The following is a 288358-nucleotide window of genomic DNA, read 5'->3' as shown; positions in this document are numbered from 1 at the left end:
TGGAGACAGCACAAACGGTGCTCACATACTTCAATTCCGTGATGGTAAGCAATAATAATAATTTGTGTTAGCCTCAAAAGGATTCTTATGTAACACAAATAGTAAATTTCTATATTTTCAAATGCCAGCATTAATAGGTTCACATTTTACTCATGATCATTATGTTTGGCGAAATACAATGGCAGCACTTTAAACACTTTTCCTTAACACTCTTTTTTTTCCTGATTCAATCAGCCACTCTTGCTCAGAATACTGAAGACCTTAGACATTAATAGGAATATTTTCTTTGTTTTCCTCGAATATTTCTACATGCTTTCGATTGCTAGGAAAAGAAATTTTCACAAAGCTATGCATCTAATTATGGACAATAATTAGAAATGTATTGTCATTTTCTGGTTACAATCCAGCTATAATTCACCATTTGGATCAGCATTTAACATTCTTTGATTGAACGTTTATCATGGCACGGTTTTTTGCATAACTTCTGATAATTTTCTGTGCAGTCTCACATAAAAGCCTTTTTCATATTTGTGTTAATGTAAAGTTGCAATTTTTCTTTTTATCACTCAACCAGGATCGTGTATTAGAAACTGAATAGTTTCTTTAAAAGCTGGTCTGTAACATTTGTTGAATGCCATTCATTGATATTGTCAGACAGCAACAGACTCATTCTTGCTGATAATACATATTTCCCTAAAACCGCCTGGCTTGGGAAATTTACAGACAAGTGGCCAATACTCTGTTGGCGAAAAAGAGAAGACAACACCAAGACAGTGTCTGGGCTCCCTAAAACCATCATGATTAGTTATTATTCCAGTGCATAGTTGACTTTTAAAAGCAGAATCGACTGCTTTGGTGTCCTGCCTGAAAATACAGAGAAATAAATTTTGTTGTCAAAGAGAATCACCAAGACAATTATACTGCGCCTGAGATTCATGCAGGCATCATTACAGGAACTTGTTGAAACCATGCATCCGGAGAATTTACATATCACTTGAGCTGCATTTCCCAGTGATGCTAAGTTTCATCTCATAACAAGGAAAGCAGTTTGCCATAAGAACATTTGGATTCAAGTGAGAAACTTAACGTAACAACATTCCACAATATAATAGCATCCGCCAGCAAACTTAGAGGCTCTGCCATGTCAGATGTGGAGTATTGGCAAGTATTGGCAACATCTCTAAATTAGGGAATATGCAAAACTTTAAATCGGTGCAGATGTACGATTACTATAGATGTTTTCGAACGATTCCAGAGTGTGTAACTGGAAACATACTCCCTGGATCCTGCATTCTACTAGACCATGCCAGAGCTTTTGTGGGAGATCATGCTGAAAAACACATGTCAACAGTGAACTCTTGACTGATGTTGAAATGTTGATGGATTTTCAACAAGGCACACCCAGGCAAATAAACGGCAAATGCATGAATAGTTCCATGCAACTGATGATTTAATTTGTATCATGTATTTAGATGTAAACAACTTATCCACTGCAACAATCTCTACCTATAGGAGGGATTCGATGGCGGTCTAATAAGGAAACTGCCATATTGAGTGACTTCTCAGATGAGCTGACAAATTCTGATAAAGAATATGTTTTAGAGGTAGATTCAACACATCATAATAGTTTGCATGACACTCATAGTGATTTCCCACTTTGTCCAGAGCACCAAGTTACACAAAACAATTCCCATCCTGAAACTTTTACAATGCTCAAGGGAAAAACAAGGTACATAATAGATTATTTTAATCTCCAGCAATATCTCAAGTTGAGGCTGAAACTGCAGAGAATCAACCACACAGTTTTCTTCAAGCAACATCCCTAGTTGAAGGAATACGTTGATGTAAATACCGAAAACAGGGGTTCTGCAACATGCACATTTGAGAAATTTTTTACAAATTTGTGAATAATGCAACTTTTGGCAAAACTATGGATACTGTTAGACGCCATCACCAAATTCACTTTGTAGCCAGCTGTATGGAGTGTTATGAGCAGGAAATTATATTGCCAGACCAAACATTAGACAGGCCACAATCTTCAATAAAGAATTTGACACTCTGGAGATGGATTACGTTTCAGAAGAGTTCACGAAACTTTTTTATGTGGGTATGTGCATATAATCCTAATTAAACTCAAATACACCAGTCCCATTATGAGTTTGTGAAAATTCATTTTGCAGACCCAAAATCAAGTTACTGGATTCAAACAACTTCATCTATCAATTTGTATGAAGTAATAAGATGCCATCATGATGAGCATTTGACACATCTGGAAATGGAGCCCATAATCATTATGGCATAAAGCTGGCTAGTAATAAGGTTATTGCCTGGATGTAACATGGGCAAACAGGTTGCCAATTGTGGAGTTTGTATAGACACAATGCTACCCTTAGACAGTCTTCATTACATGTCTCCTCAGCTGAAGAATACTTGAAGTGCTTGTGTAGTGGTGCAGATGGTGCATCATCTCCCTCTCTACATATGGTGCCCCAAGTGAGTATCAGTCATGAAGACGTGAGATGCATTCTGTATTGCAACTGATAACTGGTCTGTTGTGGCATGATAAGAAGCAGGTCAGGATTGGAACCCTACTGCACACATATTATACAGTTGAGTATTGGAGAGTATGTATGTATATATGTGTTGTATTTATGATGAAAATACACGTGTGTACATGGAACAGAATGGACCGCTTATCATAGTGTATACATAAGTCTATGTCTGTATATATCTGTGAGTGTATGTGAGCATATGTGTCCATGTAATTGCATGTTCTTTGCGTGAGTTAGTTTGTGTTGCATACTATGTGAGTGGGTTATATTGTTTTTGCTCACGATATGTGTGAGCACATACCATGTATGCTGCTTACAGTGCACAGTATGTGAATTATTTATGTTGTCTGCACACTAGATGAAGTTTCACTGCTCCTGGTCGTTACAGAACAAGATCACATTTAAATAAAGGTTGTGTCTTACAAGAGAACTGTAAGCATTCCACATAAACTGTGGTTAAAGCAAATCATTCTGTTAACTGAATTTTTTAAAAAAAGTAAAAGTCCATCAACTGTTTGGCACTTTGTAGATTGTGTTATGTCTATTCAAAGCTGTTGGAAAAAATGTATAGGTCTATCAACTGTAAAAAAAATTCATCTGAGAGACTTATTTTGTATACGTTTCTTTCTTTCTGAGGATAGTTAAATGATTTTTGTAGATACCGTATACACGAAAAGTATATTAAATGCTCATGCTAGGGTCACCCTTGGTGCAGTGTTTGTGTAGTTAAAGTTTCAACTCTTTCCATTCTGTTCCTAGTGCAAAGCCCAAATGAGCTAGCAACTAAGGTGGAGGGTGATAGTTTAAGCATAGCACAAATGGGGCAGCGGTAAACTGTTAAGTTGTGGAGTTAGAGGGATAGGAAAAACAAGGAATTTTTAAATTTCCCCTAAGGATAGGATTCTAAACTACAAATATACAAAATCTGGCAACCACTCAGACAGTTCTCGCTTCCGTGGGTTCACCATCATGGATTTAAGTGATCTGACAAGCAGATACACTATCTTCAAATTGCTGTCTTGCGTCACCATACAGGATTGTGACATCATAGACACTGTTCCCATAGCTCCAAATCATCATCTTGGATCGCCATATTGGACTGTGACATCACAGAGACTGTACTTACATCTTCATATCAGCCATCTTGTATTATAACCTCATAGGGATCCATATATTCAGTTCAATATTTTGGATCTACTTTTTCTATTTTTTAATTTAACACCAGCAGTGCACTGCTCCAAACTGAATTTGTAAAATTTTGCGCCATTTTACAGTTGGGAAAGCTCCCCTAATTTCACAGTGACATGATAGGAGTGGGGGAAAACAGGGGTTACTTTGAAGTTCCTACCATTTTTTAGTTTCCTTCCATTTTATACCTTGGGCTATTGTCCTACATCAGAGGGCTGGGGAGGGGGAGAATCTACCAACAGTTCATGACATCAGTGAAAAGAGGAGGAAATCTGAATGCATACTATCCTCAAACTGTCCTACCTATACCGCTAACCTCGAGGGGATACAGCTAATGCGTTTATTCCATTTTTTTGGTGCATTACGTGGAAAGATAGGATGAATTCTCTGGAAGCACCAAGTGAAGACAATCTTCCACCCACCAGTTAAAACACATGCACTGCTTGGTAATGTCAAATACGTCCTTAGACTATGGGGTTCTACTGGATACCCTGTAAATGTGGCAAGACAAATATGGATTACGATATTGCATTCTCTCTGTTGTTAAGAACATTGCAACACTCCTTTGAACATGCATGCATCTCTAGAACAACAGGCACTGTGGTGTCTACAGCCATTACAAAATATATCAACTGTATAAGGGAATGACAACACGTGGAAGTTTGGCTCTGCCTGTGAGACAGGCAAAAAGATAGGTAAAGCAGTTAAGGTGAATGCTCAAATAAAGCAGGAAATCCGAGTTCCATTCCTGATCCGACACCAATTTTCATTGTCGTCATCCCCTTATACAAGTGATGGCTGTTCATATTTGTCACTGCGACTACATTTCATATATTTCACAATGGTTGTATTCACTACAGTATTTGTTCCTTCGGTTTTTCAATATGGAGCATTGAACTGTTGGTGAGAAATTTAAAAATATAAAAAGGTGATCCAAAATTCCAACCTGGATATATCGAAGCATAAGTTCTATAAGATCACAATAAAAGATGGCTGATCAAGAGTTGCACTTATAGCCTCTATTACATCACAGTCCAAAATGGCGTTCCAAGATGGCGACCTGGAAACATAAAGATAATCTACATGGTTGCCAGGTCACTTAAATCCATGATGATGAAGCTAGGGAAACGAGGACTGTCTGCATGGTTGTCAGATTTTATAAGTTTGTAGTTTAGAAACCTATCATTATGGGAAATTAAAAATAACTTGTTTCCCCACTGCTCTAACTCCACAACTTAACAATCTATACCATCTTTGCTATGCTCAAACAATAGCCCTTCACCCCAACTGCCATCTCAGTTGTGCTTTGTACTAGAAGTAAGATTGAAACAATTGCACCTTTAATTAAACAGACACTGCACCAGGGGTGCATTCATAGCCAAAGAAGATAAGCTGACTGCTTGTGTAAAGCAGATAATCTAGGGTCAAGTCCCAGTCTGGTACAAATTTTCATTGTCTTCATTCCCTTAAATGCCAATGGTTGTTCATATTCGTCACTGCAAATACATTTCATGTAAATGTGGGTTAGATGGTGTATACTGTCGAAGATAGTTTCCAAGAATACTGAATAGCTCACCAAATTACAGCAGCATAACTAAACAACAATCACGGGACATTCCTCATCGGAATCACACAGAATTGATTACAACAATGCTAAGATTCTTATATGGATGTCCAGCTTCTGGGACTATGTCATTAAAGAATTTGTCGAGAGTTGTGAAAGGGAACCGCCAATCAGTCAAGATAATGAGTACATTCTTATTAATGCCTAAGAACATGTCATTAGTCTTATAGTGAAGAAGAAGGAGATATCCCATAACGAACTGACTATAGAGTCAGATGGAGCAATAGCAGAGATGTCATCAGCACACACCCCAAGACACAAATGGGGGAGGAGCAACGTGACAGTGGGAGGAGGGGGGAGGAGATGCTTGACACACACACACTCTTGGGTGTGGACTGCAGACAGAAGAGAAGATCGGAGGAAATGGCAGAAGAGGTAAAGTGCCTCACCAGCTCATAAACAGTCAGATCATCAGTACACATGATGATGCAAATGTGGTAGTTTGCTGGAATATTGTACCTATTGGACACTGACATCCAGTCATTCACCTGCAAACAGTTTTGCCCTGGTAGCTTTAACCGCTTGCTATACTTCACGAATTTTATTAATCTTTTTCTCCTTTGGGGTGACTCTTTTGACTGATTTGAGTTGTGAACAGTCAGTTAAATGTGCAGCCCAGTTTCTCTTTATAAGGAAAACAGCACAAATGTTAGTTACATAGTACAGTTTGTAACATAGCAAGTTATTAAAAAATAACATTCCATGCAGTAAGAAATGCAGTCGTGTGGCACAGTGGCTTCAGGATGGCTACATTTTTTCTCGGCTCTGACTCACATCGCAGCTGCTGCCACCAGTTGTGAGAACTGTCTCAAGTAACATTCAGTCGGTACGCAAATTCATACCCCCTACGAATCTAAAGAAACCATAGTAATTATCATTCGATTTTGTATAAACTTAGTACGCAATCTTTTGTTATTAAGGAAGGAATCCTGTAGAAATTTCAAATTTTTATCTGTTATAGATATTGAGAAAATTACTTCAATGTCCTAAAACCGACACTTACGTTTCAAAACTCAATTAGGAACAATAACCAAATGTCTTTTATAATCATCTGAAGTCATAAAAAAGCTCACAGTATATACAATCACTTAATTGGCATTTTCTTTTCAAAACTTTAATTTCTCTACATTGTTGTTGTTGTGGTCTTCAGTCCTGAGACTGGTTTGATGCAGCTCTCCATGCTACTCTATCCTGTGCATGCTTCTTCATCTCCCAGTACCTACTGCAGCCAACATCCTTCTGAATCTGCTTAGTGTATTCATCTCTTGGTCTCCCTCTACGATTTTTACCCTCCACGCTGCCCTCCAATACTAAACTGGTGATCCCTCGATGTCTCAGAACATGTCCTACCAACCAATCCCTTTTTCTAGTCAAGTTGTGCCACAAATTTCTCTTCTCCCAAGTTCTGTTCAATACTTCCTCATTAGTTATGTGATCTACCCATCTAATCTTCAGCATTCTTCTGTAGCACCACATTTCAAAAGCTTCTATTCTCTTCTTGTCCAAACTATTTGTCGTCCATGTTTCACTTCCATACATGGTTACACTACATACAAATACTTTCAGAAACGACTTTCTGACACGTAAATCTATACTCGATGTTAACAAATCTCTCTTCTTCAGAAACGATTTCCTTGCCATTTCCAGTCTACATTTTATATCCTCTCTACTTCTCCCATCATCAGGTATTCTGCTCCCCAAATAGCAAAACTCATTTACTACTTTAAGTGTCACATTTCCTAATCTAATTCTCTCAGCATCACCCAATTTAATTCGACTACATACCCTTATCCTCGTTTTGCTTTTGTTGATGCTCATTTTATATCCTCCTTCCAAGACACTGTCCACTCCATTCAACTGCTCTTCCAGATTAGAGATTAGATTAGATTAGTTTTTCGTTCCATAGATCCGTGCTGAGGAGATCCTCGTGGATGTGGAACATGTCAATTTTTTTTAAGCTGAAATAACAATACTAATAGTATGAATATATACAATACATCATTTGTTTCTATTAAAACATTCATCAATGGAGTATAAGGAGTTGGCCACTAGTAAGTCTTTCAGGCTGCTTTTAAACTGATCTTTATTTGTAACTAAGGTCCCTTGCTGTCTCTGACATAATTACAATATCATTGGCGAACCTCAAAGTTTTTATTTCTTCTCCATGAATATTAATTCCTACTCCGATTTGTCTTTTGTTTCCTTTACTGCTAGCTCAAATACAGATTGAATAACATCGGGGATAGGCTACAATCCTGTTGCACTCCCTTCCCAATCACTGCTTCCCTTTGATGCCCCTTGACTCTTATAACTGGCTACTCTACATTACATAGTATAAAAATCGTTCAGAATTATTATTTGCTTATTATTTTGTTGTTTGAATATATGAAAGAGAGAATGTATGTGAGACATATGTAAAAACTTAATGCCATTTTATGTAAATTCTTATAAAACTGAACCATAGGAAAATTGTGTTGTAACCACGATGCTGACGACGTATGTCAGTGTGCGCTTGCTTTTGTAAGAGAGCAGCCAGAATATAAGTCTGAAGCGTAGTAAGTTTCTCTATTAATTTAAAGATTCTTTTGCATTTCATTTTATTTTATTAAATAGTATATTAAAAGTTAGAATTGTAATGACATAAATGACTATCTGATTAGTGGTTGGCTACGGCAAGTTTTGACATGAGAATGATCTGGAAGGATCATTCTGATTGGTCATTCACATCAGTAGCCAATCAGAATTAAGCGGTTCCCACGTGCAGGTAGTTACGTAGGCAGAGAGGAGAGGAGCATCGGGAGAGTCGCTCAGTAACCTGCTTCCTAGTAACACCATGCTAGATGTCTCCGCGAAAATAGTATGTAAAAAACGAAGAGCTAGTGCGATAATTTCAGATAGAACGTGTCGTGACTAAAACGGCTTTAAGTTACGAACATTTTGATGAAAGTGTGATATTTTTGAATTAATTTGTTGAAGTTTTATAAGTGTATGAAATTTTCGGCCATAGTGACAATTCCACGTGGCATATTCCGTGTTCTTTATGCAATACTTTGGCGAGCACTTCTGACATGGAAGACCAGTGAAACGACCGAATGCTCAACTCGTGAATAGTGGTGGGTACTGACTGTTAGATCGCAAAATTAACTGGGTCTGACTTGCAGGAGTTCTGGTTGGTTTTATGTGTGAAATATGTTGGATAAACAGTGAACTTGGAATGACAGAGCATTTGCATTATTAAATGTGGACTTGATAGCCATTTCATGTGCTTCCTTATGAATAAAGAGCCGTTAACAGAATTTTCAAATGCTTACTGCAGATAAACTGCATTCTCCTACCACCCGAAATCTGTGTCAATGAACTTGCAGGAACTGATTTGCTACTTGAGTTACGCGGCCTCTGTGTGGTAGATATTAGGTAGTGGTTCCATCAATGCTGCTTTACACTGCCAAGCGTGTATCTGCTATCGCAGAGTGTAGGAATGTCGGAAGGAAGAAATATAGAGGTAGGTGAACTGTTCAATGAAAGTGACTGAGAGAGTAAGGAGACGAAAGAATGACAGAACGACCCCAGCCCGCCACATGATGAATGATGGTAAGCACTAAAGGTACTACATAGTAGCCTCAAAATATTTCTCGGTAAGAGAAATGGTAAACTTCCATGTTATCAACCAGCTGCTTTAACAGAGCCTTATGTTCCTCATGATTATTTTGTTTCAAGAGCTACAGTGAAACATTTTAAATGCCTTTTTTCGAACATTTTTCTCCTTCCTATAACCATTCATTCATGGTTGGAATAATGAATATCGCATACATTAATACTCTCATTTTCATTCTTTTTCTTGAATATTTCTACATGCTTCCAACTGTTAGAAGAAAAATGTTCTCCAAGTTATGCTTCTGAACATGGATGGTAATTAGAAATGAAGCTCATATTGTCATTTGCTGGTTAGAATACAGCTATAATTCACCATTTGGAACAATAGTTATCGTTCTTTGAATAAACATTTATCAGGGCATGTTTTTTTCCAATAACTCTGGTAATTTTCTATGAATTCTAGCATAAGAGCCTTCTTTATTCACATTATTCCAAAATTTAAAACTTTCTTTTAATGCTGATCCAGATCATAAACTTGGAAACTCTGCAGTTTCTTTAAAAGCCAGTTTACAACACTGGTTGAACATCGTCCACAGATGTTATCATATAGCAATAGAGGCGCATTCTTGCTGTTCATATATGTTTCCTTAATATCACATGATTTGAAGCAGAAATTGACAGAGAAGCGAAGCATTTACCTTAAGTGGCTAATTGAACACATATTGTGTTGGTGAAAACTGGAAGACAAATGTCAAGAACGTGTTTGGGGTCCTTAAACCCATCATGATTAGCTAATACTCCAATGTACACTCCTGGAAATGGAAAAAAGAACACATTGACACCGGTGTGTCAGACCCACCATACTTGCTCCGGACACTGCGAGAGGGCTGTACAAGCAATGATCACACGCACGGCACAGCGGACACACCAGGAACCGCGGTGTTGGCCGTCGAATGGCGCTAGCTGCGCAGCATTTGTGCACCGCCGCCGTCAGTGTCAGCCAGTTTGCCGTGGCATACGGAGCTCCATCGCAGTCTTTAACACTGGTAGCATGCCGCGACAGCGTGGACGTGAACCGTATGTGCAGTTGACGGACTTTGAGCGAGAGCGTATAGTGGGCATGCGGGAGGCCGGGTGGACGTACCGCCGAATTGCTCAACACGTGGGGCGTGAGGTCTCCACAGTACATCGATGTTGTCACCAGTGATCGGCGGAAGGTGCACGTGCCCGTCGACCTGGGACCGGACCGCAGCGACGCACGGATGCACGCCAAGACTGTAGGATCCTACGCAGTGCCATAGGGGACCGCACCGCCACTTCCCAGCAAATTAGGGACACTGTTGCTCTGGGGTATCGGCGAGGACCATTCGCAACCGTCTCCATGAAGCTGGGCTACGGTCCCGCACACCGTTAGGCCGTCTTCCGCTCACGCCCCAACATCGTGCAGCCCGCCTCCAGTGGTGTCGCGACAGGCGTGAATGGAGGGACGAATGGAGACGTGTCGTCTTCAGCGATGAGAGTCGCTTCTGCCTTGGTGCCAATGATGGTCGTATGTGTGTTTGGCGCCGTGCAGGTGAGCGCCACAATCAGGACTGCATACGACCGAGGCACACAGGGCCAACACCCGGCATCATGGTGTGGGGAGCGATCTCCTACACTGGCCGTACACCACTGGTGATCGTCGAGGGGACACTGAATAGTGCACGGTACATCCAAACCGTCATCGAACCCATCGTTCTACCATTCCTAGACCGGCAAGGGAACTTGCTGTTCCAACAGGACAATGCACGTCCGCATGTATCCCGTGCCACCCAACGTGCTCTAGAAGGTGTAAGTCAACTACCCTGGCCAGCAAGATCTCCGGATCTGTCCCCCATTGAGCATGTTTGGGACTGGATGAAGCGTCGTCTCACGCGGTCTGCACGTCCAGCACGAACGCTGGTCCAACTGAGGCGCCAGGTGGAAATGGCATGGCAAGCCGTTCCACAGGACTACATCCAGCATCTCTACGATCGTCTCCATGGGAGAATAGCAGCCTGCATTGTTGCGAAAGGTGGATATACACTGTACTAGTGCCGACATTGTGCATGCTCTGTTGCCTGTGTCTATGTGCCTGTGGTTCTGTCAGTGTGATCATGTGATGTATCTGACCCCAGGAATGTGTCAATAAAGTTTCCCCTTCCTGGGACAATGAATTCACGGTGTTCTTGTTTCAATTTCCAGGAGTGTATATTCGATTTTTAAAATTAGAATGGATTCAATTCCACTGACGAGTATCATCACTGTTTTTAATCCGTTTTGCAGATGGTTCACCTATTACACATGATTATATACTACTTTAGTGACTATGTTTTGTGGTAGCAAAATGCAAGAAGAAGATCAATATAAATTGTATGAACTCTCTAGTAAAAACAAAGTATAAGAATAGAGTCTGTTGGTTGTAAAACCCTTGCACCTACATTTGAAGCTCATAAGACTCATGTATGGGTGTACGCAAATGTTCTTGATGACACAAGCACACAGAAAAGGTAACTGTACCAACAATGGCATCAGTGATATAAGCCACATTCACACATGCAACAAAAGTGTCACCACAACTAGTGGCATACTGCAGCTGTTTGTGTGAACTCCCAGTTTTTAGCGGTGCAACTTACGAGACCTAACTCTTGTCACGCCACAAAAAGTTCAGCTTGGTTGTACTTCGTTGCGCTACTTTCCAACCACCTCTGCTCCCTAGCGGCAGTATTGCAAAACACGAGCTTTCTGTCACAAATATCTTGGAGAAATTGCTATGGTACTCCATTTGATTTCAGTGTGTTTTTATTTTATTTCTGAAAAGAGTGCAAACGATGGTCGGCATGTACACTTTCATAGCTTCTAGAACTATAAGGACAGCAACCTATGTTTGATTTTCTTGCAGCTGTTTGTGTGTGTGTGTGGGGGGGGGGGGATCTGCAAACAGTGACATATCCCACGAAGGAAGAAGGTAAATAAACTTAATACGTATAACCAGAAAAGAGAATCGCATAAATTTGGCAATTTGTTAGACCAAGCACTGTATAAATTGTAGATTATATGCAGGAAATATCTCCAGAGTGTGATGTGGCAGCTGTTAAATGAAAAATTAGTTGTTCGAAATGGCTATATCAACAGTCGCAATAAGATTCTAAAATCTTGGAAGAGTGACGTGTCTGCAGACGATATTTATGTGCCAGCTGTTGGTTAGTTTGCCATCGCAGGCAGAATTTTCATGGCTGTGTGTTATTTCTTTTACAAATGTGTTTGTTTCACTTGATTTATCTCTGTGCAAAATCTATTTTCAGATCCAGCATTTGGGTTTCTTCCTCATTGTATTTAACTCTTGTGGCAACTACGAGGTCATAACTTGCACTAAAACATACATACCCATCCATATGATTTCAACTGGCGCCATATTGAAAGTTATACAACCAGTGTTGCCAACTCTAAAAAACCCGAGTCCCTAGATTCAATATCAAAAGTCGCTAGAAAGTCGCTAAAACTGATTTTACTAGGGGTGTACTGAAAATTTCGTCCTGTGAATGGTGCAATAAGCCATTGTGGGAGGGTGGGCGGGGAGGGGGGTAATAAAATACTAATAAAAATTGTCTCATATACGTAATTGCTATATTGTCTTCATTAAATGACGTATCGCTTGCAACAACATACATATAAAATACGCTAACGTTTAATTAAACATGTTATCATAATTGATGCAACACATAAATTGTTGCTTCAATCACAGTAGTCAAATATACTAGAAATATACAACTATATTTGTAACACAAGAAAGCAAGAACTCAAATTAGGTTACAAAATATATACATACCGGTATGTGAGCCATTCATCATCGTCACTCAGAAGATCGAATAACTCTTCTGTTTCATGCTCTGACAGAACTGTAGTTGATGTAGAGGGTTGAAAGTCGCTCAAAAGATGATGTTGCAGTTCGACTAGTTTTGTCGCAAAAGAGTAATTTTTGTTCGTTCCAATAAGCTCCAATACGTCTGACGGTATGTCAAAAAATGCACAATCTTTATTTTGTTTCTTCAGCTGGTCTCTCAATATGACGAAAGCATTAATTGTGTTTAACGATAATCTGTTACGTTGTTTAGTTTTTATAATGTTCATAGAACTGAACGTTCTTTCCATTTCTACAATTGAATGCGGTAGGCATAGAACAGTCATTGCTAGCTGTGAAATCGAAGAAAAAGGATTCTCTCCTGCGACAGTTTTATACTGCAAAACCTCACTCCAAAATCGAACAGTGTTAGTAGTGTTATTCCACCTAATGAAGTTGATATTATGCCATTCTTGCAGCATACTGTCTATGAAATCGCCACTAAATGGCTCTGCGCACTATGGGACTTAACATCTATGGTCATCAGTCCCCTAGAACTTAGAACTACTTAAACCAAACTAACCTAAGGACATCACACAACACCCAGTCATCACGAGGCAGAGAAAATCCCTGACCCAGCCGGGAATCGAACCCGGGAACCCGGGCGTGGGGAGCGAGATCGCTACCACACGACCACGAGCTGCGGACAAAATCGCCACTAAAACCCAATTCTTTGGCTGCATCCGCTACAGCAATATTTTTCTTCACTTTAAGTGTTTCTTCAACATTCAGCACTGACATTTTTTTCAGGATCGTAACGTTACTCGGCATTCTTTGTTGAATTTGTTTTATGAGTTTCAGACTAAACTGAATGCATCTCTTCTTCAAATAAACTTTATGTTCTTCAGACAAACTTGACTCAGGCAATTTTTGTTGAAACATAATGCCAAGGTTCGGATTTGCGTACATACTTTCACTTGGAACTGGTGTTGTCAACAAATTAACAGCTGGAAAAACTATGTTTTGTCCGAGTGACTGCATGAGAAATACAAGTGTATTTAGTAGTTTAGTGGGGTCATTGTCTTCTTCTTCAAAAGATTTTATTACTATTTGTGTGTCATTTAAAGCATGTTTAAGGTAAAACATGTAAAGATGATTTGAGTCGTCACAATACATCTTGTACAAAAGATCGGCAGTGTAACAATTGTCTTGAACCATGGCAAGTGAAAAATGTAGCTTTAGTTCTTCCCACTGCTCCAGAATTCTTCGTATTGCTGGTTCAATTGAAAGCCAACGTGTTGCACAGACCTTCAAAATTTTTAGTGGCTGTTTTCCACAATTTATTTTCTCATAAACCTTTTTATATTCCTCTTGTCTTTTGGGTGAAATGGAGAACCAATTCTAGGTTTCCCGTACAAGGAACTCTATGTTTCTAGGTATGGTATTCACTGAGGCGTGCGAAACTGCAAGCCGAAGAGAGTGACAAATGCAATGGATCAAATCCAAATGCTTCAAACCATATTCTCTCTTGAGTTGTTCGAAAAGCCCATTGTTTATTCCAACCATTGCAGAAGCATTATCTGTGCCAATTCCTACCATATTAGCGACTGGAAGTTTGAGATCTTTCAAAGAATTCACAAGAACAGCAGCCAGATTTCTTGCATCTGCAGTTCCTACTACAGTGAGTTTGAGAAATTCTGATCAAATGGTTTGGTTGTATACACTATAGTACCGTATAACGATACCTAGCATTTTAGATATTGATACATCCGTGGATTCATCTATTAGTACACTGTATTTTTGGTTACCTATATTTTCAGCCAATGATTGTGTAAAATACGGAGCCAAAACTTCAGTTATAATGTTAGTGCACTTTGTACGATGTAATTGCATGTTTTTAGCGCCCTCATCACCGGAAAACACCTTCTTGCACAGTATTCCTAAATGATCTACAGCTAAAACAGAACAATGTTCAGCAATAAATAAAGAAAGGGCGCCTTCCGCTCTGCTTGCTATTCTAACTGTAGTTTTCGGAACATTTTTCACAGGTAAGGTGCTTTGTGTTTTTTTTTAAATAAATTTTTTGTTTATACTTAATAGTTTTCGAATGCTTTCTAATATCACACAATTTAGCATAAAACTCTGTTGCACATACTTGACATCTTGCCTTCGATAAGTCTCCAACGACTGGTTTCAGCCACCCATTGAATTCAGGTTCTGCTTCCCACGCATCCTGATATTTTTGAGCGTACTGCTTCTTCTTCTGCGGTAAATCGATTATGTAAGCCACCACAACATAAGTTTCACCAATTTATAATCACTGAAAATACATTAAAACTCAGGCAAACTAGAGGTCATGAAAGAATCTACTCACTCGGTAACTCGATATCAGTCCTATTGTTCATTGTTTAAAACGTAATGTCTGAGATACCCCCACCGAATTGTTCTTGTGTTACCACTGTGCATGTGGTAATCATTTGACTGCGAGTTAACATTTCGAAAAATTAGAGGTTGCTGGACAGAAATGTATTTTATTATACTTAAATTACATGTTTTTTGTCAATTCGAAAAATAAAGGAACTTCAAAAGTTGAAGAATTATAGAGCGTTACGCTATCGACGATAACAGGCTAGTGGGTAATGAATAATGAATTGTTCTATAGTCAAGGTTTTCTTACTCTGTAGGCAATTCCCACATTCAGAAAATGCTGAACAATGCTACATGATCTGCTAAGAACTTAATTTAACTTAGTAAATCTAGAACAAAGTCAGTGTAGTACCCATTCTATAGTTAAAATCTTAGTTTTGTTAATGAAATTGCTGGCCCAAAATAATTTTGATTTGTACTCCAAAAGTCGCCAGATAAGTCGCCAAATAATTTTTGTCGCTAAAAAGTTTTTTTTGTCGCTAAGACGAAGGCAAATGTCGCCATTTCTAGCGACAAAGTCGCTAAATTGGCAACACTTAATACAACTTATTTGCAAACAAAGTTAACATTTGGCATGGTGGCTGCTGCGACCATAAAGGCATTTGCCACATACAGTCGCTCACTTTCAGAGACCGTGCCGCCTGTCTACTTTGTTTGTGCAATAGCCACCCATTGAATTCAGGTTCTGCTTCCCACGCATCCTGATATTTTTGAGCGTACTGCTTCTTCTTCTGCGGTAAATCGATTATGTAAGCCACCACAACATAAGTTTCACCAATTTATAATCACTGAAAATACCTTAAAACTCAGGCAAACCTTTTTCATTTTTATATCCCCTAAGTCTGGCACAATTCGGATTGCAAACAGAGATGCCATTACAGCAGGCCACAAGCTGTGGCGCCACATTAGATGAGTGTGTGAGCCCGCCTTTACTACTAGCGGTTGATTAGATTAGATTAACTTTCATTTCAATTGATCCGTAGTGAGGAGGTCTTCCAGGATGTAGAACATGTCAGAAAAACAATAATACATGACAAATATTTACAACTGAAACAAATAAGCTAACGTACCTTCCACCGGTCCCAAGTGGAATGATCGTCTTTTTTTAATGAACACTATATGAAAAAATCATTTTACAAACGCTCATTTACTAAGATCACATTAATGCACTGAATTTAAAACTAAAAAAAATGTTTTTTTTAATTTATAAGGTAATAAACATATAATAGAACTACTACAATACTTACTTACAAAGAACACATTACTGCACTGAAATGGTGCAGAAGTTTTATTGTACTTATACACATACACACACACACACACACACACACACAAATCAGTTGGTTCTACTGAAAAATTCATCAATGGAGTAGAAGGAGTTGGCCACCAATAAATCCTTTAGGCTTCTCTTAAACTGAATTTCACTGGTTGTTAAGCTTTTTATGGCTGCTGGCAAATTATTGAATTGTGTGTTCCTGAATAATGCACACCTTGTTGTACAAGACTAAGTGACTTTAAATCCTTGTGAAGATTATTCGTATTTCTAGTATTGATTCCATGAATTGAGCTGTTGGTTTGAAAATGTGATATATTTTTAATGAAAAATTTCATTAAGTATTAATTATATTGGCTAGCAGTAGTTACGTTAGTATCCCTATTTCCCTAAACAGGCTCCTTCAGGATGATCTTGAGTTCACACCACATATAACTCGTATTGCACGTTTTTGTGCCCAGAAAACTTTAGCTTGGCTTGATGAATTACCCCAAAAAATAATCTCATGTGACATAATGGAATGACAGTAAGCATAGTATGACACCTTTTTCATTTTTATATCCCCTAAGTCTGGCACAATTCGGATTGCAAACAGAGATTTGTTAAGACGTTTCAGCAGTTCTGTGGTGTGATCTTCCCAGTTGAATTTTTTATCAAGCTGTAATCCTAAGAATTTAACACTGCCAACTTCTATCTGCTTGTGATCGTATTTTACCCATATACTCGTGGGACACCCCTTACAAGTTCTGAACTGCATGTAGTGTGTTTTTTCAAAGTTTAGTGACAAAGAACTGGCTAGGAATCAGAGATTAATGTCCGCAAATATTTTATTAGACGATCGCTCTGGGACTACATTTGATCTGTTATTTATTGCAATGTTTGTACCATCGGCAAACAACACAAACTTGGCATCTGATAATGTTACTGATGAAAGGTCATTGATATACCCAAGAAAAAGGAACGGTCCTAAGATGGAATCTTGTGGGACCCCACATGTAATTAGTTCACAGGTGGATGATGTCTCTTTCCTAATAACACCTTTTGTTTCCTGCCAGAGATATAAGATTTGAACCATTTTGCAGCATTTCCTGTTACACCACAATACTCTAATTTACTTAAAAGATATTGTGATTTACTCAGTCAAATGCCTTTGAAAGATCACATAATATACCAGCTAAACCGCAAGTTTTTGTCTAACGATTTAATTACATTTTCAATGTAAATGCAGACAGCCTTCTCAATAGCAAAACACTTGTGAAATCCGAACTGCGACTTTGTCAGTATGTTATTTGTGATAAGATGGTTATAACGTCGATTGTAGATTACCTTTTCTAACATTTTTGAGAATGCTGGCAAATGTGAAAAACAGTGGCTTAACTTCAGCATATTTTAACCATTCATGAAATATTCCACTGATAAATGACTGGTTACACAGATAGCTTTATATGTTACTTAACTCAGAATCATATTTTTTAATTAACTTTGTTGATGTTTCATCATACCCACTAGATGATTTTGATTTTATGATGGAAATTACTTCTGCTGGGGTAGTGAGAGTCAAATTCATATTATGGAAGTTACTTGAAATGTCTTGTCTGAGGTACTCCATAGCAGCAACTATGGAACAGTCAACCCCATCTTTTCAGTAACAGTTATAAAATGTTTGTTAAAACGTTCTGCAACACTATACACATTTGTCACCAATGTATCATTTACTCTTAATGCTATTTGTCCCTCTTCATGTCTGGTTCTACCTGTCTCGTCCTTCACTATATCCCATATTGTCCTTATTTTGTTATCTGATATGACTATCATTTCCTTGTAATATATTTGCTTTGATGTCCGTATTACAGTCTTTAATATTTTGCAGTATTTCTTGTAATGTGCTATAGCATCAACATCAGAACTGTTTCGGATTGACAGATACAGTTTTCTTTATGTTTTACGAGATACCTCTATTCCTTGAGTAATCCATGGCTTCTTTGTAGACTTTGCTCTAACCTTGGTTAGTTTTGGGGAAAAATAGTGTTCAAATAAGGTAAGCACTTTATTAGCAAAAGTGTTATATTTTTCATTCATGCCATGAGCACTGTAAACATCTCTCCAGTGAATGTCTCTGAGGAGTGTCCCAAAATAATCAACTTTCGGCTTATTGATTAACCTCTTTAGTTCAAATTTAACAGATTTTATATCCAGTATTAACATTTCACAGAAGGAACTACATGTCATGGCCTGAGAGGCCATTGACTATTGGTTTTGTAATATAATTTTTTTCATTGGACTTTTCTATAAAGATATCACCAATGGCTGTTTGTGAGCAACTGGCTACCCTAGTGGGGACCTTTACACTGGGAATTACGTTTAATGATAGTGTTACTAACTCAAATAAGTTCTCATTGGGAGAGTCTTTAAGGAAATCTACATTGAAGTCACCAGCAGCCACTATTTCTTTGTTTTTGGTTGTTAAATGGGCCAGTACAGCTCAAGGTGGTTTATGAACAGATTAAAGTTACCTGCAGGTGCTGGATATACCCTTAATATTATGAAGTATTTTTTGTGAAATTCTACTTCTGTTGCCCATGCTTCCATATGCTGTTGTAGGCAAAATTTATGAATGTCTATTTCTTAAATTTATGGCAGTTCCTGATGAATGTGGCAACTCCTCCTTTCTCCATTTCTGCTCTACAAAAGTGAGATGCTAACCTAAATCCTGTAACACTTAAAAGTTCTATACCAGTGGTCACATGATGTTCAGAGAGGCAGATTATGCCAGCTGGGTTTGAGGACTCTAATTCATCTATGCAGGTAATTAATTTTATTTCTCAGTCCTCGAACATGTTGATGCAATAAAGATAGCTGACATTTCACATTGGCGTAGTGAAAATTGGGTAGAGTTAAAATGTCTGCTGACTGTTGAAAATTCTTAACCAATAGCTGTTTATGCTGATGTAATAAGCTAGAATTATGTTTTTTGGTTTCTTTCTCAAACTGAAGGTTTGTCTCAATCCTAACCTCTCTTAAAACTTGGTTTCTTTCTGTCCACCCTACCCTAAAAAAGGGTCTTTTCTGAACACTATAACCACTAGTATTTTATCACTCATGGCAGTGCCTCCCCCCTTTAACTTTTCTGCTATTTTCCCAGCCAGTTTACCCTTCCCTTCCCTGTTGAGGTGAAGGCCATGGCTATTATAATCCCACCTAGTGAGAGAACCAACAGGAACCACAGCAATGTGAGACCCTGCACCAAACATAAGCAGCCGTTCCAGCTCCAAATTAACTCTCTTGACAGAAGAGTTCAAATGAGGTCGGTCGAGGCGCCCAAGAACAGATACAAACTCAACACTAGTATGCTTCAATGCTGGTGTAATCTTTGCCATGTCACACTCAATACTGTACCCAGGATCTCTGTCAATACTATTACCTGGCCCACCCACCATACCCATGGTGTCTTCCTTAATGAAATCTTTGCAAAGTGATCCTAAATCCTCTGTCACCTTCTCCAGACCAGCACTAGGTTTAAAAAAAAATTGTGACCTGGTATTCTGATCCTAGTTCATCCTGCAACTGCTTGAGGCTCACCAGCTTCTATCTGAAGCAACGGGTCAAATCTATTTTCCACATTCACCATGAAGCTGTCAGACAAAGCTCTAGGCCTGTTCATCTCGTTGCCTGTCGCCACTTCCCACCTCTCTTTACCCTTCTCCCTCCTTAACCTGTCAAGATTTCCCCTGGCCTTGCCTAACTCAGCCTGAAGGGTGGCAATTTTCCTCTCCTGTTCTAGTAGACCGAGCGAGGTGGCGCAGTGGTTAGACACTGGACTCGCATTCGGGAGGACGACGGTTCAATCCCGCGTCCGGCCATCCTGATTTAGGTTTTCCGTGATTTTCCTAAATCGCTCCAGGCAAATGCCGGGATGGTTCCTTTCAAAAAGGGCACGGCCGACTTCCTTCCCCGTCCTTCCCTAACCCGATGAGACCGATGACCTCGCTGTCTGGTCTCCTTCCTCAAAACCAACCAACCAACCTGTTCTAGTATCTTCCTATCTCTACTACATACCCTTCGAAACCACTGATGAGTCTCATTTACTTCCCCTATTCCCACATGACTTCTGTCACCCACAAGGAAAAAACTACAGCACCTGCTACACCAAAGCCCTGACCTAACAATTCTATGGCACTTTTCACTCATGATAAACGTAATAGTTTATTAAGAATAAGTCAGATCAATTACAGATAAACAGGAAAATACGAGTCCACAAATTTGGCCTATACGCAACTATAGGTAAACATAAACAACAGTGCAAAGTTTCTGAAACAACAACATAAACTTGACGCTACTTTCCGGAATTGTGAGTTACGTAATGAAGAGGTACGCTACAATTAAATTGCTGGAGAGAGCAAAGAACAGTTAAACGAAATTCTATAGATTTGCTGTGGCAAAACGTAAATAGAAAATATGACTGTAACCCGATTGTACGATCTTTTCGCGTTTTCTGCTATATTACGTAAAAAAAAATGAAACCTTTAATGGTACGCTTAAAAAGCACACTAATACACCTATTTACCACGCCGTCAGTACTAAACTAAATGTTATTATAATCTAAAATGACTTATCTTTACGAGAACACCAAAACTCGCGCTAGTCGCCTGGCCGAAGGTTGCTTATAACATCTATCTCCCTTATTTCTTAGCAATGTCCCAGGCAAGTCTAGACTTGTTGATGTTTGCACATGTACATTTCAGGAACTGTTGATGGAATCTCCAAGTATGTCATAAATCGCAGACTCGATCTTAAACACATGTGTGAGCAAAGTTTGCCTCATCACCTGTAAGCTGTGCAGCTTCATGCAACAAATTTGTGTCAGACATTCGTAACGATATTCTGGTTCTTCCAGGACTTTCCTTTCCTTTCTGATACTTTCAGTACTTCACATTTTTTCGATATTTCAATAACATTTCGATACTTTTTGATACAGTCCTAAATGGTTTATAGGATAAGAAATGGCCTTATAGAAACATCAGCTGGTTTTATAGCAACAACCACTGGCATTATAGAAATATCAATGAGAGTTAAGCCAGCTGGAATTTCGTCCAAAACGTATGTGTTGCTTGAAGTTAAAGCCGGGTTCACACGCGCAACTAATGCGGCACCACTTCTCGTGCCTTTCTATAGTAACATCATTAGCTAATATTCACGCAGCACGCCACAAATTCTAAGTGGTTGCACAGCTTTCAGTAACCCATCAAATGAAAACATTTGAGTGTCTATGAATGTTATAGTGCAGGTTACGGCATTAGAGACGTGAAAAAGAGTTAAATACAAGGTTCAAAAATGGCTCTGAGCACTATGGGACTAAACATCTATGGTCATCAATCCCCTAGAACTTAGAACTACTTAAACCTAACTAACCGAAGGACATCACACAACACCCAGCCATCACGAGGCAGAGAAAATCCCTGTCCCCGCCGGGAATCGAACCCGAGCGTGGGAAGCGAGAACGCTACCGCACGACCACGAGATGCGGGCTTAAATACAAGGAAGTGGAAACTCAAATATAGGATCTGAAAATAGATTTCATACAGGGATAAATCAGGGGCCACAAACACATTTATAGACGAAATAACACTCGGAGACGAAAATGCTGTTTGCAATGGCAGATCAACCAACATCTGGCATGCCAGTATCATATGCTGACATGCCACTCTTCCAAGATTCTGTAATCTTATTGTATTCTTTATTTGTTCATGGATCATTTCTTACAACAATATTGGGCTTATCATGTTTACATAAAGCTTACATATATATATAGAGAAATACAGTGTCATATAGCAGTTAATGTATTACTGCATTTATAATCTGACTGGCGCATATATCAGCTTGTTACAAAAAGATACAAAATATATATATTACATGTTTCAGAATTTTCACAAAAAGTTTCATATTCTCAGCACTGCCAGGAAAATGGGGAAAAAATAGAGGACAGCAGAATCGACAGTTTGACACAAAATATTATTTCGTACATCTTAGATATTTGAACTGATTCTATATACAGTTTTAAATTTATAACAGTTTCCTTTTAAATGGTATACTGACATGCTAGTTAATTTTTTACTTCAAAATAATCTTTAACATTGTAAGGGTAAACATTGATCTCGTGGCTTTTTCACTTTCTTTTAAAATGACACATACTTTCTATTATTTTTATACACTGCAGTTAACTGTTGTACACTACATGTCCAGAATTTACAAGTTCTTTGTCAGTTAATTGTAGCCTACTTCCTTCTCTACATTACCCATTTTTTTCTTCTTGTATTGAGATCATGATATTCTCCGTTTAGCAATGCAGTGTAGTTAGTTTTTAAGTGGATAATTGTTTCATATTCTGTAGGTGATACTTTTGTGTTGTATCATATGGCTCTCTTTTGTAGCCTTAATACCCTTTGTCTGTGCACATCTGCAGAATTTCCCCAAATCAGTATGCCATATGAGAGGTGCAACTGGACTACCTCATAGTGCGTTGTTTGTGGAGTGTTTCTATTTACTGACTTTGACGTATTTCTCGTCAGGAATAAGCTTGAACTTATTTTGCTGCAAATGTTATTTATGTGATTCTCCCGTGTCATATATATCTAGCCACTGTTAGTCCTAGAAATTTATAGTTTTCTGTCTCCTTTAGTTCAAGATCTTCAAGCCTGACAGTTATGTTGTTATAAGCTGCTATATCACACTAGGTATCTATTTCCTAAACGGAATTCACACTTTATACAATCTTACAAATCATCAAGTTTATACAATTCGCTTTTCTGGTTACATCTATTAATTTTATTTATTTATTCATCTATAAATCGTTTAAGATTGTGCTATACATCATTGGTTTGCAAATATAGCCGCCCCCCCTCCCTAAAAAACAACACACACACATTCTGCAGAACATCAAGTATAGGTTGCTGTTCTTGTGGTTCCAGAAGCTGCGAAACTGTGCATGAGAACCGTTGTTTTCGATTTTTTTCAGTAATAAAATGAAAACACACTGTTATGGAATGGATTACAGGAGCAACTGCTCCACGATAACTGCAACAGAATGCATGTGTTCCGAAATACTGCCACTAGGGGGCAGTGGTGGAAGGAAAGTGTCACAACAAAGTACAACCAAGTTGAACTTTCTATGGCATGACAAATATTGCATATTTTATTTTGTGTCACTAAAAACTGGGAGTTCACACATGAAATTGCATTGCAACTGCAGCATGCTGCTAGCTGTGCTGACACGTGTTTTGCATTTGTAAACCTGGTTTAAGGCCAATTCATGCCAGCCACCAGGTCGTGTCATAGCATCATCATATTAAGGTGTACTCACACTGTCCATCACATGTCCAGTACTGAACTGTTAAACGAAAATTATCTGTGAAACAAGAAGTCAGAGTATAGTATTGGATGGCTAGAGCCAACTCCATAACGTATGTTCTTGAACAATTTTGTGTGGTTATGGAATGAGAAATGATAGAACATTTCAAAACATCGCAACTTATTTGCTTGCAAAAATACAAACACATCAAACAGTATTTATAAGGGTATTAATGGAGCCTATTTACTTCAGTCATTGTTTTTTTCTGATGTGCCTAATAAAGTCATAAATAACTATTTTTCTCTTCATTGGAGCTGAATTTTTCATTTAAAATTGGAACGGTAGGCAGCTCTGTTGATGGGTGGTAAATGAATTGACACAGTTTCAATTAGTTTATTTAACGATAAGATCAAACATCAGAAACAACAAGAAGTTTAGGTCCCTTAATGTTCCAGGTGGACACTTTAGAAAAACAGATTACACCCTATTAATTTTTCCACACTGGTAAACACCTAGAATAATAAAGGCACAAGCAATAAAATATGGAAAACAATTGCAACTATTCACTGCCTTGAAAGGCAATAGAATAGAGTAACACAGTAATTAACTAAGATAAGAGCATCCTTGGTGACCAAAGTGTTTCAATATAATTTTAAAACCCTTAATTTAGTAGTTTGCCTTTGTTGGCAACCAATATAAGGAACCTTAAAAAAAAGGAAAAAAACATTTGACAGCTAGCCATGATAACAAGCAGATTAAATTATCCAAACAAACAACATCAGATTTTAACTATATGCAGAAGGTGGCCAACGACATTTCAAATGAGTTAACAAAACCTCCAAATCAGCACTTAAACAGAAGGCTTTAGGAAACAAGGCCTTCAACTGGGTTATCTTTTAAGATTTTAAATTCCTTACAGTGTCAAGGTGCATAAACAGTAAGGGCAATTCACACTGGCTGTCACATCACTTCACATCCTGTCCAATCAAAACAATTTGCAATGCATTACAAATGGTGTCATCCGCAATGGCCATGCCATCCCATCCTGTCCCATCACGTCACCTCATATCACTGTCAAAGTTTCTCAGTAAAGGTCAACCATACCAGCCATCATGCTACCATCACATCATGACACCAGCACATCGCAGCACTGTCACATCAAGGTCTATTCACACTACCCATCATGTCACGGCACGTCAAGTCATGTGATCTCAACTCTCATGGCTATTCTCACCTTTTTTTCGCGGGAATGGCGCTCTTCGCAAGATAGTTTTCAAGTCTTTTTACACAGGATATGCACAAACACAATGTGGTAGCTCATATATACGGATGCTGGGGTCCATATTTGTCGAAAATGACAGTTATTGAACTCAAATGGTTTAGAGTTTACAGCTTTCAGGGATATCATGTATATTTGAGAATGAAGACAGAAGCGCAAAAACCATAAAAAAGAGTGTGGGTCCGAAAAGTGTCATTAAGTGGCACAGAATGGAAATTTCATCACTACGCAAGGAGCTCAAGGAAGGGAGATGTTCATTTTATATTCGAGGAAGAACATGCATCAGTTCTTTCATTTGTTATGTCAAATTGCTCTCAGAATTAATAAAAGGAGCAGAGAGTTACAAGTTACCAACACATTCCACGAAAAATTGTTTAACATTAAGTTTAGTTGCTGGGTTTAGTGCAGATTTATGTGCAATAGCCATACCTCCCTCAATACATTCCCCTTCAAGATTCATGGGTTTTCTTTACATCTCGTTCTTGGCTTCTAATAGCGCAAGCCCCTTATTTGTACTGGGGTTAGCCAGTGAAACCAAATAAAAATTGACAACTGACACTCGCTAGACTGTTTCACACATAATCCAGAGAGCAATTTAACAATAAATAAGCCTACCACAAACATACATTTAAGCAAACAACATTGTCTAAATATTTCAGTCCATTTCTTTATGATCAGTACAAATGCTTGATATACAAATAAATTTCACCTAGTACCAATCTAATTCTACTCACAATACTTTTTTAACTTAAGTTTGGAGACATATTGCAATGCATTTCATTGCAAGGTATTAAATACCCATACTGGTATTCACTTTATAAATGCTGTAGATGGCATGTAATTTAGCATGCTCATGTTGTACAATTCCAACTGCTGCCTCACTGCTTCAATTAATTCTTGTCATTTATTATAAAATTTAACAAATGAAATAATGAAGGAAACAATTAATAACTTATAACTAACTTGTTTTATAGCAAATAACAAACAAAAAGCAATATATTAACCACAAAAACCACAACAAAACTAAATATGGAGATCTGTGCATGGCCATGTATCGAGAGGCAGTGAGCTTGGGGATCATGTGATCAATGGAGGGGTGACAACAACTGGCAAAACTTTCTTCCTGGGAAACCTTGACGGTGTCGTGATGTGATGGAATGGCCAGTGTGGGTGCATTTGAAACGCATCGCAGAATGTTTTGATGGAACAGGACGTGACGTGACATGGCAGTCTGTGTGAACTGGCCTGAAGAAAGTTTTGGCAGCTGACGTCATCCATCAGTTGTTGGTCATGTGATCCCCAAGCTCTATACACAGCCATGCACAACACAGATCCTCATATTTCGTCTCGTAGTGGTTTTTGTGGTTAATACTGGTTGTTTCTTGTTCGTTATTTGCTACACAATGCTGTATGGATTGTGTGTGAAACAGTTTCGCGAGTGAAGGTGGTCAATATTTATGTTGTTTCACCAGCTAACCCCAGTACAAAAAAGGCACTTGAACTATTAAAAGACGAATACAAGACATAAAGGAAACATATAAATCTTTAAGGGAAAGATATTGAGGGAGATAGGACTATTGCTCAAAAATTCACACTGGGTCAGCGACTAAAGTTAACCTTAAACAAACTAATTTTTCGTTATTCTGGGCGCAATTTGTCTAAAAAATGAAAAAACCGATGCTTCGACTTCCTGAAATATAAAATGAAGATTTCTCTTCCTTGAGCTGTCTTTGTATAGTGTATCAAACTCCCATTCTGTGTCCCTTTATGACGTTTTTGAGAACTACGCCCTTCTTGGGTTGGTTTGTGCTTCTGTCTTCCTTCTATAATATATATGCTATCCATGAAGGATGTAAGCCTTTTGAGTCTAATAAACTTCATTTTCGTACTAATGTGGACTCCAGCATCCATGTACATGAGCTACATTGTGTACGGGCACTTTGCACATAAAACAGTTGAAAACCATATTGTAAAGATCGCAATTCCCCCGAAAAGAGTAGTTGAGAATAGCCATGTGCGTTGAGATCACATGAATTGATGTGATGGACAGAGGGAACACACCTTGATGTGATAGTGCCATGACTTAATGACCCATATGAACTGGCCTTAATATGATGCAACACTCAAAAATTGAAGATTTCCAGACAACTTTAATATGTTAAAGTAAGGTCGATTTTTCTATCAAGCAGTGTGGCTTTATGGTAGAATGCTCACCTGTGATGTAGGTGTCACACATTCGATTCCCAGCCAATGTAAAATTTTAAACAGAGGCGCATGTTCTACTAGCATTTCCGTGAAACATAAAATACATAAACACGAAAAAAAATCAGTAGCACTCAAGACTGGTAATCTACTTTGAGTCTTGTTTCTGCCATCTTTTTTGCTGTTCCCATTCAGATCTACCTATGTCATTGAAACATAAAATTCTCCAAATATAGCATATATTGGCATACATATAAATGTAATTGTTATGAAAAATGAACGTCTTCTTATTTATAATTATATATTCTACACAGAATTCTACATATAAATTCATAATTACTTATCTTTTATAAAACATTGTTTAGATTTAAAAAAAATTACAAATTAATTTTTTTCATCCTTGTCCATTTTATGCATTACCAAAACGTTCACAGAACATTGAAACTTAGTTTAAAATTATGCCACAGATGGGAATAAAACCCAGACCACCCACTTGTGGTATGTGAGCACTCCACCAAAGAGCCAGCCATGTGGCCCTTCTGTAAGAGGACATGATTATAAGGTGTTAAGGAAACTTGAAAAACTTCAAAGCCGATTTTCTCTGGAATTTTTGAGAGTTGCTTGGATCTGCTTTGGATGATTGATATTTGAATCCTGAACTTTACGCACCATAAATATACACTGAAGCGCCAAAGAAACTGATATTGGCATGCATATTTGAATACAGAGATATGCTAACAGCAGAATACGGCACTGAGGTCGGCAATGCCTATATAAGACAACAAGTGCCTGGCGCAATTGTCAGGTCGGTTACTACATCTACATTCATACTCCGCAAGCCACCCAACGGTGTGTGGCGGAGGGCACTTTACGTGCCACTGTCATTACCTCCCTTTCCCGTTCCAGTCGCGTATGGTTTGCGGGAAGAACGACTGTCTGAAAGCCTCCGTGCGCGCTCTAATCTCTCTAATTTTACATTCGTGATCTCCTCGGGAGGTATAAGTAGGGGGAAGCAATATACTCGATACCTCATCCAGAAACGCACCCTCTCGAAACCTGGCGAGCAAGCTACACCGCGATGCAGAGCGCCTCTCTTCCAGAGTCTGCCACTTGAGTTTGCTAAACATCTCCGTAACGCTATCACGGTTACCAAATAACCCTGTGACGAAACGCGCCGCTCTTCTTTGGATCTTCTCTATCTCCTCCGTCAACCCGATCTGGTACGGATCCCACACTGATGAGCAATACTCAAGTATAGGTCGAACGAGTGTTTTGTAAGCCACCTCCTTTGTTGATGGACTACATTTTCTAAGCACTCTCCCAATGAATCTCAACCTGGCACCCGCCTTACCAACAATTAATTTTATATGATCATTCCACTTCAAATCGTTCCGCACGCATACTCCCAGATATTTTACAGAAGTAACTGCTACCAGTGTTTGTTCCGCTATCATATAATCATACAATAAAGGATCCTTCTTTCTATGTATTCGCAATACATTACATTTGTCTATGTTAAGGGACAGTTGCCACTCCCTGCACCAAGTGCCTATCCGCTGCAGATCTTCCTGCATTTCGCTACAATTTTCTAATGCTGCAACTTCTCTGTATACTACAGCATCATCCGCGAAAAGCCGCATGGAACTTCCGACACTATCTACTAGGTCATTTATATATATTGTGAAAAGCAATGGTCCCATAACACTCCCCTGTGGCACGCCAGAGGTTATTTTAACGTCTGTAGATGTCTCTCCATTGATAACAACATGCTGTGTTCTGTTTGCTAAAAACTCTTCAATCCAGCCACACAGCTGGTCTGATATTCCGTAGGCTCTTACTTTGCTTATCAGGCGACAGTGCGGAACTGTATCGAACGCCTTCCGGAAGTCAAGAAAAATAGCATCTACCTGGGAGCCTGTATCTAATATTTTCTGGGTCTCATGAACAAATAACGTGAGTTGGGTCTCACACGATCGCTGTTTCCGGAATCCATGTTGATTCCTACATAGTAGATTCTGGGTTTCCAAAAACGACATGATACTCGAGCAAAAAACATGTTCTAAAATTCTACAACAGATCGACGTCAGAGATATAGGTCTATAGTTTTGCGCATCTGCTCGACGACCCTTCTTGAAGACTGGGACTACCTGTGCTCTTTTCCAATCATTTGGAACCCTCCGTTCCTCTAGAGACTTGCGGTACACGGCTGTTACAAGGGGGGCAAGTTCTTTCGCGTACTCTGTGTAGAATCGAATTGGTATCCCGTCAGGTCCAGTGGACTTTCCTCTGTTGAGTGATTTCAGTTGCTTTTCTATTCCTTGGACACTTATTTCGATGTCAGCCATTTTTTCGTTTGTGCGAGGATTTAGAGAAGGAACTGCAGTGCGGTCTTCCTCTGTGAAACAGCTTTGGAAAAAGTTGTTTAGTATTTCAGCTTTACGCGTGTCGTCCTCTGTTTCAATGCCATCATCATCCCAGAGTGTCTGGATATGCTGTTTCGAGCCACTTACTGATTTAACGTAAGACCAGAACTTCCTAGGATTTTCTGTCAAGTCGGTACATAGAATTTTACTTTCGAATTCACTGAACGCTTCACGCATAGCCCTCCTTACGCTAACTTTGACATTGTTTAGCTTCTGTTTGTCTGAGAGGTTTTGGCTGCGTTTAAACTCGGAGTGAAGCTCTCTTTGCTTTCGCAGTAGTTTCCTAACTTTGTTGTTGTACCACGGTGGGTTTTTCCCGTCTCTCACAGTTTTACTCGGCACGTACCTGTCTAAAACGCATTTTGCGATTGCCTTGAACTTTTTCCATAAACACTCAACATTGTCAGTGTCGGAACAGAAATTTTCGTTTTGATCTGTTAGGTAGTCTGAAATCTGCCTTCTATTACTCTTGCTAAACAGATAAACCTTCCTCCCTTTTTTTATATTCCTATTAACTTCCATATTCAGGGATGCTACAACGGCCTTATGATCACTGATTCCCTGTTCTGCACTTACGGAGTCGAAAAGTTCGGGTCTATTTGTTATCAGTAGGTCCAAGATGTTACCTCCACGAGTCGGTTCTCTGTTTAATTGCTCGAGGTAATTTTCGGATAGTGCACTCAGTATATTGTCACTCGATGCTCTGTCCCTACCACCCGTCCTAAACATCTGAGTGTCCCAGTCTACATCTGATAAATTGAAATCTCCACCTAAGACTATAACATGCTGAGGAAATTTATGTGAAATGTATTCCAAGTTTTCTCTCAGTTGTTCTGCCACTAACGCTGCTGAGTCGGGAGGTCGGTAAAAGGAGCCAATTATTAACCAAGCTCGGTTGTTGAGTGTAACCTCCACCCATAATAATTCACAGGAACTATCCACTTCTACTTCACTACAGGATAAACTACTACTAACAGTGACGAACACTCCACCACCGGTTGCATGCAATCTATCCTTCCTAAACACCGTCTGTACCTTTGTAAAAATTTCGGCAGAATTTATCTCTGGCTTAAGCCAGCTCTCTGTACCTATAACGATTTCAGCTTCGGTGCTTTCTATCAGCGCTTGAAGTTCCGGTACTTTACCAACGCAGCTTCGACAGTTTACAATTACAATACCGATTGCTGCTTGGTCCCCGCATGTCCTGACTTTGCTCCGCACCCTTTGAGGCTGTTGCCCTTTCTGTACTTGCCCGAGGCCATCTAACCTAAAAAACCGCACAGTCCACGCCACACAACCCCTGCTACCCGTGTAGCCGCTTGCTGCGTGTAGTGGACTCCTGACCTATCCAGCGGAACCCGAAACCCCACCACCCTATGGCGCAAGTCGAGGAATCTGCAGCCCACATGGTCGCAGAACCGTCTCAGCCTCTGATTCAGACCCTCCACTCGGCTCTGTACCAAAGGTCCGCAGTCAGTCCTGTCGACGATGCTGCAGATGGTGAGCTCTGCTTTCATCCCGCTAGCGAGACTGGCAGTCTTCACCAAATCAGATAGCCGGCGGAAGCCAGAGAGGATTTCCTCCGATCCATAGCGACACACATCATTGGTGCCGACATGAGCGACCACCTGCAGATGGGTGCACCCTGTACCCTTCATGGCATCCGGGAGGACCCTTTCCACATCTGGAATGACTCCCCCCGGTATGCACACGGAGTGCACATTGGTTTTCTTCCCCTCTCTTGCTGCCATTTCCCTAAGGGGCCCCATTACGCGCCTGACGTTGGAGCTCCCAACTACCAGTAAGCCCACCCTCTGCGACCGCCCAGATCATGCAGACTGAGGGGCAACCTCTGGAACAGGACAAGCAGCCATGTCAGGCCGAAGATCAGTATCAGCCTGAGACAGAGCCTGAAACCGGTTCGTCAGACAAACTGGAGAGGCCTTCCGTTCAGCCCTCTGGAATGTCTTTCGCCCCCTGCCACACCTTGAGACGACCTCCCACTCTACCACAGGTGAGGGATCAGCCTCAATGCGGGCAGTATCCCGGGCAACCACAGTCTTAGTCCGATCGGGGGATGCGAGGGACGAGCTGGCCGTCCCCGACAAACCCCCATCCGGACCCCCACAGTGTTGCCCATTGGCAACAGCCTCAAGCTGTGTGACCGAAGCCAACACTGCCTGAAGCTGGGAGCGAAGGGATGCCAACTCAGCCTGCATCCGAACACAGCAGTTGCAGTCCCTATCCATGCTAAAAACTGTTTTGCAAAGAACGTCTGAACTAATCTACAGAGAGCGCAAACAAATCGACAAAATTTAAACGGTTATTAAAATACAAGATTGACTAGTAAATGCAGTAATGCTGCTACTTGCGCACTGCTGACACACTGCTCGGCAGCGGAAGGGGACTACGCGATTTTACACTATTCAGGTACTAAAACTCTCAAATACTATAATACGCCCGAAATTTATGTATCAAACAATGCAAGTACCAAAAACACGCAAAGAAATTAAGAATTAAACTATGTAAGAAATGAGTGAGCTAGGAGTATACGACTTGCTGCTGCAGCTGCTTATCCAACGGCGGCAGGGAGCACACTGATGCTACAATGGCTGGTTACCAATATTTAAGTGAGTTTAAATGTTGTGTTATAGTCGGCGCATGAGCTATGGGGCACAGCGTCTCCAAGGTAGCAGTGAAGTGGGAATTTTCCCATATGACCATTTCATGAGTGTACAGTGAATATCAGGAATCTGGTAAAACATCAAATCTCCAACATTGCTGCGGCTGGAAAAATATCCTGCAAGAACAGGACCAATGAAGACTGCAGAGAATTGTTCAACGTAACAGAAGTGCAACCCTTCAACAAATTGCTGCAGATTTCAATGCCGGGCCATCAAAAAATGTCAGTGTGTGAACCAGTCAATGAAACATCATCAATATGGGCTTTTGGAGCTGAAAGTCCACTCGGGTACCCTTGATGACTGCACGACACTTAGCTTTACACTTCACCTGGGCCGTTCAACACCGCCATTAGACTGTTGATGCCTGGTCGGATGAGTCTCATTTCAAATTCTATTGAGTGGATGGATGTGTACGGGTATGGAGACAACCTCATGAGTCCATAGACCCTGCAAGTCAACAAGGACTTGTTCAAGCTGGTGGAGACTCTGTAATGGTGTGGGCAGTGTGCAGTTGGAGTGATATGGTACCCCTAATACATCTTGATACAACTCTGACAGATGACACGTCTGTCTGAACACCTGTATTCATTCATGTACATTGCGAATTCCGACGGACCTGGGTAATTCCAGCAGGACAATGCGACACCCTACACGTCCAGAATTGCTACAGAGTGGCTACAGGAACACTCCCCTGAGTTTAAACATTTCCGCTAGCCACCAGACTCCCCAGACAGAATTTTCTGTACTGCACCTTTTTCTTGTGACAAAATTGCTTGCACTTTACTTTTTACCAAAGTTTTGAGACATTTTGCAGTAATACAAGCAGCCTTACCAAAAGAGACTGGTTGGTTCATGCTGCCTTCAGAAGCAAGATGATTTTATTGCAGAAGAGGTATGAGGGAAGTGAAGATTTAACATTAAATTATAATAACACTACAGATAATTGTATTAATTACAGACTGTGAAGTACATGTGTCCGTCAGTTAGCACATCAGAACCGAGAACACACAGAAGACAATGAAACAAAAAACGTGCTTTTCTTTTATACGACGAGACAAAGATTACAATTAACACTATTCTAAGAGCGCATATAGCGCTTCTTTATTGTTAATATCGAAAAGTTAATTTTGGACTCCTTTTCCTGGAGGCTATGCTATAAAAGCCCCTGGAATGCCATTTGCATAGTCACATACAGTCTTGTAAATGGAATTCCACGATAGCATATTTCGTTTTATTATGTCTACATCCAAACAGGTGACAGTAGACGTATTGATTTAATCGTGGGATTAATGTATTTTAAGTTTCTCTGCATCTAAACAGGTAACGACAAATTTATGTGATTTATTTTTATTATTATTGATTGATTGAATTTATCTGCGTCCAAACAGGTGACAACAGTTTTATATGATTTATAGTTTGATAATGCAGAAGTTGAGTATTTTCTTACAGTTGCAGTTCATGTACATAAATGAATTTTCTCTTAAGTTGAGTGCAGTCTCTTTACTATCTTTCTTCAGAATTGTGTGTTTTATGCTCCCCCATTCGGGATTCAGGTAAAAGCCACTGGGAAACCGAGGGAAAACCAGGGCAGAGCTATAAGACTGTACTCTTATTCAACATTTAAAGACATAAATACAGATATGTGTGTGAAATCTTATGGGACTTAACTGCTACGGTCATCAGTCCCTAAGCTTACACACTACTTAACCTAAATTATCCTAAGGACAAACACACACACCCAAGCCCGAGGAAGGACTCGAACCTCCGTCGGGACCAGCCGCACAGTCCATGACTGCAGCGCCTGAGACCGCTCGGCTAATCCCGCGCGGCATAAATACAGATACACAGGGTTTCAAATTCGATCCGCCGTTAATGTTTTACAAGATTTAGAATGTTCATTGTTAATCTTCTTCCGCTAAGCTGGTGAAGAGATGAGGGAGTGGGCGCCGGATTGTACCCCCGACAGCGAGTACTGCACGTTGTGACGCCACCGAGGTGAGTGGTCAGCTGATGCGCGACAGCGACAAGGCACACCCAACCGTGTACCAGACATGCGTTGCCTTCTACCATCCTTGCAGGTGTTCTCCACCACCGCCCCACAGCAAAATTTCAGGAAATTCAAGAACAGCAGCAGCATCAGTTCATTATAAATCAATAGAAGTTTATTGCTGTGGATGGGGAAAACACATGATTACTCATCTTGTTTCATTGCTCCATCCAGCACCAGTTTATGTCAGTTTGCATATGAATTAATCGCTCATTTGTTAATACATACGAAGTCGACTGTGTGACACTGTCTAAGTACAGTTCGTCACACCTTTGTTGAAGTTTACATTGCAGTTTCGTATTGCTGTATGACATTCTTTAAATCCACAGTTTGTCACACGCTAAATTTAGCTTAACACAGTTGTGCCCCCGAGTAGGCGGTTTACACAGTCTCACTACTTGGGTCACACACCACACTGTTTATAATGCCACAAACAGGTATTTCCGGACACGCTTGCACAGATCATCTGTTCTGTTCGCTTTCGCGAGCCGATTCGCATTGTTGGGTTCCTCCAATGCATTCACTGATTCCCTGATGACCGTTTAAATCAGCTGTACTTCGACAGCGTTAAATAACGTCCTTGTCTGAAACACACTTCTATAGTTCGCCACGGTCTGTGAGTTACTACATTTAACCTTTATACACTATAATAAAACCAACGTCTCTGGCGTTGTACCGTTTATATTGTTTCATGAACACTGTTCATTTCACTGTAGTTCCCGTGAATGACGTTATTTTTCGTCATACTGAATACATTTTCTTGACACAACATTCATTTGGGTCTATGCACACACAGTCTTTGTCCTTTACAGTCTTTTGTGGTAGATTAAACAGTTCATGAAAACTTTACCATTTTGTTTACATGACGAAATACACACACAATGTATTCGTATGCACATTTAACTCATTACAGTGTACATTAGGTTGTTGTTGTGATCTTCAGTCCTGAGACTGGTTTGATGCAGCTCTCCATGCTACTCTATCCTGTGCAAGCTTCTTCATCTCCCAGTACCTACTGCAACCTACATCCTTCTGAATCTGCTTAGTGTATTCATCTCTTGGTCTCCCTCTACGATTTTTTCCCCCCCACGCTGCCCTCCAGTACTAAATTGGTGTCCCTTGATGCCTCAGAACATGTCCTACCAACCGATCCCTTCTTCTAGTCAAGTTGTGCCACAAATTTCTCTTCTCCCCAGTTCTGTTCAATACCTCCTCATTAGTTATGAGATTTACCCATCCAATCTTCAGCATTCTTCTGTAGCACCTCATTTCGAAAGTTTCTATACTCTCCTTTTAAAAACTATTTATCGTCCATGTTTCACTTCCATACATGGCTGCACTCCATACAAATACTTTCAGAAACGCCTTCCTGACACTTAAATCTATACTCAATGTTAAGAAATTTCTCTTCTTCAGAAACGCCTTCCTTGCCATAACCAGTCTACATTTTATATCCTCTCTGCTTCGACCATCAGCAGTTATTTTGCTCTCCAAATAGCAAAACTCATCTACTACTTTAAGTGTCCCATTTCCTAATCTAATTTCCTCAGCATCACCCAATTTAATTCGACTACATTCCATTATCCTTGTTTTGCTTTTGTTGATGCTCATCTTATATCCTCCTTTTAAGACACTGTCCATTCCATTCAACTGGTCTTCCAGGTCCTTTGCTGTCTCTGATAGAATTATAATGTCATCGGTGAACCTCAATGTTTTTATTCCTTCTCTATGGATTTTAATTCCTGCTCTGAATTCTTCTTTTGTTTCTTTTACTGCTTGCTCAATATACAGATTGAATAACATCGGGGAGAGGCTACAACCCTGTCTCACTCCCTTCCCAACTACTGCTTCCCTTTCATGCCCCTCGACTCTTATAACTGCCATCTGGTTTCTGTACAAGTTGTAAATAGCCTTTCGCTCCCTGTATTTTACCCCTGCCACCTTCAGAATTTGAAAGAGAGTGTTCCAGCAACATTGTCAAAAGTTTTCTCTAAGTCTACAAATGCTAAAAACGTAGGTTTGCCTTTCCTTACTCTATTTTCTACGGTAAGTTGTAGGGTCAGTATTGCCTCACGTGTTCCAACATTTCTACGGAATCCGAACTGATCTTTCCTGAGGTCAGTTTTTCCATTTGTCTGTAAAGAATTTGCCTTAGTGTTTTGCAGCAGGAAATTATTAAACCGATAGTTCAGTAATTTTCACATCTGTCAACACCTGCTTTCTTTGGGATTGGAATTATAATATTCTTCTTGAAGTCTGAGGGTATTTCGCCTGTCTCATACATCTTGCTCACCAGATGGTAGAGTTTTGTCAGTGCTGGCTCTCCCAAGGCTGTCGGTAGTTCTAATGGAATATTGTCTACTCCCAGGGCCTTGTTTCGACTCAGGTCTTTCAGTGCTCTGTCAAACTCTTCATGCAGTATCATATCTCCCATGTCATCTTCATCTACATCCTCTTCCATTTCCATAATGTTCTCCTCAAGTACGTCGCCCTTGTACAGACCCTCTCTATTCTCCTCCAACCTTTGTGCTTTCCCTTCTCTTTTCTTCAAAGGTCTCTTTAATTTTCCTGTAGGCAGTATCTATCTTACCCCTAGTGATGTATTCCTCTACATCGTTAAATTTGTCTTCTTAGCCATCCCCGCTTAGCCATTTTGCACTTCCTGTCGATCTCATTTTTGAGACATTTGTATGCCTTTTTGCCTGCTTCATTTACTGCATTTTTATATTTTCTCCTTTCATCAATTAAATTCAATATATATTCTGTTACCCAAGGATTTCTGCTAGCCCTCATCTTTTTATCTACTTGATCCTCTGCTGCCTTCACTATTTCATCCCTCAAAGCTACCCATTCTTCTTCTACTGTATTTCTTTCTCCCATTCCTGTCAATTGTTCCCTAAAACTCTCCCTGAAACTCTCTACAACCTCTGGTTCTGTCAGTTTATCTAGGTCTCTTAAATTCCCACGTTTTTGCAGTTTCTTCAGTTTTAATCTACAGTTCATAACCAATAGATTGTGTTCAGAGTACACACCTGCCTCTGGAAGTGTCTTACAATTTAAAACCTGGTTCCTAAATCTCTGTCTTATCATTATATGATCTATCTGAAACCTTCCAGTATATCCAGGCCTCTTCCATGTATACATCCTTCTTTCATGATTCTTGAACCAAGTGTTAGCTATGATTAAGTTATGCTCTGTGCAAAATTCTACCAGGCGGCTTCCTCTTTCATTTCTTACCCCCATTCCATATTCACTTACTATGTTTCCATCTCTTCCTTTTCCTACTATCGAATTCCAGTCACCCATAACTATTAAGTTTTCGTCTCCCTTCACTATCTGAATAATTCCTTTTATATCGTCATACATTCCATCAATCTCTTCATCATCTGTGGAGCTAGTTGGCACATAAACTTGTACTACTGTGGTAGGCGTGGGCTTCGTGTCTATCTTGGCCACAATACTGCGTTCACTATGCTGTTTGTAGTACCTTAACTGCACTCCTATTTTTTTTATTCAGTATTAAACCTACTCCTGCATTACCTCTAATTGATTTAGTATTTATAACCCTGTATTCACCTGATCAGAAGTCTTGTTCCTCCTGCCACCAAACTTCACTAAATCCCACTAAATCTATCCATTTCCCTTTTTAAATTTTCTAACCTAACTGTCTGATTAAGGAATCTGACATTCCATGCTCCGATCCGTAGTACGCCAGTTGTCTTTCTACTGATAATGACGTCGTCCTGAGTAGTACCCGCCCGGAGATCTGAATGGGGGAACTATTTTACCTCCGGAATATTTTACCCAATTAGATACTGGTAGCATTAGAACCTTCCTGTTACATTTGCTTGGCCAATTAGACATTTCTTGGACTTTTCGACACTACTCTGGTTTTTACAATAACTCAGATTGTTACATATTAGGATACATACAAATAGATACATATATTAACTGAATGCAGGACTCCTGAATATGTCTCTGCTTTTGTGATATTTTTCAGAATCACTGTACATGACAGTCTGGTTCACTCAAAATGTGAACGGATCGTAGTGACATCTTATCTTTATAAATTTGGTAGATAAAACTACCTAGTTCCTATCTATGGATCTTTTCAATTCTTTTTATTTTTCATTTAGTTGGTTCATGGCTTGTACCGTTAGGTGCACTGTGCTCATGACACATTAATAAATTCTTTAAAAAGGCTAGCTACATCATTGCATTTCTCATTACATATTTTAACAATTTCTAAAAAAAAAAAAACTTTCATTTTGGCTACAAATAAAGTGAGTATTCATTAATGAAATGAAAAATTATTAAACCTAAACTTACATCTATTTCATACATACACATTATTTATAAAATTTTTCAAGTCCTTATATCGGTATAAACCCATTGGTTTCTTGTTCTCAGGATTAATGAGAAAATAACTACATCTGTACAGTATCTTTTCAATGACATATGGTCCACTATATAACAATTGCCATTTCTTATTTCTTTTATTTATCTGAGGGGCGAGAGGCCCTTGAGTGGTCCTTTAGTAGTACTATCTCACCTACTTCAAACTCTTGTACTTCCCTTAACTGTTTGTCATACCTCCATTTCCTCATTTGTGCATATTTTTTAATAGAGGTCAAAGCTTGGTTGATCTTCTCTTCTCTTGTCGGCTGCTGACAGCTTAACTTCGGCAATGAAGTTACCCACTCCTCACTTTCATCCTCAGGCATCAATTCTGCATGAGTGTATTGGGTGGCAGAATGTGGTAAATGGTTAAATTTGTTTTCAAAGAGGTTTACATATTCAATCCACTTTGTATGCTTATTCGGCACATATGTCCGCATGAATCTGTTAAACTCTTTGAATAGGTGTTCTACCGGACTGGCTTCCAAATGGAATCTAGCTATCAGTATCTGTTTTACACTATGGTTTCTCAGAAAATTTTTCCACTTGTACATCATAAAATATGAAGCATTATCTGAAATGATAGCTTCTAGTTCACCTATAAAAAAAAAGTCATGTGATGAGGGTCTCCCATTGGGTAGACCACTCACCTGGTGCAAGTCTTTCGATTTGACGCCACTTCGGCGACTTGCGCGTCGATGGGGATGAAATGATGATGATTAGGACAACACAACACCCAGTCCCTGAGTGTAGAAAATCTCCGACCCAGCCAGGAATCGAACCCGGGTCCTTAGGATTGACAGTCTGTCGTGCTGACCACTCAGCTACCAGGGGCGGACAGTTCACCTATTATAAATGGCTCTGAGCACTATGGGACTTAACATCTGTGGTCATCAGTCCCCTAGAACTTAGAACTACTTAAACCTAACTAGCCTAAGGACATCACACACCTCCATGCCCGAGGCAGGATTCGAACCTGCGACCGTAGCAGTCGCGCGGTTCCGGACTGAGCGCCTAGAACCGCGAGACCACCGCGGCCGGCCCACCTATTATAGGTATATAATCTTTTGTCTATCCTGTTAACAATGGATGTAGTTGTGGAACATTTGAGCAGATACATCTTTAGATACTTAGAAAACACATCATAAACTGCCAATATATACTTGCAAACTCCTCGAGCTGTGGGGAGTGGTCCAGTTAAATACAAAGAAACTAGCTGCAATGGGTGTGTCGGTACAGTTGTATGTAATTCGTTTTTTGCTGAATGGTTGCTCGGTTTTGTTTTCTGACATATGAGACATGTTCTGAAATTCGAGGGATGTACCTGCCCAAATTCGGGTAATAACAAAACTGTTCGATTTTAGCAATAGTCTAGTTTATGCCAAAATACCCTCAAGTTTTATGAGTATACCAGATTGGTACAAAATGCCATCTTTTATTTTGATGTGCTTGGCTAATTCCAAATTCGGATTTTCAGTTATTATTTGCACAATGTTTTTCCACTTAGAGTCAGTAGTTTGCAATTCAGACAAACGTGTACACTTGTCAAGAAAATTATGTTTGTATGTTTGATCTTTAACTAACAGTACTTTGTACTCTGATGCCTGTTCGATAAGATCTGCATTTTGGACATGCCCTGTGGCAACCTGGACATGGCATCAGCAATGATGTAATCCTTCTCATCAATGTATATGGATTTGGAAGCGATACTCTTGCAACGCTATAGCCCATCTTGCTAAGCATGCATGTAACAGTTTACATGTTAATAAGAAACTTAATGATTAGTAGTCACAGTACACTTTTATCTTTTTACCATAAACGTAACAATGAAAGTTCCTGAAAGCCCAAACTACAGCCAATGCTTCAAGTTCTGTTCCTGAGTGTGATCGTTCACATTCTGTTAGGACACGACTCGCAAAACTAATTACTTTAATCTGTTGTTTGCAGTCTGTTTCATCCATTTGCAACAGACAAGCTACTGGTCTTGTATTTAAAGATGCATCAGCAGCAATGCAAAAGTCTTTCTCCATGTTGGGGTGATACAGAATACCTGCGTTGATGAACGATTGCTTGATTCAATTGAACTCTCTCTCGCAGGCGGAATTCCACTGCCAAACTATATTCTTCTTGAGCAGATTTAATAGTGATCGGCAATAACGCGCTGAAAGAAAGGGACTAAGCCCAAGAACGCATTCAACTGCCTCTTCGTTCTAGGCGATGGAAAGCTTCTTGTGGCGTGTATTTTCTTGTCATCTGAGACATTGCCTAAAGGTGAAATTACATGTTCCAGGAATTTAATCTTTTCTCTCCCGAGTTGCTTAGGTTGGCAGTGACTCCAGCCTGTTCGAAGTTGCTCAATGTTTTATTTATTATTTCCATGTGCTCCTCCCACATGGGAATTGCAATTATTTATTTATTTATATCCCATAAATCCAATACTGCGAGGCATTCACATGGATGTAGAACGTGTCAGAATTATTACAAATAATACAAAAGGAATACATAAAAGTACCTCTTGCAAGAGGATATCTGGTATAAGACAAAATACACATTAATAGGTATAGAAAAAATTACATTAAAAAATATGTTGGATCTTAATAGGAAAATGAGAGACACAGTAATGTTAACAGTGATTATGAGTATTGTAACGCACAATAGCACATCAAATTAGTAAATGAAAAAATCAATTACAGTTAATATCCTTCTATCCAATAGAAGGAATTATCTAATAAATACTGTTTGAGCTGTTGTTTATATTTGGGAAGCTCATGGATAAGTAATTTCAGTGATGGTAGGAGAGCATTGAACACCTTGCAGGTCATGTAATGGACTCCTTTTTGTACAGTAGTAAGGTTTTTTGATTCATAATGGAGGTTCATCTTCCTCCTGGTATTGTGGGTATGGTATGAATCATTGGTTTTGTACGATTGTCCATTTTTACCAATGAAAATAACAGGGAGTAGATATATTGGCATGCAGTTGTCAGTATCCCTAATTTTCTGAGAAGGTTCCTACAAGAATGTATAGGCTGGACTCTGCTCATTATCCTAATAACTCTCTTTTGGGCAATGAATATTTTTTTGGATAGTGGCCGATTACCCCAGAAAACTATGCCATACAGCAATAATGCATGGAAATAACTAAAATAAGCAGTTTCTGTGGTGTCTCGGTCACATACAGTGGAAATAATACGAACAGCGAATGTTGCTGAGCTCAGTTTTTTGTGGAGGTACAAAATGTGTTCAGACCATTTTAGACTGTTGTCAATGTGTACACCCAGAAACTTGGTTGACTCAACTTGTAGTAACTCACTACCGTTCAATGTTATACTTAATTGATCCTCAACTTTTTCCCTTACTTGAAAATGCACAAACTGGGTCTTATTAACATCTAGTGATAACCCATTATTTACAAACCATTTACACACTTCACTAAAGACAATATTGGGCAATTTCTCAAGATTGAGGTTGGGAATTTTGTAGATGAGGATAGAGGTGTCATCAGCAAAAAGAGTAACGTGAGTTTTAAAGCTATCATGCAAGGCAAGGTAATTGATAAAGATGAAGAAGAGAAGGGGGTCAAGTACAGAACCCTGAGGAACACCACAGCCAATAGAGCCCCAGCTAGATGACACAGAGTACCCTTCAGAGTCTTTCAACATGACCTACTGCTTCCTTCTAGCTAGATAGGATTTAATCAATGAGCCAACTGAGCGACTTATACCATAATATTCAGTCTTCGCTAAGAGGATTTCATGATTAACACTATCAAAGGCCTTAGAAAGGTCACAGAAGATACCAACAGGAGATAATTTATTATTAAAAGACTCTTCGATTTGATGGGTGAAGGAAAAAATAGCTTGTTCTGTTGATACACCTTGTTGAAATCCGAACTGGCTACTGTTTAATACCGTATAATGCATGAGGTGTTCAATTAAGTCTTTTCTGACCCAATTTCTCAAGAATTTTAGAAAAAGTTGTTAAAAGGGAGATAGGCCTATAGTTTATAACATCGGCTTTACCGCCTTTTTTAAAGAGAGGTTTGACAATAGCATACTTTAGTCTTTCAGGAACAATCCTGTGCTGGTTGGATTCATTGAATATGTGGCAAAGTATTTTGCTTATCAGCTTATAGCACTCCTTCAAGTAATCTTGAAGAGATACCATCTATGCCAACAGAATTCTTGCTCTTCATCTCTCTAATTATATTCTCACTTTCATATACTGTGAAAGGAGACACTTTAATCTGCTTGTTTTTTTTTATTAATAGCTTTTTGAAGGGATAACATGGCTTCATTAACAGAACATGTTTTTCCAGTTTGTACTGCTGATGCCAGAAAGTGGTTGTTAAAAATGTCAGTGGTTATTTCAACAGTGTCATGAATGGTATCATTTGTTTTAATTTCTATTGCGTTTTCTGCAGCAGGGATTTTACCTGTTTCCCTTTTTATTATGCCCCATATGGTTTCAATTTTTGTTAAGAGGCATCAATTTCTGATTTTATAGAAATACTCTTTGCCCTTCTTAGAACTTCTTTAAGGATAGAGCAGTATAGTTTGTAATGTTTTTCCTTTTCTACACTATAACTGGATTTGAGTGAGGCATAGAGGTTCCTTTTCCTTCTGCAAGACGTTTTAATGTCCAAAGTTAGCCAGTTTTTATTAGAGTAGGTCTCGCGTTTGGATTTGACAGCCCTTTTAGGAAAGGCCGCTTTGAACAGGCAGATAAATTCATTTAGCAAGGCATTGTACTTGTCATTAACATTGTCAAAGAGCTCAGTCTGGTCCCAGTCTACTTCTTGTAGGGAATTACAGAAGCTACTGATAGACTATGTGTTAATTACTCTGAAAGTTTTACTGCAGGAATTGTTCTTACAAAGAGGGCTAACATTATCAACTGAAGTAGTTGACCATCATGGTCTGAGAGCGCATTCAATATACGTTTTACAGTTATTTTAGAATTCTACTGCTGTCTAAGAAGATGTTGTCAATTCGACTTGTAGAATTAGCTGTGACTCTAGTGGGAAAATCCACCAGTGCTGTTAAGTTAAAAGAGTTCATTAAATGTGAGAAATAATTTCTTCCCATGTTATCTGTAAGAAAGTCAACATTAAAATCACCTACAATTGTAATATCTTTTGTTCTTGCAAAGATATGAGTTAATAGAGATTCTAACTGTTTTAGAAATTAAGATGTCTTCTACAAATACGGTGACTATCAAGTAACTCTGGGCCTAACACCGAATCAAGAGCTGCTATGAATACTCCAGCACTCATATTTAAACCGAATGGGAGTACTTTAAACTGGTAACTCTGATCAGCAAAAATAGAAGCTATATATTTTCTCGACTGTTCTGTCAAAGGGATTTGCCAATATGAAAATCACAAATCAATGGAGGAAAGATACTTTACTCTAAAGAACTTTTGCAACTGTTCCTCCAAATTCTCTGGTCTAGTCCTTACTGCGAAAATAATTTTATTAATGTCACAAGCATCTAGCACCAGACATATTTTTCCACTATCTTTTGTAGTTGCTTGCAACGGGCTGCTGTCAGGTGACATTGACAGCTCAATTATTCCACATTCTAGCATCTTACGTATTTCTAGTTTTACTGCCTCCTTTTTTGACCACGGTATGGAGTAAGTAGCATTACAAAATTTTTTGTGTGGTATCACATCAATATTGGTATAACCTCTGATGACTCCTGGTCTCTCAGAGAATACCTCTGTATGTTCCATTAACAGCTGGGATAACTGTAATTGTTGCTCTGGTGTCAGATATGTGGATTCCTTTACTTTATCACTTACTGATTGACAGGGCTCTGTGGTACTAACATTCTCTCAACTGTGATGGTTATAATTTCGCCCCCCAAAACACTGCTGCATGTGCAGTATGTTTGGCAGGTTACACTTCAACTTTGTGTCAATATTTTCCATGTATAGCTTTAGTGCGCAGCAATTCCAGTTTCACTCTAACTTCCCCATTCTCTAAACTGCAAATAGCTTGAGAGAGGTGTGTATAGGCATTCCTTTCCCTCAAAAGCTCGCAATCCAGAATACAGGCGACTCTCAATTTCTTTACAACTAGGAACATGCAATTAAATGCCCCATTTCCCATAAATACGTCCACCTGTACCTAGCTCCTAACTACCTGTGCTTGGGCACCAATAGCACCCGAAACTTTGCAATACTGAACAGGCAACACTGGCACTTTGTGCAACTGGCACAATTTCCTATAGAAATCATAACTCATTACCTTGACTGTAGCTCCTGTATCAATTACGATATTGACAGGTATGCTGAGAACTTTAACCTGAACCACAGCCTATATCAACTCACTATCTGCTTGGTTACATCTCTTATTCTCAGTTAAAAGTTCCTCCTTCACTCCAAAACCATCGTTATATCTTGACATATTGACCATATCCTGTTTCTCCTTACTCTTCTGTGAGCTCTCCCTCCATCCCAAGGCCAACAACTGAGAGCTAATTGCGGCTGTCGAATCGGTTGATGTAGGATGATTCTCATTTGTCACATCAACTATTCTCACACTTTGATTCTGGTTCTGTCAAGCCGGGTTGTTTGAAGTACCTGCTTAACCATGTTCGTTACTGCTGTGAGTATCTCTCTGTTTTATTCTGATTATCCTGTCTTGGATATCATGGCATTGCAACCTTATTCTTCACTTGTGGTCCTGCATCTCGCTTCTGCTGTTGATTGCCACCTCCTGGGCAAAATCTTTCCTCATATCTTCGTTTTTGTCTGTATTGAGGTGGACTATTTCCCCAAGCCTGCCAATTGTTATTACCTTTGTCATCGTTCGGATGACTGTTTTTTTTATTTTATTTTTATTTAAATGTCAAGTTCCGTAGGACCAAATTGAGGAGCAAATCTCCAAGATCATGGAACGTGTCAGTACATGAACTTACAACATAAGAAGTAATAACAGATAAAAATAAATGTTCATGAACCTAAAAGAAAATCAGTCCATAAGTTTAAGCAAACGCTATCAGCAATACAATGAGAATCATCTTAATTTTTCAAGGAACTCCGACAGAATAGAAAGAGTGACCCATGAGGAAACTCTTCAGTTTCGATTTGAAAGCGTGTAGATTACTGCTAAGATTTTTGAATTCGAGTGGCAGCTTATTGAAAATGGATGCAGCAGTATACTGCACACCTTTTTGCACAAGAGTTAAGGAAGTCCGATCCAAATGGAGGTTTGATTTCCGCCGAGTATTAACCGAGTGAAAGCTGCTTATTGTTGGAAATAAACTAATATTGGTAACAAGAAACGACAATAAGGAATATACATATTGAGAGGCCAATGTCAAAATACCCAGACTCGTGAAAAGAGGTCGACAAGAGGTTCGTGAACTCACACCACTTACTGCCCAAACCACCCGTTTCTGAGCCAAAAATATCCTTCTAGAATGGGGAGAGTTACCCTAAAACATAATACCATACGACATAAGTGAATGAAAATAAGCAAAGTAGACTAATTTACGTGTCGAAATATCACTCACTTTCGATACCGTTCGAATAATGAAAATGGCAGTATTAAGTCTTTGAACAAGATCCTGAACGTGGGCTTTCCATGACAGCTTGCTATCTATCTGAACACCTAGGAATTTGAACTGTTCAGTTTCACTAATCATATGCCCGTTCTGTGAGATTAAAACGTCAGGTTTTGTTGAATTGTGTGTTAGGAACTGTAAAAACTGAGTCTTACTATGATTTAATGTTAGTTTATTTTCTACAAGCCATGAACTGAGGTCATGTACTGCTCTAGTTGAAACTGAGTCAATGTTGCACACAACATCCTTTACTACCAAGCAAACAGAAATATTTTAGAGTTACCCATAATACTAGAGGGCAAATCATTTATATAAATAAGGAACAGGAGCAGCCCCAACACTGATCCCTGGGGCACCCCCCCACTTGACAGTACCCCACTCAGATCCCACATCACAGCCGTTATCAAAATTGTGAATAATGACCTTTTGCTGCCTGTTGCTAAAGTAAGAGGTGAAACAATTGTTAGCTACTCCCCTTATTCCGTAATGGTCCAACTTCTGGAGCAATATTGTGTGATCAACACAGTCAAATGCCTTTGTTAAATCAAAAAATACGCCAAGCGTTTGAAACTTTTTGTTTAGCCCATCCAGTACATCACAGAGAATATAGCATTTTCAGTTGTCAAACGACTTCTAAAGCCGAACTGTACATTTGATAGCAAATCGTGTGATATAAAATGATAAATTAACCTTACATACACAGCCTTTTCGATAACTTTTGCAAACACTGTTGGCATAGAAATAGGTCTAAAATTATCTACATTATCCCTTTCTCCCTTTCTATAAAGCGGCTTTACTACTGAGTACTTAAATCGCTCAGGAAACTGACCATTCATAAAGGAAAAATTACAAATATGGCTAAAATACAGGGCTAACATGTGCAGCACAGTACTTTAATATTCTACTAGACACTCCATAATAACCATGAGAGTCCTTAGTCTTCAGTGATTTGATTATTGTCTCAATCTCCCTCTTGTCTGTATCACAGAGGAGTATTTCAGACGTCAATCTCGGAAAGGCATTTGCTAAGAAATTTATATGATTTCCTGTAGATACTAAATTTTTATTTAATTCACCAGCAATGCTCAGAAAATGGTTGTTAAATACTGTACATATATCTGATTTATCAGTAACAGAAATATTATTACGGCAAACTGACTTTATATCGTCAACCTTGTGCTGCTGACCAGACACTTCCTTCACAACTGACCATATGGCTTTAATTTTATCCTGTGAATTAGCTATTCTATTTGCTTACCACATACTTTTTGCCTTGCTAACAACATTTTTAAGCACCTTACAATACTGTTTGTAATGGGCTACTGTAGCTTGATTGCGACTATTTCTAACATTTTGATATAATTCCCGCTTTGTTCTACATGATATCCTTATTCTACTAGTCAGCCAACCGGGCTGTCCATTACTGCTAGTACCCCGTTTAGAATGTTCTAATGGAAAGCAACTCTCAAAGACCATGAGAAATGTGTTATGGAAAGCATTGTATTTATCATCTATATTATCGGCACTATAAACATCTTGCCACCTTGTTCCTTGACAAGTTTTAAAAAACTCTCTATTGCTGTTGGATTAACTTTCCTACGTAGTTTTAATTAAATACGACATTGGTTAGAGTACAAAAACCTTTTAGTGTTAAAATTTGTGCATCATGGTCTGAAAGGCCATTCACCCTTTTACTAACAAAATGCCCATCTAGTAATGAAGAATGATTAAAAATATTGTCTATGACTGTGCTACTGTTTCCCTGCACCCTAGTTGGAAAAAACACAGTTTGCCTCAGATCATATGAATTTAGGAGATCTACCAACATCCTTTTTCTTGCATAATCATGTACAAAATTAATATTGAAGTCACCACATAGAACTACTTTCTGGTACTTCCTACAAAGTGAATCAAGAACCCTCTCTAGCTTAACCAAAAATGCTCTGAAGTCGGAGTTAGGGGACCTATGAACAACAGCAATTAGAAGTTTTAGTTTCACTAAATTCAACTAATGCTGCACAACTTTCAAATATCTGTTCAGTGCAGTGTCGTGATATGTCTATGGACTGAAATGAAATACTGTTTTTTACGTACAGAGCCACACCCCCACCCCGCAAGGAACCCCTTGAGAAACAGCCAGCTAATCTGTAGCCTGGTAAATGAAGCCTCTGAATTATCAAATTATTTAAGTGGTGCTCTGATATACCAATAATTTCAGAGTTAACATCTATTAGCAGTTCACTAACTTTCTCTCTTATATTTTGATGAAATATGCTAATTCCTTCTCTACTTGGAAACATTACATCCTCTGGAGGTGAGCCCTTAGAGGCACTTCCTTTAAGCAGGTATACCTATCAGCTGACTTCAGTCTAAAAAGGTGCAGCTCTAACACCAACTACTATAGGAATGACTGATTTCCATTCATAGGTTTACCATTGTGGTTTCGCCCATTAAAACAATTCCCACAGTTACTCCAACTATTTTGCCTATTATTGTTCTTTTCTTTCTACCCAGGACCATTTACATTGCTACTTTGCAACTTTAGGTCTTCCTGGATTAGATCTAATGAATCCAAGACAGACAAGAAGTTTCAGCTGCATCTGTTGCCCATAGAGCAACATCTCCTACTATGTGCGAAACAATAAACTGTATCTTTGATTTCTCGGTCCATGCTGTGGGCAGTACGTTTTGAAAACTTTTTATGAATACAACTGGGTCAATATTTTTCTTATCGGTCGAGAAGGTTTGAAACTGGCAGTGTTTGATTGAACTCTCCTCCATCATTATTGAAGATTCAGTAGGCACAGCCCCCACACCATTCAATATTTCACTGTGCAGACCACACGTTCCTGTCTGTACCCCACAAATTGTATTATAGGTGGCAGCGAACAGAGGATTTTCGTGTGAAACATGAGAAGCAGGTATATAATTGTTCTCCATTCTCATGTTATTTACTCTTTCCTGTTCTGTATAATTAATCAGATCAGTCTAGTGAACTGCGCGAATTGCGAGTCACTTCTGTCTGTATTTTTTCGTCTATATGTTTCTCCTTGTCATCTATCCATTTTCCTACTTTATCTATGACCTTTTTAGTATGTTCCGTGAGGAAATTCTGTAATTTTTCCTCATTTCCTATCTCTGTTTTCTACCCTCTCAGTTATGTTTTGAATATCTTCCTTTATGCTAATTTGCTCTATCCGCAGATTTTGTACATCTGTGATTAAAATAGCTAGCAAATTTTGCAATTCTTGGTACGCTTGTTTTAAGCTGGGTATGTCTGCTTTAATGACTTTGAAACTTTTATGTTGTTCATATATTCTGTTTTCCTTCTCTTTTTCCCTTTCTTCTATCTCTCTTTCTCTCTCCTCCTGCTGTCTCTCCCTTTTTTGGACGGCTATATGTGTCTTTCATAAAGTGTACAGTCAAGTGTGGTGACATGAACATGCATGTGCAACGAAATAACTTATGAATATTGTGGCTCACAACGCTTGACGCATGGACAAGTGAACTATAGTTGTTCGAGCAGGTACTCACCTCATTGATGGATGCTGTTGGTCAGGGTTCTCTCCGCTGAAAATGCGAGTACGACAGGTAGTAATGATGCCCAGGCTGTAAAAATGGAGAACTTCTGCCACACCATCGGATTATGGAACAATAAGCACACACTCACTGCACCCAGAATGAAGACAAACGCCACACCAATTCTTCGATAAGTGGCACTCAGGTGAAAGTGTGACATTCAATGTGACATCAACACCAATAAAATGAGTGCACGCATGTGCAGCGGTAGCATATAGCATGTTGACCATTGGCAACTAGTTCTCGCTGCCAAATCAGCCAGTGCACCAGCGCGAAACCCGGCAGCAAGAATGGAGCAAACTGGACATTATTGCTAGCGCACTAAATTCAAATATGTAATGGACTCACATATTATGTACATAATATTTTAATAGGATAAGCTGACATATCCATTCCATTAAATAAAAAAAAAAAAAGGAGCTGACAATAAAGGGCATGTTGACCCCTATCGGCAAATGTAAATACAAAAAAACACAGTACGTCTCCATACTATGTCAACATACAGTGTGGGGGCAATTGTGTAGACACATGATGAAGGACCCCTAGGATATCGTAAAGATAATGTTTATTTTTTTAAAAAAAATTGAAGCACAGATCGATAATAAGCATTGGCAAAGACGTTAATTGTGAATGTGCAGTGGGGCACAGACAAATGAAGGGACTTCAATTCAATTATTTGTATATGATTTTTTTTTGACAGTCTCAGTCAGGCTCTCTCATATGTAAAAGTTTTGTTATGCTGTACTGCTTTGAGTATGATGGGCTATGAATCTTTTGTATCATATGTATTTTCCGAATAAGAGAAGACTCAATGACAGGGTAAAGCATTTTTATTAAAGTGAAATAGAACCAAGTCAAGAAAAATTACTTCATATTTTGCATTATATTGGGAGTCACTGGTATTCCCTGGAGTCATCTGCCTGCGACTACAATTTAAATGGAGGAAAAGAAGTCTACTGTCATATTTTTGTAAAATTAACAGTAGGAGAAGCTTTCATTAAAAGATGCTGTGACTTACCAAACGAGGAAGTGCTGGTAGATAGACACAATAAAAAAAACACAAACACACACACAAATTTCAAGCTTTCGTAACCCACAGTTGCTTCATCAGGAAAAAGGGAAGGAGAGGGAAAGACAAAAGGATGTGGGTTTTAAGGGAGAGGGTAAGGAGTCATTCCAATCCCGGGAGCGGAAAGACTTACCTTAGGGGGAAAAGGGACAGGTACACACACACACACACACACACACACACACACACACACACACACACACACAAACCCATCCGCACATATACAGACACAGGCAGACATATGTAAAGGCAAAAAGTTTGGGCAGAGATGTCAGTCGAAGCGGAAGTACAGAGGCAAAGATGTTGTTGAGTGACAGGGGATGTACGAGGGGCGGCAATTTGAAATTAGCGGAGGTTGAGGCCTAGTGGGTAACGGGAAGAGAGGATATATTGAACGGCAAGTTCCCATATCCGGAGTTCTGATAGATTGGTGTCAGTGGGAAGTATCCAGATAACCGGACAGTGTAACACTGTGCCAAGATGTGCTGGCTGTGCACCAAGGCATGTTTAGCCACAGGGTGATCCTTATTACCAACAAACACTGTCTGCCTGTGTCCGTTCATGCGAATGGACAGTTTGTTGCTGGTCATTCCCACATAGAAGGCTTCACAGTGTAGGCAGGTCAGTTGGTAAATCACGTGGGTGCTTTCACACATGGCTCTGCCTTTGATCGTGTACACCTTCCGGGTTACAGGACTGGAGTAGGTGGTGGTGGTGGTGGTGGTGGTGGCGGTGGGAGTGTGCATGAGACAGGTTTTACACCGGGGGCAGTTACAAGGGTAGGAGCCAGAGGGTAGGGAAGGTGGTTCGGGGATTTCATAGGGATGTACCAAGAGGTTACGAAGGTTAGGTGGACGGCGGAAAGACACTCTTGGTGGAGTGGGGAGGATTTCATTAAGGATGGATCTAATTTGAGGGCAGGATTTGAGGAAGTCGTATACCTGCTGGAGAGCCACATTCAGAGTCTGATCCAGTCCCGGAAAGTATCCTGTCACAAGTGGTGCACTTTTGGTAAAGTCAATGAACAATTTTGTACATGCATAACATTTCCTAATAATCTATTTGTACTAATATTCTCTCTTCATTGCAAGTGAAAGGACAATTACCAACAAATTTCTTTCATTTCTTCCTTTAAATTTTTTTTATTATATTGCAGAGGATGGGCAGGGGAGGGGAGGGGGGGGGGCAGGAACGGCCATTTCAAACGTGGTGCCACTAGGAGCTACCAAACTTGCCTACGGTACATGCGCCACTCTGGCCCTGCAAAGTCCCATACACTGGCATCACATGTACACAAGCAGAACAGATGGATGATTTTGTAAGAGTGAATGTGTGTGTGTGTGTGTGTGTGGAGGGGGGGGGGGGGGGAATCATAAAGGGAGACCAACAGATGAATACAGTAAGCAGATACAGAAGGATGTAGGTTGCAATAGCTATTCAGAGATGTAGAGACTGTGGCAGCCCCTGCAGTCAGTGATTTCAACTCCTGATGACAATGGCGGAGACAGCTGTCAAAAGCTCAAGTGTTTTATTGAAACAACATTGCTTGTAAACCGAGAAGATTTTACGGAAGCCTGAAAGTGGATTTCTCTTCTTTTACTATAAACTTAATTGTTAGTGTATGTTCATGAGGACTGTATCCACAATTTCTCTTGTTTTGTCACGTGTTAACACTTCCCCCACAGCACACCTGAACTGCTGGGAGTCTTTGTGATAGAACTAGCGGTCTCCTAACTGAAACAAAGGCTACAGAAGTTCACTCAGATTGACCTCCTATGAGCCTGAATAAGTCTATTACAAAGCAATAGACTGTCCACTAATCACAGTTTTGTCTCAAAAGCTATCCGTTCCATTGGCATCTGGCTCCTGATGATTAAGTGTGTGTTTTTACCACCTTTGCAATCTAGACAGTTTGACCAAGACCCCTAAGATTACTGTTAAATAAGACAAGCCGACTGGTCCCACCTCAGGAACCACAGGTTCAACAAACTTTTACTTGACCAAAACAGTAAGGGCCTGTTGTTGTTTTATCATATGGCAAGACCAAAGAAAAATTTGTGGCTGTTAAATGAAGAGGATACTTGCCCCCCCCCCCCCTTCCCCAAACACACACACACACACACACACACACACACACACACACACACACACACATTCATTTTCAGTCTTCCTTTTTTGAAACAACATTTAATGTTAATAGCCAGTGACTGAAAGCCAACCATAATGTCTGTGGAATTCACGGTTACCATTCATTCATTACTTTGTGAAGAAGCGGTAACTTTCATGTACACTTAACATGACCAGATGTATACAAACAAAATGAATGGATTGAGTAAAAAACAATTACAACGTACGGACACTCATTAACAAATATAAATTAACTATGATAGAGAAGTATGATTCTTTTTTTTGAAAACTTAGCACTACATTTTGCAGTTGTAAAACATTTTCATACAACCTGACGAGTCTCAAATTTTGATAAAAATTATACCACCTCTATAATTATTGGCAACAAGTAAAAAAATTCTGGATTTCCATGTAAGATTTGTGTGAAACTTATTTGGTAATACACACTCATACACTAAGAAATCTTCTGACTATAATGAAGGGAAGTGGCTATGACATTTTTATTTTATCAGGACTACACAGTATTTTAATGAAGAGCATCCTGAACACCACAAATATTTAGTTTTGTATGTACCAAACACAATATATTGATTAACTATATTACACTGGCATTGGACAATAAATTTATTTCTTTTTTGTGGATAAAAGTTAAATATGGCTGTTAGTTTCATTCATTTCACATTCTTACTGAAAGTGATAATATTTATGCGCCATAATTCATTCACTAATGTTATCTATTGTCACTTACAGGAAAGTAACAGGAATCTGCATTTGTAACAGTGTGAGCAGAGTTAAGAATGTCAGACTGAATGTATTTATACTGATCTGTTACTTAGTATTTCTTTTTTCCATGTCTATGCTGCAACATGTTAAAACAAATCCATGAGAAATACATTCTGTATTTAAACTGAAAACCATTTACAAACAAATCATTGAATTAATAACAATATTATACATTTTTGATATTATTCACAGATATCCCTTTTCAGTTCGCTTCTTATTCTCTACCTAAAGTCTCAACATTCTTTAATCTCTTTGCACACACTTCTCGCAACATTTCATTAATATATGTTTATTTTCTGCTAAAACTATAATGGAAAGAGAAGCAGGAAGAAATTAAATGCATCTAATTTAATTTAAAATTGGAAGCACAGCTAAATCAAAGAAACTGCAGACTTCCAGTATTACTGATGAAAAAATAAGTAAATATATCTCTCCAAATTTTGAACTGCTTTGTAAGCAAACATATTTGACACGTTACAGTTATTGTTACTTAGTGTCATTTGCATGTCAATCAAAAGCTGGAGTACAGTTGAAGAGTGAGAAGAGTAAGTAAGAGTGTGTGTGGGGGGGGGGGGGAGGAGGGAAGAGAGGGAGGGGGAAGAGAGGGAGGGGGAAGAGAGGGAGGGGGAAGAGAGGGAGGGGGAAGAGAGGGAGGGGGAAGAGAGGGAGGGGGAAGAGAGGGAGGGGGAAGAGAGGGAGGGGGAAGAGAGGGAGGGGGAAGAGAGGGAGGGGGAAGAGAGGGAGGGGGAAGAGAGGGAGGGGGAAGAGAGGGAGGGGGAAGAGAGGGAGGGGGAAGAGAGGGAGGGGGAAGAGAGGGAGGGGGAAGAGAGGGAGGGGGAAGAGAGGGAGGGGGAAGAGAGGGAGGGGGAAGAGAGGGAGGGGAGAGAGAGGGGGAAGGGGGGAGAAAGAGAGAGAGAGAGAGAGAGAGAGAGAGAGGGGGGGGGATGAAAGTGAACAATGGATACTGAATTTCTGATGTCAGTACTAGAGGTCCTCCTTTGTCTTTTGTCAACTCAATTTTCTAGAGAAATCGTATAAAGCAAAAATATCTTATTTTTTGGTCTTGGGGTTTCTCACTCTTCAGTCTTCTCTCTGTTGTACCTGATGTTACTTCTGAGTACTGCTTATTTTGTCATTCCTTCCCTTGAAACATTTTGGAGATTTAGGATGAATTTCTGCAGGTATTGTGACTCAAAACTCTTCTGCCCAACAAATGTATTGTAAAAGTAACCAATTTACTGGTAATAATCCATACTGAGCAAACTCTGGTTCCTAAAACTAGTAATCACATCACCTTCTATTTGCATCTGCTTCTGCCACTGCCTGGCAAACATCAGTTTTTGGTTGTGAGAAGGAAAGTTGCTACTAACCATATAGCAGAGATGCTGAGTTGCAGATAGGCACAACAAAAAGAGTTTTTTGTTGTGCCTATGTGCAACTCACCATCTCCGCTATATGGTGAGTAGCAACTTTCCTTCTCATAATATTGTTACATTCCATACTGGATTTTTCGTTGTTTCTGTTTTTGGTTGCATATTCTTCTCATAAAAAGCAGTTTCCCACCATCTTGGAAAACTGTAGCAGGAACTTTAGATGTCAAAGTAAGTACAATGTAAAATCTGGTAAAAACAGTAACCCGACAGACACCCCGTTTCCTACAGCATAATTGCCCTATTTAATATTACATAAAACAAACCTCACATGCACCCACAAAACCACATTCCTTTTGAGTGATAAAATCGATAAGCCTGCAGCAGTACGTAATGTGAGTGTGTGATTCCTAGATTAGTACAACAGAGAAAGTTCAGTTAAAAAAAATGTTAATATTATAACAGGAGGGAGGATGGACATATCACTTAGATTCTAGGACACAAGTGACAATCTGTGAAGTATTTCTACTGGCAGTGTTGTGCTTTCTGAAGGTAGGTACTGGTCAGCCTTGGTATGTCTCTGTGAATCCTTGAACACAATGCTGAGAAAATGAAGAGAGTTACTTTTCCATTACAACTAATCGTATTGTAGTGCACTGTAATATTGTGTTTGTTTTTACGTATATTAGCATTTCCTTAATAAGTTGTATGTAATCTAAAAATCACAAAAATCCATTTACTTAAACACACAACTGGATCATTACTGATACCAAAATAAGGTACAAAGGTATGAGAGTTATACATCCTTTGTAATGTCACATGTGGTATTTTCAAAATGGTCCATTGTCTCAAGTTTTAAGATCCTGATTCAATTTTTTGTTTTGGAAGGAGTTAGTATTTCATAACAAAATAAATTCATTACACTTTCCTTGATTTTCAGTACTTCAGTTCAAAAATTAAAGGAGGATATAAGGCAATCATTTTAGCATGAAAAAATGTTACAAATCTTTAGAGTTGTAACACAGAAATATCTGCCCTCTTTCAGCCTGTTCCAAGAATGACATTTACATATACATAAATTTGTCAAGGCAAATACTCTGATGTATCCAACAAAGCTATTTTGCCTATGTTCAGCGAGTCAATAGTACATTTAGGGGAAAAAAACCACACCTTTGATCTACAAAGTAAATAAAAATTGCAGAAACATTAACTGTTATACCATATATACATCACATGTGACCTTTTTATTAAATTTTCCCTGCTCCTTACACCAGCAACGTTCTGTTAGAATGAAAGTAAGATACCGAAAATTATCAGGTTAATGGACTGGAATGTTTACAACTTGTGAAAGTCTGCAGCTGTATTCACTCAATTAAAACAAGAAAAACTAAACAACTTTAGCCGGCACTCATTACTGAATACATTATAGCACTGAAATTAAATACTTTCCACAAAAATTTAATGCAAGTTCATTTGGTACATAGTGCTCACAAAGGAGCTATTAATACTTGCTGATGGAACTTGATCCCATTCTAATATTTACTATTATCTCAGGTACACTCTTGTAATTAATATCTGGTGGAGACATACAGAGTTAAAAGTGAACTGCACTGAGTTACAGAAAAATCTTACACAATTATTTACATCTATACAAAAAATATAATATGAAAAGCCGAACACTGCACTTGTTCCAACAATAAGAATCGTATAAATTAAAAAATAAATTATACTTACAAGTATTAAAATGAATTTAAATTTAAATACTACAGCTTTTTACAGTTTTTATCTGTGCCAGGTGCTTTGGATGCCGTGACTGCAGCAGCAGGCACTTCACATGATTGTTTATTCACATTATCTGGACAAGGTTCACCTGCCTGCGTTGCTGTGCGACGTGTGGCACCTTTCTCTAACACTTTCCCCATCTGCTCCTCCAATTCAATTAATTCTTCCTTCTTTATTAATTCTACAATTTCATCAATCTGCTTTTTGTTGAGCTTGACATTTTCTGCAGCAACTAACTCAATCACCTGAAAAAGAATGTCAATCTTTAATTTATTTTGCATCAGGAACCAACACAAAAGGACAAATTTTAAAGAAACTTATACAAACCTTAAGCACATCATCTACACGAAGTGAACCATCACGATCAGCATCAATTTTTGCTAACACTTCTGATATTTGTTCAATAAATGAATCGTCAGGAACTTTCTGGATCTGCCTGATTGCACTAATTAATTCTTCTATGCTTACCAGCTGCTCCCTGGAGAAAAGGAACAGTTTATTATATCACAACAGTTTAAAAAAAATGCAAGCTTTTATGAATATAAAACTGTGACAACATTTCACAGAAAAACACTGTGCCTCGTTAAGAGAAATTCTTTTGTGATTATGCCATTCATGGACTACTTAAGCCCCCCCCCCCCCCATTTTCTTGCTTAGTTTCTATTATTTTCAAACAGTGCACTTTTAGATTAAGAACTGGAAACCACTGTGGTCCCAAGAGCAGTTAGAGAATTACAAACTGATTCACACAAAGTAATGTATGCCTGTGCAATACAAAGGTTCACTCTATAAACAATCATAGATAAAGCGAGCGTAAACCAGCTGCCGCCTCCCCCCCCCTCCCCCACCCGAACACACACACACACACACACACACACACACACACACACACACACACACACACACACACACACACAGAGAGAGAGAGAGGTTTGTTTACCCAATTATAAGATGAGGTTTTCCCCCAAATTTGTCACTGGAAAATTACAAGGTTGTCTTATTCTCGCCGAATTGCTGCTAAGGTTGACATTTTTTGTTGTTGTTTGAGAGACTGATATAGTGGTCATCTCCCATTCACAGGTGAAGCTTTGGCTATTGAGATAATGCGGAGAAGGGTAGGTTGGGCAAACGATACTCATGCTCCAACAGGCTCCCGATTTCTTAATACGCCAAGGCACTCGATACAGTATCGATCTTTCTTGTACAGTCGTGACATCTGTCTCGCACAGCACTAATGCACGGGATACATGAGAAACTATAGAGTAGTCACCACAACAATCTACTGCTCTCCTTAAATTTTGAGAAACATAGGAGGACTTGGCATTAAATTCTATTATCTTACAAACACTTGTTTTATCTTAAAAGTTTTGCAATAAAAGTTCTCATATGTGTATGTATACCATATACAAACATTTATGGTGCTTTTTAAGTGAAGGTAATATTGGAAAGAAAGAAATTTCGTTTTTCAAAAAACATTACTTGATTCTGGACACAAGCCAATATTCGGTTTGGTTATTAGAGATTGTATTTATTTACCAAGTGTGTTGCAAACGAGAAATTCAGTCGCTGTTCACATATTAGAATATTGCATAAAAATGTTAACACCTTTTAATCAGCTTTAAGCAATATGGTGACATTCAGACAAAATAAGAAAACTAATCCAGGATTAAATGTCTAAAAAATGAACCATATTAAACTGACTAATTGTTATCACAAGAATAAAAAGTGGCAAGACCAGTCTTGGAGATAATATGGACAGATGTCGCTAAATTGTGGGATGAATGAAAGTTTGAGAACTGGATTGAATTGTGATTGCAATTTTTTTATTTATGTATTAGTTGGTTTTGTTACATATGACCTGCACCCCACAAGGACACTGCAGTCCGTGTTTAGCAGTTCTTGAGGCACAGTACTATGGAAGGGCTTTTACTACCTTGGCCGAGAACTCTGAAGAGTTAGGGCAGGAGAGTGTTGAGTTGTCAACCAAAGGAATCAATACTGCATACTTTTGCTTTTTATGAACATCTACCATGTTTAAACTGCGTTTGCCTGACTCCACTTGAAATGACCTTAAAACTGGACAAATATGCAACAACAGTATACATTTACGTAAGAGATGGTAAAAATCTAGATAAGGACTAGTGACATAAGGCAGGGATTGACTTAAAATGTTTCCTGCAGCAATATTGTTCAACACTCACTGTGATGTATGATGGTAATGAATGGGGGTGTGTCAGCTGCTGGTTCTAGATAGCCAAGGAGAGAGTGGTGGGCAGATGGTATGTTTTGGAAGCAACAAACATTGTAACATCCTCATGTCCATCTATAAGCGAAATCCAATATGCATTCAGCAAAACAGAGCCATGTTCTCATGTGCTACCACAATCACAACCTCAGAAATCACAACGTATTTGAAAGAAAGAGCCAAATATTTGTGAAAATGAAGATTTAAATTTCATAGCTGTGCTATTAGGATGATGGTGACAATTTCTCCTTGTATTATGAAAATCAAGACAATCAATAAATAGTGTAAGTTTTGAACAGGTATAATGTTAACATTTTAGGAAGATACTTTATTTCAAGACAACAGTTATAAATTACAGAGTGCAGCAATCAGTCGTCCTTTTTAGATTTTATTATGCAAATCCGGATTTCAGCTAGTAACTAGCCATTCTTAATGCGCTATTTTTTATCCTCAGTGCATGTAAGTTCCTGTTGTTTGGGCGTCAGTCACAGTTCTTTGAATACTACCATTCAAAGTATTCAAAGAACTGACTGACGCCCAAACAACAGGACCTTACATGCACTGAGAATAAAAAATAGCGCATTAAGAATGGCTAGTTACTAGCCGAAATCCGGATTTGCATAATAAAATCTAAAAAGGACAACTGATTGCTGCACTCTATAATTTAGAAGTCACATACAGTCACTGAGCGCATCCACTTTCCGAATGGAAGGTAACCTGATGAATACAACAGTTTGTAATTTAGATTAGTCAGAATACATTAATTCCAGGACTTTCCTTTGCTACCTTCCATACTTCTCTTTTTAGCTGTTCTAGTACTGCTGGGTCTTAAATTTTATTAATTAAGTTTTAATTTCAATTTTCAGGTGTACTTTTTCTATTTACTATTTACATGGTTTAAGCATAAATAAGTTAGTTTCGGTACAAAATCAAATACAGAAAATACATTTGAACAATTTAAGAGTGCCAGTTTTGAGAATAAAGATGGAATAAGTAGATTTACAAGAATAAGAAACTGGTAACACAAACAGGGAACAATTTGAGACCACAGCAACAATGTTTTAAACATTCTAAAAGAAAAGGGATAGGAAGGTAGGATTTATTTCTACGAATCACCACCACACAGTTGCCACACAAACAAGTTCAAAGATTACAATTATGAATAAAGCAAAAAACTATCAACTTGAAACAGTTATAACCCACATTTGTGTACAATTTTCCCAACTGAAAGCAGGAAACTTGAAAAAACATGCTGAATCTGGACAGTGGCAATCTTTAGTTCACACACAGGTTTCTAAGAGAAGAGTGTTGTTATGATCCTACAGGATAAATGAACAATACTGTCATTCAGATTAGGATTGTTAAAACAACATAGTTGATAGTTTTACAGCTATTTCAATGTCACGGAAATTTTAGACTATTCTGACAGTGTCTGTTTTATAAAGGGTTAGGCAAAATATGAAAAATATTAAGATTTACATTTATTATCTGATTTATGGTGACTACGACAAAAAAAAAAAAAAAGTTCTGAACCTGCAACTCACGTTTTTTGTTTTGATTCCTTTTCCTCCAACTCATCTTTAGCTTCGAGATCTTTTTTGAGTTGTTGTTCTTCACGTTCAAGTTCCTGCAGGACGCAGTCCATTTTGTTGATCATGTTATTTACTTTATTGAAAAGGCGTTTTGCAGCTTTAGTTTCTTTAAGCTCCGCTTTTGACACATGGGCTGACTTCACTACTTGTCGCAGCTCATCAACATCCTGGAAATTTAAAAAGCCCAAAATAATAATAACGATAACATCAACAACAACAACAACAACAAAAGTTACATAATGTATATCACTGCACCTTGAGAGGTAAAGTAACCAAAACAATGTCATTGCTACACAACAGAATGCACAAATGGTTAAAGACTGCAAGAAACAACTGTTCGTAGATACCTAAAACACAGAAAAGCATTCAAACTGCCTGAAGACTGTTAAATCCTGATGCTCCTGAAACAATATACTGAATGATGCACTGGAGTACACAAATAACACAGAGCAAATGCATAGACCAGTCAAGCTAGAGGTAACAATTAAGCCATCTTTCAAGAAGTGAACAGTCTGTTTATTTATCATTTTTTGTAGTGCTATTTATTTTGTTGTAAGAGTCTGAGGCTTTCATGATCATTTGTGTGAAGTGAGGTAAATTTGTAGAGCAATTTTCTGCTGCAGTAGTCACTAGTGTCACTTTAATTACTCTTATCTACTTACATTTGTTTCTCTGCCAGTGAGCAGTGAACTAGTGCCAGTGTCATGTTCCTTGTATTCTAGCAACTTGTGTTCATGTTTTAACAAGTCTGGTAGTGCAAATCATTCTCTAAAAGGCAGGAAGGCTTGTTTTTATCTACATTTTTACCTCCTGTTTCAATTTGACGCTTTGTGGTAGGATTGACAGGGAGTGTGCAGAAACATGAGTAGCTGGCTGTATTCGTGAACAGCTGAGGATGTTGTTGACCAAACGCAGTTGTCCGAAAGCTGTGTCTTGGGGTGTAGCGTTGGCAGACACACTCGTGCGTTGCACAAGCTTGCTTATGTTGGCACCAATGACACCAGTCACCTGTATTCTGAAGCCATTCTCAGTTCATATGGAAGGCTGGTAGGTGTGGTGAAGACTGTTGGTCTCTCTTACGGGTGAAAGCAGAGCTTACAATTTGCAGTATTGTGCCCAGAATTTATTGTAGCCCTTTGGTTTGAAGCCTAGTGGAGAGTCTCAACCAGGGACTCCATCAATTCTGCGATGGTCTTGGCTGCAGATTTCTGGACCTGCATTATGGGGTGGAGAATTGTAGGGTTTCCATTGATAGATCAGGGGTGCACCACAGGGAGGCTCAGCTGCTTGAGAAACAAGAGTACTTGTGGAGTGCTCATGTTTTTGAGGCTAGGTAACAGTCTCAGGCCCCTGAGGAATGCTTGACAGTCAATATGTAGAGAGGGAAATCAAATCACTTACCGAGTAAGGACACTTCAAATATCAAAATGTTAACAGTAAATTGCCGAAACATTTGGCCCCTAAATTTATCATTTTCCAGGAAAACCGCCGAGTTCAAATTTTACTCAGAAAGGAGAAGTGGATGGAGTAGAAAGCTCCAAAATATTTAATAAGGAATGGAATGTACACTGACTAGGTTAGACTCCATAGGACGGGGAGTGTTCAGACCAATCGACAAAAATACTGTGTCTATCATTATCTAAATTGAGAGTGACAGCAAAGTATCTGGAAATCAGGAACCAGCCTAGGTCAACTGATGTTAATCGGCTGAGGTGAACTCAGGTAAATAATCAGACTTTTTTTTTTACCTTTTTCTTTTCTTTTTTTCTTTACCAGCCACCCGATTCTGTTCAAACAGTTATAGAATTGTACAAAGACAGTCTACTCTCTGTGCCTTAGAAGTAACCTGATCATGCAACATTAGCGGAATGTGGATTCAACTGACTGACTGTGGTGCCTAAGGCATCATCGCAGGTAGTAAGGACAGACAGTCTTGTTAAGTAAATTTGAACACATTTCTCGAAAACATTCATTCAACAAACCACAAGTGATGGGAATATTTTAGATCTTGTAGCTAAAAACAGGCCTGACATTACTGACAATGTGAATATAGAGACAGGGATTAGTGATATCACAGTGATGATGGTTACTAAAGTTAATAAATCCATCAGGAAGCCTAGGATAGTTTTTATGCTGGAAAGTGCAGAAACATGAATGTTAGAATCCTAGACAATGAATGGATTAGGTTCCAGTATTATGGACATAGAGCAATTATAGGCAAAATTTAATTAAACTGATTTTAAATCACACTGTGGAGAAGAACGTACTGAGCAATTGGATTAAGTCTGGCAAAGATCTACCTTGGTTTAATGACTAAATGAGGAAAATGAGAACACAGAGATTGTTGCAATCTCAGTTAAAAAACAGCACAGACATGTCAAAGACAAAAATTCATGCATCTATAAAAAGTTTGAATCAAAAAGCAAACAAAAGCTTATACTAAAAAACCTTAGCGTACGATTTGACTGATGACCTGAGAAAATTCTGGTTCTTGGTAAATCGCTACGCATGTCAAAGGCCTGTATTCAGTAACTGGTCAACCAGTCTGATATGGCAATAGAAGACAGCGAACAAAAAAGTCATAGTTTTAAATTTTAAATTTAAGAAATCATCTATTTAAGAGGATCATACAGACATACTGTCATCTGATTGTCGCACAGACTCTTGTATGAAGGACATAGGAATACGCATCCCTGGCACTGAGAAACAACTGAAAGAGTTGAAAATAAATAAGTCGTCAGGACCGGATGGAATCTCAACTCAACTTTACAGATATTACTCTTTGGCAATAACCACTCAGTTAGTTCAGATTTATTATGAATCTCTCACCCAGCACAAAGCCCTAAGTTACCGGAAAAAAGTGCAGGTAACTCCTGTGTATAAGAATGATAAATGAATGGACCTACAAAATTACAAGCCAATATCCTTAGTGACGGTTTGCTGCAGACTTCTCGAGAATATTCAGAGTTCAAATATAATAAATTTCTTCAATGTAGAAAAGTTTCTACCCATAAATCAGCACAGATTTAGAAAGCACTCCTCATGTGAACCTCTTCTTACTCTTTTCTCACATGATATCCTGAGCCCTATGGATCAAGAGAGCTGATAGATGCCATACTCCTAGATTTACAGAGACTGTTTGACACGATGACCCACTGCAGACTGTTAACGAAGGTCTGAGTGTACAGAATATATTACCAGATATGTGAGTGGTTCAAAGAATTTTTAAGTGATACAAACCAGTATGTTGTTCTTGATGGTGAATGTTCATCAGAGACAAGGGTATTGTTGGGAGTGTGCCAGGGAAGCACGATTGGAATGCTATGTCTCTCTACGCACATAAATGATCTGACAGACACAGTGAATGGCTGTCTGCAATTCTTTGCTGATGAGACTTTAGTGTACGGGAAAGGGTATTTGTTGGGTGACTACTGGAGGATATAGGATGACTTAGACAAAATTTCTAACTCGTGTGACGAATGACACTTACACTTGCACCAGCAAAACATTGCACAACAGTTTATGTTATCAAGTTAGGTTCATTAGACTGCAATAGTGATGTTGCAGACAATATGGGTTTCCATTCCACCCCGTAAATGTAAGCTCTGAGCAATAACAATTCATTTTTGAGTTGCTACCATAATGACAGCAAATAAACACTGTATAATACTGTAGCTTTAAGTACAACAAAGCAAACACTTTTGATAACAAATACGGGACAAAAGCATTTGATGATGACTGATATCTTGAAAACAATATGGTACATAGTTTACAAAATAAGAACAGCTCGGTGACTTCCTAAGACACTTGAACAGCCTCCATGCCAACATAACATTTACCATGGAAGTAGAAAAGGGCAAGAAACTGCCATTTCTAGATGTGCTGGTCACAAGGGACGGCGAAAACCTGGGACACAGCGTATATCGAAAACCGACACACACGGACCGATACCTGCACAAACTGTCAAACCACCACCCGAGCCAGAAAAGAGGTATGATTAGTACGCTCGTAACGAGAGCAGGACGAATATGTGAGCCGCAACACCTCAAACGAGAAATGCAACACCTGGAAACTGTCCTGAGGAGCAATGGGTACTCCACAAATTATATTAGAAGTGTAACAGAGCCAAACACTCGGCGAAGTAAGGAACCAGAAAGAGAAATGTCTGGTACGGTCTTTCTGCCATACATTCCCAGAGTGACGGACAGAATCGACCGCATATTGCGCAAACATGGCGTGGAGACGATTTTCAAACCGACAAGGAAGATCAAAAGAGTGTCTTAGATCGGTGAAGGAGAAAAGAGACCCACTTGCAATGTCGGGAATATACCGTATACCATGCACATGTGGAAAAGTTTATGTCGGAATGACTGGACGATCCATCAACACCAGGATCAAAGAGCATAAGCGACATTGCAGGTTGGAGCAGGTGGAGAAATCGGCCGTGGCAGAGCACGCACTGAATGAGACCGAGCATGTAATAAAATTCGCCAACACGGAACTTCTGGCTGTAGAGAAGCATTATCACACACGCTTGTTCAGAGAAGCTGTAGAAATACAAAAACACGCAAACAGTTTGAACAAGAAAGAGGAAAGCCTTAAGGTAAATGGATCCTGGCTTCCCGTACTGCAGCGAATGACCGTCGCAGGTAGCAAGAGGAGAACCGCACCGGAAATGACCGCGGAGAAGCCCTCGGACGTTGGCGCACTAGTTACATATAGTCTGTGCCCGCGAGCTCGGCTCCAGTTCACCACCGGCAATGGAGGGTGAAGCTTTGACAATGCTAGCCACTCGTGCTGGCAAAACGTCAGAAAAATCATTACATGAACGTCGGCCGAAGAACCCGAGACAGAAGCCAATAGGCAGTTTGTCAACAAGTGGCCACGAAAGCCTTAATAATTTTGTAAAATAAGTAATAACGAGATAATAACTTCTCGCTGTATGTTTTATTATGTCGAAGATGCAATAAATAACAGATGTTCATAGCTTTTCACTCAACAATTTACAGCGACAATGGCACAATTCCATCCAGCTCCCATTGTCACTTGTCAGAATAAGCACCAAAACCATCTTCGTCATTCTCATCAACATGACAAATCATTAGCTGTTCATGGTCACTAATGATATCTTCCATTGACTGTGCTGCTCAAATATGTTTTTCAATGTGATTACCTTTTTTCCTCTATGAGGCAGCATCCACAGTTGCAAGAGCTTCACACAACTGCCTTCCCATCTCTGTTATTTGTTATTGTAAAATACTTATTATTGTTTCTCATGAATGCCTTCACATCACTCTGGCTGAAATGGCAGTGATATAGTGGCAGCCTTATTACAATATGAAGCTGCTACATGCCTTATTTTCTTTAACAAGCGAATATAGCAGAAGCTTCATCATGCTCATATCCGCAGCAATCTTTCATGCCCGTAACCAATACACCATAACTTCTTTGTAGTCCTTTGTGTTTGGGGCTTCATTCAGTATCACTGAATGATATGGAGTGTTGTTCATTACAACTGTTGTAGGGACAGAAAAGGTTCCTGAACCACTCAACAAATCATGTATGATCTACGTTTTCCTTCATGATAATCATCTGTCTTTTTGGACCAAAAAACTAAAGTGCATCAGGAACAAAACCACTGGAGGAACCTGCACAGACCACAATCTTCCTGTCAGCTGACGAGCACTACTTCTTGGATTGTCATCCAGCCATCATTGACTGACAGCTTCCTGGCATTAACACATGCTTTGTCTAGCTGTATTATGGAATGAACGTCCTCGTCCACAATTCTGTGCAAGAATATGCATTGAGCTGTTACAGTATGTGCCTTTTCTAACAAGACTTTGCGTCCATCTAGCACTTTGTAATGCAAACCCAAACTTTTCAGCAAAATGTTTTGACACTTCTCCTGCTCCTGAAAAGTTAACTTTCTTTTAGCGACATTAGTAACTTTGCTAAGGCAGCATACTCTTCCTTGCTATAGTAAGCATAAATACGCCTGCAAATAACATTGGCCCGCAAGGAATACCAAGTATGTGAGTGTGTGGCTGCTTTTTCTTCTTTCCAGGAGTCGCTAAAAATACATTATATGATCCAGATGCCTCGGAATCATTATGGCTCATGTCTAAATCTCTCAACTTTTACAGTAACACTCTGTTACTCAATACTGTTCTTGCACTAATTCCATGAGTTTTTGATGTGCGTCCCACTACTTTATTTGCGGGAACTGATAGATGTCAAGATACTTTCACCTGCTCGTAAAACTCATGAGTTCTCCACATTAACAGTGCCTTGCTGTTTAGCGATACACATCGATGGAAAAGACTGTCACTGGGTGAATAAACACTTCTGTAGAATTTTTCTCATATCATAATTTTCTAAAGCATGGAACAACATAAGCACACAGTAGAAACCAACAACACGTTTTTTATGTACACTCAAAGCAAAGTTGGCAACCGAAAGCGGTTACTGAGCTGGGAATGGTTTGTGCCACAAGCCTAGTGCCTCACGCTTTCCATTCTTTACTTGTTAAATTATTATGCTGCCAACCTGAAATGCACATATCAAGTTCAAAATTTCAGCGGTCTTGGTAGAGCTCTTAACATAGAAAAATGTAAGTTAATGCACTAGAACACAAACTTGACCCATTCCTGAGCACTACCTGAGTGTTTGGGATCTCTTGGATTGAAGGAACTGTATTGCTGTATTTGTTACCAGTACATGCATTCAACACGAAAGCATTATACAGATGCTTTGTGAACTCAAGACAACATTCTTTTTGCGAACACTATTGAGAAACTGTAGAGAACTGGCATTTGCAGCTGACTGCAGAATGATCCTACCATCACTAACATACATCTCACATAAGGACCATGAAAACAAAGTAAGAGAAGTTAGGGCTTGTACGGAGGCATATAGATGGCTGTTTTTCCCTCACTCCATTTGTAAGTCAAAGAGGAAAGGAAACGACTGGTAGTGGTACAAGGTGACCTCTGCCACATATCGTATGGTAGCTTATGGAGTATGTATGTAGACATACATAATTTTCTTTCTATTTCATAATTGTCTATTTTATACTCGAGGAATGAAGAGACTTATGTTAGAAGTTAATGCTCAGTTAACACTGAGGTAATTAGAAGTGATTAACTAACTTAACTGGATAAGAATGAGCAAGGAAATTGGTGACGCTTACTTATATGAACTAGCAGAGCATTAATAAAGTGATTCACGAAAACACACAAAAAAATTACACATTGTTAGGCAGATGGAGATTTGAGCCTTACTCTTCTCACAACTGAGTCTAGTGGGTGTATCATACTCAATACATCCACTTTCAATTACTTATCCATATTATAGAAAAGAATGAACAGTAGATATTTGAAGGTTAGATTTACATATGTTTCAGGTGTCACTTGTCACAAGAAAATGATATGCAAAACATGCATAAATAGTACATCAAAGCCTGTAATTCTTTGTACAAACCAGTAAGAGCTCTCATTCTTGTTGTGACATAAAAGTGTCAACAAAGGAAAGGAATCTTTGTGATGAGATTACAATTAAATAACAATAGAAAAATTTTCTAAATGAGCAAATTTAACTCACTATGAAAAAACAGTGAGCAGGACGCTATGAGCAAGTGTACTTGCCAAACTGTTTGACAGCACAAAGGTTACATAGGCTTGATAAATGAAGAAACGGAGAGATAAGTTCACTTTGTAGCTTTCCAGACCTTCAATCACTGTCTTCATACAAAGAACAGCACCAGAATATGATAAAAAGTAACAAAACCAGAAGAAATGAAAATCACTCAGAAACTCCAGTCTGTGAAGAGACAATTTTAGTTAAGATTTTTTTCTGAACTCTGTTCATAATTCCTCTTCTCTCTGTCACTTGTGCCTCTCCCGATCCAGGAACTGTAACATCTGATGATCCCTTCCATCACCTACACATCCTCCACTTATATTTATGATATCCAATATGTCACTTTCTACTTACAGAAAAATCTGACATGCTACCAATTTTAATAATCTGTTTCCAGTTGTGCGCACACTGGCTCTTCTACAACTGTTCATTTCAAGAAAGTGATTGCAGGTGCTCTTGTCCTGCCCCACAGTGTTACATATCATCTCAAGAACTGTTAAACAATGAGGAAACTGGGATGGAATTACAGTATGGTTAATGTCGATGAAAGTTGTTGCAATGAGTCAATGCAATAAAATCTTAATGGGTTACTTGCTGCAGAAGATTGCAGAATGAGTGTGGTATTTAGGAAGGAGTACTCTCCTTCTGCAGAAGATGGAATGAGATAGTTGCCTTTATGAAAAAGTCACACGCACACTGCGATCTTAAGCAAGAAACCAGTGAAGCTGTTATTGCAATATGAATTAGAACAGGTTGCTACTCACCAATTAGAGGTGGTGTTGAGCACGGACAGGCACGTTTGAAAGTAGACTGCTGGATGTTTCTTAGCTATCGGACAATGTCCTTCAACAGATGAAGGAAAACACACACACACACACACACACACACACACACACACACACACGCTAATTCATACCTGTACAACTGTGTCCCAAGTTTTTTAAATTAATAATCATTACCAAAATTTAATTCAAGTTGATAGCTGATTTACTGAATGATGATTTGCTCAGGAATTATGTAAATATGACAAAAATGAACACACGTAATAAAACAATGTGGAGCTTTATTGTTCTAGCAGTGTTTCCACAAAAGTAAAATAAACTAAACTAAAAAAATTATTTGTATCAGAGCCTGCAAAGCTTCCTATTTCAAAAAACCTTTCAATCTCTTTGGAGTAATTTCGCAGTAATAAGTGAGCAGAGAGTCTCTTAGTGTCAGGTGCCTAAAATTTAATTTATGGCAGAGAAGACATAACGAAAATATAAAACAAATATTCACCCTTTTATGCTATTTTATTATCGAGAAGTGCATCAAGTTGCTGATCATCCAGGTGTCTATTATCCTGTCTGTAAGTTACCCATGCATATTTTGGTGATTTTTGATGCTATAAGTCTTCTGTTATAATTATAATGAATATTTGCATTTAGAACATACTATTATACAGGTGACATTTTACCACATAAATGACACAATGAAATACACTAATATATTAGAGTATGCAGGACAAAATTTGTTTGACTTTCCTAATGTTTTTACTCTCCAGAAAGTGGGAAACATCACCATGGAAAAGAGAGAGAGAGAGAGAGAGAGAGAGAGAGAGAGAGAGAGAGAGAGAGAGAGATTAATTCCTGGAAGTGAATTGTAAGCAAATGATGCTAAATACATTGTGTTTTAGGTGTTATTTTGTAAATAAATTGTTGTTTCTGGTGAGTAATGGCAAAGTAATGCAGTGAACGTTCAAATGTACCATATAGTATGTTTTGTAAATACAATAAATAGCAGTTTCTGGTAAAACATGTATTTAGGATTATACAAGTTTTCTGATTCTCTGTGCAGTCTCAGATCCGCAACAACCCAGATAATCGGAAGATTTCTGTAATTTATTAGCACTTTTCAGAGTTACAAATTTAATTTAGTTGCAAGCTATAGTACTATACCACCAAAATAAGCTACAAAGTAACATTAAGCTACAAAATGGTTAATTTACCTCTTGATACTCAGCCAGTTCTTCCTTGAGGTCATCAAGTTCCTCCTTTTCTACGAGCAACTTCTTCTTTTCTTTTCCAATGCTGTCTAAAGCATCTTCTAGCTTCTCAAAATCAATGGAACTCAGTTCCTAAGTAATAAGACAAATATTTTAAATTAAGTACAGGATTTAAATCTGACTGCAGAGGGAAACCAACAGCTGAAGTCCCTCTCTCTGGCAAATATAACAGAACAAAAAGACAACAACCAGAGTAAAGGAAAGTAAACATATGGATATATACCACTAAGACCTGAAATTATAACTTCTTCAACTGGAAAAATGAAGTTAACATTAATTGTGTCTAAAGTTTGTGAACAGCCTGTGCAAATAAGAAGGTGAATGGTACTAAATCCATCCCGGATTTACCAGTATTTGATTTAGTATATATATACCGAGTTCAGTACAGCCTTGTAACACCTAGTATGATGTATAGAGCCATGCATCAGATTGTTTCAAGTCTGTCTACAACCTTTTAAATTCCATGAACAGAGAGATAGTCACAATAGTGACTAGCAGTATTCAAGCCAGTATCTAGAGAGAAGTTGCTCAGACTCTAGAATAATTCATTACATGCGAACACAAAATGTTTTTCACATGTCAAAAACAAATTAACAGCAGTACTGGTGGTTTGCACTTAGCAATAATTTTCCAAACAAATCTGAACAGCAGAAACACATTTCCAGTCACATGGAATACTCTGTTGCACCAACAAGTTTTGACAAACTAATGTTGGACGAGTAAGTAGAGTAAAAATCAAACAGTTGTATTTCAATCAGTCCTTATTTATTTTTCTTTAAGCTACCTGTTTCTGCACTTCACTGGTGCCATCCTCAGGCCCCTATGCACGGTGAACAGATGTTCTACGGGGTTTGGTGCAAAACAACAGGAGTCACCAAATAAATCTGGATTCCATGAATATTTTTCTGAAGTGAGTATCCCCAACAATTCGACAACAAATGTTAGAAGAGGTTCCAGTTTAGCAAGGATCCCATTACTGCCATCAAGCAATTTTTTTCGCTTTTGAACTCTTATCACATATAAAGTTTGTAATTTTATATATAATCTACAATCAAGAACACGGACCTTAAAATACAATTCTGAAAAATAAAATCCACTTTTTCTTTTCTTCATGTGTCTTTTTTGGTATTAATATATTTAACAGCAGTCTACAGAGATTATTTCAGACTGTTAACACATTGAACATATTATTATTGCATTTGAAAATAAACTATGAGCCAAAACATTAAGGCCATATGCTTAATAGTGTGTTAGTCCATCTTTGGAAAGTAATACAGCAATGATTCTGTGTGGCACGGATTCAACAAGTCAATGGTGCATTTCTGGAGGTATGTGGCACCAGATATTTATGCAGAGGTCATGCAATTCCTGTTAATTACAGGTCAATTATTTGTGGCCGTGGAGCTGGTGCCCAGTAGCAACTGACATGTTACATCAGGTTCAGATCAAGCAAATTTTGTGGCCACAACTTCAGCAAGGGTTCACTATTACATTCCTTGAAACACAGCAACACAGTGCCTAATAATTTTTTTGCATAACAATGTACGGAAAGTTCTGATTGAGAATTATGTATTACTTAGGAATAAAGGAGACAACTCACCCAAAGGCAGAAGCGCTGTGTCATCAATAGGTACATAATCAACAGGTACAGAGCTTTGGTAGGTTTTGGAATGACTGCGCGCAACATAGGGAGTGAGTGAGCAAGCTTATGTGTGTTTGTGCGCATATTTTACCTACCAGCTTGAAAAGGGAAGTTTATTCTAAAAGCTAGCAAAGCTCTGTACCTTTTGGGTGTGTACCTATCGACGACATAGCACTTTTGCCTTTTTTACTATTTTTTGTGTAGTTGATTCTGTAATCATAATGTAATTGTAAAGCAATTTCTGTCACAATTACCTTTTACTAGTTATTACTGTTGTCATATAATTAAATGTCGAAGAATTAAAACACAGAGTCATCAGAAGTAGTTGGCAGAGAGGGTTGCTAGTGACAAGTGGTCAAGTGCAGATGCAGAAGGAATAAACTGCAAGATCTTTAATATGTGGCCAGGTAAATTACGTGGCTTTGCCATACATTGTTGATTAATAATTTCTTACCTCGCACCAGCAGAAACTCATCGAAGTAAGATCCAACCATTTCATCTTTAGATTTACAAGGCTAGCTAGTATAGTAGGTCTTCTTAACTGAATAACAGAGTCTTTAGTGCAGCAACTGTTATAGTGTAAATGAACTTTACCTCAATCATTTATCTAATAGGGTCCTATACTATCACCATTAATCACTCCTAGAAAACCACAAGTGAAAGAACAGTGAAGTATTGTTAGTGAAGAACTTATTTACTTTCAATACCTAAGATGAAAACGTGCAACTTGTAAAACTGAGAACTGTTTAAAGCTGTCATTTAACTGCAGTGAATTTTGCTACTTGGTAGAACAACACATTAAAGAATAATGGCTAAGAGTGAAAGGATAATTTAAAAGAATGTTGATACGATATTACTTCAGAACAATACATTTCAAGTTTTTGTGTGCACTGCGAACTCTTTCCACATTTGCAAATTACGTAACAGTGTTATGCAAAATAACTCATTCTTTGCTAAATGAAAGACTATGAATTACCCAGAAGTAACTTACTACAATAGAGAACAACTATTTATGAATATTTGCATTTCTAAAATTAGTAACAGTTAGCGCTACAGTGAGTAACGCAACACTAATCATTACAGGAACTGTTTTGCAAACAATTAACTTTTATGTACAAGTGTTTAGTACAAATTATTTTGCTGACTTTTCTGATTAAGTCGTGGTATTAACATGTTTTTAAATCTGAGCTTCAGCCAGTGCTTTTGGTCCCATTCTTGTCCAATTACAATTCAGTGATTAGTTTAAAAATACAATTAATAATCATATAGTTATTTTTGCTCACATAGTGAGCTGGCAACCATTCTTATGTAATTTGCTATCCAAAATTATAACCCTTCAGTTTGTTTATTTCAAAATTCATTAAATATTTCTTATTCTTATCTTCTTTTGTCACAATTTCTTTCAATCACTATCATGTGAAATTAGTCACATGATAACAATCCAGCTAGAACTGTATCTGCACTTATCTGGACATTTGTTTTTCTTCGGAATAGATGCCTTTCCCAAACAACAGAGAATTTTAGTTGCGCATGTAATTTAGAAATTCTCACTAACTGGAAGTGTAGGTCTGTTATATTCTCAAGTCACTGTAGATTGATTCTGGCCTTGGGACACAGACAGTTATCCTGCTTGAATATGCCATTGCTGTTGGGGCAGACATCAAGCATGAAGGGATGCAGGTAGTCTGCAATAATGTTCATATGTGCTTCATTACCACAGAGCTCATGGAAGTACAGGTGAATATTTTCTATAGTATAACCTGCTCACTATCGTCTATGGGTAATACCTGTGAGTAATAATCAAAACTGTCCTGGGTTCCAACTTTGATCCCAACCACTACTTAAATTTTTCATAATATCATTAGCAATGGCTGCTGAATTTTTCCAGCATAAGGAGTGACCCTTGTTCTGACAAGTACTATCAAAGAGGAAAGAAGAGTGGAAGAGGCTCATGGCACCCCCTTATCCTTGGGGTCCGAAACTCATCCTGTAAGATGGACAAAACAGCAATGATCAATGACATGAGGATGCAGAAGGCAATGGAAACCACAGCATTACAGACAATGTGAACCATAGGAAATGTGGCTAGTGCTCAAAAAAAGTGTCATGATCTCTCCATTAGCAACAGAGTCCAGAGTAGTCCCCTATTCAGATTTCTAGGAGGAGACTGTCAATGGGGGGATGTCCACATGAAAAAGTCTGAGAAAAAAAAATCAGCAAAATAGTAACATTCTATGAGTCAGATTGTGAAATGTCAGACTTCTGAATGTGGTAGGAAAATTAGAAAATCTGGAAAGGGAAACGCGAAGACTCACTCTACATACAGTAGGGAATGGTGAAGTGGAATGGAAAGAAGATACGAATTACTGATCAGATGATTACAGGATAATATCTACAGCAGTAGAAAATGGTATAATTGGAGTAGCATTTGTTATGAATAGGAAGGTAGGGCTGAGAGTGAGCTACCTTGAAAAATTTCACGACAGAAATGGCCCATTAGCATTGACAGTAATTCCAACAACATTAGTTCAGGTTTACTTGCTGATGTTAAAAGCTGAAGATGAAAGGATAGAGAATGTTATGCGGCTGTTGACCACGTAATTCGGTGTGTAGAAGGTAGACAAAAATCTCAATCATGGGTAATTGGAGCACAATAGTAGAAGGAACAGATGACAGGGTTCCAGGAGAATATAGGCTTGGGAGTACGAATGAGAGAGGAGAAAGACTAATACAGTTCTGCAGTAAACTTCAACTGGTAACAGCAAGTAGATTGTTCAAATATCACACGCAGGGGTGACATACATGGAAATGTCTGGAGACAAAGGAAGGTACCACCCGGAGTACATCACATTCAAATCAAGATCCCTAAATCATATACTGGATTGCAAAGTGTACCTAGGAGCAGATACAGACTTAGACCAAAATTTAATAATGATGAAGAGAAGGCTGAAGTTTAAGAGAATCGTCAGGAAGAATCACCGTGGAAAAAATTGGGATACTGAAGTAGTACTGGGAACTGATGGGATATGTTTGAAGTTCTCTAAGGTTGTAGATAGTATGATAATGCATACCATAGTAGGGAGTTACATGAAGAACACAGACATCTCCGAAAAGGGCAATCATAGAAGTTGAACAGTCAATTTAGTGCAAGAAAGATAATTATGACGACACCTTGGATAACAGAAGTAAAACTGCAACTCATCATCGAAAGAAATAAATACAAAAAAAGTTCACAAAAACAGGGATATGGTAATAAATGTCATTTTGGAATGAAATAAGTAGATAAAAAGTGCAGGGAAGCTAAGCCTGCAGAAAAAAATGTGAAGAAATAGAAATAACAATGAATAATGGAGTGGGAGAGAGTGAGTGGGGGGAGGGGAGAGAGAGTTTGGGAGGGAGAGGGAGGGAGAGGGAGAGGGAGAGAGGGAGAGAGAGAGAGTTTGGGAGGGAGAGGGGGGGAGACAGAGAGAGAGAGAGAGAGAGAGAGAGAGAGAGAGAGAGAGTGAGTTTGGGAGGGAGGGAGGGAGGGAGGGAGGGAGGGAGGGAGGGAGGGAGGGAGAGAGAGAGAGAGAGAGTTTTGGGGGGGGGAGAGAGAGAGCGAGAGTTTTGGGGGGGGGAGAGAGAGAGCGAGAGTTTTGGGGGGGGGGAGAGCGAGAGTTTTGGGGGGGGAGAGCGAGCGAGGGTTTTGGGGGGGGGAGAGCGAGCGAGGGTTTTGGGGGGGGGAGAGCGAGCGAGGGTTTTGGGGGGGGGAGAGCGAGCGAGGGTTTTGGGGGGGGGAGAGCGAGCGAGGGTTTTGGGGGGGGGAGAGCGAGCGAGGGTTTTGGGGGGGGGAGAGCGAGCGAGGGTTTTGGGGGGGGGAGAGCGAGCGAGGGTTTTGGGGGGGGGAGAGCGAGCGAGGGTTTTGGGGGGGGGAGAGCGAGCGAGGGTTTTGGGGGGGGGAGAGCGAGCGAGGGTTTTGGGGGGGGGGAGAGCGAGCGAGGGTTTTGGGGGGGGGAGAGCGAGCGAGGGTTTTGGGGGGGGGAGAGCGAGCGAGGGTTTTGGGGGGGGGAGAGCGAGCGAGGGTTTTGGGGGGGGGAGAGCGAGCGAGGGTTTTGGGGGGGGGAGAGCGAGCGAGGGTTTTGGGGGGGGGAGAGCGAGCGAGGGTTTTGGGGGGGGGAGAGCGAGCGAGGGTTTTGGGGGGGGGGAGAGCGAGCGAGGGTTTTGGGGAGGGGGAGAGCGAGCGAGGGTTTTGGGGAGGGGGAGAGCGAGCGAGGGTTTTGGGGGGGGAGAGCGAGCGAGGGTTTTGGGGGGGGAGAGCGAGCGAGGGTTTTGGGGGGGGAGAGCGAGCGAGGGTTTTGGGGGGGGAGAGCGAGCGAGGGTTTTGGGGGGGGAGAGCGAGCGAGGGTTTTGGGGGGGGAGAGCGAGCGAGGGTTTTGGGGGGGGAGAGCGAGCGAGGGTTTTGGGGGGGGAGAGCGAGCGAGGGTTTGGGGGGGGGGAGAGCGAGCGAGGGTTTGGGGGGGGGGAGAGCGAGCGAGGGTTTGGGGGGGGGGAGAGCGAGCGAGGGTTTGGGGGGGGGGAGAGCGAGCGAGGGTTTGGGGGGGGGGAGAGCGAGCGAGGGTTTGGGGGGGGGGGAGAGCGAGCGAGGGTTTGGGGGGGGGGAGCGAGCGAGGGTTTGGGGGGGGGGGAGCGAGCGAAGGTTTTGGGGGGGGGGCAGAGCGAGCGAGGGTTTTTGGGGGGGGGGAGCGAGCGAGGGTTTTGGGGGGGGGAGAGCGAGCGAGGGTTTTGGGGGGGGGGGAGAGCGAGCGAGGGTTTTGGGGGGGGGAGAGCGAGCGAGAGTTTTTTTTGGGGGGGGAGAGCGAGCGAGTTTTTTTGGGGGGGGAGAGCGAGCGAGTTTTTTTGGGGGGGGGAGAGCGAGCGAGAGTTTTTTTTTGGGGGGGGGAGAGCGAGCGAGAGTTTTGGCGGGGGGAGAGAGTTTTGGCGGGGGGAGAGCGAGCGAGAGTTTTGGCGGGGGGAGAGCGAGCGAGAGTTTTGGCGGGGGGGGGGAGAGCGAGCGAGAGTTTTGGCGGGGGGGGGGAGAGCGAGCGAGAGTTTTGGCGGGGGGGGGGGAGAGCGAGCGAGAGTTTTGGCGGGGGGGGGGAGAGCGAGCGAGAGTTTTGGCGGGGGGGGGAGAGCGAGCGAGAGTTTTGGCGGGGGGGAGAGCGAGCGAGAGTTTTGGCGGGGGGAGAGCGAGCGAGAGTTTTGGCGGGGGGAGAGCGAGCGAGAGTTTTGGCGGGGGGGGGGAGAGCGAGCGAGAGTTTTGGCGGGGGGGGGGAGAGCGAGCGAGAGTTTTGGCGGGGGGGGGGAGAGCGAGCGAGAGTTTTGGCGGGGGGGGGAGAGCGAGCGAGAGTTTTGGCGGGGGGGGGAGAGCGAGCGAGAGTTTTGGCGGGGGGAGAGCGAGCGAGAGTTTTGGCGGGGGGAGAGCGAGCGAGAGTTTTGGCGGGGGGAGAGCGAGCGAGAGTTTTGGCGGGGGGGGGGAGAGCGAGCGAGAGTTTTGGCGGGGGGGGGGAGAGCGAGCGAGAGTTTTGGCGGGGGGGGGGAGAGCGAGCGAGAGTTTTGGCGGGGGGGGGGAGAGCGAGCGAGAGTTTTGGCGGGGGGGGGAGAGCGAGCGAGAGTTTTGGCGGGGGGGGGAGAGCGAGCGAGAGTTTTGGCGGGGGGAGAGCGAGCGAGAGTTTTGGCGGGGGGAGAGCGAGCGAGAGTTTTGGCGGGGGGAGAGCGAGCGAGAGTTTTGGCGGGGGGAGAGCGAGCGAGAGTTTTGGCGGGGGGAGAGCGAGCGAGAGTTTTGGCGGGGGGAGAGCGAGCGAGAGTTTTGGCGGGGGGAGAGCGAGCGAGAGTTTTGGCGGGGGGAGAGCGAGCGAGAGTTTTGGCGGGGGGAGAGCGAGCGAGAGTTTTGGCGGGGGGAGAGCGAGCGAGAGTTTTGGCGGGGGGAGAGCGAGCGAGAGTTTTGGCGGGGGGAGAGCGAGCGAGAGTTTTGGCGGGGGGAGAGCGAGCGAGAGTTTTGGCGGGGGGAGAGCGAGCGAGAGTTTTGGCGGGGGGAGAGCGAGCGAGAGTTTTGGCGGGGGGAGAGCGAGCGAGAGTTTTGGCGGGGGGAGAGCGAGCGAGAGTTTTGGCGGGGGGAGAGCGAGCGAGAGTTTTGGCGGGGGGAGAGCGAGCGAGAGTTTTGGCGGGGGGAGAGCGAGCGAGAGTTTTGGCGGGGGGAGAGCGAGCGAGAGTTTTGGCGGGGGGAGAGCGAGCGAGAGTTTTGGCGGGGGGAGAGCGAGCGAGAGTTTTGGCGGGGGGGAGAGCGAGCGAGAGTTTTGGCGGGGGGGAGAGCGAGCGAGAGTTTTGGCGGGGGGGGAGAGCGAGCGAGAGTTTTGGCGGGGGGGGAGAGCGAGCGAGAGTTTTGGCGGGGGGGAGAGCGAGCGAGAGTTTTGGGGGGGGAGAGCGAGCGAGAGTTTTGGGGGGGGGGAAGAGCTAGCGAGAGTCTGGCGTGGGGGGGAGAGTTTGGGAGGGGGAGAGGGAGAGGGGGAGGGGGAGGGGGGAGAGAGAGAGAGAGAGAGAGAGAGAGAGAGAGAGAGAGAGAGAGAGAGAGAGAGTTGGGGGGGGGGGGGGTGGAGAGAGAGAGTTGGGGGGGGTGGAGAGAGAGAGTTTGGGGGGAGAGGGAGAGAGTTTGGGGGGAGAGGGAGAGAGTTTGGGGGTGGTGAGGGAGAGAGTTTGGGGGTGGTGAGGGAGAGAGTTTGGGGGTGGTGAGGGAGAGAGTTTGGGGGTGGTGAGGGAGAGAGTTTGGGGGTGGTGAGGGAGAGAGTTTGGGGGTGGTGAGGGAGAGAGTTTGGGGGTGGTGAGGGAGAGAGTTTGGGGGAGGGAGAGAGTTTGGGGGAGGGAGAGAGTTTGGGGGAGGGAGAGAGTTTGGGGGAGGGAGAGAGTTTGGGGGAGGGAGAGAGTTTGGGGGAGGGAGAGAGTTTGGGGGAGGGAGAGAGTTTGGGGGAGGGAGAGAGTTTGGGGGAGGGAGAGAGTTTGGGGGAGGGAGAGAGTTTGGGGGAGGGAGAGAGTTTGGGGGAGGGAGAGAGTTTGGGGGAGGGAGAGAGTTTGGGGGAGGGAGAGAGTTTGGGGGAGGGAGAGAGTTTGGGGGAGGGAGAGAGTTTGGGGGAGGGAGAGAGTTTGGGGGAGGGAGAGAGTTTGGGGGAGGGAGAGAGTTTGGGGGGAGAGTGGGGGTGATAGTGGGGGGAGAGTGGAGGAAATGGGGGAGAGAGTGGAGGAAGTGGGGGGAGAGAATGGGGAGACGGGAGAGAGGGGTGAGAGGGGGCTATCGCAGGGAAAGGGTGGCTGGTGGAGGGAGTGGGACTGGGGGTGAGTGGTTGAACAGCTCTGAGCAAGGGGGCCAGTCTGCCAACTAGGAATGCAGGAGGGAGGGGTGGCAGGTGTATGAGCTTGGCACATAATGCATGAATGTAGGTGCCAGTGGGGAGTGACGCACGCTGAAGGGAATTGTGGATGCGAACTGGGAGGGGGTGACAGGACGTAGGAAGGAGAAACTGTTAGGTGGAGGGTGCAGGTTATCTCAGTTTGAGGGCAGGACAACTACAGGACCAGAGGATGTGTTTTAAGAATATCACCGACATCTGCATAGTGGAGAGAAACTGATGGTAGAGGAAAGGATCCTGGTGGTACAGGTTCTGAAGCAACCACTTAAATTGATGTGCTCAGCTACACGTTCTGCCACTGGGTTGTCAACTTAGTTCTTGGCGGCAGTTTGATAGTGGCCATTCATCCCGATTGACAGCTGGTAGTTACACTGACATAAAAAGCTGTGAAGTGTTTGCAGCAGCATAGTTTGTACATGACATGGCTGCTTTTTACATGTGGCCTGGACTCTGATGGGGTAGCCAGTGAGAGGACTGGAGTAGGAGGTGCTGCGAGAGTAGATTGGGGCAAGTCTTGCACCTTGATCAGGCACAGGGATATGATGCTTGTGGCAATGAATTGGGAGTGCGAGCAGCATACGGAAGGACTTGGATGTTGTGTATGTTTGATGCGCAAAGAAACCCATTTTAGGAGGAGTGGGAAGTATCTTGGGTAGGACATCCCTCATTTCAGGGCAAAGTGAGAGATACTCAAAATCCTGAAGAAGGATGTAATTCAGTTGTCCCAGTCCAGGATGATAAAACATGCTGAGGGAGGAGGCGCTCCTTTGCAACCGATTCTTGGAGGTGGTGGAAGGATTGGGTGAGTGTGACAATACGGCATGGGAAATCTGCTTGTGGACTAAGTTTGGGGGTATTGGCTGTCCATGAAGGCCTTCAGAATACTGGACAATGAAGTTCCCATCACTGCAGATACGTTGTCTGTGGGCAGCTAGTCTGTATGGGAGGGAATTTTTGGTGTGGAGAAAAATGACAGCTGTTGAAATGCAGATACTGTTGTTGGTTAGGGGGTTTATTGTGGACTCCTTTCGTGTGTGTGTGTGTGCGTGTGTGTGTGTGTGTGTGTGTGTGTGTGTGTGTGTGTGTGTGTGTGTGTGTCCGTCCACTAGCTCATCAAAGGATTACTCTGAAAGCTAGTAAGTTTTCTTTTTGTGTGTGCCTATTAATAATTCAATGCTTCTGCTTTAAATGGAGTGGTCTCCTGTGATCCAGATGTACCATGTGATCAAAAAGTTAGTATAAATTTGAAAACTTAATAAACCACGGAATAATGTAGATAGAGAGGTACAATTTGACACACATGCTCGGAATGACATGGGGTTTTACTAGAACAAACAAAAAGTATTGCTAGACGCGTAAAAGATCTCTTGCGCCTGTTGTTTGGTGATGATTGTGTGCTCAGCCACCACTTTCGTCATGCTTGGCCTCGCAGGTCCCCAGATCTCAGTCCGTGCGATTATTGGCTTTGGGGTTAACTGAAGTCGCAAGTGTATTGTGATCGACCGACATCTCTAGGGATGCTGAAAGACAATATCCGACGCCAATGCCTCACCATAACTCCGGACATGCTTTACAGTGCTGTTCACAACATTATTCCTTGACTACAGCTATTGTTGAGGAATGATGGTGGATATATTGAGCATTTCCTGTAAAGAACATCATCTTTGCTTTGTCTTACTTTGTTATGCTAATTATTGCTATTCTGATCAGATGAAGCGCCATCTGTCGGACATTTTTTGAACTTTTGTATTTTTATTTATTTTTGGTTCTAGTAAAACCCCATGTAATTCCAATCATGTGTGTCAATTTGTACCTCTCTATCTACATTATTCCGTGATTTAGTGTTTTCAAATTTATACTGACTCTTTGATTACCCGGTATTTACATTCTATAAGAACTTTCCTACAACATTCATACCATCCAGAAGTTATAGTAAATTTTCCTTGTCATGTAAAGAATAGGTGTGCATTTATTAAATAAAATCAAATAAATGTTTATCTACTTACAGCACCCTTCTAAGCTTCTATTTGCTAATGTTATATTTACATTAATAAATGGAACTACGAAATTTTACACTCACTTCTTTCTTCAATCCTTCTTTTGTGCAGACATCAACAGCAGGTATCTCAATGACACCCGTGTCACATGTCATAACAGGAGCTTTGTCACAAATTTCTTCAGTTTCTTTCTGCAAGGAAAAAAAAACTTTCTATTTATTTACTATGCCAAACAAGGAATAATGTAGAAAGTACATTTAAAAAAAGTGGGACTGCTAAAGCTGGACTTATTTACAAGCAAAGCACACATAGGACCAACCAATTCAATATCAAAGTAAAACTAAGTCTCATTTTTTTTCTTTTAGAATTAGAAAAAGTTGTAGCTGACGCAATTTTCTACGTTGGTCCTGAAATTTCTTCACATAATTGATTAGGTTCTAAGATACAAACAGAACTGGAAACATAGTTGTTATACTGGGAAAATAGACCATAATATAGAAATTCCACTAGCTTCCATTTGTATCAAGCCACGTATTTCCTGTGAGCAGTACCAATCTGGCTCCCAACCCAACATCCTCCGCCTTTCCCTCTTCTTAAAATTTATACAGACCATGGTTAAAATACTTAATCCAGGATGGAATAACAACAATATGAATTAAGTTAGATTAGTACTTCCAACAAAGGAGAAGAGATGAGCAGCAGATAGGCATTTTTACAAGTAGACTAAACTATTGGTGTTTCTGAAGAGGACAGATGCTATCGGTGCAAGTTGTGTGTGTATGAATGTGTGTGTTTTTCTAAATCTGAAGTAGGATTTTGTCTAATAGCTTAGTTTACTTTTGAATGTGACCTTTTGAATGTGACTGACTGCCACTCAATGTCTCCTCTATGTGGCAGGAGGCAGCCTATCCCAGTTCATATTGTTATTAAGAAGCTTTACCTTTTAGCATAAGTTTTAACTTCCAGTTCAGACAGGAATAGTTATTATTTTTTACCACTTGGTACAGAGTCATTTTAATCCTGTACAATCAGCATTTCCTTCACTTTTTTCTTCCTCCTATGAAGAAATAAAACTGTTAACTCTGCTGGTGATACTGTAATTCTTACAAAGGTGGCAAAGGACTGGAAGATTAGAATGGAATGGATGGTACCTAGAAAAGAGGGTATAAAAATGAACACTGAAAGTAAAACACAGGTAATAGAGTTTAATCAAATAAAATCGAGTGATGCTGGAGGAATTATATCACGAATTAAGACACCAAAAGTAGTAATCACGTTCTATTAACCAGCAAACAACAGAAGTAAAGAGGCTATGAAAGGCAGACTTGGAACAGCAAGAAAAGGTTTTCTGCAAGAGAGTAATTTATTAACATCAGATATAAATTTTAATAACTCAATTTATTTTCTGAATCCATTTATTTACAATGCAGCCTTATATGACAGTATATCACGAGTAGTGTGTTCAGAGGTTCTACCAATATGAGTGAATTCCTGGGCTATTGGTACTTTGTGTGTTTCATTTCCAATAATCGGCCACATGGATGGCTCTGTCATTTACTATGATACGGTATGCCACTTAACATTTTACCTCTTCTTGGGTATATCATTAGATCCTGATGACCTTTTACTGCACCACACCCACAGGAGTGGGTCTCTTTATACCCCCATTTTTTCAGGTTGGTACTGCACTGTGCAAAGCCAATTCTTAAGCAATTAAGTGCCCTCCAAGTTAGAAACGGTAGATGATTCCCAGTAGCCAGCTGTTCTTTAGGCTTTATTAGCATCTGAGTAATACAGCTTTGCCATTAATTTTCTCACTGTATTTCAGGAGGCTCATACACAGGGTTTGTCATTTGCATAAAACTTCCATATAAATGCTGCCTATGATCATCAGGTTGTTTCCTTCTTTCAGACTCAGCTGAAACTTGCCTTCTGATTGTGGGTGGAACTATGCTGATAATGGGGCACATTTGTTCTCAACTGGTCTGTGTGTGCTGTCTCATTAATTGCTACATTGACATATTTGGCATGCGCAATTGTACCATACAGGTGCTGTGTAATCTGCTGGAGAGAAAGATAGTGTGAGAACAAATTTCAGGTTCAGCTCTGCATACCGTGCTGGTGAGTTTTCAGATGATATTTCCTTGCACATACTTTTCCAGTAACGTTTTGACACTGCTTCCGAAATGTCAGAGTTCTATCAAGTCAGGTACTCTAATAATTTGGTGATTTATCAGGATTCAGCTCCTGACCCACCACATCACTTTCAAGTGCCTGTGTGCATCTGTTTCTAAGGTGGAAGGCACACACTTTACTTTTACAGGGATTTGGCTTGAGGAAGATTTTTTCTAAAGTAGACAGCTAAGTCTTCAAGAGTCCATGCTAATTTACCTCCCCCTTTCTCAATGATTTTCTTGGTATTACAGACATATATAATGTCTTGTCTAGGCATTTATAGGCTGATCATTTGTATAGACGTTATGAGAAATTAGTGACAGGACAGTGCCTTACGTAGGCCATTATTTGACTTTTCCTACAGCTATTTCTCCCCTGTAGTGGTTTATTAAGGAGAATTTCCATTAATTTTGTAATTCAGAAGTCCTTAGTAATGTTATGAAATTTAACGAGCAGCTGTTGGTGGTTGACAGTATGATAGGTAGCCAGGAGACACATAAAAGCAACTCCAATTATCTGCTTCCATTCAAAGCTGTCCTCTACGTGTTGGGTGAGATTGATTATTTGGCCAAACATGGTTTACCAAGCACAAATCCCACTTGTTCTGGTCTGAGTTTGGTCTCTACAGTGCCACAAATTCAGTTAAGAACCATTATTTCAAGTGCCTTGTAGAGATGACACAGAAGTAACACAGGCCTAAAGCTTTGTGGAACTGTAGGTTCTTTCCCTGGTTTTAGCAGGTCTGTCACCTTGACGTTCCTCTGGAGTTTCAGAATATGCATGGTAGTCACGCGACTATTCATAAACTTTATAACCCATTTTAGAATTGCATGTCCTAAATCCTTTTTTTTCCCAGTGTGGATATCATCCAAGCCAGCAGCTTTTTGCTTCTTTATTTGGTGGATCGTTCTTCTTAACTCTCTAATACAGAGTGACGTGGCAAGGGTGTCTACTCCATTACTACTATCACACTGGATTTTCCCTCTTTCATCACTTTAGATGGTATTTCCCCATTTAACAGAAGGCAGTAAGCTATCCTGAGTTACTCCAGTCAGATCAGGTGCTGGAGTTAAGGATCACTGCAGAGAGCTTTTTACGATGCGTGCACACTTGCCAGCTGTTTTATTTCATGTCAAGATTCATTACTTTCAGTCCAATTCTTCAGTAAAATCCTTTCTTTTGCTTTTTCAAAATTAAAGCATATCTTAAAAGGAACAACTTCAGATCCAACAGCCACATTGACTATGCAAGTTGTTGGTCCTTATTTCATCTATGGTAGCAAATTTCCCACAATTTTTTTTTGTCTAGCCACTCATTCTGTCACTAACAAAGATATTGTCTGGGTAGTATCCTCTATGCCTTCTTCTGCTGTTGAAGGATGTAGACTATTTTGCATCACATATTACTTTTAAATCTACTCTTTCAGCCCACTGTTCTAGTCTCTCACCATTTGTATGTTTCAGAGTACCCCCAGGACGTGCTATGCCAGTTAAAATCACCTATAACAAATGACAAGAAACTCCAAGTAGGAATATCAACAACATAGGATAAGAGAGATTGCCACTTACTGTAAAGAAGACACTCCAAGTTGCAGATAAGCACAACTAAAAGACATTTACATCAAGCTTTTGGCCACAGCCTTCATCAGTAAAAGACACACACACACACACACACACACACACACACACACACACACACACACACTATTCAACCACTCAAGGGAGCATGCATGCACACACAAACACACAAGACTGCCAACTCCAGCATGTCAGACTGGAATGCAACTATCACATGGGGTGCAAGCAGCAACCTGGGGGGGGGGGGGAGGGGGGGGGCAGAGGGGCACGGATACTAGTCTACAGTGGGGAGAGAGACAAATCCTGTCTGGTGGAGTGTGCAGGGACTAGACTGCCAACAGGCGCAGTATCAGGAGGCCCTGGGGTGGGGATGTGGGGGAAAAACAAGCAAAAAAGAAAAGTAGTGGGGAAAGACAGGTGGATGCGTTAGCAGAGGGCTGCAAATAAACAAGGTGGTAGATGAGAATGGGGAAGACGTGACAGGACAAACGGAAACTGTTGGATGGAGGGTGCAGGGATGGTATCTTAACATGGGTTGAGGTCGGGATAAATACGGGAGCAGAGAATGTGTTGTAAGGACAACTCCCATCTGTGAAACTCAGAAAAGCTGGCAGTGGAGGGAATGATCCAGATGGCTCGGGTGGTGGAGCAACCACTGAAATCAAGTGTGTTATGTTCAGCTGCATGTTGTGCCAGAGGGTGGACTACTTGGATCTTGGTCACAGTTTGGAAGTGGCTATTCATCATGGTGGACAGCTGGTTGGCAGTCATACCAGTAGAAAAAGCTGGGCAATGACTGCAGCAGAGCTAGTACATGACATGGTTGCTTTCAAAGGTAGCCCGGCTGCTGATGGGAGTAGGATAAACCTGTGACAGGAGTGGAATAGGAACTGCTGGGTGGGTGGATTGGGCAGGTTTTGTGCCTGGGTGTTCCACAATCGTATGATCCTTGTGGCAAGGGGTTGAGATAGGGAGTAGGCTAGTATGTTGTGGTGGTTGAGTGTGTTACGCAATACCACTTTAGGAGGAGTAGGAAGTATCTCGGGTAGGATGTCCCTCATTCTGGGTGTGGTTCAGTTGTTCCAGTATGGGTTAGTACTGGATGATGAAGAGGACACTGCTTCGTGACTGGTTCTTGGGGGTAGTGGGAGGGTTGGAGGTGTGAGGGGAAATTGGACGGGAAATCTGTTTGTGGACCAGGTCTGGGGAATGGTGTCTGTCTGTAAAAGCCTTGCTAAGAACAACAACATACTGAGGAAGGGACTTCTTGCCACTGCAGATAACGCCATCCCCGGGTGGACGGGCTGTGTGGGTGGGATTTTTTGTTGTGAAAGGAATGACAGCTGTCAAAATGCAGCTACTGTTGGTGGCTGACAGTTTTAATGTTGAGAGGGGTGCAGATGGAGCCAGCAGAGAGAAGCAGCTCAACATCTGGGAAGATTGCACGCTGGGTTGAGGAGGACCATGTGAAGCAGATAGGTGTTGAGGTTGTGAAGGAACGAAGATAGGGTGTCTTGGCCCTGAGTCCAGTTTATGAAGATATCATCAGAGAACCTGAATAGGGATTTGGTGTTTTGGGAGTCTAGGAACGCCATATGGCCTTCCTATACCTTTCCTTCAAGTGAGAAATAGTTGTGGGTTAGGATACAGTTAGTAAGATGTATGAGAAAAGAGGTATTGGGTTTGGAGTCTGAAGGATGTTGGGAAATGTAGTGTTCAATAGGGGTGAGACCATGGGCATGAGGGATGTTGGTGCATGGGGAGGTGGCACCAACAGTGACAAGTAGGGATCCAGGAAGTAAGGGGTTGGGGTTGGTGCAGAATCAATTAAGGAAGAACCCAGCCTTAACCTACAGCAACCTACTGTCCCTGCACCCTTCATCCAACAGTTTCCATCCCCTCTGTGCTATCATTTCCTCCCCATTCTAATCTCCACCCTGTTACAGCCCTGCCAGTACATCAACCCATCTTTCCCCATTCCTCTCCTTTTTCACCCACCTCGCTGCCCCGCAACCTCCTGATGCTGCACCTGTTCGCTGTCTAGCCCTGCATGCCCCACCAGACAGCATTCAACTCTCTCCCCACCCGTACACCACAACGCTTTCTCCTTCCCAAACCCCTCCAGACTGCTGCTTGTATTCAAAGAGACAGTTGCATTCCGGCCCGAGATGCTGGAGTTGGCGGTCGGCGGTCGTGTGTGTGTGTGTGTGTGTGTGTGTGTGTGTGTGTGTGTGAGTGAGAGAGAGAGAGAGAGATAGATAGAGAGAGAGAGAGAGAGAGAGAGAGAGAGAGAGAGAGAGAGAGAGCGTGAACGGTGTGTGCCTCTCTTTTCACTGATGAAGGCGGTGGCTGAAAGCTTTAAGTAAGTGTCTTAATTTTGCCTGTCTTCCTTATGGTAAGTAGCAATCTGTCTTTCCCTACATTGCTGAAATTTCTACCTGGAGTTTCCATTGTTTGATTTTTGTCAAATGGCTTTCTTCCCTCGTACAGCCCTGTGATGTTTTCCTTTGTTACTCTTCTCTATAGCATTATTCTTCTCAGTGTCCATTCTCTCTCTCTCTCTCTCTCTCTCTCTCTCTCTCTCTCTCCCCCCTTTCCTGTGTTTAACCATCGTCTACCAAAGCGCATCTACTTCCGAGCTACACTGTATCAATGATCGTCCATGCACAACTCAATCTCCGTGACTGTGCAGACTGTTGATGCACCATCTAATGCCCCAGATTCTTTCCTCCTATAGTTATAATTATATTTATTCCATTGTTCCGACTTCACCCCTCATCCTGACGTACTTTAGCATTTTGTTTTCCACACCTGCCCTTGCCACACAAACTTTTGATCCTCAACTTAACCCATCCCCTATCCCTCCTCTTTGCTTATTGCCCTGCACGAGTGTGCACGCACCAATGCGCGCGAGCGCACAACCCATGTTTCTGTATTTTTAATGTATTTGTGCATATTTTTACGGGGGTTTCACGTATTTTTGTGTATATTTTTACACATCTTTATTCATCTTTTCACTTATCCAGCTCCTCTCACAATCATCAACTCCTATTTAGCCCATTTCTGCATCATTCCCATTCCCTTTACACCATTCTTGCCACAATAGACCCTTTCTGCATCTTTCTGCCTCAGTTCAGAAAAGTATCCCTGGCTAAAACCCAGTCACATATCCTGTTTCTCAAATGCTGCCTAATTCATGGAATTCCTCCAAACAGCCAAACTGCAAAGATTCCTTGAAAAAACACATCTCCGTGGTACTGGCATCCCAGAACCACCTCTGCTTCTTCCACAAGGTACTACTGCACTACAATCCCTACTCCATTCACAACATCTTTCAAACTGAATCCCCTGCTCTCCAGCACACGGAGGAGTATCTCAGACACTACCTCCATAAGTTATCCAGCCTGCTGACATCCTACTGCCGCCTTGGGGCACCACTATCCAACCATTATTGTACTTAAAGTGTTTTCCTCGTACACCCTCACAGCAACTAAACATTGCCTAGCTGACCTTTTCAACTTACCACATCCCCCAAAACATTCTACCAACACTCCATCAAATCCAGTGCCAAAACATACCCCTAACACAGTTATTAACCTTTCCACCAAAATCCTCAGCTCCAGAGAAGTTTCAGTCTTATTCAAAGGCCTCACCTTTAACCTCACACCTAAATTTAACCATGCTGGACTTATTTTAGACACACTCTCCTTCTCCAAATCCCAGAAATGGAAACACTTCGTCGCCAACCCCTGCAACCACAGCCAACCTAATTCCAACACTGAACCCTGCCTCACCCTGTTCATACCACCATGCAACCATGATTCCACCCCCCCCCCCCCTCCCACCTGCTGGTCACCATCCAGGAATTCCTTACCTCCAGCTTAGTCTCACTATACTTCCCTATGTCCCTACCTCAGAACACCAACTTTTCAGCAAAAGAAGGAATAGCCATACACAACCTCAAAATTAATCCTGACCTACTCATCCTATCTGCACACAAACTTTCCACCACTGTTGTTATGAATTTCAGTGACTATCTGGCAGAAGGCCTACGCCAATTATCTGATTCCTACACCTATAAACTCTGCCAGAGTGAGCCCATCCCAGCAGTCCAACACAAACTCCAATCCCTGATTAAAGCTTTAGGCCCTTCCCAGAACATCTCCCCTGAATCTGTTTCCCTTCTCCCCCCTATGACAACCTGCACACCCACCTTCTACATGTTCTCCGAAATACATAAACACAAGAACTCTGGACACCCCCATTGTGGTTGGCTATTCTGCCCCAACTGAAAGAACTTCAGCCCTCATTGACCAACACCTCCAACCAACTGCCCGTAATCTAGCCTCCCACAACAAAGACACCAACTACTTCCTTCACCGACTCTCCACCATCCCCAACCCATTACCTCCTGGATCCCTACTTGTCACTGTTGACGCCACCTCCATAACACCAAAATCTCTCACGCCTGTGGTCTTACTGCTATTGAACACTACCTTTCCCAATGTCCTTCAGACTCGAAGCCCACTACCGCAGTCCTCATTTGAAGGGAAGGTGTATAAAGAAATCTGCAACACAGTCGTGGGATCCTGCTCCCGCATGGCACCCTCCTATGCCAACTCTTTTTATGGGCCATCTAGAGGCCTTTCTAGCCTCCCAAATACCAAACCTTGTCTAGTTCAGTTTCATTAATGATATCTTCATGATCTGGACTCAGCACCAAGATACCCTACCTTCGTTTCCTAACAATCTCAACACCTTCTCCCCCCACCCGCTTCACATGGTCCTCCTAAACCCAGCATGCCACTTCCTAGATGTTGACCTCCTCCTCTCTGATGGCTCCATCCACATCTCTGCACACATTAAACACACCATTTTGACAGCTGTTATCCCTTTCGCACCAAAAAATCCCTTCCATACAGCCCGGCCACCTGGGGACAGTGTTATCTTCAGTGACAAGAAGTCCCTTGCTCAGTATGCTGATGGTCTCACCAAGGCCTTTACAGGTAGGCACTATTCCCCAGACCTAGTCTGCAAGCAGATCTCCCGTGCCATTTCCCCTCACACCCCCGATCCTCCAACCAACCCCAACAACCAGACAAAACACAATGTCCCCTTATCACCCAGTACCACCCCAGACTGAACCATATCCTTCACCATGGCTTTGATTACATATCATCATGCCCTGAAATGAGGGTCATCCTACCCGAGATACTTTGTGATGCTGCGCCTATTGGCAGTCTAGCCCCTGTACACTCCACCGGACACCATCTGTCTCTTTCCCCTAAATTGGTATTAAGTCACCCACCCAACCTCCACAATATCCTAGTCCACCCCTGTGCCACTCCCAATCCCAACCCCTTGCCACAAGGATTATACTGCTGTGGAACACCCAGGTGCAAAACCTGCCCAACCCACCCACTCAGTATTTCCTATTTCAGTCATCACAGGTTTATCCTACCACATCAGCAACAGGGCTACCTGTGAAAGCAGCCATGTCATGTACCAGCTCTGCTGCAATCACAGCATAGCTTTTTATATTGGTATGACTACCAGCCAGTTGTCTGCCATGATGTACAGCCTCTGCCAAACTGTGGCCACGATCAAAGTAGACCACCTGTGGCACAACATGCAGCTAAATGTAACACTTTATTTCATGGCTGCTTCACTACCCAACTCATCTGGATCCTTCCCCCAGCCACCAGCTTTTCCTAACTGTGCAGATGGAAATTATCCTTAAAACATGTTCTCCACTCCATAATTATCCCGACCTCAATCTATGGAACATACTGTCCCCACACCCAACAGTTTCCACTCCACCTGTTCTATCATCTCCTCCCCATTCTCATCTCCCACCCTGTTTATTTGCAGCCCTCTGCTAATGCATCCACCCACCATTCCCCCACTCCTCGCCTTTTTTGCTCCTTTTCCCCCCAACTCCCTGCTCCACAACGTTGTGATGCTGTGCCTATTGACAGTCTAGCCCCTGTACACTCCACCGGACAGCATCTGTCTCTTTCCCCACCCGTCCACTACCATCCCTTCCCCTTCACCGTCCTCTCCAAACTGCTCCTTGCATCCCACGTGATAGTTGCGTTCCGGTCCTAGATGCTGGAGTTGATGGTCATGTGCGGATGAGGTGTACTTGCTTGTGTAACTGGATGGTGTGTCTCTCTTATTGATGAAGGTTGTGTGCCAAAAACTTTTTGTAAGCAGCTGAAGATGCCAGAGACTGCAGTCGTGTGTGTGTGTGTGTGTGTGTGTGTGAGTGTAGGGGGGGGGGGGGCGCATGTATTTTTGACAAACGCCTTGTTGGCCAAAACTTATTTTGCAACAGTCTTTTCATTATGCGTATCTGTGACTCGGCATCTCCGCTACATGGAGATGATATGATAAATAATATTGATACGATATATAAAGAATCATATAAGTTAAAGGCATGTAAACTGCTAGGAAGAATACTCAGTACCAAGTTACAGAGCCCTGAAACCTTCGATTTTTCAAGACACTTCTCCTCTGAATCGAACAAGAAATACATCACAGCACCTATCTCCCATCATGAAAATTCCTCTGCTACATGTGACACTGTGGATCTGCAGATGGCTTTAGATCTGGTTTTAAAGGGTTGTGCTTATATGGGTCTCCTCTTAATGGGATCACAAGTTAGCAGAGCACAAGTTGCAGTGACCAGTGTTCACATGTTTTTAAGAATAAGGGGGAGAGTATTTTGCTTTTGACTTAATCTTGGGTAGTTTTACATTTCCTCACATGAAAAATAGAATTTACAACTGAGTTTTGCATGAATACGAACATTTATGTAAAAGTTACTTAATGTTACCTTGACAGAATCTGTTTTCTTCAATTCTTCTCTCATCTCTTGCCTTTCCTCCTTTATTTTGCGCTCTTCTTCTCTAATTACTTCTATCTTCATTTTGTTGTCTATCTTGCCTTCACGTTCACCAATTGCTGCTTCAGTTTGTGTTACCTGCACAGAAATTATTCACAAAAATAGAAAGATTCTTATTAATTTGCAAGAAATTCTGTTGGAAGAGATAGCTCACCAAAGTATCTGGCAAAGATGATATTGTCGCCTTTAGCTGATCACTTGTGGGTATTGTATCAGGCAACAGAAGAGCACGGGACAGCAACAATAGCGATGGAGGTACTTTCTTATTCAGGCTCAAATCCAACCACTGAGCTAACTGTAATTTCATGCGCTCTTCTGACATACCATATGCTCTCATTCCACGGGCCCGGCAAGCTTGTTGTAGTTCTGCAAGACTCAAGGAGTCTATTCCCTCTTTTTGAATAACCTGCAAATCCGTATAGATGATAGCACACAATTTACATTCTGTTACACTTATTAACTCAAAACAGAGTCACTTCTACCTTGTCATCAGCTGCCAAACTTCGGAGTCTCATTCTGAGCTGAAACCTAAGAAAATTGTTGGTTCCTATTGGCTGTATCTCAAGTACTCTACACAGAGCAGTCAGCTGAGCCCGTGACAACGAGTCTAATGTTATTTCATCCTCAAAGAGCTTTGAAAATTTCATTATTTCCTCATTTGTGGCCTGTTCACCAGATGTCCGGACCTAATAATACATAAGAAAAAAGGATATACACAACACTGTGAGAGAACATTAATTGTAAAATACAAGAAAATATGTAAATAACAACACAGGATTTATCACGCATCTTGGAAGTGGAATTTATAAACACTGGATGGTATAATTGAACTGGCAGTGTTCCGAGTGCTTCAGTGTGAGCTGCATACATCGCAGGATGCTGAAACAACATAGTTATGTTCATTAATTGGTGCGCTCGCAGAGTACCCTGGAGAAAAAAAAGTTCTGCTTTCTAAAACAAGGTGAAAAATGGCGCAGCAGGAAGTCAGAATGTGGTGTGAGTGCAGGAGAAGGGGAGGGACAATCAAACACACAACAACCGTGGTTCTGGCATGTGTATTAGAACATAGTCACAAGTTACAATATGTGTGAATTAGGGTGTCCCTACCCAGCAACATGCTGCATCTGTAACACAGCATGATCAACGGTTGCTAGCACCATATCCCATGTAATCATAGTCATATGGTGCAGCAATATGTTGTCATACAGTACGCTTTACATCACGGTACGCTTTACATCAGAAATCCCTGACAGACATGATCTTTCAGATATTTGCATAACCAGAAGTCACGTGGCTTTAGGTCGGGGAGGATCTGGAAGTCCAAACATCTTGAAACTGCCTAGAGATGATGCGGTTGTTACAAAGGGTTTCTCTAAGAAAATCTTTCACCTGGCAAGCAGCATGTGGTGTTGCACCATCTTGCATGAAAATAGTGGTGTGGAAAGAGATGTGTTCTTGCAAGATGGAACCATATGTTACACAAAGAGGTCCCTGTACCATGCAGATGTGACTGTACATATACAGGTCTGCTAGGAGTCATCTCCTCAGAGAAAAACAGACTGAGAATGAATGAAGGAGCACATATGCTGCATGCTGTGGATGTTTCTGCACAACATGGGGTGGAGTAGAACCCCATATGTGACCATCCCGTGCTTTCACGGCATTGTGCAGAGTAAAATATGCCTCATCTGTCCAAGGAATATTCCCTGGAAACATGTCATCTGTTTTCATGCAAGCAAAAAAATTAAAGGTAAAGTCACAGGATTGTATAGCCTATCTTGGGGCTTCATCTGGTGCACATTCTGAATCTTGTAGGGATTAATCTTTTGAACTGTTTACCAGGGTGAGACAATTCCCTTGACACAGTTTGAGCACTGCAGAATTTGAGGCATGTGCTTCACAGTTGGCTCTAGCAACAGCAACTTCATGGGAATGAGCCACCTACATCTCCTTGCTGCACCAACTAGTTCACCTGTTTCTTCAAATTTCTTGATCATATCTTCAACCCATTTATTGACTTGGGGCCTTTTCACAGCTGTTTCTGTCAGCGATATTCCCGCAATGCAGTGCTGCCACTGCTGCTGTTCTGATAAAATAACTTTACCAGCAGTGGATGGTCTTTCTTCTCAATAGCCACCGTGTTTTGCACAGAAAACTTCAACCTTCTTAACTATTTACACCAACAGCCACTTCACAAAAGAAGTCATCTTGAATCTCCAAGCGACAAACAGCATACTGACATCAAAACAGGATTCATTTCACATTCTGACTGCTTACAGCACCATATTTTCACCTGGTGGTAAAAAGTGGAACTATTATTTTTTCGAGCCTACCCCATAACAATACCGATTAATGAACGTATCAACTATGTTTCACCATCCTGCAATGTTTCAGCACCCTGAGATGTATACTGCCTGCACTGCACCACTCAGAACACTCTTAGTTTACTTATAACCACCTGGCATATTGATCAGTTAACCACTATGCAAAAGATGTTGAGAACTGCAGCCAAAATACAATTTGAATAAGATCTGACTCAGCTTCTAGGATAAAAATAGACAAACTATATCTTACATAAAACTGTGTGTGTGTGTGTGTGTGTGTGTGTGTGTGTGTGTGTGTGTGTGTGTGTGTGTTTTCTCTAACCAACAGGGTGGCAACTCTCTTTCATTAAAATATTTCTCCTTACATTTTCAGGTCAAAATTCCAAATTTTCCTGAATCTTTTTTTAGTATGTGAGAGACATTACACTTCATTAGTTTCCATGGCCGTAACAAATATTTTCAATTGCCACATCATTTATTAGTGATTATTCCACCTTCAGTTAGGACTGAAAATAAGATGTATACAAAACTGATGATTTTGTCGTTCAACGAAGACTGTTCACTCATAATACTTTGCAACTCACTTACTGCAGATAAATTTAAAAGTTTTATAAATAAACTTTTTGCATTGATGAAACTCCTACTAGATATACAGTCAGCATTATTTTATCATTCAGGGTTATTAAACATAGTTTAAAGCCACAACAGAAGAATACAAATGATTACTCAGAAATAGGGACTTTGATACACTAATAATACTTTGTATACTGCTATATGTCTACAAATTACGAGCACTTGCCACCCACAGAAATTCAGTCATTAGTGTCGTCCATCATCGTTCCATGCCACTTTTTGATATTCTGTAATGTAGGAGAAATTTTTGCAGGAACAGGCTTCGAACTGCTGTTGCTGGAATGCAATACCAATAGACTTTGATAAAAATGGCTTATGTTTTAAACCAGACAGTCTTCACATCATGGGTACCATTAATGTGAAGACAACGCTAAAGTTGGTCAAGTCCTACTTTGGAATGAAATTAGTAAAAAAAGGCCAAAGCACAACTATGCAACGTGGATCTACAAAACATGTGTTCAAATATGGATTCATGTTATGTTGAATTCATAACTGTGAGACAAATTGTAAGGTTTGTAAGGTGCATGTTACACTCTGTCACACTCACAGTTATGCAGTGGTAAACTGACTTGGAGATCAAGAACCTATAACCAATAATGAAGATTTCCAAGATTGGCAAATGTGCCAGACACAGCCATTATCAAGCAACAAATATTACAACATTTTAATGCATTTCTTCAATTTTCATTGGGTGAAATCACAATCAATTATTTCTGAAACAAACTCTCAAGAGTTATTTATAACAAATTTCTCAGAATGCACAGAGTATTTAAAGATTTCATGAGATTTCCCTTACTTTCTCTCCAAATAAAATGTCTTTGAGAACTCCCAATTTCTCAGGCTTGCGAGACAAGGGGCCTCCCTGATGTAGTGCAACATATCATTCCATAAAAGTGATACATTACTACCTGTATCTGTTAACAACAAATGCTGATCATCTGTCCACAAAAATTTTGTCATGCGGGTAATAAATGTGAATACACAGTGTGCGAGAATTTCTTTATATGTGCATGAGATCAAGAGCCTGGATGCCGCTTTTCTATAAGAAGGAATGACTGACAGCTGGTAACCACCAGATGACATTTGCTGGGTCAGAGGTTGCTCCATGGTGACAGGTCCCTTCTTGGAGACATGCAGCACTCCATGGAACCCTGAAACTTGTGACAGTAAAAGAATGGTGTCCTGAGGACAACAAAAGATTATTTCTGTATCTATTACATTACGTGGAAAGGCAGTTCAATTAATGTACCAATATTAAAATTAATTGACAGAAATGTATTAAAGGCTCTGTTTCTGCTGTAATATTCAGTTAACATGTTATTTCTCATGAAGTAGCTATATCTCTTGCTTTGCAGATTCCAGAGATAGTTTGGACTTACGTTTTCAGCCTCAAGATTTCAGTCCACACAGATGAAGTCAACGACAGGAATAAGCACAATACATAAGAACGGCAAAGCAAGAGGGGATATCAGGTGAACATATTATGCTTCCTGTATCCTTTCACCTCTGACTCTTAACTACAAAGTTAACAGGTAGTTACACAGGTGATGCTTCAGCTGATTTCTATGAAGAGCTTGTTACCTCACACTAACCAATAGAACAGTAAAGGCAAAATGTATCTACAGAATTTTAAGAGTATGTAAAATCATTGCTAAATGAGCAAATATCTAAGTGTCTTTACTATTATGTTATTTATCTGCACATTCTGTTGATCAGAATTGTGACCTCTCACTATGACGCAGAAAGACTCAATTTTAAAATTACAGTACGCTATCTCAGAGAAAAATACTACAAAACACGGACTGCTTACATGATTTCTTAAGTTATGTTGCAAATCCACTATGCATTTGGAGAAAACAGCGGTGTTCTCATATCCCACCAGAAACACAATGTCCGAAATTGCAATACATTCGGAAGAAATAGCGAAATATTTATGACAACCAAGATTATAAATTTCACTGCTGCTTGTATACATAAATACACTTTCTCTTTTCTCGCTTCCCATTGTTTAGGTGGAGCTGTTGTTCCAGATAACGATACCAGTGTAGATGATTAAAAATAGTGGTACCAGTGATGGTGATTAAAAATGATGAGACCACGGAAGACTTTAGTAGTAAGTAGTAAGAAAGTGAAAATAAAAATTTAATGCAAGCCTTTTTTTGTTTATTTTATTTCTCCTTGTACTGCCAAAATGAAGACAATCAACAAATGTTGTATACTTAGAATAGGTACAATTTTCACTTTTTTAAGCAGATATTTTATATCAATGAAACAGTTTGATTAATTTAGAAAATGTTAGAATAAAATTTTCTTAAAGAGCCCCTTTAGAAAGGATGGGCCATCTTATGCTCGGGTAAATTTGGTAATATACAAATTTCTCTATGAGAATACTGTGAAATACACAATCAAATGCTTTTGACAGGTCACAGAAAATATAGGTTGGAATGTTTTGTTATGTAAATTTTGTATAATCTGATTAGTGAACTGAAAAATAACACAATCTACTAACACACCCTTTTGGAATCCAAACTAAGACTGACCAAGTGTCCCTTTGAGAGAGGTGTGTTATGTTTCATGCATACTTAATCTTTTCCAGTATCAAGGAGGAGGTAAGCAGTGAGACTTGGTCAGTAATTATTAACCCTTCTTGTAAAATGTGTTGACAATTGCATATTTCAGTCTGTCTATAAGTATCCCATGTGATAGTTGTGCACTGCATATGTTACTGAAATCATTGTATATGTGTGGAGAACATGACTGTAGCATTTTACCTGAGATATTATAAACTCCATAAAAGTCTTTGGTATTGAGGGAACAAGTTACCTTCTTAACCGCTTTTTCAGAGCAGCAGACTGTATTTGTGATTAACCTGCATGTATGTGGCAAGGCAGAAACCCCTGTTATTACTGGAGTCATAGGGGTACTTGTTTTTAGTCAGTCAACTTAGACTGACATCTTAAAAGAAATTTGAACAGCAAAGAACAATAATACATGCAATAGTTTCCAGAAAAGTAACAGTAGTTTGTCTCATCAGAACATTAGGGGGCTGAAAACCAAGATAGATGAGCTTTTGGCATGTCTTAGAGGACATGCTAAATCCTGAAAAGATAATGTTCTGTGCCTCTCTGAACGTCACATAACCATATAAATATTGAAGTTAAATATCAGGGATTATAAGTTAGCATCATTTTTGTGTACAAATTGGATACAAAATAAAAAATTCTGAAACAAGCAATTTTTGTTTAGATCAGAACCTACAACCATGTGCTTTTGAACTTTAACTGTAGAATACTTCTCTTTTAATTTGAACAGTCTACAGATCCGTAACAGGAAACTATCAAATACTTATAAGAAATATAGAGTCATTATTGAGATATCTGATGGATGAGAAGAAACATTTAGTAGTTTTGGGGGATTTCAAAGGAGATTTCTTAAAAAAACTCTAATAGAAAGAATGAACTGGAAACATTATTAGACTGACAGAATCTCATTTCAGTATTGAAATTCCCAAACTTCAGACAAATAGCAGGAACCAGACCGATAAGTTTTTGTAGACAATGCTCAGGCTGAAACAATTAATGTACCCAACTGTTAATGGTCAATTTACCATGGTGCAGAATTAATGAAATAAACAATGTGGCACCTTACAGCTCTGATGCTTATTAATGATTACATGATATAATTCTTTAAGAATCAGAAGAGATTGAATGAGATAAGGTGTTTGCTTTAAATGCCAAATTTGTGTGTGTGCCACTTCGTAGTTCGCATGTGCAGTTTCTGCTTGATTCAGCGATTAGAGACCACACAGCCTGCTAGTATGACAGCAGTTGTCTGTGCAGCCTGCCAGCTACATCCCATGTTATAACTAATGACTATATAGGCAGGAGCGCACGCTCTGCTGACCACTTGTGTGTTGTCTGTTGTATGTACTTTGTCTCTCATGTGTTTAAACTTTTTCGCGTAATTAAGTTACAGTGTTCTTGGGTTAGAACACTTTGGCGATGAGTACTGTATTCGACTAAGTGTGTTGCACTTCAGTCATTGGTTCTTTGAGTTTAATTTCCACAGGGGCAGAGCTTCAATCTTTTCTTGAGCAACAACAGGCACTGACAACTGCTATTTCCAATTTAACTACTAAATTGGCACAATGTACGGCCCCACCAATGTCATATCCACTGCTGTTCCTTGCACATGACGATGCAACAGAAGACTGGGATGCTCACAAAAAATGCCTGCGACATTGCCAGGCATTTGGGGTAACAGCTATAAACTTGTGCAACACTCTTTTTTAGTCATGAATCACCCCTCATGTGTATCAGTTGTTGTGTCAACTCACCCCTGTACAAGAACCTTCAAAGTCTTTCCTTTTTAAACATACTCATGTTATTGCTTGTCATGTAGGGTTTTACCATTGCCAAGAGCTGCCAAAACAGTCATACAGGGCATGGGCAGCAGGATTGTATGGACTTAGGTCATTGTCATAATTTTGTGACAAATGTTCATAAGGAATCTTATGCAGATCAGATGGTTTGTGATGCAATCACTTCCTGACAGGGAAGTGAGAGAGAAAGCACCACAGTGTGAAAATCCAACACTTATGGAAGTATTGAACATAGCTCTTAGTCATTTAAAGTTTCATGAGCTGTAGGTAGTCAGACGACTGGTCCGAAGTTTGAGAAATTAGTTCCTCTCACCCCTCCCATCCCTCAATCAGCACGTAAGGGAACAGAGAAGTTATTTCAGCAGCCCATCACACATTTCAGTGTCATGTAGGTCATTGTTGTTCACATCACAACAGCAAGAGCATCGTGCTCCACTGCCCTCATGCCCATACTGTTTCACTCAGCACAAACAGACCGCAAGCCACAAGCATTGGCCAATATGTAACAGGTGCCAATGAAAAGGGACACATCGATGTGTGTAACTCTCTTCCGAACCTGAGTCAGGATGAAATGAACATGGATGTGTACAGTATGTCAGCAATGATGGTGTCTCCAAGCAAGTTACACAATTAAGTGCTTATGCTTAACAAACCACAGAGAATGCAGGTGGACACAGGTGTAACATCAATATTGGTGAATTCTCAAACTTACGTAGATTTGGGATGTCTCCCCCAGGCTCCGGTGTCACAGACACTGGCAAGTTTTAACAGACAACAGATTCCCATTCTTGGATAGTTTTCTGCACCTGTGACTTACAATGCTATGGTTCATTCATTAACATTCCTAGTTGTGGACAATGCTTACAATGAAAATCTGTTTGTTTGCTTTTAAACTTTTTGGATTCTCCATTAATGACAAAGTGCATTTTGTTCCTGATCAAGTTCCATATCAACAGTTAGATGCTCTCTGTGCTGAATTTTCCTATTTATTTTCCCCAGGATTGGGTTCTGCAACAGAATTTCAGGCTCAATTACGACAAAACAGTCTGCCAATTCCCATTTTTCTGGACCCACCCAGTACCAGTAACTTTACAGCATTAAGTAAAGGCAGACTTTTCGTCTTCAATCCCTTGATGTTATTTGACATATTCCTTCCCATGAAGAGTCAACATCACTGGTGATAGTACAAAAACATACAGGTAAATTATGCCTCTTCGGTGATTTTAAAAATCAATTAACACACAGTCAATCATTTATACCTATTCATTACTACACCATGATGAGCTGTGAGCCAAATTAGTTGGAGGGGGGCATTATTTTTCAAAAATAGAGTTAGCAGATGCATGTTTACAGCTGCTGCTAGGTGAGGAATCTCAATGCCTTCTAGTTATTAATACACCACTTGGGGTTATCAACACCAGCATTTGCCTTTTGGTGTTGCAAGTGCAGCAGCTATTTTTCAACGCTTTTTAGTGCAACTTATTGCATCAGTTCCACACTGCATCAACTGCTTAGATGGCATGGTAGTGTCTGGGACCTCTACTGAGGAACATATGCAGAACTTTTGTACTTTACTGTCTGTTTTACAGTCTGCAGAGTAAAAGTGCAGTTTGGACAAGACACAGTTTTTTCAACCATCTACTATTTTTTTGGCTTTTGAAGTGTCACAAGCTTGCATTGAACCATTTCCATACCCCATGTTCTTCAAGGAACTGCATGCATTTTTAGACAAAATCACGTACTACCACATATTCATACCAGATGCTGTTACTGTGGCACAACCACTCCATGCATTTTTACATTAAAATGTTCCTTTGCAATGGTCCCCATCTGGTTACCAGGCATTCAAGTTGTTGAAATCTAAGCTAGAGTCGGCCTCTTGTTTGGACACTTTGCAGCCAGGCCAGCACCTTGTGTTAGCCACGGACACATCTCAGTTCAGCCTTGGTTCTGTCCTTGCTCATATATATGCAGATGGATCAGAATGCCCTACTGCATATGCCTCTAAAACCTCAAAATCAACACAACAGTGTTATTCTCAAATAGAGAAAGGAGCTTTAGAGATCCTATATGCTCTAATAAAACTTTCAAAGTTTTATCTGATCAAAGGCCACAAACCAGTAGTGTCTCTTTTTAATCTTTCAGTATCATTGTTGGACAAAGCTGCACATCTTTTACATAGTGGCCTCTTTCCTGTTACAATACAATTGCACCACACATTTTCGACCTATGACACAAAATGCAAACACTGAGAAATGACGTCTGCCAACTGGTCCCGACCCAGAGTTAGATAAAGAGGAACTGCATTTTTTTCATTTAGACGTGTAAGCTCAAAAAGTTGTTGATAGTTTTCCTATTACTAGCACTAAAATTGCAGCTGCAGTAGCCACGGATCCCGTTTTATTTAAAGTTGTTTCTTCTGTACAACACGGCTGGCTGGATGCACATCTTGTAGGTAGTAAGTGCATTGCAAAACCATCTTTCTGTTTGGGATGGAGTTCTGCTGCTAGCTACAGGGCACACCACTCCCTGGGTTGTAGTCACGTTCACACTTTGGCATGAGGTAACGAATTTATCACGTGTGAACCACTGGGGTGTGTCATGTACAAAAGCATTGGCATACAGACATGTTTTTTGGCCAGGCACTGATGGGGAAACAGCACGAATTGTTGCGCACCGCCTACAGTGTACCACCCATCTGGCGGCCTCCCCAGCTCCAAAGTGGCCTTGGGAACGAATTAATGTAGATTTTGTGGGACCTTTGCTGAATTTCCATACTGGCTTTTTGTAACTGATGCATATTGTAAGTTTCCGTATGTGGCGCAATATCTGTCTACTTCCGTAGCCACAACAGTTTAAGCTCTCTCAAAAATTTTTTCGATGGCAGGTCTGTATATGTTAGCTGCAGACACTGGCCCCCCAGTTCATATCTCAGGAATTTGAAGATTTTTCGAAATAAAGCACTATTCACCATGTCATGGTGTGTGTTATTCTTGTTGGTTTAGGGTTTTATGCAGCTACTGGCTCACTCCTTGTAGTTGAAGCTGAGTCTGAACACTTCAAGAGATCTGTCACCTGAAGTAATATCTGATGTATTTATTTTACTTTTTGTTTTAATCCGGTTGCTGTAGTTGATTCTCTTGAATTAGAGGTCCTGCTAATCAGTGCCTCTGAAAAGGCTTGGCAATTTCATGTTCTTCAGCTGTTATTGGAGCAAAAGAAGATAACTTCTGCTAATATCATGAAAAAGCATGTTCACAACTTTTTTTTTCCTAGCACGTATTTCCTTGAGAGGGTGTACACATCATTAGAGTGACACATGAATTAAGGCCTGGCCAGACAGAATGCGGCCTGGCCGTCTGGCCAGTGGCCTTGAACCGCAGCCGGCATGCCGCACTGTTGAATCGCTCCTTATTGTATGGCGGCGGCCACATAGAGTGTGGCTCCGATGCACTGGCATGCGGCCTGCCGCACCGGCCGCCGCCGGGTTGTCACAGATTACAGATTTGCCGCAAGCCGGAGCGGCTGCTTGCCTCTGTTGGCGCACTGAACTGCTCTGCTGTCACACTGGAAGCAGCGGCGTGAGGCGATTTTTGTCTTGCAGCTCGTAGTGCATGCACACAGAAAGACTTGTAGAGGAGGTGAGAGAATTCAACTTTTTGTATGATACATGCGATCCTGATTTGGAGGTAGAATACATTTGTCCTTGATATACTCTTGACAGAAAGCTGAATAGTGTTGTCACTGTGACGTCCATAACTTCCAATATCAAACTACTGTAAACTCGGTAGTATGGATCAACGATCGCCAGGAGAACTAGCGAAAAGAACTGTTTGTAGCAGAACTGGGATCCACTTTCCTTCGGGAATTTTAACCTGATAGCCTTTCCGTCTATGCTTCCAAGGCAGTTCGGAAACCCCCAGTTCTATAAATCCTTCTTCAGATTTCTTCCACATCTCTGTTGTAGGAGTAGGAAAATACTTGGGCTGTAGAACAGTCCTTATTGCCTGGCACGCTTGTTTCACAATATCTGAGACTGTCGAACGTCCTAACTAAAAAGAAAAAGCAAATATCCTGTCACCTGTAGTCAAGTAACTGGAAAAGATTAAAATCAATTATGCCGATAGAATGAATAGATACGTTAACGACCAAAGATAAGTTTGTTTAAATTCAATGACAATGTTATGAATACAATGAAACAAAACAATCTTATTAAGTAGAAAGTTCTCTCTAGCGGGACATACGGAACTAGATGTTACTATCTTTTGCTGTATTTGTAAACACTGCAGATAAATTTATCACTCCACTCGTAACTACATTGTGGGAAAGCACTTTCTTTCGCTGAATCCTTCATATGATACAGCAAACTGAAATGGAAAACTGAAATGGAATAAATTATATGACTTCTGTTTGAAGCACAAAGAGCCCACAAATAAATGGCTAGTCTGTGCCTTGTATCAATTGGCTTTCTCCAGTTCATTGTTCACTTCTCGGAGCTACCTTTTTATCAGGCGATGCAGTTCCTCGAAACATTCTCGCGACATACGAAAATGTTTGAAGAACCTATCTTCGTCAGACACTAGATCAATACACTGACGATGGTACTCTCCTAAGCTTTCTCTCTTGCTATTAATGTCGTGCACCCAACATCTCCTCTTCTTGGTGCCATTTAGTATCGCTAGTGCGAGCTACTTATTTTTGCACTTACTCGCACAAAGATAACGTGTCCCGCGTCAAGCTTCCAAACCGTCGAATGCCAGACAATCGCATTACGCATGCAAGCTTAATAATGGGCTTCGGCCCTTTCCACAGTGTAACAACTGACGCATCAAGAGTCGCTGCGGCAGGCCATTGCCTGTGTGGCGTCCCTGGCCGCTGACGGGTCCGGCCTCCCGCTGCACCGTCCGTCTCAGCGGCAGACCGGATTCTGTCTGGCCAGGCCTTTAGTGGGGAACACAACTCTTCACATGGCATGTGCCTCGAAAGCTCAACATGACATTCAAGAGAACAATATATTTTATTTGTCACAAAACCATCTTGTCTTTTGTTTTCATTCTTGGAGAGTGTAGTTGCTCCTTGACGGTCAAGCCACCACAAAGTCGTGACGCCAAAACGTGAAAGGTCCCATCTACAGCAGGTGAAGCTGTTTACTAGTCGTCAGACCTTGCTGAAATAAGAGTATTTCACACCTCCCATTTAACGTCTGCACATACGAAAACAAACCTCCACACACAGTCCATGTTCTGTGACTTACTCCCTACTAGATGTTATTCTGTCATGGTCATCTTTCCTTGTACTACAAAAGGAGTGTAAAATGTCATTTGCCTGGACAGGGTGTAACACTTCAACAGCTCCTCCTTTCCACCCTCAATCAAATAGGGAAACAGAATTACCAGTAAAAAATTTAAGAATCACAAAAAAAGTACGTTTCGGATGAGTCACTGAAGTGGCTCTTGATTGGATCTTCAGTTCTTATAGGTTTACCCCTGTTGGAGATGCGAGTCCGGCAGAGTTGTTGCACAACTGAGAGCCCTGGACTGTGTTACATCTGCTTCAAATCACACCAAGACATCTAACAACAATGGTGCCACAATGCTTCCAGCCTGGCACGGCTGTTTGGGCATGAGGCTTTGCCTGCACACCAGAATGGGTGCTGGGTAGCAATTGAGAATGACCATGGTTGATGTCTCTGCTTCATCCACACTGCTGAGGGAAGGGCTCGTGACACTTCGACTAGCTACGACCTGGCGTGGGCAACTGTGCACTGGGAGCACCTCCACTGCCCTCTTGTCCTCTGTCTGGTACATTGCCGCCAGTGCCCTCACCTTTCCACCACTGACACCTTCACAACTGTCTCCTCTGCTATGGGTGCCCCCTAAAGTTATTGAGTGCCAAGGTGGGACCTCAGTTCTGGCACGGTAGCTGCCAATGACTCTTCTGCTGCCATCACCACTGCAGTTGGCACTACCTGTTCAGCCGCCTTCTCCACAGCCTCCTTCACTAGGGTTGGACTTGTACGTAGAAATGGAAGCCACACTAGCACTGCCTGTTCTGCCATACAGTCTCTCATGGGAGGGGGCTGGAGGGGGTAGGTCCTGCACCAGAGGTAGTGCATCGCATGACTCAACAATCAACGTCGATGCAATAACATAAGAAATAGAGCACAGTGCTCACTTCTTTGCAAAGGAAGAGGAATGCTGTTAACTATAAAATTTGTGTGTGTGTGTGTGTGTGTGTGTGTGTGTGTGTGTGTGTGCGCGCGCGAGCGCGCGCGCACTTCATATTTCGCACGTGAAGTTTGTGCTTCATTCAGTTACTAGATTCCACCCTGGCTGCTAGTATGACAGCAGTTGGGTGGGTATCCTACTGGCTGTGCCCCCTGTTAGAATTAATGACTTTACAGCCCAGAGTGTAATGCTCCACTGGCAACTTGTGTGTCATCTGTTGTATGGACTTTGTCTCTCATGTGTTTATGCTTTTTCATATAGTAAAAGTTACAGCATTTTTGGGTTAGAACAGTATACCTGGAAACAAATGCTAATGTGAAATTTAATATACTCGATAGTAAATTAACACCACTATTTGAAAGTAGCTTTCCTGGAAAGTTATCCATAAGTCCACAATAAAAAGTAAGCCATGGATAACTAAAGGGATTAAAATATTATCTAAAAGAAAAAGTTATATAAAGGTCAAAACAAAGGAAGGTCTCGTGTTACTGGCATTAAAACCGAACTGTAATATTTTAATGCAAGTCATTAAAATTTCCAGAAACAAGCACATCATTACAGATATTGATCGTGCAGGTAAGTTAAAAACTATATGGGATACTGTCAAATGAGAGAAAGGACAATCAATTAGTGCAAAAGATACCATCACAATTAAACTGAATCACAAGGTGACTGATAACTCACACGTTGCAAATACTTTTTACAGTCACTTTCTAAATGTAGCAGAAAAAATAATACTAAATGAGTCAGTTGAAGACACAAAAGAATACATTTAAAATGCCATTCCACAATACACACACAGCGTGTCTCTCCAAGAGGCATCAGGAGCATTTTTTCTGGTGTTTTGGCAGATATTTGCAACTGTTTCGCACTGTGTAGCTGTGTTCAGCCCAAAGAAATATAAGTCATCATGTCTTTTATGCGACACCCACAATCAAAGGAATGCATAGATTCTTTCCCATTACAAACAAAGTCATTTTTTAAAGCTGTATTGTATGTGCCCATTTGATAATGATCCAAAATTAGGCGCCTAATGTAATATTCATTTCATTAACCCTCGCGTTACCAAGTGGGGTATTCTGACTACCCCAGGTTGATTTTTTTCCCTATAATAATGTTATCTGAAGGGCCATATGCCCGTGGTTTCATGACTTTGTACTAAAATGATTGACACTGAATTCACACTCACGACTGTCTAATTTTTTTGGCTTTATCATTGTTATTCAAGTCATTTATTGGTGGGATTGTGAGACTACCCCGCTCGGTATGAAATGGCTTATTTTCTTATCTGTAGAAAAAGAAGATTTTGGGAAATATATCTGTCATTCATCTTCTTTGTTGAGTTTTGCCATAGAACCTATGTTCGTTATTGTTGCTGGTTACTATTGTTGAGTTGAATTTGGCATTCACTGTTGAGCTGACATTACACGGGTCAGTATTTCAACTACAAGTACGGATGTCCAAAGGACTTTCTAGCAAAGAGATCATGGAAATTCTATACAATTCTGATGAAGCTGATGATGAAATATTAGAAGACACTACACTTTCACGTGAACAAGAACACAACGAAGAACAAGAGGGCGACAAAGAACAAGAGGGCGACAAAGAACAAGAGGGCGACAAAGAACAAGAAGGCGACAAAGAACAAGAAGGCGACGACGACGACGGAGAAGAAGACGACGGCGACGAAGAAGAAGAAGACGACGGCGACGAAGAAGAAGAAGACGACGGCGACGAAGAAGAAGAAGAAGACGACGGCGACGAAGAAGAAGAAGACGACGGCGACGAAGAAGAAGAAGAAGAAGAAGAAGAAGAAGAAGAAGACGGCGACGAAGAAGAAGAAGACGACGGCGAAGAAGAAGAAGAAGAAGAAGAAGAAGAAGACGGCGACGAAGAAGAAGAAGACGGCGGCAACGAAGAAGAAGAAGACGACGGCAACGAAGAAGAAGAAGACGGCAAAGAAGCGACAAAGAATAAGAAGGCGACGACAATGAAGGAGAAGAAGACGACGACGAGGACGAAGGAGAAGAAGACGACGACGAGGACGGAGAAGACGACGGTGACGAAGAAGAAGAAGAAGAAGAAGAAGACGACAAAGAAGAAGAAGAAGAAGACAAAGAAGAAGAAGAAGAAGACAAAGAAGAAGAAGAAGAAGACGACAAAGAAGAAGAAGAAGAAGAAGAAGAAGAAGAAGAAGAAGAAGAAGAAGAAGAAGAAGAAGAAGACAAAGAAGAAGAAGAAGAAGAAGACGACAAAGAAGAAGACGACAAAGAAGAAGAAGAAGAAGAAGAAGAAGAAGAAGAAGAAGAAGAAGACAAAGAAGAAGAAGAAGAAGAAGAAGAAGAAGAAGAAGAAGAAGAAGAAGACGACAAAGAAGAAGAAGAAGACGACAAAGAAGAAGAAGAAGAAGAAGAAGAAGAAGAAGAAGAAGAAGAAGAAGACAAAGAAGAAGAAGAAGAAGAAGAAGACGACAAAGAAGAAGAAGAAGAAGACAAAGAAGAAGAAGAAGACGACAAAGAAGAGGAAGAAGTCGAAGAAGAAGAAGAAGAAGAAGAAGAAGAAGTCGACAAAGAAGAAGAAGAAGAAGAAGAAGAAGAAGAAGAAGAAGAAGAAGAAGAAGAAGAAGTCGACAATGAAGAAGAAGAAGAAGTCGACAATGAAGAAGAAGAAGAAGTCGACAATGAAGAAGAAGAAGAAGTCGACAATGAAGAAGAAGAAGAAGTCGACAATGAAGAAGAAGAAGAAGTCGACAATGAAGAAGAAGAAGAAGTCGACAATGAAGAAGAAGAAGAAGTCGACAATGAAGAAGAAGAAGAAGTCGACAATGAAGAAGAAGAAGAAGTCGACAATGAAGAAGAAGAAGAAGTCGACAATGAAGAAGAAGAAGAAGTCGACAATGAAGAAGAAGAAGAAGTCGACAATGAAGAAGAAGAAGAAGTCGACAATGAAGAAGAAGAAGAAGTCGACAATGAAGAAGAAGAAGAAGTCGACAATGAAGAAGAAGAAGAAGAAGACAATGAAGAAGAAGAAGAAGAAGACAATGAAGAAGAAGAAGAAGAAGACAATGAAGAAGAAGAAGAAGAAGACAATGAAGAAGAAGAAGAAGAAGACAATGATGAAGAAGAAGAAGAAGACAATGATGAAGAAGAAGAAGACAATGATGAAGAAGAAGAAGACAATGATGAAGAAGAAGAAGACAATGATGAAGAAGAAGACGACAATGAAGAAGACGACGACAATGAAGAAGACGACGACAATGAAGAAGACGACGACAATGAAGAAGACGACGACAATGAAGAAGACGACGACAATGAAGAAGACGACGACAATGAAGAAGACGACGACAATGAAGAAGACGACGACAATGAAGAAGACGACGACAATGAAGAAGACGACGACAATGAAGAAGACGACGACAATGAAGAAGAAGAAGAAGACGACAATGAAGAAGAAGAAGAAGACGACAATGAAGAAGAAGAAGAAGACGACAATGAAGAAGAAGAAGAAGAAGACGACAATGAAGAAGAAGAAGAAGAAGACGACAATGAAGAAGAAGAAGACGACAATGAAGAAGAAGAAGAAGACGACAATGAAGAAGAAGAAGACGACAATGAAGAAGAAGAAGACGACAATGAAGAAGAAGAAGACGACAATGAAGAAGAAGAAGACGACAATGAAGAAGAAGAAGACGACAATGAAGAAGAAGAAGACGACAATGAAGAAGAAGAAGACGACAATGAAGAAGAAGAAGACGACAATGAAGAAGAAGAAGACGACAATGAAGAAGAAGAAGACGACAATGAAGAAGAAGAAGACGACAATGAAGAAGAAGAAGACGACAATGAAGAAGAAGAAGACGACAATGAAGAAGAAGAAGACGACAATGAAGAAGAAGAAGACGACAATGAAGAAGAAGAAGACGACAATGAAGAAGAAGAAGACGACAATGAAGAAGAAGACGACAATGAAGAAGAAGACGACAATGAAGAAGAAGACACTGGAGATTTGTTTGTTTCTAGAAGTGGACTACAATTTTCTAATGAACCACCAAAAGGTGGGCGGCGTCGACGTCGCAACATTTTGAACGTAACACCTCGGCCAGTGAGTGATGGAAAAACGATCAAAAGAATAGCAGTCATTTTTCTTATTTATCTCACCGGAAATTGTGAGCATCATTGTAGAAGAAATGAACAGGGAAGCCAAACAAGTAATTTCTTTGTGGAATGCAGCTCATTCTTCGAACAAAACGACATGGAGAGATATTAATGCAACTGAAGCGTATGCTGTATTAGCAATTTTAATAGGAGCTGGTCGAACTCGTTGGACATCACACAAGTGCTTTCAATCTGTGGGGAGGTAATGTTGCCTTTCGGCAACCATTCTTTTCTGTTGCCATGTCACGAAACCGATTTTTGTCTATACTGAAATTCTTGCGATTTGACAACAGAGACACAAGAGGACAGAGAATTGAAGAAACCAAGGACAAGCTACAAGCCATCAGGGTAGTGTTTGACAAATTTCAATCTAACTTTTGCAAGAACTTCTATCCTTTGAATACGTGACTATTGAGGAACGATTAGCAACATACCGAGGAAACTGCCCTTTTAGGGTTTATATGAAGAGCAAGCTTGGCAAGTATGGTATTAAAATTTGGGTTTGTGCTGATGTGAAGACATCTTACTTATTACGGATCCAAATTTACACAGGAATGGTGGACAATACTCGGGAGGTGAATCAAGGACAGAGTTGTTTTGGATCTGATGGAACCATTTCTGAATAACGGTCATGGTGTAACAACTGAATTTTTTCACCAGTTTTCCACTGGCTGCTGAACTACGAAAACGAAACACGACAGTGGTTGGTACCTTGCGTTCAAATAAGAAAGAGATTACGAAGGAATTCTTGCCAAACAGAAAGAGAGAAGTTCACTCTTCAATGTTTGGTTTCACAAATGACTTGACCCTAGTTTCCTATTTTCCAAAGAAGGGAAAGGCAGTAATACTACTCTCTACTCAGCATAGTGAGAGACATGTGAGTGGTGAAGAAAGTGAACACAATCCCGAAATCATACTGTACTTCAACAAAACTAAAGACGCTGTAGATAATGGGGACAAAATGACAAGAGAATACAGTTGTGTTACTCAAAGATTTCCTGAATGCCAGAAGAATAACTGAAGCCGACATAAACTCTTCACAACTGAACTGGCATTTGGACTCAGCAAAGGCAACATGGAAGAAAGAGCCAAATATATCAATGGTCTTCATAAAGAAGTACAAGATCCACTGAAAGCTTGTGGTATTGCAATTCCTACAGCAGTGATCCAGACCCAGTGTTCCAAGTTACCAACGCCACAATGCTGTCAAGATTGCAAGAGAAACAAAGATCAGAAAACAAGATTCTGTTGTGTAACATGCAAGAAACCTGTTTGTAATATACACAGAGAAAAAACTGTTACTCTGAAGTGCATGCAGTGCAAAAATGTACTGGACTGAAAAGTTGAAAAAAGTCTTGTGTTATTTTACTGCAGTGACTGTTGAGGAACATAGATTATTAATTTTCTGTTCGTTGAGTACTGAATTTAGTGAAAGATATAAATTATTTTTTGTACTTTGTATCTGTGATCTGATTAAATATTTCCAATAACCTGAAAAGCTGTTTTTCAATACTAAATAAACCCATTCAATGGAAATAACTATATCTGAGAACAAATATTACAATAAAACACAAAACTCTTTTGGGGTAGTCCAAATACCCTGCTTGTTAAATAGAGGTGTGAAAAAGCTTGGAAACTGAAGGGTCAATATACTGTACTGACAGGGGCAGTACAACACGAAGAATAACAATTACTGCAGCAGTGCCTCAGCAGCACTACTGCGTTGTGGTAGCTGTCAGTGCAGGCTAGGGTGGTACTGTTGCTGCTGGAATACTATTGTTTTACTGTTTCTGTTAATACATATTGATAAAATGAATATCACACTACACTAATTCAGGTCCAATCTTATCACATGGGCATGTAAAAGCCTACTTCGAAAATTATTTTGATTGTAACTGGAAACAAATTGACACTTCAATAGACAGAGGGCACCAACATAAAAGACACAATGAGCAGTATTTGTTTGGGCTGACTCCAACTTCACACTGTCAAAAAGAAATCGCAAATATACACCGAAACACCAGAGGCAATGCTTCTGATGTCTCTTAAGCTATCCTCACATGGGATGTGTTTCTCATTGCGAGTGTGGTTTCAGTTGCTCGAGACTGCCGTCGTGTGTGTGTGTGTGTGTGTGTGTGTGTGTGTGTGTGTGTGTGTGTGTGTGTTTGTGCGCGCGTGCGTGTGCTGTGTGCGCGCGCGTGCGTGTGCTGTGTGCGCGCGCGTGCGTGTGCGTCTGTCATCTATTTTTGATGATTGCCTTCCTGGCCGAAAGCTTTATTCGTGACAGTCTTTTTGTTGTGCCTATATGTGACCCAGCATCTCCGCTATATGGTGAATGGCAACTTTCCTTTTCATAATATTGTTTCACTGTGAAGCATTCCAGACATAGTGTATGTCGTGGTTGCCATGTGCTCTGAAACAATCTACTACAGCTTACAGAACATGCTCCTCTTCAAGATTTGTGACCCCAGTGATCTCCAGTGACATTCTGTGGCATCTGGCATGTAAATCACAGTTTCACTGTGAAAATATACATGCGTAAAATAGCTGTGTTAACACTGTTAGTGACTATTGAAGAAAAGTGGAGGAAATAGCAAAGACGATTCTGGGCTCGCCGATAGCTTGAACAGTGAATAATGCTGTACAACAATACAATACACATACCGGAAGAAGTTTTTCATTAACTCAATTGAATCTTCATCCCATTTTTGGTTTTAAATTGAATATAGAAATAGTGTCTAATGTCAGTCTACATCCGCATAGTATCCATAGCGTTGATGTTGCATTGACTACCATCAATCTGAAGCAACATACTTCATCATTTCAAGATGGAGATTTATTTCGTAATTTAATTTGAATGGAAGAGGAGATTTTGTCAGAGCTGCTCATCACTGCCCATTGACGAAGGTATTTATTGACAAGATAAAAATGTGAGCAGCCCATATAACCAGTAGCTATCTATACATATTTTCCCAATGTTTCATCACAGAAAAAACTGTGTGTGTAACCTGAGTTTACTTACTGGTCAAACTGGCAGTTACATTAAAATTCCTGACCATTACATAAGCATTCCGATTGTCAATCTTTGCACCAAGAATTGCAATAAATTTATTATTTATAATATAAAACACCGACTATTAAATTAATGATAAAGACCCAGAATCTTTTAGAAAACAAAATGTAAAAAATATTTTTTTGAAAGGAGGTTGACATAAACCTGCTATCTTTCACTTTACAGCTAACAGCAGTTCAGCTTAGCTATGACTTTTATAGCATCTAGGTCTCCATATACGGTACACACTGTCTAAAAATTATCTCCACATGTCATTATTTGATATTTCACTATGATAAATTGTTTTAAAATGAGCATTTTTAATAGCTCATCATGACACTGTAGCATTGAAATGATATACTTTCATAGCACACACGTTATAATAATGAAAACACCAAGCGCAGAAAGTCTTGGTCTACCAATAGTAGTTTCCTGTCATTTTATTACAGCAAATTGTGGGTAAAATGATGTATTTTCGAGAGATCCTGGATTTTCTGATGGTTTGAAACAGCTTATATTAATATCAAGTACTGTATGACAAAGAAAGCCCACCAAATATGTAGTGTGACTCAATATAATAGGTAGCTCATAAATTCTGCTTGTGGCATAAAACGATGTCGCATCTCATCGGCCGCATTCCTCTCCACGAGTCAGAAGTTCAACATCTCAGATTTTTCATTTTAGACCCCACAGTGTAGTGGAACATGGAATTCATTGCTGCAACATCACCGGCTCCTAGTCCACATGAATTTTCATGTCTTGGGAGAAGATGGCTTTTGGAGACACACTGTATATGACCTTTCACTTATTTATCAAGCAGAACTTGTACTTTCTGAGATGATGTTAATACTATAATAAACCCTGTGTGTGTGTGTGTGTGTGTGTGTGTGTGTGTAAGAAATTGTTAATAATGTTTTTCAAAGAATTTTTGAGTAGTTCTGTGAAAATGGATTACCACTTAATTCTAAGAAAATACATTCACTTCTGTACAACAAATAGTCATACGAAGAAAGGTAGCAAATGAACAGGTATCAATAAACATGGTAGGAAGTTCCAAATTGATGGAAACTTGAAATGGGAGAACCATATTAGTGAGCTGCTTAGGCAAATAATTTTAGCAACTTACGCTCCTTGTACAATTGCTAGTCTTGGTAACAAATGAAACAACATCCAAACACATTTTGCATCTTTTCACTCAATAATTTTCTGGGCAACTCATAACTTAGAGAAAGTACTGATTTGCACAGAAGCGATAAGTAAGAATCAACTTTGATTCCCTATTTCTCTTGCATATCTAAATTTTGGTTATGAATAGCCATCTTGAGTGCTGAAATACAAGGAAATTACAGAACCAGAATTAATTTATTTTAAACAGAACAATAAGAAAAACACCACATCATCCACTGGCAGCTGCACATTCTGGTCAACATATCATTTGAGTTACACTCCAATAAACTCATGGCAGTACCACAACGTGATCTTACTGAAGTACAGGGAGAAACAAACTGATGTTGATCAGAGACAAGACTTTTTTTTAATTTTTAAAATTTTTATTCCTAAAGTGACGCAACAATTTTGTATAACACAGTTACCTGAACCTATTAATGATTCTTTGCATATATTTTGGTGGATCACTTCACCACTAAAATACAACCAAGAATGTTATAAGTTGGCATTTCTTGAATATTTCGAAACAATATGCAAATATACTTGTTGATTTTGGATATTTAAAAAAAAAATTTAAAGCTACTTTATTGAAATGAAACTCTGTTAGTTAATTTGGAACATAGAGGGTGTTGCTTGCACTACATGACAAACTAAGGCTGCTACAATTGCTGTAAACAATTACCTCAGTTTCGTTCTCCCTACACATCAATAAGATTGTATGGTGACATGTACTGCCGTGAGTTTGTTGGATTGGAACTCAAATGGTATGTTGATCAGAATGTACAGCTGCTATTGGACAACATGGTATTTTTCTTATCATTATGTAAATTACATTAGTTCTGATTCTGTATTTTCCTTGTATTTTAACACTCAAGATGGTTATTTACAGCCAAAATTGAGACAAGCAAGAATAATAAAAATTAAAGGGATTGCAACTGACTGCTAAGTGCCTCTCCTTCCTAGCAGTAGGAATATTATGTGGTGTTTATCTGCAGTCATCTTGTAGTTATCTCTTCAAGGGGTTGGGCGTTTTAACTGCACCTTTACAGTACTGTATACAAACTCACTAACAAATAATCCTTTACAATTTAGAAGCATACTGATGCCAACACTGATTCAGAAAGAGGCAGGTTGCAGTAGGTAATGGGAGATGATGAAGCTTGCACAGGATAGAGTAGCATGGAGAGCTGCATCAAACCAGTCTCTGGACTGAAGATCACAACAACACAACAGTGATTCCATACAGACTTAATTTTATTATCCAAACTATTAACCTCAAACAGTATACAAAGATTTTTTTTTCTTTTTTTACTTTTTGATCACCTTTTCTTGTATGGGTGCTCTGAATTTTGACATGTAAATTGGCCATGTGTAATGTAACTACACATGGCACGAGAAACAGCGTTCTGTGATTGAGTTCCGAATTTGAAGAGTTTGTCCACCCATGAAGCGCACACTCTTTCAGCAAGACAATGCCACACCACAGACAAGTGCTGCAACATCTGCAACGATCTGACCATCAAGGACTTCACTTTGATTGTGATGATGTGGTGCAAATAGAGGTGAGATTGTGGCTCCATCAACAAAGCCAAACATTCTACAGAGATGGTATCAACAAATCGGTCTCTTGTTAGGAGAAGTGTGTTCATTGCTAGGTGACTATGATGAGAAATAAATATGTAGATATGAAGAAGAAAGCTGTAGAATGTTAGTAGCATTTGTTTTATTTAAAAAGCTTTAAGAGTTTTCACATAAAAAATTCAAAGTCATTACTTTTCAGCATGCTGTCGTAATATGTAATGGCCCTACTTCTCTGTTTATCAAACCAATTCAAACAATTTCCTTTTCATTTTACATATTTTGATTCTTTTGTTATCCAGGGCTTTTCTGATGTCACATTAGCACCATACTTTTTTCCCTTGGGAAAACACTTGTCAACAATTAAAAGACCATCTACAAATACATTAAATCTGGAACTGACATCAGTCACATTATACACATTATTCCCATAAGCTTCCTGTCTTGCAGCCTGATAACCTTCTGTTGTTTGTTTGTTAATTATTCTGTTTACCATGATACAATTTCACTGTAATCATGTAAATTACTTAGTCTGGTTAGCTGTGCAACATGTTCAGAGATTAGTCATCACTGGAAAAACATTTACGTCAGTGTGTGCTCACGTAAAAAATTTTGGCAATTTGCGTCCTGCTCGTGTAATTCTGATGGAAAATTGAACTACAGTACTAACTTTACAAGTGACATCTTGGGTTGTCGGGTGTTCTGCCAGATATCAGCGTCGTACTTGCACGATATTTCGGACACATAGCTCGTAACCTTCATCAGGTGCGACCTGAGACTGCTCCTCGAGTGGACCTGGTCCAGTATTTATGCCTATGGCCTTCCCCCTCCACCAACGGCTGCAGGCGCTTCCTCTGTGGTCCGCGCCCATTCCCTGCGACCTGCTGGAGCGTTGCTGCTCCGTTTTCCGTCCGCTGCGGTTCTAGGTGTTCCCTCTGTGGTCCGCGCCCACCAACCCCGCTCCTGGGGGTTTCATCTACGGTCTGGGGTACCAAGCGTTCCCCCTGCGGTCCGCGCCCGCTCACCACGACCTGTTGGAGCGTTGCCGCTCCGTTTTTCGTCCACTGCGGCTCTGGATGTTCCCTCTGTGGTCCGCGCCCACCAGTCCCACTTCTGGGTGTTCCATCTTCGGTCTGGTGCTCCTGGCAGTCCGTCAGGGGCTCGTTTTCCATCTCCATGTCTCTGGTTCTTCTGTTTGTGCAGTGTTGCAGCTGGCCCCGTTGCTCCTTTAACAATTCCAGAGCCGGATCCCAGGCTCTGCTTAGCTGGTACCCTGTGTCACGGTTCATAAGATCGTCAGCCATTTTAATTTCTATCGATTCTCTTATAACACTGTCCCAAAATCTGGGTGTTTGTGCTAGAATCCTGGTATCCTCATACTTCATGGCATGATCTAGTTCTAGACAGTGTTCTAGTTCTAGACAATGGCTGACTTAGTCACCTGTCTTAATCTAGTGTGCATCTGATGTTCTTTGCACCTGATCTCCACAGTTCTTGTCGTCTGGCCAATGTAGGACCTGCCACATTGACAAGGTATATTGTAAATCCCTGGTTTTCGTAACCCCAGGTCGTCTTTGACACTCCCCAGCAGTCCCCCAATCTTGTTGGATGGACAGAAAACACACTTGATATTGTGTTTACGGAGGATCCTACTGATTCTGGCAGAAATAGAGCCAGCATAGGGCAGATATGCCACCTTCTTTATTTCATCTTGGTCTTCTTCAGGAACCTGTGGTATGGTGGCTGGTTGGAGTGCCCTCTCAATTTGTCTGTCCGTGTATCCATTCTTGGAGAAAACTGTTTTGAGACGTTCTATCTCTATAGGTAGATTCTCTTGGTCTGACAGGGCATGTGCTCTGTGGACCAAAGTCTTCAGAACCCCATTCTTCTGTGCAGGGTGGTGACAGCTGCTGGCCTGCAGATATAAATCAGTGTGTGTTGGTTTTCGGTACACACTGTGGCCAATTGATCCATCTGCTTTCCTCTGGACTAGTACATCCAGAAATGGCAGCTGGCCATTCTTCTCCAGTTCCATGGTGAACTTGATATTAGGGTGGCATGAGTTAAGATGTTCAAGAAACTCATTGAGCCTGTCCATCCCATGTGGCCAGATCACGAACGTGTCATCCACATACCTAAAGAAGCATGTGGGTTTAAATGTGGCTGTCTCCAATGCCCTCTCCTCAAAACTCTCCATAAACATGTTGGCAACCACAGGGGACAGTGGGCTGCCCATAGCTACACCTTCAGTTTGCTCGTAATATTGGTTTCTGTACAGGAAATACGTGGATGTCAGTGTATGACTGAACAGGTCCAACAGAGCACCGTCAAATTTCTCTGCAATCAGTTCTAGTGAGTCCTTCAGTGGGACCCTGGTGAACAGCGATACCACATCAAAACTGACCATGATGTCCGAATCTGTGATGTGCAGTTGCTTGAGGCGTTGCAGGAAATAATCTGAGTTGCGGATGTGGTGAATACATTTGCCCACATATGGAGACAGGAGACCTTTCAAGTACTTGGCTGTTGTGTACGTAGGTGCCCCAATATTACTGACAATTGGACGTAGGGGCACGCCCTCCTTGTGTATTTTAGGCAGACCATACAGTCTAGGTGGCACTGGCACTTTTTCCCGTAGTTGTCTGATGATCTTATCAGGCATCCCTGTTTCCTTCAAGAGAGCACTAGTCTTCTTGGCCACCTTGTCCGTGGGGTCACACTCCAGAATTCTATATGCTGGGTCCTCCAGAAGTTGGCGTACTTTCTCATCATAATCCACCCGCTGCAAGATGACAGTGGAGTTCCCTTTGTCTGCTGGCAGTACCACAATGCTGTTGTCTTTGCGGAGTTTCTTGAGTGCAAGCCTCTCCAGGTCGCAGGGAATGGGCGCGGACCACAGAGGAAGCGCCTGCAGCCGTTGGTGGAGGGGGAAGGCCATAGGCATAAATACTGGACCAGGTCCACTCGAGGAGCAGTCTCAGGTCGCACCTGATGAAGGTTACGAGCTACGTGACCGAAATATCGTGCAAGTACGACGCTGATATCCGGCAGAACACCCGACAACCCAAGATGTCATTAGATCGCCGGGAAAGCCTGAAGAGTTACATCAAAAGTCTCTACGGGGAGGAGATGTATCAGAATATCAAGAAGCTGGACAAGCTTCGGCAGAAGAAAGGGAAGATGCTGAGTTCTCTCAGTTTTTTGCTGAGGTGTCGAGATGGAGAAGTGGTACCAGTATTTGCCAGAATTAAACATCACATCAACTCCAGAGCGGCGAACAAGATAAAACACAGAGCCAGCATGGCACTGGTGAGAGAGAGGATTCGAGATATGCGCCACAGGTTAGATGTTGTGGCCAGGGAGCTGTTACACATTCATCTGTACATGGCAGCCTCCTTAACAAGAGAAGATTGGGATTGGGTAGACCGTGCCTCCTGGTCTTTAGCTGAGTGTGCTAGAAGGAATGCCTCATCTTGCCAATCTGCAAAGTTTGACCGCATGAGTAAGAAAGCACAGCAGATGGAAGAGACACGCACTGTGGCGAATCTGAGTGGCATACAGTTTGATGATACAACCTTAAAGGTACTCAGCAAGGGTCTCAACTTTGCTACAACCCCCAGAAATGTACCCATTTCAGGTTTCGTCAGTGCAGTAGAGCAAGTTCCAGCCACACTTCCACCTAATGTGGCAGAAGAAGTCCGCCGAGAGACCTGCAGGGCCCTCACCAAGGCCAGGCCGCCGAAATCGAACATCACAACCGAGGAGAGGCTTGCACTCAAGAAACTCCGCAAAGACAACAGCATTGTGGTACTGCCAGCAGACAAAGGGAACTCCACTGTCATCTTGCAGCGGGTGGATTATGATGAGAAAGTACGCCAACTTCTGGAGGACCCAGCATATAGAATTCTGGAGTGTGACCCCACGGACAAGGTGGCCAAGAAGACTAGTGCTCTCTTGAAGGAAACAGGGATGCCTGATAAGATCATCAGACAACTACGGGAAAAAGCGCCAGTGCCACCTAGACTGTATGGTCTGCCTAAAATACACAAGGAGGGCGTGCCCCTACGTCCAATTGTCAGTAATATTGGGGCACCTACGTACACAACAGCCAAGTACTTGAAAGGTCTCCTGTCTCCATATGTGGGCAAATGTATTCACCACATCCGCAACTCAGAAGATTTCCTGCAACGCCTCAAGCAACTGCACATCACAGATTCGGACATCATGGTCAGTTTTGATGTGGTATCGCTGTTCACCAAGGTCCCACTGAAGGACTCACTAGAACTGATTGCAGAGAAATTTGACGGTGCTCTGTTGGACCTGTTCAGTCATACACTGACATCCACGTATTTCCTGTACAGAAACCAATATTACGAGCAAACTGAAGGTGTAGCTATGGGCAGCCCACTGTCCCCTGTGGTTGCCAACATGTTTATGGAGAGTTTTGAGGAGAGGGCATTGGAGACAGCCACATTTAAACCCACATGCTTCTTTAGGTATGTGGATGACACGTTCGTGATCTGGCCACATGGGATGGACAGGCTCAATGAGTTTCTTGAACATCTTAACTCATGCCACCCTAATATCAAGTTCACCATGGAACTGGAGAAGAATGGCCAGCTGCCATTTCTGGATGTACTAGTCCAGAGGAAAGCAGATGGATCAATTGGCCACAGTGTGTACCGAAAACCAACACACACTGATTTATATCTGCAGGCCAGCAGCTGTCACCACCCTGCACAGAAGAATGGGGTTCTGAAGACTTTGGTCCACAGAGCACATGCCCTGTCAGACCAAGAGAATCTACCTATAGAGATAGAACGTCTCAAAACAGTTTTCTCCAAGAATGGATACACGGACAGACAAATTGAGAGGGCACTCCAACCAGCCACCATACCACAGGTTCCTGAAGAAGACCAAGATGAAACAAAGAAGGTGGCATATCTGCCCTATGCTGGCTCTATTTCTGCCAGAATCAGTAGGATCCTCCGTAAACACAATATCAAGTGTGTTTTCTGTCCATCCAACAAGATTGGGGGACTGCTGGGGAGTGTCAAAGACAACCTGGGGTTACGAAAACCAGGGATTTACAACATACCTTGTCAATGTGGCAGGTCCTACATTGGCCAGACGACAAGAACTGTGGAGATCAGGTGCAAAGAACATCAGAGGCACACTAGATTAAGACAGGTGACTAAGTCAGCCATTGCTGAACACTGTCTAGAACTAGATCATGCCATGAAGTATGAGGATACCAGGATTCTAGCACAAACACCCAGATTTTGGGTCAGTGTTATAAGAGAATCGATAGAAATTAAAATGGCTGACGATCTTATGAACCGTGACACAGGGTACCAGCTAAGCAGAGCCTGGGATCCGGCTCTGGAATTGTTAAAGGAGCAACGGGGCCAGCTGCAACACTGCACAAACAGAAGAACCAGAGACATGGAGATGGAAAACGAGCCCCTGACGGACTGCCAGGAGCACCAGACCGAAGATGGAACACCCAGAAGTGGGACTGGTGGGCGCGGACCACAGAGGGAACATCCAGAGCAGCAGTGGACGAAAAACGGAGCGGCAACGCTCCAACAGGTCGTGGTGAGCGGGCGCGGACCGCAGGGGGAACGCTTGGTACCCCAGACCGTAGATGAAACCCCCAGGAGCGGGGTTGGTGGGCGCGGACCGCAGAGGGAACACCTAGAACCGCAGCGGACGGAAAACGGAGCAGCAACGCTCCAGCAGGTCGCAGGGAATGGGCGCGGACCACAGAGGAAGCGCCTGCAGCCGTTGGTGGAGGGGGAAGGCCATAGGCATAAATACTGGACCAGGTCCACTCGAGGAGCAGTCTCAGGTCGCACCTGATGAAGGTTACGAGCTACGTGATCGAAATATCGTGCAAGTACGACGCTGATATCCGGCAGAACACCCGACAACCCAAGATGTCATTAGATCGCCGGGAAAGCCTGAAGAGCTACAACTTTATAAGTGTTGAGTAACACTTACAAATTTTCTCTGTCATCCAAATCCTACAGAAAATTAAAATTAGAATTTCCACAGAGTAATATCTGCTCTGTGACATAATAATGACACAAATTTTGTAAGAATATTTGAAAGCTTCCTGGTGGGGATCCATGTATTGCAAGAAATATAAATTACTTTTATGATAGCAGAAATTCACAAGCACAGGGTTCCAATTGTTGATATAAGCAGAAACTACTGGTTTCAACAGATTTGGAGGAGACGGAGATTGGTTTTTAACATCCCATTGGCAATGTCGTCATTAGAGATGGAGTACATGCTTGGATTAGAGAAAGATGGGGAAGGAAATAGGCCATGCCCTTTCATCACAGCATTTACCTGAAGCAGTTGAGGGAAATCATGGAAAACCTGAATCAGGATGGGTAGATGCAGGTTTGAACAGTCAACCTCCCAAATGTGAAGCCAGTGTGCTAACCACTGCACCACCTCGCTTGGCCAACAGATTCGTTTATACGACAACTCATCTTATTTCCATATTTTCTTTACACAAGTTATATGACAACTCATCTTATTTCCATATTTTCTTTACACAAATTGACTGCTAATTTAATTTCCTACATGTTTAACATACAGATTCCTATATTTACACAATGTTCAGTGAGGCATAATACACCAACTTTCTTTGACATTCTAGATCATATAAAAAAAAATACAATGTTCATTAACTTTATTTTCTAGTCATCTAACATTCTGATGCATAATGGTAAGCTTATCCATACAAGATCTTTCCATGTGTCACTCAACGTATCTGGACCCCTTTTACAGCTGTCTGTCTGAATGGGGCATTTAACTTAAAAAAGGCTTATCTCTCACACCTATACCCACAGGAATTCTAACTGTGCCACCCCCCCCCCCCCTACATTTATTTTCAGCTGTTGGTTCTGTTTATCCACCTTCCTCCTCTTGTTAAGGTGTAGGCTGTGTCGTGTGCATCTCTTCTCCCAGTGGCAAAAACTGGTGTGGCACCAGTGTGAGCCCCACCTGAACTCAGTAGCAAACCAGTCACAGTTCACATGATTAACTCATCCGATGGCTTTGTTAATCCAGAATTGTGACACTGCAGAACCTCAATGAAGTCCGTATTTATGGGTAAGGTTGCTGCCTCTAGCTTCCCCAGATCACTGCTGATATTGTATTATTATGGGCCAGGCTGTTGCCTGCTCCCCAACTATCAATATCTAGTCTTTTCACTCAAATCTACAGTCAGTACCTTAATAACCTCTATTACCTGGCCAAGCTTCGACTAGGTTTTGCAATAATTGTGATCTGGTACCCTGATCCTAGTTTGCTTTTTTTCTATAGCTGAATGAAGCTCTTCTCCTTTGACAGGTAACACACTATATCTGTTCCTTGGTTCAATTTAAACTAAACCATCCAAATCATTCCCTTTCGCTTCTTTCGATTATCTTTTTCTCACATCCCTTTTCTGCACCCTCTGGTGTAGATCTGTGTTTAAATACATGCATGCAGTCCCGTAGAACAACTTTCCTGTTATATCTTGAAACTTTTAGACTGTGCCATTTGACACTGTGAGTGACTTGTGCTTTTTGTATCTTATCTCTCTCTTGGTATTCACTTGTGAATAATTTCGAATGCTTACAATAACCTTGCTGTGTTTAGGACTCTTGTTTCTAGCCCGCTGTTTCCTATATGAACTTAGTCATTAATGACCACTTAAAACTGTCATTTGTTCCACTGGTCACAATGTCCCTCCACACTGACTGATACTGAACTTTTGCTACCTATTCTGTGTAGGACAGTAAAGTGGACAAGACTATTACTTATACTAACACTGTTAAATTGAATTAGGTATACAATTAATTTAGTTATCGGTCTCTCTATAATGTTAATGATTTCTTCCAGTATTTGTTTATTGAATATTCTTTCAGTTCAGGATCTTTTTGTAGCTGTTCTTCACACCCACATCTCTGCTGGTACTAATTTCATTATTTTCCTCTTTCCCCAGTGGTCACTCCGCACATCAGTGACTTAAAATGCTCCAAATAAATGTCTTGATAATTTTTTTATTGTTTCTGTATTGAGATAAGTTGTTTGTCAATAAATTATTCTTATTTCTGAAGGCTTATTTGGTTACTGCAACTCTTCTTTTAATATTTATTATTCTTCTGTTGTCATTGGTTACCGTGCTTCCAAATTGTTTGTTTGTGTTTATTTTCCATTTATGGTTGTCCATAGCATCAGACAATAGTTTTAATATATAGTTTGTGCCCCCTGCAGAATCTGCTATGACTGTTACGTCATCACCCATACTAGTAATAATAATGAACTTGCAGATTTAGGGGAATCTGAAAGGGTTGTAAAAGAACAGAAATAATACACTGAGGGAAAGGGAATAAAGGTAAGCTAAGGTAAGACTGTGGAAAAAAAGTGGGGAACTTATTAGAATTTCTTTCATCAGCAGTCATTAGAGGTAGAGCACTAGCTCAGCTCAAGGAAGGATATGGTAAGGAATAGCCAATGATCATAGTAAACGAATTGTCTTGGTGTTCCTACAGACTGACTTGATCAATCTTGCTTAGTATCACTGAATGGTGCCTGTATGCATGCTTCCAAAATGTGGTTCCAGAGTCAAATACTATTCCATCACACTTTGTGAACAGAAATTCTGCAATAAAATTGAACTGCATATAATTTATGGAGTAAAGTTTCCCACAGGCAGATATGAAAAATAAGATATTAAAGGCTTTTCTTTTATATGTATAATAAAAAAAGGTGACTTCTGGGTCATGTGTACTGCAAAATGAAACTTACTGGTTGACTGATGAAACAAGAGCTCATTGTAAAAATACACTACATTAAGAGGCATTAACAAAAGGAAGACTAAAAGATCAGGCTGGGGAAGGAAATCAGACCTTTCCAAAGACAGTATACCAACATTTGCCTTAAGCAGTTTATGGAAACCAAGGAAAACTCAAATCTCGATGGTCAAACAGGAATCTGAATAACTGTCTACAACATGATATGCACATTCACATAATCAACATGACCAATATGTCATGTTTAGTGCCACAATTACAATGAGTTGGCATGAAGTGCTGAAATTTTCAAGCAATACATTATTAAGAGAGTACCCAGCAGTTCACAATTTTGTCAATATTTCCAGGAAACTTTTTCTGGATCTCCTTCTTGGAGGGTACCATAGCTGAATATTTATTTAATGAAGGCAGCATTTTTCTTCACTTCTACTGTTATTTATCTGTCACTATCAGTGCAACTTGTGAAGCCGTCTTTAAATATGCTGAATATCTAAATTGGCAGCATTTCCACAATCTGTCTCAATTCATATTAGTTTACAATATGTTCTAGGTGTTTTGATTTTTAATTTGTGCATATTTCCCATCTTATATGCACAAAATAAATATCAAAAAACCTCAAACAATGTGTAAACCAATATGAATTGAGGCACAGATTGCAAAGGCACTGCCAATTTAGACTTTTGGCAAATTTATTCAGAAGACAATGGCTTAATAGGCCACAAACCAATCATGAAAATAAATAAATGACAGCGTAAGAGAAGAAAAAAATACCACATACACTATTTTGAGAGCCAATAAATCTGTGTCTGGTGACACTGCCATTTTTTTAATACTCTTTATGTGTACAGTTATTCCAAATAACATGGATCCAACACATTTAGCAGTGTTTCAGTACATGTTTTTATATTGAATTTCTTTTGTACTGGAACCAAAATTTTTCAGTGTCTTGGCAAAAAATCAAGCCTGTCACTTGTTCTACTTGTAACTGATTCTTGGCTCAGCATATAGCGAGAAGATACGAAACTATTAAACTTAATGAAGTGCACAAAATTTGTGTTAACAACATTATTACTAATTATACTATGCTTAAGTAGTCCATACCTCCTAGAAGATCCAGACAATTTCATGCCTGTGAATCCTCAAGCAACATCCATTCATATTCAACCAGAAGGATATGCCTATGCAATTCTCATGATGAATTACAAGTAAAAAGGGATGTGTTACTGCTTTATTTTGATTGCAATCCCTCTACACCGAGATTCATGCTTTCTTTAGCTTTTATGTAGTTTGTCCCAATGCGGTGAAGAAATGCTTGGACTTTAATTTTTGTGTTACTAACAGACTTGGTATGTCCAAGAATTCTTGAGCTTACGAGAGGGGTCCTATTACAAGGATCTGCTACAGCATTCATTGAAAGCATCGTGCATTCGTTATCTGCTAACTGAACATTTTTCAGTTGAAAATTGCATATGCTCATTTAGTACACTCTGCTTTATGCCTACTGTGGTACAGTTTCCTTTAAAGAAGCTCTCCAGTTTACTTTGTTTACAATGGAGGGTCTCCGCCACATCTGTCAACTTATAATGTAATTTTCATGTAATGAATCAACATATATCTGCAATTCTGGCACAGTTCCTTCATTAAGTTCTTTGATATAACAGGTGGATTCCTGAACTACTTGCTCCATTTGGTTTAAAGAGAAGACTTTCAAAATGGCTTTACAGAAAATTCAATACGATATAGCACTATTGAGAAAGGAGAATCACATATATAGCTGAATGGGTAACATTTCCTAGGTTTTCAATTACTTTGGTGGACAAGTCTAGTATTCAGCCGAACAAGCCTCTCACAACTTCTAACTACTATTCAGACCATTTCTATATAAATATATCTAGGGCTATTCTGTGGTTCAACAGGTATACCATGTCCTAATGTAATTAAGCTGTCGTTTCAATACATATCACCGTTTTAATCAAAGACAAGGAAATGAAATTTAAGAACCTCTACATGTTAAATGCACTTTCATTTAGGACATACTTCTTGTAACTCTTGTGTAGCAGAGAGTGCAATTCCAGAAGCTCATGGAGAATCTGACTAACTTAAGAGTTTCAACATACTTTACTGAAATAAACAGTTACTCACAAATTCTTTTGACTTTTCGTTTTCCAAAAATCACAACTTAAAATGATATTAACTAATACAGTTTTCTTCTGACCAAGTAATTTGCACTCACCTTACCTTCTTGTAATAGCCATATGTTTAAGAATTTGGATTGGAGCAATTGGATCTCTTACTGGAAGAAAAAAAATGTGAAAGTAATTATACACCTAACACTACCTTTACAAAGAAGTCATGGAATTCTTTAGCTCTTTCAGAGCTGTGTCCCTTTCCTTGAACAGCCATGTCATCCAGCGTTTTCTGAAGAAATTTTGCCATTTCAAGCTTCACTTTCAATGCTTGTTTCATTTTATCCTCCTGAAAGGTAAACAAAATGAAACATTACATTGAAAGGTCCATGCTATGACAACCAAATGAAAATTTAAAATTATGATTAACTTCACAAGAAATTTTTAGAGACACTAACACTTCCACTTCATAGAGAAATCACTGTAAAAGAGGGTAGATTGTCATTAGATTTCATACATGTCACATTAAATAGCACTGAAATAAACTCACAGAACTGTCTATAAGGGAGTCAAATAAGTACAAACAATTTTCTTTTCCTGTTCTACATCACTGTAATTCTTATTCTTACATTTGTGGTTGGAATCTTCCTTATGTCGGGATGCTGAATTATTGCTTATATTCAGCACATTGCTGTCTTCCATTCACAGTATGCCTAGAAGCTGCTTGGCTGAAAATCATGCTCTTTCTTATTTCCTTTCAGTTACAGAGGATGACATGAGAATTACCTGAAGTATCACTAACTTTCTATCTTTACTGCACTATTGTCATACTCACTTCACTTCATTAATCAATACTATTTTAATATGCATTTACAAAGTATGGGATTTTGTTTCTAGCTATCCATTATTGAAAATTGTTTTATGATTTATTATGTACATTTCAAGGATATTTCTGGGGAAATACTAAATATATATGTAGCCTAATCTTTTATAACTGAAATTCAGTTTTGAAGGCAAACATACTCAACTGCAAACATACTTAACTTACCTTCTCTCTTGCAGTTTGAAATGTTGATGGTAGCATTCCAGGAAATAATTTTATTGCCACTGGTAATAACAGCTCCATAAAGGGTACAATGATGAATACTGAAAATGGGACCAGTCGAAATAAATCTGACACGGTTCTCACCAACTGTAATGAGAAATTTTTTAAAACTGAATTATCTCTTGCTGAAGCACAATTTAACATCATAATTATTTTATAGCATACAGAAAAATCTGACACACACACTTCATCAACAGTTTAAAAATGCGATACCCAGTTACATGTGACTGCAAAATGTGGTAATTTGAGAGAGGTTAGGGATAATGACTGAAGTCGAGGACAATGTTCAACCCAGACATTCATATCTCGCAGGTGTCAGTACCTCTAGGGCAATTTAACAGGATGGATTGCCACACAGGAGACAAATGAGATGGGCTGCTCACCAAACCGGAGATGTTGCTCTCAGGCCCTGAGATTTAGAAGTACTCATTTCTAGTTGAAAAATGATGTCAGTTTAGATCTTCCAGCTCACATATCAGGAAATTCTTTGGATACGGACAGGATTGTATACCATGAGTAGGGCTGTACGATTTCCTGGGACATCAATATTCTGACCCAGGTGAAAGAAGAAGAAGAAGAAGAAGAAGAAGAAGGCATTGTCATGTGACCAAACATTGCCAAAGCAGAAAAACGTAGTAAGTGACAGCTAAAATTCCCAAGACAGACTCGGTATTGAACTTTATACATTTGGATCTATAGTCTGGCACTGAGTCACACCAAGAAATAAAAAAATAAAAAAAAATAAATAAATAAATAAAATGAAAATACAAGCAGATACATATGGAAAGCTGTCATTGGACTACAAGACAATGAGAAAATCTTTCAGTGGCAATAAGACATGCATTCTGTGAGCTTAGACTGAAGTCCAGACAATTCACAAAATCTTAAGAGCTTTGCTACACTTGCTCATAATTAACTAAAACAAAGGAAATATTACCACAAACACAACAGACTGGAAGGTCTTCCCATCAAAGTATGAAGCATTAATGGGCCATTTCCAATTCAGAGACAGAGTTACTTTCAATTACATCTTAGCAAGAAAACATCACCGTTAAAGTTCAAGGATGTGTTGACATTCTCATAGGCACTAACATAGTTGGATTCTTGTTGAGAAGTAGATGTTTCTACAAACAATGTCCCACTTCTCAAACACGTAACTGATATTAACAAGTAATAAGTGCTAGCTTGTCACGTGACTATGTAAATAGCACCCACATTCCTAAAGTGTTCATCTGTAAATAATAACCTGTGAGACTGATAATCCCTATATGTTCCAACTCAATCCTGAACACCAAGTAATAAAAGATAAAATGAGTCAGGATCTTCAGTTCATGTTTATAAAATTCACAACTTTTCAATTCAGTTGTCACATAAATGGAAAGAGTTTTCTTGTATTGATTTATTTTATACTTTATTTACTCATTTGATCATTTCAAGTACTGCATAAATATGAGCCTATTTTCTTAAGACAAGTCATAATGCAGGTCAGTTCAGAGTGAAGTGTAACCATAACTTGGAAACTTCTAGAAGGTTCTTGTGGAGGAATACTTTTTCTGTGGTGAAGATACTGCATAGAAAATGTGAGAGAACATCCCTTTTGCAAAAATGGACTTGACCAAAAGAGGTAGTCATGGGGTAAAAAGGAAAATAGTACGGACCTTTAAAATGTATTTTAAAGCATTTTTCTAAAGAAACATGGTTATATTTATTGTGTTGTTTTGGCTATTTGCAGATACTGTTAAACAATTGAGAGGCAGCCATTTAGCAATGTAGTAAATTAAAGTCATATCTGTGCAAGTTCCATGTGGCAAGACCAATAGCACAAAATCAGGTAACTGAGTTTCATGGTGCCACTCACACACTAATGTGTTCTCTGGCTACAATTACATCATTTAGGGAATGGTGACAGGCATAGTGTACAAGAATACACTGTCGATGTTTTTTCCCCTTTTTTATCATCAGTCTTTATTGAAACACAATAAACTGGTATCCAAGATCGCAGGAATTCTTTTCAATCCATGATTACCGGTGCATGCTTGTATGTGATGGAGACAATTAACATTTATAATGTCATCTCTCTTTGACACCTATGTGCTACTCATGACAATTTTGTAAGGCCTGCATGTTATAGGCAACTATTAATAGCATCATTGTTTGCTCTGATGTTGTAACCTGCATGTGTCCTAAGATCCAAAGATGGCGGCTTTAGTTTCACTGAAACCGGTAATCATGGAATAAAAAGAATTCCTGCGATCTTGGCTACCAGTTTATTGTGTTACAGCACCTAGATCGCTCCCACACGAGCACAATGCGCTCCCTACAAAAAGTCTTGAGTCACGTGATGCAGTCCAAGGTAAATTCCTCTCATATTAACATCTTCTCAGAGTAACACTTGCATCCTTCACAATTATTTATTGAATGTATTCTAATCTCTGTCTTCCCCTACAGTTTTTACCTCTTACACAGCTGCTGTAGCACCATGGAAGTTATCCCCCTATGTCCCAAATGTTTCATTATCCTGTCTCTTTTGCTTGTCAGTGTTTTCCGTATGTTCCTTTCTTGATTGTTTATTCTCCAGGTACACCTAATTTTCAACATCCTTATACAGCACCATAGCTCAAGCACTTCTTTTCTCTTCTTATTCAGTTTTCTCACTGACCATGATTCATTACCATACAATACTAGGATCAAAATGTACATTCTCAGAAATTTCTTCCTCAAATTAAGGCTAATATTTGGTACTAGTAGACTTTGTTTGGCCAGAAAAACTATCTGTGACTGTGCTAGTCTACTTTTTTTGTCCTCTTTGCTTTGTCTGTTGTGTGTTACTTTGCTTCCTTGGTAGCAGAATCCCTTAACTTTGATGGTCACTAATTCTGAAGATAAGTTTATCAATAATCTCATTCCTGCTACATCTCATTACTTTCATCTTTCTTCGGTTTACTTCCGCATTCATTAGACTGTTCATTCCATTTAACAGTTCCTGTAATTGTTCCCCATTTAAACCGAGGATAGCAATGGCATCAGCAAATCTTCTCAGTGGCATCTTTTCACCCTGAATTCCACTCCTGAATCTTATTTTTTTTTTTTTTTTAATTTTTAAAATTTTTTTAAATAGCCAGTGTCTAGACCAAACAGTAGGTACAAAAGACTGCATACCTGTCCTACACCCTTTTTAATCCAAGCACTTTGTTCTTGGTCTTCCATTCCCACTGTTCCGTCTTGGTTCTTGCATACATTGTGCGTTACTCATCTTTCCCTACAACTGTGGAGTCAACCTGGTCCCTAATGCCCGCCCGCTACTGGGAGTTCCAGCTATCATGGTGAGTGGTAGAGATTTTAAAAACATTTTCCATAGGTTTTCATAAAATTTTGAAAAAGTTTTTCTTAAGTAATTATTATTATATGGTTTAACTTGCTGTAATGTAAATTATATGAAGCTACTTCCCCACGTCACATTACATTGGAACTGGTGGGTGGTTAGAACAATTTAATACTAACAGAAAAACAAAAGTTGGTGGGGGGGTAAAAAAAGGTTGACTATCACTACCCTTTAGCTTACTTCTACGTTTCTCAGAATTTTGAAAACTGTGCACCATTTTACATTATTGAATGTTTTTTATAGGTCCATGAATCCTATTTATGTGCCTTTACTTTTCTTAAGTCTTGTTTACATTATCAAAAGCAATGTCAAAACTAGCTTTGGTGCCTTTAATGTTACTGAAAGCCCAACTCACAGTCATCTAACATATCTTCAATTTTGTTTCTCATTCTTCTGCGTATTACTCTAGTTAACATCTTTGGTGCACCTGCTCATTAGCTGATTGGATGATAGTTCTTGCATTTGTTTGTCATTGCTATCTTTATGATTGTGTGGATGGCAGTTTTCCTAAGGTCTGATTTTACATGTCTAGTCTCAGATTCTATACAGCAACTTGAATATTTGTTTGGCTGAACTTCCCCAACGCATTTAAGAATTCCCAAGATATGCTACCTATCCCTTCTGTCTTATTTGATAGGATTTTCCCAAAGCTCTGTTAAACTCCAACAAATACTGGATCCCTCTGTCTTCCATATCTATCCCCATTTCTTCTTTTATCATTTAATCAGACATTTCCTCCCCTTTGTACAGGACTTCAATCTACTCTTTCCACCTATTTGCTCTCTCCTCTGTATTTAGTAGTGGAAGTCACACTGTACCCTTAATGTCGATGCTCTTGCTTTTAATTTCAGTGAAGCTTGTTTGGACTTTTCTATAAGCTGAGCCAGTGCTTCCAATAATCATTTCTCTTTCTGTTGCTTCACATTTTTGCTGCAGCTAGTTCACTTTGTGTTCCCTGCACTTCCTATTTATTTCATTCCTGTATTTAACTGAACACATTTGTACTTCCTGCTTTCATTGATCAACTGAAATATGTCATCTATTACCGAATGTTTCTTTGCAGTTACCTTCCTTGTATCTAAGTTTTTCTGTCGAATTTCTGTATTTACTTTAGGACTAAAGGAGACTACTCACCAAACAGCAGAAGCATGTTGTCATTGACAGGCACACACAAAAGAGTACGAAAACTTGCTAGCTTTTGGATTAAATCCTTTGTTATGCTAATGTACAAATACACATGCACATATACGCACCTATGGCCCTACACTGTGTCGGCTGGACACACGATGCTTGGAATTGCGTTTCAGCAGGTGGACTAGGGTGAGATCGGGGTTGTGTCGGATGGGGTGGGTAGGAGAGAGAGGGACAGAAGGCAGGAAGCATGGTTGGGGCGGGCAGCTAGTGGCTTGGGAGGGAGGTGGCAGGTTTGCTGGCTAAGAATATGAGAGGGAAGGGTGGCACAGTTACTGAGGCTAGGAGGGTTACAAGAGCAAAGGATTTGTTACCTGAATAACTGGTGATGGAGGCAAGGATCCAGAAGGTCCAGATTCCACTGGGTGATCAACTTTGTTCTTGGCAACAGTTAGGCAGTGGCCATTCATTCTGATGAACAGTTGGTAGACTGGTTGTTATTTTTCCAATTTTTTGTTGTGGAAGGGATGTATCTATAGCCTTTGAGAACTTCAAATGCATCTCATCATTCCTCAGTACTTCAGTATCCCTTCCATTGCACATCGATTCTTCTGCAAAATTCTCCTAATCTTTAGTCTACTCTTCATCATTACTTAATTGTGAGCTAATCTACATCTGCACCTGGAAATGCATTACAATCCAGTATCTGATATCAGAGTCTTTGTTTGAGCATGATGTAATTACACCTCATCCACATATGATTTTTGAACAGTGTCTTGATATGTGTTGCAGAACTCAATTAGTCTTTGTCCTCTCTCATTCCACTACCAAGCCCATATCCTCCCATAATTGTATCTTCTAGTCCTTTCCCTATTACCAAAATCCAATCCACCATGATTATATCTCCCTTTAGACAATGAAAATTGTTGTGATGACCTCAGCCCTACCTTACTATTCGCAACTAATCCTCCCCCGTTACATCGTTTTCTGCTGCCACCGAAGTTACCCTATTTTTGTCTCACCAGAAATTCTTGCCTTCTTTCCATTTCACTGCACTAATAACCACTACATCTAGACTGCCTTTGCAGTTTGCTTTTCAGGTTTTATAACACCCCCACAGAGTTCAAGCTTCTAACAACTCATACCCTGATCCTTGGAACGTTACTCTTTTGTTAGTTATTAATATTTTTCTCATGATTACCTCCCACTAGGCAGCCCCTCCCAGATATCCAAAAGAGGGGCTAAACCTAAATCTTTTGACAGTAGAAATATCATCATTGCACTTTTTCAATTGGAGGCAACATGTCTTGTGGATACACATTATGTGTCTTTAACACAATGGTTTCAATTGCATTCTCATGCAAGTTTCTTACTTGCCACCTTCATGAAAAGTGTTGGGTTCATGTCTCGTATGGATCTTTATAGCCGCTGGACCACAGGCTTCTCTCCGCTCTCAGTGCTGCTTGGGCCAATGAGGTGTGAGCAGAATCGGCGCGGTGGTGGTGGTGGTGGTGGTGGTGGTGGTGGTGGGGAAGCAGTAGAGGTACGAGACATATGATAACCTGGTCAACTGGGATAGTGACTTCCAACTCAGCACTGCATTGGGGGAAAACATTAGCAAGAATATGAAGTAAGCGCACTGATGGGAGGCAGGATGGTGGCGGCAAATGGAATAAACAGGGCGCACTGAAAGAAGACGCTGGGATATGGTACCCGTAGCTCCCCCCCCCCCCCCACCCCACCCCACCCCACCCCACCATGCACCACCACGCCAATTTCACTCCACTCGTGCCTGATTGGCCTGACTGGCACCAAGGATGCAGAGAAGCCCGTGATTCAGTGGCTACAAAGATCCAAACGAGATGTGAACCTGACACTTTGCCTCAAGATGGCACGTAAAAAACTTGCTGAAACATTGTCAGTATGACACGTTGACTCGGCTGTCAACCCAAGAAGATTATATCAGCTCATATGCTCATTACTGAAAACTGTAATGCACTGATAAATCTAAAGGAGACTTCTATCCAGTAGCGTATATCAAAAGGACAACAATGACTATTATTATATGAGGATAAGTCAAAAATTATCTGCAATGTTGACATAACTCTTCTCATGTTGTTCACACTGATTTCTCTGCTCACATATTTTAGAGATATGCCGTTCTGCTCCTGCTATGAAAATTTGATCCTAATTTCTCCATTTGTCTTCCTCCTGTTGCAGATAGACTGTGGCTGCTCCATAAGTAATTAGCAATAAAGAGGAATAACAAGTAGTAATGCAATTTTTATGGTCAGAAGGTGTATCGGGAGTCACAATCCATCTGCAACAGTGTTTTGCCACAATGAAGTGTCTAGGAAAGCACTGCAAAATTCAAAAATGATCACACTAGTGATACATATGAGAAAGAAGCCAGATGACCATCCACAGCCACGGATGAAGACAACATTGACCTTAAATGACATTGTTCTAGTAGACAGATGAGTGACTATTGATAAAGTGGCACACTGTCTGCAAATTAGTCATGTGTCTGCCTATGAAATCATTCACAACAGACCTGGGTTTCATAAAGTTTGTGGAAGGTGAATCCCGAAACAACTCAATGTTGCATACACAAATGTGTTTCGATATCTGCCAAAAATATTTACAGTTAGACTGCCATGCTAACGAATGTGATGGGTTCGCAATCAGAATCATCACTGACGACGAAACATGGATCCACCACTATGAGCTGGACAGTAAATGGAGTAGTATGGAATGGAAACATCCACAATCGCCCAACAGGAAAAAGCTCAACGCCGAACCACCTACAGGAAAACTTATGCTTACCATTTTTTGGGATGCATAAGGCCCAGAACTGGAACATTACCAGGACAGTGGAACAACAGTAAAACAGTGTGTATTACGGCAAGATGCTTACTGACAAGCTAAAGTCTACAATTTGAAGCAAGTGCCGAGAACTACTGTTGAAAGGCGTTGTGTTGTTACACGACAATGTCTGTCCACATACCACCACTGCCCACAATGCTGAAATGCTCTGGAAACTCAAGTTTGTAGTAGTGGCTTCTCCTCTGTATAGTCCTGATCTTGCCCCTTTCAACTGTCACTTGTTTGGTCCACTGAAAGAGGCATTAAGGGACCATCAGTTCGCCTTTGATTAAGTTGTAAAGGATGGGGTTTGTTTTAATTTATTTTGGGGAACAAGGGCAACTAGGGTGAGACGCACCTGCGTCAGAACCACATAAAACAGGGGGAAAAAAGAAAGGGAGTTAAAAATGACAACACATTAAGCCCAGTCAACGGAAGAAAAGGTCCATAAAATAGACCATAGAGAAATGGACCTTCAATTAAGTTTTAAAGGATGTGGTTTGTTTTGGGGCGCAAAAACAACTAGGGTCATGTGCACACATGTCAGAACCATGGACACGAGGGGGGCACGGGGGAAGAAAGATAGTTACAAAAGGACTGCACATTAAGCCCAGTCAATGGAAGGAAAGGTCCATAAAATACACCATAGAGAAACGGAGATCCTGAACTAAAGATTAAATGTCCTTTATCATCTTGCTACAACAGATAAAAAGTAAAACGCGGTTGACAGCTTGCGCATCGTTCTCTAAAATGGCCAATAACTCAGACAGAAAACACAAATGAGAACATAAGTGGTTAACAAAAGGGATTCTGTCAGGAAATGGTGAATCATCAGAGGTTGAGGGCAATGAGCATAGGGCAGTGGAGCAGCACCACTAGCAAATGGCAATGGCTAAAAAGACAGTGCTCAGTATGCAACCTAGCTAAAATGACCTCCTTGTGGCGAGAGGGCCGAGTGGAGGTCATCTGAGCTGCTGCTGAGAGGCTTAATTCCCCAGAGCTTGTTCGCATGAAGGGGTGACCAGTGGTGATGCCAAAGTGACATCACCTGCTGACAGACGGCAACACAGAGATCATAGGAGGTAGTGGAAGGTCTAGCAAGCTGAGGTATGAGTACTGCAGCCTTGGTAGCAGTGTCAGCGGCCTTGTTTCTCATCAGACTGAGGTGACCAAGAACCCACTTAAACATCACTATGGTTCCATGAAGAATGAGCAAATGACAGCTTTCCTGGACCGGTTGCACAAAGAGATGGACAATGTACAGCACATAGAGACTCTGAAGGGTACTGAGAGATTTGGAGCAGATGAATGCAATTGAAAAGCCTGTGTCACTAGATGTACTGATGGCCTGATACAGGGTGAAGAGCTCTGCTGTAAATACTAAGAGTATTCCGGAAGCCGACACAAAAATTGTTGGTGCCAATGGTGAAGGCACACCTGACACCATAGTCAGCTCAAGAGCTATCAGTATACGCAAGGGTACTATCGCAAAGTTCCGTGCAAAGGTCAAGAAACCTATGGCGACAGAGTGAGTCTCGAGTAGTTAGTTGGTTTGCGGTATAAAGGGACCAAACTACAGGGTCATAAGTCACTTTTTCCTGATGCAAACAAGGCTCAAGGTAAAACAAGTACATTTGGGACAGTAAAAGGGGAAAAGGAACGGGAAACCACACCTAAAAAGGAAATGAATGGAACGAACAAAATATGAGGAAAACGTATACCACAAAGAAAAGTAGAAGAAGGTATTAAAACTATAGAGCAGATGGTCTGGCCTGGCTGATCACAAGAATAAAAGAGGCCACTCTGCAAGACACTAAAATGTCCGCCCCAAAAAGACAAGGCGAGATGAACACATGTAGGAAAAAGACGAACAACAAGACAAATAAATGCAAAGAAAGGGCGACAGAGAGTTGAAATTGAAGGAGTGTGGAGGCCTTGGAGAGATGGCCAAATGCCCACCCTTAGATGGTATGATAAAAACATAAAACTAAATCAGGTGTTGAGGCATTGTCGCCCAGCACTGAAGGTAGGGTGCTGGTAAGCTTAAAAGTCCATTGGGGAGTGGTTAAAATTGGGCTGTCCAGCACGATGTGAATGACGGTCATATGGGAGTCACACCAAGGTGGGCCCTCGTGACGGAGGAGTTAACCATATGTTAGTCACGTGTGGCCAATATGGAGCCAGCTAAGGTGAGACCATTGATGGCAATTAAAAAGAGTGGGACACTTAGGACAGAGCTCTGTGGGACCCCAATTTATTGTGTATGGGGTGCACTGTGGGAAGCACCAACTTGAACTCTTAGAAGTGCAGTGCGACAAAAATTTCTCTGTATAAAAATCGAGAGCGGGCCCCAGAGACACCATTCATGCAGAGTAGTGAGGATGTGGTGTTGCCAAGTGGTATCATAGGCCTTCTAGAGGTCGAAAAAGACAGCAATAAGGTGTTGTAGCCAGGAAAATGTTGATTGAACGGCAGACTCCAGGTACACCAAGTTGTCGACGGTGGAGCATCCTTGGCGAAAACTGTCCTGGGACGAAGTCAGAAGGTCCCGAGACTCAAGGAGCCAACACAACTGCCAGCTCACCATATGTTCCAGCAGCTTGCACAGAATGTTGATGAGGCTGATGGGAGGATAACTGTCAACTTCTAGTGGGTTTTTCCCAGGCTTTAGCACTGGAATGATGATACCATCCTGCCATTGTGATGGGAATTTGCCATTGCTCCAAATGCAGTTGAAGACAGCAAGGAGGTGGCACTGGGAATCCACTGACAAATGATTCAACTTTTGAGAATGGATGCAGTCTGGGCCAGTGGATGTGTCAGGACGGTCAGCGCAAGGGCACTGAGAAATTCTCACTCACCGAAGGGAGCATTATATAAGGCTCAGAGTGGCGTGGAGTGAAAGAGAGCTGCTGTTGTGGGGTGGTAGTTCTCAGATGCAGAGATGCAAGCATAATGCTCAGCAAGACGCTTTGCAATTACTTCTGGATCAGCAGATACAGCTCCATTTGTGGAAACTCCTGTTACACCTGTTAGGTTCTGATAGTCGTAAAGTCGGTGGAGCTTGGTCCAAACCTGGGAGGGGGAGGTTCGTGTCCCAATGGTGGAGACATAGCTTTCCCAACACTCCTGCTTCCTTCGTTTGATGAGAAGGCAAACCTGGGTATGGAGCCGTTTGAAGACAATAAGGTTCTCCAGGGAGGGGTGGCACTTATGACATTAGAGGGCCCGCCGTTGTGTCTAATGGCCACAGTGTTTTCCGGCGACCATCAAGACATTGACTTCCGCTGGGGGCAAATGGAGGAACATGGGATTGCTGATTCAGTTGCACCAACAACGACATTAGTGACGACATGGATTACTTAATCGATAGTGGCATACAACGGATACTCAATGTAAGTGCCCCAGTCAGCTTTGGGAAGAACCCACCTGAGCAAGTGTCGAGATGAGGGACATTGGGGTAGGAGCAGGAAGAGTGGAAAGTGGTCACTACCACCCAAGTCGTTATGTGCTCTCCAGTGGAAAGATAGGAAAGGCCAGAACTGCAGACCAAGAGATCAATGGCTGAATATGTGCCATGTGCCACACTGAAATGTGTGGAGGCACCTATATTTAGGAGGCAAAGATCGAGGTGAGTTAGTAGGTCCTCAAACATCTTTGCCACGGCCATTAACCTTGGCTCCACCCCACAACGGGTTTTGGTGTTAAAATCACACAGAAGGAGAAAAGGTGGGGGTGGGGGATGCAAAATGAGTGCAGCCAAAACATGGGGTGGTGCTTCACAATCTGGAGGGAGGTAGATGTTACAGATGGTAATTTCTTGCATTGTCCTCAGCCTGACACCCACAGCTTCTAAAGGTGTTCGAAGGGGTACAGGTTTACTACAGACAGAGGTAGGGATGAAACTACATACTCCACCTGACAGTCTGTCACAGGCAGGATGGTTTTTATAGCAGTTCCAATAGCCACAAAGGGCGGAGGGGGGGGGCAACGGAGGGGGGGGGGGGGGGAGCCGGGATGGTCCGCTTTGCAGGAAACCAGAGCTCTTGAAGGACAATGCAAAAAGCAGATGTACTGCTTAAAAGTTGACATAACTCAGCCAGGTGGGAAAAAAAAAAACGCCTCAGTTCCACGGGAGATGACGCTTTCTGTTGTCTGGAGTGGCATTGAGTGACCAAGGAGGCAAATTAGGCCTCAGCATCACCTGTCGCCACTGGTTGAGTGTTGGCCTCCGGTACCATTGCGCTCTGAGGCGCCGGCAAGATCAAGGCCCTCAGGGGACACCAGAATCTCCACCTCATTCTCGGACGCAGAGCCATGGGGGAGTGCTGGTTTAGGGGGCACTGGAGGCTCCCATTTCTCAGAGGACTTCTTCTTTGAAGTTTTGCCCTCCCACCACTCCTTAGAGGCTTGCTGGGAGGGCTTCACTGAAGTAGCTTCAGCGACAAAGGAAGACCTTGAAACCCTTCAACCAGCAACCAATGGCTCTTTCAACCACTGGCTGATGTCTACTGGACTACTGGGAGGGGAGCATGGAAAGTAGAGTCCCAAAGTAGAAGCTTTGAGAGCAACAGAAAATGTGCCCCCAGCCAACTGGAGGGGGAGGAAGATGGGCAGCCCTGAGGGCCCACTGGGGTAACCTTAGATGTGGGTGTAATGGCGTCATCAATGGCGATGCCATCGTGTGGCAACGTAAGAAGATAGCATAGGAATAGGTTTTACTCTTTCACATTTAAGTTTAGCCTCACGGTTAAGACAGCCTGTCCAGGATCTTGTATGCCATAATTTTGCACTCCTTCTGGAATACTGTGCATTTGGGCAAGCAGGGGGAGTGATGCTGTCCACAGTTCACACAGGTGGGAGGATGCGCACATGGAGTATTCAGATGCAGCGAACGTCTGCAGTTTCTACATGTGGCGCTCTAAGATCAACGGGAGGACATGTGCCTGAATTTCCAGCACTTGAAGCACCGCATAGGGGGAGGGACATAGGGTTTGAAGTCACATCGGAACACCATCACCTTGACCTTTCCAGGTAATGAATCACCCTCAAAGGCCAAGATGAAGGCACTGGTGGGAACCCTATTACCTTTGGGTCCCCTGTAAATGCGCCGTACGAAATGAACACCCTGCCATTCCAAACTGGCATGTAGCTCGTCATCAGACTGTAACCAAAGGTCACCATGAAAAATAATTCCCTGGACCATATTAAGGCTTTTGTGGGGAGTGACCGAAACAAATACCACCCAGCCTGTCACAGGTGAGTAGCATCCAGGACTGGGTTGGGGATGCCGACTGAATCAAAACCGACCCATTGCGCATTTTGGACAGCGTTGTCACTTCCCCAAACTTATCCTCCAGGTGCTCAACAAAAAAACAGATGCTTCATTTCCAGAAAGGAGTAACCATCAGTTCTGACGCACACTAAGTAACGAGGTGAATATGAATCCTATTACTCTGAAGCCCTATGTTCCTCCAAAGGTGTTGCTAGGGAGGGGAACGATTTAGGGTCACACCTGTCAGCATGAAAACCAACCTTTCTTTTCTTCGAGACTGCTGGTGCCATTCAGTCTTTAGAAAAAGATAACTTTGTCAACTTCATCACGGGTCTTCTGCCCTGATGCCACCCACTCTGATGAGGGGCTCTCCCCATGGGTGCCACCCAGCCACAGCAAAGGGCACCTGGCATGATGGCAGTTGCTGGACAGACATCTACTCCTTGGCACACATGCAGAGTTTACAGCTCAGGCATCACCAGAGTGATCGCTGTGTTGTCAGGGGGCTACCACCAAATGGGTACATGACGGCCCCACCACAACGGACTGGCTACCGTGCTGGATACTGGGCACAGAGAAATCCAATAGTATCATGGGGGCGAAAGAGGACAGGAGACAACGTAAGGAGATGACATACCCCAGAAAGTGTCCTCACCCAAATAGTGGAATTACAGGTAGAGATGCAAAGCCACGACGAGAAGAGGTTAAGGAGATCAAATCTAATGGCACTATGGATAACTGGTGAAGCAATTAAGGCGTTCTTTCCCATATGGCCCGCACTTCTGTAGAATCTGGAACGTGGCAGGTCAAACCATAAAATTGGACTTCAACTTACAGGGCCGAAAAGAGGGAAGACTCCTTTTAGTCACCTCTTACGACAGGCAGGAATACCTTGGGCCTATTCATCCCAGGACCCACAGGCGGGTCTCGAGTAGTGTCTTTAGGAAGCGAATGAAGGCCAAGGTGAACATGGACTGCCACACGAAGCCAAGGTGGTGAAGGGTTTACATGTATCGGAAAAGTGGCATGTAACGTTAAGTTAAGCTGCCGGAGCAAGGGCCGAAGGTGATTTCCAGGATGTAACAGAGAAGAGGGACACACCCAATACTGATGATGAAAGGAGCCATTTAAGAAGGAGAAGTAGGATGGGTGGCCCGGCATGGTAGACAAACGGTAGGCATATTTAAAAGGCGTCAGTGGCCAAACGGACGCCACAATGGTGGACGGTACTGAGGAGGCATAAGAGGGACAGATCTGCAGATGCATAAATGAAACACCCATAATCTAGTTTCGAATGGACAAGGGATGGATACAAACCGAGGAGAGTGGTCTGATCTGCTTCCCAGGAAATACCACTGAGGACACACAGGACATTGAGAGAGCACATACAGTGGGCACAGGTAAGACACATGGGAGCACCATGAGCCCCAGGAATTTCGTAATTGCAATGAATGGAAGTGCAACAGGCCCAAGATGTAAAGATGGAAGAGACCAATTGAGCTGCCAGAAATTCAAAGAAACGGTTTGTTCATGGAAATGCGAAAGCCACTGTTGGTGCTCCATGAGTAAAGAAGATCGAGACATCGCTGATGACGCCGCTCGAGACAAGTCCATGGAGAAATACAATAAATCGCAAATTCATTAATGAAGAGGGAGCCAGAGTTGCCTGGGGGGAGACAGACCATTACATGGTTGATGGCGATAGCAAAGAGGATGAAGCTCAGTACAGAACCCTGAGGCACATCGTTTTCCTGGATAAAGGTATCTGACACAGCAGAACCCACAAGTACCTTGAAAAATATGTCTTTTAAAAATTCCTGCACGAAATGGGACATGCAGTCACAGAATCCCCACATGTAGAGAGTACGGTAGGACAGCAGTTCTCCAGCAGGAGTCACAGACTTTCTCCAAATTGAAAAACGCGACCACAGTCTAGTATTTCCGCAGAAAACCATTCATGACATTGGTTGACAAAGAGACGAGATTGTCAACTGCAGAATAGCACACTCAAAATCCACAGTGTGTAGTGGTTAGTAAATTGTGAGACTCAAGCATGAATCATATGTTCCTTCACCTCACTGACACAGCTGGTGAGAGAAATATGGCGATAACTAGAGTGAAGGTATTTGTCCTTGCCAGTCTTAGGTATGGGTATCACAGTGGCCTCACTGTCAGCATCTGGGAAACATGCTCTCTGCCCAGATATAATTGTACTTATGAAGGAAAAAGTGCTTGCTTGCAAGAGAAAGGTTAGGCAACATCTGATTGTTAACATCGTGCAGCCCTGGGGCGGAGGTTGGGATGAAATGAGAGCGTGATCCAGCTACCTCATAGTAAAGGCTGCATTGTAGCACTCATAATTCTGAGACGAGAAAGGTATTGCCAGGGCCTCCTCCAGTCGATTGTGATGGAGGATGGCAGGGTGATAATGGGTGGAGCTCAAAATCTCCACTAAATAGTGGTCCAAGCTGTTGAAGATAGCAATAGGGTCCACTATGACATCATCTGCTACTGTCAGGCTGGAAATTGAAGAATGGACCTTGGTCCCAGAGAGCAATTGGAGGTTGGCCCATGCGATGGAAGAGAGAGTGGTATTCTTAAAAGAACTAGTAAAGGAAATCCAGCTAGCTATTCTGCTATCCTGAAGAATGTGATGATACTGCACACAACTGTGTGTCACGAATGCAGTTTGCCACTATAGGATGACTGTTAAAAATGCAGAGAGCACACATCCGTATACGTGTCGCGGCACACTTCAGTCCACCAAGGGGCCAGGGCACGGCATAGTAAAGAGCAAGGGCGAGGAATGGAACATTCTGCGGCAGTAAGGATAATGTTTGTAAGATATTCTACCTCGTCATTGAAACTGGGGAAGTATTGTTCATCAAAGGTAGCCAGGAAGAAGTAAAGCCTCCAGTTGGCCTTAGAAAGCTGCCATTTGGTGTGGACGTAGGTAGGGTAGGAGACAGTAATTGGATAGCACGTGGGAGGTGGTTGCTCAAGTACATGTCAGACAGAATGGTCCACTAACTCAAGATGATGGGCAAGCTGGGCAGTACAGAAAGTCAGGTCCAAATGGGAACAGGTGTGAGTGGAGTCTAAACTGAATGAGGGTGCTCCTTTGTTAAGGCAGATTAAGTTAAGCTGATTGAGAAAGTCTGCCAAGAGGGTACCTCTTTGACAGGTTCTGGGAGAACCCCAAAGGGGGATGGTGCGCATTAAAGTCTCCGAGCAGCAGAAAACGTTGAGGGAGTTGCCCAATAAGCTGGAGGAAGTCTGCCCTGGTGACATAGAATGACTGTCCCTTGTTCCTAATAACACAATGCCACAAGTATGAGAATAAAATGGACAAAACATATAACACCAAATGGAAAGAAAGGAAAAACCACAAGAATGAAGAAAAGGCAATGAACACTAAAAGGAACAAAAGAGGACAAGATAACAACAGAGAGACGCTAGGAACAGAAGAGAGTAAAACAAGAAAGCCCATTACAGTGGCTGGCTGACCACGAGAATAAAAAAGAAAAGTTAGCCACTCTGCAACACATTAAAACTTCCACCCTTAAAGCAATAGGGTGGAGGACACAGAGGGACAAAGGACATGCGCTAAAACCTACATAGAAGCATAAAACCCACTCTCACAGATAAAATGTAAAAAAGCTGCTGCTGAGGCATCGTCGCCCAACACCGACGGTAGGGGGCTGGGAAAGTTAAAAGTCTGCCGAAGAGCGGCTAAAAGCGGGCAGTCCAGCAAGAGGTGGACAACTGTCATTTGGGAGCCACAGCCACAACAGAGTAGGTAACCATGCGTTAGCCATGTATGGCTAATGCGAAGCCGGCAGAGAACAACTGATTCCCTGCAAGAGACCGCATAAAAGACTTCCACACATTCGTTATCTCCTTAATGACGCGCAGCTTGTTGTGCATACTTTATGCCATTCCGTTTCCAAAAGCCTGAAAACCCTGTGGCGTAAGACAAAACGCAGGTCAGCTTCAGAGATGCCCATCTCCAGAAGCGGTTTCCGCATCGCCTGTTTGGGCAGCCTGTTGACAAGTTCGTTGCCTAGGATTCAGATATGTCCTGGGGTCCACACAAACACTGCTGAATGACGGGACCATTCCAGGGCATAGATGGACTCCTGGATGGATTCCATCAGAGGATGGTGAGGGTAGCACTGGTAGATAGCCTGTAGGCTGCTCAATGAGTCGGTACACAGGAGAAATGACGCGCCAGGGCACGAGCGGATGTGCTCAAGAGCACGAGATATGGCTGCCAGCTCTGCAGTGGAAACACTGCATACATCTGGCAAGGAGTGCTGTTCAATTTCAAAGCTTACATGACCATCAGCCACCAAGCCATCGGTGTAAACCATGTCAGAGCCCCGGAACACGTCAAGAATCGAGAGGAAGTGACAGCGGAGAGTGGCGAGGTTAACAGAGTCCTTAGGGCCACGCTAAAGGTCCAGACGAAGCTGCGGCCAAGGCATACACCATGGAGGCATACATGAATGGACCGCAGGTAGAGGTGGTAAAGGGAAGGACTCCAGTTTGGAGAGAAGGAGACAGTAATTCAGATGATCAGGAGAACTACGAATATGTGCAGCATAACTGGCGAGCAGTTGTGCGCATCTGATCTGCAATGGAGGGACCCCAGCCTACACCAGTACGCTTGTCACCGGACTCCTCCTAAAAGCTCCTATCGTTAGTCGAACCCCGCAGTGGTGCACAGGGTCGAGTTAATGCAACACTGAGGGTGCTGCCGAACCATAAACCACACTCCCATAGTCAATTCGGGACTGGACAGGGGCTCTGTAGAGCTGCAGCAGCGTTGGGCGATCTGCACCCCAACTGGTGTTGCTAAGGCAATGGAGGGCATTGAGGTGCTACCAGCACTTCCACTTAAGCTGACGAAGATGAGGAATCCACATCAATCGAGCATCGAAAACCAGTCCTAAGAATCGATATGTCAACTACAGTGAGTGGATAATCATGAAGGTAAAGTTGTAGATCCGGATGAATGGTACGACACCGACAGAAATGCAAGACACAAGACTTTGTGGCTGAAAACTGGAAGTCATGCGCTAGAGCCCGTGACTGTGCCTTGTGGATGGCTCCCTGTAGGCACTGCTCAGCAGCACCAGTACTGGAGCAGCAGTACAAAATGTAGAAGTCGTCTGCATACAGAGAAGGTGAGACGGAGCGCCCGACAGCTGCTGCTAGACCATTAATGGCCACTAAAAATAGAGAGAGACTCAAACAGAGCCCCACGGGACTCCATTCTTCTGGATATGGCGCGAACTATGGGAGGCACCAACTTGGACACTAAGTACAGAGTGACAGGAAGTTTTGGATAAAAATCGGGAGCAGGCCACGAAGACCAGACTCATACAATGTGGCAAGGATATGATGTCGCCAGGTCATATCGTATGCTTTACGTAAGTAAAAAAAGACGGCAACCAGGTGTTGGCATCTGGAAAAGGCTGTTTGGATGGCAGACTCAAGGGACACAAGTTTATCAGTGGTAGAGCGACCCTGGCGGAAGCTGCCCTTACATGACTCCAGGACCCAACCCAACCGCTGATACCGTACGTTCCAGCAGCTTACAAAGAATGTTGGTGAGCCTAATGTGCCAATAGCTACCCACATCAAGTGGGTTTTTACCGGGTTTGAGCACCAAAATGATGGACTCTCCCACCATTGGGATGGAAAGACACCATCACACCCTATCCGGTTGAAGATGACGAGGATATGTCCCTTGTCAGATGAGAGATGTTTAATCATCTGGCTGTGGATCCGATCAGGCCCAGGAGCTGTGTCGGGGCAACGTGCAAGGCACTGAGGAGCTCCCACTCAGTAAATGGGGAGTTATAGGATTCACTGTGGCATGTAGTGAATGAGAGGACTTTCCCTTCCAGCTGCCATTTGAGAGTGTGAAAGGCTGGGTGATAATTCTCCAACACAGAGGCTCGAGCAAAGTGCTCGGAAATTGTGTTTGCATCGGTAGATAACGCCATTTATGGTATTGGGAACACCTGTTGGGGTCTGGTGCCCGAAAAGGAGTTTGATCTTTGCCCACACTTGGGAACGTGACATATGGCACCCAATGGTCAAGACATTATCTCTCTCAACACTCCTGCTTCCGTCGTTTGATAAGTTGGCGAACGCGGGCATGGAGCCGTTTAAAGGCTACGAGGTGCTCCAGAGAAGGGTGCCTCTTATGCTACTGTAGAGCTCACCGACGCTCTTAATTGCTTCAGCGACTTCTGGTGACCACCAAGGGACTGCCTTATACTGGTGGCACCCTAGAGAGCGAGGAATCACATTTTCTGCTGCAGAAACAATTTTGGTAGTCACCTGCTCAACCACAACATTGATGTTACCGTGTGGGGGAGATTCAACGGAGACAGTAGAGGTGAAAGTTTCCCAGTCCGCCTTGTTTAAAGCCCACCTGGGCGGGCATCTGTGACAGGAAGATAGGGAAATGGTCACTACCACACAAGTTGTCATGTGCTGTCCATTGGATAGATGGGAGAAGTCCTGGGCTGCAAACTGATAAATCAATGGCCGAGTAACTACCATGAGCACACTGCAATGTGTGGCGGCACCAGTATAAGAGGCAGAAGTCAAAGAGACAGTAAAGCTTCGACATCTCTGCCTTGGCCAGTAAGCACAGTGCCACCCCACAAGGGGGTTATGGGCATTAAAATCTCCAAGAAGTAGGAAAGGTTTAGGGAGTTGATCAATCAGTGCAGCTAATACATTCAGCGGTACTACACCATCTGAAGGAAGATACACATTACAGACAGTTATTTCCTGTGTCGTCCTTATTCTGACAGCCACAGCTTCAAGAGGGGTTTGAAGGGGCACAGTGTCACTACAGACTGAGTTTAGGACATAAACGCATACTCCACCTGACACTCAATGAAAGTTGCTACAGTTCCTGTAATATCCCTTATGACCGCAGAGCACAGGGGTCCACATTGCCGGGAACCAGGTTTCCTGGAGGGCAACGCAAATTGCAGGTGTAAAGCTTAACAGTTGCTGTAGCTTAGCCAGGCATTTGAAAACACTGGCACAATTCTACTGGAGAATGACGTCATTGTGAGACTGGGAAGGCACGGAACATTCAATGAGGCAGTTTACGCCTCAGAGTCACCTGCTGCCACGATTTTTTGCCTGAGCAGTCTATATCCATTGTGTCTGAGGGTCTGACGAGATCTCCACCTCATCCTCAGATGCAGACGCAGAGTTTGCAGGTAGTGGTGGTGTGAGTTCCACCGTTATTTCCTTGGTCTTAGGAGTCTTCTTTTTGGATTTATCTCGCTGCTCCTTGGGTTTCCCTGGCTGGGAGGACTTCACTGGCTCAGTCTCCAGGACTGAGGATGAGTGTGAAGCCCTACGGCCAGATGCTTTTGAGCTCTTCAGACACTGGTGGGTGTCATCTTTCTGACAAGCAGAAACCTGGGAAGGGAGTGACTCCAGGGACCCCTTCTTAGTGAGAGAAGCCGAAGACGACTTACACTTCTCCGGCTTAGAAGTGGGGACGGACGTCCCTAATGGTTGGGGGAGAGGGGGGGGAGGGTGTTGCTCCTGAAGTAGGTGGTGTGGGAACAAATGGGGGAGGGGGGGGGGGGGGAATGCCCTCCGCCATCAAGGTGGCAGGTGTAGTCTTCCGGCCCTGAAAGGTGATTGGGGTTGGCGGAGCTGATGGTGCGAGGACTGTTGCAGCAGCGGTGTAAGACGATGTCATACGTACAGGATGCAGGCATCCAAATTTTCTCTTAGCCTCAGTGTAGGTCAATCAGTCCAGGGTATTGCACTCCATTATTTTTCTTCTTCCTGGAGAATCCTGCAGTCTGGCGAGCAAGGAGAATGGTGCTCTCTGCAGTTGACACAGATGGGAGGCAGGGCACATGGAGTTTTGGGATGCGGCGGGCGTCCATAATTACAAAATTTGATGTTGGAAGTACAGCGGGAAGACATATGGCCAACTTCCAGCACTTAAAGCACCGCATTGAGGAAGGGATATAGGGCTTTACATTACAGCGATAGACCATCACCTTGACCATCTCGGGCAATGTATCACCCTCGAAGGCCAAGATGAAGGCACTGGTGGTAACCCGATTATCCCTCAGACACCAGTGGACACATCAGACAAAATGTACACCTCTCCACTCTAAATTGGCGCACAGCTCATCGTCAGACTGAAAAAGAAGGTCCCTGTGAAATAGGATACCCTGGACCATATTTAAGCTCTTACGGGGCGTGATGCTTACAGAAACATCCCTCAGCTTGTCACAAGCGAGTAACATCCGAGACTGGGCAGAGGATACTCTTGATCAAAACTGACCCAGACCTCATTTTGAACAATCCCTCCACCTCCCCAAACTTGTCCTCTATTGTCATGACAGATTCCCCATAGCTCTTGAACATACAAGGTACCGGGGCGAATAAGATCTGTTGCCATCCTTAGCCTGACGTTCCTCCCATGGTGTGGCCAGGGAGGGGAACGATTTGGGGTTGTACTTCTGTGCATTGAATTGAGCTCGTGAATACTTAGAGACTGCTGGTGTTTCACCACCAGCAAGATATGGTGGACTATGCTTCATCGTGTGTCATCCGCCCTGATGCCACCCATTCCGACCAGGGGCCCTCCCCATGGGCACCAGCCAGCCGCGGCGAAGGCCACCTGGCAGGATGGCCATTGCCGGGAGTCCCGATGCCCCTGGGGGATGGGCATCTACCCCTTGGCATATGTGGGGAGTTAACGGCGCAGGCATCAGCAGAGCGATCCCTGTGTGGTCAAGGGGCTACAACCAACAGGGTAAAAGGAGGCCCCACCACAACGGACTGGCTACTGTGCTGGATATCAGGTCAAAGAAGTCCATCGCCATCGTCGACACAGAAAGCGACACTGCAGAGTGCATGGTGGAAAACGCATTCAGGAAGGTGTCTTCACCCAAGAGATGGAGAATGAGCGGGACTGAAATGTGACAACAAGAAAGTGGGCTAAAGATCTCAATGTGCGATGGACACAATGCACCACGTAAGGTGCCCTTCACCAACTGGTTCGCTCTTCGGGAAAATTTTGAAGAATGAAGGTCAAACTGTACAGGGGACCATCACATAAAGGCTGAAATGTGTGAAACTCCTTTAAGTCGCCTGTTATGACTGGCAGGAATACTTCTGGCCTATTCTTACCCTGGTCCCACTGGGGGGCATTCTCGGGGGGGAGGTGAAGCAAAAAAATGAACAGGCTTCGAAGACTCATTGCTACAGGGCACAGAGGCTGGAGGATCCTGCTCCATGAGATCCACTGAGGCGTTGGCATTCTCCTTCAGCTGGGCAGAAAAAAGGTTGGCAGTGGGCAGCGGTGATACGGAGTTGGCCGAATGATGGTATAACGTGGCAACACCATCGTAGATGACCTCTGAGCCGGCGAAGGGGAAGACTGTTTGCCTTTGTTTGACTTCTTGCAGTCTTTCTGGTTGGCAGTCTAAGACTCAGATGTTTGTTGGCTGAACGTACATAAGAAGTCTTCATGTGAGTACTTTTGGCCTGCTGTGACTTCGCCCTATGAGGGGAAATTTTGGTAGCTTGTTGCACAGCTAGAGGAGAAGATGGGGATGCTACCATAACACTGGGTAAATTTACAATAGCAGTGCTGAACTTGAGGTCACATATCTGCATGGCCATTTGTGTCTTGGAGCAAGACGTAGCAAGAACAGTACTGTAAGTGTCAGATGGTAGAACACAGGGTTTCCAACTAGCCAACAACTTGAGAGCAACCAGGTAAGGCACTTTTTTCCTTCAACCTTATCTCTTAAGACAGCCCACTCTTTGAGATACACAGGATAATCTCGGGAGGAGCCAGCATGTCACAATTGCAGTTGATACAGCGTGGAGAAGGAGGTGGACAATCACCCTCATGGGCATCCCTACTGCAAGCTACACATTTGGCCGGATGTAGACAAGACACTCGAGTGTGGTTGTGTCGAAGACACTGGCAGCAATGCATCAAGTTCAGAATGTATGGTTGGACTGTGATATCTTCATATCCTGCTGTGATCTTTGACGGAAGCACCACTCTATCAAAAGTGACAGAAAGAGTGTGTGTGGGCACTAAGGATGGATCTATCTTCTTCATCACTCAACTAGCTGCAATGACACCCTGATCAGAGAAGTATGTTTGGATTTCTGCCTCAGTCAGACCATCGGGCAGCCTAGTATAAATAACACTACGGGAAGAATTCAGCGTTCGATGGGCCTCGCCATGGAGGAGCGAAGCTGCAAGCAGTTGTGCTTGAAAATCAGAAGTAGCTTACAAAAGCAACGTGCCATTGCATAAACAATAGCAGGATTTCACAGGGCCAGCTATCGCATCAACACCTTTCTGGATAATAAACGGATTTACCGTACCAAAGGACTGACCTCCTTCAGGATGTGAAACAATGAGGAACCGTGGTGAATCATTAGCCTCATTTCGTTCACGTTAAGTAGATGTTGATGGTGAAGAAGACGACTGGCTCATTGCGAGAAAAGCCCTCATGACTGCCAGCTCCTTCCAACTGGGGCTCCCCTCAGAAAGGAGTGCACCCGCCTTAGGTGACTGTTCACACTTCAGGTCACGCTTCCCAAACATATCACAGAGAGACCAATCACCCCTCCCTGGTCCTGGTTTGTACCAGGGGGTACATGCAAACTCTCAACCGGGGATAGAAATTATGTGTTACCCAGTAACCTGTTGTGTGTCAGACGCATGGGCTGCCATTCAGGAGCGCACAGGAACGAAGAAGAAGAAAATGAGGAACCTCAGATGCCCATATGGATGAAGGACAGGAAAAGGCAAATGAAGAAAGAACAAAGGAACGAAAAACAGTGGAAAGCCTATTCTGATATCGGCTACTGAAAATGCAGAACACCTCTCCAGAAACATCCCACACATGTTCCCTGACAGGGGGAAAAAGAACAGTAAGAGGACAGACATGCATCAGGGAAGAGAAAGGATGCTGCAAAGGCTGGGGCCCAGTAGTAGCCAAGTATGAACTCGCCAAACAGTGGTGAGCCCCCTGAAGGCATCAGGAAGCTTGTGCAATGATGGACCAAGTGTGCTGAAAAATGTTAATGTACATGTCCTACATGCGTTGTAATAAAAGGTATAGGTACATTATGGATAATTTTTTACTTACCCTCATATCAGATGACAACTGTGTCTCCGAGAGTAGTGTAAAAAAAAGAGGGAATAGGTATCCAATAAACCCATTCTTCTTTAATGAGTTTAATACTTCATATATGAAGAGGTCATTTGTAACAGAGAATTGTATGTGGGGGGAGGGGGGCTAGAGGTGGGGGGGGGGGGGGAGGAGGAGCAAGCGGCAGCATGTGCTTGCATCTCACATTTAAGGGCACTCAACTGTGAGATTATCTTTGCCCTATAGTTAAAAAGCAAAAAACGAAGTGCAACTAAAATTTGTTGAAATTTTACTCACTGTCTTATGTCCAACCATACATTCAATTCATAATTCAAACTCTAAAAAAATTAAGTTTGTCCATTGCCCTAAAATCTTACTAAAAAGCATTTCACAAATCTGAAAATTTGTACCAACGCTATCTCGTTGTCAACTAAAAGGGCTGATCCATAGGTAGACGAACCTCTGCTCACTTGTCAGAATATAAAACACAGTCAGTTAAAAAATGGAGTTGATTGGCCCTGGGGGAGGTGGTATGCCGTTGCCTTTCTCTGACCTCTGAACTAACGTACCCAGCCCGTTGTAGATGGACCTACAGTTTAATGTGGTCTCCGAACCAAGGTGCAAGTCAGCATTTTTACATCAACAGATATTGCAAGAGGCGAAAGAAGAGAGAGGACTGACAGGGGATCAAATCAGGGACTTTGGGATTCATAGTCTGGCACTTTATCACTGAGCCACTGATCAATACTTTAGTGTGCCCTCAATCATCTGATAATCACAATGTGCCTCCTTGGTTGTCACATCTGCTGATTCAGTTCCCTGGATATCAATGTATTTTGTTAACAAGCAGAGTAACACTTTGTTCCACAATCTTAGTAGCTATTGGGTGCAAATACTGCGGATATTAAATGGCACCCACGGAGCCCATGAAGATGAGGATTTTTGCAACCGGAATAAATCTTGGCTGCTACAGCTTGAGAGAACGTGTGTCATTCTACATCCTACAAAGTAAACTCCTTACGTAGATGGATTTTGATAACATACAGATGGAAAACCACGTAGCAGCCATGTGAGTGTCCCTGCTTAGACTCTTCTATGAATACAAAGTTCTGGAGCTCATTTAAAATTTCACAAGTCACTGAAATCTCCCCTGCACTCCAAAAAATGTAAAATTATTGTGAGCCTTTTATAGCAATCAGAATGGCATTGCATTCCAGTCGCTAGTATGAGTGCCAATGGGTCATACACTACACAGATCTGAAATGGTCACATTGCTTGTGATAATTTATGAACAAAGGTTCCATATCAGGGTGAACAATGATTTCCTATAGAGATGATTCTGGAATGATAAACTTTTGTACCTGACGCACCATGAGGAGCTGCCACTGGATGATATGTGGTGGCCACCTAGCTTCAGTGCAGACACTAGGTAAGGGTTGGTTGTGGATTAGGGCACAAAACAGCAAGGTAATCAGCCTCTCGGTCAAGAGGTAACACATCTTCAGTTTGTAACATCAACCAGAAATTTAATCACATTATTAACATAAATATGAGTGGTAAAATCGAGGCACTTGAAACCATACTGATCCCAGAGCTGGGAAATAATTTACGGAGAAGTACAAAGGTTTCATTGGCTGAGAGGTCTCCCTGGACTCATCTGCGATGATAGAAACCCCACCTGCATCTGACCCATCATCAACCAACTAAGGGTGAAGACAATTACAGAGTAAAGGGTACATCCTGTCCGGGAGATTTTTAATAGTATGACTGAGAAGGCTAAAAATGTAACTGGCATCAGTTAGATTTATGACAATAAAATAAAGTGAGAGAAATAATCAGGTCAGCAGGAGGGTGGACCAGGCAAGTGTCCCCTGGGACTCTGAATGTGACGAGGGCATTCGCCATCGGTCCCACAGATGCCCCCATGCCCAATCTAATTTGTATCAAAGTATTAAAGAGGGGAACAGCACCTGCTATTCATCAAAGTGCTAACCCTACAATGGAAAACAGGCTGCGACATAAAAAGGGGATAATCAAATCGGAAACAAATTAAAAGAGAGTAAAACTGTGACAATGTTATTCTCAAATGTGTCCAAACAGGACCAAGGTGCTGTTATTCTTTTCTTGGCTGCCGAAGGACAAACAGCAACAGACGCCCACCAGAGAATGAAGGATGTCTACGAGGCACTATGCCTGTCAAAAGCTACCACTGTGGAATGGTACTCCAACTTCATGACAACACACATCCCCATATAGCAAGCGTCGTTTTACCAACTCAAGTGAGAGACATTTGAGCACCCACCCTTTAGTCCTGATCTCTTCCTACATGATTATCATGCCCCCAGTCCCTTAAAAAAGGATGTGAAGAGTCAACGATCCCTGTTGGATGAGATTCTCTAGCAGGCAGTTACGACTTCTTCACACAGCAGGACATGGAGTTTTATCAAACAGGTATCTTCAACATGGAGCATTGGTGGTTGGTTGATTATTTGGGTTGAGGGGGGATTGCTTGACATCATGGTCATCAGCACCCTGATGAGAAGTCAGCATGTACATCTCATGGGGGAGGGGGGGGGGGAGGACTCTCCCCACATACAGAGCAGTTTATAATGTATTAAAGTCTGCCGCCCTTCCCCAACAATTAAGGGATGAGGCCTGACAAATCACAAAATTTCACCACCCGTGTAACATTGGTATTGGTATCTGCGAGGATGGTGTCAGATCTCCGGTGAAACTGAGAGCTGCCCTAATATCAGTATATAGGACACAAATAGCCACAATGTGCTGAACTGAAAGCGGCATATCACAAACTCCACAGAGAGGTGGATCCTCCCACCGGAGGAGGAAGCCACATGTGAAAGGGCTATGTCCAATGGGCAGTCTGGTAAGCAGAGCCCCCTTCCAGCGGCGAGGCTGACATGTAGTCCACCAAGCCTTTGTGGTTGATTTGAGTGGCCACAGTCTGTTGTCTGTCACCTACAATCATTCAGTCTCCCACTGATGGATGATGTGTCTGTCAGAAAATGAGATGATGGTGTGCAACGGGATGAGACATTGGCGGACAGCACTATCCCAACATGCTTCCTTGGCAGCTTTGTCGGCCATGTCACTGCCCTGTATCCCAATGTGGCTAGGTACCCAGCAAAAGATCACCTCCCTGCCATGGTGTTGGAGGCACTGTAAGGAGTCACGAATGAGTTGAATCAGCGAGTCTACTGGATACATTTGGTGAAGTGCTTGCAGTGCACTAAAAGAGCTGTAACAGACAAGAAACCTTGTACGGTGATGTCTGTGAACCCTCTCCAGTGCCACCAGAATGCCATATAACTCCGCATCATAATTTATAAATTGTTCTGGAAAACGCACTTTAAAAACTCTATCAGGAAAAACAGCAGAACAACCGCGAGCATTCTCCTGCTGGGATCCATCTGTATAAATAACGATAAAACTGTGGTACATACTTAAAATAGACAAAAACAAAGTTGTAAAAACAAAAGCCGGAGAACAAGTTTCCTTGTATTGTGTCAAGTTTAAAATCACTTGTGGCATCGGAAGATGTCAAGGCGGCAGTGCATTCCAACCCTAGGTGTGTATTTTGTTGCCTGAGAGATCCAGATCCTTGAGACAGTCTGTAGCACGCGTACCAAATAGCTTTGTAGCTTGGGGGGCGATTCCTGAACAGTCATTTAAATGTGGGTTGGACCACTGAACTAAATGCCAATGACTGAGGTGACGCTGAGATTTTCGCTGCCTGTTGAGCCAAAAGGATATGTTGCCGAATCCAGAGTGGTGGTTCATCAGCCTCTGCACACATACTCGGAACTGGGCTGCTTCGATAGGCTCCAGTCAATATCCGAACGCCCTCATGGTGGACAGCATCTAACATCCTGAGGCAGGAAGGATGGGCCAATCCATAGACCACACTGCTATAATCTAAGCATGATCGAACAAATGCCCTATAAAACTGCAGGAGGCGGGACCTGGCAGCTCTCCCACCAAGACATTTCAAAATATTCAGTGACTAGACGCCCTTTGTTCGTAGGTCTTTAGATGTGGGAGCCAAGTTAATTTCAAGTCAAATAATAACCCCAAAAAAGCAAACAATGAAAATGTAAAATATTGTCCCCCATTATGAGCACTGGTTGGTTAAAACTCCGAGGAGTGTCGTTAAAATTGATGCATGTGGTCTTTTCTGGTGAGAACCAAAAACCAGTTATCCGGGCCCACATTTCCAGCCTCTTAATGGTCAGCTGTAGCTGCCTCACCATCGCTGTAAGATCAGGCAATGAGTAGAAGATTGCTAACTCATCCACAAACAAAGAGCATTTGACAGGTCTCCTGACTGCAGAGGAAATGCCATTGATAGTTATGGAGAACAATGTGACACTGCCCTCGGGCACCCCATTCTCCAGAACATAGCAATCAGAAATGATATTGCCAATGCGATAATGAAAATACCAGTCCTCAAGAAAGGATTGGATCAGAAGTGGCAGGCATCCACATAGTCCCCATCAATGAAGTTGGCGAAGGATGTTGCACATCCAAGTAGTGTCATATGCTTTTTTGAGGTAAAAAAACACCCAAACCAAATGGTTTCGGCGAAAGAAGGACTCCTGTATTGTCGTCTCCAGTACAATTAAGCTGTCACATGTAGGACGATAGTGCCTGAAACTGCACTGGGAGCGGTTCCAGGTGATCCTGGGATTCGAGCACCCAGATGAGGCAGCAGTCTACCAAGCGTTGAGGAGTCTTATCCATACAACTGGTAAGGGCAACACGCTGGTAGCTATCAGGGGTGCTACGTCCTTGCCTGGTTTCCAGAATGGTATTAATATTGCTTCCTTCCAAGTTATGGGGTACTGTCCATCAAACCAGATCTGAATGAAACAAGAGAGGAGCTGTCCTTTTGCTTCAGGGCACAGATGACAAAGCGTGGCATAATCGATCTCATCAGGACCTGCAGCAGTGTCTCTGGCTGCAGACAAAGCGGATTCCAGTTCCTACACGGAGAACGGAAGGTTGTAGACTTCCTCATTATGTGAGAAGAAATTGAGCTTCCTCATCTCTGCAGTCCTATGGAGCACCTGAAAAGTGGGAGTTTGTCTGGATGACTTAGTAACAGTAAAGAAGTGTTCAGCTAAAACCTGAGCCATGTCTTCTGGCATGTCCACCGAGACCCCATTATTTGACAAGGCCATAAGGGGACGTGAACTACCATTGCCTGAAATCCGTCTTATTGATTCCCAAACTTGCGCCATGGAAGTGGACTGTTTAATGGAAGTAGTGAATTCCCTTCAGGAAGTCCTCTTCCGTTCTTTGATCACGCACCCTGCATGTGCTCTCGCAGACCTGAAGGCATGAAGATTGTAGTTGGGCAGTGTTTGAAGTTCCGAAGAGCTGTTTGTCTAACCCTGATTGCCAATCAACAGTCGTCATTCCACCAAGGTACAGACCATCGTCTCAGGTGGTTACTAGACCTGGGGATGGACTCTGCAGCAGCCCGTTGGATCTCACAAGTGATATGGGCCACTGCCAACTGTGCACAATTCTTTTGTTCAAAAATAGCCTGTCGACTGTACTGTAACCAATTTGCTCTTTGTGTCATCCATCTGCGTGGTCTCCTGTTGGCCACCATCCTAGTTGGCAGACAGATTCACACTGGAAAGTGGTCAGTAGAATGTAAATCTGAAGCCACTTCCCACTGAACTGAGTCTGTAATTGCTGGGGAACAAACAAAAAGTACAATGGCTGAAAAAGACCTGTAGCTGTGGAAAAGTGAGTCATCTGACCCAAGTTCAGATGGCAGATATTCTCAGAATGGACGAGTTGTTCGATCATCTGACCCCTGGAGCAAGTTGTAGCCGAGCCCCACAGCACATTGTGTGCACTGAAGTCCCCCCACAAGGAGGAATTTGTGTGGGAGTGCCTGGAAGAGTTCTGCCGGAGCGTCTGCATCCAAAGCATCATTAGGGGGCAGGTACAAAGAACACACTGTGATATTAAAGGGTGCGAGAACTTTCACAGAAATTGCTTGCATGGTCGTGGTAAGAGGACAGGCATCTGCCATCAAGGAATATGGTCACTCCACCTTTAGCCCTGTCTCCAGTAGTATTGTCCTTCCTGTACACGTGGTAGCCCATAATGCTGGTGTGCCTGTGACTAAGATGCATTTCTTGTAAGCAAATACAGAAAGGTTTCCCCCGGACCAGTAGCTGAAATTTTTCCGGATGTGGTTGATATCCGTTCAAACTCCACTGCAACACAGAGGTCCCGGTCACAGCCATTGATTAGCGATAGTTGTCCTTTTCCTTCTCACTTGGAGGCAGTGATTTACCGGGAAGGTCAAGGGGAAAATTAGCCAGTTCCTTGCCCTGTGGTTCCTCCGATTGGAACTCCATATCCTCAAGAGCAAGGTCCCTGTCAAAAAGCGAGAGAGAGCTCGCTGATCCAGAGGTTTAACTACTGCTTAGAACTACTTTTCAAAGGATTCTTCCTTTACTGACAGGAGGAGCTGGTTGCCTGGGTTGTGGGGATGACTTAGTTGGCTTCTGATGTTAGGTAGTGGTATGTGGCTTGGGTGGTAAGCCTACTGCTGACAGCTTCTGAACGACATCAGTTTCAAGTAGAGTGTTTCCCCCACAGGTACACCGACAAGTGCATGTGCTCGTATTTGAATCTGTGGTCAGAGTTTGTGTGGAGGCAACACACTTAGTAACTGGTGTCTTAAGGGCTGACACAAAAGAAGTAGCAAAAACCAGTGGTTGCACAGCTTTGAAAGCTTTTTCAGTTTCACCATATGATGTGCGTCTCTTTACATTCAACTCCTGAATTTTCCTTTCCTTGGTGTAAACCCCACACTGGGTGATCCCCAGAGCAGTTTACACATTTCAGAGGAAGTGTGTAACAATTGCCTGACTCGTGAGCTGAGCCTCCACAATTGCCACATGTAGCCTTCCCATTACATCCCATAGTGGTATGGCCGAATCTTTGACATTTGTAGCATCACATTGGGTTAGGAACAAATGTGCGAACCTTAAGACGGATATAGCCTGCAAGGATATGTTCAGGTAATTCTGGAGTACTAAATTGTAGAATAAATGTTGCCGATTTTTCCAGTTTGCCATTGACTTTCTGCACTTCTGAGATGACCATATTTTTTCATTCTTCACATAACTCCGTGGGGTCCACATCCATTATATCTGAGAAGATAACCACGCACTTACTAAAGATAATGGTGTTATGCAATTCAGCCTCGACTGGTTAGTCACCTAAGGCCTTAGGATCCCAGAAGCTTAGATATTTGGTTGGAATTAGCAGTTTCAACTAAATGTGTTCCATTACGAAGTCATTTAAGACTTTTCAGAGACCCAGCAATACCTTCCAATGCCTTGTGAATATAGAAATGGGAGATGCTCTCAAAGATTCCCCCTGTTCGCTTGATTACAATGAAAGTGCCCTGCTACGATGATTCTGAGACTTCTTTTCTGGAGGATTGACCAATCGAGCTCTCTTTGAGGGGTGGGTGTAGGTACTGCCTGACGGTACACCTGTCCCATCAGGAGTAGTACTTTGATGAAACCTTTCTATAAGGATCCCAAAAGACACTAGGGAAACAATCGTCGACCCAGGCACAGCCCTGCATGCCTGAGCAAGCCTTATACAAGTGGGGAGAAGCAGGTGCCCCAGTGGTTGCCAGACAGAGACTGTTTTACCTTAATATCCATTCACATCAACAAGTAGCACACCTTGAGGCTGAGGGGTTTTTATAGAGGTATGTACCTTCCTTGCAGTGCAGGAGGTGAAGCCAAGACCCCTGTTCTCCGGAACACACAACATTCCACTGACGTGTAGCACGGTGGTTGCTGAATTATGCCCAGAGCATATGGTGACAGAGGGCTGGCGGTGCTTACCGGTCCCCAGCTCAGGAAGAATGGGGTCACCAAGGCCGTACTCAGCAAACGAATTCTGAGCCCCTGAAGGGGGTGGGGGGGGGGGGGGTGCATTGGTGGGATGACTGTCTCAATGCTCATGGTGATTTTGCCTGATTGGCATACTGATTCTGTACTGTATGGCATTCAAACAGAGATTTTTTGGTTGCCTCTTATAGTTTAAAAGTACAATAAAAACCACTTTCAGGGAGAACCAGTTCAACTATCCTTGGATTGTCTGCCAATATTAGAGTGAAAGAATCTGGAAGACCATGTTTGCCATGGAGAGCCAAGAAGTGGGGCATTCTGCGACAATGCGAGATACAGTCTGTAAGGCTCTGCAACCAAGTGGGAGTGACCCATTACACAAACTGAAACTATGGGTTAAACTGGTAAAACCAATGTGGGAGAGACAAGGAATAACCCAAAGCTTATGTACACTGGTTTTCAATACACATGAAAATTGGCTGTTACAGTTATAAAGGTTACCTGTGTAACCCAATGTGGACACAAGGGGTAAGGAGGGGTATAACACTCAGCTTGGAACCCTGCATAATGCCAGCCTCTTGGGCCCACGGGAAGCTAAGTCATGTACCAGCTCTAACCCGAAACATACAGTGGGATAAAAACCGATGACAAACACAAATCGGCAGGGAGCCTAAAAGTCCCAGTTATGCAGGAATGTAAAATTCGATGGCACCAAACAGTGTAATAAGCCTTATGTAGGGGTCAATCCATATGAAGTGGTCCAGTGATGGTTGCTTGACCATTTTTAAATATTTTAATTTTCTTATATGTGATTGCCCTATATTTGAGAATTTCAAAACAGTTTTTTCAAATAATTTATCTTGGACCTTTACTGGATGGTGGCCATTTTTGTTTGTAGGCGCACAAAGATTTTTCAGTCTGGAGACATTAGCGAAAATTTGAATATCTCTGCATTGGGTTATGTTACAAAATTGCAATTTACATGATTGTTTTTAGAAAAGTGTCCTCTACGATATAACTCAAAATACCCTAAATTAAAAACTAACCAGTCAAAATTACCTCCAAAGTTTGGTATCCAAACAAGGAGTGATTTGAGACTATTTTTTTCCTACAGTTAGATATCATACACTACTAGCCTCATATAGAGCAAAAACACTTACAAATGTTTCCTTAATTTTTTATGAATTTTTGAAATTTGAAAATTTTAATGTTTTGTAAAGTTTGGAGTTAGTTATCTCAGGTGGGACTGAATATAAAAATATGATTTTTGCACAGTTTGTACACCTATATGATAGCAATGTATTGTAAAAATTTCATCATTGATATCTGACTGTGAACAAAGAGATGATTTTTTGAAAATGAGGAAATAATTCACATCTATTTAAATGGTTTATTGTTTCATTGTAATAAAATTTACTTGCGACATATATTAAGTTAACACTATCACCCAATATTAATTTAGTTTATTTATTTTTAATAATGCAATATTAAACAATAGGAGCTTTCGCTTCTGTTCTACGGTAATAAAAATGCCCATTTACGTTTAGTGTCAATAAAGAAGTACATTATTGCTGGGTGAGGCATTGTTGTAGTCAGTCTGTTCTGAAACCTCTGTTAAAGTGGATGTACATTCTTCAAGGGTGTAGAATGTGTTATGTTCTCTGCTTTGTGTGTAATCTGTAATTAACTTGGAGAGATTAACTGGAATGCAATATCATGGATGAACAGTGCTCTGTAGAACAGATAGCAAGTAAAGTGGGTCACAAAACTGTTTACAGTTCAATTTCAGAAAACTTGATAAATGTCAATGACTTTGATGAAGTTAGACAAACTTTGTTTAAATTTCGAGTAAGTTCTTCTGTAACATCAGTGTGTGAGCATCATGAGAAGAAATATATTCTGAAGTACAACCACATTTTTGGAAGAAAATGCTGTGATCCACTTAAAGTTCATAAAAAGCCTATTACTAAAGGTTCAAGGGAAATAAAACTTGAGCATTTGTCCTTGTAATGTGAGAGTGAAACAGATTCCCAAGTGAAACATAATGTGATTCCTGGAAATTCACTGTGACCAACTTGTTACTCAAAAATATTTGTTGTGAATCCAGAACAAGAATCATGTAACCTTGTTAATGACATTTATATTCCTAATGAGGAAGCTGTTAGCACATTGGATTTTGCTTGTTTTAAGTTAGACCTATCTCCTGCTTTGAAAATAATAAAATAAAGTAGCAGAAAAAGAAAACCAGCTACTGAAAATAAAGTAGGCCTACAACCAATTTCAGGCAAAATTAGAAGAGACTTGGAATCATGCTTTAATAATACAGATACTAACATTATTTCTAAAGAAGAACAAAATCTACCACCAGCATCATCTGACACTGAATATTTGAGCTTAATAGAGAAATTAAAAATTAAATGTTCAGTGACATCTAAAGAGGAAAAAGTTAAAATTTTAAGTTAGCTCCCTGACTCATGGTCAAGAGAAAAAATGGTTCATGAACTCACCATTTCTTGTCGTTTGGTTTAACCAACCTGAAAATTAGTGAAAGAGCAAGGCATTCTTCCAGTTTTAGGAAAGAAGAAAGGAGTAGGTATACGTGAAGAAACAATTAAAAAGATCCAGCAGTTTTTTTGAAGATGATGAAAACAGTAGAATGTGCCCAGGTTGAAAAGATAGCAAAACAGTTGTTATAAATGGAGTTGAAGTAACAAAGCAGAAATGACTAGTGCTGTTAAATTTAAATGAGCTGTATGTAGCTTTCAAAAATTCTCACCCTGAATGTGAAACTGGAAGGTCAAAATTTTGTGACATCCACCCTAAGTGGTGTATTTTGGCTGGTTCCTCAGGGACACACACTGTATTTGTTTGTTTATATCATCAAAATGTCAAACTGATGATTGTGGGTGCAAAACTCAGTGATCTTAATTACAAAGAGTTTTTAGATTTAATGGTCTGTGACACTAACAGTTATGACTGCGTGATGAATTTGCGTAATAAATGCCCTGGTAAGGAAACCGTTATTGAATTGTTTCACGAATATGAGGAGGGAATGCCAGACAGTATTACCTTCAAACAGTGGGTCACAACTGACAGGGCAGAAATGATAACAGTGGTTAAATCTCAGCAAGAGTACTTGGAATCTTTAATTAATAACTTACAAAAACTCAAGTCACCACTATATTTCTAAAATCAAATGTAAGTTTTGAAGAACAAAATAAAGCACAACTTCATGAAACTGAATGCATAGTGCTAGCTGATTTTGCAGAAATTTTTACATTTGTGATTCAGAATGCAATACAAGGAGAAAGATGAAGTTTGCAGTTCTTCAATTTGCATTCTAAGCGACTACTTGGAGCACAACACTTTGGCCGAACATGTGTTTCCAAAGTATGTAATAAACTACATAAAACAAAATTTTCCCAATGTTGAGAAGCTGATATACTTTTCAGATGGAAGTGGTAGTCAGTATAAGAACAAAATGTATTTTCAAATCTGTGCAACCACAAAGTAGACTTTGGGTTGGAGGCTGAATGGCACTTTTTTGCATCCTGCCATGGTAAAAATGCATGTGATGGAGTAGGAGGTTCAACAAAACGTGAAGTAAGTAAAGCCAGCCTACAAAGACCAACCACAGACCAAATTCTCACAGTACGGGACGTGTATGTCTTTAGCAAGGATAATATTTAAGGCATTACCTATTTTCTGATCAAGAAAGAAGAGGTGGTTCTGAATATGAAAACAACACTTCAAACCAGATTTGAAAACTGTATAGCAATAAAAGGAAAACGGCATTTCCACAAATTCCTCAGTATTGCAGAAAACTTAGTTCGATGCTACGTAACATCAGAAACTGAAATTTATGAGGATCATTGTGTCAGTAAAATTACATCTCTGTCTTTAATGTTGAATGACATAGTGGCATGTGTGTATGATGGGCAGTGGTGGCTTGCAGAGGTTGAAAGACTAAGTTTGGAAAACAATGATGCTTAAGTGCATTTTTAACACCCTTCTGGCCCAAGAATATCATTCAAGAAATCTACTAGTGACAAAGTTTGGATACCAATGAAAATTTGGTTAAGGAAATTTTCAGTGCTTGAACTTACCACAGCAACTGGGAGGCCTTATTCTATATCAAAGAAGCTGCCTGAAGAAATAAGTGATCTTAACATTCACCACCAGGTTTAGGAATAGTCACATCTCGAAGGATGTTAATTGAAAATATTTATTTTAAGTACTTATGTCAAAATAATATAAATGTTAATTTCAGTGATGTTTCCACTTTTTGTATATAATTCAGTACCTTACTTCAATAATAATTGGTTATATTCCGCCAATATCACACATGAATAGGCAAAGCCATAAGATCAGTTGTAGAGTAATGTGAATCATCTCCTCATTTTCAAAAATTAATATCTTTGTTCACAGTCAGATATCAATGTTGAAATTTTGACAGTACATTGCTATCATATAGGTGTACAAGCTGTGCAAAAACCATATTCTTGTATTCAGTCCCACCTGAGATAACTAACCCCAAACTTTACAAAAAATGAAAATTTTCAAATTTCAAAAATTCATAAAAAATTAAGGAAACATTTGCTCTATATGAGCCTAGTAGTGTATGATATCTAACTATAGTAAAAAATTGACTCTCAAATCACTTCTTGTTTTTTATTTTTGGGCCTAAAAAGTGGATTTTTGAAAATTTGGATACCAAACTTTGGAAGTCATTTTGGCTTGTTATTTTTGAATTTAGAGTATTTTGTGTAGTAGACAATGTTGTACAGGACAATTTTCTAAAGCAATCATGTCAACTGCAATGTTGTAACTTAACCCAGTGCAGATATATTTGTATTTTTGCTAACATCTATAAACTGAAACATCGTCGCGTGCTTACAAACGAAAATGGCCGCCATTCACTAAAGGCCAAAGGTAAAAATTTTTAAAAACTGTTTTGAACTTCTCACTTTTAGGGTAATCACATACGAAAAAATTAAAGTATTTCAAAATGGTCAAGCAATCAACTTATTTTTATTGGACCACTTCATTTGGATTGAAAACCTGTCGGATTGCTGTTTCTGACCTAAGCAGATGATCATGTGGTGGACACACACACACACACACACACACACACACACACACACACACACACCACTGTGTTGTAATGGAAGGAATAGCGGTCAGTGTAATTGTCCAGAAATAAAGCAGCACTGGACTGGACTCCTTATCATGGACATTATGCTATTTATGGCATGGTGAAGAGGGTTCCATTTAAAATGCTTCCTTGATGTACACTGCTTTACTATACAAGTCTGTCAGATGAAACTTCACCAATTAGGTACTTAAAAAAGCTGTTGGGATAGACAAGAACCATATGAGTATGGATACCAAGCCATGAAATCTCTACTTATGGCGTTTTTGAGTACACTGTGCCTTCTAGTATTATCACATGCCCTTTGTACATCATGAATCATGCTAAATAAACAGAGTCTCAATATGAAAGTCTGTTGTATGTCTGATTTCAAAGGGTTGGGCTGTTGGTGGTAGATCGGCAAATCTTCAGCTCACTTTGACAGTGGCTGCAAGATCATCTGGTCTACAGTATCCAGACCAGACAATGGCTGACCATTCACTCCGAGTTCTTTCCTACACAGTGCAGCACTGCAATGCTTCTGTGACCTGTTCTGTCCTTCCCTGGTGTGAGAAGGGAGGGGGGACCAAAACTGCCTCCTTCCATGATTCAAGAAATGGAACAGCGGCCATATTTTATCAAAAGTTGTAGAAGACTGTCCTTTCGTTTACTTCCAAGATGTTGGAGTATACTGTACTTTATTCATTTTGAACAGAACTACATACCTGCTTCTGATTCCTATGTAGCATTTCTTCACTCCAAGGCTGAAAAGATGCATCTCTGGCATGGTAGTCACATACTTAATTTGGTCAATCCATTCCTGGATACTGTCACTGTGTTCAAATACAAGGTCTGTTCAAATAAATTCCAGAACTTTGCCCATAAAATTTTTCTACGCTTATATTTTACATATTGTGCATGGTCTCTTTTGAAATACTCTCCTCCACAATTAATACATGGTTCCCAAAGACATTTCCAAACACGGAAGCTGTCTTAGTGCATCTCTTGCTAGATCACGCAAAGTGCTGTCTCTGAAAATTTTCTTCTATCTCATCTTTCATTGCAAATCTTCATCCTTTCAATGGGATTTTCAATTCTGGAAATAAAAGAAAGTCCGCAGGACACAGGTCTGGAGAGTATAGAGGATGAGGCAGTACAGAGATTTTGTTTTATGTGCAACTGTCATGCACCAATAGGGATGAATGTGCAGGCGCCATGCAAGAGCCATGAATTGTCTCGCCACATTTCAGGCCACTTCATTCTCACATTCTTGCAGGCATCGCAACATGTCCTGATAGTACCATTGATTAACAGTTTGTCCCTGTGGCATGAATTCATAATGAACTAATCCTTCAAAGTCAAAGAAAACTACCTGCATGGTTTTGACATTTGACCTGACGAGCTTTTTTTGGTCTTGGAGAACCTTCCTGAACCACTGTGAAGACTGAACCATGGTCTCAACATCATAACCGTAGACCCGTGTCTTATCACCAGTTATGATCCTTTTGAGGAACATCTCGTTCTCATTTGCACAATCCGAAAACTCTTCAAAGATATCTTGTTTTGTGTGTGTGTGTGTTTAAATTTTTATAGGGAATTAGTAACTTTTTAGCTCAACAGATTAAAAAATAATCAAAAGGCTTAATTTAAAGTCATTTGTTCATTGCCTTAACAATACACTGCACCAGCCAAAATGAAACTCCACTGTGAATGCTGTTCTCGAACATGGGATGAGTTGGTTGATGTTGGTAAGCAGCTGGAAATTGCTCTGACTACTGTCAAACAATTGCAGCTGCTGTGAATTGGTGCGTTGGAAGAACTCCTGCGATACCTGTACCAGAGGTACATTAAGTGCTATCCTCTCCCGTAGATCCTGTATCCTCTGCAGAAAGTACAGGATCTGTAATTGTCTACTTGACTGCGTGTCAATGGTAGATCTCCGTGTTCTGTGGATGCGGACCAGGGAGGACTCAGGGTGTTGCACCGATCCCCCAACCAACAAATATCTGAGGTGCGGTATTTCACTAAAACTGAGCCAGTGGGATACACTTCACCTGTTTTGGGGAAACCTGTTTTGACCAGTATCAGGAGGAAGCAAATGCAAAAAGGTAGGGGGTCTATTTTGGTGTGTATATCTGGGGGCCTCATTCAACATGTTGAAGATGCTATTCCCACAGCCATGGAGGGGACTGGGTGCAATTAGCTGAAGATTGTGGCGCATTGGAACAAATAATGCCTATCGTCTGGACTCCCAAGATCATTCTTAGGTCATTCCAGTGACTGGCAGAGTTTCAATGAAGCTCGCAATTGGCAGCATTGCCCCCAGAACTGATCGTGGCCCTTTGGTTCTGAGTCGAGTGGAAGGACTGAACTTTGAAAGTCCTGTGCCAAGGTAGGCTGCACTTCCCGGACTTGCGCCATACGGTTCAGAACTGTAGGGTTCCCCTTCATCTACATTTATATTATGCAAGCCACCCAACGGTGTGTGGAAGAGAGCACTTTACATGCCACTGTCATTACCTCCCTTTCCTGTTCCAGTCGCATACGGTTCGCGGGAAGAACAACTGCCAGAAAGCCTCTGTGTACGCTCGAATCTCTCCAATTTTACATTCGTGGTCTCCTCAGGAGGTATAAGTAGGGGGAAGCAATATACTCAATACCTCATCCAGAAACACACCCTCTCGAAACCTGGACAGCAAGCTACACCACGATGCAGAGCGCCTCTCTTGCAGAGTCTGCCACTTGAGTTTGCTAAACATCTCTGTAACGCTATCATGCTTACCAAATAACCCTGTGACGAAATGCGTTGCTCTTCTTTGGAACTTATCTATCTCCTCTGTCAAACCGACCTGGTACAGGTCCCACACTGATGATCAATAGTCAAGTATAGGTTGAACGAGTGTTTTGGAAGCCACCTCCTTTGTTGATGAACTACATTTTCTAAGGACTCTCCCAATGAATCTCAACCTGGCACCCGCCTTACCAACAATTAATTTTATATGATCATTCCACTTCAAATCATTCTGTACGCATACTCCCAGATATTTTACAGAAGTAACTGCTACCAGTGTTTGTTCCGCCATCATATAATCATACAATAAAGGAGCCTTCTTTCTATGTATTCGCAATACATTACATCTGTCTATGTTAAGGGTCAGTTGCCACTCCCTGCACTTCCCTGATACTTTCAGCACAGGGAAGGAGCATGTAGAGGAACTCTGGTTGAAGTTTAAAAGAATATTTGACCATGCACTGGATAGATATATATGCAGTAGATCAGTTCATAATGGGAGGGAACCTCTGTGGTATACAGTAACTGTAAAGAAACTTCTAAAGAAACAGAAACTACTGCATAATAGGTGTAAAACAAAGTGTAGGGCTATTTGAAAGATAGATACTGAATGAAACACATTTTGCTGTCAAGAGAGCAGTGAGTGATGCCTTCAATGACTACAGTACCCCAATACTATCAAGTGATCTTTCATAGAACCCAAATAAAATCTGTTCACATGTAAAAGCTGTTAGTGGCACCAAAGTTAAGTGTCCAGTCCGCAGGAACTGAAATTGAGGGCAACAAAGCAAAAGCTGAAATGCTGAAGTCCATTATCAAATGTTCCTTCAGAAAGGAAAAGCCAGTAGAATCGCCCCAATTTAATCCTCGTACCACTGAAAAGATGAACAAGATAACTATTAGTGTCAGTGGTGTTGAAAAACAGCTGAAATCATTAAACTGAACAAAGCTCCAGGGCCCAATGCAATCCCAGTCAGATTCAATATTGAATTTGTGGACGAGTCACCTCTCTTCCAACTATATTCTATCATAGGTTCCTCTAACAAAGCACCATGCCCAGTTCTAAAAAAAATGGGGGCACAGGTCATATCCATCTAAATGAATGGTAGTAGAAGTGATCCACAAAACTAGCATCCAATATCCTTGACACTGTTGACACTGATTTGTTGTACAATTTTAGAACATATTCTGAGCTCAAACACAATGAGGTTTCTTGAACAGAATGACCTCCTCAATGCCAACCAGCACAATTTCAGAAACACGATCAAGTGAAACCCAACTCACTTTTCTCACGTGACATACTGAAAGCTTTGGATCAAGGCATTCAGGTAGATGCAGTATTTCTCGAATTCCAAAAGCATTCGACTCAGTACAGCACTTAAGCTTATTTTCAAAAGAACACACATATGGGGTGTCAAGAGAAGTTTTTGACTGGATTGAGGACTATTTGGTAGGAAGGACGCAACATGTTATCTTGGATGGAGAGTCATTGTTAGAGTAGAAGTAACTTTGGGTGTGCCACAGAGAAGTGTGTTGGGACCCTTGCTGTTTATATTGTATATTAATGACCTTGCAAACAATATTAATAGTAAAATCAGGCTTTTTGCAGATGATGCAGTGATCTACAATGAAGTACTATTTGAAAGAAGCTGCATAAATATTCATTCAGATCTTGGTAAGATTTCAAAGTGGTGCAGAGATTGGCAACTTGCTTTAAATGTTCAGAAATGTAAAATTTTGCACTTCACAAAATAAAGAAACGTAGTGTCTTATGACTATAATATCAATGAGCCACTGCTGGAATCAGACAACTCATCCAAATACCAGGGTGTAACACACTGTAGGGAAGTGAAATTAAATGTCCAAAAACGTTCAGTCATGGATACAGCAAGTGGTAGAATTTGATTTATGGATAGAATACTGGGTAAGTGCAATCAATCTACAAGGGAGATTGCTTACAAATTACTCTTGTGACTGGTTCTAGAATATCGCTCAAGTGTGTGGAAACTGTACCAGATACGACTAACAGGGAATACACAGAAGGGCAGCACGAATGGTCACAGATTTGTTTAATCCATGGGAGAGGGTCACAGAGATAATGAAGGAACTGAACTGGAAAACTCTTGAGGACAGATGTAAACTACCCCAAGAAAATCTATTAACAAAGTTTTAAGAACTGGCTTTAAATGATTACTCTAGGAATCCACTACAACCCCTATGTATCGCTCATGTACAGATTGTGAAGATAAGATTAGGATAATTACTGCACGCACTGCAGTCAAATAGTTACTATTCCAACGCTCCATACGCGAATGTTACAGGAAGAAACACTAATCTCTGGTACAATGGGACATACCCTCTATCACGCACATCACGAGGGTTTGCAGAGTATAGATGCAGATTGTGAGGTGAAGTTCTTTCTAATCTTGAATCATGAGCCATGGGACGAACTTGGTGGCAACACAATGCATTCCAAGATGTTGAATCAGGATTTCATGACGATTCAACTGAAATGTTGCGTTCTTCTGCAACCTCTCGGACAGTCTGTCTTCGATTGGCACGCACAATTTTACTAACATTCCTGACATGAGCATCGCTGATAGACACAGAAGGCCATCCTGAATGAGGGTCATCTTCAACAACTTCCATCCGGCGATTGCGAGAATCACTCTTAACACTGAGTAAGGCTTTCTTGAGTTTTATGCAAAATTTAATGAAGACGTGTCACTCCTCGCACTCCGTCATCTTGAAATTTGCAAACTGTGCGACACAATTTTCTACTAAATACACCACTGAACAATAAATAACTGACATAAGACAATGTCACTTCCACCAGTAACACAATAAAAACAAAGGCGTGTGTTAGGAAGTCAACCACCTTTCACTCCAACACACCATTGGAATGAAATTACGAATGTTCTGGAATTTTCTGAACAGACCTTGTACATCCAGCTGATTGTACTGCATTTAGTTAGCCTTGCAACACAACCACTTTTTTGATACTGGACGTATCCAGATCAGAGAATGGTCACTGGTGTGAAAGTTACTGACCATCCTCACTAAGCTGTGCCTCACAGGGATAGAGAGCAACCTTGTGATACCTGTAGCAAGGAATGACCAGGTAGCAATCCTGAAATGAAGCATGCTGTGCCCAGTATGCAAATGACGGTGCTTTTGAAAACAAAAGGAAATCAATAACTACACCCCTGGAGCAGACAGTAGCATTGTCCAATTACATACTGCATGCATTACAGTCAACATGGAGAAATGGTCAGGGAACCTTGCACTGATTTCAGTTAGAGCCTTAACTCCAAAAACGTCATTATGGGAGTAGAGTACATAACATACAAAGTTTCATATCAGCGCACACTCCGCTGCAGAGTGAAAATCTCATTCTGGAAACATAATATACAGTTACTTAATATGGCATATACAATATTACACCAACTATTTGCAAGTTTAGAGTGAGCGAGAGGGGTGGGGTGTGACATGTTTTATTAACTATGACTGATAGACCAGCTTAAATTCTCCCCTCAGCAAGGAAATCTGTTTTGTTGGGGACTACATCTATGAAGTCTTCTTATCAGTAAGTCAGAAATGTATATCAAACATATGAACTAATACCATCCCTGTTCTAACACTTTCAATTCTTCCATGTGTGTCCTGAACTGAATTCATCAGTGATGGTTTTCTACATTTGCTTATACTCTCATTGCCGTAACTGCAAACATGCAATAGCTGATGGTTCAGTGGAAGGACTTCTTATTACCTCCAACAGACTTTATAGGCTACACTGCTACTTCTGTAGATTTTCTTTCAACCCATCACCCAAATTAAGTGAGAGGTAGTCTCCTGGTTTTTGAATCGCACTTTTATGTTTCTTTTTGTCTTTTATCTTTTATTGGTGGAGACAAACAAGTTTGCTTACTGTGTTACGTATCAATCTTTGTTGTTATGAACCTTGCTCTCTGCCTGGTATCAGAGTGAAAATATGGACTGTTCTGCAACTACTGTCTGAGTAGACATGTTGATTTTTGCAACAGGCATCTTGGTCACTGAAGCAAAAGATGATGAGCAAGATGGTAATGGTAATGATTTTTACTATTTTTTTTCCCTCGGCTTAAGGAATGTGCTTGATGACCTATTTCTGGTTACTCTTTTCCTCCCAAAATATTCTGAAGCTTTGTTTTCATGAAAAAACTGATAAAATCTGTAAGTGAGCATGAGAGTCCTCCTTTCTGAGCCGTATCACTATATTTGCCACACATTACCTGACCATTACATGGAAGCATTGTGTAGTTGTATTACTAATACTTAAAACACATTGAAGCCTACTACTCACCCACTTAATGTTTCTGAAATATGTTACCATTCCTTCTACTATTCCTTCAGACCATTCCTTGGTATTAGTTGTTAAATGTTATGGTACGAGACCATATATTTCTTTGAGTAAAGGAAATTATATTTTCCCTCATCGTAAAACAGTGCCCTCAAACCTCTTTTGCATTTAAAGAGCAGGTTACCATGTTTAAAAATGATCATTTCAAAAAATAGTGTACTGTTCCTAAGCTGTTTTCCTGATTTTAAGCATGTCATTATACAGTGTAATGCATTTTGGATATAGGAAGGAGACCCTATTGAACATTATTTTAATCATAATAAATACACCTTAATACATATGTCCCCTTTCAGGTCCACTACTTACATTTCCCTGTTACGTGGCTGTAGAGTTTTCTTAGTTTGTAGGGTATTAGTACCAGGGAAACAAATGTTTAGCCAAAGACAGCCCAATGTGCAAAAGTAAGACAAATACAACTTATGTGCAGTGCACGCCCCAGAGGCTGTCTGTTAACTACACTTGGCCAGCCTCCTTGCAGTGAACAGGAAGCAGTCATTTGATTGGAATACAGCTAGTCAGAACATCCAGTTAACTGGTTTCAAAACAGGAGCTTCCGATTAGGGTGCTTCTTCTGGTTACCTGCAGTACTCTCAGACAAGGCAATGAGCAAACAAATGAGGCAGCTATTTAGTAAAGGAAAGTGGACTGAAACTGACAATGCACGTTTTAATAAACCTTAAATGTCATTCTGGGAAGCAGCTATGTTTAAGTTTACATACATCAGAAAATGCTGCTGGCAAAAATGCTATTGCCGAGCGCATTACAATGTTTATAAAAAGAAAATCAATATAGTTTAGGTATCCAGAATGAATTTCAGTGAGTGTGTGTGTGTGTGAACTGGATGTCTGACACATTTTTGAAAGAATGGAGGACCAAAAACAAGCCATATGCAGGTTGTAAGGATAGTCCTACTCCAAAGGTGAAGGAAAATGTAATCTCCATTTAACACAATGCCATACAGAAAGGAAAGCATGTTCATGAAAACTTTTGAAGATGATTGTCTGCATGCAAAGGTACCAAGAACTTCTAGCAGGAACTGAATGTACATTGTATACAGTATTAAACTTCCTGGCAGATTAAAACTGTGTGCCGGACTGAGACTCGAACTCGGGACCTTTGCCTTTCACGGGCAAGTGCTCTACCAACTGAGCTACCCAAGCACGACTCACGCCCCGTCCTCACAGCTTTACTTCTGCCAGTACCTTGTCTCCTACCTTTCAAACTTAACAGAAGCTCTCCTGCCAGGAAGTTTCATATCAGCGCACACTCCGCTGCAGAGTGAAAATCTCATTCTGTATACAGTATTATTCAAAACCCATGTCCCATAGGACAAATGGTGAACCAGAACACCACTGACAAATTTTCAGAGGTGGTAGTATGGACCAAAACCAGAAAAAAATCCCAGTAAACACGGGATCCAAAATGTATACCTTAAGGGCTATGAGCACTACTTCATCTTCATCATACTGTGAAACAAATCTCTTCTATTGCAAGCTCTTTGCTGTCCATATTTTGAGAGGTGTTAGCATGTACCAAAACAAGGAACAAGTGTCCAGTAAACAAGGGCTCTAAAATGCATACCATAAGAGCTAGGAGTAGTTGCTCAGTACACGAGATGTGTGTCATGGTAGTTCATAGCTCTTTAGCCACGCAATTTAGGGCCGTTTCTTACTACACATTGATCCTTAATTTGGCCCATAGTACCATCTCAAAACGTTTCTCATTGGAGTTCTGGTTAACCCTACTTGCCCTACAGAAAATGATTTTCCAATAATCCTGTATAATGAGTCATTAATGAGAAAATGCAATCTGTGCATAGTGTCACATACTGAGTTGTAAATCCAGAATTGTTCTTTCCATGTTCCTCTCCAATGAACTGGCAATACAACTAATTTTTTTTAAATTGAGAAAAGTGAATGAGTGTTCTTATGTGTCTGCACAAGCCAGGAGGATACAGTGGCAGGGCAGCATATACTCTGTGTGTTGTTGTAGTATTGACAACTCTTTTGCCTTCAGCTCAAATTTCATGTGACTTAATGCTGTAATAGTAAAAGGAAACTTGTGATGTCTGCAGCAGTTGCATCACTTGAGAAGATAATTTTAACAATGCGCGCAATTAACAATGGCAACTGAACACAACGAAACACAAGTTGACTGCCAATCAAAATGGTCATTTATAATTTCTTATGGTCCCTAAATAAAGTTAGAGGATATTTTTTACACATTAGGTTACAATTTAATCACATCAAAACTTTCAGCAAAATCAGAAACAAGACACACAAGTAGGTTATTGAAAAATGACCATGTCTTGGGCTACGCCACACACAAATTGCAGCAACCTTAACAATAATGGAAATTCTTGGACTTAGCAACATGTAAAAGAAGGGAAATGCAAGCACTCATCTATAGCAGATTGATGCGCAGCGCACAGTAACGTGTAATCAATCACTAGCCCTTGCTCTTTCTCTAGAAATAATACACACATTCTCACACACAAGCACACTTCATTTGGGTGTCTGTACAGCTGTATGTACGAATGTGTGAACTATTGCTGGGAAAAAAGCTACTGCTTGAAATCTAGTCTGAATGCTGTTTTCTGATCCACTACAGGTGAGAGTTGCCTTTCCCTTATTTTACGAATTACAGCAGTAATATTTCTAGAATGAGAGTCACTGGCTTCACAAACTCTCAAGTAAACTGTCACATTCGAACCTAACCTAAGGCTGGGTCTTTGTTATGTGTCTGCTCACCAGCACACTTAAGTTTCTCCCATTCACTACATAAATACAAAAATCATTAACTAACCCTAAAATTCATGACATTCAGATCATTCAAAAGTTATTCTGACAATCTGCACACTGAAGACAAATGTAATCAATTTGTTTCTTCTGCTGATAGAAATCATTAGATTCAGCAATTCTCACTGGCTATGATAGATGTCAATGGATTGTCAACGTTAGCATGAAATGTTAGAGACATGGACACTGTGAGTGCACTTTAACTCACTGTAAATATTGGCAACTTCACAAGTTATTTTATTACTGCTCAGTGCTCAGGTCCAGATCCTGAGGATTTCAAGTATTTTGTTACATGTGTAATTTTTATTTTTTCTGTATTTTGTAAACAGTATGGCTAGAAGTGAAAGAATTAGTTTTTGTCTCTTTGTGCATAGCAGCGTGCAATTCTCAAATCAGGAAAACATTCTAGAGACTGCAATCTGCTTGCATTGCATGTCAAGCATGGTTGCTGTTTTTTTCTCTGTTTACAAATCAAAGGAACAAAACTCTCTTTTAACAAACCATTAAAGAACCAGAAGATCATGTTATGCAGAGATGTATCATATGCCATGAAAGCTATCAGCAAGAACTAGGAAGATGTGGGAAAAACTAATTTCCCTCCCAAGTATGAAAAGTCACATAAAAAACTGTGGATCACATTTTACTGACACAGAGTGCTCAGTCTCATGTGACATGAAGTGGAAAGAGCAGCTGACACCAAACTATAACAATAAGCTGTGCAGACCTGTGACTTTTTCCTCACAACTTTTTCTGGATTTCATAGCACTGGATGCATTGCTATCTCCTGACAAAAGGATCATTAGAAAACTAGTTTATATTTTTGATTCAGTGGGTGGTACTATCAGTAACCATTTACCACTCTTCTGAATATCTGTAATGCACAAAAAATTGCATCAATTTAATGGTAGTCAATTAAAAAATATATTTCACAGAAATAGTAAATAATACCTAATTATTTGTTCTGTATCCCTCAGAGTTCCTCTACATCAAGTGCAATGTCAAATATTTAGCGATGAGTAGCTCAGGAGCTATAGTGCGGAGTCTGACCACTGCTTACAAACTGTTACACCATGTCTAACTGCAAACTATACAAAGAACTACTGAAACCTGATACACCTATCACAATGCTGTCTAGGTTCAACTGAGTGACAAACTACAGGCTGAAAATGCCAAGATTGTTGGGGGCGGGGTTTTTATTAGTTATCACGATTTTACCAAATGTTGTCCTCCAAACGGACATTAGATTTTCCTTTTGCATAAGAAATACGAAGCATTTAGGAAGTGTGTGATTTTGAGAATGAACGCTAATAGCCTGCGTACATTTACGAGTGAAACTCGTTAAATGACGTTAGATAAGACATTTACTAATGTTACAAACATGAAATGTGAGGTTGTTTGCTGCTAGGTCTACTAAACTAACTTACAAGAACTATAGTGTTATTTAGAAGTATCGTGAAATATATTTCACATACGGTAATGTAATTACTATGAGAAGTAAGACTTACAAGCCTATGTTCCCGTCTCGTTAAACTCTTGCCCTGCAAAATTCTCCATGACAGTTTCAGAGATATTTTAATGTCAATAAACAGTAATCTGAATCCGTGGTAATAATGAAGGACTTCATCCACTATCCTCTGTCTTATAGTTTTCTTAACTTTCACTGGCACTGGAGCATCTGGTGGCTTCTCTCCCTCCTTTAGTTTACTCTTTATTGCTTGAACCGTTTCTTCTACCTTTGACGATGGTTTTAGGGGCGCTTCTTTCCGAAGAATCGGGCCGGCATAGAATCTTCTCACAAAAACAGCACTGTGAAGTCTATTTGTTCCGGCAACATAGCCGGAACTGAATTTACCTGTAGCATTCGTTTGTACGTAAGCGAGAGAGCTAGTCCGTATTATTTCGGGTAGTAACCACTGTATATTCGTTGTGTAACAGTGTTTCGGTGTTAATAGTAATGGAGCTAATCGTACCGTTGGATGTTTCGCAATCACATTTCGCTGATGACAACCACAGCATCCTGCAATACACAAACAGGCATGTCAGTCCGAAACAAAAAGTAAGAGTATGACAACAAATTACAATGATAAACAATGACAAACACAGAAGAAGCATGACATCATTTCGCACATACTTCTTAGATAATCACAAATGAAAGTATTGAATACGCATACAGACACGTGCGTACATACCTTTTGCAATATTTTTCCACTGACGAACTAATGACTTTTGGGGGATGGCCAAACTATACATGTTTCACCTAGCCGCAAACACCCACACGCACAAGAGCACTGCCATCACTGATCATAGATTCCGTATTACTTTCATCGAAGTATCACAAACTCGAATGAACTAAATTACATATCGATAGTAACAAAATTGAAAATCTTCAGTTGGCTCGTATCGGATTTATGTTTTCCATACAAGTATAACAATAACATGTAAGTCATGTCCTCTGCGGAATCAGATCTCCATTTCATAATATTATATGGGAAGTCTCTGCGATGAAACACACGAAAATTCAAGTGGATAAATAATGAAAATTTCTAACTCAGCCAGGATGTCAATTTGTCATTCACAACCACCGCAAAAATTTTTCAGAATAAAAATTAGAAACCAGTCCTTTTCGCAAACAAAAGTCACAACTGATAGTGCAATCTTCCATATACAGTCGGACTGAAATATAGATGCCACATACAAACATTTAGAAAAAACGTAAGGTTTAACAAATTATTAGTACCCCACTCTAAAACAACAATATGACTGGAATGAAACTTTTACTCAGAGAATTCTGTGATACACACAGTATAAACTTTGGTTTTTAAGCAATTAAAATTTGTTATCATTTTAAAATTACGCTTGAAAGCTAATGTGATGTGGGTCGACCTAGAGCTCATGAAGTTAGTCAATATGTGCAACGTCAGTTCCTATCATATTCAGTAGCAACGTAAAATCTTATGATGATAGTTAATAGGGTAATGTTGGTTTCACTAATTCTGCACACCTGACGTCACGCGCAATATCGAAGACCGCATAATCGGGTATCGACTTCGTGACAAGGAAGAATATGTATAAAGGCCCGTCCACACGCAACGATCTGTCTGCGCAAATGTCTGCGCACATTACATCTGCGCAGACAGATCGTTGCGTGTGGACAGAAGATTTGCACCAACCTGAGGTGTGTGCAAACCTGGAAGTTGGAGTTGGAGGTTTGAGCGAAAGCTCTCAAATCTGTGGGTTCAAACCACATCTGCGCAGACAAGTTCGAGCGTGTGGACAGGAGATCGCCGCAAATCTGGCGTGAAACAGCTGTTTGCGCAGTCTAGTGTTTGTATTTGTGCGCACAGGGCATTAAAATGGCTGATACTTGTCAGTGTTCTCGAGAGTTTGTAAGTGAATTCATTGAAATATATAGAAACCCAACATGTTTGTGGAACATTAAAAGTAAAGAATATAGTGACCGAGAAAAAAAGACAGCAGCATACAATGCTCTAATTAAAAAATTGCGGGCAGTTGACGCCTCGGCAAACAAACAGTAATTTAAAAAAAAATTCGTTGCGTCCTGTTTACAGAAAAGAGTTATCTAAAGTTCATAAATCTAGAAGATCTGGTGTAGGAGAAGATCAAGTATATCAGCCAAAGTTATGATATTTTGACTGCTTGGCTTTCTAAGTGACCAAGAAACGCCAAGATCAAGCAGGAGTACAATTGAAGATGAAATTGGTGTGTCAATGTGCGAGGAAATGGAACACGAGGTAATGTAAAACAATATATTTCACATACGTTTGCCAAAAGTTTATTTAAAGGAATATATTTGTGTTTAAACAAAATAGAAAATTAATTGCTATTATAAAAAGAACTCATCCTTCAGGACAGCGTAAATAGCTTCACATGTGTTGGGTATTATTTCACTCAACGCTTGTTTCGATATTGCAGTTGAAAATTCCAAATCCTTGTAGCTCCTTCCTGTTGCTAGGAATCTTAATGTTGTCACCAGCCATTCATGAGGAGAAATTGCCCTTCTCATACAAGTATTTTTTCTCATAATATGAGGGGTTACAAGCTTTAAGAGAAAATTATAAGTTTCGACATCCATCCGCAAATAATTTCGCCAGTTGTTAGGTTCGCCCTGCAACTGTCGCAGTAAATTTACGTGAGAAAACTGCTTTCGCTTTACCAGCCACTGTCTACACCATTTTGAATGCTTTCTCTGTTTCCTGCAGTTGGTCTGAATGTTTTTTGCAACACAAGTTGCGAACACAGACCACAACAGAACTTCTTCCATTTCTATATTTCAAAATAACCGAATTAAATTTTTGACGTTTACAGGGAACGTAGTCACTTGCCACTGAAATTTATTTTCTACACTGACAGATTACGGGCGAGTAGTAGATTGGGGTTTGTGTCGTGTGAACAAACCACATTTGCAGCGATCTTTCACATGTACAGACATCTGCGCCAATGTCTGCGCAGACAGATCGTTGCGTGTGGACTGGGCTTTAGGTTCCCGCCTAACCACACTCGGAAGTCGCTACTTATTCGGAAATATAGAGCCAAATCTTAGTGAAAAGGCTGAATATAAATATTATTGCTTCTCGATTCGCTCGCAACAATTTAAACTGTCCTCTTAGGTGCCTGCCAGACCGCATAGTCGGAATTTGTTACATATTAGGAAATAAAGAGCCAAATATTAGTGAAAAGCAGAATATGAATTTCATTGCTGCTCATTTCAGTTGCAGCAATTAAAACTATACTCTTAGGTTCCTGGCTAACCACACCCACGGAAAGTGCCACATTCGAAAATAAACAGCGAAATATTTGTGATAAGAAAGAATATAAATGTTAATGCTCGTCGTTTCACTAGCAACAATTTAAACTGTTCTCTTAGGTTCCTACCTTAACGCACACTGGAAAGGCGGCACATATTCGGAAATAAAGAGCCAAATATTTGTGAGAAGGAAAATATGACTTTTATTTTTTCTCGTTTCAGTGGTAGAAATTAACACTGTCCTCTTAGGTTCCAGGCTAAGCACATGCCCGGAAATTGCTAAATATTTATTTCATCCTTCGCTCTTAGATCAGACTGAATGTAAATAAATCCAGTATTGCAAAACATACTTGTACCACATTCAAAAGAAAGTAACAGAATGTGTTAACAACACTAACACGAAAAAGAAAAATTGCATACAACGGGATGGGAACCAACAACTTTCGACTCTAGAAACCACGACTATATTTACTATGCAAGCAATTAATCATGTGGGGTTTGAATCTGGTCTTTATTTATTTATTTTATTATTTATTTCACAGATCCTTGGTGTGAGTGTGTCGCTAGGATATAGAACAATTCACATTATTACAGTAATAACCATATCTAAATAGTCATGAGCCTTACAAACTTAATCATATACAAACAGATACATGAGTTTCAAGTGTTTAAACAACCTCACAGATTATAGTAGTAATGATGATTACACAAACAAATTGTAAGTCTTACATTCTAATACATATAAAAATCATTCTGTCATCAATTGATATGCCAGTGCTGTATAATCAGCTGTTATAGGAATGCTTAAAATTAAGTACATTGTACTAATTGTTACACGCTCTCAAATGATTCCTGTAAAGAATGGAAAGAACAATTCAAAAGATCAAGTTTCAACTTTTTTTAAAATTTAGTCATATCCCCAACGACTGATTTAACATAAATGGAAGTTTATTGTAACTTTTATGTTTAAATAATGTTCTCCTTCCTCTACCATGCTGAGATTTTTTTATATCTTTGTGAAGATCATGTTTACTTCTTGTATCTTGATCATGATATTCACTGTTTGATTTTGTACATTGTATGATTATTGTTCACAAAGCACTTTACAGAAAAAAATGTACCGATATGGCTTGGTGAGGATCCCAAGCTGTTTGAATAAGTTTCTGGAAGAGCATCTGGAGTGCACTCTAGCCTTAATTCTGATGACTCTTTTTTGTGCAATAAAGACTTCGTTTTGCTCGTGACTGGTTGCCCCAAAATATGATGCCATACGTCAGAAGTGAATCGAAATATCCTAGGTATGCAGCTTTAATTGTTTCCAAGTCACAAACAGAGGTGATTGAGGGAATAGCAAATGTTGCTGAATTGAGTCTTTCGTGTAGGTCATTGACGTGAACTGACCAGTATAGACCGTAGTTTATGTGTAATCCCAGGAATCCGGAAGACTTAACTCACAATATTTGTCACCATATTTTATTTCAATATTTTCCTGTTTTTTATTTGCTGTTTGAAACTGAATGAATTGAGTCTTGTTCAGATTGAGTGACAGACCATTTGAAGTGAACCAATCTCGAGCTTCTTTGAATACAGTGGTCGCTGTGTTCTCTTGTCTACAATTGGATGTTTTGTCAATCATAATAGTCGAGTCATCAGCGACCAGGGTGAAGTGTGCTTTTTGTGTCATACAGCACGGCAGGTCATTGATAAAGATGAATCAGAGTAAGTGACCCAGCACCGAGCTCTGTGGCACTCCACATTGTATTGTGCCCCAGTCAGAGCACGCATTGCCATTACAGAATTGTTCAATACTGTCTTCTGTCGTCTAGGTATGACTCAAGCCACACCCTTACTTTACCATTTAATCCATAGTGCTCAGCCTTTGTAAGTAGAATTTTGTGATCTACACAGTCGAATTCTTTAGACAGATCACAGAAAATTGCAATTGGTGACATTTTATTGTTTATGGATTCGAGGAGTAGGTTAAAAATGAGAAAATGGAATGTTCAGTTGAAGTGCCCTTTTGGGTTTCAAACTGATTTTTATTAAGGATTTTATTTTTATTAAAATGATCCATGATACTTTTGAATATTAGTTTCTCTAGGATTTTAGAGAGATTTGTTAACACTGAAGTTGACCAGAAGTTGGAAACATGAGATTTATCACCTTTTTTGAAAAGTCGTTTTGCAATTCCATATTTGAGTCTATTAGGGGCAGTACCTTGGTTAATGGACTCATTAAATATGCGACAGAGAACTTCAAGAATAAATGCACAGCACTGCATCAGTACGTTGATAGATATAATATCCACACCAGTGGAATGTTTAGTTTTCATTTGCCTTATTACCTTCTCAATCTCTTTGGTTGCAATATAGGGTACATGCATCACACTAATTCTGTTCTGCACTGATTTTTGTAGAAGATTCATGGTTTCAACTCTAGACGCGATACTGTCCGTATCTTCCGTAATTTTCCCTGTATCCCTATTGAACACCTTCCAAATAGTTTTATTTTATTATTTGAAATGTTAATTCCAGATTTAATAAACATTCTCATGGATATTTTAATGACACTCTTTAAGAGGCTACAGTACAATTTGTAGTGCTCCCTAACCTGAGGTTTGTTAAAATTTATGAGTGAGACATAAAGAATTCTCTTTGTTCTGTCGGATATTTTGATGCCCATAGTGAGCCTTTGTCCCTGCAATCACTCAGACTTGAGTTTTTTGAAATTCTGTTGGGAAATACAGCTTCAAAAATGGTAACGAATTCATTCAGAAATACATTAAATTTATCATTGACGTTTTTAGCCTGATATTCTGCATTCTATTCCAACTGCTGCAAATGTCTGCAGAAAGTTTCCAGATTCTTACCATTGATTAGTCTGAAAGCTCTATTGGTAAAACTACTTTTGTTAGCTGGGCTTACATCATGCATTGTCAACAACTGCCCACCATGGTCAGATAGGCCATTTAAGATTTGTGTTACACATAAGTTATCAATTCTGTTATTGTCCAAAAAATATTGTCAATAAGACTTGTGCAGTTTTTCGTAACCCTTTCTGGAAAATCAACAACTGTCCACAGATTAAAAGAGCTCATTACATTTTCAAAATCTGTTATTATTATTACAGGTATGGAAATTAACATTAAAATCGCCAAGCATGATTATTTCTTTGTCTTTTTTTTCTTTTTGAGAACAGGAGAGCTAAAAAGAATTCTTTTTGCTTGAGGAATGTACTGAGCTTTCCTGCGGGTGTCTGTAAACAGTAATAACATAAACAGGCAAAGTATTGGAATTCAATGCAACAAGCCTCAAAAAGTTGATCAACACAGTAATTTTTTACATCTATAGACCTGTAAACTATATTATTTTTAACATAAATTATTGCACCACCTTTATACTCTGTATTTTTAATATAATAAGGTGCTAGGTTGTACTTATATGGTTGCACCATTTCAATGTTTTCCTTCAAATGATGTTCCGTAAATCACAATATGTGGCCACAGTGTATTGCATCGGTGTCATTAGTGCAAACATACAACTGGTCCAGTTTGTTTCTTATACCAATTATATTTTGAGGAAGAATACAAAGTTTGTGATTTCTTAAATATATGGGCATGGTTGATTGCATCAGTGTCATTAGTGCAAACAGACAACTGGTCCAGTTTGTTTCTTACATCCATTACATTCTTATGAAAAATGCAATTTATCATTTCTTAAACTCTTTGTTCTGATGTCCCTGTTTTGTTGTAAACTGAAATCAGGGATTATAGGTAGTGTGCCTGCAGGTTTTTGACTTAAGTTAGTCCTGGAACTGAGACTGGATCCCAAAAATCCTGTAGAGTTGTGCATTTCTAGGTTCTTGTGCTTCTTCTGGTTGCCTCTGTTAGCACTGACGATGGTGGAGACACATCAAGTGGAGCAGGGTCTTGTATTGCTCTAGACTGTGGAGGGACTAAGACCGATGAAGTGTCTTGAGTCACTGACGTAAGGTCAATAGTAGATTATCATCTTCTATCTAGAATCGTTGATGATACAATGATAATGGTGACATCCAATGATAATACTGATGTGTTTTTGATAAATTTTCGTGCTCCATTACAGTGAAAAGGAATACTGCAAATTATAAAACAATTGTGTTTCATTTTTAATTTGTAAATTATTGACGATAATAACTCACTCGTAAGAGATAACTCTTACATGAAGGCGTCAGTCCTCGATAAGTTTTCACGCGACATTTTATTATAGCAATAATTATAAAAAATCATTCAAGGATGACATGCTTTTGTAAATCTCCAGTTCGCGCCATAGAGCAAATATTTCTGGAGTGAGCATTCACATGCGCAGAACAGATTTTGTGTTGTCAACATACATTGCCGGCCCGGTCACGTGATCTCGGGACGTCGTGTGTTTGTCCACATAGCGCCCTGTATATTTAAAATGTCACTACATCCCTAGTACAGACGGATTCTTTTCGTACATGTCGTGGATTATTTATATATGTTACACAGACATATTAACAGTATCCAGTTGATACCGGGAATAAACCAGCTACGTAACTTTTAAGGGGCAAGTGATATTACATTCTGCTTCTTTGCGATAGGTGTCACAATTCAGATGCACTCGATTTTTGGTAGTTTTCGGTATGATACGGCACTTTATAGTATTACAGAGCCTGACGTACATTTTTGCAGTGATGGTCTTGCAAAACCAATTGACAGTACGCTAGTACTTTTGCAAGTTATTAGCGGTTATATCCCTGCTAATACGTCTTTTTTTCTTGTATTTCTGCGTATTTATTTTCTCGTTTTTGCGACCTAAGGCACAATTTTTCTTACTGCTGGCACTTTGAGGTATTTATTTAACGCATTTTAAGTACTTGCTCCCAGTTTATTAAATAAACAGTAGACTGAGTAATCTATATACATAATCGACAAGTCGCTGATAAATGCATGGAGGATAGTATTTACTGAAACAACTAACCATTCCCTTTCCTGTTCCACTAGCAAATTTACGAGAGGGAGCGATTGTTTGTAAGCTTTTGTACAAGCCGTAATATCTGTTATATAGTCATAAAATCGTAGAAAAATAGGTCTGCAGAATCAAGCCTTAATTATAAGGCGTCTCGAAATTTTTGAACATATACAGTGTCTCTTACTAATATAACTATAAATAGAGCTACATGGTATGTACCCATGAAAAGTTGCTATCCCTCCTTTCACATATTTTTCGTTGCATCCGTAGCAACAACAGTAATTCACCCTCGCTATTACACTATCAACAAACGGTGAAACACAACAAAAAGTCTTGATATTATAAACTTCAAACGCTGCAGCAAGCACACACGCACAGCTAAGTCCCGAAAACACGTGACAATCCCGGTTTAATGTTGACAACATGCGCAGAACGCGATGCTCACTCCAGAGATATTTGCTCTATCGTTCGCGCGCATGAAATCTCGTAAGAGGCCAGTATCGAATGCTAACGAAAGTCGACAATCGATCATACAGTAGTCGATATTGTGCGTGAGGTTAAAATGACGTCACATTTGAGGTAAGTAGTGTGAAAGGAGCATTACCTTAGTTAATTTGATCCAACAAGGTGAGCCAGCTACAGCTGAAACAAGTGAATACTTTTTTTCTTTTTACACCACTGTTTATCAAGCTCCGAAATATTTAGTGAGGCATGGAACGTGTATCGAAATATAGACCAGATATGAAGCACACATATATTTCACAACATTTTTTTTTCTCGATCACAGTTCTAAATCAGCAATTAGTAGAAGTCTTACTCTAAAATCCACTACGTTTGCAAGGAATAAACAGTGCAACACACGTTAAGTGGAGGGGCGCTTAAAGTGTGGAGCACCTGCGATGCAGAGGTACTTGAATCTGATTTGTCTTCCGGCTCTAGTAGGGACGACCATTCGTAGTACCGGTCGAGCTCAGGCATACCAGCTGTTCTGTGATTCTCTGGCATTTTGGCTTTGACTCTTCAGGCCGACTGAGTGTAGTCTCATATCAAACTGGGTCATCCTCAACCAAAGGAGCTCTATCGAGCGTCGTCGATGATAAAATCCATGCTGACTTTACTCTAGAATGGACACCCTAATGTTCTTTTCCATTTTGCAGCATGTCTGTCGTATGGGCATCACATCATAGTCCTTGGTAAGGCTCAGTATATGGGGATTACAGAGGATCCTGGACAGTGCCTGTGCAGTGTGACAGGCAAATAATCCACTGACACCTTGTGCATGAAGGGCGACTTTTCACTGTCTCAGGATGCATGTGGCATTCTCATCCTTTTCCACGTGGTAACGAGTCTGCTGCACAAGCAGTGGTAGCTCCGTTAGTGCAGGTAGTCGTGTAGTTGTGAGATATTCTGCTGGAATTCTCAATGACTCCTCATAAATCAGCTCCGCCAGAGGGGCACACTGTCTGTAAACCTAGAAGAAGTAGCAGTAATTCCTTCATCAAACACTCTGTGACACTTGAGGGCAGCCTTCAGTGTTCTGTTCAACCTTTTCACCATTTCGTTGGTCACTAGATGATAGCTGGTTGTGCGATAGCACCAGAACTCACACAATCTAGGCAGTTCATTGAGCAGATTAGTTTCATATTGTCCATGCTCCTCTATCGTAACATTCAGAGAGCATCTATCGTAACATTCAGAGAGCACCTGAAAGATGCTAACCAACATGCGATGAACGAACGACTTTGGTATCGTCCCAGCTGCTATTTCTGTGACTGGTATGGCCTTCGCTCATATTGTGTGTGCACCCATCTACTGCCTTCAGCAAGCATCTATAATCCTCTGAGGGTGGAAGTGGTCCAATTAAGTAAATGTGTATGTGACCAAGCACTGCTGGTGATCCTGAAAAGTTTCCGACCTTTGCACGGTTATGTCGTCCTGCTTTACAATGCTGACATTGATGGCATGAGTGAGTCCAATTCCTGTCATCCTTTTGGACCACTGGCCACATAAACTACTCATTTAGCAGCTTGGCAGTGTCATTTGCCCTTGTGTGCACTAGGCTGTGGACTGTCAAATACCACTTTGGAGAATTGCTTGGTAATGCAGGGCCGTGCCTCTATCGTTAAGTGTTGCATCATATCTTCTTGCTTTCCAACATGTCTGTTTGCACCAGTGTGGGCCGATTTGTCAATAAGTCCTACAGCTCTTGATATGTCTCTTGTGCTGTGACAAGGTCGTTGTAATTTAAGATGCTGACTAAACTGCGTACTCACGAAAAATAGTCGGCGACTTTATTCTCTGCACCCCTAACATGCCTTATGTCCTTGGTGAAGTGGCTGACGAACTACAAAGGCCAGAACTGTCGGGGCAAACATTCATCACTGATGTTGCGGAGGGCTGACATGATAGGTTTATGGTCCATGAAAACTTTCCCTGGCTGAGCTTCAATGTAAGTACGATAATGTCCTACACTCTCGTATATTGCTAGCAATTCCCTATCGTATGCCTTCCACTTTTTCTGACTGCACTGTAACTTCTTTGAAAAAGGAAAAAAAACTCAAAGACTGCCAGTGTCCATTAACTTCTTGGTGGAGTGTTACTCCAATCGCTATTTGGCTGGCGACTACCACAACATTCAATAGTGCTGACAGGATGGGGTGGGCAAGCAACACTGCCGCTTCAAGGGTGGCTTGTAATTGGCTGAAAACTTGCTCATTTCCAGCGTCCATTGTAATATTCGCTTGTTGTTAGTGTTCTTACCTGCAAGTGCATCCATTAGTGGTGGCTAGATGGCAGCTGTTACCGGAAAAGACAGGGGCAAAAATTTACCATGCCTGAAAACCGTCTAGTTGGTTGTAGTCCATTGGCGTTGGCAGATTATGTGATATGGCTATTTTTTCAGGCAAATGTCAGATCCTGTCAGCCGTGGTGTAGGAAGGTTACCTTACTTTTGCACATGACGCACTTGTCCTCGTTTAATACTACCCCATAGTTACACAACCTCTGCCATACTTCGTGTATGTACCTGTAATGAACTTGTGTATTTGCTGAGAATATTAATGTGTCAGCTCGATATGAGAAGCAAAATGGCAAGCCTTGTAGCAATTAATCAGCGGACTTCTGATAGGTCTGTGATGATGCATTTTTAAGTCAGAAAGGCATAAACAAAAACTGAAAAGGGCTAAAAGGCGTAATCGCTACTGCATTTTCCATATCGATATGTGCCAGTGGGTAATCTTTCCGACAATCCAACTCTGAGAAAATTTTTGTGCCCACCAGGGCATAGGATAGCCTTTGATATTAGGTATTGGGTATTTATCTGGAAACTTTGTTTCTTTCAATCTATGGTAATCGTTATAGGGACGCCATGTGCCATCCTTCTTGCGCACAAGCTGCCTATGGACTGTCTGACGTTCTCATAACACTAGCTTAGAGCATCTCTTCGAATATTGCTTTAGTCTTAGCCAACCACTTCACAGCTATTCTACAGATGCGTTGTGAAACAGATGGACCTGAAGTTGTGCATATATTATGCTTAATGCTGCTTGGCTGCATCTAACCTTGTAGCACAAACAGTTTACTCGATTTATTGATCACACTTATTATGTTGCCCACAGAACGTCTTTGAATTCCCTTTACTCTGTCGCTTTCTTTTCTGCATATAAGTCAGGCATTTGCCTAGTCTATTACCAGTGCAAAGTGTGACAGGAAATTTGCACCTAATATAGCTTACATGATGTCCGCCACCCTGAAACTCACTTGTATTGAGTAGATGTACCAAATCATTTCGTCAGATCTTTGTGCCCATATGTGCCAACGCTAGAGTCGTTCACAGACTGCAGCAGTAAGGGCTGATGCATTGTCATTGTAATTGTGCTCATGACCAGACGGGTGCTGATCTCTGAGCCGGTGTCTATTAAACACCTTAAGCCCAAAATGTTACCAACCATGAGCAATTGATGTGATGCTGTGCTGCGACGTTTTGGAATAGAAGAGTGCGTGACACATTGTGCCTTATCTTCACTGCACGCAACTGTGATATTACTCTTCTTCTGTTCCTGGCACCATTTGTGAGCGCTGCAGTGCATGGAATCTAATTCGAACTGCTCTTTCCATTCTGGTACCCACCCAGCTCCAGGCACGTTGTAGTTTGGGGGGGGGGGTAACGTCTTTGGTTCCAGCAGATATTATCGGCGCTAGTTTAACCTTGACTGCAATCTGATGGCTGTAGATTGGATGTAGACGTCGAACATATCCTCTGTCCACAACTCCAAATTCTATAACTGTAGCCGGCCGCGGTGGCGGTGCGGTTCTAGGCGCTCCAGTCCGGAGCCGCGCTGCTGCTACGGTCGCAGGTTCGAATCCTGCCTCGGGCATGGGTGTGTGTGATGTCCTTAGGTTAGTTAGGTTTAAGTAGTTCTAAGTTCTATGGGACTGATGACCACAGCAGTTGAGTCCCATAGTGCTCAGAGCCATTTGAACCATTTTTTTCTATAACTGTGTGACAATCTCTCCAACTGTGGTCTTTAACTCTCGGAGTTCCTCAGTGGTGTTTAGTGATTGTAGATAAGCTGTCGTACCACAATTCAGTATCGGCTCTACCAAGAACTCCAGTCTCTGTTTGTTGCCTTCTGCTGAGACACTGGTAGTTATCACTGCTGTAAATGCCACAGCAGCTGACTCCAAAACGGCAGAAGCACTGCCAGCTACTTGTGGTAGCTTATCCAACGGTTGTCCTTCATACGTTATTTATGTCAACTGCACTCGAGGCGGAAGCTGTTATCACCAAATATGTAGCAGCACCTCATTAGACATTACGCGAACATCTACTGTCGTGTGCAGGTGCCTCCAAAGTTCCAATGGGTTTCTGATCGCATGTTTCTCTTGGTAAAGTACCTGTAAAAGCCTCTTCTCAGGTAATTTGGCCCAGCGTGTGATTATCGGAGTCTTCACTGAGAGGTATGTTTTTTGGAGAGGTGGGTGTAGAATTACGTTGGAAACTACCATCACTCCCTTGTCCGAATTGCTAATTGCCAGGGTAAATTGTCCACGATGTGCATTGATCTGTTGTCATGTGGAATTGTTGTCCAAGATAGCAGACCATGTGTCTGGTTGTGATATATAAATGGTAGTGTTCACAATTGTAGATGCAGCGTAGTTGACATGATTGAGCCGGCAAGTAAAACATATTTAGTGTGGACATACACTCGTGGAGCGACTGCGACTGTTGGAACTAGTGATTTCGTCATGTTCATCTTGCTATGGTCTCTCAACGTTGAAAGTTCTAAAACTGCAGTCTTTTCTGCAGTTGCCTGATCGTATCACCAATGACGCGTAAACAGATATTTGAACCTTCCATGTTTAATGCATGGAATGTGAAAAATGTTGTTGTAACTGAAACCATTCTTCTTCTCGGGTCATCAGTTAAGTAGACCAGAAACGAAAACTACGTATATTTCACGTTTATTTTTCTTGATCTCAATCAGAAATCACAGTTCTAGATCAGAAAGAAATAAGTCTTATTATAAAACTCGCTATGCTTCCTAGAAATAAACAATGCATCTTACTGCCTGGTTTCTCGTTCCCACAGAAAAAAGATTCAAATGTGTGTGAATTTCTAAGGGACCAAAGTGTTGAGTTCATCGACACATGCCCGACGGAGGACTCGAACTTCCGGCGGGAGGGGCCGCGCAGTCTCTGACATGGTGCCTCAAACCGCGGCAAAGACAGATCTGAAGTCGTAGGAGAGGGAGTGTCCATTGCTGTTGACAAAAATATTGTGTCTAACATGGTCAAAATTGTTGCAATTGTAATAACATTGTGCAATATTACTGACGTTCACACCAGTCTGCTCGATAATATTATCAAATATTTGTATATCGTCAGTAATATTATGCAATATTACTGTGTTTCGGAATATTGATCAAGAAAGACATTGCTGCTGTGATAATTGCTCTAATTTGTTGCAAACAGAAAAAAGGTGGATTAAAAGTTGTTTCGAGGAGATACAACTTTTTGTGTGTTGATGGTCCTACATTTGATACATTGCTGAAAATGGTTTTCACCTTACATTGGCATCCCCATACATTGGCCCTCGTCCTGTAACTCCTCCCTCCGCCATCCGCCACCCCCGCCCCCAAAGTACAAAGCACTGAGGAAGGTCGCTTCTAATAGTCGCTGAACAATTTTAAATATTGACGATGTGGTCAACAGCCCAGAAGAATTTTATTGACAATGAGAGATGCAGTTCCACCAGGTCAACACTTATCTATTACACTACAATACCTTTCTGTTGCCAATTATTTCAAATACTTGAAAATTACGAGTGCAGTTTCACCTTACTGTATTTGAGATACATGGAAACATGTTATGCAATAATATGTGCACTAAAGGATTTTATTCAGGGAAGTAATGTATACACAGGTATAAATATCCAAATACACTTTTATTGATAATGTGACAAATTAAATTTTTTGAAAACTTCTTGCTTCATGGTTGTTTCATATATTTTCTGAAAAACAAATCATAAGATTCATCATTCTTAACAGTTGTGTTTTTATGCCCATTTCCCCAATATCCTATAATGACGGCAATGATGTGAAGGATATTGTCAATAATATTCCACAAATGGCACAATATTTCCAGGCAGCACAACAGATTTCCAAAGTTTTTGATGTTCTCTTTATTATCGCACAACTCTCAATCTCACTCTTAGATGCTCAATATTATTGCACATCTGGGAAATATTGTCAATATTATTGAACGTCTTACAAAGGAGTAAAGTTCTTAATGCACTGAAAGATCTTTGGTTGCAACAAAGCTGACACAGATGTTGGTAATTGGCATTTCTTGCACTACTACTTAGCAGCTCTGGTGTGAAGTACCAACAGTTAATACGCCCTAAAAATATATGATCTGTGTCTTCCATTTCATCGCAGTAACAAAGTGGAGGTTGTATTGTGCTTATGGAGTGTACGTTTTGTGCAAACTGACCATGGGTGAACTTAAATCGTGTTATGGCAAGTGAAATGTTGTATGATAACACACCAAGGCCAACGTGGTAGCACCAGTGCTATTTGTGCATAGTATCTTCCTTTAGTTTTCTGGGAATCATGTCATTCTTTGTCCCACTCAGTCTGCATCCTCTTATTGTAAGTCGGTAATAAATCTGATGTGTACAGGTTGTCTGAGTAAAAAAGGTCACACATGTTGTATCAGGTTTAGGTGCTTTGAGGTGGATGGAGGAACTGAGACAGTGTAAACAAATTAGTGACACAGAAATATACACTGTATTGCGCTGTGATACTTAACTAAAGTTGTGCAGCAATTCGTTGGATGTAGACAGATGCTATTAATAAGGGAAACTCTCCATCGCACCCCCATCAAATTTAGTTGCAAGATGGCCCAATGTGTAGCCTGTCAAAAACAGATCAAACATGAAAACAGGTAGAAGTTGTATCTATCTATGAAAAAAGAAGAAAAATAGAAACAGTAAACAGTCCAAGCTGAAGATGTGCAGCACCGCGGATGATTGTGCAGCTAGGAGTTCGTAGTGAGATGGTCATGGTGTTGAGGTGTGAAGGAGGGATCCGTGTTCAAATCTCACTCTTGACCCAAATTTTTTTTCAGAAAGTTATGAACTTTCCGTCTGGTCGTTGACATGTCTTTTCTCCTTCTGCAGTCTTGGCAGCTGTCATGTAGTAAGAATATATTACTGTCGCAAGTAACTGTGATGTATAGTGAGAGCAGGCATGATGCTGCATCGACCTTTCACTGAAATGAAAACAACAAATAAGCAGGTGTGAACAATGCTACAACCAGTGGAGGCTCGTGAGCCTACAAGTTTTTACAACTACAGCCACTGCCAATAGTAATAAGAACAACAATAATAATAATATGTATAACTTATCTGACAAAAGAAACAATTGTTTTGTGGAATTTTGTTGTTTTACACATAATTAAGTACAGTTTAGGGTAGTAACGAAAAAAATGTGTAAGTTTTCGCAACTACCCATTTCGCATTTTTGTATAAGTGGGAGTTTTTGTGCTTTTCAATCCTTTTCAGACAAAAGTACAAGATTCCTAACAGATGTATTAGTTCACGAATTTACTTCTGGACTGAAAATCAGATATTCTCACGCCACACTCAATCAATAACTCGTGCTATGTGGGCACTTCCTTGTTAAATGTATGCTTGTAGTAGTGGTTATCTGATTTCGTCACTCTCTCAAGCAAAGGACCTGTTCTCGGAGGCCCTAGTTCCTTTGCGGCTAACTTTTATTGGTAATTTACTTTTCTGTTCCCAGAATGAGATTTTCACTCTATAGCAGAGTGAGCGCTGATATGAAACTTCCTGGTAAATTAAAACTGTGTGCCAGACCGAGATACGAACTCGAGAACTTTACCTTTCGCAGGCAAGTGCTGGACCGAAAGAGCTACCCAAGCACGGCTCGTGACCCATCCTTACAGCTTTACTTCTCTGTTAATATTCAACATAGTTCATGTTTACACTGTAAACGAAAGCCGATTCCCACACAGTAAACAACCAACTCCAAGCACAAAGTGCTGTTTGTGAAATGATTAAACTGAAGTAGTAATGTCTACCAGCATGGGCACTTGACTAGAATATAAACGAGGTGCTAAAGCATACTGCCGTTGATCCCACATTTAAGTAAATATCAGAGAAACGAGTGATACAGCTTTTCGTGAATTTCCTATATATAATGTGGGCCTACAACGCAGATAAACTTGATATCTCACCATAAGATCAACAGATTTCGAAAGATGAGTAAATGCTACAATCTCACAATCGAAAATGGATTACTGTATGATAAAATGCGTACCTTAGTATACTATAACTCATTCAGAAACCCACAAAATAGGTTTACTGCCAGTACAGCTTTAACATATATGGACATCTGGTTTAATTTTACCCACAATCTACAGTGAGTGAATCAGCATATCTGAGATGTGTGCTATCATCTAGTACGATTTATGCTGAGCGAATGGGGATGAAAGTCTGCCGCAGAGTGCTACCACAGTCTAACAAAACAGTCGCAACACTCACTGCTGTAAAAGTTGTTACCGTTTGACAGATGGAGCGACACTAGCGGTCCAAGCGGCGAGTAAGATGAACGTCAGACGTGTCGTTTGTTTTACATCCATTTTCTACGTAATTTACGAAATATTTCAGTTACTTTCTTTCCTCTAAGGGTTTGTGTAGTATCAGAAGGCATATATGTTTCTAAAAATGATTCTAAAATAAGCGCAAGTATGGACAAAAACCGTGAATCGAGTGGCAAGCTACAACACGTTCGTGAAAAAACACTTGTGACATTGGATAGACCTGCAGTTTAGCACGTTGATATCAAAAGAATATAAACACACAGATTCACACGTAAGAAGCACAGACATGAACCTCTACATGCAAAAGCGATCGACAGCTCATTTATCGTTCTGTAGGCATAGGTACTGTGTTTGTCATTGTTGTCGCCTGTTGCCACAAGTACGACCTTCATCTTTATATTATTCTAAGTGGGACAAGCAACTGCCAAATAGTGGGAGAAATATGTTGAAAACATTATAATGAGCTGATTACATTACATTTCACGCAAAACCAAGTATTTGAATAATTTTCAAACACTCTGTCAGTGAACAAGGTGCTAACAAAATAATGTCATCACACGAAGGAAGCAAAACCTTCATGCGCTCGCGCTAGAAACAGTCACGCGAGCGCTCGCGCGGGCGGTCGGCCGACCGCCCGAGAGTTTTCGTCAATCTCTTGAGGTTTTCCGTTTTTAAAGGCCATATTTCCATAAAATATCGACGTAGGATATCTCACACAATATTGCAAACACATTTGTAATCAAAATTATTTATTTAACAATAAAATATGCAATGGAATACAAAAGGAAGCCAAATACCCAAATGAAATATAAGAACATTTTTAATTGTAGTGTTTTGGGACTATATAATGTAATACTTAAGCCTAGAGTTGTTCATTGTCTTAACTCGTCACAAGAAAAGCTAATTTTGCTTTGAAAAAAGAATTTTTGATGGAAAACGTCACAAACATTTCTGTCAGATGAAAAATGCTGATCAGTCTGTATCCATTTCATTTTTGTTTTGAGGCTGACAACAATTATTGCACGTAACTGTCGTGGTTGAATGTCGTAGACAGACGTTTCTTCCACATTCACTGCATTCTCGCTTTGTTTTTATATTCTTTTTTGAGCCACACAAATAACATATTCCTCTCCATGTAGGGGTTGATACAGCTGGATAAACTACGTCACTCTCTCTGTAATTTTCCAAAAATACTAACAAATCTTACGGTAAATGAAAGAAGACAAAATTTCTCGTATAGGAGCAAGTTTGTACGTTGCTTGACGTTCCAATCTCGTGTTTAGGTCATGAAATCTTATAGCTCGTAGCAAAAGTCTAAATATATTTAGGCTGAAATTGGCTCGCAAAATTGTCAGGCCTGTTCCGTTGCTATCGATATATTCAGAGAAATTTTCACGGTTTCCTCTTTTGGCCGCAATAAAAAACAGAGCACCAAACAATGCTAGCATTTCAGCCGTTGTTGTCGGCTTACAATCCTTTTCATGTACTTCAGAGTTACTTCTACCTTCTGCCAGTGCTTGACGAGCCAATTTTTTCCTTTCAATATAAATATTCGTGTACCTTACGATCCCTTCTACCATTTCGGGGGTTATTATACACTGAAAACTTTCCAGTCGAGTTTCACATTGTCTGGCTTGTCCTCTAGGACCTGGTAGAGTTTTGATTATATTTTATGACTTTGATTTTGTGCTGGTAGTATTGGCACTACTAGCCCAAATAGTTTCCATGTCCTTACCTATATAAAATCTGATGTCATTTGTTGGTAGCTCCTGTTGATCTATGTCATTTTCTCCCCCATTTTCCAAATCAGTTTCCGACTCACTTTGATGTATATCATCTTCAATCCCTTCTTGTTCATAATCTGGGTCATCGGAAACGTCACCTTCTAGGGATTATGGCCTTTCCCCTCTGCTTCCTCTCTCTCCATTTCAGCCAAGATTCTATGTGTGTCATCAGACGTAAGGTTTCGTCGTTCCCTTTAAAAAATAAAAATAATTATTACTTTCGCCAACAGAAATTTCTTAGAATGACGAAGTGCTAAAGTAGAAAGAAATACAGAATTTGTGAATGGCAAAATTTATAGAAAGTAATGCACAGTCACTAGAGAATTGGAAGAGTCTATAAAATTGAGGAATTATAGGGGAATTACAAAAAGAAATACTTACATTCCGAAGTAGACGAGTAGAAAAAAGGTCTCGTAAGCGTTCGCAAGGCAGTAACTGACCGTTTTTGTAAGTGCCGTAAGCGCTTGCAAGGCGGTAAACTGACCGCCGAACGTGTTCGGACCTATTTGAACTTGTCCTGAGAGGCAGAGAGGTGCGACTTGGACGAACTTTGAGCAGCATCTGTCGGAAAAAGGTGTAACTAGAGAATACATGTCCCTCCCGCCACCTCGATACCTTTGTGGAGTAAGTATGGCGCGAAATTGCAAAAAGGCGGTCACTTCACCGCCCGCGAGGGCGCGTGAAGGTTAAGTGACTAACAACAGAAGTGAATGAAATACATACCAAACGCTTTTGTAAGACACGAATAACTCCACTTAATCTAACCACTTCATCGTCAAAGCATGTCTGTGTTGACGATTCACACGAATTTGGCACTGATACATGGAGAGTTGAACTGGCTGCTTCTGTGTCATAGGACTGTTTTACAGCTTTAGATGGATTGTCGAATCTTTGTGGCAGTATCCTCTTCATCGTCAGTTGAGGTGGCTTACTTGGGATGTCAAACAGTGTGGGCACTGCATTCTACACGAGTTTATTATTGTCTGCGTTCATGAACTGGTTTTGTTCGAAATGTAGCGAACAAAACCTAATATTATTATACAGGTAAACTGGGTCTTTTTTCATAAGGTCTTCTCCTCTGCTACTAACTAATCATTTTCTGCTCCTAGAACGAAACATTAATCATTAATACACATGTAGTTTGCAAGAGAATCCTGACGATACAGTTTAGTAACATGATGGTATATACCTCTCAGGATCCTTAGGAAACGTAAAAAAGACAGCTGTGGTATCTTCTTCCTGTTGTTGCTGCAATTTATTGGGCTACAAACGCTCCAGCTTGTAAAAACCATTGTAGAAATCAAAATAAACAACCACTATTCGCTTTGAGGATCGCGCCGAAACCAGAGTTTAATTTACTGGCCGCTTGGGGCGCTGCTGGTGCGGTAGGCAACAAAATCGAGGCGAAGTGTCGCGACTGTTATGTTAGACTGTGGTGCTACCATCTGGTGGCACTGACATAAACTTCTAGTTGAGCTGCAACATCGTGAATCGCGTACGTTGTTTATCAAATCCGTATGTATTTGGCCCGAAAGGCAACTACATTACGCGAGTTGCACATGCGCAAAAGCTCCTTAAAATGTGCACAAGTGAAGCTGTGCTCACTATCCTGTTGTCAAATTTCACAGTCTAGAGAAGCAGTAGCGCGGTAGATGTAAGTGCGGTATCATTCAGATTGCAGCATCTATGATACGCTTTTAACAGCATTCAAAGAAACATAACCAATAAATCCGCCAGGTGTCCCATGTTAGGGTGTTCATGTGCACTTCTGCTTTTACACAGCAGCTGCCACTGGTTATAACAAAGGATTCAAAAGTCAAAACTCCAGAAATGGAACACAAGAGTCATAACATGTGGCACCTGAGTAGGACAAAATAGGAGGTACATATGTCTGGAGATCCTTTTCTTACACCTCACAATTACAAATGGACGTTACACAATGACATAGACACAAATTTGAATACAGAGAACAGACATGTTAATAACTGGACGAACAGTTCATAATTTTGTGAAAAAATTGAATCCAGATATTCCCATTCACAGTCCAACACCGTAACCACATAGCCACAACGCTATAGCTACACAACTCTGCTCGCTGCTGTACATTTTGAGCTTGCACCATTCACTGTTTCTTCTTCCTGTTTTCATACTTGCTCTGTGTGCATCCACTGGGCCATTTCACGAATAAATCTGAGGGAGGTGCGATGGAGAGTTTCCTGTGTAAACACTGACCTGTCAAGGCATGTGTTACTGATTATAACAGGGCCGGCCAGAAATTCTGCACGCGTGCGCTGCTCCAGCACATGTACAACTTCCGGGTCACAGCGTGTACGCCGCAGCCGTCAGTGTTCATGTAGTGCATATTTCTACGCACAGATGTCGCTTTATCCACTTGTTGGGATGCTCTGTACCGGCGCATTCTAGTGCTCTTTCCACAGCTTGATAGCCAACCATTGGAAGGTATTTCGCGTATTAAACATTTAAAATACTGTCACAGTCTACTCATTGAGACGTCTACTTTTATGTTAACTGTTTAACCCAGTAAGACAAGTAATACAGTTAACAACCGTGGGTTTTTATTAAGGCAGCTTGACTGACGGCACGTAAATACACGTAATGTTTTTGATCTAGTATTTAAGAAAGAGAACACTTAGCAACTTCCAACGAACCTTACTCATGATTTCAAATAACATTAAACTAATGAAAGGTTTCCTATTGAAAGGGTACAGTACCGCCCGACATTGAAAATAGGTACGAAATATTTCGATATTTTTGTCAGAACAACACATTTTTTGTGTAAAAGTAACTCAATTTCAATTAATACAGCGAAGCCGGATACCAGTGTGGGAAAGAATGACAATTTATTTATTTAATTGATCACATGTGCACTCCCTCAAAATAAATCCCTACATCCAGTTTGGTGAGATCTGTGAAAGGAATGAATGTATGGTCGTCTGCTAACCACAGATAGTGAATGGGAATATATGATCATCTTTGAGTCGATCCTTTCGCCACCTTTGGTGGGACCAAAGAGATGGAAGTTACCAGAGCTTTGAGCGTCTGAAATGTGGCTGACCTATAAGGTAGCAAGGTGCTTCTCCCACTTCGACAGAGGTGCGAGAGAACCGGAATACGGCCATGTTTCGGCACTCTGCCGCTGGACCTTCTGCTGTAAAGACCTGTTTTTTGTTGTGCTCCGTAATGAAAGAGTGGAGGCATGGTATGGATGTGGAATATTTAAGAGTAGTTAGAATTAATAATTTCTCTTTATCAGGAACTTTTGTGGGGAGAATTAAATGTGAGGCAGGTAATTTTAAGGGGATTGTAGTAAACCAACGGTCACAATGAGCCCACGTGTAGTTGTAAGTTGAGATACTTCCGTGTGCTTAAGTTAAGCTGAATTAATAGCGTGTGTACAATAAGCTGAAATATTTAAGAAATAGCGTGTGTATCATAAGTTGAAATATTTAAGAAATATCATTCCGTGTGACGCTAAATTTAAACTCTGAGAGAGAATCAAGGTGAGTCGGCCGTCTTTCCAGCAACGCCACTTGGCTTGCATTGCACAGGAAGACGTGCGTTTATCTCCAGAGTTCACAGTAGGAAAGTAGAATTACAAAGTGGGGCAGTGTCGTGTGAAACTGGGATAAATATTGATTGAAGTGGGAAAGCGGAAAGTGATGATGTTGTAACAGTTCTTTGTATAGTATTTCATATTGTTGTGTTGTGTATGTCATGTAATTTGGGTATGTGTGTTTTGTATGGGAGTAGCAAGGTAGTTTCGAAAGATTTGTGGGTTATGCTTGTTCCTTCTGTATCGCTCGATCTGGAGGAAAGTTTCGTGAGGATGATTGTGAGAGTCGAAGTGTGAGGTATAATAAAAGATCCACCATCCTATCCAGGAAGTGCACTGTTGCGGTAAATAGATTACGAGACCATAGTATAGAGGTTCACTAATGTAAAGCCATGCCCATTGGGCGGAAATTCTCATGTTATATTGTTGTAGGTCGTAGAATTTGTGTGTTTAGGAATAAATCAAATAGTGAAAAGAAAGAGATTGGTGGCCTTTTTCATTAAATTGTATGTTGTCATAATATCCCGAATTTATATAAAAGCCGTTAAATCAAAGACAAAAAGTAAATGTGGTATTGCCAATGCGTAGTATGCAGTCAGAGTTCTATAAATCACTGATAGTCAGATGCGTGTTTCCGTTGCGTGTTATTCACACAGGAGGATAATTTGTAACTAAATAGTAAGATACGAGATTTCATGTTACTCGATAAACTAAGGAAGAATCCACTCGCTTGGCAAACCACTCATCTTGCAGGCCTGACTGCTTGATGCCACAGTATGAGAAAGGCAAGTGGGTGCCTCTCATAATTTCGACCCTGCCAGGATTCCTTTAGTTAGGATTATTTTGCTGCCAGGATTCCGTTTTTTTTTGCCACGATAATTTTTTTGCCAGGATTATTTTTGTTAAGATATTTTGTTGCCAGGATTCCGTTTTTTGCCACGATAATTTTGTTACCAGGATATTTAATTTGTTGCCAGGATGATTTGGCCAGGGTATATTTTGCCAGGATATTTTGCCAGGATTCTGCTGTTAGGGTTTGCTGTTAAGATTTTTTTTATGGAATGTATTGTGATAGCGCTAAGAAGAAAAAATTTTTTTTGTTGGCAATTTCTTTCTGGATTGGTGAGGATCTTTTATGTTTTTTATGTAATGCTTGCTACTTCATCTAAGGTTGGAAGATCGTTGTATAATTTTTTTTGCGCAATGTCCGTAGTAACTAGATCGCAGTTGAAAAGTGTAGCCTCCATGGAGAATAGCGATTCTGGGGCGAATGTAGTAGTGCTGCAGGAAGTAGCTGTTGACCATGGCTTAATGAGCGGGGACGGCAAACACTCCGAAGGGGCTGTATTGTTCAGTGGACCGCTGCAAGGTGATCCTCTATGCGGCGGGCTTTGTCCACAAACGCGGGCTTTTCCCGACGACGCGGGCTCGGGACTATTTCAGGTATTCAGTGAAAGTGCAGCTACCCTTAGCGAAGCTACGGTTTCTCAGGCGAACGAGGTGAGCGCGTCGACAGTAGCAAATGACAGTGGGCTACTGCAGTTTTTACAGAGGATGGATAGAGATAATAAGGAAAGATTTGAAGCAATTAATGATATATTGGACGCGATGGATAGAGAGAATAAGGAGAGAGATAGGGAGATAAGGAAAGATTTGAAGCAAATAAGGAAAGATTGGAAGCAATGGATAAGGGAAATAAAGAGGCAATGAGGAAGCTACTCTCAGTTATTGATGAGCGTCTGTCCGCAGTTAATAATCGGTTAGATGAGGGGGAGAAGAATCTGGGTGCGTTGAAGCAAGTATGGGACGCCGTGAAAGAAAAAACCAATAATTTGGGGGTACGAATAATTGCAATAGAAAGGGATATCACAGAACGTAGGGACGTGTTGCCAGATGAGCGAATCAAAGAGGTAGTGGAGGACTTGCTTGCAGATAAACAACGGGCATTAGACAGCGTGGAAGCTCAAGTCACCCAGCAGGAAGTGGCGCTAAATAAATACAGGGATGAAGTTGCGGAGGCAGTGGTCAGAATGAATACAATTAGTGCAGATGTGGAAAAGGTCAGTGTAAGAGGCGAGACAGGCTCTGACAGTACGCAGCGAGAGGTTTATGCCAAACAGGAAGAGATACAATCACTATTACAGTTTAAAGAGGCGCAATTAGAAATAAATAGGAAACATAGGGAAGAACTAGCACAGTTGCAATTAGCATGCAGTAGCGGAGGTGACACACCACCAGGTAGATTGCAGAGGGAGAGTGAGATAAATTCAAAAAAAGAAAATAGGCAGAAAGAGGAAGACGAACTCAGAGAGTTAGAAGAACGGTTGTGTCGGATAAAACAGGTGGCAAACCCAACTGGGTATAGCCCATGGTCGGAAAACATAAATGCGGAAGAAGAATGTAGGAGGCACTTCGTGTCGGTACAAAAGTTCACTTGCTTTCCGGATCCTGATAACTACCAACATCCATGTCTGTGGCTGTCTCAATTTCAAGATTCATTACCTGCATCGTGGGGACCGCTCCTCAAAATGAAGTTTGTGTGTAACCATTTGAGGGACGAGGCTAGAGAAAAAATGCAGGAAGTTATTAAAGACTGTAGTAGCTACAAGATATTTTGTGACAAGTTTTTAAATGACTTCTGGCCGAAAAGTAAGCAGGACCAGGTTAAGCAAAGCATATTGATGATGCCAAATTGTAACGAAGGTAGTATAAGAGATCCAGTGGCGTGCCATCAGGAAATGCTGAGACGAAATAGGTATTTGGATGTGCCATACCAACCTGGGGAGCTCATTAGGATCTGTATAACGAAGTTGCCAGTGAGATTGCGCAGAGATATAGTGATAGCAGGCAGAGGCTTAGACGATTCTGCGTCATTTCAGCACTTGTTACAGGAACTGGGTAATGAGAAGAACATCGTGAACGGAGACACGACTCACAGGTCAGACAGAGTCGAGGATAGGAACGGCAGAAACTATCAGAATGGCAGGAGAGCAGGGAATCAGAGGAATGACGGGAATGGAAGATGGCGAGGAAATAGGGGGCAGAGTTCATGGGAATATCGACCGTCAAACCGGGAAAATAGAAGATGGGACAGAGATGGAAGAAGGGAAAATCAAAATGATGGGCGAAGATAGGATAGGCAGTCATTGCGTTCACGACAGGACAATCATTGTCACAATTGAGACGATCAAGGGAAAACAATCTCGTTGGCTTCATCACATTTCTAACATCAAATTATGGAAAAGTTAAGGATAGATCTAAGGTAGGCAATTTATGGTAGATAGTCAGTGTATTTATTTGTGGTGTGTAACGTTGTGCAGGGTCAAATCGAACATAAGAATTTTCAGGCGGGATGTCAGGAAGTATGACGGAATAGACTGGTCAAATGAGTCATGAACAGGAGTCGACAGAGTGGTGTATGTACGTATTTTTTGTCGCGTGAATAAGGATCAAGCAGAAACGACGTGATGATTAATGAGTGAATAAAGATAGTAGATAGAGAAGCGACGTGATAAATAGTAGTGGATAAAGGTGATATGTAAGGAAAGAAGCGACGTGAAGCAGTGTGATTAATAAAGAGAGATTCGACGTGATGAAACAGTGGTAAATAAAGGTGAGTGGAATTGAATAATGTGGAGACGTCTTAGATGTATGTTACAGAGAGGCCTGTGTATGCTGCAATAGAGATTGATGCCAATGGCGAAGGAAGACCAGGAAATGATGGAGTAATGGACGGACGGAGAGCCGAAATACGAATGAAGAGATGAGGACAACTGCACAATGTGAAAGGACGCAAAGGGAGTATGAGACCCAGATGGTGAACGTTATGGAATACTGACGTAAGATGTAATATAAGTGTAGATCTAATTCTTAGCACAACATTTGCGATTTGGCAAAAATAATATTTTTTGTTGTTGTTGGAGCCTGGTACCAGTAGAACTAATCAAAACGGTACCAATAATGTGTACAGTTATTTTGGAGGTTGAATAATTTGTGTATTTTTTGTTCTTAGATGAAATGTCGCAATTCTAAAGTTGGTGTTTAGCAGAATGATTAATGGGTAAAGCGAATGCGGAGGTAAGCCGATGGAGAGAGATGCCAGAGTGAAAGGACGAATTCGGAGACTGGAAAGCTATCTCCGAAGCAGCTTCATGTGTTATGTCGTTGAGTATAAGGGAGCAAAGGTATGGTATGTTGTCGTGAGTGTGGTGGTTTTAAGGTTTGCTGACTTCTAGACCTATTCTGTTAGTGTATTAATGGATTGAATGAGGGGGAAAATGTGATGTCTGGTGAGTGAGAGTCGTAGAGTAGTGTGATCAATGCGCACACTCCTGTAAAGGGGATGCTACCAATCTGTCACTAAAACATTATTATGTATTGTTTGATTTGGATGAACCTCGATGGCAGGTCAGGATCTGACATCATGTGGATGGTTCATACGTGTCCTAGAAATGATGTTATATAAAAAGGTGAAATATATAGAGAGATACTAATTTCAGTCTGTCACAAGCACAAAGGTGCATTGTATGTTGTAGATTTAGAGTCACCAGTTTCTAAAATGTTTGTTGTGTTAGGGTGTTAAAGTAGTTTACTATTTAATAACATGTGGTAGGTAATTGTGAGCTGTGTAGATTATTCTTATTTTTTTGTTAGAACACTTTCAAGGGGTATTACCTTCAGTCTGTCACAAGCACAAAAGTTCATTGTATATTGTAGTTTTAGAATAAAGTTTCTAATATTTTCACTGTGATAGGATGTTAGAGTAGCCTACTATTTGATATTGTAATTATGAGCTGTATAGATTGTTTATTATTCCTTTTGTTTTTTTTTACACTTTCATGTTTTGTATGAGGGACGACAGGTACAATGAATAGCACGAGTGTGGGCTGTCTATAGAAAAGAGATAAATGTTGATGTTGTATGTGTAGAAAACTAGGGTGTATAATTTTATGTTTTTTAGAACAAAGATTCTTTTATTACCAATGTATCTAATAGATCATACATGTAATCAATGAGTATTTAAATAATGTAAGAATATCCTTTTGTCTGTAATGTTGCGAGATGCACGGAAGGCTCTGACTGATTGGGTGTCGTAACGCCCATACCGCTAGCGGGCCGAGCTGACGTTGCCATGTCGACGGGCGACAGAGCCGCGGCACTCCCCACTCCACTGTCGGATGAGGTACACTCCACGCGCCCGCTACAGCAGGTCAACGGCCTGGGGCGACACGCACGTACCACTGGCCATTCATGAGTTCCGCCACCCTTACGACTGGGGAAGGTATCCCGCGGAGGCAACAGCGGGTGGTGTCTTCTGCTCAATGGCGCGCGCAGCGGCGCTACTGCAGAATGGACGAGGTGTGGCAGAGCCCGGCGAGCATTTGTTACCAGCAACTATTAACTAGTACTGGACTGTGGAGCCGTGAAACAAGATGACTGCGACTTTCTATAAGGTGGAAAGTGAAGGACTGGTGATTCCACGTTGTGAGTGGTGGAAAAGATTTTGTCTTTAGCAGACAGGACGATTGTTTTGTTTTGTCTTGACCACTGAATGGTGGGATCCATAAACTTTAGGCAGTGACTTGTTAAGTGTGCTTTGTGAATTGCATGTGGGACACTTGGTATACTTAGAGGACAGTTGTCGTTTGGTGAACAATTATTGTATGAAGGCAAGAAACTAGAGTGGGACATGGACATTTGCGTCTGTAGTAGGAGACATTTCTTGAATTGGCGCGGGAATAAGTGCTGTTTGTTGAAACTTACGACTTTTAATTACACCATGAACTGAAAGGACAGAACCGTGGGTAATAGTAGTTGTAGGGCCATTTTTTGGACGAACAGATTCGTGTGGATGGTACTCTGAGAGTGACTATGACATTTGTGTTTAATGTGAGATACAGTTTACTGTTCAGTGCGTGTTCAAAATGCCGATTTGAGTGACTCAAAGACTTTTGTCCGGGTAACCATGGGAGAGCTTTGACACCGAGACAGTGGTTCTAGGAAAACTATCAGCAACTTTTTGACCTCAAGAAAATCACAGAATGAAATGTTTCCGTGTGACTCGCAAGATAGGGAATAATGTATTTGTAATTGTGTAAATGTTTTTCGTATGTTTCATTCCTGAAGGGACAGCAAGCGTAATTGTATTTTATTAATATTTGTGTTTTTATTATAGTTAGTGTTTGTTTTTTGTCTGTTCTGGGTTATCAAGTTCACGTAGCATGTTTATTAGAATATTTGGTACAATGATGCTCTAATTATTAGCCAGTGGCGTAATACTAACGTAGCGGCTCTTGTAGCATTGATCAGTAAGGTTGTCACAGGGGAGAAGAGTTTGCATTGCACAACGAATATCGGAATTAATTGATGCATTTTGATGTAGTGCATAGTAATAATCTTGTTGGTGTTTTGACTGAAGCCACTTATTTTCATTATCACAGTGGTGGTGTTTCACATTAAAGTGTAACGAAGGCTAGTCGAAATGCAAGTTCTTGTCGTCTAAATGTGTGACAACAGAGAAATAAGCAGTAGAGTAAGATAAGAGAGCTACTGGTAGATTCAAGCACTTATTGCTAACTATTTATTGCGTGTATTGATCAAAGTTGATGGACTGACTAGCTCAGCAGCAGGTATTTGTACTGATGGCTATAGGATAAAGTTAAACTCACTGTCGAGTAGTTGTGGCAATTGCTTAGGTGATGATAGTTAATGAGGTATGACATGATGTCTTGGACGAACTATATTACGTAACCAGTATGTAACTTGTGGTATATTTCATTGTTTTTCTTCTCAGTTTTATTTCTCTGTAGGTTTGAGGTATATTTTAGAGTAATGGTATGGAGCCTGACATTCTACGTGTAACTAGTGTACGCAATGTTTTTCTTTTTTTGTTGATTTTGTTTTGTATTTAGACTTTGCTGTGTAAAGGTTTTTACAGCGCAATTTATGAATGTCAGATTACTTGCTCTGCGTTTGGACGGTGAGCTATTTAAAATTTCATGAGTACAATTAGTATTTTTTTATTTGTTTTAGAATTATTGAAATTTGGATTACTCATAAAAATAACGAAGGTCCCAGTAACTAAAGCAAATTTTTATTTCAACATTATTTTTTTTTATTTGTATGATATAATGTTTCATTTGTCATGTAGATTGTTGTAAATTTGTATGTGTACGTCACTCCGGATTGTGGAGAGTACAATAATGCAACAACTGTCAATAATTTGGTAAAGTAACAATATTTGGTCGTCTATTTGAGCTCACCAGGGGCTAAGGTCTCCTCCTGGGTATTTTGATGACTTGCTATGTTTGTTCTAATACAGTTTTCTTAAAAAAAAAATGTTCGGAACTACCCTCGCATTGCAAGGATAGTACCGTGCCATTTTTTTCTGCATGGGTAGCCGGTGGTGAAAGGGTACAGTACCGCCCGACATTGAAAATAGGTACGAAATACTTCGATATTTTTGTCAGAACAACACATTTTTTGTGTAAAAGTAACTCAATTTCAATTAATACAGCGAAGCCGGATACCAGTGTGGGAAAGAATGACAATTTATTTATTTAATTGATCACATGTGCGCTCCCTCAAAATAAATCCCTACATCCAGTTTGGTGAGATCTGTGAAATGAATGAATGTATGGTCGTCTGCTAACCACAGATAGTGAATGGGAATATATGATCATCTTTGAGTCGATCCTTTCGCCACCTTTGGTGGGACCAAAGAGATGGAAGTTACCAGAGCTTTGAGCGTCTGAAATGTGGCTGACCTATAAGGTAGCAAGGTGCTTCTCCCACTTCGACAGAGGTGCGAGAGAACCGGAATACGGCCATGTTTCGGCACTCTGCCGCTGGACCTTCTGCTGTAAAGACCTGTTTTTTGTTGTGCTCCGTAATGAAAGAGTGGAGGCATGGTATGGATGTGGAATATTTAAGAGTAGTTAGAATTAATAATTTCTCTTTCTCAGGAACTTTTGTGGGGAGAATTAAATGTGAGGCAGGTAATTTTAAGGGGATTGTAGTAAACCAACGGTCACAATGAGCCCACGTGTAGTTGTAAGTTGAGATACTTCCGTGTGCTTAAGTTAAGCTGAATTAATAGCGTGTGTACAATAAGCTGAAATATTTAAGAAATAGCGTGTGTATCATAAGTTGAAATATTTAAGAAATATCATTCCGTGTGACGCTAAATTTAAACTCTGAGAGAGAATCAAGGTGAGTCGGCCGTCTTTCCAGCAACGCCACTTGGCTTGCATTGCACAGGAAGACGTGCGTTTATCTCCAGAGTTCACAGTAGGAAAGTAGAATTACAAAGTGGGGCAGTGTCGTGTGAAACTGGGATAAATATTGATTGAAGTGGGAAAGCGGAAAGTGATGATGTTGTAACAGTTCTTTGTGTAGTATTTCATATTGTTGTGTTGTGTATGTCATGTAATTTGGGTATGTGTGTTTTATATGGGAGTAGCAAGGTAGTTTCGAAAGATTTGTGGGTTATGCTTGTTCCTTCTGTATCGCTCGATCTGGAGGAAAGTTTCGTGAGGATGATTGTGAGAGTCGAAGTGTGAGGTATAATAAAAGATCCACCATCCTATCCAGGAAGTGCACTGTTGCGGTAAATAGATTACGAGACCATAGTATAGAGGTTCACTAATGTAAAGCCATGCCCATTGGGCGGAAATTCTCATGTTATATTGTTGTAGGTCGTAGAATTTGTGTGTTTAGGAATAAATCAAATAGTGAAAAGAAAGAGATTGGTGGCCTTTTTCATTAAATTGTATGTTGTCATAATATCCCGAATTTATATAAAAGCCGTTAAATCAAAGACAAAAAGTAAATGTGGTATTGCCAATGCGTAGTGTGCAGTCAGAGTTCTATAAATCACTGATAGTCAGATGCGTGTTTCCGTTGCGTGTTATTCACACAGGAGGATAATTTGTAACTAAATAGTAAGATACGAGATTTCATGTTACTCGATAAACTAAGGAAGAATCCACTCGCTTGGCAAACCACTCATCTTGCAGGCCTGACTGCTTGATGCCACAGTATGAGAAAGGCAAGTGGGTGCCTCTCACTATAACTAATTATCGGTGCCCTCAGTTACACCCTCATAATTTATGTCTCACTGACCTCTGAACAGAATGATAACCGCAGACATCTCGATGATCACCTGTTATTTCAATACCATTATTGCTATATCTTTCATCAGTTCCGTCTGAAATCTGCATAATAACCGACAATCAGATGAATGTTATGTTTTATCGACTTCAGCCGAGCGTAGCCCTTCACACATTAAAAAAAAAAAACCCTAAATGTAAGTATACATTGGAACAATCGGTTTAATGACCTATTTCCCTGATAATAATGTAACATGGAGCAGAATGAGGCAATAATTCACAGTTTGTAAACAATAATTTTTAGTTATGAAAGGAATAAATCCAAACACGTTTATCAGTGGTCATGAGAAATGATATAGCTGATATCGGGCACAAAAGCACGGTTCGTTGACAAATGCAAGCAGTTGCGATGATTTTCATCACTTATGCTTGATCGAAACCTTGATTTATTCATTTTCATCACCGAGAAAAATCTTTCACAAACATATGTCGACCCGAACATGGACATAACTCTCGCGGCTTCTCGATGCAGGCGTGGAAATTCTTGTGAAAAATTTTCGTAGAATTCTTTTGTACTTCGCACTGCAAAGAACTTGTCCTTCAGTGTTGTATTGCACTGTAGGTCGATCAGTTCCATCTGTAGATCATTCGGAGCATCATCAACTGACGACGAGAACGGTGGAGCAAAGAGGCGAATGACACGAGACAAACTCGTAACATCTGCAAATTGTGCTCGAAATTGTTCCTTAATTTTTACAATTATTTACACGTATTCTTGAAATCTAGCACTTTTATGGACCAGTCCAAGAGTCGGACTGTCAATAGCTGGCTCTCCCAAAGCGCAAGCTTCCTTTCAAAGGCATTTACTTTTTACAACATGTCAGAAATTAAATTATTTTCACCTTGCAAACTGACGTTCAGGCTGTTCATGTGAGACTCAATGTCCACGAGAAATGCAAGGTCTGATATCCAACAAGGGTCTTCCAACATAGGTTCGCCGGCCGGTGTGGCCGAGCGGTTCTAGGCGCTTCAGTCTGGAACCGCGCGACCGCTACGGTCGCAGGTTCGAATCCTGCCTCGGGCATGGATGTGTGTGATGTCCTTAGGTTAGTTAGGTTTAAGTAGTTCTAAGTTCTATGGGACTGATGACCTCAGATGTTAAGTCCCATAGTGCTCAGAGCCATTTGAAGCCAACATAGGTTCACTAGCTCGCAGTGAAGATTTTGCGTGGTTGTCATTCTGGAAAATTGAAAACAGTACATTGTACAGCGTACAGTAAAATAGACATAAATGTAACACAAGAAACTAAGAGTTCAAGAAGTATCAGTTACTGTGACGTACAGTAAAATCGATTTGATGTGTCTCATCCATTTTCTTAAGGACATTTAATTTTGCTTGCCGTTCTTCACTGTTGAGTACACTACACTCGTCTTTGTGATATGTACTGTAGTGTCTTTCAATTGAAAACTTACGCTGGTCGCCTATTATTCGGCGGCACAGCAAACACTGAGTTTTCGCCAACGGCAACAAAAAAGAATTGCAATTCCCAGTCATTTTTAAACGACTGAGAACATAGATCTCGCGTCCTTTGCTTTTTCACAGTACCTGCCATTTCTCAGTACTTCTCTGTTAAGGTTACGGTTACCAGGGGTAAACGAGACTGGGTATGTTGCGCTCTTGCTTGTACCACTTAAACAGGGAAGTGGAGCCGCCGCCGTTCATTTAGGACACATGTCTAATAACAGATGTCGCTGTCGCTTGCTGTCGCACATGTGTAGTACTTCTGCACGTCTGCACACTGTGCAGCGTTTGGCCTGCCCTGGATTACAATGTCAACAAGAATATGTCCATCATGGGTGCCACACTTTCAATCACCATAGTAAAAACTTCTCCCTATGTGAACGCTATACACGACTACACTTGTAGACTAACAAGGGAACCTCCCCATCACATCCCCCTCAGATATAGTTATAAGTTGGCACAGTGGATAGGCCTTGAAAAACTGAACACAGATCAATCGAGAAAACAGGAAGAAGTTGTGTGGAACTATGAAAAAAATAAGCAAAATATACAAACTGAGTAGTCCATGATAAGATAGACAACATCAAGGTGAAAGTGAGTTCAGGAGCGCCGTGGTCCCGTGGTTAGCGTGAGCATCTGCGGAGCCAGAGGTCCTTGATTTAAGTCTTCCCTCGAGTGCAAATTTTAATTTTTCATTTTCAGACAATTATTATCTGACAAACTCTTATGTTTTCATCCCTTTTTAGGGAGTGATTATCTATCCACAAGAAAACCTAAATCAGGCAAGGTAGAAGAATCTTTTTACCCATTCGCCAGGTGTGCAAGTTAGGTGGGTCGACAACATACTCCTGTCATGTGACGCACATGCCGTCACCAGTGTCGTATAGCATATATCAAACGTGTTTTCCGGTGGAGGAATCGGTTGACCTATGACCTTGCGATCAAATGTTTTCGGTTCCCATTGGAGAGGCTCATCGCCCGCATCTCGTGGTCGTGCGGTAGCGTTCTCGCTTCCCACGCCCGAGTTCCCGGGTTCGATTCCCGGGGGGGTCTGGGATTTTCTCTGCCTCGTGATGGCTGGGTGTTGTGTGATGTCCTTAGGTTAGTTAGGTTTAAGTAGTTCTAAGTTCTAGGGGACTGATGACCATAGATGTTAAGTCCCATAGTGCTCAGAGCCATTTGAACCATTTTTTGGAGAGGCACGTCCTTTCGTCTACTAATCGCACGGTTTTGCGGTGCGGTCGCAAAACACAGACACTAAATTTATTACAGTGAACAGAGACGTCAGTGAACGAACGGACAGATCATAACGTTGCGGAAATAAAAAAAATAAACTTTTCACTCGAGGGAAGACTTGAACCAAGGACCTCTCGTTCCGCAGGTGCTCACGCTAACCACGGGACCACGGCGCTCCTGAGCTCACACAATCCGTGATGTTGCGCATGGAGTACTCAGTTTGTATGTTTTGCTTATTTTTTTCATAGTTCCACACAACTTCTTCCTGTTTGCTCGATTGATCTGTCTTCAGTTTTTCAAGGTCTATCCACTGTGCCAACTTATAACTAAATCTGAGGGGGGGTGCGATGAGGAGGTTCCCTTGTAAGTATCACGGGCTGGTCTCCACTAGGAACTGTGGCTAAGAACTGCAACCCTGGAACTCTATAATAGAACTCTCGTACGCTAACATCAAACATGAACCGTATGTTGCTGTGTGTGGCCCCTGCTTGTCGCAATGCAGAAGTCCATTTCATTGGCGGCAGCACACAGGTTGCTGATAGGGCTGTGCCTGTGTTTGGTGATGATGAACTTCAAAGTGCCGCCTGTGGCACCAGTCAGAAACTATCTCAGCATGCCAGCTCCGGTTGCATCCATTGGCGAGGACACAAGAGTCCTCCCCTCCCCCCCTTCCAAATTTCCTCACCTTTATCGTGTAGTGTCGGTTGGTGTTACGATGGCGGGAGGGGGGGGGGGGGGGGAGGGAGATGTGTGGATGCAGCAAGCAACGATGGAACGGGACCAAAGTCTGTAGCTGGTGTTGAGCCCTACTGCGGCGGAGCAATGAGTGAAGCAAGCGGCAAATTAATGTACACCTACCTCAGTACAGCGTTCGTTCACCATCCGTTGCTCAGCATTCGTAGGTACCATGTAGACGATGTTAAAAGCAGCGTTGAAGAAAACCATCATCCTTACCTAAGAGTGCATAGATCGCGTAACTCAGGTAACAAAATAAACCTGTAAATCTCTAGTAATAACGGGCAAAAGAGGATGCTTCCTTCCTTCATTGAAAATGTCCGCTTCCCGATACTAAAGTTTTTTAATGTCTTTTAGTTATGGTGCCAACAAGCCCACATTTACGTCGATAGCACATCTACTACTAGTTCATGCAGCTTATATCACACACAAGACAGCCAGAAATGTACTAAGTCCAACCCGAAATATTACGAGATTAATACAGTCCATACTCTGCTACGAAATGAGTTTCACACTCGGTCCTTTTCAGTGGATTCTTCAAAAGAAGATGCTCGCCAAAAAATGTTCTGGAAATGCGTACAGAACACGCCACGCAGAATTCTCCACAAAGGCCGATAGTTTCGCATGCGATTTTCTCTACAACAAACACTCAAAAATATCCCGAACGTGACATTTTTTTTTTTTTTTTGGTCATCAGTCTACTGACTGGTTTGATGCAGCCCGCCACAAATTCCTTTCCTGTGCTAATCTCTTCATCTCAGAGTAGCACTTGCAACCTAAGTCCTCAATTATTTGCTTGACGTATTCCAATCTCTGTGTTCCTCTACAGTTTTTGCCCTCTACAGCTCCCTCTAGTACCATGGAAGTCATTCCCTCATGTCGTAGCAGATGTCCTATCATCCTGTCCCTTCTCGTTATCAGTGTTTTCCACATATTCCTTTCCTCTCCGATTCTGCGTAGAACCTCCTCATTCCTTACCTTATCAGTCCACCTAATTTTCAACATTCGTCTATAGCACCACATCTCAAATGCTTCGATTCTCTTCTGTTCCGGTTTTCCCACAGTCCATGTTTCACTACCATACAATGCTGTACTCCAGACGTACATCCTCAGAAATTTCTTCCTCAAATTAAGGTCGGTATTTGATATTAGTAGACTTCTCTTGGCCAGAAATGCCTTTTTTGCCGTAGCGAGTCTGCTTTTGATGTCCTCCTTGCTCCGTCCGTCATTAGTTATTTTACTGCCTAGGTAGCAGAATTCCTTAACTTCATTGACTTCGTGACCATCAATCCTGATGTTAAGTTTCTCGCTGTTCTCATTTCTACTACTTCTCATTACCTTCGTCTTTCTCCGATTTACTCTCAAACCATACTGTGTACTCATTAGACTGTTCATTCCGTTCAGCAGATCATTTAATTCTTCTTCACTTTCACTCAGGATAGCAATGTCATCAGCGAATCGTATCATTGATATCCTTTCACCTTGTATTTTAATTCCACTCCTGAACCTTTGTTTTATTTCCTTCATTGCTTCCTCGATGTACAGATTGAAGAGTAGGGGCGAAAGGCTACAGCCTTGTCTTACACCCTTCTTAATACGAGCACTTCGTTCTTGATCGTCCACTCTTATTATTCCCTCTTGGTTGTTGTACATATTGTATATGACCCGTCTCTCCCTATAGCTTACCCCTACTTTTTTCATAATCTCGAACAGCTTACACCATTTTATATTGTCGAACGCTTTTTCCAGGTCGACAAATCCTATGAAAGTGTCTTGATTTTTCTTTAGCCTTGCTTCCATTATTAGCCGTAACGTCAGAATGGCCTCTCTCGTCCCTTTACTTTTCCTAAAGCCAAACTGATCGTCACCTAGCGCATTCTCAATTTTCTTTTCCATTCTTCTGTATATTATTCTTGTAAGCAGCTTCGATGCATGAGCTGTTAAGCTGATTGTGCGATAATTCTCGCACTTGTCAGCTCTTGCCGTCTTCGGAATTGTGTGGATAATGCTTTTCCGAAAGTCAGATGGTATATCGCCAGACTCATATATTCTACACACCAACGTGAATAGTCGTTTTGTTGCCACTTCCCCCAATGATTTTAGAAATTCTGATGGAATGTTATCTATCCCTTCTGCCTTATTTGACCGTAAGTCCTCCAAAGCTCTTTTAAATTCCGATTCTAATACTGGATCCCCTATCTCTTCTAAATCGACTCCTTTTTCTTCTTCTATCACATCAGACAACTCTTCACCCTCATAGAGGCTTTCAATGTATTCTTTCCACCTATCTGCTCTCTCCTCTGCATTTAGCAGTGGAATTCCCGTTGCACTCTTAATGTTACCACCGTTCCTTTTAATGTCACCAAAGGTTGTTTTGACTTTCCTGTATGCTGAGTCTGTCCTTCCGACAATCATATCTTTTTCGATGTCTTCACATTTTTCCTGCAACCATTTCGTCTTAGCTTCCCTGCACTTCCTATTTATTTCATTCCTCAGCGACTTGTGTTTCTGTATTCCTGATTTTCCCGGAACATGTTTGTACTTCCTCCTTTCATCAATCAACTGAAGTATTTCTTCTGTTACCCATGATTTCTTCGCAGCTACCTTCTTTGTACCTATGTTTTCCTTCCCAACTTCTGTGATGGTCCTTTTTAGAGATGTCCATTCCTCTTCAACTGTACTGCCTACTGCGCTATTCCTTATTGCTGTATCTATAGCGTTAGAGAACTTCAAACGTATCTCGTCATTCCTTAGTACTTCCGTATCCCACTTCTTTGCGTATTGATTCTTCCTGACTAATGTCTTGAACTTCAGCCTACTCTTCATCACTACTATATTGTGATCTGAGTCTATATCTGCTCCTGGGTACGCCTTACAATCCAGTATCTGATTTCGGAATCTCTGTCTGACCATGATGTAATCTAATTGAAATCTTCCCGTATCTCCCGGCCTTTTCCAAGTATACCTCCTCCTCTTGTGATTCTTGAACAGGGTATTCGCTATTACTAGCCGAAACTTGTTACAGAACTCAATTAGTCTTTCTCCTCTTTCATTCCTTGTCCCAAGCCCATATTCTCCTGTAACCTTTTCTTCTACTCCTTCCCCTACAACTGCATTCCAGTCGCCCATGACTATTAGATTTTCGTCCCCCTTTACATACTGCATTACCCTTTCAATATCCTCATACACGTGACATAACTGTCCGTAAATGCATCTGTTTGCACGGCGATATAAACCGAACGCGAAATGACAGTCACTTCTTCATTTTACAAATAACTTTTTCGGACACGTCTAACATGACCTTCTCGTCCGGCAGCTAGTCCATGACTGTCTGAATGCCTTTGTTTTCAGGGCTTTTAACTCATTCCAGTGCATGGGAAAGACTTTACTCTGATTGGTTGATCAAAACGAACAGTCAATCAGAACAATCTTTCAAGATCATATTCGCGCTTGAACTGTTTTACTCCTATCAACATTTGCAGATGCATTTACGTCACTTCATGCTGCAAATATTAACAAAATGTTCCACCAAACCAAACCAAACGAAAACTAAGAGAAAACTATGCTTGAAATATACTTTAGAACTGATTGTCCTCTTATTACCTTTCTGGCTGCCTTATTACAAAAGCAAATACTTGTAGACATACGTCATCCGCCAGTCAGGGGGATCTACAGTTACGGTTCTTACGAAAAATTGAAAATTAGTAGCATAGGTGACTGAAGGATGGAAGGCGCCAAGAGGGGGCACTTGCCTTCCCCCTGGGGTACAGAGTTCTCACTCACTTGTAGAGGTAATTTCCATGATTATGCAGAACCTCCCGTTTAGCCAACTATAGTGTTATGTGGCTAATCGTAGTGAAATAATATAAGGTGGCGCACGAAAAACCGGCCCCGAGTACAGACTGCTCGCCAATTACGCGTGATTTGTTGATCGCTACGGCAAGAATAGATAAACATGTAATAATTAGGCAGTAAAGGAAGAACAAATGAGCTAATGCAAACAACAACTTCGAAACAGCAGACGACGAGTGGTGGGTAACAGTGGGCAGTCTGTTACACGGGACAATTTTTCGTGCGCCACCCTGTACCACTGAAATAATGTTGTAGAAGTTATCATATTCTCTTTACAAAATATGAGGCCAGACACTCGATTATGGACCGCGGGCTTCATTTGGTTGTAAGTCGGTCTGTCTTCCATAACAACAGACGTGCTGTTTTACCCAGTGAAAAAAAAAAGAAAGGAAAATGGCCACACGTTGTGCCATGACGACTTCCTTTGAATCTGTAATAAGAGAACACTTGCCTTTTTGCAAGTATGTCTTCTGCTGTTTATCGAAATAATGAAGTAAGCTGATACGCCCTTGCGGTCTTTCTCGGCTTATTCCACTCATGAATTCTTCTCGGGTTATCAGCCGAGTGGTGGTGTAGTCTTGTCGCAACGTTTCAATGAATTTCGTACCCATCATCTTCTGGCGAAGCTGACGGGTACGAAACTCATTGAAACGTTGCGACAAGACGACGCCACCACTCGGCTGATAACCCGAGAAGAATTCATCACTGATACGCTCTGTTAACTGAAAAAATGTATGTATTACATATAATGAAATTATTATGTAAACTCACAACAGCCCTTCACAGTGGAGTTGCTCCGTGGATGGCGTCACCACACAGTGCTTCAGTTGCTGCACCCACCGCTGTGGCCAGCGCCTAATCCACTCACTCAGGCAATGTATAAAGCTAGTTAACATTTTTCCAGTTTTAAGGCAGACGGAAGACCTGTGAGAACGACTGTATTGTAAAATCATTAGGTAGATCCCTGTTTCTTGTGCGGGGTCCAGGAGGTTTGCAGTGTTGGCACTGGAACCAATTTCACACTTGTAATTTGCGTGATCCTGCCACTGAGTCTTTGTTTAGATTCGTTGCCTGCACAGATGATGCAGCCTTCATTCCATCCAACGACCTGGTGTCCCACGTCGCCTCTAGCAGGCCCCAAACGAATAGACCTGGACCAGACGATTCAGCCAGCACCGAGTGGACAACAGATGTCTTCTGGGAATGGTCCACTCCATGCTGCAGCCTATCAAGGGGGGCCACCATCCCACATCAGAACGCCATTGTGAGTCAATACCATGAAGTCTGAGCTCTGTTGTCGGATGCAGGAGTGTGCCCTCCACCGCGTTTTTCAACTGGCGTTCTGGGGCAGTCGCAAGGTGAATGCCAGGGCATGAGCAGGGCTCGACATCATCTACAGACTCAGGTCTCGTTGCTTGCTGCATCCGCACATCCCCCCCCCCCCTTCCGCCATCGTAACACCATCCGACACTACACGAAAATGGCGAGGAAATTTGGAAAGGGGGGGGGGGCGGAGGACTGTTGTGTCCTCGCCAATGGGTGCAACTGGTGCTAGCGTGCTGAGACAGTTTCTGACTGGTGCCAGCGGTGGCACTTTGAAGTTCATCATCACCAAACACAGGCACAGCCCTATCAGCAGCCTCTGTGCTCCTGCCAACGAAATGGACTTCTGCATTGTGACAAGCAGGGGCCACACGCAGCAACGGACGGCCCATGTTTGATGTTAGCGTACAAGAGTTCAATTACAGAGTTCCGAGGTTGCAGTTCTTAGCCACAGTTCGTAGTGGAGATCAGCTCGTGATACTTAGTTTACAAGTGGAGTCTTACATAGCGTTCACCTAGGGAGAAGTTTTTACTATGGTGATTGAAAGTGTGGCACCCTGGATGGACATGGTCTTGTTGACATTATAATCAGTAACACATGCCTTGACAGGCCATTGTTTACACAGGAAACTCACCATCGCACCTCCCTCAGATTTAGTCGTAAAATGGCCTAGTGGATGCACGCAGATCAAGTATGAAAACAGGAAGAAGGTGTACTGAACTGTGAAAAATAAGCAAAATAGAAACAGTGAATGGTCCAAGCTCAAAATGTACAGCAGGGAGCAGAGTTGTGTAGCGACAGCATTGTGTCTATGTGGTTACGGTGTTAGACCGTGAATGGGAAGATCTAGATTCAAATCTCGCTCATGCACCAATTTTTTTTCATAAAATTATGAACTGTTCGTCCGGTTATTAACACGCCAGTTCAAATGGTTCAAAAGGCTCTGAACACTATGGAACTCAACATCTGAGGTCATCAGCCCCAACATGTCTGTTCTCTGTATTCAAATTTGTGTCTGTGTCATGGTGAAACGTGCATTTGTAATTGTGAGGCGTAAGAAAAGGACCTGCAGACATATGTACCTTCTATTTTGTCCTGCTCAAGTGCCACATGTAATGACTCTTATGTTCCGTTTTTGAAGTTTTGACTTTTGAATGCCTTTGTTGTAACCAGTGGCAGCTGCTGTGTAAAAGCAGAAGTGCACGTGAACACCCTAACTTGGGACACCTTGCGGATTTTTGTGCTGAGAGAGAGATAGCAGAGTGACAATGATCAGTGATGGTGGAAGACGAAGGAGACAGTGGCAGTAGGAGAGAGAGAGAGAGAGAGAGAGAGAGAGAAAGGAGATAGTGAAGGTAGGACAGAGAAAGCGCCATTGAAAGAGAAATAGAGATGGATGAAGACAATAGCAGTGGGCACCAAAGAGAGAGAATATATTCACGATATTTCCTTTGTTTTTTGAAACGAATTTCCGTCATGCGAAAGTTAACTTTACATTAATTTTACACTAAAGAGACAGCTTACACTACACTCGTTCGTCCTCTGTTAGAATATTGCTGCGCGGTGTGGGATCCTTACCAGGTGGGATTGACGGAGGACATCGAAAGGGTGCAAAAAAGGGCAGCTCGTTTTGTATTATCACGTAATAGGGGAGAGAGTGTGGCAGATATGATACGCGAGTTGGGATGGAAGTCATTAAAGCAAAGGCGTTTTTCGTCGCGGCGAGATCTATTTAAGAAATTTCAGTCACCAACTTTCTCTTCCGAATGTGAAAATATTCTGTTGAGCCCAACCTACATAGGTAGGAATGATCATCAAAATAAAATAAGAGAAATCAGAGCTCGAACAGAAAGGTTTAAGTGTTCGTTTTTCCCGCGCGCTGTTCGGGAGTGGAATGGTAGAGAGATAGTATGATTGTGGTTCGATGAACCCCCTGCCAAGCACTTAAATGTGAATTGCAGAGTAGTCATGTGGATGTAGATGTAATGATTTTCGACTTTATAGCTATTGTCGAGTGCATATTGAAATGTTAAAATGTATTACAGATCAGTTGTGTTTTTTCAGTACACACAGTGTCAACCATACTATGTATATTCGATATGTACTCGTTTCCTGCAATACGAAAACTCATCTTATAAAACCATAAATATGTCTTTTCGACGATGACAAGTCACAGACAGGCCAGACATATTTTAACATTTCAACATGAACTAAGAACGGCTACGAAACCGAAATCGTAACTTTAGAAAATGGCTCTGAGCACTATGGGACTTAACATCTGTGGTCATCAGTCCCCTAGAACTTAGAACTACTTAAACCTAACTAACCTAAGGACATCACACACATCCATGTCCGAGGCAGGATTCGAACCTGCGACCGTAGCAGTCGCGCGGTTCCGGACTGAGCGCCTAGAACCGCGAGACCACCGCGGCCGGCGTAACTTTAGAAAACGAATGAATAATTAACAGTGAAATGGTGGAAATTTACCTAAAAAAAGAGGAGATATTGATGGTCAGTGAGAGACAGTGACAGTAAAAGGGAAGGAGAGATGCATGGAGAGCGAAATAGTGGGGGGAAAAGAGAGAGGAGACAGACGAAAAAGAGAAATTAGTGGGCACCATACATAGGCTTTGGGGAGAGGGGTTCGGACCCTTTCAGACTGGCGAACTTTATCACATAGGTATGGAGGATGGCACATGTTGGACAGAAATCTTAAACACGTAGGTATAGGGAAAAAAAATAACTTGGATGCCCCAGAATTTTTGAGCTGCCGAGGTGTCGTGTAGACAGTGGCAGTGACAGTGGCAAAGAAAAATAAAAGGAGACAGTCCCCTAGAACTTAGAACTACTTAAACCTAACTAACCTAAGGACATCACACACATCCATGCCCGAGGCAGGATTCGAACCTGTCTTTTATGTGCTCCGACAAGAGCATTTTTTTGCTGCTTTATACTATGCTGACGGAATTAAAGCGCTTTAACGGTTGTTCGTGGTGCGATGGGTTCAATCAGAGAATGCGGTAGTGTATACCCATGTATCATCGAGCCACTATTAACAGTACTAGTTTCGGATGCACTTTGAATGCAGTGTTTACTTGTACCGCAGAACAAGTGAGCATTTAAGTTCCTAATTTTCTGATGTGGTAGAGGACAAGAATGTAAACGTTGGAAATGAAGTCCCATGCTTCTTGACAGAGCATAGGGGAACGACGAGGGTGACCCGCACCGCCTTACTAGGAAGGTCCTAATGGAGTTGTTTTCTGTTGCCTTCCTCCGACCGTAATGGTCGGATGAATGATGATTATGAAGACGACACAACACCCAGTCATCTCGGGGCAGGTGAAAACCCCTGATCCCGCCGGGAATCGAACCCGGGACCCCGTGCTCGCGAAGCGGGAACGCTACGGCGAGACCACGAGCGGCAGACAATGTAAACATTACTCATCAATAAAACAATGCCCGCCAATGCTTCAGTTTCTGTACAAAAACCAACCTTCATCACTTCGATTTTAGATGCTTTTGCTTCAACAGTTTTTCTTACCACGGAAACCAGGAACACCAAAGTTAATTTGTTACTATCGGTCACAGAATATCTTCTGTGAAATTTGTTGACTTATTTTCGAATGGTTCAAATGGCTCTGTGCACTATGGGACTTAACTTCTGAGGTCATCAGTCCCATAGAACTTAGAACTACTTAAACCTAACTAACCTAAGGACATCACACACATCCATGCCCGAGGCAGGATTCGAACCTGCGACCGTAGCGGTCGCGCGGTTCCAGACTGTAGCGCCTTATTTTCGAGCATTAAAATATTTAACATTGTTTTACTACGAAAGTGAGGAAAGAAAGGGTTCCTAGTTACAGAACTGACATTGAAAATTAAATTTTCTAGTTCCAGTAAATAACTTTTTTCCAAACATATTCTCTGTATTCACATTTCTGGTTTCTACAACATTTTCAGTCAGAATCACAGTAGACTACACTATCTACAAATTTATATAACATTTATAAACATATTTGCAATTTTCATTGTATTTCATTACAATAATTTTATATAAAGAAAACATAAGTATACCAGCGTGATGTGCCATTGTTGAGTTCGTTCTCAAAATTTCACACTTGCATTGCAGTGAAGTACTTTCAGCACTTTAATTACATAACGCAATACTGGACATCGCTTTATTAAGAAAAATATTTAATTTAATGCCCTCTATTACTTCAGAAAACTAGTAAAGCTATTATGACACATAATATATAATGTTCTATTAAAATTAAAATTATTTGGAATCTGGCAAAAAAAAAAAATTGTCGTAAAACATATCTCCAGTTTTCCACTGCGGCTTTGAAACAACAGACACCAGATAAATCATGGAGGAGTGTGCAAAGGTTAAATATATCGAGAAAGAATACCAGCGCCATGATGCTTTCATGGAACAGGAAACTGAAAGAATAGTAATAAATTGGTTTTAAAAGTAGTGACGAAAACGGTTATCAGGACTCCAAGACCATCACAGGATGGTAGTTCAACCATGACGTACATGGCAAGCGAGATAACTGATTCGACTTCAGATTCTACCAAAAAATGAGTTATTGTACAATGTAAGTGTGTTCCATTTTATTTTTTAAAAAATTAGTTTAATTTACTTCGACTTCACTTCAAAACACTTAAAAACTGATTTGCTGCAATATAGAGTGATCTGACGCCACTCGTTCCCTGACGTGTCCACACATTCCCGTACATAGACTTCAGCGCACTGTCATGTAAACCACCATTATTCATGCAATGGGTAGAATATTATAACCTTATCGCCTATAACATCATCAATGGTGCTTTGCGAGCCTTTCCTTCAAGAAATGTTTCATCTAAAATCTCCACTGTTACATATCGAGTTTTCAGGTTAGGCACTAGATTGTCAATGATGACATAAAATATATTTACCTTTAATAAATTTGTTCCTGGTTTCCTCATGAAATGATTTCCTCTTCTTAGCACTCACCTCCCGCAATTCAGGAACGATATTAATTGCACTAGCAACAACTTTAGATCAGAGGGAATCGCGTCCCAGTTTTCGCGAACATACTTTGAGTCACTTAATAAGGTCTCAGAGTGTGTTCCCTCAACATCAGTGGTTGTATCTCGAGCTTATAGTAATTTTCTTCTCTAGTCAATTGGTGCCAACAACTTTAGTTAAATAAACGCCATGATTAAAAACGTTAATGATCTCACATAATTCAAAACAGCCCATGCCCAGAACGTGTTACACCTGACAAATTTAACTCACTGAGAGTTTCAACAGCAATGGCAAGCTTATCAAAGTGAGCTGCAATTGTTGTTGCCGCGTCAACCCGGGAATTCCAATGCATATCAGACATGGAATTAAAGATGTTCCAACACACTGTTTCAGAATTTCCTAGCGTTGTGGACTGCTACTGAACAGGTTGTAAAAATGCTGAATCTCTCTGAATGAAGTACCTGCTTCATGGCAACGCTCAGCTGCTTGTACTCCTCATAAGGCTATGACAAGCACAGGGGGAACATTTTATAGGAGGTTTTCGCTGAAGAAAATGTGTCTGAGCTCCGTTATATGACCCTCTAATATTATTTCCGCTGTCATAACCTTGTCTGGAGCATTCACTAATAGGAATTGAGTGTTTCACAAGTGCTGGTCGAACTAAATGTGCAGCAGCAATCATCGTTTTCTGATTACAATCTAAGAATTCCAGAGTCGTTCATTTATTTTATATTTATCAGTTTCCTTGTTGAAGTAAATATAATGCATGATGAATGTTGTTTGTCCAAAATGATTTAAATCAGAAGTTGCAGTAACAATAATTGTATAACGCTTCTCGTTTTCTCCCTGTTCCAAGATGACTTCACTGACATGAAGGGCACAACTAGAAATAAATTCACTCTCTCACGTGATAGATAATACACATGTAAACGCTTTACAGATTAATGTTGGACTCTGACCTTGCTAATGTCTTGGATCATAGTAGATTCAAGATTTCTCATATTCAGAAGAAATTTCCATTATTTGTATCTGCAATTTTCTGAGCTGAACCTCTGAATGCCAAGTCTCTTTGACCAAGAAAACATAGCAAGTCAATTAACAAAATAATATTACATCAAGTAACCCGAGAACTCTAATGCAAGTTGGGTATTCTGTGGACGATCAATAAAACATTACCTCTTCAATTACGAGCATCAGCATACATCTTTCATGTCATTTCATTTCTTCACTTTCACGAATTCTTCCAGGACAGATAGAAACATTTTGTTTAGTGTTACTCTTGAATGCAAAATATACTCGTTTTTCGTGACATTTAAAGAAAGCTCTTTTTCTACTCCACCACATCGTGGTTTTAGTGCTCAATATTTAAAAAAATATAATGTTTTCAAGATTAAATATGAAATAGAGTTCTATACATCTGAGCTGTATGACCCATAAAACTGAAAAACTGAAGCGGAAAGGAAGATTGGTTGTGCTGGTGCTGGGATGATGTCCATCTGTTTACTATATGACAAAATTTATTTTACAATGGCTGGACGATCTTTTACAATTTAGTATCTTTGGCGATCCGAACCTTTGAGGGACTTGGCTCCCCAGGAGGCTACGATCCCGGGGTTTTATCCCTCTTCCACCTCCTGCCAACCCCTCTGGTCGGACCTGATCCTCGGCGTATGCTGCGTGACGTTTCTTGACATTCCTGCTTGTCAAACGCTCAATTTTAAGATGCTTATTAAAATGTACATTGATCAGAGCTTGCGAGGAAGCGTCTGCAGTGAGGCCTTTATTTACTTTCATGTGACGTGCCAACTATCCCATTTTCTGAATGAATTTGCAGAGATATTCATGACTGATGAGATCGTATGCCTTCTCAAAGTGCAAAAATAAAATGGAAAGCAACCTTGCTGTGTGCAGAGGCACTAATTATGTCGTTGAAGTCACAGACGGCAGATATTACGCTTCCATCGCCTAGGGCGCTGTATTGACATGGGTCGAAGTTCCATTAAACTAGTTGGATTTGCAGTTGAACTGCTCTAACTGTTATCTTGTAGTCAGAATTTGAGAGAGTGATAGTCTTCGTTTTATTAATAATCTTGCTTTTGCACTTCTTATGTAGTGCAATGAGGTACGGACGGGAAAAATCTACCGGTTAAAACCGATAATGGTATTTTAGGACTGAATAACCGGTAATTTTCTGTGTTTGATTGGTCTCGGTTACAACGGATGTTTTTATTTTTTTACTTTTATTTATTTATTCGTATGGCTAGGGCCCCCCGTTGGGCAGACCGTTCGCCGGGTGCTGGTCTTTCAATTTGACGCCACTGCGGCGACCTGCAGTCGATGAGGGTGATAGGTTGATGATGAGGACAGCACAACACCCAGTCCCTGGGCGGAGAAAATTCCCCGACCCAGCCGGGAATCGAACCCGGGCCCAGAGGATTGACAATCCGTCACGCTGACCATTCAGTTACCGGGGGTGAACTATTTTTTACTAATACCCGAGTAAAAAACCGAAACATAAATTAGCAATGGTTCCGTTAGGTTTTTAAAGAATTTTTTTAAAGAACGAGGAATTTTTACTTGTTAAATTAACATCGCTTCGAAATATTACTTTATTATAGAAAATGGGGAAAAGCGATCTGTGCTATTTTAATAACAATTTTGACAGAAACGCGCAAGAAACACATGGCAGAAGAATTGGTACAGCATTGCTGAGTCAATAATGTACCTCTTACTACAAGGCGTGTCCTAGTAGGTGGTACACGTGTGTATGCAGTGTTCAAGACTTGCCCCGTCTCGTCTAAGAGGTAGTTTCTCACTGTTGGCGGACATCAGCTATATTACAAAACAGCACCATTCCTAGTCTGCAAGTATTTTGCGAAGTGCGGTATCAATGAAATACAATGCTCGATATGCTTTGAAAGATTAGAAACGGAGGGAGCCACACGAAACTTGCGACATAATATAAGGAGAAACGTTACAACTGAAAAGTTTATTCATAGCTAATAATAAAAATAGAAAGCAGGCGATATGTTGCCTGTGTCTACATAACATTCTTTTATCTGCTTTTAGCCTTTAAAAAAAGGCAAATTAAGGCGCAAAATAGAGTAATTCAGCTTTAGTTTTCACTCTTTAACACTGATTATTCGCAATGTCCAAATACTGGACCGATTAAAATGGTTTTTGAATAGTATTTCACAAAACTGGAATCGAAGAATATTGGTGATTTTTTGTTGTACTCAACTCCTTTTCACTCCTGGACAAAATCAGCGAACGGTGGACTGACCAAGTTTTCTTTTATTTGCCTATTTAATATTTTGATTTTACGTATCTTGAAATTGAGGAAGCCAAAATATTTCAACCACCTTTCTGTTTCTACTTTATTACAGGAAACAAAAGGAATAAAAAACCGAAAATAAGTTGTTTCAGAAACCATTTATTTTGAGCGGTTTTCGCAGCTGGGTAAACTAGTTTTGAAAAAACCGATATAACATAAAACCGGTTGTTTAAGCGATAATCGCCATTCCTAGCGCTAGGTGCCACCTTAGAGTGCGACAGATACATTTCCGGCGTCGCATAAACTCGTTTGATACCTTTAGCTTGGATCCCGAAAGACCCCAGTAATGTTAACAGATCTCTGCGGGGAGCCTGTTCGGTCCTGGTGGTTTCATTTTTGTGGTTTTTCTAACAGAGCCCTTGATGTCGATTCACTGTTTCATTACCGAGAGAGGTGGCGCTGTGGTTAGCACACTGGACTCGCATTCGCGAGGACGACGGCTCAAACCAGCGTCCGGCCATCCTGATTTAGGTTTTCCGTGATTTCCCTAAATCGCTTCAGGCAAATGCGGCGATGGTTCCTTTGAAAGGGCACGGCCGACTTCCTTCCCCATCCTTCCCTAAACCGATGGAACCGATGACCTCACTGTTTGGTCCCCTCCCCCTAATCAACCAACCAATCAACCTGTCACCAAAATGCTCTTCAAATTCTTGTTTGCTGTAGAGATTGCTATAATATTTCAGCATGTTTATTATGATTTTGTGCAGATTTAGTAGTTTGTTTCCCGCTTTGACGGTCACATCGGAAAAGAGAGAGAGAGAGAGAGAGAGAGAGAGAGAGAGAAGACGAAGAAACAGGGGGGCTTCCTCGGAAGCTGCACCTTTGGGCTGCAAGCATACCAAGTTGGCTTCTATTTTCCACCTTTGAAGGGCCGTTACTTTGTTTGGCTTCGTAGACTTCGCTATCCCTAAAGACATCAGTGAGGACAGTGATGCGTAAATATAAGTCCCGAAGACACTGATTATAAAACTCTGTTGTTTCTTTCTGCCAGATGGCTTCTTGTCAGGGGCATTGTACGATAGTGTTCCTTATTTTACGTTTAGCTACGCATGTGCACCATTGCAGAACACAAGTGCAGCTCCTTTTGTGTCGCAAGAATTGATACCAAGCTTGCGTTGTTTCCTCGTCTAGTTGACTGCCCTGCAAGAGACTGGTGTTCAGCTCCCAAAGCCCTCTACGGCGATAAAAGTTTGCACGTCAGAGGTTTATGTAGGTCTGATAAGCGCAGTAATCGGAGACACTGACAGGAGCGATATCATCATTCATTACATGTTCCCAGAGACCTTGTGAGGAACAAATTCTATCTATTCGTCTCGCGGAACATTAATCACGTAAGTGTAAGCCGAACGCTCAGGATGAAGTTTCTGCCACGTGTCTTGAACAAGTTGCTCTAGCTCTTTGTGTTTATGTTTGTTTGGAATTTGGTCACTAACACTTATCACACAGTTAAAATCCCCACCCAAGGAGTCGGCCCTGTAGTCGAGCGTTTCTAGGCACTTCAGTCTGGAACCGCGCTGCTACTTCGGTCGCTGGTTCGAATCCTGTCTCGGGCATGGATGTGTGTGACATCCTTAGGTTAGTTAGATTTAAGTAATTCAAGGCTAGGGGACTGATGACCTCATATGTTAAGTCCAATAGTGCTTGGAGCCATTTGAACCATTTTGAACCACCCAAGGACAAGATTTCCGTTAAAAGAACCGAATACACATCGGCAATTAAAACTCCGTTTACACGACATGATTCCCTCTCCCGCTCGTGAGATACTTTGCTTCTGTAAAACTGATCACTTTGCGCAATTATATTTTCCGTGATCATTGGCTCTGATTGTTAAGATTAGTGATTATTAGATATTCTACAACGGCGACTTTACTAAGTAGTTTCTGAAACAGTGTATTGTCCACATTTTTGCCATAGAAAAAATTTGACAGTGGTCGTTGTTTTACAGCGTTTTGGATTCTGTTTAAGTTCAAATTCGCAACATCGAGATGTTGTAGTGAAGTCATGGCTTTAGAAGATACGAGGGTGAGCAATAAATAAGATACATCAGAGCTGCGTGTTGTTGTTGTTGTTGTGGTCTTCAGTCCTGAGACTGGTTTGATGCAGCTCTACATGCTACCCTATCCTGTGCAAGCTTCTTCATCTCCCAGTACTTACTGCAACCTACATCCTTCTGAATCTGCTTAGTGTATTCCTATTAAAAAGATTCAAATGGCTCTGAGTACTATGGGACGTACCTGCTGAGGTCATCAGTCCCCTAGAACTTAGAACTACTTAAACCTAACTAACCTAAGGACATCACACACATACATGCCCGAGGCACGATTCGAACCTGCGACCGTAGCGGTCGCGCAGCTCCAGACTGTAGCGCCTAGTGTATTCATCTCTTGGTCTCCCTCTACGATTTTTACCCTCCACGCTGCCAACCAGTGCTAAAGTTGTGATCCCTTGATGCCTCAGAACATGTCCTACTAACTGGTCCCTTCTTTTTGTCAAGTTGTGTCACATACTCCTCCCCAATTCTATTCAATACTTCATCATTAGTTATGTGATCTACCCATCTAATCTTCAGCATTCTTCTGTAGCACCACATTTCGAAAGCTTCGATTCTCTTCTTGTCCAAACTATTTATGGTCAATGTTTCACTTCCACACATGGCTACACTCCATACAAATACTTTCAGAAACGACTTCCTGACACTTAAATCTATACTCGATGTTAACAAACTTCTCTTCTTCAGAAACGCTTTCCTTGCCATTGCCAGTCTACATTTTATATCCTCTCTACTTCGACCATCATCAGTTATTTTACTCCCTAAATAGCAAAACTCATTTACTACTTTAAGTGTCTCATTTCCTAATCTAATTCCCTCAGCATCACCCGACTTAATTTGATCACATTCCATTATCCTCGTTTTGCTTTGGTTGATGTTGATCTTATATCCTCCTTTCAAGACGCTATCCATTCCGTTCAACTGCTCTTCCAAGTCCTTTGCTGTCTCTGACAGAATTACAATGTCATCGGCGAACCTCAAAGTTTTTATTTCTTGTCCATGGATTTTAATATCTACTCCGAATTTTTCTTTTGTTTCCTTTACTGCTCGCTCAATACACAGATTGAATAACATCGGGGAGAGGCTACAACCCTGTCTCACTCCCTTCCCAACCACTGCTTCCCTTTCATGCCCCTCGACTCTTATAACTGCCATCTGGTTTCTGTACAAATTGTAAATAGACTTTCGCTCCCTGTTTTTTACCCCTGCCACCTTTAGAATTTGAAAGAGAGTATTCCAGTCAACATTGTCAAAAGCTTTCTCTAAGTCTACAAATGCTAGAAACGTAGGTTTGCCTTTCCTTAATCTTTCTTCTAAGATAAGTCGTAAGGTTAGTATTGCCTCACGTGTTCCAACATTTCTAAGCAATCCAAACTGATCTTCCCAGAGGTCGGCTTCTATCAGTTTTTCCATTCGTCTGTAAAGAATTAGCGTTAGTATTTTGCAGCTGTGACTTATTAAACTGACAGCTCGGTAATTTTCACATGTCAACACCTGCTTTCTTTGGGATCTGCGTGTACCAGCCTGAAATTTATTTTCCTTTTCAACACACTCTCCTAGTATACTTATATACTTATCCCATCGTTCGACAACACGTTAAAAGTCTGCAGCATAGAATTTTTGTGGCAGCGTTCGTGTCTAAGGAATGACCTCTCGGGATATAACAAGTTTATTTGGTTCCTTAAATTGCTGCAACCCACAAGACCGATGTGTCCCTGGGGTAGCGAAATACCCTTAGATGGGGAAACAATAACCATGTCCATCAGGACGCTCCTTGTTTGTGACTTTTTTTGTTTATTGCTGAATTCTTGCATCCAATTGGACCCAAATTTTCATGAAATACAATTCTAACCATATAAGGCGTGAACTTCGCGATGAACGTGCTCTGCGGACAGTCCCTCGGCTCACAAAAATCGCATTGTTCTAGTCGCGTACACACTCAGAGCACACCCACCATCTTCGTCTTCAATCAAATCATTAACCACCGCCCGCGAAATACTGCGTATCGGCTACCTTCCACACATTTGCTGCCACCTGCTGGACAAGTACAGTCACAAAATTTAAAACGATATGCAGTATTCTGGCGTTTGCGACTTATTTTTTGAGCACCCTCGTATCTGTTCCTCCTCCTTGTTCCGGGTAAGACCACTCCGTGCCGTAGCGGCTCTTTTCCATGACTTCCGCGCTTGGAATTGTCACAGGATTTTGTTGGCTGTTTCCCTCTTCTTTGATGTTTTCTGTTTCTCTTTGCACTTTTTCATTTTTTCTTTTGTTACGGCGTCCTGTCTCTGGATAATTTATAAAAAATTGGTTCAAATGGCTCTGAGCACTATCGGACTTAACATCTGAGGTCATCAGTCCCGTAGAACTTAGAACTACTTAAACCTAACTAACCTAAGGACATCACACACATCCATGCCCGAGGCAGGATTCGAACCTGCGACCGTAGCGGTCGCGCGGTTCCAGACTGAAGCGCCTAGAACCGCTCGGTCACACCGGCCGGCCGATAATTTATACTTTCCTTTTGTCTGGAGATGATTGTATCGCCCAGTTATTTGGTTTTTCCTTTAGGGTCTTTTCAATCTTATTTGAGAGATGCGTGACGGAATTGGGAGCAGCGGTTTCAGTTTCGATTTGAGAGCCATTTCCGTTGTCTGAGATGGATCAACATATGCAGGCTGTTTGGCCACAGCTTGATTAGAAACTCACGCAACATCATCTTTAGCGAGCCGGACTTCTGGTACTAGAGCGGAAAACTCCTTATGTCCAAGACCATTTTGCTTCCTTTACTTAAACTCGTAATGGTCGCGTCGCTTGTATCGCTCGAGTCTCGCTCCGAGGCGGTTGTCCGCCAATTCGCTGCCACAAGCTGCAGCCACCTGGGCCAGCGTAGACAAGTGGAACATTAAGCCAGGTTTCCACAGACGTGAATTTCTTACATCTGCATCTCTCCCACCATTACCGTTACATGCAAGTTAATGTTCCACGTGGCAAAGCTGGAAACTCTGCTGACGCGGCTTTAAATATGTCGACACGTGAAGTTATTTGTACGGGAGTTGGTATGGTCGCGCAGCTTTTAGCCGAAGAACTTGTACTAACGTTAGCGGAGAAGAAACAAACTCAGAAATACTGAGTATGGGAATGGGTATCTCGTAGGAATCGTAGGGATACATTAATATGGAAGGTATGTCCCTGAATGAAGTTTCGTTCGAAAAGACATTTTCAGATGAGTAAAATCAATTTTTAATACCTTTTGAGACACATTTCTGGTTCTATACGAAAGTCTAATACATGTCAACGAGATACTGTGCCAACTCTTATTAAATAACAAGTATCATTGCGGTATTTGGCAAATGGAGACAATTTATCGCCACTGCAATACAAATATCGAATTCCAAAGAGCAATAATTCTAAATGTTTATTTGGGGTAATGGATGCTATTTACAATACACTGAAGGTGGGTCGGAAAATAAGGTTTTTATCTCAACAGTTCCGCCTTGTTTTTATTTTTAAAGTTAGTCGACGTTCTAATAGGTCGCAGTTGCTGTAAATAAAACGGTTCCTTTACCCATTATATTTCTTCATTTTATAACCCAAATTTGCACTACTGAGCAAAACAGTCATTACTCAGTGCTTGTGCCAACACAAATAGTTTTCAGTATTTAACGTAAGAACTCCATAAAATCTAGCGAGGTTATCACAGAATCTGAATGTGACTTAATCTAGGTGAAGTTAAATATCAAACGTCGGTCAAAAATGGCAACCGGGTGCTTTTCTAGACCGCCTGAGTCTGAAGCTGTAGTGGTAGAGCACTTCAGATAGAAACTGCAGAATATCATTAATAATTTTTCTAATCATCCTGTTGTAATAGGGGTTTCAACTTGCCAGGTATAGATAGATTGGGAGAGTCGTGCTATCAAAATTGCTGCCAGAGACAGGGATTCGTGTAATATTATTCTGGATGTCTTGTCCGAAAATTACTTCCGACAGATAATTAAAGAAACAACTGGAGAATGTAACGCCTCAGACCCCGTAGCCACAAACAGAAATCAATTTACCGAATCATTTAACGTAGATGAAAGTATCAGTGATCATAAGGCTGTGATAGCCACTATGACTACGAATATTACAAGGAATGTTAAGGAAGGTAGGAAAATATTTTTGCTCAGCAAGAATGACAGGATACAAATTGCAGAGTATCTCAGCAGTCAGCATCGAACATTCAGCGCTGAAGACAAAGATCTGGAGTACAAATGGAAAAATTCAAAAGCATCGTTCAGTATTCATTAGACGAGTATGTTCCGAGCAAGGCCTTAAAGGGTGGAAGAGGCCCGCCGTGATTTAATAGCTGTGTCAGAAAACTGCTACGTAAACAAAGTAAGCTTCGTCGCAGATTCAAGAGAAGTCAAGTCAAAAGCTAGTCGCCAAACAAAAACTGAACGAAGTGAAAAACAGCGCAAGGAGAGCAACGAGAGAAGCGATCAATGACTTTGAAAGTAAACTTTTGTCATTCGATCTGAATAAAATCCCTAAGATGTTTTCATTTAACGTAAATCCAGTAAGCTGTATGATATCCTCTATTCATTCACTCAGTGACTGTACTGGCACCGAAACAAAAGGTAACAGAGAGAAAAGCGAAATACCCAATTCGGTCTACGGAAACTGTTTCACCCCGGAAGATCGTAATACGGTCCCCTCTTTCAATCACCGTACGAAGGTTGGAGTGTCAGATACTGAGATAACCGACCGCGGAATAGGAAAGCAACGACAAACGTTTAGTGGTGGAAAGGCATCATAATCAGATGAGATATCTGTAAGATTCTACAAAGATTATACAAAGGAACTTGCACCCCTTCTGGCAGCAGTTTATCGTAGATCGCTGGAGCAACGAAGGGTACCTAGCAACTGAAAAAAAAGCACAGCTCATTCCCGTTTACGAGAAGGGTTTAGGGCAGATGCATATAATTATAGGCTAATAACACTGACGTCAGTCTGTTGCGGAATTATGGGACACATATTATGCTCAAAAATTGTGACGTTTTTGGAGAACGAATTTCTTCTCTGTTCCTCCGTGGGATCCAAAGCGCTGTAGACAACGGCCCTCGGGTAGATGCCGTGTTCTTTGACTTCAGGAAGGCATTTGATACCATCCTGCACCGCACTGCCTTTCAGAGAAAAAAATACGAGATTTGCTACTGGATTCAAGACTTCCTTGCAGACAGAAATCAACACGTCGCTCTTAGCGGAAAAAAACCGACAGATGTAAAGGTGATATCCGGAGCACTCCGAGGATGTATCATGGGACTGTTACAGTTTAAGTTTTATATTAATGGTCTAGTAGAAAGCGTCGGAAGCTCTTGCACACCGTTCGCAGAAGATGTGGTTAACTATAACAAAGTAGCAACGCCAGAAGGCAGTATCAATTAGCAGAGTAACCTGCAGAGGATTGATGAACGGTGTAGGCTCTGGCAGTTGACCCCGACCGTAAATAAATGCAACATATTCAGCTTACATAGGAAAAGAAATCCACAAACGTACAGTTAAACTATTGATGACAAATTGCTGGAAACAGTATCTACTGCAAAATATCTAGGAGTACGTATCCAGAGGAGTCATAAGTGGGGTTACCATATAAAACAAACAGTACGAAAAGCAGATGTCAGACTGAGATTCATAGGAAGGATCCCACTGAAATGAAACTCATCCACTAAGGAAGTGGCTTTCTTGAATATTGTTCGTCAGCCTGTGACTCTTTCTAGGTGGGACTGACAGAAGACATAGATAAGATCCTATGAAGACCGGCAGGTTTCGTCAGGGGTTCGTTTAGTCGGCGCGGGAGCGTTACGGGGATGCTCAACAAACTCCAGCCGCAGACGTTACAAGAGAGGCCTTGTGCTTCACGAAGAGGTATACTATTGAAATACGGAGTGAGCACTTTCTGGGAAGAGTCGGATAACATATTACTTCCTCCCAGATAGACCTCACGAAATGACCACGACGAGAAAATTCGAGAAATCAGATCTAATACAGAGGCTTACCGACAATCGTTCTTCTCACGAGCCATTCGTGAGTGGCACAGGAAAGGAGGATCAGTTAATGGTACCCTGTGAAGCATGATTTAGATGTAGAACACGTCGTACTTACGTAGGATTTTAATTAGGATCAAGAGTAGCTTTAACTCTCCAAAGACACAAAAAATTGTGTTATCACTTAAGGATAATATTTACACAATGACTGAAACAAATAATTATTGTCATTATAATGAAATAAATTATACGTTTACAATATTGACTGTTCTGAAGTAACATGAACCTCATCACGTCCACTCTCTCATTTACAATACCTTTCAAATTCGTTTCGTAACTTGAAACGATGCTGTGTTATTTTATTACAAATAATGATTATAAGGAATTGCTGAATGGTAGAATGAGATTCGTATAGCTCGATATAAGAACATTTTGCAATTTTACAAAGAATTTATTTACTTGGTGAAAGACTAAGCCCATGATTTTACCATGAAATTTGCCATTAACGTACTAAAACGAGCACTTCGAGACGTGTCTTGACGAATGAACTAAGGCAGAATGAGAGCAGACTTATCTGCGCCAAGGGCTCACAGCGCCGCAACAGGGAACGCAGCAGCAAATATTGCAGATGCGAGCAGCGTGACCGAAAATGGGTAAATCCAAAAGCTGGGAATTTGTTGCTCGTTTGGCCTTTCCGCAGAAAGCAAATTTCAGTCAAATACTGATGCAAAACTGAATAAATGAGCGATATCAGAAAAATGAGGTGCAGCCAATGACAACAATATTTTCAATATATTTGAAACTACAGAAGTTAATATTTCACAATGAATAAACATTTTCACAATTAATCTCTGAATTAAAAACTTTTAAACGCTATTGCGATTTCAACATACGATATCTGAGACGATAGCATTACACTGTAGCTATCATCTCTGACAGTTGTGTATCTGTGTCCCTTTTATATAGTGACTTATCATGTCTTTTACAACTTTTTTTGCTATGTAAATGCTTGGCAGAACATCATATTCTCCATACAGCAAATGATTACAATATGAATACTTCATATTTTTTCATACTTGTGTATTTATTTAATGAACAGTCTACACTTTTGCCAGTAACTTCATTCAGTTGTTGGTGCAAGTGCTATTAAAAAAACTGTGCTAATTTAAAAGTGGCCCAAGGCATGTGTCAGTGGACACCACAATTGAAAAGAGAACCAAAAGATGCTTCTGCCAAGAAGGTTTAAATAATAGTTGAAACATAATCTAATGACAGTTCCATGTCATTTAATCTGAGCGCACGTGCACAAGCGTATTAGGTTATTTATTTCTGAGCAAACTTCTATTAGCAATTATTGTGTGTGATCTGAATGTGACTGCATATTGCGAGGTGCCGGGGCCAGCAGTGTATTTAACACTAAATTCTAGAATCTACATATGTAAATGATGCTCTAAGCCCCCCCCTATTCTAACTCCGACTTTTGCTGTTGGACAAGGATTAAAAATTATACGCGAACTGACTGTAATCAACCCTGCAAGTGGAGTAGAAAAGAGTTTGGCACCTGCAATAATTTAATTTGATAAATAAGTTAAATAAAGGAAGGTTTTATAAACGTAGTGAGAAATGATGGGTTGCTCTACCGATTAACAGAATGAAGGTTCTGTCCAAAATAACAATATGATTTATTAAGACTAAACACAAAATAATAAACAAAAACACATGAATTCTAATTTATAATACATCAAATTGGCTCAAATTGGATACACATACAAACACTGTAAAGGTGAAGTTGTCCCTAAACTAGATCGTGAGGTTTAAGACGAAGTGGTATGTGGAGCCAATTCCTTGCCACTCAAATCTCAAGAGAGACACACAGCTAACCCAACAGTAATTGCTGCTACTCAAGACAGAACAAAGTTAGAAAAAGACGAACAGGCGCGCTCTGCTGAGCTCTGATTATCACCTAGGAAAATCCCTATCTGCCGGTGCTGCGGACATACATTACCAAACTGTCTTCTTAACTGCCCGAAACACGATCTGGCGTACCGGAGGCGAAGGCTGGTTGCTTCGACGTCCTCGACCGAAAGGGGAGAGCCGACTACTTAGAGCACCCGTACAGGCCGAACACACAACATTCCCGCCCCCACGACAGTGGCCGTGGTTAAACGTTCCAATCAGCAACTCGAAAACCAGCGGTAATTCCACTCCATTGCCGGAGCACTACCATTCCACCAATGGAGATTCTTGGCGCCAATTTCTGTGCTGATTTTGCTACGTCACGGAGCTATGCCCTGAGCAAGCCAATCACAGTTACTATTTTGCAGAAAGCGCGGGAATTTTCCCGCCACAACTGCCTGGGTACACAAGTCATTCCCACGCCTCGCTGGTAGCCCGCCAGAAAGTGTTTTCGCTAAGATTCTGCGAAGTAACGGAACCTCTAGCCCAGCCGCTACTTCAAACCCCTCCGGGCGTGTCTTTTGACAATGTCGGCGTCTGCAAAGCATTCACTCGACTTCCTCGCACCCGTCGGCTTAACCCTCTCCAGTTCAACAGATCCCGCCTGTCACCGGACCACCCGGGTGACGAGAGACGCTGCGTGGGAAGTCCGCGTGTGAAGGAATAGCAACTTTCCACCGCATGCAATTAGAGAGGAGAATCGTAAGATAGAAATATGAGAGGGGGCTCATGCCACCTCTCATTGCCCCTACGCCATTTTTAGATTGTAATTGGTGAGCGGTTGGCTCACTTAGGAGCAAGGTAGTGAGTCAATCGCCTAAGAACAATCTCGCAAACTGACTCCACATGCCGCACTCTATAAAGAAAATCACTGCAACTGAAAAATGCAGCTCATAGAGGGAGGATTATTTATGATGTAGCCAACTTCACCTTCTTAATATGGAACACTAACACTCACATCACACATCCATACCCAGGGAGCCCCTTCCAAACACCGATTCACACAGACATTCACGCTCTAAATATGGCCTGGGCATCTGAGCCAAATATGGAGCAGTTTATTCTTTACAATCAGAGTTGGAATGCTCCGCAATTAAATGCCCAAGATGTTACAACAATTTGTATCATTAAACTAACCTGAACTCACTCACACATGATACTATTTAAGTTAACAATCTCTTTGTGAGCTTTCAGAATCTAATTACAACCTCCGATTCATTCTGTCTCCCTGCAGCAAGAATAACCTTCACAAAATGTTCCCTGAACTGATGGTCCATTCACAATGACAGTGGTGGTATCTGCTTCAGTTTATGGGGACTTCAGGCACACTGTTCGCATACACACAACAATAAATACAAAATACAAAAAAAACATGGTGTGGAGAACAATACAGTAATTTGTAATAAGAATTACAGTGTAAAACACAAACAGATACAAGGTATAACATACATTACAAAACCAACACTAGAGAAAGAAATTTAAGAAAGAAAAGAAAAAAAAAGGTTCATGGGGCATCAAGTTGTGCGTGCACATTGCACAATGTTCACGACTGTGCTGAGAATGAGGCACTAAATCACATTGTTAGAAATATTCGAAGCACTTCACACATTACACCTTACTGACATTACATATGGGTAAATGTCGGGTGTTGTTGCTACGTTGTTGCAACGGCAATAGGGTATGCTGGAGCATCTGCAGTACTCTGTTGAGATCAGACCAAGACCCACGCATATGATGACGGCAGTATGGTAGGAAGACACAGTGATAGGCTCTCCTCACGTCGATTAATTGTCTCTGAGGTCTACTTGTTGGGATACATCACTAGTCTAGGCCTCTTCTCTCACTGGACAGTACTTTATGTTTCCCAATATTGCAGTTCGACGAGGGATGATGGCACGCGGAGTGACTCCACAAGTGTGTGAGGTCATCCATACAGGATCGAACTAGGAGTGACGATTGCTAAAACTGCTCTCTAATAGAGAGGAGAAGTTAGAAATGAGACCATACATTTGTTAGTGTGGCACGATACTGCTTTGTGTATGCAGATCGGCCAATGCTAGTGAGTTGTAAAAACCCAAACAGGTGAGTATATAGCGTCCCTTTCTGTCCTGAGGCACATGAGGCGCAGGTTCTGACATGATATGTGATCTTCTTCGTGTACTCACGACAACGTGGTCTGCCGCAGGGAATCCCTCCAAACGGCTGCCGCATCCAGAGAGCTAGCAGGCTGTCGCGTGTGGGTCGCGTGTCAGTGTCAACGGCCAGCCCCACTTTCGCTTGTGGCCCGGCGAGGGCTGTCTGCCGCCTAATCCCTCAGGTACACGGCCCAGTGCTGTCAGCTTGTAGGACCGGACGCTCTCCCGCCCTTCACGTCAGGTAGCGCGCTGACGCTTTCTTCTTGCAGGTAGCCGATGACCTCCGGCTGGCCCCTGCATTGCCATGATCCCCATCATCTGCACAATTCTTACAAAAATCTTATGCCTAACTTTTCCCCATGACCTTCTATGTTATAATAAATTTACATCACGATACATTGATGGTCTGTCATTTCAGACACTCTAATTTTAATTTTATAGTTATTTATCTGTAGCTATCATAACAAAAATCATGGAAATAATTTATCTTGATATTTGTGTAGAGACCGATCTCACTATTGTACATGGTGTGTGACGCTATATTGGATGAAGAACTAAATGTGCGGGCCCGCACTAATATTACTATTAATTATATAGATCGACAGTAGACATGCTCAAGAATTAACTACCATATGCCAACGATCTACATTCTATGTCTTCTGAATAAATTATGTTATTATGCAGGCTGAAGTTTTACTGAGCTATAAAGAACATGCAACTTTGCTCGCTGGTCGTCCCTCCATCTCGGGCCTGTGATTTGATGACCTGAAAAATAGCATCCCAACAGTCGCTCGCCACACTTGTGGTAGAAAACCCCCACAATATTAATCTAGTTATTGTTAAATCCTATAGTTTAACTTATCCTAGTATATCGTACTTTCCCTTTTATTTATTTATTTATTTATTTTATTTATTTATTTATTTATATTTTTTTTGTTTACCTTATACAATACTCTTACATAATTCCTGTTGCGTTGAGATGTCTCGCTGCTCGCCGCTATTGACGACAGTGATGTGCGCGCCGTACGACATGACCTCCGAGTTTTCATTACGCCTCACTGAAACTCCGGAGACTGGGTTAGCCATGGCTATACAAGACAATAAATTTATAGTTGAACTTAATTTTGTATGTGATGCAGTTTTAGCAATGAAAGCGCACCTTTCCAGAGGCAATGTAATTTGACCAAGCCAAGTCTGGTTCCCGTTGAGGATTCAGTCGCCCACCACACGCCAGCTACACAGTATGTCACGAATATCCTAGTATGAGTCACTGGTTATTCATCTGTGACAGTCGCAAGCATCATGCTAAATCCCCAACCAGCACATTGGCATGGTAGGCTTTATGCCCGCATTTCTACCGTCTAGGGCACCATTGGAGTCAAACGCTCACAGGTTCACCCCGACTTGCAAGACAACGATGCTGGCGCATCACTGTAAAAACTATACTGCCCATATTCATCCTCGAAATCACGCAATATACCACAATCTTGCAGTGCACTGACGCGTGCCTGCAAGCATTGGTATGAACGTCTCACGAACTGGTTGTGGCCGCTAAGGAGCGTATCACTACTTCTCAGAACGCTTCTAAGAGCACGTTCTTGTATGCGCCCGTTTGTGCGACATCTCGTCACTCATCTTTATCCCTTAACATGGACACCAGATAGGAAAGGACAAAAAAAACATTGCTCATGGAAAGGTAGTGCCTCTTATCGCAAAGACAGAGGAGATCGCGAACATAGACAAAAAAAAAAAAAAAAAACGTTAACAGCAGTAAATTCTTATGCAGCGTGTTAATACTTTGACAATCTTAATCTATTAATGCAACGATTATCGTTCCCCGAAGAAAGGTTCATATATTTGTCTATTCTACTATGTACACCACTTACACTACTACTATAGCAAGGTTCATGTATTTGCCCATTCTACTATGTACACCACTTACACTACTACTATTCCACGAACTCCTTTATGTGAGAGATGTGGTGGAGTCCTATGGACTTCTTTCCTTTCAGCGTCTCCAATTCATAAGCATTGTGGTGAGCTGCTCTCCTTATACGGTACGGGCCGTTGTAAACAGAATAGAACTTTTGGCATTTCATTTTTTGTTTGTTCGAAAGTCGGAAAGACTTCACGAGCACCTTTTGTCCAATTTGGAAGTGTCGTAGACGAGCTCCCCTGTCGGCACGTCTCTTCCTGACCTCTGCTGCAGCCCGTATCCTCTTGAGAGCCAAATCCACTATGGCTTGGTGCTGCGTTCGCACCCTTGGTGGGAAGTTTACGACCTCGGTTATCAAGTCCTTAGGAATCCGGTTTTTCAGAACTGTAATGGGTGCCAATTTTGTTATCCCATGGGGTGCCTCATTGATCACCTCCTGGAAGTCTTTAAGGAAAACGTCGCATGTCGTGTGCTGTTTGTTACAGTACAACCGGCACAAGTTTCCGAGTTCCTTAATAACCCGTTCTGCAGCATTCGAGCTCGGATGGTGTGAAGATATAAAAATGGGATCAATTTTACATCCACGCAACGTCTCCTTCCATGTTTTTGACTTAAACTGTGGCCCGTTATCAGAAATAATTTTACTCACATGACCAACCTGTGGTAGGAAATCCCGGATTAGGGCTCGTGATACAGTTCGTCCTGTCGCCCTCTTCAGTGGCGTAAAGGTAACGTATTTGGACGTTAGTTCAACAAACACTAATACGTAAGTATATCCTCTTCTTGTTCTTGGCAAAGGTCCCATCAAATCTGTTGCTGCTAATTGTCTTAATTTGGTCGGTATGATTGGGTATAATGGTGCCTGCATGCTCACAGTGGTGTGCTTAGCCTTTCGGCAGTCTTTACACACCGACAGTACCCTCCGTATTCGACGCTCCATGTTTCGAAAGTAACACATGGTCCTTAGCTTGAGATTGCACTTGCGTGGTCCGAAGTGTCCATAGCTGAGGTGAGTATGCCATATAACCTTGTTTATTAGGTGTTCAGGGATGCATACCCCCCATTCAGTGTCATTGGCATAATTTCGGTGGAAAATTATGCCTTTCCGCAAGAGGTAGAACTGCCTGATGGTGGCGTGTCTTCTGTCTATCCATTTCTGTTTCAATAACACTAGGGCAGGGTCCTTGTCTTGCTCCTTCTTGATGTCCTGCATACTACAGGTAATAAAATTTTCAAAGGCTACTTTCTGCATATAGAAAAGGCAGTAGTGATTTTCCTCCAGATCTTCTTCCATGTTGTGCTCAAATCCGATCGGTGACCGTGATAAGGCGTCTGCAATAATGTTCTGACTGCCGGGGATATATTCTATAGAAAAGTTGTACTGCTGCAGATATGATGCCCACCTAATGAGCCGCCTGTGATTAAGCTTTGCAGTCATCAAGAACTCGAGTGCCTTGTGGTCTGTGTAGACCCTCGTCTTGCGACCAAACAGAAGGTATCTGAATTTTTCAAACGCCCGTACAATAGCCAGCGCCTCTAACTCGGTTACTGAGTAATTCCTCTCACTCTTGGCTAGTACTCTGCTACCAAACGCAATTGTCTTCCACACCCTGTTTCCTTCATGTACATAGTCTTGGAACACCATGACACCCAGACCTGAGTATGAACTGTCCGTTACTATGCAAAGCTCTTCTGCTAAATTAGGGTGTGATAGGATGGGTGCTTGTAATAATGCGAATTTTAATGCTTTCCATTCGGATTCGGCCGCCTCATCCCATTCCCAAGGAATCTTCTTTCCTGTAAGTTGATGCAACCTAGGACTGCTCTGAGTTTTGACATGTATAAAGCGGTTGTAAAAATTTATGATCCCCAAGAACCCCCTTAACTGCTTCTTTGTCGTAGGAATGGGAAACTTTTCAATCGCTTCGATCTTTTCGGGATTTGGCGCAATGCCCTCACCCGTGATGATATGTCCTAGAAATTTGACAGAGGACGTCCCAAAATTCGATTTTTCGATATTGATAGTCACTCCGTATTCCTTGAATGTCGCAAGGAGTTCACCGAGGACCGCATTGTGCTCTCCCCAAGATTTCTCCGCGATCAGCAAATCGTCCACATAGCTGGTGACATGACGTTTCAAATTATCGCTTAGTATGCCGTCCAGCCCGCGAATGAATGCGGCAGACGAAATGTTCAAACCAAATGGGAGACGACGAAACCGGTAACATCTTCCAAATGCTAAAAAGGCTGTGTACTGTCTGCAATTTGGATGGAGCTCGATCTGCCAGAAACTCGATTTTAGATCAACTGATGAGAAGATTGATATTCCATGGAAGTATTGTAAGAGTTCCTCTAATCGTTCCGGTCTGTCTGTTTCGGGTTCTATTATGGTATTAATTTGTCGCGAATCCAAGACTAACCGAATACTACCATCTGCCTTCTCGACTACTCTTAACGGGTTATTATAGGCTGAAGCCGTAGGTTCTATTATTCCTTCACTCAGCATTCGCGTAATTTCAGATGCTACTTTCTGTCGATATGCCTAGGGGATTGGATAGGGTGGCACACGAAACTGGTTGTGCGGACGTACACGAAATTCATATTGGAAGTTCTTTATTGATCCTGTCTTGGGAAGGAAGACCTCCGCATGTTCTACTAGTAATTTCTGAAGTTCTTTGCGGTGTTCGCACCTTATATTCTTTATTGCTTCCACTTTTTCTCCTATTTTCTCCTTTATTTCTCCCATTATTCCGACTTCATTCTCATCCGTGTCCTCTCCCCTACCCACAACGTCGACCTGTTCTTCCTTTCTGTCTTTCTGACACGCATAGTTTATCCGAACACAGTTAGACGGTAGTTGAGCTGGGATCAGCTGGTCGTCGAACTTAATGTGGACGGGATTCCCTTTCCTCAAAACCACTTCACCTCGTCCTAGATCCACTCTCGCTTCATGTTCATTTAGGAAGTCCGTTCCTATTATCATGTCGATCGCCAGATTTGGCACGATCCAGAAGTTAGACTCTATTTTGTGTCCTTGGCAGGAGAATTCCAGTCTTGTTTGTTGGGTGACCTCGGTACATTTACCCGCTAATGCCCCTTTTATTTTGGTTTTCTTAACCGATAGGACAGGCCAGTCCATCTCCTGAGAGCACCTCTTGTATGCTGCCTCAGATATTGCTGTTATGTAGCTTCCACTATCTATTATCGCATTCAGACTCTTTTCAGCTATTGCTACTGTGATAAGAGGCTGCCGATCATGTCGAGGAGTTGCTTTATGTTCCTCGAGCAGGATTTCTGATAAATCTTCGTAATGTATCATCCGCAGTTGGCCAGGTCCGAGATTACGTGCGAAATTCCGGCGGCCTGTGTTCGCACTAGTCTGGCGTCAATCCCTAGTTAAGCTCCCCCTCCTCTGACGTGCATTAGGATTTGCGGGTCTAGTTTCAATCTCCTGGTTCCACTGTTGTCCTTGGTTTCGCTCTCTCCAATTACGGTCGCTTTGCCGTTCGTTATTCCTCCTATCCCAGATTCCTTGTCTAGATTGACCCTGCTCCCTGACGTTCTGGTTTCCGTGTCTTTGGTTTCCATAACCTTGAACAGCGTAACCTTGACTTCCGTAACCCTGGTTTCCTAACTGGCCAGTGCGATTATGCGATCTGTTGTCGTCTTCCCTTCCTGGCCCGTGGTATTTGTTACTTTGCCCCTTCTTCCTGTCCTTTGCGTCTTGTTTATCAAAGACTACTTCGAGTTCGCGCAATAGACTCTTGAATGCTTCTATGTCAGATCCACACTTCCCGACAAGTGTCTGTTGGTACCTAACTGGTAATTTGGAAAAGCAGAATTTAATGATTTCTCCGTTGCTATATGGACTATCTAAAAATTGATTCTTCTTGAGTAAATCATCAAGAAATTTGGTTGCGCTCCTATGCCCGGACACTTCCAGTTCAGGACAAAATATTATTTCCTCTTTAATCCTGTCTTGCGTTTCCTTTGACCAGTAGGTCCGCAGGAATGCACCAACAAATTCCTGATAAGTCCGACACGTCACTGCCACACCCCGCATCTTTTCCGCGGCTTGGCCTTCGATGTGTCCACACATGAATTCTAATTTTGCCTGGGTTGGCCATGATGCCGGTAATGAATTTGTAAACTGCATCACCCAGCTCTTCGGATGCATCGACCCTCCATTTTCTTTGAACTTCTGGAATTTTAGTATCGACAGGAAGTGATTGTGATCAAAATCCTGTCTGATCCTTGCACTGGTGTTGTCACTCGTTTCCGATACTTGCACGTCTGCTGAGTGTCCTGTTCTATCTTGCTGATAACTGTGATGTGCAACCACTGTATCACAGTGGAAGTGGCACTCAGAATTCACTCTCCTAAGTGGGCTATAATTATTGGAGCTATTACTCGCTGTTTCTGCGTGTGCATTGTTAGTTCCGCACTCGGTCAATGGGCTAGAGCACGGCGGGCTTCTTCTCGGAGACACAATTCTTTGTACTCCATCATTGGTATCCGAACGCGCAGTGCTCGTGTGCCCGTTTTGCTCTAGTTTTGCTATCCGACTCTCTACTTCTTCCATTCGTTTCGTGGTGTTCGCAACCGCGATATTACCTTGAGTTTTTAAGAATGCTAGGGATTTTGAGTGGGATTGTGTTGTACGTCGCAAGCGCCCTGCGAGTTTAGAAGTTGCTTCCGCGACTTTCATTGCCCCTATTGCTGCCGTTTTGGCCAGGCCTGCTACTTTTTGTGCAGCCATTGACATTTGTTTTACTTCTCCACATTCTTTCTTTATTGTTAGTAATTCTCCACGAATTTCCCCTATATGGGAAATTATTGCCTCAGTGTCCTTCTTACGCTGTTCGTCAGCTTCTTCCTTCTCCTTCTTACGTTGTTTCTCCTCTTCTTCCTTCTCCCTCTTACGCTGTTCGTCAGCTTCTTCCTTCTCCTTCTTACGTTGTTTCTCCTCTTCTTCCTTCTCCGTCTTACGCTGTTCGTCAGCTTCTTCCTTCTCCTTCTTACGTTGTTTCTCCTCTTCTTCCTTCTCCCTCTTACGCTGTTCGTCAGCTTCTTCCTTCTCCTTCTTACGTTGTTTCTCCTCTTCTTCCTTCTCCCTCTTACGCTGTTCGTCAGCTTCTTCCTTCTCCTTCTTACGCTGTTCGTCAGCTTCTTCTTTCATTGATCGTAGGAAACTCAGTATTGGGTTTACGTCATCTTTTTGATCCTCTTCAAACGTGGGAGATGTAACTCTGGACACCTGGGCGCTAGAGCTCTGACGTGGCCGAGCTAGCCCCTGTCTGCTCTCGTTCGTTTGATTATAAACTTCTGCTACCGTCTCGACCTGTGTGCATGTCTCTGTTTCATCCTCTACTTCACTATCATAATCACGGCCGCAACGCTGCTCTGAGATCGCGTCCAAATCACCTTCCTCATCGATGGCCCTGGCGTCCTGTCCTGCTAAAAATGTGCCCATCTCATCTCCGAACCTATTCCCGTCAGTAAACTGCCCCTTATCCATTATGCTATCCTCTTTTGTTTTAGCTTCGCTCGATAATAGTCGTGCCTTACTTCTCGTTATCATTCATGAAAAACAAATTTATCTAAAATGCACAATAAAATGAATCTACTCCATATATTTTTACACATAAACATAAAATTTCAACAACGCCGCTCCAACGCTGTAATTATACGCACGATTTGTTGTGGTACAGAAACTGCACACAAACACGACAAAGTGTGAAGTGGTACGGACACCACATCAAAGAAACATATAAAACAATGAACAAACAAACAAATATATACACTGAAAACAAAAACAGTAAACATGCGCCGCTACTTAAAAACTAAATGCGGAACTACCAGAAAAAACTTGGGTATTAATCAATAAAAAATTAAGCAAAAAAAGTTCTGAGTGTCCCTACTAATATTACTGCTTGCTTATCAGAAGATTCGCAGGAAAGATCCGAGGCTAAGGGTCGCCATTTTTATGCGAGGTGCCGGGGCCAGCAGTGTATTTAACACTAAATTCTAGAATCTACATATGTAAATGATGCTCTAAGCCCCCCCCCCCTATTATAACTCCGACTTTTGCTGTTGGACAAGGATTAAAAATTATACGCGAACTGACTGTAATCAACCCTGCAAGTGGAGTAGAAAAGAGTTTGGCACCTGCAATAATTTAATTTGATAAATAAGTTAAATAAAGGAAGGTTTCATAAACGTAGTGAGAAATGATGGGTTGCTCTACCGATTAACAGAATGAAAGTTCTGTCCAAAATAACAATATGATTTATTAAGACTAAACACAAAATAATAAACAAAAACACATGAATTCTAATTTATAATACATCAAATTGGCTCAAATTGGATAAACATACAAACACTGTAAAGGTGAAGTTGTCCCTAAACTAGATCGTGAGGTTTAAGACGAAGTGGTATGTGGAGCCAATTCCTTGCCACTCAAATCTCAAGAGAGACACACAGCTAACCCAACAGTAATTGCTGCTACTCAAGACAGAACAAAGTTAGAAAAAGACGAACAGGCGCGCTCTGCTGAGCTCTGATTATCACCTAGGAAAATCCCTATCTGCCGGTGCTGCGGACATACATTACCAAACTGTCTTCTTAACTGCCCGAAACACGATCTGGCGTACCGGAGGCGAAGGCTGGTTGCTTCGACGTCCTCGACCGAAAGGGGAGAGCCGACTACTTAGAGCACCCATACAGGCCGAACACACAACATTCCCGCCCCCACGACAGTGGCCGTGGTTAAACATTCCAATCAGCAACTCGAAAACCAGCGGTAATTCCACTCCATTGCCGGAGCACTACCATTCCACCAATGGAGATTCTTGGCGCCAATTTCTGTGCTGATTTTGCTACGTCACGGAGCTATGCCCTGAGCAAGCCAATCACAGTTACTATTTTGCAGAAAGCGCGGGAATTTTCCCGCCACAACTGCCTGGGTACACAAGTCATTCCCACGCCTCGCTGGTAGCCCGCCAGAAAGTGTTTTCGCTAAGATTCTGCGAAGTAACGGAACCTCTAGCCCAGCCGCTACTTCAAACCCCTCTGGGCGTGTCTTTTGACAATGTCGGCGTCTGCAAAGCATTCACTCGACTTCCTTGCACCCGTAGGCTTAACCCTCTCCAGTTCAACAGAGCCCGCCTGTCACCGGACCACCCGGGTGACGAGAGACGCTGCGTGGGAAGTCCGCGTGTGAAGGAATAGCAACTTTCCACCGCATGCAATTAGAGAGGAGAATCGTAAGATAGAAATATGAGAGGGGGCTCATGCCACCTCTCAATATTTATAACATCTCTTTATTTAAATATTGTTGTAATGTATCAGTTTAGTCTGGGAAGTGGTCATCTTGAGTCGTATCATATCTGTAGAGCTTGAGAACGATGTACATAATGGGGACGGTTTTCAGCCAGTGGTAAAGCAGACAGTGACAGTGTGTTTACATTTCGCGGCGTGAGGTAGCAGCTGTAGCGGCTTTAAAGCTAAGTACTGACAAAAGTATTTGTGGACTGCTGTACAGTTATTAAATTTAATAGTTTTCAACGGTGTTTCGTGCTGTTTGTGGCGAAATAACGATTTAATAAACTTTTGGAAACTTTCGCTCACTGTTTTTTAGTTTTCTGTGCGTTGAAGTCGTAAATTTCGTACTTTAGTTTTCAGCTGACGTTTCTTATTGTTTCTAGTGAAATATTTCAGTAAAATTTTCACTCAATGTTTTAACTTCGTTGAGTGTTCTAGTGGCCGCTTAAATTTCTGGTTTTAACTAATAAATTTTGTGTAGTTTTGTTGGTATTGGTATTAGTTGTGGTTTAGTAGTATTAATAAAAGTAGCTGCTTTCTTAGTAGAGAGAGAATTTCGAGACTCATATTGTTAGTTCTATAAATACACACATCAATAAAAGTTCTACATCACCCCGGTTCCCAGAACTCCTGAAGACAGATACTGACTGTGGATACTGTATCACAGACACAGTCCCTTTGACTGTTTAGGGATGTCACTAGACCCGGCCAAAGATGTAAACTACCATGCCTGAGCAGAGCATATTAGACGGAGTGGGTGAGACAGCCGATCATTTCCAGTCATTCCACCAGGAAGGAGGTACACGGCTCATGTTGTCTGTAATTCAACCATGCCTAGAAACCGACTGTTGTGGCCGAGCGGTTCTAGGCGCTTCAGTCTGGAACCACGCGAGCGCTACGGTCGCAGGTTCTAATCCTGCCTCGGGCATGGATGTATGTGATGTCTTTAGGTTGGTTAGGTTTAAGTAGTTCTAAGTCTAGGGGACTCATTAGACCTACTGACAGCCTTGGGAGAGCCAGTCATGACAAAACTCTACCATCTGGTGAGCAAGATGTATGAGACAGGCGAAATACCCTCAGACTTCAAGAAGAATATAATAATTCCAATCCCAAAGAAAGCAGGTGTTGACAGATGTGAAAATTACCGAAGTATCAGTTTAATAAGTCATGGCTGTAAAATACTAACGCGAATTCCTTACAGACGAATGGAAAAACTAGTAGAAGTCGACCTCGGGGAACATCAGTTTGGATTCCGTAGAAATATGGGAACACGTGAGGCAATAGGCCTACTGACCCTACGACTTATCTTGGAAGCTAGATTAAGGAAAGGCAAACTACGTTTCTAGCATTTGTAGACAAGGAAGCTTTTGACAATGTTGACTGGAATACTCTCTTTCAAATTCTGAAGGTGGCAGGGGTAAAATACAGGGAGCGAAAGGCTATTTACAATTTGTACAGAAATCAGATGGCAGTTATAAGAGTCGAGGGGCATGAAAGGGAAGCAGTGGTTGGGAAGGGAGTGAGACAGGGTTGTAGCCTCTCCCCGATGTTATTCAATCTGTATATTGAGCAAGCAGTAAAGGAAACAAAAGAAAAATTCGGACTAGGTATTAAAATTCATGGAGAAGAAATAAAAACTTTGAGGTTCGCCGATGACATTGTAATTCTGTCAGAGACAGCAAAGGACTTGGAAGAGCAGTTGAACAGAATGGATAGTGTCTTGAAAGGAGGATATAAGATGAACATCAACAAAAGCAAAACGAGGATAATGGAATGTAGTCAAATTAAATCGGGTGATGCTGAGGGAATTAGATTAGGAAATGAGTAAGTAGTAAAGGAGTTTTGCTATTTAGGGAGTAAAATAACTGATGATGGTCGAAGTAGAGAGGATATAAAATGTAGACTGGCAATGGCAAGGAAAGCGTTTCTGAAGAAGAGAAATTTGTTAACATCGAGTATAGATTTAAGTGTCAGGAAGTCGTTTCTGAAAGTATTTGTATGGAGTGTAGCCATGTATGGAAGTGAAACATGGACGATAAATAGTTTGGACAAGAAGAGAATAGAAGCTCTCGAAATGTGGTGCTACAGAAGAATGCTGAAGATTAGATGGGTAGATCACGTAACTAATGAGGAGGTATTGAATAGAATTGGGGAGAAGAGGAGTTTGTGGCACAACTTGACAAAAAGAAGGGCCGGTTGGTAGGACATGTTTTGAGGCATCAAGGGATCACAAATTTAGCATTGGAGGGCAGCGTGGAGGGTAAAAATCGTAGAGGGAGACCAAGAGATGAATACACTAAGCAGATTCGGAAGGATGTAGGTTGCAGTAAGTACTGGGAGATGAAGAAGCTTGCACAGGATAGAGTAGCATGGAGAGCTGCATCAAACCAGTCTCAGGACTGAAGACCACAACAACAACAACAAATTTAGGGGACTGATGACCTCAAAAGTTAAGACCCATAGTGGTCAGAGCCATTTGAACCGTGCCTTGACAGTCAACACTGCGGTTCGATCGCGTCCGCATTGTTACTTTGTGCCAGGAAGGGCTCTCAACAAAGGAAGTGTCCAGGCATCTCGAGTGACCAATGCGATATTGTTCGGATATGGAGGAGATACAGAGAGACAGGAACTGTCGATGACATGCCTCGCTCAGGCCGCTCAAGGGCTACTACTGCAGTGGATGACGGCCACCTACGGATTATGGCTCGGAGGCTGACATCAACGCCACCATGTTGAATAATGCTTTTCGTGCAGCCACAGGCATCGTGTTAAGACTCAAATTAAGCGCAATGGGCTGCATCATGCGCAACTTCTCTCTCGACGTCCTTGGCGAGGTCCATCTTTGCAACCACGACACCATGCAGCTTGGTAGAGATGGGTCCAACAACATTCTGAATGGACTGCTCAGGATTGGCATCACGTTCTCTTCACCGATAAGTGTCACATATGCCTTCAGATGGTAGTCTGAGACGTGTTTGGAGGCAACCCGGTCAGGCTGAAGACCTAGACACACTGTCCAGCGAGTGCAACAAGGTGGAGGTTCCCTGATGTTTTAGGGTGACATTATGTGGGGCCGACGTACTTCGCTGGTGGTCATGGAAGGCGCCGTAATGGCTGTACGATACGTGAATGTCATCCTCCGACCGATAGTGCATCAATATCGGCAGCATATCGGCGAGGTATTCGTCTTGATGGACGACAATTTGCGCCCCCATCGTGCACATCTTTGTGAATGACTTCCTTCAGGATAACGTCATCTCTCAACATGAGTGGCCAGCATGTTCTACAGACATGAACCCTATCGAACATGCTTGGAACAGTTTGAAAAGAGCTGCTTATGGACGACGTGAGCCACCAACCACTCTGAGGGGTCTATGCCGAAACGTCGTTGAGGAGTGGGACAATCTGGACCAACAGTGCTGTGATGAACTTGTGGATAGTATGCCACGCCGAATACAGGCATGCATTAATGAAAGAGGACGTGCTACTGGGTATTAGAGGTACCGGTGTGTACAGAAATCTGGACCACCATCTCTGAAGGTCTCCGTGTATGGTGGTACAACATGCAATATGTGGTTTTTATAAGCAATAAAAAGGGCGGAAATGATGTTTATGTTGATCTCTATTCCAATTTTCTGTACAGTTTCCGGAACTCTCGGAACCGAGGTGACGCAAAACTTTCTTTGTTGTGTGTATTATTTCTAACACTCGGAATAAACATATTTCACCTGTCCTCCGTATTCTGATCAAAACGAGTGACAGAATGGGAAGCACAGTCTAAAAAATACAGTCACCACACTTTCTGGTGCAAAAGCTGTTACCGTTTGACAGCTGGAGCGACACTAGCGCTCCAAACGGTTAGAAAACAGGCATTTGCATCGTAAGATAATGTTTGTTTTTAATTATTTTCTATTGATTAACGAAATAGTTGATATATTTTTGCGTTCTGAGCGTTAGTAAATTATCAAGAGATGACTTATCACGAAATACATATAAAAACAGCCGAATCACAATGATTCAATGACAAAAGCTACAGCTTATTTATGATATGTTTTCCGATACGTGTATAGTTGCAGCTTACTGTGCTGAAAGAAAGAGGATACAAGGACGTATTTCATGCATATTTCTGTTTGATGTTTGTTGTTATTATCTTAGGCACTTTCCTGGACACTTAAAATTTTTTGTGGAGTCTTAATATTTCGTCCATTTATGCACTTCAATCGACTTCCTAATACACTAATATTTTTGTAAATATAATTCCTTCGCTTCAAAAGTGAATGTGTTGAAGGTTCTTGCCGTTTGTGGCCCAGATTTAGTAACAAGTATGGAATTGGTTTCTTCAGTGTTGGGAAAGAGCTTTATTGCTTTTGACAATTTATTATCACACCTGCGTGGTTTCCCGTAAGCTACAGGTGTGGTGGCTTTTTTTTACGTTAAATAATGTTGCTATTACAGTCCATATAGGCTTCCTACGCTCCACATTCACTGACTTGTCTGAGAGTGTAGCGAACAAAATTACTCTTTGTTGGGTAGATACACATCTTTCTGCAAAACGACGGGTCATCCAGTGTTTATTAGAATTATTTGTTATTAAAGGAAAACGACATTAATCAGTAAATTTCTGTTCGTTAGAAGAGAATCGTAAAAAAACTGTCGTGTAATTCACCGTTTTGTATCTCTGAGGGTCTTTAGGACACTAAATTATTACAAATGTGGTGTAAGTTTTTAGTTATTGTCGATTTTTATGGCACTACATACATTCCCTATTGTAAGAATTATGTTACAAATCTGTATAAACGTTAGTATTCGCACTCATCCGACATTGCATTCAGAAGTGTCGCTTGATGGCCGCTTGGAGCGCTGCAATCACTGGTGGTAGCGAAAACGAGACGGAGTGTCGCAACTGTTAGGTTGGACTGTGATAGGAATTGCTACGGGACCCGTAGCAGAGATAACAGATCTATTCCACACGCCGCAGCTTTCGGCGGGCCAGTGCGTTGTACCGCGCGGAAATCGCAGAACCGCGTGCCACACACTTAGATGGTTGGCGGGCCAGTGCGTTGTTGCCCTTAGAACTATTGTTGCTGCCAAGAGATGCTCCGTCTAAATTGCGCACCTTGTATCTTCTTGATATTATATTGTACAAGGACAATAAGTAAAATTTCGTTATTTGTTATCCTTCCTCGTCTTACAATTTTAATGGTTAGCAGTGCACATTGTCGTAATTTTGTGTCGTTTTCCCTTTATCCTTCATGATTCTATTCAAGCTTGCAAATGTCGTGATGAATGGTGTATTTTCAAAATTCCTATGGTATTATCACTGTCAAATTATAACTGCGCTTTTTCTCTCCATTTTTACAGTATTATACTCGCTCAGACAGTCGTTATCCCCGATTTTCAATGTTTATCTGCGTGATTAAGGGTATATTTTTGGGAATTTTCGGAATCTTACAATTTTCTTGCACAACGTAGTTAGTAGTAAACCGATGTTTGTGAGTTACAGTTGTGTATGCTATAAACTTTAACAGCAATATTATCTTTGGAAAAGTATTTTCCCATAATTAAAATAGGTGGTTGCGTGGTTAACGTAACATATCCACGTTTTCCGTGTATTGACCAGCTTTTTTTTTCCTTTTTTCCCCCAGGAAGTGTTCGATAACTCACTATCGCTGTTTCGTAATCTTTATTCGTGCATATTGTAACTGGCATACAGTGTTCCAGTTAGCCCCCCCCCCCCCCTCTCAGCGTATGTTATTTCATTACTTTTTAACTACTATCGAATTTGTTACGCGATGAAAATTCACGCACGCACTTACGAACATCTCCAGAAAATTAATAAATCTTATACCATGATTTTCTTCCATTATACAACACTTTGTTCAGCGTTCTAGCTTTCTTTCTTAAACAGAACTTGTAATCCTTGTAGCCTAACAGATCCTGAAATTAACAAGAGTATCAGCAAGTTAATTTGAAGTTAAGTCCTAGTTGTTATAAATACATACATTGCTCTGGTCAGAATGCAACCCCACGGTGAATACTTTTCTCAGGCAATGGACGAGTTATCTGCTGTTCATAAGCAGATGAAAAGCGCCTTGACTGTTGACAAGCCATTCTAAGCTGCTGTGAGTGGTTCTACTGGACGAATTAACGCGAGTGAGGTACCAGAAATACCAAAGCTACCACTAATAATATCTCCTTCTGTGGATACTATCTTCTCTTCAAAAAATACCGGATCTATAACTAATAGACAGCTATGATCTGAATGCTGAGTTACTGGCAGTTCTTGTGGTCCTGTACAAGCGAGTCAGAGAACAGGGGCCAGGTGCTGTCGACAACTGGAATCAGAATTGAGGCAGTGTGAAACATCACTCTTGTTTCGTTTCACGGAGAAGCAAACGTGAAATGTTAGTGGGACGGTTAATTGTCAGCACATTTTCTCGCCTAGGAAAGTGGCAACAAGGAATAAGATGGATCACCTTGTGCACATAGTGTATGCATTATTTAATGAAAAGTGTCCAGACACTGCTATCTAGGGTGACCAGATGCAATTGTTTAAAAAGGAGGACAAACAGCTTCAAAAAGGAGGACAAAGGAAGAAAAAAGAGGACACATCAAACGGGTCAACTGCAGACGAGGATATCACCCGACAGCTTAGTACAAGTCAAGTGACTGCCGGGAATTACCGGTAAAACCAGTAGTTAATTGTTACTGATGGTCAGGTGGTGGTCAACTGAACAATATAAAAAAATTAAAAACATTGATTGTGGTGACAGTGTGGCGTCAATTGTTCTGTTATGTCAACAACACGGAATTGGTTACAAAGCGAAAAACGTAAGACCATTCACCTCCCTTCATTCGACACACCGCTACCAACATCTACAATTCAAGCAGCAGCTGACGACATGTACACTGCACTTTAACCTTCCGAATACAAATAAATTGAATGACTATGAACCAATGAAATAAAACCATGACAGTTAATCTGTCGAGTTATTTCTTACCTTTATTGGCCACTCACTAAGATGTACGTTACAGCTCCACATATCATACATTCCACTTCAAATTCGTTTCTCCCTTTCCTGAAAGCTGGATATTTGCAGGAAAGGACATCAGAAAATGTACACTTTCGTTTAGGCATAGCCCAATATTTTACGTAACTCACTCGGTTAAAAAGTACACTCACAAATCACACGTGCACTACAGGAAGCCAAGCCAATACACAGCGAAGATACGAAACGAAAATTTTAAATAATCGATATTTGCATTCGCTTATAGATCGATCAACGACAACATCGACGATCCTGGTGCCACATACTAACACCGCCTTCGTGCATGTTTATCACGAAGGCTCTGCCAATAGTTAAAGTATTTAAGAAAAGAGCAATAGAACGGGACGAATTGCAAATTTAACTGTATTACGCTCAACTTTGCGAAAAAGCCGGACACTGTAAAAATCCGCCCGGACCCCAGACAAAGACCTAAAAAGGAGGACATGTCCGGATTAATCCGCACTTCTGTTCACTCTACTGCTATCTAATGTGGAAATTGACCACTAGATGTCACGAGAAGCGCACCCGCCAGTAAAAAAGGAGATGGAGAAAACTTTGTCAGTCGAGAAGCGGTCGGTACCTGCCGAATGGGTTAGTCACAGAAGCTTAGTATGGCTACGAAGTCTTTCGCGACGTATTCTTGAGTAAAAATCTCTCGGTGTACATGCCGCGTCAATTCAGGATAAAACTCCAAGCTTTCGACCACTACCTCCATGGTCGTCGTCAGGGCTAAAACTGACTGTCGTGAACTATTTTTTTTTCTTTATTGTATTTCAATTCCCCATCGGGGCGGGCTGGCAGCAGCATATGCGCTGCTCTTCAGCCGAAAGACATAGAACAAACAATAGAAGACATTTAAAAATAACAAAGGAGAGAATATGGTGAACATTGATATAAAAAAGGGGGAACATCATGGAAAGCAATAGATACAAAAAAAAAAAAACGCGGTGACGCTAAAATGGAGATAAAAAACTGTTTAAAAGTAGCACACACAAAAAGCCACACACTGCAACGATTAAAAGAACACAAGGCACAGTATGACCGGAGCATAAAAGGTATTAACGGATGGCGTAGCACAGAACAAACACTGACGGCGAACCTCAAGGCAGTACACAATTAAAATCACACCCCTTGATGCACAGGAGAAACAGCACTAAACCAACACTGATGTGGCACACTGACAATGATCAAAACATAGGATCTGCCAGGTGCAAGGAGATGAGGGAGACTGGAAGGAGGGTGGGAGGGAGGGAGGGGAAGAAAGGGGGGAGATGAGCGGGGGGACGCGCTGAAGAGGGCCAGGTAGGGAGGGATGTGGGAAGGAAAGAGGCAGGTATGGGGTGCAGGGTCTCAGGGGGAGAAGGAGGAAAATCCGCTCTGGGAGAAGGAGGGGAGAGGAAAAAGGGGGCCCTGGGGAGGGGGGGAACAAGGCCAGGTTATAGTTGGAAGGAAGGGTAGATTTCATGGCAAAGTTCGCCATCCGGGAGGGGGAGGTGTTGGAAATTGCCCTGATGAAGGAGATGGAGGGTGTGGAGGTGGAGAGAGGCGCGGCAACAGACGGGGGTGGAGAGGAAGGAGGAAACCAGAGGGTGGGGGGGATCAAGCCTGCAGACAATGTAAAGGATGCGGAGATGTTGGAGGAACAGGAGGAGGTGGGGGAAGGGGATCAGTTCATACAGGAGCTGTGTGGGGGAAGGAAGGCGGATACGGAAGGCAAGGCGGAGTGCATGGCGTTCAAGGATTTGGAGGGCCTTGTAAAAGTGGGTGGGGGCGGAGATCCAGGCAACGCTGGCATAGCAGAGGATAGGACGGATGAGGGATTTGTAAGTGTGGAGGATGGTAGAAGGATACAATCCCCATGTCCGGCCAGACAGGTGTTTCAGAAGGTGGAGGCGGGAATGGGCTTTCTGCTGGACGGTCTGGAGATGAGGGGTCCAGGTGAGGTGTCGGTCGAGGGTGAGGCCAAGGTATTTCAGGGTGGGGGTGAGCTGGGTGGGACGACCATAAAGGGAGAGGTAGAAATCATGGAGGCGAAAGGAGCGAGCGGTGCGGCCTATGATGATTGCCTGGGTTTTGGAGGGGTTGAGACGGAGGAACCACTAGTTACACCAAGTGGTGAACTGGTTAAGGTGGGTTTGGAGGGTACGTTGGGACCATTGAAGGGTAGGATAGAGAGCCAGGAAGGCGGTGTCATCAGCATACTGGAGAAGGTGGACTGGTGGGGGTGGCTTGGGCGTATCAGCCGTATACAAGAGATAAAGGAGAGGGGAGAGGACAGAACCATGGGGGACGCCAGCCGTGGGATAAAAGATACGCCACCTGAAATACAGGTATTTGGAATAATCAGCGGTGGCTGAACATAGCCTGCTTAACAAGCATAAGATTTTATTTGAAGAAACCAGAGTAATAGCCCACACATCTAATTCCTGGGACTCTGTGATCCGGGAAGCAGTCGAAATTAGACTTAGCGATAGCAACTTTAACAGAGACAACGGCAATTCACTTAGCAACACTTGGAAGAGTGCACTGGTTAAAGAAAAATTGCAGAGAAAAACTTCCCGCACTTTACCTCCTGATCCAAGGGATGGCGCTGCAAGCAAAGCGTGATAGGAACTACATCTATGGAAGTAGAGGGCACCACTTCACTATGCGCCATATCGCTGTTGCTATGACGTATTCCAGCCAATCAGGAGCCGTCCTTTGCATATAAAAGTGGGAACCTCGCTAGTTCACGACAGTCAGTTTTAGCCATGACGACGACCATGGAGGTAGTGGTCAAAAGCTTGGAGTTTTATCCTGAATTGACGCGGCATGTACACCGAGAGATTTTTACTCACAGAAGCTTAGTGACTTCAAACGTCACCGTGTTTCAAAAGAAATATTAGTGACACTTCGTCTCCTGCAAAAGTGCTCGAGTCCATTGTTGGCGACGTGACTGTGAAGTGGAAACGCTAGGAAAAACCACAGCTAAACCAAGACGAGGTAGATTTCATGTACTGACAGACAGGGGTTGGTTGTAAAAAAAAAATCGCATGATATCAGCGGATAAAATCACTCGTGAGTTCCATAGTGCTACTATCAGTACAGCTAGCACAATGTCTGTACATAGGGAGTTCAAAAGAATGGGGTACAGAGTGATCGAGGAGCTCCTCATATGCCATACATTTCTGTAGTCAATGTTAAGCGACGCTTGAAGTGGCGTAAAGAGCGACGCCACTGGAAGTGAATGACAGGAAATCACAGATTTGGAGTGATGAATCACGCGATACCCTATGGTAATCCCAAAGAAGAGTGTCGTTTGACGAATGCCTGGAGAACGTTAGCATGTAGTGTCAGCAGTGAAGTACAGAGGACATGTTGTTTCGGTATGGGAGTGTTTTTCATGATCAGGGTTGGGTTCCGTATTCAATTTCAGAAAACGCTAAATCTAGAAGGATATACAGTGTGCGTCAAAAAATGTGTACACACTTTGAAGCGTCATAGAAAATTTATTTCCCGTTCTACAATGTTAAATTTCTGGAAATGGAAAGCTTAAAGTCCAATTGGAAGAATAAATGTACTTTTCAAATGTGATTTATGTTGATACTGGTGGCCTTCAGCATCAATAAATTTCTGAGTACGAGTCACCACTGATTCCGTACATCGTACCAAAGTGTCCAATGAGATTTCTGCGCACACCGCCTGAATCTCATTCCAAAGCGTGTCCAGGTTACGTGGTTTACGTTTGTACACCTCATCTTTTACTGTGCCCCATAAGAAGAAATCCAGCGGCGTGAGGTCTGGAGAGCGTGCAGGAAACTCGATTGGTCCCCTGCGTCCTATCCACTGGTCTGGCACATTATGATCCAGGTATGCTCGTACGTCCCTATGATAGTGCGGTGGGGTGCCATCTTGTTGGAAATAAAACTCATCATTACCGTATAATGCATGAATGGCAGGGAATATGGAGTCAGCAAGCGTTGTTAGGTACGTTTCTCCAGTAACAGTACCTTCAAAGCGGAAAGGCCCAATGAGCCCCCTTGCAGACAAACCACACCACACATTTACACTAGCAAATTCACAGCCTTTTCAACTGTAATGTGAGGATTATCTTCAGCCCAGTACACACAATTGTGCCTATTGACAGTTCTATTGAGTTTGAATTGGGCTTCATCCGACCAAATTATGCTACCCATAAATGCCAGTTCATGTCTCACCATCTCCTGAACCCGTTCACAAAATTCTAACCTTCGATCTGGATCGTCGTCACTTAGTTGTTGCACCACCAGCCTTGGAATGTACACACTAAATTTGCCTTTCTTCAGAATGCGTAGCACACTACTAGCACTTACATTACTGTCACGTGCCGCTTGCCTTGAAGATTTTTGAGGCGAATGCTGAAACAGTTCCAAGACCGCAGTTGTGGAATCATCACTTGTAGCTTTACAAGGTCGCCCTGATCAACCTTTATGCACATCACACACTGTTCCATGAATTTCGAATTTGTCTCGTAGACGTGTAATTGTTAATCTTGAAGGTAGTTCTGTACCATACTCACTTCTCCACTGTCTTCGAACCGCAGCTACATTCTCAAACTTCCAGTACCACTTAATTATCTGCTTCCGCGCTTCAAAGCTCAAACGCACGTCCGCCAAATTGCAGTTACTTCAAAATGGCTCTGAGCACTATGCGACTTAACTTCTAAGGTCATCAGTCGCCTAGAACTTAGAACTAATTAAACCTAACTACTCTAAGGACATCACACACATCCATGCCCGAGGCAGGATTCGAACCTGCGGCCGTAGCGGTCGCTCGGTTCCAGACTACAGCGCCTAGAACCGCACGGCCACTCTGGCTGGCTGCAGTTACTTCCTTGCCACTGCTGTCACCTGTTGAAGAAACGTATCATTACTTTCTCACAGAACGGGAAATAAATAGTCTATGATAGTTCAAAGTGTGTATACATTTTTTTGACACACCCTGTATATACGCAATTTACAGTATTATTTACTTTCTACAGCAGAGGAACAGTTCGCAGACAACGACAATTTGTGTCAACATGACGGTGTACACTGTCACAAAGCAGTAATAGTTACCGAAATCTGGACGATTGAAGAACCCACAGAAACTAGCCGACCGGCCAAGGGCCCTCAACAGTGGGTCGCCGAGTGCGAATTGTAGGACAACAACAGGAGCAAGACGGGCGATGGACACGGCACAGAGAATAACAAGTCTAACGAGTGTTCAAGAGAGAAAGGTGTAGTAAAACCTGAACCCAAAACAACAATGCATACTGAGAACGGCTCTGAGCACTATGGGACTTAACATCTATGGTCATCAGTCCCCTAGAACTTAGAACTACTTAAACCTAACTAACCTAAGGACAGCACACAACACCCAGCCATCACGAGGCAGAGAAAATCCCTGACCCCGCCGGGAATCGAACCCGGGAACCCGGGCGTGGGAAGCGAGAACGCTACCGCACGACCACGAGATGCGGGCTATACTGAGAACGATACAAGACCACAGAATAAAGATGACCGTGGTCAGAGCTGCTGCAGTGCTAGCTCTAAAGTTTGGCCACAAGTGCAGAGAGGCTAGTGTAATGTCAGATAACTCAGACACTATTTTGTATGAATATTATTACAGTTTTGTAAAGTAATCCGAAAAATACTCTTGCAAATCATTTGCTTTTGTTTGGTCTCCGATCCTCTTATGGCATTTTTTGTTTCAGTTGAGTACAAAGGCCACAGTTCTGTTTGAATTAGAATTTCAATTGAAAATATGTATAATGGTAAGAGTAAATAACGTACACTCAGAAGGCACGGTGGCGATTGCAAAATATGTCATGTACCTTGGTTATCTGCAGACTGAATAATTAAGAAGGCAGACTATCTTTGAAGCATTCATCATTTGCAGTTTAGACTAATCTTTATAATTATTAAAAGTGTTATACGGAATTTTGTTTGAGTTATTCAATAGCACATCTCCCTTGTGATAGGAATTACCTAGCTGCAATAAAAAAAAGGGTGATATATTTATACAGTGCGCTTGCTCGTTAGCATACGGCATTGCTGCTACTAGAGTGTCCGTAAAATAAGGTCTCCAAGGCGCTGGAGCCGTGAGGAACGCTTTACGCAAGATCCAGGAACACTGGCGTTAAGTTCAAATCCCAACCAATCCCAATGCGACGCTCAGTCTCGACTGGGCAGTTGTTCGCAATGGTGCTCCTCCTCACTTCTCCCGTCAGACGCAAGTTGCGCACGGTGATCCATTTTCTGGGTGCCAATGGCACTATCGCCATTGACATTCGTCGTCAGCTACGCGAAATCTATGGGTCACAGTGTATTGACGTCAAAAAGTGCGGAAGTGGGCCAGAATCTTCAAGGACGCACAGCGTCCATGATCAAAAGTGTTCTGGTCGACCTTCGGTTTTGGCCGAAACAACTGCAAAAGCAGAGAAAGCATGCTTAAAGATAAGTGCGCGAGAGATTGCAAGCTGTGTGAATGGATCGCTGAAGTCGACAAGAGTAGGATTTTGACTGAACATTTGCATTTTCACAATATGTGTGCTATATGGGTCCCCAAAATGCTCACCATAAACATCAACATGTTGAAGCAGCCCATGGATTCAAATGGTTCAAATGGCTCTGAGCACTATGGGACTTAACATCTATGGTCATCAGTCCCCTAGAACTTAGAACTATTTAAACCTAACTAACCTAAGGACATCACACAACACCCAGTCATCACTAGTCAGAGAAAATCCCTGACCCCGCCGGGAATCGAACCCGGGAACCCGGGCGCGGGAAGCGAGAACGCTACCGCACGACCACGAGCCGCGGACACCCATGGATTCCTGGACCGCTATGTAGGACAGGGCGATGAATTTTTGGATTCAGCTGTCACTGGTGGTGAAACCCTATGTACACTGGTTACACTACACGACACCTGAAACTAAGGAAAAGTCTCGTCAGTGGCGGCATTCTAATTTGCCGAAATTGCGGAAGTTCACACAAACATTGTCTGCCAGCAAAGTGGTGGCCATTGCGTTCTGGAACAGAAAAGGCAGAAAAGGTATATTGTTATGTGAGTTTACGCCTACAACGACAAAAATAATAAATACTGATAGCTATTGTGAATCAACTGTGTCGTGCCATTCAAAATCGGAGGGGAATGCAAAAGTCAGCTCCTGGATGAATTCGGATGGGGTATCCTCACCCATCCTCCATACAGCCCAGACTTACCACCCACAGATTTTTATATTTCCTGAGTTGAAATCACGTCTGGGTGGAACACATTTCCAGACTGACGACGACTTGAAAAACAAGATCGAGTGCTACCTGCACAATGTGGTGGGAAAGTTCTGTGACAAGTGTTCTCGAAAAATGACATAGCGCATGCAGATGTACATCGATCACAATCGTGATTACGTCGATAAATAGCTGGAAGTCCAGCCTTTTCACCAATTTAACATTCGTTGCCGATGAACGCGTTTCCTCGGGGAAAAAATTGGAGACCTCATATTATGGGCACACCCCGTATAATTTTCCTGCGTTTATCATGATTACAGTTTATTTTGCAATTTCTTATTTGACTTGCTGAAATATTTAAGACACAGAAAGATTTATCGAACATCCTTACATGAAGATCAATTAGCAAGAGCTTTTTTTCTTTTACAAACCTTTTTTGATCATCTCAATGGTGACCGTTTAAAGGACTTAATTTACTATAAACTAATATATGTATTCTTTCTCTGTTGTGTGAAATTCCAACCACTACTTGGAAGGAATATGTCAAGCCCAGAATAAGATCGAGAACTGCTGACACGAAACGAGCCGACGTCGCCACCCTACAATGGAATAAAAAAGTCAGAGTTTTCCTGTTATCAGTCATTAGTCCCCTGCATGCAGTTGCAGTAAATATATTTTGTGCAAGAATTTTCCAGATCATGTTACAATCAGATTTGCCACTCTTAGCGTATTATTTTGTGTGATTATCAATGTGTGAGTGTGAGTGAGTGTGTGTGTGTGTGTGTGTGTGCGGAGGTAATTCAGTTTTAGAGTTTTCTAAAATGGAATCAGATCATGAAGAAAACCCACCAGTAAACGCTGTTAGTCAGGTACACGATTTGCATCATGGATTAGGAAGTCGTACAGTACTGACGAAACACGTGTTAGCTACACAGGATGAAAGAAATAATGTCGGTGTAGGCCGCAATTAAAACTGAATTGCTGACAAAAATAGATCAGGAATCGGCCACAAGTGTAAAAGTTCAGTCATACATTAATATCAAATAGAAAATGTGTTTAAAGTGCAAGAGCGAATTATCACTGAACAGTTCAAACGTCATCAGCAGGCAATGAAAGGTTTGACATATTTTGTATTTCTTTCTTCGCGATTTTCATCATTATCATCACTTTTTTCGTTTTGCATATCGCTTTTAACACTTTGAGTCTCACTGTGTTTTTGGCCATTTTCCTTCAGTGATTCACTGTTTCCACGGATTCATAAACGTTTTTCATTTAATAGTTTCGCATTTTCTTGCTTCGAGATTACAATTTCTTTTCTGAGAGTCTCAATGTCACAATTCAGTAACTTGATAATTTCGTCTTTTGAATTTATCGTGTTGAGGAAATCTTCACGTTGATCACTAACATAGCTACGACATGACCACCTAATATCGTCATTAGCGAACTTGAGGATTCACATTCACACAATTTTCGTGTAACCAGAAGTTACATTTTACACAGAGGATGCCTTTAATCACACGTTTTTTTTTTTTTTTTGCATTCTTTACACTCTGAGTTGTCATGAAACTTCTTTTTAGCTGAGACTGAAGTGTCTCTACCGGCGCCATCTTGATCAGAATTTGTCACTAGTACCGATCACGAATCCTGTGCTGATCACATGGGCGCCGTGGTGGCCGAGCGGTCCTAGGCGCTTCAGTCTGGAACCGCGCGACTGCTATGGTCGCAGGTTCGAATCCTGCCTCGGGCGTGGATGTGTGTGATGTCCTTAGGTTAGTTAGGTTTAAGTCCCGTAGTTCTAAGTTCTAGGGGACTGATGACTTCAGATGTTAAGTCCCATAGTGCTCAGAGCCATTTGAACCATTTGATCACATGGTGCAAGATATTATTTGTCTGTCCCTGGATAAGGAAGTTCATGAAAAAGCACTTCAGTGAGAGAGTCTGATGCTTACAGATTTGCTGAATACAGCACAGTCATTTTAAGAGTCATGAGCCACAGGCAATCAGATTGCGCTGCATGAGGGGAGGTATCGGAAGTTTCTCAGTCATCCCTGTTAGGCATGATACATGTGTGCAAGATGATGGGGAAGCCGTTGCAGCAGTACAACCTTTGACTCAGTGTCGTATGGGGCAGCATCGGTTATGGCCACAGCAGCAACAGGCTGCACAACAACAGTGGCCGCATGCTCTCCTTCCATCTTGCCCACTCTGCTTCATCAAACATGAGTGTGCTGTGTGCCCTAACCATTGGGCTGTTTTTGCAGCAAGTATCAGAAGAAAGGTCACATTGCATCAGTGTGTAGCTCCTCTTCAAACATGGGGGACATAGTAGTATTGACAGACATAAACTATATCTCAACAATGAATATCTCCCAGAACTAACTGTTTATTGAAGTCTGCGTGTTTAATAAAGCACTAAAAATGCAAGTGGACACAGGGGCTGCAGTGTCTTTAGTAAACACATAAACTTATGTGGACTTGGGCTCCCCTCCCCTCACACAGGTTTTACAAAAGTTGGTTAGCTACAATAAACAGCAGATTCTGATTCTAGGTCAGTTCTCCACTCCTGTATCTCACGAATTTGTTCTTCACCCTCTCACCTTACTTGCTGTGGATCATTTGAATATCACAGGATTTTTCGGGTTAGATGCCTCTAACGCTTTTGGTTTCTCCATTGCCAATGAGGTAAATTCAGTGCCAGATCAAGTTCTGTACCAGCAACTGAAGTCCCTTTGCTCTGCGTTTTCGTCAATGTTTTCCCCTGAGCTTGGTTGTGCTACCAGTTTTCAGCCCCATTACCATGAAAGAGTCCTCCTGCCCTTATTTTTTTGAATGTGTCAAGTGCCTGTCATACTGCACACCTCTGTCAAGGCCGAATTAGACCATTTGACATCGCTCAGTGTCATTCAGCTTAGTTTTTCCAGTGAATGGGTTACACCACTGAGTCATCATTAAGAAGCCAATGGGTAAGTTTTGCCTCTGCAGCAACTTCAGTGTCATGATTAATGCACAGTTCATGCTAGATACATACCCTTTGCTCCACCTGATGAATTGCTCTCAAAATTATCAAGTGGCTACTACTTTTTCAAGACTGGTTTGTTGAAAACATACCTCCAGCTCCCATTGGATGAAGCTACTAGGTGCCTTCTTATTGTCAATACACCTTCAGGCCTATACCAATATCAATGTTTGTCTATCAATTACCTTGACAATATTATTGTTTCAGGTTCTTCCACCGATGACTACCTTAACAGTCTCTGCACGTTGTTTCCTGTTTTGCCATCTGCAGGTCTCAAATTCAGGCTTGCCAAATCTCAATTTTTTCAGCTGTCAATTGAGTACCTAGCTTTTTAGGTTTTTCACACAGGGATCAAGCCATTGTGTCACCATGTTGATGCAATTGGAGCTTTGACACAGTTGACCTCTGTTAAGGAACTGCAGGCATTTCTACATAAAGTTGTGTACTCACAGCAGTGGTATTCTGATTGAAAAGGAAGCTTTAGCAATTGTGTTCATCTTCAGGAAATTTCACTTCTTCTTGTGTGGTTCAAAGTTCCATTTAATCATGGAACACAAGCCGTTGGTTGCTCTTTGTAACCCTTTGGCTTCCATGCCAGACAAGGCAGCGCACTGTTTGCAGCACAGGGCTCTCTTCCTCTCCCACTGTCATTAACAGATCTGTTACTGGCTGATGACACAATACACCAATGCTCACCTTCCAATTGGGCTGGACCCATCATTCAATCAGAATGGGTTTGTTTTTCTTCTGTTTAGGTACTGAGAACCAGAATGTGGCTGATGGTTTTACCATCACTAGCGACACGATAGCACTGGCCATCACTGCAGATCCTGTACTTAGTGGGGGTCCACTCTTTTGTGCAGCACGGTGGCTGGAAAAACCTCTGGACTGTTCCTCAGATCCCTTGCATAATTACTTTTACCTCCAGCACTGCCTTTCTGTGTTTGATGGGGTTTGTTAATTAGCTATGGGGGATGCTGATTCATGGGTTGTCGTTCTCACTTCCTTACATGGTAATGTACTGTGGTTTCTACAGTTTGGTCATTGGGGAATCTTCCATACCTCTGCCCTCACTCCTCGACTGCAGTCGCCTGTGCAGCCCCCACTGGACATGAAAATGCAGCCATCACTACCTCTGTTGCTGTGTCCTCTGTGAACGTTATCTCTGATGCCTCACTAACACCTCTGGCACCGACTGCTGACCTCGATGACGATGTTGCTATGGTGATGTCATCCCTGGTTCTGCCCTACAGCCTCTCATAAGAGGGGTACAGTGCACTAAACCACCCCCGTATCACTTCCACACCTACACACCATTGCCTGCCCACCACTTGCCATAGCAGTCACCATTGTTGGGCAATGAAATGGACATCAGTGCTGTCATTGGTGTTTTCTGTGACTAGTAATCTCGGTGCCTAGTGAGATCAATGTTTTTCTTTTTTTCACAGTATCAGTGCTTTATGGCTACCAGTGACTTTTTGTGTACTAGCGAATTTTTTCAGTGCCAGTGCTTTTCTCGGTACCCTGCATTTTTTCTGTACCCCGGATTTTTCTGTGCCTATTGTTTCCTTTATGTATGTCATTTTCCCACCACCCCATGGAGGGGAAGAGTGATGTACTGTCACTCATGATGTGTATGATTTCAGAGACTGTCCATCCACACTTCACACACCTGCTTATAGGAGCCACCTGGGTTGGCCCCCTGCCTTGCTCGGGTAAGCTGTGAAAGAAACAGTATTATTTAAGCATTCACAAACGAAAGCTCAACCTATTCTTTAACCTGTATTACTGTTGATCCATAAATCATATTTGTTCTTGCTATAGTAGTTTATTTATCAATATGGAAAATAATAGTAACTTAGACAGTCGTTCAATAGAAAATCAGGAACAAGTAGTAGACAATGTTGAGCAGCACCGATAATGAAAGTGAAATGGAAGTAAACAGTGTGGTAGCTAAGAACCAGATTTGTGACAATGAGGCAGTAGGAAATAGAAATGTGAGTGCTTGTTCAACATTCCTTGGTTTTGTCAAAACTGAAGTTGTAGCACTGAACAGTGGAATTGCAGCATTGTTGTCAAGGTCATTAATCAAAACAGCTAACACTTTAACCTTGGATGGCAGAAATATCAAAACAGCCTATTTTAACTAGTACCTTAATTGGACAAATTGCTGAAACAGACAGTACTTTGAAGGACCTTAAAATACAATTAAAATAGTAATAATAATAAAAAAACCAAGTGGGGATCACAAAGATTAAAAATGAGGTACAAATAGATCGGAAACAGGATGATTTTTGAGTTTGGTCTATGGAAATCAAAACTGGTACTCTTGAAACAGAACTCAATGTAGAAATTGCTCATACCGAACACAGTTTCAAAGTTGTTCAGAAGAATGGAATAAGTGTCATATACTGAAAAATGTAATAAATAATAACAAGTCAGACTTAGAATTTAAATTCAAAAAATTAGAAGATCACTGCAACAATGAAGTATCAGAGTTAGACTCAAAGTAATTAATGTAGAAAAGTTTGTAACTACCAATATCAATGCTTGTAGTAGCAAAATGAATAATATTAACAAGAAATTTACTGAGTTGCAGAAAAATTTTGTAGTTGAAAGCTTTAGTAATAACTGTGATGGCTTGTGGGATAAAACCTCAATTAATCAATTTGCCAGTGACGGTAAAATTCACCCAGTTTATCTTTTACACCAATGTAGGGACAACTTTGTAAGTGATATGACTGATAATCTAAAAATCAAATTTTTCAAGAAGTGTTTGGATGAGGAGACACTATCATGGACAAATCAAAATATTAATATGAGACAGCTTATTATGAAATTGAGAGGTGTTTTATAAATAAATTTTGCTCTCAAACAGAGAAAGCAAGAATAAATAGTGAACTTTTGAATGGGCCAACTTATATAGAGGGGCAGGAAAGTATGAAAGCATTTTGTGAAAAACAACTTAGGAGACATATTCATTTAAACAAATCATTGACACAAGGTCTGTGTATGTGCGGATGGATATGTGTGAGCGTGCGAGTGTATACCTGTCCTTTTTTCCCCCTAAGGTAAGTCTTTCCGCTCCCAGGATTGGAATGACTCCTTACCCTCTCCCTTAAAACCCACATCCTTTCGTCTTTCCCTCTCCTTCCCTCTTTCCTGATGAAGCAACAGTTTGTTGTGAAAGCTTGAATTTTGTGTGTATGTTTGTGTTTGTTTGTGTGTCTATCGATCTGCCAGCACTTTCGTTCGGTAAGTCACATCATCTTTGTTTTTAGATATATTTTTCCCGTGTGGAACGTTTCCCTCTATTATATTCATAACTATGTACTAGTCTGCTATTGAGCCATGATGTGTACATTTCCATACTTGTATGACAGACACAATGAATGCTATTTATGCAGTACATTTAAGGGAATTTGAAAGGAATTTGGATGAGCTATAGTAAAGGATAGTTGTTTCCTTACTGTAATGTGGCTTTGTTGGCTCAGAAAAGGAATTAGCAGAATAGAATTTGCCTGTAACTATCACCAATAGTGACACATCTGACTGGATTAATAATCATTAATCATATAATTTACACACTGAGTGAATTTGTTTGGAAATTTTATTATATATTAATATGAAATACTTGCACAAAAATGTTTGCCTGCACAGTATTCCTTACCCTTGGTGCCCATAATTGTACAGTACTGAGAAATTGAAGGAAAGAAATTATTAATTGCTAATTTTTTTACTTTGTGAATATACACATTACTTTTCTGACATAAGATGGACCCGAGCACAAAAGCATGTGCCTGCACAGTATTTTCTTGTTCTGAAAAAGAAAAAAACCTAATGTTTTTATGTTTTCTGAGTTATGTCCAGGGAGAGCAAGTATAATGTCACAATGAATATGCAAACATGCAAAGAAACTGAAAATTACTTGTATAAGTTAAAACACAAATTGATTATCTTGCTATCTACACCGGTTTTAACTTTTTTTCTGACTTGTAACTGATATTTGAGAATATACATGATACCCACAAATGCCATTTCAGGAAGTCATGCACCCATATTGGTAGAATTGACCAAAACTTAACTTGCTACAAAGCTACTATCTAGGGAAAATATTTATTTAATGATAATGAAATGTGAGACTTTAAGATAAGCACTATATCTACGTATTTGAGCATCTCCTGTTCTCTTTCTTTGCACACTATGCCGTGTATGTTGCAGTGATGAGTAGGGACTAATGGTCAACTGTATGTATTTTCAGAAATTACTGAACACAGACTGTGTGTGTGAAAGCCCCAGAGTAATATAAAGAGACTGTAAGAAGGAATTACTACAAATGGACTGGAATTTTCTCAAGCAATGAGACAAGCATGTAAGAGGAATATATACATTTTTTTCTTTATAATTTTGTGTAATTGATTAATTTATTTCTTTTTCAAATTATGTGGAAGTGGACAAGGTTTAAATATGAATCTTTGTGCTAAGTTTTGCTCTCTGCATGTTTTCATAATTTTTGCACATTTGATCAACTACACTCAGTGTCACATTTTATGTTCACCAAAGTAAACTATCTTTCTGGAAATTGATTGAAGTTCTATTTTTGATGAGTATTATAACTGATTCCTATCTATGAACTGCTGGGAGCATGTTGAAACATAACCATATATGATTGTTAGGATAAGTATGACACAAAGATTTGACCTCAGGTGTGTGGCTGCCACATTTACAAATGGTTCAAATGGCTCTGAGCACTATGGGACTTAACTTCTGAGGTCATCAGTCCCCTAGAACTTAGAACTACTTAAACCTAACTAACCTAAGGACATCACACACACCCATGCCCGAGGCAGGATTCGAACCTGTGACCATAGCGCTCGCGCGGTTCCAGACTGTAGCGCCTAGAAATGCTCGGCCACCCCGACCGGCCCACATTTACAGGTTTATATAAATTCTGTAACAACCTTATTTCAGTTATCTGGTCATTTAGAATTCAATTTATTATACATATTATTCATATTCTGTCACTACTTTCCTTCCAACATCCCTGCACTGGTTTGATGTTACTAATTGATGCTTGAACATAAAATATAAACAATTCTTTAGTTTTTGAAAAGGATTGAAATTAGTAGTCCATTTTTATTTGTATAATAAATTCACAAAAATGTTAGGAACATTTACCAGTTAATAATATTTATGATACAAGCAACTTTTATAAAAAACATTGTTAGCAAAACTATTTCACAAACTTCAATATTAAAAGCTAAAAGCCATGTAAAACTTTGTCACAATGTGAGAGGAGTGTGTTAACCCATAACTGAATGATGGCAGTCTGTATACACTAGTAAGATTTTGACTGGAAACCATAAATTTTCTGTTTCTAATAGTGGATGATGTAGGCAGTGATTCTTACAAATATACATAAGGAATGGCAAATCAGCAATGTGGGGGGAGGGGGGGGGGGCAGTTTCCCGATTTTTGAATCCAATTCAGTTACGGCATTATGCAATAAACATGTGATTTTGAAAGAGAACAGCTTGTCAACATGAATTTCTTGACATTTCTCTTAGAACTATGAATATGAAATCTATAGCTGCAGTGCCAAGAACGCAGCAAGCTGCTGCAAATTTTGGCATAGCAGATAACTCGCAAATTCATTTACAGCTACTGCAGGATCAGAGATCTGAGAAATGAAGATGAGTATTTGCTAATTGACTGTTATGCTGTGGTATAGTTCAAGGGTAAGAATGTGTCACCTTGGAATGGAATTCAACATTTTCTGTATCAAGTTCCTCAACACATGCAGACAATTTAGAGAAACATAAGGAACTTGAGGGGTTACTGGAGGAAAATTTAGAATTGCGTAAGTAACTAGAAAATTTAAGGAAGAAGAGGAGGGAACAGTCCTCCCTAACTCATCCATAATTGTCCTACATACCATTACCATCTTGTAAGTAACATCTTTTTCAGGCAAATAAGGAGAAGATATTTTGGACTTTTATAGATAATTTACTTATGGCTGCAAAATTGAGGGGGGAGGGGGGGGGGTGGGGGAGGGTGGAGGGGAGGGAGGAAGATTGAATGACTACCAGTTATTAAGTATGACTCGTTTAGAACTAAAAGGGGATGCAAGAGTATGTATAATGCACCATAGAACAATAAAAGAGATAACATGCCCCTTGGTTCTATCATGAGCAGCCTAATAGTATACAACAACAGCAAAGGAAGTGTGAAGAAAGTTTTACTGACTGCATTAGAAAATGGTTCAAATGGCTCTGAGCACTATGGGACTTAACATCTATGGTCATCAGTGCCCTAGAACTTAGAACTACTTAAACCTAACTAACCTAAGGACATCACACAACACCCAGTCATCACGAGGCAGAGAAAATCCCTGACCCCGCCGGGAATCGAACCCGGGAACCCGGGCGTGGGAAGCGAGAACGCTACCGCACGATCACAAGCTGTGGACGACTGAATTAGAGAAATGAACATCAATACTAATGAGTTAACGAATGATTATAATGCTAACAAAGTCATTCTGTAGGAGACACAGCAGAGGGTGCTAAATATATTCTCGTAGGGTTTGCCACCTGAAATTTTGTGCAAAGTATGAGTGAAATTCCTGAAAGCTTTAAACCATAGCTGTAGCAACAGTGTTGTTGTTAGCATATACAGACACAGCAATCAGGATGAGAGAAGAGCATCTAGTCTTTTATGCAAAAATTGTGTACTATCGATGTGATCAGCCAGGTTACATTCTGTGGAATTGCAGGAAGCCTAAGTGTGAGAAGTACAGAATTTAACTTTATTTGCAGATGACACTTCTGCCCTGATTGAAAATGAAAATTCTGACAATATACCACAGAATGTCATGAATACATTAAGTAACTTGGAAACATGGTTCAGTCTAAATGGCTGAAGGCTAAACATTTCAAAAACCCACATGATGAGTTTTAAAACCAAACAGTCAAAAACTGAAGAAATCTGTATCACTCACAATATTAAAAAAAATGGAAGACCTTGACTCAGCCAGGTTCCTGGGAATAAACTTAGACAGAACTTTGAGTTGAAATTCCCATATAGAATACCTAGCAAATAAATTAAACAGCCTTTCATTAGCAATGGAAATTTTAGCCTGTGCCGCTATATGGCCCCAAGGAAAATAGCATACTAGAGCTACTTCCAGTCTGTTATTCAATATGGCATAATTTTTTGGGAAGACTCAGGAAATGTTACACGAATTTTAAAGTTGCAACAAAGAATCATTCGCAACATGTGCTCTGCACAGCCAAGAGCATCATGTCGACCATTATTTAAGGACCTAAAAATATTAACTGTCCCCTCTTTACCCATCTTTGAGGTGGTTCTTTTCCTATGCAGCAGAGCTCATCTATTCAAAAATAATAATTTTGAACACTCATACAACACACATCAATTAAAACTGCATGCTCAGACTCCTCAGTATACAGCCATGAAAATTCACTACACAATAAAAGGGTGTGACATAATGAATATAAAGATAAATATTTTAAAAAGCAAGTTACATGATTTTTAATTGAACAATGCTGCTCCTCTGTGGAAGATTTCATGAAGGACAAAGTGATACTTTGAGCTAGATCCCTAAAATGGAATAAAAATTTATGATAGTTGTAATAGGTGTAAATACTCTAAGTTTGACAAATTTTAAATAAGTAAATTCTCCACGAAGTGTTATTGTAAGTGTGACAAAATTGCAAATAAGCTACTTGTAACCTTGACATGTCTCCCGTACATCAGACATATGTGTGAAATTGGGTACATTATGAGATGAATAAAACACATTTCACAGTATTCACAGCCACAAGAAAGCTGGTCACAGTTTAGAGCATACACCCTGGCACTAAATGAGAAAGGGAACAATACAGCCACTGTGCAGTGTTCCCAGCAAATGTGAGCACAGGATACCCATGTGCTGAATCAGTGGGAAGCTATTGTGTGATTGTATGTTGTAAAGGGACACCCTCCTGTAGCATTACTTTTCTTCAACAGAAGTAGGTGATACCAAAAAATATTCACGAATTTTTAAACATGTTAATATTACTGGTATGTCAACTGTTTTTCTAAAAGAATTGCATATGATTTTGTACATGATGTATTATAGTTCAGGCTAAAGTGAATAAAAAGAAATTACTTTGTTGTTGTTACAATCGATATGTATTAACTCTGTGTGTACAGTAAAATTACTTTTCTCTTAGAAACATTTGAAATTACGAAATATCTGACACACTTGAAATTCCTATTACTAATTTTGCAATCAGATGATATTTATTATGTTTGCTTCTGGATTCATTTATAAAATAATGATACAAATTGGTGGAAATTCATTTGATAAGAAAATTTGTAAACTCTTTGAAATATTGTTAGTATTGCAGAATGGAGTAGTAGTGGGCATGCCTCTTATGTGATCAGATGTGCTTTTATGTTTGACAATAACAACATAATTTTTGATTTTGAAGTGGAAATTGTAAAGACAGTGTGATATAGAAAAATATGAAAGAATAAAACTTACAGAAACGGAAATTACTTCTCAGGCACTTCTTTCAAAAGTTATCAGACCAATTGGAACCATGAGAAAACAAAAAGTCAAAAATTTCATCTTCAGGAATCAGTCCCTAGACGTGAAGAACTGGAACCAACTATGAGAAAAGAAGATAAGTTAAAAAGATTATTGTAAATCTTACTCCTATTGAAGCTTATTAAAAGAGTTTATTATGAAGTCACTGACAATCGTCAAATGAGGGAGGGTTAGATTACACTGTGTAGGTGGACTGTTATGTTGCGGGGTCACATGTATCTGTAATAAGTCAGGGTATACTTGGCATAAAGAGTTTGAATTCACCTCCTTATAGAATAAATGGTGTAGGTGGGGATGATATTCATTTGCTTGGTTTGACATGGGTGAACTTCTGAGTGGGAGGGAAAGACTTTTGGTCTTATGTGGAATTACTTCCTCAAACTGGAAAAGTTACAAATTCATACTTGGACTGGATTTTATGAGCAAACATCGTGCCTAAGTCGATCTGGAATGGCACATGGTGAGCTGGAAGTTACAACATTCTGTTTAGATTTTTTTTTAGAGGAAAAACCGCATTCCAGCAAGATAGTCCCAGACTTTGGGAAAACCATCTAAATGGTGTGCACAATTCCTTAGACTTGATGCATGGGAAAACTACTGGAAGGCACAGGGAAACTAGTAGAGGTAGATGTAGGAGCAAGTTTACCAGTTAATAAGTTCTGTATAGCTGGATATAATGGAAATTAGTGAAGTTCTGGGCCGGTAGGAACAGGACTTCTGGTCAGGTGAATACAGGGTTATAAAAACAGAATCAAATAAGGCTAATGCAGGAATATGTTTAATAATGAATAAAAAATAGGAATGCTGCTAAGCTACTATGAACAGCATAGTGAACACATTAACGTATCCAAGTTAGACACTACGCCCACATCCACCACAGTAGTAAAAGTTTATACACTAACTAGCTCCACAGATGAGATGAAAGAAATTATTCAGATAGTTAAGGAAGACAAAAAATTAGTAGAATTTTAATGGAATTTGATAGTAGGAAAAGAAATTAGTAGGTGAATATCGACTGGGGGAAATGAATGAAACAGGAAGTCATGTGATAGAATTTTGCACAGAATGTAATTTAATCACAGCTAACGCTTGGTTTAAGAATGAAAGAAGGTTGTATACATGGAAGAGACCTGGAGACCCAGGAAGGTTTCAGATTGATTATATAATGATAAGACAGAGATTTTGGAACCAGGTTTTAAATTGCAAGACATTTCCAGGGGCAGATATGGACTCTGACCACAGTTAATTGGTTATGAACTGCAGATTAAAACTGAAGAAGCCTCAAAAGGCAGGAATTTAAGGAGATGGAACTTGGATAAACTGAAAGAACCAGAGGTTGTAGTGAGTTTCAGAGGGAGCATTAGAGAACAATTGACAAGAACAGGGCAGAGGAATATTGTAGAAGAAGAATGGGTAGCTTTGACACATGAAATAGTGAAGGCAGCAGATGATGAAGTGGGTAAAAATACAAGGACCAGTAGAAATCCTTGGGCAACACAGGAGACATTGAATTAATCAATGAAAGGAGGAAATATAAAAATGCAATAGTGAAGCAAGTGAAGGGGAATACAAATGTCTAAAAAATAATATTGACAGGAAGTGCAAAATGGCTAAGCAGCAATGGCTAAAGGACAAATGTAAGGATGTAGTAACATATATGACTAGGTGTAAGACAGATGCTGCATACAGGAAAATTAAAGAGACCTCTGCAGAACAGACAACCATCTGTAGGAATATCAAGAACTCTAATGGAAAACCTATTCTAAGCAGAAAGAATCAAGAATCAATCAAGAATCAAGAATTTTATCCACCATAAATCATTTTACAATGATATTGGCTTCATCATGCAGCATGTAGTAGAACACACATATTGTATTTTCTGTCCATTTCATTTTTAGACATGTGTATTCACTTTTGTCTGCTACATTGGCACAAGATGGCGGCGAGTGTAAAAGTAATTCGTGTATCCCCGCAAAAAAAAGTAAATTTTGGTAGTAAAAAGAATGCGTGTGTAAATTGTAAGGACGAGATCTCGAAGCTAACGAATATCCAGTTTACAAATGATAATCGGTGCTTTAAAGCTGGACATACAGAAACTTCATGCAGAAAAAGGTGAGTCGCTGAAGAAGCAAGAAGACTCGACCTCTGCACACAAGTGGCAAACAATGACGGGAGAAAACTGCACTCGGAAAGTACAATCCCAAAATAGCAGTGAAACTTCAGTATGTATAAACAATGAAACTTTAATGCATAAAAACTGCACTCATTAAGTACAATCTCAAAGCAGCAGTGAAACTTCAATGTGTATAAACAGTGAAACTTTAATGCATAAAAACTGCACTCAGAAAGTACAATCTCAAAACAGCAGTGAAACTTCAATGTGTATCAACAGTGAAACTTTAATGCATAAAAACTGTCAAACTAGAACGTATAACGACCTTGTGGGAGTATTCACTACTGAAGATGCAATGAACACGCCAGCCCAAGTCGAAAAGTTACAAAATGAACCACAAAAAGTAAACAGACTGTTGCACGGTGAACTTCCGACTGCTAACATTGTAAAATACGGAAAAATATGCATGTTAGGCGATAGCCACGGCCGTGGAATTGCCGCAGTGCTAACGGAAAAATATAATTACAGGGCAAACGGTTTCGTGAAGCCTGGGGCTCCATTAAGTGAACTGAAAAACCTTACAAAATTACGTGAAGTAACTAGTTTGTGTAAGGATGACTTTGTTGTATTGCTGGGAGGATCAAATGACGCATATAGAAATGAGTCGTTCAAGGCTAGCACAGAATTGAGAAAATGCCTCAATAATTTATCTCACGAATGTACTCGTTGTAAATATCCCGCATCGTCACAATTTACCGAGGTGGTCTGTGTAAACAGTGAAATTCATGCCGCAAACAAGAGTTTCAGTGAAATATGTACTCACTTCGTAAATACAGACATTATTGACATAAACAGTTTGGAGCGAAGACTCCATACAGTTCACGGTCTTCATTTGAATGCATTAGGAAAGGAAGTACTTACGGAAAAAATTTTTACTCGTATTTCGCGGTGCAATGAAGAACCCAGGACAAGTGGAAATCGATCGCAAGTAACAAAGCGTTCTTTTCATGCAGCGAACAATATAGCCATCATTCAGTGTCAAATCACGAAATGGTTTAAAACCAATAGGCCAGAAAGTAACATTCAAGCAGGGAAACAAACACAAATTACGAAATGGTTCAAGCCAAAAAGAAATGAAGCACAAATTTTGCAAGCCCCAAAAATACTGGAAGACAAACAAGCTGCTGTACGAGTGTCTTCCAGAACAAGGAAAGCTCCAGAGAGGAACAGTGATTTTTTTATGGCTGGCACCAGGGAAATCACTTCAGCACACTCCAGATTCAGTGCCATCAAGAATGTAACCATGGATGTAAGTACACAATATCAAAGTGACAAAGAAATGTACAAGCCAAGTGAGCAAGCTGATGGGCTGCTACAGAAGAATCCAGACCTACCCTTTTGTGATGATGGCTCATTACTAAATATTAGGTCTTTAAAAAATAAAGTTGATGATCTTAGTAGTAACAATATAATGCATTGTAATATAAATGGCTTAAGTGCTGAATACTCATGTGACAGAAGCACTGAGTTAGATGAGCTACAAGTTTTTTTATCTGAATTTCTAAATGTTAAAGTAATTTGTTTAAATGAACACTGGCTTAGTAGTGATACCATAAAAATCTTAAATAAAATTGAAAACTTCAAGGCAGCTACCAGCTTTTGTAGGATAAATAAGTCACGAGGAGGTTCATGCATACTCATTCATTCTGATTTAGATTACCATGTAAGATGTGACTTCAGTTGTTTTAATGAAGAGTGTATTTTTGAAAGTTGCTGTGTTGAGATAAAGGACTTAAATGTTGTTATAATATCAATTTATAGACTCCCAGGGAAGGTGACAACGGAGCATTTCCTACGTAAATTTCAGAGTTTGTTAGAATACCTCAGTAAAGAAAAGAGGAAAAAAATTGTGGTTGCTGCTGATTTCAACATCAGTGTGTTGAATGAAACATCTGAGGTATCAAAATTTACAGACTTAATAAAAAAATGTGGCTTCAAATTAAATTTTTCTGAGTCTGCAAGAGAAAATGCTCAGTCAGCTACATGCATTGACAATATTTTAACGAATTACGCATTTGAAGATGGATATAAATTTTGTCTAGATCTACGAATTTCTGATCATTCAGCATTATTCATTGAGTTACACAGAGCAGGTAGAGAAGTCCCATGTAAAAAAGCTTATGTAAAAAGGATCTTCAACCAAGAAACTTTGATTCTATTTCATGATAAGCTCAAGGAGACAGAATGGCACTTTGATAAAAATATTTGATGCACGGCAAATTTTGAAGCATTTCTAAGGGATTTTCTAAGTGTTTTCAATGAAATGTTTCCACAAAAAACTTATTTTAATAAAATGACAAAATTAAAATGGATCACTAAAGGTATAAAAATCTCCAGTGCTAAGAAAAGGCAGCTACATAAGGAACTAAGACATAATAAAAAAATTGAATGTATTGAATATGTTAAACGATACAAAAGTACATTTAAGAAAGTTGTCAAAGCAGCAAAGCAAATGACAAATACTAAATTAATCTTAAAACATGAGAATAAATCAAAGGCAGTGTGGTCAGCTGTAATGCACGAATTAGGTATCAAAGCCTCTAGACATGGAATTAGCACAATTAAGCTTGAAGATGAGATCATTGTAAATCGAGCTCAAATTTCAGAATGCTTCAATGAGTTCTTCATTAATGTAGTGAAACCAGAGGTTAATGTTGCAGATTATGAGAACAATGTGTGCCCCTTTGGACTAAATCATAATTCTGAATGCCTCACAAAATTCAAAACAGTTTCAACAACAGATGTAGAAAAAATTATATTAAAACTAAAAAACAAAAATTCTGCAGGTTGGGATGGAATACCAGCAAAAGTGCTTAAATTTGTGTGTAAAATAATAGGATACCCACTATCTGAAATAATAAACCAATCTTTTGAACAGGGAAGCTTCCAAGAGGTGCTGAAGTATGCAGAAGTAAAACCGTTGCTCAAAAAAGGATCAAGAGAGGATATGGAGAATTATCGTCCCATCTCCCTCCTTCCAGTTCTATCAAAAATCTTTGAAAATGCTGCTGCTAATCAGATTCGAAATTTTATGGAGAAATATGATATTATTACGGAAAACCAATTTGGTTTCCAGCGTGGCAAAAGTACCACTGATGCAATTAACAAGTTTATCGACAAGATCAGCACATCATTAGACAACCATAATAAAGTTGCAGGAATCTTTTGTGATCTCACAAAAGCCTTTGACTCTGTAAATCATGCACTGCTCATCTATAAGCTCGACAAGTATGGGATCAAGGGTAATGTTCTAAATTGGCTTACTTCATACTTATCAAATAGGAAACAAAGAGTGATTGTCTCATCAAATGCAGCAAATTATTATTCAAAATGGAAAACAGTAGCCCAAGGTGTCCCTCAAGGCTCGATTCTAGGACCTATTTTGTTCTTGTTCTATGTTAATGATTTACCGAACAATATAAATGCTCCATCGATTTTATTTGCGGATGACACATCTGTATTAATTGAAAACCCAGAGCCAGAAAACATCCCTTTCTACATAATAAACACAATGAACAAACTAGAAACATGGTTCCAACTGAATGGATTAAGATTGAACATCCCCAAAACCCACATGGTCCAGTTCAGAACAAAACAGTCAAAGCCCCAGGAAATTAAAATAACTCATAAAAATCAGGATATAGAAGAAGTAGATTCTGTGAAGTTTTTAGGGTTAAACCTAGATAAAAATTTAAATTGGAATAAACATGTTGACTACCTGTTAACCAAATTATGTAGCTTTGCATTTCCTATGCAAATATTAGCTGGTGCAACAGACATGAATACAAGGCTAATTGCATACCACAGCTACTTTCAATCAGTTGTAAGGTATGGTATTATTTTTTGGGGAAATTCTAGCAATATATTGCACATACTAAAGTTACAGAAAAGAATAATAAGGAACATGTGTACTGCCCATCCAAGGACATCATCTCACCCACTATTTGAAAAACAACAGTTATTAACAGTTCCCTCCATATACATATATAATATTATCATCTTCCTACATAGCAATTTAGAGTTATTCGAGAAAAACTGTTTCAATCATGCGTATAACACGAGAAACAAAGACAATTTTATGCTTCCCACTCATCGCTTAAACCTATATGCGCAGTCTCCTCAGTATATGGCAATGAAAATTCATAACAAGCTAAAAGGAAAGAATGTTCTGAGTATGAACCTAGAGACACTGAAAACAAAGCTATGTGATATACTTGTCAAACGCTGCTACTACACTGTTGAGGAGTTCATGAAGGATGAACTGAACATTTGAGCAGGATAAATTTACATATAGTCTTGTGTGTAAATGTAGTTGTCCTTCACAAAAGGGAGGAAAGAAAAATAAAAGTTTATATTAATGTTAAAATTCTTTGTACCAATTAGGCCTAAGTAGTGTTATCCATTTCTTTGACGTGTCTCCTGTATGCTAATCATATGATTAGAAATTGTATGTTATGAGACGAATAAAACACTATTCACTATTCACTAATAAAATAAACTAGTGTCAAACCAATATAGCATACATTTTAAGCATGGCAGTGTACCAAATTACAACAGGATAGTATCTAAAAGTTAATGTAAAAACTGTACTATAACCTAATATTTATTTATTTATTTAGCAAATGAAGATAGAAAATTTTGGAAGTTAGTTTGTAAAGTCATTTTCTTGGTCTTCAAGATATTCATCTATTGAGTAGCAACATTTATCAATTAAAAATTTTCTAAGTTCCAATTTAAAATTTGTATTGTCCTTTAAATCTTTAATGTACTGAGGCAGTGCATATAGAGCTTAATGCCCATGTGGCTTACATGCTTCTGAGTTCGTGTTCTTATTACTTGTTCTATGTGGAGATCAGTCTTGTTCCTTGTGTTATAGTTGTGACAGTCTGCATTTGTGTGGAGATTGCTTAGATTAGCTTTGGTTAAGTACACATTTAAGTATATAGACTGATGGCAGAGTAAGTATTCCTAACTCTTTGAATGTAAAATTAGAGAGATTCGAGCGTGCACGGAGGCTTTCAGACAGTTGTTCTTCCTGCGAACCATACGTGACTGGAACAGAAAAGGGAGGTAATGACAGTGACACGTAAAGTGCCCTCCGCCACACACCGTTGGGTGGCTTGCGGAGTATAAATGTAAATGTAGATGTAGATGTAGGTCTGCATTTTTGTAAAATAAAAATGTCTTTCAAATTAGATTTTGAGCTGGTCCAGAACTCTATTCCAAATGAGGCAACAGAATGAAAGTGTCCGAAGTATGCCATTCTGATGCCTTCTAGAGTGCAGACATTTGCAATAACTGTCAGTGCAAAGCAGGCTAAGTTAAGTTTGTGTGTAAGAAATTTTACATGGTGTTTCCAATTCATAGCTTCATCTGTATTCATTCCTAACACATTTGCAAAATGCACTCTCTCTATTAGTCTGCCATCCAGTTCTAGATTAATGTCTTCATCCTGAATCATTTTACCAAACTGTACGTAATTTGTTTTCTTGGCATTGAGTGTAAGTTTATTTGCACTGAACCAAGTCTCAATACTTTTTAGGATTTTGTCTGTAGTTGACTGTAACAAGTCTTTAAAGTCGCTCACTATCAGACTTGTGTCATCTGCATATAGTACAATTTTGGCTGTATCATATTCTAACTGTAAATCATTGACATATGTGAGAAAGAGTAGTGGCCCTAAGATGCTGCCCTGGGGTACTCCTAAAGGAACTTCTTTTGCTTCTGAAACTAACCTTAATTTTTGATTTGAATTTACAGTGGTGAGCTCTACAATCTGAGAGCTGTTTTTGAGATATGACTCAAACCACATTTTAACTCTTCGTCTAATACCTACTGCTTCCAGCTTATCAAGGAGGATTTCATGGCAGACTGTATTGAAAGCTTTAGATAGATCTAAATTGATTCCTACTACACTTTTGTTTTTCTCCAAATTTTTAATTATTTCTTGGGTGTAGTCTATGACTGCAGTTTCTGTGTTTCGTTTTGCATGAAAACCATGTTGATTACTATTCCAAAGTTTATTATTGTCTAGGTAACAAGTGACTCTCAATTACATCAATTTCTCTAATATTTTGGAGGAAGCAGGAAGAAGTGATATGGGACGGTAGTTTTCTATTTTATGTCTGTCTCCATTTTTAAATAGTGGACTCACTTTTGAGATCTTCAATCACTGAGGAAACACCCCTTCACTAAAGGATAAAATTGCAATATGTGCTAAAGGTTTTGCAATGTGCACTGCAGTCCTTATTATGATTGAAACTGGTACTTCATCAACACCTGCTGCCATTTTTGGTTTTAAGCTTCTAATCACTCTAATTACTCCCTGTTAATTTGTTGAAGGAATATTCATGCTGCCGGCAACCCTTGGAGCATGTTTAATTTTTTGTTTTGTGAAGTTTAAGTTTAGTGGTACATTTAAAAAATAGTTATTAATATTGTTTGCCATTTCCTTCCTTTCTATATTGCAATTTTCACTGCTTTTGAGTATTATTTTTCCCCTTCTCCCAAGGTAGTAGTTTCGTTCCTCACAATGTCCCATATGGTTTGTGGTTTGTTGTCTGAGTTACTGATTAAATTGTCATTATATAGCAACTTTACCTTTCCTATTGCCTTTTGGTATATTTTTCTGTATGTTTTTACATATTCTACTAACTGTGGATCTGAGCAAGTTTAAATTGCTTGGTTCAGTCTTTTCATGGTTACACTGGAAATCCTAATGCCTGTAGTTATCCAAGGTTTGTGTGCTTTTTGTTCTGAAGACTTGAACCTCACTAACTTCTTAGGGAAACACATTTAAAATTGTCACATGAATATAGAAGAAAAGGTATTATATGCATTATTTGCACTTGATTCTGATCTCACATCTGTCCAGCTTTCGTTGGCTAGACAGTTAACAAAACGTGTGCAGTTTTCTTTAGAAAAAAATTCTTTTATGAGTGTGGCAAGATGTTTTTTTCACATGCATTGGGGGAACTGTTAAGCATGAGAGCATTGTGATCAGATAAACCAAGGTCAGTGTTATTTACCTCCACTTCATTGGAATCTATGTTTGAGAATATATTATCTGTGTGGGTCTGTGATGTGTGTGTTATTCGGGTGGACCTATTACATGGGGTAACATGTTAAAACTCTGTAAAATATTCAGAAATTTATCTTTAACCATATTATTGCACACAAGATTTATATTAAAATCCCCACAAAGAAGCATAGTAGCTTTTTCATTGTACCGAATGTTCAACATATTTTCTAGTTTTGAAAAAAAATTATCTACATCTCCACATGGTGACCTGTACACAATCATTACTATCATTTTCCTTTGCTTCAGCTCAATAGCAGCTGCTTCAAAATGCTTTTCTACATTTAACTTTTCAATATTACATCTCCTTTTGAATTTTATCCCTGTTTTGTATAAATACAGATACCATCACTTCTGGCATTTGCCCTACAGTAAGAGCTAGCTAGTCTAAAAGGGTGTATAATGATGTTGTTTAAATTATATTCCCTACACCAATGCTCTGAAAGACACAAGCACTCAATGTTAAACTCATCTAAAGCAACTTCTAATTCAAGGTATTTATTTCTTAGAGACTGAATATTTAGATTCTTAACCTGAAAAGAATTTGATGGGAACCTAGATTTAGTTACACTTACAGTTTGTTTTATCAAACTAGTAGTACAGAAGTTGGTTGTCTGCACATTTGTTGAAAGTTCTATACTGCAACTTTTCCTGTTCTGGGGTAGAAAAAATCCTGGTTCATTCTTGAAGGTTGTTTTTTCCATTCTTTGGTGTGTCAGTTGTCACTGTAGGCTGCACTGATCTTGTTTTTCCGTTATTATTGCAACTACTTGGAACAGTGGAGTGTTTCCCTGAATTATAGATCTTGTTTTCAGACTTCTGTGTGCTTGTTCCAGCAGGAGTGAGCTGTACTGCACTTGTTATTACATTGGTTCTTGAAACTGTTGGAGTACATAATTTGTTTTGGACTAGTCTTTTAGGCACAGTTTTCATAGTTAGAGAAGGTACTGTGGTTGTTACCTTCATATCTATACACATGTTGGGTCTTCTGCTTCCATTTGTAATATAACAGAATCATCATCTTTCTTGTCAATAAATTTCCAGATGAGCTTTTTCATTTGTGTACAGACATATTGCTTTCCCATATTATTGAATATATATAGTATTGTATAGTATAGTACACCCTGTACTTAGTGTATTGTGTACTGTATACACTATGTAATTACACACGATTAACCACAGCAGCCGGTCGGGATGGCCAAGCGGTTCTAGGCGCTTCAGTCTGGAACTGTGCGACCACTATGGTCGCAGGTTCGAATCCTGCCTCGGGCATGGATGTGTGTGATCTCCTTAGGTTAGTTAGGTTTAAGTAGTTCTAAGTTCTAGGGGACTGATGACCTCAGAAGATAAGTCCCGTAGTGCTCAGAGCCATTTGAACCATTTAACCACAACACAAAACAATATGTTTAACTACAAATACCTTTTAAATGCTAAAATCCTCCTCAGGCATCTCAAAGAATTCTTTACTGTCATAGAATGGATGATCTAACAGCCAACTGTACAACTTAATTTTAAAAAAAATTACGTTCATAGACTGAACATTAATTGGCAGTTTATTGAACATTTTGAGTGGGGTTACTTTGTGGGAATTTCCTGTTCTTGCTAATGTGAGGCACGGTATGTCTAAATTACCCTTAGCTCTGCTATTGTGTTCATGTATTTCCCCTCTGGCAATACATTCTCAAATATTATTTTTCATATAGAGTACAGACATGTAAATATATAAATTTATAATTATGAGTATTCTGAGTCTATAAAAAAGAGGATGACAGTGGTCCCTATGACCTCTTTTACGTATTATGCATAAGACTTTTTTTGTAATTTCAAGATGTTTTTGATGTGAGGGGAGTGCCCCCATATAGTCAGGCCATATGAAATATGTGACTGGAATAGCCCGAAGTATGTCACTCTAAGGTACTCCAAGCTCGCTACCTCCCTCAGTTTCAAGATAAGATATGGCACCCAAGATATTTTTTCACATACGTCATTGACATGTTCCTCCCAATAGAGTTTTGAGTCAAAGTGAATACCTAAGAGTTTTACTGACTTATTGCCTACTTCATTTGATATTCCCATTAAAAGTTGTTGGGTTTTATCAGGATTGCACAGGAGCTTATTGGCTGCAAACCAGTGCAAGGCCTTATCAAGTGCTTCTTTTATTATGCTATTCGTATCTGAAATGTTCTGAAGTATGGTAAGTAGTGTTGTATCACCAGCACAGCATATGGCAGGATGGGATAAGTTTTTAGGTAAATCATTGATAGCTACAATGAAGAAGAAGGGTCCAAGGATAGACCCTTGCGGTACATCTGTGCTGATTACAGAATTTACATTTCTGACTGAAACAAATCGTTTTCGGTTACTTAAATAAGAACTTATCACAGTTACAGTGCTTCCTCTCACCCCATAAAACTCTAGTTACCTCAATAGTACGTCAACAGGAATGCAATCAAAAGCTTTGCTTAAGTCAAATAATACCAGTGATACCATGTTATTGTTTTCAAAAGCTGGTCAGTGATTTCAAAGATGGCCACTGTTCTGTTTTCCCCCTTGTGAAAATCAAACTTCATAGGCTGTTGTGTTTTTCAAAGAAGCTGCTTATTTGTGTGTGTATCAGTGCCTCAAATATCTTTGAGAATATTGGAACAATGGAGACTGGTCTGTAGCTTTGGGGAAGATGTTTGGTTGGTTGGTTTGGGGAAGGAGACCAGACTGCGTGGTCATCGGTCTCATCGGATTAGGGAAGGATGGGGAAGGAAGTCGGCCGTGCCCTTTCGGAGGAACCATCCCGGCATTTGCCTGGACTGATTTAGGGAAATCACAGGGGAAGATGTTTGTCCCCTTTCTTAAACACTAGGACAACTTTTGATACCTTAAGTGCCTCCAGAAAAACTCCATATTCGCCACATTTATTAAAAATAAAAGCTAATGGTTTGGCAATTGAGTGTAGTGTCTTTTTAATTATGTTATTAGGTAACCAATAACAGTCCATACTTTTAGAACTTGAATATTTGGAGACAGCTTTTATAACATCAGCATGTGTGACAGCCCTACATCGAAATATCAGGTTAACAGGCAGTGGTGTTCCAACAAGTTCCATTGCAGATGAATTTGTTGCTTTAATACTGTTACATATTTCGTTAACTGAATTTAAAAAGTACTGATTTAATTCCTTGGGTTCAAGCAGAGCTGTTACTGTGCAGTTTGGTGTATTCTCTTGTTTTATTATTTGCCATGCTGCCTTGCATATATTAGGTGTCCTTCCTAAATAGTTTTCCATTGCTCACTTTTTTGCCAGAAGAAGTTTAGCTTTGTAGAATTTTTTGCATTTCAGATATGATCTATGAATGTTCACACTCTGTTCTGCCCCTTGGTTAGGGGATTGTTTACGCATCTGGTGCAGTATATGCATGTTTCCTCTAATTTCTGATAGCTCTTCTGTAAACCAGTTCAGACTTTTCATTTCACTTGGATATAATTTTTTTTTACTGGTGAGGAAGAATACCATAAATTTGTGTACTTTTTGAAGAAGTTATCAAAGATAATTTCAGCTTCCCTTTTTTCAGATTGACGATTATATATAAAGTCCCAATTTGCACTTCCTAATCTATCAACAAACATACTTATGTGCTCTTCCTTTTGCCCTCATATCATTAACTACTTTAGGTTCTTCAATTTTAACTGGTTGCCTCTTACAGAGTGTAAGGAGAAGTGGCTCACGATCTTCAAGACCGCTTCCTGCAAGTCTGATTATAAAATCTTCCCTATGGAAATTCACAACAATATTGTGATTACGAAGGCTTTCCCAGTGTAATAATTGTTAATATTCTTCTCAGGTGTGCAGCCAGATCATAATGTCATCTTGACACAGTATTTCTGCAGTACAACTGGCCGCCATCTTTGCTTTTTACCTGGGTTCATCTGGAAGAATCCTCGCAAGTAATTGGTGAGAAACTGTATGAGGAAACAACCAGGCTCTGTCATCATGTGCTGACATCGACGTACTTTTTATTCAATGACAAATATTTTGAACAGACTTATGGAGTGGCATGGGGATCCCATTGTCCCCAACAGTCGCCAATCTTTTTATGGAAGATTTTGATGCCATGGCGCTGAAGACGGCGTCTTTAAAACCAACCTCTTTCTGGAGGTACGTCGACGATATGTTTATGGTGTGGCCTCATGGGAGAGACGCTCTTGACCGCCTCCCAGATCATTTTAATTCCCTGCATCCTAGCATCAAGTTTACCATGGAGATGGAAAGTGATGGAAAGCTTCCGTTTCTGGATGTTCTGGTGTACAGAAATGATGATGGGACACTGGGACACAGTGTTTATCGAAAGCCTATGCACACGGACTGTTACCTGCATGCTTCTAGCTGTCATCCACCATTCCAGCGTACTGGGGTCCTGCAGACGTTGGCCAAAAGAGCTTATGCCATTTCAGATGGAGAAAGCTTGACACAAGAATTGGACCATCTTAAGGTTGTGTTCAAGCAGAATGTCTATACAGAAAAACAGATCCGTCATGCTTTCCAGTTTGGACCTTCGCCTGAACCACCAGAAGATACCTGCAAATCGGTGGCTTTTCTGCCTTTTGCTGGGAGCATTTCCTCGAAGATAGGAAGAATTCTAAAAATATATCATATCAAAAGTATTTTTCGTCTGCCAGCCAAGATTAGAGTGCTTCTTGGCTTTGTTAAGGATGACTTGGGTTTGAGGAAGCCCAGTGTGTACAAGATCCCTTGCCACTGTGGGAAGGCTTATATTGGTCAGATAATCCGGACCATTCAGGAACGATGTGTTGAGCACCAGCAGCACACACGGTTGCTTCAACCTGAGAAATCTGCAGTGGTGGAGCACTGTCTCACTGAGGGACATAGAATGCTGTATGATGAGACACGAATGGTTACCCCTGCATCTCGCTATTGGGACTGTGTTTTAAAAGAATCCATAGAGGTTTGTTTATCTGATAATCTTATTAATAGAGACAAGGGTTATCTTTTAAGTAAGGCTTGGAACCCGGTGTTATCAGACATTAAAAAACAATATTCTACGTTTCGATCGTCAGAACAAATTTTTAATTTTTTTAAAATTTTTGATAGCGATATCTCGATTTCATCTGTTTCCACTACTGGCGGCATAATATGTTTACTTGTGCTAGAGGGCAGTTACGGCACCTTCTTGTGCATGCATTATGGGCCTTCTGTGACCTATATAGGGGCCGCCGCTTGCTCTGAGAAATGTATCAGCACTCTCACCTGAAGATGGAGGCCAGTTGGACCGTGGAAATATTGTGTCAAGATGACGTTATGATCCGGCTGCACACTCAAGCAGAATATTACACAACAATATTGTCTATGCACGCATTCTTATGTGTGGAACGGTTATTTGTACAATAGAGGTCTAAAGATCTTAGCATATTCAAGAATATCCCTGTGACTAGCCTCTGTTTGTTTGCCATTTCTATGTTGAAATCACAACATATAGCAATTCTTTTCTTACTCTTCAATATCTTTTTAACTATTTATTCACATTTTTCAGTAAACAAATTTACATCATCATCTGTTGACCTATATAAACTAACTACTACTATATTTTCATTCATTAGTTTTACACAACTAAACTCCACATCTAGTTCTGAGGAGTACATAAATACATCAATTCTGGAAAACTTTATTCCTTCTTTGACAAAAATTCCAGCCCCACCATTCTTTCTCTGTTTTCTACATATCACGTCTCCCACAACATACCCTTGGGTAGCAAATATATTTTCTTGTTCTTCGGTTAACCAGTGCTCAGACACACATGTAATATCTACATGCTCAGTGTTACAAATGTTCTAATTCTAAAATCTTATTTCTAATAGAAGATACATTAACTTGCAGAAAAGTAGTTTGTCTCTGTCTGTATACCTCTTGTGGTGTCACCGCCAGACACCACACTTGCTAGGTGGTAGCTTAAATCGGCCGCGGTCCATTAGTACATGTCGGACCCACGTGTCGCCACTGTCAGGATCGCAGACCGAGCGCCACCACAAGGCAGGTCTCGAGAGATGTACTAGCACTCGCCCCAGTTGTACGACGACGTTGCTAGAGACTACACTGACGAAGCCTTTCTCTCAATTGCCGAGAGACAGTTAGAATAGCCTTCAGCTAAGTTAATGGCTACGACCTAGCAAGGCGCCATTTGTACCATTGCATGTATCTCAAGATAGTCTCACTTGTATCATCAGGAATGCTGTATACCAAAGGACGATATAAAAGTTAAGTGTTCTAGTAGCTACGTTCTTTTCTTTATCACATTCATCACGTATCCTGTTCCAGACTTCGCGCCAGTCGGCGTGTGTGTACGTGTGCCCTCTCGGCTACCCGTCACTGTGGACTGGCTGCCTTGTCAGTCCACTACACCTCTCACCACTGATCCCACCAAAAATCCTGGTCCCTTAGTTGTGGTTTCGTTCTTTGGGTTGACTGCCATATTCCGACTGTTGGTATTCTCACTCCTTGAGTTTGAGTTGCTATTCTTCTTCCTGCAAGTAGGTCTCTCTTCTTATATGGTGTCTT

At 41.0% G+C, this 288358-nt stretch overlaps 1 protein-coding gene across 1 annotated transcript; it reads right to left on the bottom strand.

The window, feature by feature from the left end:
- Positions 1-54929: 54929 nt before the first annotated feature.
- LOC126248181 (mitochondrial proton/calcium exchanger protein) lies at positions 54930-177199 on the bottom strand. Its single transcript, XM_049948958.1, has 12 exons — positions 177047-177199; positions 176363-176874; positions 127921-128064; positions 127084-127221; positions 92897-93100; positions 92569-92820; positions 92346-92492; positions 81839-81946; positions 70645-70773; positions 60969-61183; positions 57507-57657; positions 54930-57424 (listed from the first exon to the last, which is right to left on the bottom strand). The coding sequence occupies exons 1-12, from the start codon at positions 177105-177107 to the stop codon at positions 57161-57163; spliced, it is 2325 nt and encodes a 774-aa protein (XP_049804915.1). The 5' UTR covers positions 177108-177199; the 3' UTR covers positions 54930-57160.
- Positions 177200-288358: the final 111159 nt, after the last annotated feature.

Source organism: Schistocerca nitens, chromosome 1 (assembly GCF_023898315.1).
Source record: "Schistocerca nitens isolate TAMUIC-IGC-003100 chromosome 1, iqSchNite1.1, whole genome shotgun sequence".
NCBI classification, from domain to species: Eukaryota; Metazoa; Arthropoda; class Insecta; order Orthoptera; family Acrididae; genus Schistocerca; species Schistocerca nitens.
The sequence above is the reverse complement of the archived record's forward strand: the minus strand, read 5'-3'. Positions and strand labels throughout refer to the sequence as shown.

Excerpts from the sequence above, each read along its gene's own strand:
- LOC126248181 (XM_049948958.1), bottom strand. The coding sequence starts at position 177,107 with ATGTATAGTTTGGCCATCCCCCAAAAGTCATTAGTTCGTCAGTGGAAA. Across the intron at positions 70,774-81,838 it reads AAGAAGGATTGAAGAAAGAA|GAACTGAGTTCCATTGATTT; the intron begins GTGAGTGTAAAA and ends CTTATTACTTAG. Across the intron at positions 57,658-60,968 it reads AAGGAATCAAAACAAAAAAC|GGAGCAGCTGGTAAGCATAG; the intron begins GTGAGTTGCAGG and ends CCTTTTCTCCAG.